The sequence below is a fragment of the Gymnogyps californianus genome, unplaced genomic scaffold (assembly GCF_018139145.2).
Source record: "Gymnogyps californianus isolate 813 unplaced genomic scaffold, ASM1813914v2 HiC_scaffold_58, whole genome shotgun sequence".
NCBI lineage: Eukaryota > Metazoa > Chordata > Aves > Accipitriformes > Cathartidae > Gymnogyps > Gymnogyps californianus.
In genome coordinates, this window is record NW_026114451.1 from 87,021 (window position 1) to 372,777 (window position 285,757).

General features: G+C 42.6%; 1 protein-coding gene across 1 annotated transcript; it reads left to right on the forward strand.

The window, feature by feature from the left end:
* Positions 1–123,626: 123,626 nt before the first annotated feature.
* On the forward strand, positions 123,627–243,536 carry LOC127028997 (microtubule-associated serine/threonine-protein kinase 4-like). Its single transcript, XM_050914677.1, is given in 29 exon segments — positions 123,627–123,679; positions 130,131–130,219; positions 130,315–130,317; positions 143,753–143,822; positions 147,102–147,122; positions 147,866–147,944; positions 165,916–166,073; positions 179,418–179,493; positions 180,888–181,097; positions 185,964–186,065; positions 190,860–190,992; positions 195,828–195,895; positions 198,346–198,431; positions 212,257–212,465; positions 213,201–213,339; positions 214,352–214,484; positions 215,807–215,972; positions 218,994–219,095; positions 222,177–222,299; positions 222,551–222,663; positions 226,671–226,798; positions 226,901–227,133; positions 228,995–229,195; positions 232,078–232,307; positions 234,151–234,273; positions 236,114–236,250; positions 236,969–237,150; positions 239,560–242,614; positions 242,616–243,536. Coding segments are annotated over 29 exon segments (7,236 nt in total). The 3' UTR covers positions 243,430–243,536.
* The last annotated feature ends 42,221 nt before the right edge of the window (positions 243,537–285,757 follow it).

Consider the following 285,757-nt stretch of genomic DNA (forward strand, 5'->3'; position numbering starts at 1 on the left):
TGCTGGACATGATTGCAAAGAAGACTTAACTAATGTAGCATTCAGAATATAAGTTCATGTGATAAATGGAAAAAAATGAGGGTGGTTGAACACTGGAACAGGTTGCCCAGAGAGATTGTGGAGTCTCCATCTTTGCAGATGTTCAAAACCCAACTGGACACGGTACCGAGTAACCTGCTCTAATTGGCCCTGCTTTGAGGAGGTTGGACCAGAGGATCTCCAGAGGTCCCTTCCAGCCTCAGCTATTCTGTGATTTATACAATACAAGATAATCTATTTGCAGGTATATATATAATGCTTATTTCTGATGGGCAAAACTTCATGGATCTTGTGGCTTTCTTCTACACTAAAATGCTAGTAAAATGTTTGTCTGCAATTCCCTTTTGGCTAGCGGGCTATCTTGTCAGTCCCATAAACAGTAGTTTAACTGTTCTCAGCAAAAGTTTTAGAAATGTTTGTATAAGAGCAGTTCTGTTGTTATGCTAGTACTTTGCAGAAGATTTTAATGAATTATAATGATTTATAATTGATCAAACTGTTGTGGAATTCATCTTTTTTTGAGTAAAAGAACATAGTGTAGAATCCTTGGTGGCAATGGTCACCTATTTAGGTCTTGATCCTGTTGTTAACATCTTTTGCAAATGACAGATGCTGGAAAGAACTTAGTATTTCTTTGTCACTGACTCTCACAAGTTTTAATACTTTTACCAATGCATCATGGCTCTGGCTGTAAGGCTTTTCTATAACATTCTTCTATTGTTTGAAATATTTTAAGATTGTGCTACAAAAAGGCTTAGACTTTTCACATTGCTAATGTTAATATTTCAAATAAGAATAGAATGCAACAAGTGAAAGATGGTGCATGTAAAATCTGTATCATCTTTTATTGTAGTCCAGATATACCTACTTCTGTCTGTCTGCTACTGGTGAGATGGGAGGATTACAGTACTTGTCTAAAAAAGGCCACTTCCCATTAAAATAAGTTTTATTCCTAATATGGTGTAACTTTTTCTTTTGCAGAAGGAGTTGAGCCTTCCAAGAAGAGGAAGTTTGTAAGTATATAAAGTTTCTTCTATTGTGCTCACAGTACAGTATGTAGTTTTGACAGTTTTTGAGTAGGCTATTCTTCTTTACAGGGCAGTTAATATGAAGGTTAAATGTGGCAGTTAATTTGCCTTAAAATACATAAAAAGAAATTGAGTTTGTAAATTAAAACCTATGGGTTGTGCAGTGACCTTTTTTATGCCTGTTGTGGTTTAACCCCAGCCGGCAACTAAGCACCACACAGCCACTCACTCACTCAGTCCCCCGGTGGGATGGGGGAGACAATCAGAAGAGCAAAAGTGAGAAAACTCATGGGTTGAGATAAAAACAGTTTAATAATTAAAAAAAAAAAAACTGTAAGGAAAAGGGAAAAAAAAAACCAGAGAGAAAAATAAAACCCAAGAAAGACAAGTGATGCAAATGAAAACAATTGCTCACCACCAACTGACCGATGCCCAGCCAGTCCCCGAGTAGCGGCCCCCTGCCAACCTCCCCCCTAGTTTTGTTGCTGAGCATGACGTCATATGGTCTGTGATAGCCCTTGGGTCAGCTGTCCCAGCTGTGTCCCCTCCCAACTTCTTGTGCACCCCCAGCCTCCTCGCTGGTGGGGTGGGGTGAGAAGCAGAAAAGGCCTTGACTCTGTGTAAGCACTGCTCAGCAATAACTAAAACATCCCTGTGTTATCAACACTGTTTTCAGCACAAATCCAAAACATAGCCCCATACTAGCTACTATGAAGAAAATTAACTCTATCCCAGCCAAAACCAGCACAATGCCCATCCCCTTCTTCTAGAGGAGCTATTGTGAGAGATTTCCAAATTGACAAAAAGTTCTTATGTTGAAGCTTTTATTTTTTTATTGAAGATTTCTATTGTTAAAAATCAAGTAAGAAATTTGGTTTCTTCGTGAATGATATGAATGAAACTTGACATGTAAGTAAAACTGTTTCCTCATGAAATTCTGTGATCAGACCTGTGGATGAAAAGCTGGGAACAAAGAATAGATGAATTCTATTAAATGTATGGGGTTGTTAAGCTACTATTTTGATTAGTGGAAGTAAAGATTGTATATTCTTGTATGAATTGTTACTGAATTAGAGTAATATGAACTTGGATACTGTGGTTTAGTTGTGCTTTGCATGGATTTCTGTACCTTGGCTTTGTTTCTGTAGTGTTTTTGAGCTGTTCGGTTTTAATGCTTGTGTATTTATTTGTATTTTTTATTTCTTGTTCTGTGTTAGTAACTTATTGAGAAGGTACTGGGATAAGAATGTAGCAAAATGTCTTGAGAAACAAGCTCTGTTGGCTTACTATTTTCTTTCCAAAAATACTTTGACTATAATATTATCACTGTACTTGAATAAGCTTGTGTTAAAGTGACAACACGTTGTGAATAAAACCCTATGCCCTTGTACAAAAGGCCAGTTATTTGGTTTTATTTTTATATGCTTGTTTTCAACTTGATAGTGCTGTGTAGTTTTTGGTGATAGTAAGGTTAGGTATGTGAATAACTGAAACTGTAATTGTTGGGAAGGTGCAGGTAAGTGCTCTGTTGTTCTGACTTAAATGACATACCATAAGTCTGTACTGTGTAGAACATCTGCTGACTTGGAAAAGACTTTCTTGTTTTAGGTTCCAACACATGAAAAGTCTTCTACTAAATAGTAAGCAAAACCATTATTTAAGAAAAGTCAAGAAAATATAAAACTAATTCCACATTAAGTATTTGATATTGCAGTGATACAGAGAAAAATAGATAAGGAAAATGATTTTTTGGTGCCTTCTGGAAGCTTTATACTAACCTGAAACTGTTGTGTGGGCAAAAGACTGCCTCTGTTGAAGTTGATGTCTAAATTCCTGTTGACTTCAGCCAGAGCAGAAAGTGACTCTTGAAGCTGTCGTGGTTTAACCCCAGCCAGCAACTAAGCACCATGCAGCCACTCCCCCCTCCCCCCTTCCAGTGGGATGGGGAGGAGAATTGGGGGGGAAAAAAAAGGTAAAACTCGTGGGTTGAGATAAGAACAGTTTAATAACTAAACTACTACTAATAAAATAAGAATAATAATTGTAATGAAAAGGAATATAACAAAAAAAAAGAGAGAGAAATAAAACCCAAGAAAAGACAAGTGATGCACAATGCAATTGCTTACCACCCACTGACCAATGCCTGAGCAGCGATCCGTGCCTCCCAGCCAACTCCCCCCTGTTTATATACAACTCCTCCCGTTTATATACTGGGCATGACATTCTATGGTATGGAATATCCCTTTGGCTAGTTCAGGTCAGCTGCCCCGGCTATGCTCCCTCCCAGCTTCTTGCACACCTGCTTGCTGGCAGAGCATGGGAAACTGAAAAGTCCTTGGCTTAAGATAAGCGCTACTTAGCAACAACTAAAACATCAGTGTGTTATCAACATCATTCTCACACTAAATCCAAAACCCAGCACTGTACCAGCTACTAGGAAGAAAATTAACTCTGTCCCAGCTGAAACCAAGACAGAGGTCCTTTTTTTATCCGTAGCCATGACCTTGCTTACTCTTGGTATGTTTGACATTGAATGTTATTAGATATTTTTCTCCAAGTTTGAAAAACAGCTGCAAAGCAGTCACCTCAATTGCATTCATATACATATTTTTATAGCTGATCATTAAGATGTAAGTGCACATTCTGTAATGTTTCTGAAACTTTAATAAAGTGTAGTAAAGGAATAGCCACTTGTCAGCATAATCATATCTAGCTATTAAAGTGGTTAGGATTCTGCAGATGATATTTTAAAATATCTTTAATACCGCTGTCTTAACAGGGCTCACAGTGCTGAGGTTAGCAAGGGCTGTAGCATCAGGGGTTGTGTATGTGGGCCATGTTGGCTGCTCTATTTGTGTGTTATATGCATGTTGATGTGAAGACTGAATTTCAAAATGAGAGGTCCTATGTTTTTATTGCCATAAACATCTAGAGGTCCTGAATGGTTCCAGGTAGGCATATCACTTTGTCTTCTAGAACTTCAGAGCCAATGGCATGCCAACGACACAGCTTTAAGCAGGACAGGGAGAGCTGGTACAGGAGTGATCAAGTAGAGAAGCTTGGAAAATGAAGTTTAGGTTGATGAATGACTCTGTTACTGATTTTATTTTTTTTCTTCCTCTTTTCTGAAATGATCTCTTATTCTCTTATATGATACAATCAGAGGAGGAAAGGAAAGAGGGATGCATGGGGAAGGGTGTCTTGCTTAAGGTTCACTGTGTATGTTTCAAAGAGCTAGTGTGCAAAATATTTAATCTTTCTATCATCTGTTGTATTATTTTTTATTCCTATTTTAGACTACCAGCTGGACCATACAGAGTTGTTTTCCATATGTATGCAGATGATTTTAAAATACATTTTCTATGACAAATATAAAGGGGGCTGCTGATTGCAAGTCTAGATGGGGAGGTATGGTATAACATGGTAATATGGAAAGGTAGGTATTTGGGAGGAAGCATAGTGAGTAACAAGTTGAAAAGAAGTGGTATTTGACTGACACAGAGCACTAGCCTTTCCCTACCTATTCTGCTGAACCAACCAGAGCTCTTTGACTTCTTTAGCTATGTGCTCAACTTGATGCCAGAAGTTGTACTTGGATTTCCTTTATTAAGTTGATCAGATATGCAGTGAAAGAGGGGGTTGCTGACTTATTGCCAGCAAAACCGTAAGCAGAGTCGTCTATCTGTGCATTCCATTTCAACACATTGTGTTACCTGCTGCCAGTCGGCAGTGCTTGTTTACTTGTTTACATTCATCTGCCAGGGTACCCTGATTGTGCCATTGGGCACATACGTTCTTGCCATGTGTGGAGCTATTTCACCTTGTAGCTGACCTTTTGATCTAGCTCTGTGGCTGTCAATCTACAAGCCCAATTGGCTTCAGTTAAAAAACATGCCCTCTGTTTTCACTGAGCTATTTATTTTACCATTGCTCAGCCCAAATACAGAGGCTTCTGGTAACCAACAGCTTCCCTGCTTTTTGTTACGCAAGATTCAGTTGATGTAAGGGCAGAGTAGTATGACGCTCTGTTGCCTGGTTTTGAAATAGAAGACTAAAGGTTAAGGGCATGGTGGTGCCAGAAGACAAGAATGAATCTAGGAAGCATGGGTAATGTAATGTGTTTTAGGGGGAACTGTGGGAGGGGATTGAGGACATAAAGTGCAGGAAACTCAGAGAGGGAGAGGGCTTAACATTTCCACTCTTCCCCATACTGTCACTATTGTAATTATCTTGCTGTGGCTGTGGGGCCTCATTTTGGATCTCATGAAATAAGTTAAACTTTCCGTGGGCCTCCTACAATTAAACCCAATTCTGATTTTACATAGTTGTTATACAGCAACTCCTAAAGAAAGAATTGGAGACAAAAACACGTTAAAAGGTTAAAGTTAACTTTAGCATAGTCGGCATAAACTGAGATAAGAGGTGCTGGTTGAGAAAGAAGTGATCTTTTCCATCCTCAGAGCACTCCCTGGCTGTGCTGGCACAAGTGCTTGTGTGGACACAGGCAGAACTGATCCAGGTTGCAAATAGCTTCATGCAGGTTCTTCAGCATGTTTGACTGTGCAGCTCCACAAATGCCTTGCAGACAGCAGGGTGTGGTAGCATGGAGGCAGAAAGAATGGCTAGGAGCTTTCTCTAGAACTGTCTCTAGCAGCAAAACTGACTTTATTCAAGCTTAACCTGATTGTAAACCTGCATGGCTTTTACTATCCCACTTTGCAACTCTATCAGAAAATTATATCAAAGTGTATTTCTGCACGCTGCCACTACAGGGATGGATTATTTATATGTTGTTATGATATTTTTATTGATTTGGTTTTTTTCACCAAACACTTCCAAATATCAAGGCAAGCATTTGTGCTTAATGTTAAGCCAGACCCAGAAATACAGGTTTAATTTGATCAGAGTTAAGTGTTGCTAACATCTGTGTATGAAACATACAGATCTTCTGATGAACCAGAGAATGCCTGCTTGCATCTAAAAATTCCTATCCTTTACACATTCAGAATGTATCTAGCTGGAGTAGGTAGCCAGAGAAGATCTCTTAGTGTATATTGTGTGTTAACCAGGTGGGTTTTCATCACTGAATTCAAGGCATCAAAGCCCTTATCCTCTATTGTTTCCTTTCCATACCCACAGAGTACAGCAAAATGGGAGCTACAGAGAGACAGGGCATGAACTCAAAGGCTGTGGCATGAAAATTACCCTCAGTTTTAAGTAGGTACATTCTGGTTTAAAATGTCCCTCTCCTAAAAATGAGGAGCCTTTAGAAACGGTCATACTTTAAATAGAAGTAAGTGAGTAGGTAGTGGAGGTTCCTCCTTTCTTTAGAGCTTCAGTGGTTAAAACATCTGCCCTAGAAGTAAAATACCTGACTTTTCCAGACTAAACCAGTTCTTTTTACTTTTTCTTTTGTCTAGTGTCAGAGATATTTCAGTTTAATTCAGAGCTAGATAACTTTTACGTATTTATTTTTGCTGCATCTGTCCTTCTCTTGAAATTTCCGAAACCAATTTCAGTAATTATAACATGTGGACTCTTGTTCAGTTCCAGTGATTATATAATCTACTTGCACCTGTGGAAATGTCATAGTTGGTCACAGAATTTTCATAAAACTCACTTATGCATTACAGTGAAGCAGCTGCTATCCTTGGATAACAGCAAAAGAAGAGTGTGACCAGCCAAGAATTCAAGAGAAGCACTAGTTAAAACCACTGCTTGCTTAGGGGCTTAATCAAACAAGTTTCAAGAAAGTTAATAACTGTTTTGTAAGAAAGTTTTTTATGAATGACAAATATGGATTATCAGTTAACCTCAGGGAAAAAGTGGGAATGAGAAATTAAGTGGAACGGAGTTATGAAGTCATGCCAACCATACTTTAAAAAAAAAAAAAAAGAAAGCTCTGAGGCCAGTGTCATGTAGGTGGACAAAACTGGAATTTGATTGACAGTTTCTGTGTGCACGTATATATGTATGCTTACATACAGATAGATAGATATATCTATAAAAAAAAAAAAGTCTATATAATAGGTGACCTGTGATAAGGAAAAGCACCCAAAGGAAACCTCAAAAGTGAAATACATTGATTGTACAGTCCTAACTCTCTCCCAACAGCTGCCTCTGAGTTTTATCTCCCTAATTAATTGCATAAGCTTCTTTGTGGCTTGAAAGACACAACTATCAAAGACAGTCAAGGAAATTTAATTTTAAGTGACTGTGAGGAATTGAAAAATAACAACACAAAAGCCCCCAAGCACCCCAAAACATGTAAGAAAGATTGCTGCTTACTTTGTGGTATGTATGTATATATGTCTTAGGACCTGTGTGTATGTTTATGCATGCAGCTTTGCCACTCTTTTCATAGAATCATAGAATGGTTTGCGTTGGAAGGGACCTTTAAAGGTCATCTAGTCCAACCCCCCTGCAATGAGCAGGGACATCTTCAACTAGATCAGGTTGCTCAGAGCCCCGTCCAACCTGGCCTTGAATGTTTCCAGGGATGGGGCATCTACCACCTCTCTGGGTGTTAAGGGAGAAGCCGCTGCCCGAGCATTCACACACCAATCAAGGAGTCACACACACACCACCAGAGACTTTAACTGCTAGGACTGGAGTCTCTTCGCAGCGGGTGACTCCAGTGAGCCGACGGGTGCCCTTTTCGACTCCTCACACACACACACACTCACCCTTGGGCGCTTCTTCTTCCCTCAGGCTCGACCCTAGGTTCCCCGAAGCAGAATCTCTAATCAAGGCCTTCAAAATAAAAAGCATAATTTATTCTCTCTATGGTGCACAAATTTAGACAGCTCGAGCTGGGTGCCTCCGGAGAGGGACCCCAAACACTGAAATCTCTGGGCAATTATACCCTTACAATCTAAATTCCCACCCCTCACACCATAGTCTGGTCCAATAGTAATATTCGGGTCTGGGGTCGTCTTCTCTCTCATTGGGTCCTTTTTCTCATCTCTAGGCAGGTTCTTTCTCTTTCCTGGGTTTTTTTTTAGGCTAGTTGTTACTATGTCTCCTTTTCCTGGCTCAAACTGGCTCTGGGGCTTTCCGAATCTTCTTATTCCTTCAATCAGGGAATAGGTCAACATTAAACAAAAGCATTAAGCAAGCTATGAGTTCTGCTTTATCATGAACAACTACTTTTAAGCAGCTAAACAAAGTCCTTAAAGCCCTCCAAAACATATTAACAGCCTCTATAACTTATATACATTCCTGTGCTATTATAGCCTCACAATCTTATCCCATTATTGCCATGTGCTGTTTATGTCTCGTTCGGGTGTGGTCCACATGCTCATGTAGCTCAGCTTTGCCACCTTCCACAACACTGGGCAACCTGTTCCAGTGTTTCACCACCCTCATTGTAAAAAATTTCTTCCTTATATCTAGTCTGAATCTACCCTCTTTTAGTTTAAAACCATTACCCCTTGTCCTATTGCTGCAGGCCCTACTAAAAAGTCTGTTCCCCTCTTTCTTATAAGCCCCCTTTAAGTACTGGAAGGCCACAATAAGGTCTCCCCCGGGCCTTCTCTTCTCCAGGCTGAACAAGCCCAGCTCTCTCAGCCTGTCCTCATAGGAGAGGTGTTCCATCCCTCTGATCATTTTTGTGGCCCTCCTCTGGACCTGCTCCAACAGGTCCATGTCTTTCCTGTACTGAGGGCTCCAGAGCTGGATGCAGCACTCCGGGTGGGGTCTCACCAGAGCAGAGTAGAGGGGCAGAATCACCTCCCTCGACCTGCTGGCTATGCTTCTTTTGATGCAGCCCAGGATACAGTTGGCTTTCTGGGCTGCGAGTGCACATTGCGGCTCATGTCCAGCTTTTCATCCACCAGTACCCCCAAGTCCTTCTCTGCAGGGCTGCTCTCAATCCCTTCATCCCCCAGCCTGTATTGATACTGGGGGTTGCCCTGACCCAGGTGCAGGACCTTGCACTTGGCCTTGTGGAACCTCATGAGGTTCACATGGGCCCACTTCTTGAGCTTGTCCAGGTCCCTCTGGATGGCATCCCGTCCCTCAGGCATGTCAACTGCACCACTCAGCTTGGTGTCATCTGCAAACTTGCTGAGGGTGCACTCAATCCCACTGTCTATGATGTCATTGATGAAGATATTAAACAGTCCTGGTCCCAATACGGACCCCTGAGGGACACCACTCGTCACTGATCTCCATCTGGACATTCAACCGTTGACCATTACCCTCTGGATGCAACCATCCAGCCAATTCCTCATCCACCGAACAGTCCATCCATCAAATCCATATCTCTCCAATTTAGAGAGAAGGATGTTGTGGGGGACCATGTCAAAGGCCTTACAGAAGTCCAAATAGATGACATCAGTAGTCCACTCCATCATAGAAGGCCATAGTCCACTCCATCATAGAAGGCCACTAGGTTGGTCAGGCAAGACTTGCCCTTGGTGAAGCCATGCTGGCTGTCTCGAATCACCTCCCTGTCCTCCATGTGCCTTAGCATAGCTTCTAGGAGGATCTGTTCCATGATCTTCCCAGGCACAGAGGTGAGGCTGAAAGGTCAGTAGTTCCCAGGGTCCTCCTTTCTACCCTTTTTAAAAATGGGTGCAATGTTTCCCTTTTTCCAGTCGCTGGGGACTTCACCTGACTGCCATGACTTTTCAAATGTCATGGAGAGTGGCTTGGCAACATCAGCCAATTCCCTCAGGACTCTGGGATGCATCTCGTCAGGTCCCATAGACTTATGTTCGGGTTCCTCAGATGGTCACGAACCTGATCTTCTCTTACAGTGGGAGGGACTTTGCTCCCCCAGTCCCTGCCTTGAGGTCCATCCACTCGAGAGGTGTGGGAAGAGAGGTTGCCAGTGAAGACTGAGGCAAAAATGTTGTTGACTACCTCAGTCTTCTCCTCGCCTGTTGTTACCAGTTTGCCAGTCATGTTCATCAGGAGGGGCACACTTTCTTTGACCTTCCTTTTCTGGCTGACATACCTGTAGAAGCCCTTCTTATTATTCTTTGTGTTCCTTGCCAAGTTCAGCTCCAGCCACGCCTTGGCCTTCCTGACCCCTACACAACCAGGCAACGTCCCTATACTCTTCCCAGGATACCTGTCCCTGCTTCCACTGCCTGTGCATTTCCTTCTTGCCCTTTAGTTTGACCAGCAGGTCTCCACTCAGCCATGCTGGTCTCTTGCCTTCCTTTCCTGATTTCTTACACCTGGGGATCGAGAGCTCTTGCACTCTATGGAAAGCATCCTTAAAGATCTGCCAGCTCTGTTCTGCTCCCTTGTCCCTGAGGGCAGTTTCCCAGGGGGTCCCGTTGACTAACTCCTTGAACAGCTGGAAGTTTGCTTTCCTAAAATTCAGGGTCCTGACTTTACTCTTCGCCTGTCCCATGTCCCTCAGGACTGCGAACTCCACCAGTGCATGATCACTGCAGGCCAGGCTGCCTCCAATCTTGACGTCTCTGATTAGCTCACTTGCGTTGGTGACCAACAGGTCCAGTATCGCATCCCCTCTGGTAGGGCTGTCTATTACCTGGCCTAAGAAGTTATCCTCGATGCACTCCTGGAGTCTCCTGGATTGCCTGCAGCTCGCCGTGCTACTTTTCCAGCAGATGTCAGGGTGGTTGAAGTCCCCCAGCAGGATGAGAGCCTGCGAGCACGATGCCTCCTGCAGCTGGAATAAGAAGGCTTTGTCAATAGGCTCCCCTTGATCGGGCGGCCTGCAGTAAACACCGACCGCAAGGTTCCCTTTGTTGGCTCGGTCTCTAATTCTTACCCATAAGCTTTCAACCTGCTCGTGACTGTTCTTCAGAGGCAGCTCTTCACAATCTATCCATTTCTTGATGTAGAGGGCAACCCCTCTGCCCCTCCTTCCTCACCTGTCCCTTCTGAACAGCCTGTAGCCATCGATAGCAGCGCTCCAGTCATGGGATTCGTCCCACCAAGTTTCAGTGATGGCAACTAGGTCATAGCTTTCTAGCAGCACGGTGGCTTCCAACTCCTCCTGTTTGTTGCCCATGCTGCGTGCATTGGTGTAGAGGCACTTCAGCTGGGCTGTCAGCCGTGTCACCTTCTTAGAGGAACACACCTTAATTCCTTTGAGGTATTTCACCGGTGTTTCCCTGTTGGCTCCTATTACCTCAGGAGCCCCTGGCTCCTCTCCGTGAGACTTCTCAAGTGTGCTCCAGTGTACCCAGCAAGTCTCAGAGCAACAGGCTGAGGGCCCTCGCTAGCACCCCATCCCTCAAACCTTGGTGTGTCGTCCCATGGCTTGTCACAGGCAAGCCTGATGTTATCCCCCTCTCCCTTCAAGTTTAGTTTAAAGCTCTGTCAATGATGAGCCCTGCCAGCTCGTGAGCAAAGACCCTCTTCCCCCTTTGAGAAAGATGAATCCCATCTGACGCCAGCAGGCCTGGTGCCGTGTAGACCATCCCATTATTGAAAAACCCAAAATTCTGGTGATGACACCAGCCACGGAGCCATGTATTAATAGACTGGGTCCATCTGTTTCTTCCAATATCACTGCCCACAACTGGAAGGATAGAGGAAAAAATTATCTGTGCTCCAGATTCCCTTACCAACCATCCCAAGGCCCTGAAGTCTCTTTTGATTGCCCTTGGACTATGCGTTGCAGCTTCATCGCCACCCACATGGAAGAGCAATAATGGGTAATAGTCCAAGGACCCTAGGCTAGGAAGTTTCCTAGTGATGTCCTTAACCCGGGCCCCAGGGGGGCAGCAGACTTCCCTAAGAGGAGGGTCTGTCCGGCATATTGGACCCTCTGTTCCTGTCAGAAGGGAGTCACCTACAACTATAACCTGTCTTTTCTTCCTCGTGGAGGTTGTCGTGATATGGAGGGTAGGCCTTTCTGACCTTGGCAACACCTCTGGTGTAGATGGACCATCATCCACATCATCCATTGACTGACCTTCCAAATCCAGAGCCTCATACCTGTTGTAGAGAGGCACCTGGGAAGGCGAGGCAGGCAGGGAGGAGATTCACCTGCCGCCCCAAGCATAGACTTGCCTCAATTCACTGCTTTCCTTGAAGCTACTGCCTTCAGCCTGGCAGGAGGAGGATACAGGATCCCCTTGATCTTGGTTTTTTTCTGGTGGCTGTTCCTGTTTCTGTCTCAGGGAAGGAATTTCATCGAATGTATTTTTGCAGAAGGGCACTATTGTGCTGAAAGTGCTCATGTCAAGGTACATCGTTTGCAAAGTGCAGAAATTCAAATAGGATTCATTATAGCTGAGGACAGAAACTTCATTTAAGGATTTATGAATCTTGGGTGATTAGTCCTGGAAAATATTATCTAAACAATTTTAGACAGATCATTATAAAAAATATTAGGTTTTGGAGAAATAAAGTATTTTCCATGTTAATTATAAGAGCTAGTCAAAATGCAGTCTTGAGATACTCAAGTTACTGAAAATTTGTGTTCTTAATTAAAATAAAACCTCTCTATTTCTCTGTTTATGAAGGTTTTGGGGCTTGTTTGGAATTTTTTTCTCTGGAAGCGTACAGCCTCTGCAGTCTGGTGTTTATTGGGAGAAATTCTAAATGCCTTAAGTTACAATAATGTGCAATATTCCATTACAATTATTGCAGGAGAAAAACTGATACCTTGAGAGAACTTTCTGCAGAGCACATATCAACAGTTACACCTAAATCTGAGCAATGAGTTCCTCATGCTGCAAACCAGTGTTGAACTGGAAATTTGTATTGCTGTAGCTCTCTTCTGTAGATACTTTGCTGCTGCTGTTTATATTTGTGTAGAGATGAAGTAAACAAGTTGACCTGAGATGAGTGTTTTGATAAGTACCGTTGTTACACTGAAAGCATAGAGATTTAGATCAGTTTGTTCTTTAGAGTGTCTGCCCCTATAGCAGTTGCTCACATATCTTCTGTTAGCAGGAATTTCTACTGCAAATTAGTGTGTGCTGATAGAAGACTCCATCTGATGGCCACTTAAGGAATTCATTGTGCCTGGACAAGGGATGTGGGGCAAGGTTGCCCCCAGGGAAGTCCTTGTTGCTTGTCTTTGTGGTGCGTTGACCTTTGGCAGGAAGTGGAGGGGGCAAAGTGGATAAGCAAGAAGGCTTGTGAGGCAGGACTGGCAGGAGCTAGCCCTTTTTGTCTCCAGAACTGGATAACTTGGGTGGTGCAGTCTGTACTGTGGGTACAGCTTATGCTTAGCTATGAATTCACCTATTCATAAAGTTCCACTTCCATTACATATGCATCAGATGCTTTTATCACTGTCTGTTAGAGCCATAGAGTTATTTTGCTGATCTAAATTATATCTTAAAAAAAAAAAGTAACTTTCTTCTGTTGGCTTAGTTGCATCCTTGTTTAGAGTTTTTCAGACATAGGAGTGTTGCGAATTAATCTGATAAAATAATGAAAAAATAATCAAAATTTGATTCTACATATATAGAAGAGTTATAAAGCATAAGTTTGTTAAGTTTGAAACAATTAACTATAGAAACTTCACTAGAAATTAATGGCTTTTTGTTTTGTTTTAAGAAACCAAAGTGAATGATAGTCTGCTTTGTTAACAATCCATGAAGGACCGCTTAGTGTTGCCAAGTTTAAGTGAACCTAAGGGAAAGGTAATTCCGGCAGGGGGAGATCACGACCACCGACTCATAGACCACCGACTCAAGAAACCCACCGACCCAAAAGGATTAAGGAAGTAAAGGTCTCAAAATTGCAGTGGGCATGCATAGTAATTTGCATGGTAGGCGAAGAAATTTTAACCAATCATTTAATAGACTAACAATGAATATGTATTGAATGATTAAATATGTTAACATCTCGTGTATAAAAAGTGATGGATTTTGATGTGAAGGTGAACGCAGTTTGGCAGAGCTATCCCCTGTGTTCCCAGCACTGAATTAAAGGAGTGCCTGCTTATCTGCATCTCATTGGTGTTGATAAGTTCTTTCCGTCTCGTTTGGTGACAGTTTTTGGCGACCCAGATGGGACCTCACTGAGAGACCGGAGGAGTCGGAGACCTGATCAGTTCCAGCCGGCACCGAGGGATTCTCGGGGATACCCATCGATCCCCGATCCATAAGGCTCTTTGTGACGTCCCCTGGAGAGTGGTAAGGCACTTCTTTAAATCTGGAAAGGGGTTAGAGTCCCCGCCAGGGGTTAGAATCCCTTGGTAAATAGGGGTTAGAGTCCCCCGGTCTGCCTGTCAGATGCGGTGAAAGCTGCGCAGGGTTGGACTGAATAGGGTACCCATCAGGAAAGCCTAGGCGTCTGCCCGTAAGACATAAGCGAAAGCTATTGCAGGGTTGGACATACGGAATTGGGAATAAGTAAAACCTATATGCCTATAGGATTTTGCTGCTTGTATGTAATTATTTGTATATAATTATTTGTGTATAGATTGTATATAATTATTTGTATATAATTATTTGTGTATATTTGGTAGTATTATGGCTAAGAAACTTGGAACAGGATTTAAGAATATGTTTAAGAGTAAGAGTACTGGTAACTTGGTTAATAATGATCAGATTCCTAAAACTTCACCCCTGGGATGCCTTTTAAAACATTGGGCAGAAGCAGGGGGAGATTTGTTAAAGCATAAAATGGTTGAATATTGTAATCATTGGTGGCCACTGTATACGTTGGATGATCAGGAAGAATGGCCAGAAAATGAAACTCTAAATTATAATACAATATTGCAGTTAATGTTGTTTTGTAGAAGAGAAGGAAAATAAAATGAAGTTCCATATGTAGATTTATTCTTTTATTTGAAGAATTGAACAGATTGGCAAAAGGATTGCCATTTAATAAGTAGAGATGTTTTGGCTATGAGTTTGATTGCAGAACAAGGGAAAAGAAAAGTGAAGAAGTGTTGTTCTGCTTGTGATATAGGGAAAAGATGTATAAAAGCCAAAGCAATTCAGGAAGAAAAAAATTGAATCAGAGGTTTCTCCGAATTTGGATTAAGGAAATCAAGGACAACAACAAAGTGAGAGTTCTAGTTCAGAGGTGGTTTTGGAGATCTTGGCAATTCCAGACCTCCTCTTGGAATAAATCAATGTGCCTATTGTAAAGAGGAAGGACATTGGCGTAGAGAATGCCCTAAAATAGGACAAGCTGCTGAAAGAATGATGACTCTTGGGGAATGAAGGAAACCAGAGGCTAAAGCCCCAGCAGAGCCTCTGGTTATAATAAAGCTGGGGACAGAAAAGGTGGAATTTTTAGTAGATACCGGGGCTACATATTCGGTTTTAAATACTTGTAAAGGAAAAATCAGTGATAAAATAGCAAATGTTGTAGGTGCCACAGGAAAAGCTGAAAGCAGGCCATTTTTGGAGCCACTTAATTTGAAATTTGAAAATAAAAATTTAACACACGAATTTTTGTATATGCCAGAATGTCCGGTATCTTTAATAGGGAGAGATTTGTTGAGTAAGTTAAAAGCACAAATTAGCTTTGAAAACAGGGAAATTTTATTAAAAATATCTGAGACAAGAACTGGTCATATTATGATGATACAGGAATCAACAAAAGAATTTAAAATACCAGAAGAGGTAGAAAATGCAGTAATACCCATGTTATGGGATACCAGTATCCCAGGAAAATCAAAGGCAGCTAGCCCGGTAAAAATTGAATTAAAAGATCATGTTAGGCCAGTAAGACAGAAACAATATCCTTTGAAACCAGAAGCAAAAGAGGGAATCAAAAGATTGATTGATAAATTTTTGGAATATAAAATTTTAGAGGAATGTGAGTGAATATAATACACCAATATTATCAGTTAAGAAGCCAACAGGAGATTATAGGTTAGTGCAAGATCTTAGAGCAATAAACTTAATCGTCAAAGATATACATCCTGTTGTAGCAAATCCCTATACTTTATTAACTACTTTGAATGAAAAACATGAGTGGTTTACAGTGCTTGATTTAAAAGATGCTTTCTTTTGCATACCTCTTGAAGAAGGGAGCAAGAAACTCTTTGCCTTTGAGTGGGAGAGCCCATATACAGGACGAAAGACTCAACTAACTTGGACTAGACTTCCACAAGGATTCAAGAACAGTCCAACTATATTTGGAAATCAATTAGTGAAGGAATTGGAAGGATGGAAGACGGACTCAAATTTAGACAAAGAACATCTTGTTTTGCAGTATGTGGATGACATCTTTAGTGGCTACTCAGACAAAGGACACCTGTTTGCAGGTAACTATAAATCTTTTGAACTTTTTGGGACAAAGTGGATATAAGGTGTCTAAGAACAAGGCACAAATTGCTCAAATGACTGTTACATATTTGGGCTTTGAAGTCTCAAAAGGACAGAGACAGCTGGGGATGAGTCGGAAAGAGGCTATATGTAAAATATCTGAACCCAAAGATATATGGGAGTTGCGTGCCTTTCTGGGAATGACCGGCTGGTGCCGGTTATGGATAATGAATTATGGACTGATGGCTAAGCCCTTGTATGAAGCCTTAAAGGGACCACCTTTTGTGTGGGGACCAGAACAAAGAAAAGCATATCAAAATTTAAAAAGGGCTTTAATGACAGCTCCAGCCTTGGGATTACCGGATTTAAACAAAGACTTTCAGCTCTTTGTACATGAAAGACAACGTATAGCCCTCGGAGTACTTACACAGTATCTTGGAAGCTGGAAGAGGCCAGTGGGGTATCTTTCCAAACAACTTGACACAGTAAGTAAAGGATGGCCTAGTTGCCTACGAGCAGTGGCAGCTACGGTTATGTTAATCCAAGAAGCTCAAAAATTGACCTTGGGGCATAAAATGACTGTATATGTACCCCATATGGTTTCTCAAGTTTTGGAACAAAAAGGAGGGCACTGGCTATCCCTGAGTAGAATGATGAAGTATCAGGTTGTGTTGCTAGAACAAGATGATGTTACTTTGAAAACTACTAACATCATTGTTAATCCTGCTGTCTTTTTGAATGTTCAACAAGCAGAAGGACCGATTGAGCATGATTGTCTGACTACTATTGAGTATGTCTATTCCAGCAGGTCGGATTTAAAAGATATTCCATTAACAGAACCAGATTGGGAACTGTTTACAGACGGCAGCAGCTTTGTGGAAAGAAAGAGGACTTTTGTCAGCACAAGGATCGCCTATTAAGCATAAAGAAGAAGTAGCAGCTCTATTGAAAGCTGTCCAGCAGCCAAAGGCTGTAGCAATCATGCACTGTAAAGCACATCAAATGGGAACTACTAAGGAAATGGTAGGAAACAGACTAGCAGACAGAACAGCAAAGGCAGTGGCAAAGGCAGTGGCCAAAAGTAAGATGTTGATGGCATTAATACCCCAAAGGGAAATAAAATTGCCTAGGGAAAGGCCTAAATATTCACCAGAAGATGAGAAATTAGGTCAATTATTAAAAGCGAGAAAGAATTTGGCAGGGTGGCTAGTAAATTAACAAGGTCAGGTAGTAGTACCTCCAGTAGTAATGAGGGAAATGGCTCAAATTAAGCATAGAGAATGTCATTGGGGAGCTGAAGCGTTAATGGCCCTTTTGAAGAAAAGTGTGGTTTCTGTAAAAATGATGGGAATGATCAAAGCAATAACAATGAAGTGTGAGATTTGTTTAAAATATAATCCAATAAATAGAAAGAAACCCCTCTTAGGACATCTAAGATTAGAAACAGAGCCAGGAGATTACTGGCAAATAGATTTTTCAGAATTACCAAAATCAGAAGGATACTGGCATTTACTGGTGTTAGTAGATACCTATTCTGGGTGGCCTGAAGCATTTCCTTGTCACACCAACCAAGCCCGAGAAGTAGTAAAGCGACTGTTGCAAGAAATAATACCAAGATTTGAGGTTCCCCTGGGAATGTCATCAGATAGGGGACCACACTTCATAGCCGAGATAGTACAGGAAGCGAGTAAAGCATTAGGAATCCAATGGGATTTACATACGCCATGGAGACCACAATCTAGTGGAAAAGTAGAAAGAATGAATCAGAGTATAAAAAGACAAATTGGCAAGATATGTCAGGAGTCAAACTTAAGATGGCCTCAGGTTTTACCCTTGGCCCTCTTAAGAATACAGGTACAGCCGAGGACAGGCATGGGGGTAAGCCCATATGAAATTCTATATGGAAAGCTGTATGAATCTCCAAATTCTGTTGTGGGAATGTGTATAAAAGGGAAATATGATTTGTATCAGTATTTGATTTCTCTAGGATGCACCTTGACAGCCCTAAGGAGTTTCCTGGTGTGGAACCGACCTTTGACTTTGGAAAATCCAGTACATGATTTCCAACCAGGAGATTATGTTGATGTGAAGACCTGAACTTCAGAACCCCTTCAGGAACGTTGGAAGGGTCCCTTTCAAGTACTGTTGACTACCTTCACCGCCATCAAGATAGCTGAATCAGAAGCGTGGATACATTATACCAGGGTGAAGAAAGTCCCAACATCATGGAAAGTTGTTAATAGGGATCCTAAGACTTCAAAGTTAACTCTGAAATATGTCTAATCTTGTATATCTTTATGAAGTCTGGGGAGAATGAATATTGATTTGGAGATTAATGTTGGTGGGAGCCTGGTTTGCGGTAAAAAAAAAAACCAAAAAAAACCCAACAAAAAAAATTGTGGAAATTCATTAGGATTGGGATGTGATTTTGCTGATTTTGCTCAAATTCCAGACTTTGATCCTGACAAGTTGCAAGTGAATCAAGAAAGATAGAAAAAGAGAATAAGGGGTAAAGACAAACCAAGACAAAACAGTTAAATATGTCTGGGTTTTCATATAAATTGGTAATTATAATTTGGCTTCTAGGATTATGGTGGGGAATACAGGCAAAACAAACAATTCAGTTACCTAAACAAACACAGGGAGAAAATTTAAAATTGGAATGGGTAAAAAGGTCAGAAATAGATGAAGAATGGCATGAACCTTCAGCAGGGGTGAAAATTGGTTGGGCCTTGGAATCTTTATTAACTCCTTTAGCAACATATAGGAATAGAAAATGGATATATCAACTAACAGGACAGGTAGAAAAATTGGCAAATGTGACCAGGAAGAGATTTAAGGATTTGAATTTGCAATTGCAGGCAACTTCGAGGATGACTTTACAAAATAGAATGGCTTTAGATATACTCTTAAAGAGCATGGGGTCTGTGGATATTTGAAGGATAGAATTGACCATTGTTGCATACATATTCCAAATGTGACTCAATATGTAGAACATGATTTAGACTTACTCAAGAAGATAGAAGACAATACTCAAAAACTTCAACAGGATATGCAAGAAAGTTGGATAGACAAAATCTTTAGTGAATTAGGATAGAATTTGAATTCATAGGTAAAATCATTGATTAGCACTACATTAGTCTTGCTGATAATCTTTTCAACAATCATTTTAATTTACTATTGTCTAAGAAAACAAATAAACAGCAAGACTGCATTTAATCGGATGATTATCCAAACAGTAGCTAGACAACAAGATAAAAAAGAATCAATCCCGAGGCTCCCACCAGCATACAGTGAATAGATTGTATATCAATGTATTATAAAAATAATCAAATTTTAAAAATTAGGATGAAAGTATTGAAATTATTTTCAAAACTTTCAAAGGGGGGAAATGTTGCGAATTAATCTGATAAAATAATGAAAATTTGATTCTACATATATAGAAGAGTTATAAAGCATAAGTTTGTTAAGTTTGAAACAATTAACTATAGAAACTTCACTAGAAATTAATGGCTTTTTGTTTTGTTTTAAGAAACCAAAGTGAATGATAGTCTGCTTTGTTAACAATCCATGAAGGACCGCTTAGTGTTGCCAAGTTTAAGTGAACCTAAGGGAAAGGTAATTCCGGCAGGGGGAGATCACGACCACCGACTCATAGACCACCGACTCAAGAAACCCACCGACCCAAAAGGATTAAGGAAGTAAAGGTCTCAAAATTGCAGTGGGCATGCATAGTAATTTGCATGGTAGGCGAAGAAATTTTAACCAATCATTTAATAGACTAACAATGAATATGTATTGAATGATTAAATATGTTAACATCTCGTGTATAAAAAGTGATGGATTTTGATGTGAAGGTGAACGCAGTTTGGCGGAGCTATCCCCTGTGTTCCCAGCGCTGAATTAGAGTGCCTGCTTATCTGCATCTCATTGGTGTTGATAAGTTCTTTCCGTCTTGTTTGGTGACAGGAGAAAAAAAAAAAAAGAGTTTTTTGGTATCACAGTCAAGAATAACTGTTTTGATATCAGCAAATAACACAGTATGGTTAAACTATGTGTGGTGGGTTGACCTTGGCTGGATGCCAGGTGCCCACCAAGCCGCTCCTGCCTCGGCAGGACAGGGAGGAGAAAATATGATGGAAAAAAATACTTGTGGGTCAAGATAAAGGCAGTTTAATAAAGAAAAAGCAAAGGTCGCACATGGAAGCAAAGAAAAACAAAAGATTTTAAACTCTGCTTCCCATCAGCAGGCAATGTCCAGCCACTTCCCAGGAAGCAGAGCTTCAGTACGCGTAGCGGTTGCTCTGGAAGACAAACATACATAATGAATGTCCCCCCTTTCTCCTCCTTCTCCTAGCTTTTATTGCTGAGCAGATGTCATATGGTATGGAGTATCCCTTTGGTCAGTTTGGGTCAGCTGTCCTGGCTATATGTCCCCTCCCAAGATCTTGCCCACCCCCAGCCTACTGGTGAGGGGGGCAATGTTGGAGAGACAGCCTTGATGCTGTGCCAGCACTGCTCAGCAGTGGCCAAAACACTGGTGTGTTATCAACACTGTTCTAGCTACCAATACAGAGCACAGCACTATGAGGGCTGCTATGGGGAAAGTTAACTCCATCTCAGCCAGACCTAATACACTATGTCAAATGCAGAGGGCTTTTCTGGAAGGAGTGGAAGCTGTGGGTAGAGTTGAGAAGAGAGTCTTACACTTTAGAGCCCTGAAATTAGAACCAGCTATTTTTTTCTTCCATTTAATTTTAATTTCCATTGTATCCACTCATTTTCTTCAGCTTCATCTGAGTTTAAAGTGAGCTGAAACTCTGCTTTGGACTTTCAAATGATTGTATCCTATATATTCATCTTGTACCTTCGTAATAAATGACAAAGCATTAATCATGAAAAGAAAACTAGTCACTTTTCCCTCTTAAATTATTTGGGAGATTACCATTATCTTAAATTTGGAAAACAGAGTAGATTAATTATTGTTGCCAGATAATGAATCTCTCAATTCTAATATGGATGTCTTGTGCTCAAATGGATACTCTCCGTAGCCCATGTTTGAGTCTTAAGATGTGTATGCATTAGCATTAAGTGTTACTAGCACTCTTTCTGTATGCATTTCTGTGTTAAACTAGAACATGCTCAGTTAACTGGTTTTCTCCCTGGTGGCAGTATACTATAGTCAGTATACTGCATGGTGCTCAGTAACCACATTTCTATCTTTCTGACAAACTAAGTAGATTCAAGTCCTTAACTTTCAGGGTTTTTCTACTGCTGTAATTGAGGGGATTTTTTTCCTGCAAGTCTTATTTTTTTGATGTTTTGTTCATGCTATGGGTAGAAGTAAAAATCCTATCTCTCTGTCACTTATAGCTCTGTGTTACTGTTTCTATTAGTGCCTTTTGTCACAGCAACACACTGGGAAAAGATTGTCTTCTAAGCACCCCTAAGTTATTTTTCTTAATGGTGGCTTCCTAAGTGCAGTGGCCATTCTTAAGTTTCTAGATGCTTAACATTGCATTTGTCATTAAAATGCATTTTTGTTTAAAGGAGCACAGATTACCAAGAGATCCAGATTGCTTTGTATTCAACAAACTTGTTGTCCTCAATATTTATCATTTCTTCAATGTTTCACCTTTGAACTTTCAGCAGTGACTTTAAATATAATTTCCTTATCACTGATGAAAATGCTGAATAGCATCAAGCCAGATGATAAAATTTTATGAACTCGTAAAAGAATCTCCTTTGTACAAAGGAGATTCCTCCATTGACAACTTTTTTTGAAATCTGTTAATGAACTCTAAATCCACTTAATGTATGCTTTATTACTAACTTATTGAGATTTTGATGAAAATTCTGAACAATGAATTCAAATACTTCACAAAGTCTGTGTGTCTGGCCAGTTCGCTTGTGTATGACATGAGGGATAAGAGCCACCAGCTGTTGAATCCTCATCACATCTCTTGGGTTCCTTGTGATTGATGATGAAAAGCTCATATTTTGACACATTTTTTTGTATGCTTTAGGAGCCAACAGTTATTGTAGCACAATCCTTTTCCTTCACAATCTTGCTTACTTCAGCCTCCACAAATTTTACGCAAGTCTGCTGCCCATTGTCTGTGCTTCCTTGTTTTAAAGTTGTGTTGGGCTAACAGGAGGAGTAATGACACGTGCAACGTGCTGTAGCCTTGTTGTTATGTTCCTGTTGTCAGCGCAGGGTCTTCTGCAGATGAGTCCTTTGTGCTGTGGAGAGCATGGGGCTGGTTTTGATGTAAACACATTCCTTGGTATTTTATTGCTGTTAGTTGTGTCCTTGGCTATCAGTATAGGCCATTCTGTTTAATCTTGTTCAGTTGTTTCTTTTGGTGCTTTTACACACACATTTGCATCCCTACTTCATTTGTATTAATATTGTGCATGTTGTCTCTTGACTCATGTTTTACTACTATATATGTGGGTTTTACACAGTGACAGCCTCTCTTTATTGTTTCTCACATCACATGCTAGAGAAGGGAACGATCTGTTTTAATATAATTCATCACATCCCTTTCCAATGAAAGACGTATACACTGCTTGAAGGATATTTTGAAGTTTTGTGAAACCTTGTTACTGATAAATTCATGCTCATCTGTGTGTGTGTGCATGCACACAATCTTTATGTATACATACAAAAAAGTCAGGTAGTGATGATTTTTGTGTACTTTAAAACTATTATTTGTTGTATTAATAGGATATATGTTCATACAGCATTGTCCCTTATGTTCTTAATCACATGGATATGTTTACAAGGCCCAGAACATCACAAAATTTATTGAAATAACATGGTTACCTGGGGGACTGATGTCCAGAAAATGAATGAGGCATTCAGATTTTAAAGCTTAATTGTGTAATGTGATATTTATCCACTGTTGTTCTGTGAGTGCTGTGGTGTTTGAGTAATGTAAATTAGCACCTGACCCATGCTTGACCAGGTATCACGCTTCTCCACAGCACTCTGGGTGTGCTATGCCCTGTTAGAATTTTGTTTCAGCTACTTAGGCATGGACAGGACCGATCAAGAATGAAAAATAATCTTAAGAAGTAATTCTTTATCAAAATTGTCATCAGATTAAGCCACAGGGAAAAAGCAAAATGAAATCAGCCTCTAGGGTCAAGTCATGGTCCTGTAGGAATGTTGCAGAATTTCAGGATGGGGGAATCGCATGATTCTTGGAGGGAGCAAAATCAGCCAGCTGAGTGCCTCCATGCTTTGCCTAAATCCAAAAATGTTTTTGCAGTAGAGTAGTTTGTATGAAATTTTAAATATTTTAAATATTTGTATACATGCAAATAATTCTTTTATAGTGCATGAGGTGCAGCCTAGATGTTTGAGGGCCAGATCTCATGGCTAATGGATTGCTGGCGATGTGAAGGCAGGTGCCGAGGTGCTAAAATAATTGAATCTCTACAAAGAAATAGCAGTAGAAAAGATCTCGTCAGTTCACTAGTAAAACTTGAATAGTGAACCTGACAAAATGAGGCAAAAAAAAAGAGTAATGAGATGGAGGTCTGACAAATTGGCTAACCTACTGCTCTTCTCATGTGACATTCCCCTCCCCTGAGCAGCCTTTTCAGCTTGCTGCCTTTTTCACTGAACTGCTCTGCTTCTGCTGGTTCTGTCCTTGTACCTTGCATTACCTGTTGAACCCAACATTTGTGGTGTTTGCAGTGTTTCTGTGTGCACAGAAGCAGCAAAGCATATAGGAAGAGCAGAGGGAAAATGCTAGGGGAATTTCATGGCTGGAAATGTGAGCTGCTGAGGCAAGGGAGTAATAACCTCTGAGCAGCAGATTGGGGTCTAGGGGTGACTTAGTTTGTGAGTGCAATAATTACATGATTAAATTCTGACTTTCAGTGGCAAATGTGATAGATGCATGTGAATAACAAAATATTTTGGAAAAATACTTGCTTTAAGTATTTTTAAATTAGCACTGGCTGTGTCCTCTCATTTGTTCTGTGAGCAGAAGTTGCATTGTGAGTGTGTGAGTAAAATTATTTCTTTTTTATATTTGTTCTAGTAAAACTTCAAACTTGTATGGCATACACAAAAAGAACAAATGGCCACATAACCACCTATTTTGTTCTGCTGCCCAAGAAAGTACTTACCCAGTGAGAAAACTGGCAGTATAGGCTGACTTTCTAGAGATGTCAGGATCATGAAATCCTAATGATCCACTTCTGTTTTATCTTAGAGGAGGAGGACAGTCTTTTTTTCCCTCCCTCTTTCCTATGAAATGCAAATTTGAACATTTTTTTATTACTTTCAGTATTCTAAACCATTACTGTTGCTTATAGGATAAAGGATATTCATGTATTTGTATCTGTTGTTTGCAGTTTCTTTGTCATTCTGCTGGACTACCACGATGTTATATGCCTTGGCATAAAGCATTTGGGGAACTCCTGTTTATGCAGAATGCTTCAATATCTTCTGAGGAGCAAATGAAACCTACTGTGATGCACTGGCTTCCCTCAGAACTCCAAGTCAAGATCTTCATCCTAGTTGCTGCATAGCTTGGGATAAAAATATTGGAAAGACCACCTGAAAAAGTAGTTGTGTAGATACTTTCTAATATTAACCTCTTAGTTTGAAGTAGTGTACTTTTGATGGGAATGCCCGATCATTTTCTTGTACTGTACAGTTCTGTTACATGCACCCTAGAGATTTATTTTGGATGAAGTCAAAAGGGAAGATCCTCTGCAGGCTGTTAATCTGATGTACACCCACACCTAATGGGGAAATAAAGGACTGTTGTGGTTTGACCCCAGCCAGCAACTAAGCACCATGCAGCCACTCACCCCTCCCCCATCCCAGTGGGATGGGGAGGAGGATCGGGAAAAAAAAAAAGTAAAACTTGTGGGTTGAGATAAGAGCAGTTTAATAACTAAAGTAAAATAAAATACACTACTAACTAAAAATAATAATAATAACATAATAATAATAATTGTAATGAAAAGGAATATAACAAAAAAAAGAAAGAAAGAAAACCCAAGAAAAGACAAGTGATGCACAATGCAATTGCTCACCACCCGCTGACCAATGCCAGAGCTGCAATCCGCCCCTCCCGGCCAACTCCCCCCTGTTTATATACTGGGCATGGTGTTCCATGGTATGGAATATCCCTTTGGCTAGTTCAGGTCAGCTGCCCTGGCTATGCTCCCTCCCAGCTTCTTGCACACCTGCTTGCTGGCAGAGCATGGGAAACTGAAAAATCCTTAAGTTAAGATAAGTGCTACTTAGCAACAACTAAAACATCAGAGTGTTATCAACATCATCATTCTCACACTAAATCCAAAACCCAGCACTGTACCAGCTACTAAGAGGAAAATTAACTCTATCCCAGCTGAAACCAGGACAAGGACCAAACTGAACGTGTACAGAGCCCATGTGTACTAGGAAAATGCTCTTGAACCACTGAGTTTGTGTAATGTCCCCATGTGCTTTCTTTGTTTCGTAAAGAGCTGAATGGCACCTGTGCCTTCATATTGGCTGTTGTCCATGAGCCCACAATCCTTCTTGGTTCTCACCTTCCTCTTTCACTAAGCTTTCATATCCACTCGCCTTTTTTTATACTCAGCCTACCTTCTATGTCAATCTCCCCATGATGGGCCCCTTTCTGAACCTTTTGGCTCTTCACGATTGTCTGTCTTTCTTTCCCCTTTTCTTTTTACAACTATCCTTCTGGCAATCCTTTGCCCTCCTAAAAATGCCAGCCAGAGGCCCTGAGAAATGGATTCTGCTCATTAACCTGTACCATGAGAAGAGTAAAAGCTGCTTCAGTGTCAGTATCAGGAGGTTGCTGCTGAGTATGAGAGGGGCTGACAATCAGATAAAATTTCAGAAGATGAACGCTTCCGTCTGGAGGACCAGGGACAACAACTGGATCTCAGAGGAGAGCAGTAAAGCAAGTGTCCTGGTTTCAGCTGGAATAGAGTTAATTTTCTTCTTAGTAGCTGGTACAGTGCTGGGTTTTGGATTTAGTGTGAGAATAATGTTGATAACACTCTGATGTTTTAGTTTTTGCTAAGTAGCGCTTATCTTAAGCCAAGGACTTTTCAGTTTCCCATGCTCTGCCAGCAAGCAGGTGTGCAAGAAGCTGGGAGGGAGCATAGCCAGGACAGCTGACCTGAACTAGCCAAAGGGGTATTCCATACCATAGAATGTCATGCCCAGTATACAAACAGGGGGAGTTGGCCGGGAGGGGCGGATCGCGGCTCTGGCATCGGTCAGTGGGTGGTGAGCAATTGCATTGTGCATCACTTGTCTTTTCTTGGGTTTTATTTCTCTCTTTTTTTTCTTATATTCCTTTTCATTACAATTATTATTATTATAGTAGTAGTAGAAGTAGTAGTGTATTTTATTTTACTTTAGTTATTAAACTGTTCTTAACCCACGAGTTTTACTTTTTTTTCCTCCTCCACTGGGAGGGGGGAGGGGGAAGTGGCTGCATGGTGCTTAGTTGCTGGCTGGGGTTAAACCACGACAGCCCTTTTTGGCGCCCAACATGGGGCACAAAGGGTTGAGACAGATAACAACAGATCTGATCAGAGTGTGTTAAAACAAACTTGGTATAAGTATTCATTGTATTGGTTTGATAGTCACTGGTTACAATGTGGACTCTTTTGCTCTCAAAGTTGGTGTTGTGGTTCTTGAAGTTGCATTATGTAATGCCTTACTTGCAGTATATGCTCCCTGTTGTGCTGTTTATCATCTGTGGGAACCGGGCTAGAGTTATCATGTTGTTGTTGTTTGTAACACTGGCTTATGATATGATAGAAGTGCAAGCCGTGAAACTAATTGGGTGTTTGTACTCGGCATTGTTGTCACCTCTGTACTTCGGGAGCCGCCTATGGGAGACTATTAATAATTGTACCTTTTACCTTTTCTCCTCTGGGAGCCAATCTATAGAGGAGACATCTCCATACTTCAGGTGCTATCTGATAGAGAATATTAATAACTACACTTTCTACCTTTTCTCCTCGGGGAGCCAACCTATTGGGGAGACATCTTCCCACATCTTCCCTTTCTCTGCCAGGTTAATTGCAATAGCATTGAAGGAGTTTGTAAATTTTGAATATCCTTGGGATGTTGAACTTAGTATGGTCCTACTGCTAGGAATCAGCCTGTTCCTGAATGTGATTCAGATCTTGCCTAGGGTTAAACAACTATTTAAAAATACCACCCAGAGATCAGCTCCCACGACTGCAGCTACTCCACCTCTGGTGACAGGCACTGCGGCTACTCAAACTCTGGCGACAGGTACTGCAGGAGAAGGAAGGTTGTTTTTATCTTGGGGAGGAATTTGTGTTCATGGTCCCCAAACAGACTTTTAAGATTTAAAGCAGCCAGGGTACAGTGTGGCAGCAGAAGGCACACTGGGATGACTGTCAGGGCCTCTGTTGTCTATGGCTGGGAGTGGTGCCTGCTCTATAGTTAGGTCACATTGGCTGTTTCTTGTTCATTAGTCCCTGCGTGGCCATACTTGTGGTTGTGGCCATACTTGTGGTCGTGGCCATACTTGTGGTCATGGCCATTTTGGCCTCTACCACCATCTCTGTCTCTGCCTAAAACTTCTGGGCCCTGCTGACTTCCCTCCATCCTAGTATCTGCCTCCCTCTCCCCATGGGAGTTATGGGTCATGTTTACCCTCTTAGGAAGTGAAGTTTTGTTGGCTGAATGCAGTTCTTGACACACTTATGTTTTGCTGGAGGTTTTTCTTCTGTTTGTATTTCCGGCCTTTGCCTAAACCTTCCTTGCAGGTGCGTTCTCTGGGATAGGGCAGGGAAGAGCTGGGGCACATATCCTGAGCCAGGTTTAGGCTTGCAGGATTCACTCTGTAAATGCAGTTTTCATATGGGGATAGGCATACCGAGAACTTGGTTGCTGAGTGCTGTGTGTATGGGAGGATGGGTCATGGCTCCTGGGACTAAAATGAGGGGCAGGGAGCATGAGCAATGCTTGGGGAGGGGTCGATGGTTCATTGTGAGACTGGAGGTTGCAAAAACTGAATAGGCTGCTTCATCCAGAAGCCTGGGCAGTGGGCAGGTGGGTGACTTCTGTGGAGGGCTGAAAAGGAAAGAGGGAGATGGACGGGAGCAGGACAGAGCTCTTTTGCAGATTTGGAGAAGGAAAATGTTTCTTTGGCAGGTGTCGTGGTTTAACCCCAGCTGGCAGCTAGGCACCACGCAGCCGCTCGCTCACTGCCCCCCCACCCCTGGGATGGGGAGAGAATCAGGAAAAAAAAAACCTCGTGAGTTGAGATAAAGACAGTTTAATAGGACAGAAAGGAATGAAAAACAATGATAATGATAATAATAATAATATGACAATAGCAATACTAAAAGAATTAAACTATACAAAGCAAGTGGTGCACAATGCAATTGCTCACCACTCGTTGACCGATGCCCAGTTAGTTCCCGAGCCGCGATCCCCCTCCCAGCCAGCTCCCCCAGTTTATATACTGGGCATGATGTCATATGGTATGGAATAGCCCTTTGGCCAGTTTGGGTCAGCTGTCCTGGCTGTGTCCCCTCCCAGCTTCTTGTGCCCCTCCAGCCTTCTTGCTGGCTGGGCATGAGAAGCTGAAAAATCCTTGACTTAGTATAAACACTACTTAGCAACAACTGAAAACATCAGTGTGTTATCAACATTCTTTTCCTACTAAATCCAAAACACAGCACTATACCAGCTACTAGGAAGAAAATTAACTCTGTCCTAGCTGAAACCAGGACAGTATCCACCCCTTATTCTATACCATCTACATCATGTCCAGGTCCCACACTTTCCAATGCATTTTCAATTAATCACCACCACTTTTGCTGCCTTTTAATACATATGCACACAGATATAATTCCCTTAATGTATAAGCCTTTACAATGTCCATTTAAAATGTTCGTTGAGTTCATTCAGTCCATGACTTTGGGCTCCATCTGTCATAACAGTCTGTCTGGGCAGGAGGGATGATGCAAAGTCCGCTCAGTTGGCAGAGCAGGATCAGGCTTTGGTGCAGTGCAGCGGGCAGATGACATTGGGCGCAGCAGGAGGATGGTGTGTAGTGTTGGATTGTTGCATGCTGCAGTCAGTCCTGGTTCCATCACTACTGCACTTCACTTGGTTTTATCAAAGTTCATTCTTTATTAATTTAGATAATTCTTACTGTAATACTGTTGATATAGCATATAACAACTATAGTAATGATGACATACAGTGGCAGGGTTATATAGCAATTAACATAATACAATTTAATTCACTGGCTATTCTCACCTAAAATCAAATCCCCTTGAGGCACACATCGGACTTCCCCATCCTTCCACATCACCCACCAAGTGCACCCAGGTCCTTGAGCAAAAGCAATCCCACGAATGGGTTTGCCTTTGCCTGAGGCAGGAGTAACCCAGACTGTCTTCCCTAGCATATTTTTTATGTGCACTACAGGGACTTTATCCCCTTCTATGGTAGGTAAAAGTTCTGATTGGGCAGGGCCAGCCCGATTGACAGATCCTCTAGTGTTGACTAACCAGGTGGCCTTTGCTAAATGTGTATCCCAATGTTTGAAGGTCCCACCGCCCATTGCTTTCAATGTAGTCTTTAACAACCCATTGTATTGCTCGATTTTCCCAGAGGCTGGTGCATGATAGGGGATGTGATACACCCACTCAATGCCATGCTCTTTGGCCCAGGTGTCTATAAGATTGTTCCGGAAATGAGTCCCGTTGTCTGACTCAATTCTTTCTGGGGTGCCATGTTGCCATAAGATTTGCTTCCCAAGGCCCAGGATAGTGTTCTGGGCAGTGGCATGGGGCACGGGATATGTTTCCAGCCATCCGGTGGTTGCTTCCACCATTGTAAGCACATGGTGCTTGCCTTGGCGGGTTTGTGGGAGTGTGATGTAGTCAATCTGCCAGGCCTCTCCATATTTATATTTCAGCCATCGTCCTCCATACCAAAGAGGCTTTAACCTCTTGGCTTGCTTGATTGCAGCGCATGTTTCACATTCATGGATAACCTGTGCGATAGTGTCCATGGTCAAATCCACCCCTCGATCACGAGCCCATCTATATGTTGCATCTCTTCCCTAATGGCCTGAGGGGTCATGGGCCCACCGAGCCAGAAATAATTCACCCTTATGTTGCCAATCCAGATCCACCTGAGCTACTTCAATCCTAGCAGCCTTGTCTACCTGTTGATTGTTTTGATGTTCTTCAGTGGCCCGACTCTTGGGTACATGGGCATCTGCATGACATACTTTCACAACCAGGTTCTCTAGCCGGGCAGCAATATCTTGCCACAATGGGGCAGCCCAGATGGGTTTACCTCTGCGTTGCCAGTTACTCTGCTTCCATTGCTGCAACCACCCCCACAGAGCATTTGCCACCATCCATGAGTCAGTATAGAGATAAAGTATTGGCCATTTTTCTCGTTCAGCCATGTCTAAAGCCAGCTGGATGGCTTTCACCTCTGCAAACTGACTCGATTCACCTTCTCCTTCCGCAGTGTCTGCAACTTGTCATATAGGACTCCATACAGCAGCCTTCCACCTCCGATGCTTTCCTACAATGCGACAGGACCCATCAGTGAACAGGGCATATTGCCTCTCATTTTCTGGCAGTTTATTATACAGTGGGGCCTCTTCAGCACCCATCACCTCCTCCTCTGGCGATATTCCAACATCTTTGCCTTCTGGCCAGTCTGTGATCACTTCCAGAATTCCTGGGCGACTGGGGTTTCCTATTCGACTTTGTTGTGTGATCAGTGCAACCCACTTACTCCATGTAGCATCAGTTGCATGATGTGTAGAAGGGACCTTCCCTTTGAACATCCAGCCTAGCACTGGCAGTCGGGGTGCTAATAGGAGCTGTGTTTCAGTACCAACCACTTCTGAAGCAGCTCCAACTCCTTCATATGCTGCTAATATCTCCTTTTCAGTTGGAGTATAGTGGGCCTCAGATCCTCGATATCCCCGACTCCAGAACCCTAGAGGTCGGCCTTGAGTCTCCCCTGGTGCTTTCTGCCAGAGGCTCCAGGTAGGGCCATTCTCCCCGGCTGCGGTGTAGAGCACATTTTTAACATCTGGTCCTGCCCAGACTGGCCCAAGGGCTACTGCATGAACTATCTCCTGTTTAATCTGTTCAAAGGCTTGTTGTTGCTCAGGGCCCCATTTAAAATCATTCTTCTTCCAGGTCACTTGATAGAGAGGACTTACAATCAGACTGTAATTTGGAATATGCATTCTTCAAAAACCTACAACACCTAAGAAAGCTTGCGTTCCCTGTTTACTAGTTGGTGGAGACATAGCTGCTATTTTGTTGATCACATCCATTGGGATCTGATGACGTCCGTCTTGCCATTTTATTCCTAAAAACTGAATCTCCTGTGCGGGTCCCTTCACCTTACTCTGTTTTATGGCAAAACCAGCTTTCAGAAGGATTTGGATTATTTTCTCCCCTTTCTCAAAAACTTCTTCTGCTGTGCTGCCCCATACAATGATGTCATCAATGTATTGCAGGTGTTCCAGAGCTTCACCCTGTTCCAGTGCATTCTGGATTAGTCCATGGCAAATGGTGGGGCTGTGTTTCCACCCCTGGGGCAGTCGATTCCAGGTGTACTGGACGCCCCTCCAAGTGAAAGCAAACTGTGGCCGGCACTCTGCTGCCAAAGGGATTGAGAAAAATGCATTAGCAATATCACTTGTGGCGTACCACTTGGCTGCTTTTGACTCCAGTTCATATTGAAGTTCTAGCATGTCTGGCACAGCAGCACTCAGTGGTGGTGTGACTTTATTCAGGCCACGATGATAGTCTACTGTTAGTCTCCATTCTCCATTAGACTTTTGCACTGGCCAAATGGGGCTGTTAAAGGGTGAGCGAGTCCTCCTGATCACTCCTTGGCTCTCCAGTCGATGCATCAGCGTATGGATGGGAATCAGGGAGTCTCGATTGGTGCAATATTGCTTCCGGTGCACCGTTGTGGTAGCGATCGGCACCTGTTGTTCTTCAACCCTCAGCAACCCCACAACCGAAGGGTCCTCAGAGAGACCAGGTAAGGTGGACAACTGTTCAATTCCCTCTGTCTCCAAGGCAGCTATACCAAAGGCCCACCAATACCCCTTTGGGTCTTTAAAATACCCTCTCCTGAGACAGTCTATGCCAAGGATGCATGGGGCCTCTGGGCCAGTCACAATGGGGTGTTTCTGCCACTCATTCCCAGTTAGGCTCACTTCAGCCTCCAATAGAGTTAGCTGTTGAGATCCCCCTGTCACACCAGAGATACAGATGGGTTCTGCCCCTTTATAACTTGATGGCATTAGGGTACACTGTGCACCGGTGTCCACTAGAGCCTTATACTCCTGTGGGTGTGATGTGCCAGGCCATCAAATCCACACAGTCCAATAAACCCGGTTGTCCCTTTCCTCCACCTGGCTGGAGGCAGGGCCCCTCTAATCCTGGTCAGAGTATTTGTTACTCACTTCTTGTAAAAATGACTTAGAGGTCCCTTCAAGAGGGTCAGAAGCCCTTCTACTTTGTCTGGAAACTGGAGCGGCATCTTTCCTGGAAGAATCCCCTTTTCTGGTTGTTTTTCCTTTCAATTCCCGTACCCGTGCATCTAGGACCGAGGTAGGTTTTCTATCCCACTTCCTCATGTCCTCTCCGTGGTCACGCAGGGAAAACCACAGGGTACCCCGTGGTGTATACCTTCTATATTCTCTCTCTTGATCAGAGGAATGCTCACTCCTAATAGCTGAGATATTGGTCTGTACAGGTGGGGAGTAGGAATTTTTGATCGGTTCGATCAGTTCTTCGGACTTTTTGGACAGTTTTTCCACAGCCGAGACACAGGCTCGTAGGGATGAAGAGAGATTTTCTTCATATTGCTGGAGTTGGTGAGCCATTTCATCCACTGTCGGTGCCTCTTCGTCTTTCCAAGTTAGTACTGCCAATGGGTTGGCATACGATGATGGTGCGCTCCGTACAAACTTCCGCCACATGGGTCTTGTGCATTGAACTTCATCTGGATCTCTGGGTAATTGTGCACTGTCCGGGTCATAATAAATCATCTCTAGCACGGCTAATTCCCTCAGGTACTGAATACCTCTTTCCATGGTGGTCCACTTGCCTGGTTGACATATAACATCTTCCTTGAAGGGATACCTTTCCTTCACACTTGACAGGAGTCGCCTCCAGAGGCTGAGGGCTTGTGTCCCTTTTCCAATCGCCTTGTCAATGCCCCCTTCCCTAGAAAGGGATCCCAGCTGCTTGGCTTCCCTACCCTCTAATTCCAGGCTACTAGCCCCATTGTCCCAGCATCGGAGCAGCCAGGTGATAATGTGCTCACCTGGACGACGGCTGAAATCTTTTCGCATATCCCGCAGCTCACTCAGGGATAGAGATCAGGTGATTACTTCTGGTTCTGCCTCTTCCTCCTGTTCTCGTGATGACCCTGGTTCATCTTCATCCTTCGTTAAACGAACTGATTTTTTTGTATATTTCTTCTTCTGTACAGGGGTGACTGATACTGGCACAGGTTGGTTCTCTGGTTCAGCCACAGTGCCTGTCGCAGGGGTCGGAGTAGCCGCAGCGCCTGTCACAGGGTCGGAGTAGCTGCAGCGCCTGTCGTAGGGGTCGGAGTAGCCGCAGTGTCTGTTGTGGGGGTTGGAGTAGCCACAGTGTCTGTTGTGGGGGTTGGAGTAGCCGCCTTGCCTGTCGCTGGGGTTGCAGTAGCCGCTGTGTCTGTTGCAGGGGTTGGAGTAGCCGCAGTATCTGTCGGTCTGTTTTCCCTCCCTTCCCCCTGAGGGTGCTGCACAGTATCGAGCAGTGTTTGGTAGATACTGGCCAGGGCCCAGCACAGTGCGATAAGTTGTGCCTCTTTGGAATCGCCACAGCATTTTCCTTTCAGATAGTCTATCACTTTATCAGGGTCCTGTAGTTGTTCGGGAGTGAAGTTCCAAACCACTGGAGGTGAGAAGTTCTCTAGATACCTGCCCATTTTCTCCCACATGCCATGCCACCCATGGCTATTAAGCCTCGGGGCAGATTTCCGAAAGGTATTCTTAAATAGTTGTTTAACCTTAAACAAGGCCTGGAACACATTCAGGAGACATAGCAATAGGAACATGCTGGTTTGAACATCCCAAGGATATTCAAAATTCTCAAGAGCCACTGTAATTTGCCTGGAGGAGAAGGGGAAGGTGAAGAAATGTGTCTCCCCTGTGGATTGGCTCTCCGATGAGAAAAGGTACAAGGTGTAATTATTAATGGTTTCTGATAGTCGGCTCCCGAAGTACGGAGGTGACAAAAATTCTGAGTACAAATACCAGATTAGCTTCATGACCAGCAATTCTATCGTATCATAAGCCAGTGTTGCAAAGTAGAACAACATGATAACTCTGGCCCAGTTCCCACGGGTGATAAACAGCACAACAGGGAGCATATACTGCAAGTAAGGTATTACATAACGCACCTTTAAGAACAAGCGCACCAACTTTGAGAGCAAATACATCAACATTGTGACCAGCAACTATTGAACTAATATAATGAATGCTTATAACAAATTTGTTCTAACACATTCCAGTCAGATTTGTCGTTATCTCAACCTGTCGTGCCCCACGTTGGGCGCCAAAAAGGACTGTCGTGGTTTAACCCCAGCCGGCAGCTAAGCACCACGCAGCCACTCGCTCACTGCCCCCCCACCCCTGGGATGGGGGAGAGAATCAGGAAAAAAAAAAACCTCGTGAGTTGAGATAAAGACAGTTTAATAGGACAGAAAGGAATGAAAAACAATGATAGTAATGATGATAATATGACAATAGTAATACTAAAAGAATTAAACTACACAAAGCAAGTGGTGCACAATGCAATTGCTCACCACTCGTTGACCGATGCTGTCCTGGTTTCGGCTAGGACAGAGTTAATTTTCTTCCTAGTAGCTGGTATAGTGCTGTGTTTTGGATTTAGTAGGAAAAGAATGTTGATAACACACTGATGTTTTTAGTTGTTGCTAAGTAGTGTTTATACTAAGTCAAGGATTTTTCAGCTTCTCGTGCCCAGCCAGCAAGAAGGCTGGAGGGGCACAAGAAGCTGGGAGGGGACACCATCAGGACAGCTGACCCAAACTGGCCAAAGGGCTATTCCATACCATATGACATCATGCCCAGTATATAAACTGGGGGGAGTTAACTGGGAGGGGGGATCGCGGCTCGGGAACTAACTGGGCATCGGTCAACGAGTGGTGAGCAATTGCATTGTGCACCACTTGCTTTGTATAGTTTAATTCTTTTAGTATTGCTATTGTCATATTATTATTATTATCATTATCATTGTTTTTCATTCCTTTCTGTCCTATTAAACTGTCTTTATCTCAACTCACGAGTTTTTTTTTCCTGATTCTCTCCCCCATCCCAGGGGTGGGGGGGCAGCGGGCGAGCGGCTGCGTGGTGCTTAGCTGCCGGCTGGGGTTAAACCACGACAGTCCTTTTTGGCGCCCAACGTGGGGCACGACAGGTTGAGATAACGACAAATCTGACTGGAATGTGTTAGAACAAATTTGTTATAAACATACATTATATTAGTTCAATAGTTGCTGGTCACAATGTTGATGTATTTGCTCTCAAAGTTGGTGCACTTGTTCTTAAAGGTGCGTTATGTAATACCTTACTTGCAGTATATGCTCCCTGTTGTGCTGTTTATCACCCGTGGGAACTGGGCCAGAGTTATCATGTTGTTGTACTTTGTAACACTGGCTTATGATATGATAGAATTGCTGGTTGTGGAACTAATCTGGTATTTGTACTCAGCATTGCCGTCACCTCCGTACTTCGGGAGCCGTCTATCAGAAACTATTAATAATTACACCTTGTACCTTTTCTCATCGGAGAGCCAAGCCACAGGGGAGACACATTTCTTCACCTTCCCCTTCTCCTCCAGGCAAATTACAGTGGCTCTTGAGAATTTTGAATATCCTTGGGATGTTCAAACCAGCATGTTCCTATTGTTATGTCTCCTGAATGTGTTCCAGGCCTTGTTTAAGGTTAAACAACTGTTTGTTTAAGAATACCTTTCGGAAATCTGCCCCGAGGCTTAATAACCATGGGTGGCATGGCATGTGGGAGAAAATGGGCAGGTATCTAGAGAACTTCTCACCTCCAATGGTTCGGAACTTCACTCCTGAACAACTACAGGACCCTGATAAAATGATAGATTATCTGAAAGGAAAATGCTGTGGCGATTCCAAAGAGGCACAACTTATCGCACTGTGCTGGGCCCTGGACAGTATCTACCAAACACTGCTCGATACTGTGCAGCACCCTCAGGGGGAAGGGAGGGAAAACAGACCGACAGATACTGCGGCTACTCCAACCCCTGCAACAGACACAGCAGCTACTGCAACCCTGGCAACAGGCAAGGCGGCTACTCCAGCCCCCACAACAGACACTGCAGCTACTGCAACCCTAGCGACAGGCAAGGCGGCTACTCCAGCCCCGACAACAGACACTGCGGCTACTCCGACCCCTGCGACCGGTGCTGCGGCTACTCCGACCCCTGCGACCGGTGCTGCGGCTACTCCGACCCCTGCGACCGGTGCTGCAGCTACTCCGACCCCTGCAACAGGCGCTGCGGCTACTCCGACCCCTGCGACAGGCGCTGCGGCTGAACCAGAGAACCAATCTGTGCCAGTATCAGTCACCCCTGTACAGAAGAAGAAATATACAAAAAAATCAGCTCATTTAGCAAAGGATGAAGATGAACCAGGGCCATCACGAGAACAGGAGGAAGAGGCAGAACCAGAAGTAATCACCCGATCTCTATCCCTGAGTGAGCTGCGGGATATGCGAAAAGATTTCAGCCATCGTCCAGGTGAGCACATTATCACCTGGCTGCTCCGATGCTGGGACAATGGGGCTAGTAGCCTGGAATTAGAGGGTAAGGAAGCCAAGCAGCTAGGATCACTTGCTAGGGAAGGTGGCATTGATAAGGCGATTGGAAAAGGGACACAAGCCCTCAGCCTCTGGAGGCGACTCCTGTCAAGTGTGAAGGAAAGGTACCCCTTCAAGGAAGATGTTATATGTCAACCAGGCAAGTGGACCACCATGGAAAGAGGTATTCAGTACCTGAGGGAATTAGCCATGCTAGAGATGATTTATTATGACCCGGACAGTACACAATTACCCAAAGATCCAGATGAAGTTCAATGCACACAACCCATGTGGCGGAAGTTTGTACGGAGCGCACCATCATCATATGCCAACCCATTGGCAGTACTAACCTGGAAAGACGAAGAGGCACCGACAGTGGATGAAATGGCTCGCCAACTCCGGCAATATGAAGAAAATCTCTCTTCATCCCTACGAGCCTGTGTCTCGGCTGTGGAAAAACTGTCCGAGAAGTCCGAAGAACTGATCGAACTGATCAAAAAGTCCTACTCCCCACCTGTACAGACCAATATCTCAGCTATTAGGAGTGAGCATTCCTCTGATCAAGAGAGAGAATATAGGAGGTATACACCACGGGGTACCCTGTGGTTTTCCCTGCGTGACCACGGAGAGGACATGAGGAAGTGGGATAGAAAACCTACCTCGGTCCTAGATGCACGGGTACGTGAATTGAAGGGAAAAACAACCAGAAAAGGGGATTCTTCCAGGAAAGATGCCGCTCCGGTTGCCAGACAAAGTAGAAGGGCTTCTGACCCTCTTGAAGGGACCTCCAAGTCATTTTTACAAGAAGTGAGTAACAAATACTCTGACCAGGATTAGAGGGGCCCTGCCTCCAGCCAGGTGGAGGAAAGGGACAACCGGGTTTATTGGACTGTGTGGATTTGATGGCCTGGCACATCACACCCACAGGAGTATAAGGCTCTAGTGGATACTGGTGCACAGTGTACCCTAATGCCATCAAGTTATGAAGGGGCAGAACCCATCTGTATCTCTGGTGTGACAGGGGGATCTCAACAGCTAACTCTATTGGAGGCTGAAATAAGCCTAACTGGGAATGAGTGGCAAAAACACCCCATTGTGACTGGCCCAGAGGCCCCATGCATCCTTGGCATAGACTATCTCAGGAGAGGGTATTTTAAAGACCCAAAGGGGTATCGGTGGGCTTTTGGTATAGCTGCCTTGGAGACAGAGGGAATTGAACAGTTGTCCACCTTACCTGGTCTCTCTGAGGACCCTTCGGTTGTGGGGTTGCTGAGGGTTGAAGAACAACAGGTGCCGATCGCTACCACAACGGTGCACCGGCGGCAATATCGCACCAACCGAGACTCCCTGATTCCCATCCATATGCTGATTCATCGACTGGAGAGCCAAGGAGTGATCAGCAGGACTCGCTCACCCTTTAACAGCCCCATATGGCCAGTGCGAAAGTCTAATGGAGAATGGAGACTAACAGTAGACTATCGTGGCCTGAATGAAGTCACGCCACCGCTGAGTGCTGCTGTACCAGACATGCTAGAACTTCAATATGAACTGCAGTCAAAGGCAGCCAAGTGGTACGCCACAAGTGATATTGCCAATGCATTTTTCTCAATCCCTTTGGCAGCAGAGTGCCGGCCACAGTTTGCTTTCACTTGGAGGGGCGTCCAGTACACCTGGAATCGACTGCCCCAGGGGTGGAAACACAGCCCCACCATTTGCCATGGACTAATCCAGAATGCACTGGAAAAAGGTGGAGCTCCAGAACACCTGCAGTACATTGATGACATCATCATATGGGGCAACACAGCAGAAGAAGTTTTTGGGAAAGGGGAGAAAATAATCCAAATCCTTCTGAAAGCCGGTTTTGCCATAAAACAGAGTAAGGTGAAGGGACCTGCACAGGAGATTCAGTTTTTAGGAATAAAATGGCAAGACGGACGTCGTCACATCCCAATGGATGTGATCAACAAAACAGCAGCTATGTCTCCACCAACTAGTAAACAGGAAACACAAGCTTTCTTAGGTGTTGTAGGTTTTTGGAGAATGCATATTCCAAATTATAGTCTGATTGTAAGCCCTCTCTATCAAGTGACCTGGAAGAAGAACGATTTTAAATGGGGCCCTGAGCAACAACAAGCCTTTGAACAGATTAAACGGGAGATAGTTCATGCAGTAGCCCTTGGGCCAGTCCGGGCAGGACCAGATGTTAAAAATGTGCTCTACACCGCAGCCGGGGAGAATGGCCCTACCTGGAGTCTCTGGCAGAAAGCACCAGGGGAGACCCGAGGTCGACCTCTAGGGTTCTGGAGTCGGGGATATCGAGGATCTGAGGCCCACTATACTCCAACTGAAAAGGAGATATTAGCAGCATATGAAGGAGTTCGAGCTGCCTCAGAAGTGGTTGGTACTGAAACACAGCTCCTGTTTGCACCCCGACTGCCAGTGCTAGGCTGGATGTTCAAAGGGAAGGTCCCTTCTACACATCATGCAACTGATGCTATGTGGAGTAAGTGGGTTGCACTGATCACACAACGAAGTCGAATAGGAAACCCCAGTCGCCCAGGAATTCTGGAAGTGATCACAGACTGGCCAGAAGGCAAAGATTTTGGAATACCACCAGAGGAGGAGGTGATGGGTGCTGAAGAGGCCCCACTGTATAATAAACTGCCAGAAAATGAGAGGCAATATGCCCTGTTCACTGATGGGTCCTGTCGCATTGTAGGAAAGCATCGGAGGTGGAAGGCTGCTGTATGGAGTCCTATACGACAAGTTGCAGAAACTGCAGAAGGAGAAGGTGAATCGAGTCAGTTTGCAGAGGTGAAAGCCATCCAGCTGGCTTTAGACATTGCTGAACGAGAAAAATGGCCAATACTTTATCTCTATACCGATTCATGGATGGTGGCAAATGCTCTGTGGGGGTGGTTGCAGCAATGGAAGCAGAGTAACTGGCAACGCAGAGGAAAACCCATCTGGGCTGCCCCATTGTGGCAAGATATTGCTGCCCGGCTAGAGAACTTGGTTGTGAAAGTACGTCATGTAGATGCCCACGTACCCAAGAGCCGGGCCACTGAAGAACATCAAAACAATCAACAGGTAGACAAGGCTGCTAGGATTGAAGTAGCTCAGGTGGATCTGGATTGGCAGCATAAGGGTGAATTATTTTTAGCTCGGTGGGCCCATGACACTTCAGGTCATCAGGGAAGAGATGCAACATATAGATGGGCTCGTGATCGAGGGGTGGATTTGACCATGGACACTATCGCACAGGTCATCCATGAATGTGAGACATGCGCTGCAATTAAGCAAGCCAAGCGGTTAAAGCCTCTTTGGTATGGAGGACGATGGCTGAAATATAAATATGGAGAGGCCTGGCAGATTGACTATATCACACTCCCACAAACCCGCCAAGGCAAGCGCTATGTGCTTACAATGGTGGAAGCAACCACCGGCTGGCTGGAAACATATCCCGTGCCCCATGCCACCGCCCGGAACACTATCCTGGGCCTTGGGAAGCAAATCTTATGGCGACATGGCACCCCAGAAAGAATTGAGTCAGACAACGGGACACATTTCCGGAACAATCTTATAGACACCTGGGCCAAAGAGCATGGCATTGAGTGGGTGTATCACATCCCCTCTCATGCACCAGCCTCCGGGAAAATCGAGCGATACAATGGATTGTTAAAGACTACATTGAAAGCAATGGGTGGTGGGACCTTTAAACATTGGGATACACATTTAGCAAAGGCCACCTGGTTAGTCAACACTAGAGGATCTGTCAATCGGGCTGGCCCTGCCCAATCAGAACTTTTACGTACTGTAGAAGGGGATAAAGTCCCTGTAGTGCACATAAAAAATATGCTAGGGAAGACAGTCTGGGTTACTCCTGCCTCAGGCAAAGGAAAACCCATTCGTGGGATTGCTTTTGCTCAAGGACCTGGGTGCACTTGGTGGGTGATGCGGAAGGACAGGGAGGTCCGATGTGTGCCTCAAGGGGATTTGATTTTAGGTGAGAATAGCCAGTGAATTAAATTGTATTATGTTAATCGCTATATAACCCTGCCATTGTATGTCATCATTACTATAGTTGTTATATGCTATATCAACAGTATTACAGTATGAATTATCTAGATTAATAAAGAATGAACTTTGATAAAACCAAGTGAAGTGCAGTAGTGATGGAACCAGGACTGACTGCAGCATGCAACAATCCAACACTACACACCATCCTCCTGCTGCGCCCAATGTCATCTGCCCGCTGCACTGCACCAAAGCCTGATCCTGCTCTGCCGACTGAGCGGACTTCATACCATCCCTCCTGCCCAGACAGACTGTTATGACAGATGGAGCCCAAAGTCATGGACCGAATGAACTCAACGAACATTTTAAATGGACATTGTAAAGGCTTATACATTAAGGGAATGATATCTGTGTGTATATGTATTAAAAGGCAGCAAAAGTGGTGGTGATTAATTGGAAATGCATTGGGAAGTGTGGGACCTGGACATGATGTAGATGGTGTAGAATAAGGGGTGGATACTGTCCTGGTTTCGGCTAGGACAGAGTTAATTTTCTTCCTAGTAGCTGGTATAGTGCTGTGTTTTGGATTTAGTAGGAAAAGAATGTTGATAACACACTGATGTTTTTAGTTGTTGCTAAGTAGTGTTTATACTAAGTCAAGGATTTTTCAGCTTCTTGTGCCCAGCCAGCAAGAAGGCTGGAGGGGCACAAGAAGCTGGGAGGGGACACCATCAGGACAGCTGACCCAAACTGGCCAAAGGGCTATTCCATACCATATGACATCATGCCCAGTATATAAACTGGGGGGAGTTAACTGGGAGGGGGGATCGCGGCTCGGGAACTAACTGGGCATCGGTCAACGAGTGGTGAGCAATTGCATTGTGCACCACTTGCTTTGTATAGTTTAATTCTTTTAGTATTGCTATTGTCATATTATTATTATTATCATTATCATAGTTTTTCATTCCTTTCTGTCCTATTAAACTGTCTTTATCTCAACTCACGAGTTTTTTTTTCCTGATTCTCTCCCCCATCCCAGGGGTGGGGGGGCAGCGGGCGAGCGGCTGCGTGGTGCTTAGCTGCCGGCTGGGGTTAAACCACGAGAGATGCCCAGTTAGTTCCCGAGCCGCGATCCCCCTCCCAGCCAGCTCCCCCAGTTTATATACTGGGCATGATGTCATATGGTATGGAATAGCCCTTTGGCCAGTTTGGGTCAGCTGTCCTGGCGGTGTCCCCTCCCAACTTCTTGTGCCCCTCCAGCCTTCTTGCTGGCTGGGCACGAGAAGCTGAAAAATCCTTGACTTAGTATAAACACTACTTAGCAACAACTAAAAACATCAGTGTGTTATCAACATTCTTTTCCTACTAAATCCAAAACACAGCACTATACCAGCTACTAGGAAGAAAATTAACTCTGTCCTAGCTGAAACCAGGACAGCAGGATACCTTTCTGTTCTGCAAGGGCTAATCAGCCAACTCTGCCTCTTTAGTCTTTAACAAGTCTTTGCTCCCTGAGTTGTGGCAGCAGCTAACCTGGCATTAGCATACTTTCCTGCCATCCATGTGCTTTTTTTCTCTGCCATCTCTGTCCTCTTGTCCTTTCTCCCACATGTCGTAGTGCTTCTATTTCTCTGTCACATTTTTTCCTAGCAAGCCAGTCAAGCTTAGACCTGTGAGGTTTACTGAGGTGTGTTGTGACAGCTCTCACAGGCATGTGAAAAGGTCAGAAAGAGTACTGGGGATAAGTGGATCCATAATATTGACGTGCTTGCCTGAAAGAGATGGCAGATCAGTTGCCACAGGGGGAGCAAGTGACAGTCTAAAAGGCTGACACAGGTTTTGGGAGTCTCTTGCTTTGTATTTGTTGTGTGTTGGTTGCCACAGTGCAAAAGGCAATGTAATTGCATATAATCACATTTCCTTGTGTCCCAGTGGCTTCACTCATGAATGTTTAGTGTGGTCATGCCCCTAGGCAGTAAAGGCAAGCATAGCATTTGAGACAAACATGCTATCCCAGGTGTCCCTAACATGGGGCTGAGCATGCAGCTGCAAAGAAACAAGTTCTTGCTGTTCTAGCCTGAATGGAAAAGCTCACTTGTACCTTTGTAAAGGTGCAGGGAACATAGGCATTGGGAATGCTTTTTTCCCTTCTGTTACATGGTACTATTTTGCAGTCAGGCAACTAGATACACATCCCACTTCAACACAGCATGTGATGAAAATGGGATTAAACCAGGCACATTCTATGTCCATGTGTGGGTATGGCCTTGAGACCCAGCAGCACAGAGGTGGGAGGGGTGCACATGCTGCAAATCATCCTGCTTCTAAGGGAAAGAAGGTGCCAGCGACACCTTTGAACTTGAGGTCAGAATTAATTACTTGTGAAGCTTACTGAGGAAATTCTTAAATCTCCTCTGGTAGTCTGGCAGGGCCTTTAGGCTAGTGAACAGTAGGTAGTTCTGTGCTGTGCAGTGTGCAGCACTGTAACTGTCCTGGGATGGGCAATGAATTGGAATATAGAATCCCACCAGTAGCTCCCACACAGTTCTCAAACCTGTGGAGAACAAAGGCCCTGGGCGTATTGGTGATGTCTCCAACAGCTATCCAGAGGTAAGAGAATGTGGAGAATTGCCTTGGAGACCTCAATCATAAGTTTTGTCTATGGTGCACTTGTCTGTTCTAAGCTGTTCAGCCTCTGGTAGGAATAGAGGGTTACCATTCTCTTCTGGGCAATATCCACTCATTTGAATGCAAATGTGGGTTCCTTATATTTTATCTAATGAGAGGGCTTTGAGTCTAACCTTCTCTATCCAAAAGTCCTTTGCCTAGTGCTGGTTGCCCCACAGACTGCACGGTCCCATCAGTCCAAGCTTGTCTTTCAGGCATGGTGCATGTGATTGGCCAAGGATGAAGCAGATGCAGCAGCAAAAATTCTGAAAAAGTCTTCATCCTTATCATCCTCTTCAGGCAAAGGGATGACCACTAGTGTGGGAGTTGGTTCACTTGGAGGGTCCTCCAAGAGTAGCTGCTGCAGCTGTGGAGTTCTCCCTGTAGCATTTTGAGGAACTGATGGTGTGCTTCACATGTGAGGCCTTTACTGGTGTAGGTAGTAGTGAGACAGATGAAGGGGAGCTGGCTGATGTCATTGCGGTGCCTTTCTTAATTATCTTTGAAAGATCATGGTGACTGGGAGAGGTTCCTGAAGACTGGAAGAGAGCAGATGTCACTCCTATCTTCAAGAAGGAAGTTCTGGGGAACTACAGGCCGGTCAGCCTCACCTCAGCCCCTGGGAAGGTGATGGAGCAACTAATCCTGGAAGCCATTTCCAAACACATGAAGGACAGGAAGGTGATTGGGAGCAGCCAGCATGAATTTATGAAGGGGAAATCATGCTTAACCAACCTGATAGCCTTCTACGAGGTCACTCCCTTGGTGGATGAGGGGAGAGCAGTGGATGTTGTTTACCTCAACTTCAGTAAGACTTTTGACATTGCCTCCCATAACATCCTCATAGGCTGACAATGTATGGGTTAGACAAGTGGACAGTGAGGTTCATTGAAAAATGGCTGAATGGCTGGGCCCAGAGCATTATGATAAGCAGCTCAAAGTCCAGGTAGAGGCAAGTTATTAGTGGTGTACCCCAGGGTTCAACACTGTGGCCAATACTGTTTAACCTCTTAATTAATGTTGGGACAGAGTGGACACTCAGCAAGTTTGCTGATGATATAAAACTGGGAGGAGTTGCTGATACACCAGATGATTGTGCTGCTATTCAGAGGGACAATGATTTGCCCTGGACTTCTGCTTATTTCGAGAATGTAATTTTTTTTTTCCTCCCTACATCTTTTTGTTTGTATTTTGTTGGAATAGGAGGTTCTACAGTCCTTATGTACTGAATAATGGCAATGTGGAAACAAAAATCTTTAATGGTTTGGTTTCTGAACCGTCTCAAACTTTACAGCTCATACTTTCATGAGCCCAACAGCGGAGTCATAACTAGTGTGTCATCAATTTTATATAGATGAGATGTTATTTCTGGGAGTGGGCAATAGTCTGAAACCAAAGATCAAAGGAGGTTCACACAGTGGGAACCAAAATCTCATTGGCAAAAGAGGCAAATATCAGAGAGATTTTCAGCCAACAAAAACTGTGAAAGTTTGCCACCTAGATTCGGTCTGCAAAACTCAAAATGGAGAGTCTGAGTAGAGAACTGGGATCCAAGGGGAAAACCTAAGCTAAAATAATGCGTAGCTACTGAATCACCAGCTTTACTCAGCTGTTGGTTTTGAATGATGTCCAGGGGTTGGTTTGGCTTATTTATGATAATATAACACCGAAGCAATGTAATATGAATGAAGTTAGGGAATTGTGTGAGTGTGGTGGGTTGACCTTGGCTGGACATCAGGTGCCCGCCAAGCCACCCTATCACTCCCCCTCCTCAACTGGACAGGGGAGAGAAAATATGATGAAAGGCTTGTGGGTCGAGATAAGGACAGGGAGATCACTCACCAATTACTGTCACGGGCAAAACAGACTCGACTTGGGGAAATTCATTTAATTTATTACCAATCAAACCAGAGTAGGATAATGAGAAATAAAAATAAAATCTTAAAACACCTTCCCCCCACCCCTCCCATCTTCCTGGGCTCAACTTCACTCCTGGCTTCTCTACCTCCTCCTCCCCCGAGCGGTGCAGGGGGACGGGGAATGGGGGTTGTGGTCAGTTCATCACATGTTGTCTCTGCTGCTCCTTCCTCCTCTCACTCTTCCCCTGCTCCAGCATGGGGTCCCTCCCACAGGAGACAGTCCTCCACAAACTTCTCCAACGTGAGTCCTTCCCACGGGCTGCGGTTCTTCACGAACTGCTCCAGCATGGGTCCTTTCCACGGGGTGCAGTCCTTCAGGAACACACTGCTCAAGCGTGGGTCCCCCATAGGGTCACAAGTCCTGCCAGCAAACCTGCTCCAGCATGGGCTCCTCTCTCCACGGGGTCACGGGTCCTGCCAGGAGCCTGCTCCAGCATGGGCTCTCCACGGGGTCATAGCCTCCTTCGGGCTCATCCACCTGCTCTGGCGTGGGGTCCTCCATGGGCTGCAGGTGGATATCTGCTCCACCATGGACCTCCATGGGCTGCAGGGGGACAGCCTGCCTCACCATGGTCTTCACCACGGGCTGCAGGGGAATCTCTGCTCTGGTGCCTGGAGCACCTCCTCCCCCTCCTTCTTCACTGACCTTGGTGGTGTCTGCGGAGTTGTTCCTCTCACATATTCTCACTCTGCTCTTCCGGCTGCAGTTGCACAGCAGTTTTTTCCCCCTTCTTAAATATGTTATCACAGAGGCACTACCACCGTCGCTGATTGGCTCAGCTTTGGCCAGCGGCAGGTCCATCTTGGAGCCGACTGGCTCTGGCTCTATTGGACATGGGGGCAGCTTCTGGCATCTTCTCACAGAAGCCACTCCTGCAGCCCCCCCCCCCGCTACCAGAGCCTTGCCACGCAAACCCAATACAGTGAGAATGAGAGAAGGGAGAACGGGAAAGAAGTTGCTAAAGAGATGAATAAAAGTGATAGTGGTTGAGGAAAGGCTATGCAGAACACAGAGGTGAGAAGAAAGAAATGCAGGAGGTGTGTGCCCAAGAGGCTTTGGAGCAGAGATACTGGGAATTGCTCTAGTAAGTTCTGTGGTTGCGACTCCCTCATTCTTGTATGAAGTTCTTGGGTGTAGTATCCAGACAGAAAAGAGAAATCAAAGGAGCCAGTGTTAGTACTAGAGAAGCCTCAGCCTCAGTTAGAAGTCATTTTGGTCAGATGAATAGTCTGTGGGAAGTTAGTGCCACATGGACTCTGAATAGCTAGGCAGGAACGAAGAAATAAGAATGAAGAGCAGCACCAGCATTTGCTGCTGAGTAGGTGAGAAAGCAGAGAGGAAATGTTCCTCTACTATAAGGTAGCTGTTCAGATCTGTGAGGATAGTCACAAGCCCTAAGATCTTGTCTTGGTCATTCCTGTCAGTCTTACTGTGATATTGTGTACTTGCCTCCCACCTCAAAATGATGCAGAGCCATCTCCCTTTTTCTCTCAGTTGCAGTAGTGCTAGTAAAGTGGTGGCAGCAGGGGACTTGGCTTTGCTTCAGTTTTATCTGATGGGGCAACGCACTGTCCTCCACAGCAATGCTTGTAGAGCTGATGTTCCTCCAGACCAGCAGGGCAGTTCTCCTCTCTCAGATATTTTTGCATGCTGACTGCAGGCAGAGGCAGGTGATACCATGCTCTCTATACTTGAATGCAGTTCATTGTTTCCCTTCACCGTGAAGGCTGCAGACTTCTTACCAAAAAAAAAAAAAAAAAAAAAAAAGAAAAAAAAAAAGAGAAGTGGCAGCTTCAGTTCACTTGTAGTTGCACAGCTCTATTAGGGGGACTCCTCTAGGTGTTTCCAGCTGAAATCATGACAATTTTTAGCACTCATCCTATTTTCATTTGCGTTGTGAAGTTGGTAGGGTGAGGTAGAGTCTTCTGTCAGACCAATGTATATGGTTAATGAACAAACAAACAAACAAACAAAAAAGAGTTTTTTCTGGGCTTTCTAGCATCAAGCCTTTGGTGCTTGATTTATCATGCCTCAAAATTTTAAAATTTCAAATTTAGATTCTGAGCCTTCCAGGGCTTGCCTGTCTCAGAAATAACTAACAGTCTGGCCCCTACACAACTGTAATGCTTGAATTGCAATAATAAAGCAAAAAATCTTTAAAATCAGTGACCAATTAAACAGTTTTTGTAGCATTAGTAAGCGTTCAGGTGAGCATCAAAAGTATGTAATGTGGAAGTACTGTGATTTTGAGTTATAGCTTGGTTTTTTACCTTTGTGACTGCATCTTTTCCTAAACAGGAATGAATTAAATACACTAACAATACTTTTATCTTCTTTGTGATCTTATGTGATCTTCTTATTCATTTAGTAAGGTGTGAGCTTTTAACTATTGCTGAACTTGCTAACTTTTTCTAGTGAGGTAAAAGGACCTTTTAGAAGAAAATACTAGCCTTGAGAACAGGATTTCTTTATTGGAGCTGAATTGCAGTGAGTTAATCTAACTTGACTTAATATTGTACCTTTTGTCAGATTTATTGAACAGTGAATAAGAGCATAAAAGAAATCTTTGAATCTGTCTATATGAGCTGCTACTGCTTAAACATGCAGTGGGATGTTGACCTTTTCAAAGAGATAGCCCTTGGCGCACTCTGACTGCTTTCAGTACAGTATATGTAAGCCCTTGGGTTAACAAAATGCATGTAGAAAAAAGCCACTTTCGTAATGATGGACATGAAAGTAGGAAATACTATACATTTTAATCTGAAGTTAGTGCTGTTAAAATCTTTATAATAACTTAGATCTCTAAGTGTATTTGGAGTGAATAAAGGAGATTATAAAAAGGTGTACTTCAAAAATCTTTTCGTTCTTTTATTAGGTATGAGTGATTAATACAGAAAGCATTGCAATTCTTGCTTAAGATCGTCCTCTGAGGATTTTGTAGCTGTACAACAGCATGTATAAAAGCACCCCCGACAATGACCTTTTTTCTGTACCTGCTTCCAGTGAATATTTATAAGGTTCAGAATTCTTGAATATCAGTCAACTGTTTCAAAATCTAACTTGAAAATAGATTTCTGTGTGGATTAGGTGTGGTATCATAGATGCTAAACATGATGGTGGTTTTTGAAAGATGAGCATTTCTTTCACTAGATCACTGATTCATTTTCCATAAGTAAATGAATGGCCTTTCTGTTATAACAGAGAATTCACTTATTCTGGCCTTATGTTACAGATTCTGTGTTGTCTTTGACACCGGTTGCAGAGTCTCCATCCTTGGAGATACTCTAAACCCAACTAGACACAGTCCTGTGTAACCTGCTTTAGCTGACCCTGCCTTGAGCAGAGGGTTGGACTAGATGATCTCCAGAGGTCCCTTCCAGCCTCAACTATTCTGTGATTCTTCTTAGTACCATTGAGATTCTGCTGAAGATGAGTTTTTATAGACCATTGTCATGCTTTGTGAATGCTTCTCTCCTAGATTCTGCTAGGAGACACTTTAAATGTTTTAATTTACATTTAAAAATATGGCTATTTTTATGGTTGAAATGAGTCTGTCAGAAGTACGAATAAAATATATACATATCTAAATGCAGAAAGCTTTCAGATTACTGCTCTATGAATCTGAACTTTGTTTTGTTTTGATTTTGTTTGTTGTGTGTGGATTTGGTGGGGTTTTTTTGGGTTTTTTGTTTTTTTTTTTCCGGTTTGGGGGGGGGTGTTTTTGGGGGTTTTTTTTGGAGTTTTTTTTTTGGGGGGGGGTTGTTTTTGGGGGGGGGGGGTTGTTTGTTTTGGGGTTTTTTTTAAGACAAGTTTTACCAATAAGCCATACTGGCAAATCTGTCTTTTTTGTCACTTTTGGGATATTGTCACTTTTGAGAATCTTTTGATATACTGAATGTAGGGTAGAAGGACTATCATGGTTTAAACCCAGCCAGCAACTAAGCACCACCCAGCCGCTCGCTCACTCCCCCCTGGTGGGATGGGGGAGAGAATTGGAAGAGTAAAAGTGAGAAAACTCATGGGTTGAGATAATGACAGTTTAATAGGTAAAGCCTACTCGCTGGTGGGGTGGTGTCAGAAGCAGAAAAGGCCTTGACTCTGTGTAAGCACTGCTCAGCAATAACGAAAACATCCCTGTGTTATCAACACTGTTTCCAGCACAAATCCAAAACATAGCCCCATACTAGCTACTGTGAAGAAAATTAACTCTATCCCAGCCAAAACCAGCACAAACACTAAGCAGGAAATTACACTGGGCTGCAGGTGTAAGAAACCTGGATAACTGGCTTTAGTCATTATTTTTCATTAGTGACCTAGATGATGGAATAGATGGTATTTATTAAGTTTGCAGCAGACAAAAAGCTGGGAAGAATGCAAGTATACTGAAGAACAATATGGGAATTCAAAAGCATTCTGACAACCTGGAGAAAATATACCAAGTAAAATAGGACAAGCTGGAGACTTCTTCAGCAGAAAATACTCAGCTTTTCAGATGCAAAGATAGTCGGATAGGTGGCAGTTTGCAGAAGAGGATCTGAGAGGCATAACGGTTCCACAATGTCATGCTGTTGGGGGGAAAAAAAAAAGAAGATGGGGGAAGAGGGTACACCATGCTGGGAAGCTGATGTTTTGAGCTGCAAGGCATGCAGCATTATTCTACCCCACACAGAATTTACAGGGCCTTACGTTGGAGTACTGCATTTAGGTTTGAGTGCTGTGTGTTGAGATGGATCAGCTGGAGAGCAAATGTCGAGTTTTCAAAACAGCTGATAGTTGACATGATCTATTGACAAAATATTTACCAAACTGAGGTTGTTTAGAGAAGAGAAGGCTGAGGGGAGATCATGAGAATCTTCAAGTGTGTGGAACATCTGCCATGAGTAGGAAATAAAAGTGTTTTCTGTGTTATTGGGGTGTAAAGCAAGACATAATGGGCTTAAACTGGAACAAGAGGGATTTGGCTTAGACGCTGTTGAAACATTTTCTGTCTCTATGGATAGTGAAGCAGAGTGGAGTACTGGAGTACCTGGGAGTGTTGTGGAATCGCTATCAGGTTTTAAGAACAGGTGAGACAAACAGCTGGCTGGAATGATAGGGGTAATATAGGTATAATGGACCTCTTGGGGAAGAAGATGATCTCTTGACTTCCTTCCAGCTCTCTCTACAATGTATCATTACCTTTGTGGGATTAATTGCCAAAACTTTGCTGAAAGTTGATGCTGTATTTTAAGTATCTGCTTTCATGGAAAAATATACTGTTTTGTAACAGACAACATTATTCATTTGTGTTTGTAATGACAGAATTCCTTGTGGAAATATTTATAGGGCTTTATGTAAGCATAAGACAGATTTAAAAAAGCCAATGAACTTCAATCTTTTTGTTTTTTATTTGTGAAAGACTGACTGCTCTGTTTCTGCTGCTCCCCTCTGTTCAGAGCACTTGCCTACCCATTTGTCTAATGACTATCTAGAAAGAACCAGGAGGTGTATTTTTTTAAATTTTCAGGCATACATGTGGTAGCCTTACAAAGCTGTTGGGGAGAAGCATCTGCAGGCATATATGTATTTGTGTACATGGCGGGGCCTTAATAAGGTTATCAATCAATCAATCAGCCAAAACAGAGCTTAGTAACTGTCCTGGTTTCGGCTGGGACAGAGTTAACTTTCTTCTTATTAGCTGGTACAGTGCTGTGTTTTGGATTTAGTGTGAGAATGATGTTGATAACACACTGATGTTTTAGTTGTTGCTAAGTAGCGCTTATCTTAAGCCAAGGACTTTTCAGGTTCCCATGCTCTGCCAGCAAGCAGGTGTGCAAGAAGCTGGGAGGGAGCAGAGCCAGGACAGCTGACCTGAACTAGCCAAAGGAGTATTCCATACCATGGAACATCATGCTCAGTATATAAACAGGGGGGAGCTGGCCGGGCGGCGTGGATCGCGGCTCGGGAACTAACTGGGCATTGGTCAGCGGGTGGTGAGCAATTGCATTGTGCATCACTGGTTTTTTTTCCTTCCCCCCCCCTTTTTGTTGCATTCCTTTTCATTACTATTATTATTATTTTTATATTTCATTATTACTATTGTTAGTATTATATTTTACTTTAGTTATTAAACTGTTCTTATCTCAACCCACGAGTTTTACTTTTTTTTCTTTCCTTTCCTCCTCCTCACCCCACTGGGAGGGGGAGGGGGAAGCAGCTGCGTGGTGCTGAGTTGCTGACTGGGGTTAAACCACGACAGTCTTTTTGGCGCCCAACGTGGGGCCCGAAGGGTTGAGATAACGACGGATCTGATCAGAGTGTGTTAAAACAAACTTGGTATAAGTATTCATTGTATTGGTTTGATAGTTACTGGTTACAATGTGGGTTCGTTTGCTCTCAAAGTTGGTGTTGTGGTTCTTGAAGTTGCATTATGTAATGCCCTACTTGCAGTATATGCTCCCTGTTGTGCTGTTTATCATCTGTGGGAACCGGGCTAGAGTTATCACGTTGTTGTTGTTTGTAACACTGGTTTATGATATGATAGAAGTGCAAGCCGTGAAACTAATCAGGTGTTTGTACTCAGCATTGTTGTCACCTCTGTACTTTGGGAGCTGCCCATGGGAGACTATTAATAATTGTACCTTTTACCTTTTCTCCTCTGGGAACCAATCTGTGGAGGAGAGATCTCCGTACTTCGGGTGCCATCTGATAGAGAATATTAATAACTGCACTTTCTACCTTTTCTCCTCGGGGAGCCAACCTATTGGGGAGACATCTTCCCACATCTTCCCTTTCTCTGCCAGGTTAATTGCAATAGCATTGAAGGAGTTTGTAAATTTTGAATATCCTTGGGATGTTGAACTTAGTATGGTCCTACTGCTAGGAATCAGCCTGTTCCTGAATGTGATTCAGATCTTGCCTAGGGTTAAACAACTATTTAAAAATACCACCCAGAGATCAGCTCCCACGACTGCAGCTACTCCAACTCTGGCGACAGGCACTATGGCCACTCAAACTCTGGCGACAGCTACCGCAGCTACTCTAATCCCTATGACAAGCACTGTGGCTACTCAAACCCCAGCAACAGGCACTGTGGCTACTCAAACTCTGGCGACAGCTACTGCAGCTACTCTAATCCCTATGACAAAACTGAGTGAAGTGCAGTAGTGATGGAACCAGGACTGACTTCAGCATGTAACAATCCGACACCACACACCATCCTCCTGCTGTGCCCAATGTCACCTGCCTGCCACATCACACCGAAGCCCAATCCTGTTCTGCCGACTGAGCGGACTTTGCATCATCCCTCCTGCCCAGACAGACTGTTATGACAGATGGAGCTCAAAGTCATGGACTGAATGAACTCAACAGACATTTGATAGAGATGGCCCATAGATCGCGGGAATGATATCTATATGTATATATTAAAAGACAGGAAAGGTGATGGTGATTAATTGGAAATGTATTGGAAAGTGTGGGATTCTGGGCATAACGTAAATGGTATAGAATAAGGGGTGGATATTGTCCTGGTTTCGGCTGGGACAGAGTTAACTCTCTTCTTAGGAGCTGGTACAGTGCTGTGTTTTGGATTTAGTGTGAGAATGATGTTGATAACACTCCGATGTTTTAGTTGTTGCTAAGTAGCGCTTATCTTAAGCCAAGGACTTTTCAGTTTCCCATGCTCTGCCAGCAAGCAGGTGTGCAAGAAGCTGGGAGGGAGCATAGCCGGGGCAGCTGACCTGAACTAGCCAAAGGGGTATTCCATACCATGGAACGTCATGCCCAGTATACAAACAGGGGGGAGCTGGCCGGGCGGCGCGGATCGCGGTTCGGGAACTAACTGGGCATCGGTCAGCGGGTGGTGAGCAATTGCATTGTGCATCACTGGGTTTTTTTCCTTCCCCCCCCCCTTCTTTTTGTTGCATTCCTTTTCATTACTATTATTATTATATTTCATTATTACTATTGTTAGTATTATATTTTACTTTAGTTATTAAACTGTTCTTATCTCAACCCACGAGTTTTACTTTTTTTCCTTTGCTTTCCTCCTCCTCACCCCACTGGGAGGGGGAGGGGGAAACGGCTGTGTGGTGCTTAGTTGCTGACTGGGGTTAAACCACGACAGTAACCCTCTAGGTACATATTAGTTGTTGATAAATAGGTGTAGGGTGTTGGGAGAAGGGCTGCAGGCTGGATTATAGAATTGTGAATTTTCTTATTTGTCTTTTAATTTTTTGAAGAAGATATTCAGATACTATCATGATCTTACAAAACTATTCATAGAATAGTTTTTATGTTTTCAGTGTATTTCTTTTGATGGAATAATAAATATAGGAAAGTTAAATGGCATCAATTAGCACTGAAATATAGCTTAAATAAAGACCAGATAAACAAATGCTCATTAAGAGCCTGGGTTTGGCTTATCACTGGGTAACAAGGGTCTTGAATTTAAAAAAATAACTGTTTAAACTCTATGTAATGTAGAACTATTCAAGAAGTAGATCTATTTTTGCCTCTAGGGTTTTTTTAATGCTATTTCTTTTGTATTGAAAGGCAGTGCAGATTGAGACCATAATTAGTATTAAAGCCTGATTTCTCGAGCTTTTTACTGTTTTGATATTAGCTTGATGTCTGTTGACGAGAGACTTTATCAGTCAAGCTATTTTTATTGCTTTCTAAATTCAGATTAGGATTTATTATTATTATTATATGTGAAATATGGTAGGAGGTTGTCTAAATCTGAAGTAGCTACTCTGGAAATTTTCCAGAAGAAAAAATTTTGACAAAAGGTGTGCCATTGTATTGGTTGAGCTTTTGATTTTGTACGGAATATTATTTTGGAGCTTTCACAGGCAGGTGCAAAATGATGCTGACTAGTAAAGGGAGATGGGGAGACTGTGGTGGAATGTGAGGAAAGCCACATAAATGCATTACGTTAGATGGCACCTCTTGCTGGTTTTTTGCTGTCATTTATAATAACGATCCAAATGATATTTAGACAAAGAGTAGAGAGCTGCTTTTTCTCTTTCACTTTTTGGCCAGATACCTTCAATACTTTTCACTGTCTTCTGAGCTCTCTATGTTGCAGGACCAGCCAGCATTGGTCATACTTTATTTTATAATCATCTGTTCCTGCATAAGAGGAGGCTATTCTGGCTGCAGGGAAAATTTCAGAACTAACTGTTGAAACTCACTGTGGAGGAGTGGGAGTGAGTGAGGTGCGGAGAGATTTTGCCAGATCTTGGCTGGTGCATGTTATTGATTCTTCTTGTCTGCTTGGTTTACACCCTGCAATGTTTTAGGACCAATGTTTTTAGTTAAGATGTTTAATGTGACAACCAGTTGCTGGGTTAACTTCCCAGAGGTCTGTATAGCAGCTCTGTTATTTTTAATGGTTAATTAACATTGCTAATAAACATGTTCTTTTGATCTATTCCCTTGTTTAGTAATATAAACAATACCATAGAGCTATCAGCAGAATATGCAACTCATTTATAAAAGTTATAAAAAATACATTTGAATTTAATAGAGTGCTTTTTAAAACTATAATTTAAAAACAAATCCCTTGCAGAATAGTAAGAATTACAACTCTAGGCTCTGGTAAAGTGTTTTGTAAGACCACCTGGGCTTTTACCTTGTACTCCAGTGAGACATTAATAAAATGCATTATTGTAAATTGCTTACCAGTGTCAGATTTATGGGTATGCCTGTAAATGTCAATAGATCCATGATGTTGAGACTTACAGAACTTAAGGCTGGAAGGGGTCATGGGGTACCAAACAGTCATCCCCCTACCCCGTGAGATTATAGTGCTATGGGCTGATGTATATTGAACACAGATAACCAAGGAACATGCAGGTTCTACCAAAGTCTAACCACTGCCCTGCGGTGACAAGGAATTTGTTTGGGCATGCCATGCTGAGCCTATTGTGCAAACTGAGCCCCTGAGTACGGGCAAAGGCAAACACCTTCCATCATCCTCACCCACTTCTCCTCCCTTCCCCAGGGAAACAAATGGAAGACGCCCCCTCTCCTCTTCCTCATATAATCTGACCAAGATGAAAAATTCCTTGCCATTGCAAATTGGGCAATTATTTTGAGCCTGAGCATATGAGCGAAACATACCAGACAGGGATCTAAGAAAAAGGATTCCTTTCACCATCTGGTATTGCTTCCTTAGCTGTGGCCTATCTCAAATACTTTTGGAGAAAGTAGGTGGTAAATAACAAAACAACCCAGAATAAACCAGCCAGTTGTTACACATCGATAAGAAAAATATTTCTTGACCCTTTCGAGCAGCTAGCTGAAGCATGAGATTTGTTTTATACACATTGTGTTGGTCAGTCTGTTGACTTCAGCCAGAGGTAACAAACTGGTAGATTCATATTTCAGAATTCTTTTGTGACTACTTAATAAGGTGTCCAGACATGCTGTGTTGGAAAGAATGCAAAAAATAGGTTGGGCTTGGGTTTTCCCCCCCCTTTCTTTAGTGCTGTGTTTTGCTTCTCACTGATGCTACGAAGCGGTATTGCACTCAACTGCTTCTGCATCATTCCTGCTAGAACTTATTTAGAAGCCACAGTGTTACCAATGAAGCAGCTGTTAGGATCTTGAATGTCTCTGAGTTATAATTTTGCTTTCCACCTGCTAGAGAATTCTGCAGTGTCTCAGGTTTGAACATTCAATCTGATGTTAAAATTACTCGTTCTTACCTGCTCATCTGAGAGAATTTCACAAAGCTGTTTTGAATATAGCAGGGAAAGAAGGTAGGCACTTGAACAAGCAGGGGTACTAGAAGCTGATCCGTTGAGAGAGCTGCTGTGGTGTCATGGTGAACTCCTGCTGTTTATTTAACAGTAGAACCTGAGATCTTAAATTTTCCTTTTGACGTGAAAGAATTCAAAGTATCACATGCTGGAGACAGTGCTGCTAAACAAAAAATAATATATATACACATATATATAGATGCATGTATATACATATGTATATATACACATACATTGCTAATGTTTTCTCATTCTTACAAGTTGTGCAGTACAACACTAAACTGAGAAAAAATTGTCCCTGAGTAATACTTCTCAGTTACAAATCTGTAACTGTCATGCAGTGACTTGAATACCTAGTCACTTAGTGTATGCAGCTGATTTTCACAGATGAGTGTTGCTAGTAATTGTGACTTGACACAGGTGCATTTCACTTAGAGATTACTTTATTGGGACTATGATTGCAGTTCAGAACTACTAATCACAAGGGCTTGTCTGATAGGCCCTCTGGGAGGATGCACAGCAGTACTGGTAAGGGCTTGGATAGATGGTCATGGGGATGGAATTCAGTGCGCTCTTGAAAACTGACAAATAAAAGTTTCAACTTTTCTTTTTAAGCGTAAGAAAACAGCAACTTGATTTACACAGAAAATGTGGACAAAAGCATTTGTTTCTGTCACTGTGACTTTTTGAAGTGGTTCTCAGACCAGTTGTATCTTTGGCCCATCTCAACCACTTGTGGAATTACAGACTGTGCAGTACAAAGGCTGCAGTGAACAAAAATTAATTCTGTCTCTAAGGTGTACTCATTTTCCTCCTCATGAGGAAGAAGGGACCAGAGACCAAGTAGTAACTGTGAGTACCAGGATAACGAGGGCACCATGATTTTCAAAACCATGTTTTAAGAGTTTTGCAATCTAATAATTTGAAAAATAAGTCAAGATAAAATATACTAAATAAACTGTCATTCTGAAATTGTTTAGCCCATGCTAAAATTTGAAATCTGTTTAAAAAGTATTAGTAAATTCAGGCCTTTTCACTGCTTTATATCTCCAAAGCATGGTATACAGCTAAATCTCATAATGTCCCCATAAGATAGGTAGGTGTTGTCCTTAACTTGCAGGTTGAAAAACCTGACCAACAGAAAATCAGGGACAAATTGCAAGTCACTTTATGCTGGTATTACAATTTTGGTATTCTTTAGTCCTGTATTCACTGGATTATGATGACTATTTTTAAAGCAAGGTGCATTTTTTGGTCATGATTTCAAACCAAAAATCCTGTTTGAAGGGAAAAAATGAATGCTGTATGTCTGTATAAACGTTACTAAACAGACCGTGTTTGCTGGAAATGCATAAATGCCTGAATTGGTATGCTAAGCAGATTAGATGATGGAAATTCAGATTAAATGATCTTTGATTTAAGGGCTGTCACAGAAGGAAGGTGTCCATTGTCATCATTCTTTGAGAGTTGATTACTAACTTTTGAGTACCTTTGGAAAATATTAGCCAAGAGTGCATGCAGAACCAAAGGATGCACTGACTTGCTTATTATCTCAGCGTAATTGCTGTTAAATATTAAAGACTAATGAAAGCCAGAGGCACCTGCACTGTTAATGGTTATTGTGTGTTACTATCATTTAAGGGAAAAAGCAAGCATAGTCAACAGCTGCAGAAGAAGAGGGCCTTGAAAGCATAGAATATTAAACTGCTTAACTGCGGTATGGAAGAAAAGTCTTTCAGGTTTGTGTTTCAATGAAATAAAACATTCCACTGTGCTTTGCTGGTTTTGTTTGTTTTTAACCAGGTATCTGAGAGAGATTACTAAACCAGAGAGACCTCACTAAGGATTTAGGTTATTAACTTGAGCCATGTATTCTTATATTTCACTTTTTAAATTTGGCTTTCATCTCTAGAACAATCTAAGAGGAGACTGGGGTTTACATTTGCAAAGGAATGCAATTCTTAAACTCTTCAGTGCAGTTCTCAACCTTTTGTTTGATATTCTTTCCAGATGAGACATTTTCTCTATAGAAGTTGTGTCAATATAGGCAAAATTTGTCAGTATTTTCAGGTTAATCTAGATAAAAAGAACATTTTTAATCGCAGATTATTGTGTGATATTAAAAGGGGCATGAACCAGAACAGAGGATACTTGGCACTGCTATGGGGATTGGTGTGTCTTGAGTGTGGGGAAAAAACAAAAGAAATTCAGGGGAATTCTTCAGGAAGTTAAGGTCCTACTTGATTTAACTAGTTTTCCTCATGGAATAACATTTTCCTTGTTTTGCCATCTTCAGCTGTGTAAAACATTACTTATCTTTTGCTTTGTGTGATACCTTGATACCTCATAATGTTAGAAGAATGTGATGTACAAACCTGAAATAGCTGCTGATTTTTTATTTTTTTTTTTATTTAGTCTTATGTACCAAAACCTTCTGTTATATCTAGTATCTAGAGTGAATGTTTCTGGTCTTCATCATGTTGCTAGTAGAGCTATCCTTCTGGTGAAACAAAGCTACTTTTTAACAGGAGAAAGTAGAATTTCTTTCCAATAGCCATAATACAATAGAGCCCTGAGGTGAACACCCAAGCATTTTAGCTTGTGGGTGCTGCAGATTTCAACTTAAAATCTCATAAGTGATAAATTAAACTTTTTACTTACCACAGATATTGCAGTATTTGTGGTAATTTTATATTTTATAGTAATAATGCTGTGTTAAACTAATGGAATTGGTTTTATCAATAAATTAGCACTTGTGACACCTATTTCAGGGATGATGCCAAAGATGAAGAAAACACTTAAATCTCTGTCTTTGAGACAGTGACCTTACTGTAGCCTTTGCAAGTATAATGAATGTTATTTATCCTAGGAATAATCTACAGTTACTTTAAGTAAATGAATGAGATTTATCTTTTGTGGTACAATGAGCCTCCTTTTTAACTTCCACTTGCTTCCTCAACTATATGTTGGTGGGATGACTTATATCTAAGTGGTCTGAAACAAAGAGCAAACAATTGTTTTGATCAAATTGAAGTAAGCTTTCACTTGCTAGGCTTCATCTAATTAAATTGCTGCTATATTTTTGCCCCAGATATGTGAAGCAGTTCCCATTTACTCCTGCAAAAGCTGTAAGACTGTAACCATGGGCAGAATTGGATCTCCTGCTATGTATTCATCACTTTGTTTTTCAGTAAATCATAATTTTCCAAACTTCTGTCTGGATCAGACAAAATGCATAGAAGAAGAATTTTCAAAGTCAGCCTATAGCTCAATCTCAACTTAGAATAAATTACCATTAATGTGATGTGAAGTGCCTGCATGAATTAGCTCAGGTTGATTTATCATGGTCTCAAAATAGCTCTTGCATGCAGTTGCTTATGTTTAAGCTGCTGTGCTCAATTGCCAGTTCAACTCATTCTCCTATAGATAAGACAAGCTGGCAGTCTTGTCCTCCTGCAGGTAAAATGCACCTACTGCTTAATTGTAATGTTTCACACTAAAGCAGTTTTTAGTGACATACTATTCTTTTGCATGTTTTTCCTCATGGTACCACTTCAAGAACAGTGGAAAAAAAACCCCACCTTGATTGTGGACTTGTCTCCTCTGTTCACCCCAGTATTAAAATTGGCCTTATGGGACTAACATGTAAAATTGGTATTGTGCTTTCAAAGGAAGCACACCTTCTCCTTCTGAGCTAGTCCTTTTGCTGGTTTGTGTTCGGAAATAATTGTGGTACTGTCCTGATTCAGCAGAGCTGGCTGTCCTCCTAGGGGTTTTATGATGTCTCCTACTCTCTGTTTTCAGTGAAAATTTAACAACAAAAATTAAGTACTTTGATGTTACATGTGTGTGCATATACATACACAGATACGGGCTGAAGTACCTAACTAAAGGGTAGTATGCACAAAGTTAAGCCCTTTGAACATTATATAAGGCTTATATAAATGTGTACGCATGTGGTGTGTGCACAGTCACAGTTTATCTGTCAAATTTTTCTATCCTTGTTGAGTATTCCATCAGAAACAGAACTTTTCGGCAACTGAAGAAGTCTTATGTAAAAAAGAAATTTTATCGGAGGAATTTTAAGGGAACAGAGCTTGGTTTGAGAGGTGCTGAGCGACGAGGATAGGGAGCTGCCCATTCTTGGCAGCTATGGGAGAGCCAAGAACCTGTGACTGTAGTTGTACCTCACACTCTGCTTCTCTCTCGTTAAATTTCTTTTCTTAAGTGGTTGTCTTCAAACTTAGTCATGAAAAAAAGCTGTAGGCATGGACAGCTTCACCTGATAGCTTCAGTGTCAGAGCTGTTTAGACAGCTGATTCTTGTACTATTTTTTTCAAGTTTGAGAATATCTTTAAAAATGGACGTTTTGCTGTGTTCTGAGTAAAATTTGAAGAACATGATTTGAAAGTCCCAATCAGAGTTGGGCACCTAACTGATCTGCGTGCCCTTGCAAATCTGTGAATTCATCCATCGTGCTTTGTGATCTTGAATTTAACCCCTTAGATCAGTCCTTTTTTCTTTCGGGAGGTAGGAGAATTTAGAACTTCCTTAGAAAGATTACTTACAGGATGCTTGGTTTAGTAATGCTTGCTGGGGCCTCAGCTTGGTAATCAGAATCCAGATATCTGTTATTTTTTAGAAATTCAAATGCATAGTTCTGTGTATCCTTCAGTTTTGTTTTCAATATCCTGTAAATGAAGGTTCCAGGTAATACATTACTTAAATTTAAAATACTTTCCAATAGAAATATGTAGGAGAAAAGAGAGAATTTAATGATTATTTTCTACTGTGTGCTTGAAAGAGCAATCCAGTTCACCAGTTTCCACAACCAGGAGATTTCCCTGTCTCTGAAACCCATGGCTCTGTATCTGTGAACTCACTAATTTCTTCCAAAAATGAGCAAGGGACCCAAAAAGCAGCAGCTTCATTTGGTCCTGCATTTTGACTAGTCTGTAGAATTTGTCCATGCCCAGAGCAAGGCCAGAGCTCTCGAAGGGGGAAAATATAATCATGTGGTTGACATTATCATAATGTGCAAGAGGTACAAATTAAGAGTCGCATAGGAAAACTATGTGGGTGAGATAAAATATTCTGGCTCTTAAATTACTAAAAATAAGTACTTGCACAGTGCCTTTACTTTTCATGGTGTTTTATAGAGCTTTAAAAAAAATGCTAGTCCTCATAGAACAATTCACAATATTTATTTATTAAAAGGATAACCTCAAACTAAGAGAGTACATTAAAAAAAAAGAGGAATATAATTAAATTAAAATCAGCAGCCTACACAGCAGCACTGATCTAAAACTGTCTTTATAAATTGTTGTATACGGCTTTATGTTTAAGTGAGGTTACCTTTAAACAAATGGACCTGAAATTGATGCACTTTTCTGCAATTTCTAGGTCTGGCTCTCACTCGGAACAGAATGTTAATTTTTACTTTTGTATTAACTTCAGTGTTGCAAGAATATATTTGCTCTTCAAATGCCTTGACAATTAATTTTCCCTGTTAAAGGAGAAGAGCCTGTTTTTCATTCAGCGATTTGCTGTTCTATTACTGCAGAAACTGCCTGTCTATTTACCAAGGAAAGGGATAATGTAACTTAAACAAGATGGCTAAATCCTATTCGGCAGGATCAGAGGGGGTGGTGAATGTTTGACATTTGCAGAGAGAAACTGTCTTAAGCATAGAGGGTTTTTTTGTGCTGCCAGCTAGCATAGTGAGGGGGACTTCTCCTTCCTCCGAGGAGCAGTGTGTGTCTGCGTGTGTGTCAGTGCAGCAGTTGCTGCTGCAGAATACCGGGAATAAATTACTTGATGTGCAGAACTGAAGGCACCGTATGCTTCACAAAATCAGCGCAGCGTGCGCTGCCACTAACCTGAAAGAGGCAGCCGACAGCTCTTCGTGACAGCTAGAGGTGGAAGGACCCAAACTTGCGGTCCTCCCCCCGCCCCCAAGAGATCATTAGTCCATTCCTTTATAGTGGTTCATTTTGGCTCTCTGTCATCGCCAGAATGCTGCCAGTGAATGTGTGTCATGGTTACAATAGAGTGTGGTAACACATAACAGCAATGAAAGCCCAGCGGGAAAGGCTACAAATTCCAGGACTGACCTTGGAGTAAGTATTATCTGTCTTTAATATTTTAATGGCTTCTGCATGATACTGGCTTTCATGCAACCAGGAGCTGTTTAACATATGTTTGTGCTGACAGTCTGGGAGCACTGCAGCTTCAGGTTGAAGGAACATGCTTTAAATGCATTGCAGTTGGTTTCAGCAAATGTGCGAGCCCGGAGCCGGGATATTGCAGTACATTTGGAAAGAAAGCATTTCTGCATATTTAAAGTTACTGAATCTCAGTGCATGGAGCATCCTGTCAGCTCGTAGAGGAAGAATCTGTCAGTAGGCCATGGTGTCTATCTTTCTCCAGCTCTCTGTTACTGTTTGTTTATCCCAGTGCTGCCTTTTAGAAAGGCCCCTCTCTCTGCTGAATAATAGAGAGCACTGCGAGAGATTAAAGCATTATAGAAATGCTGTTTGTGAAAATCCATCAGGAACAAGCCATATTTTACATATGTAACTACACTAATGAACTGTATTGACATTCTGGAGGATTCCTGGTAGTCTCTGCAGTAAGTATGTTTATCTAATTTAGCAGTATGTTTACTTGGTACTTGCTTAAAACTGATTAACTCATTTGCATGCTTTCAGCTATTTAGAGAAGTAACTACATGAAAATATGTAATTTTAATGTATAGTGATAGTAAGTATAGTCTTTAATTCATAAATTCCAGCATATGTTTACCCAAGATTTGTTATTCAAAGCCAAATATTTATTTCTATACATACATACCCACAGTCTATGTTGACATGTCAGGCATGTATGTATGCATGTTGCAGGCACCATGAGAACTTGCTAACTTTTATCTAGGTGAATAGATATGGTTACGTCAGATCCTTTAGTATTCCCTTGGACTTCCCCATTCTTGCTGGAGAAAAAAACTTGAATGCTGCAGATGCCTGCAGTAAAGTTATTTAGCTATGAAAGGTATTATCTCTGACATCTGCCATGTTTTAGAGAGGGCTATAGGTAAGTGTGCAGTGTAGCAAATAATTTATTCTAATAATCACATGAAGGTGACAGAGCACTTTATTCCAAAGAACAAGTGTAGATGTTATATTGGGTTCCCCAGAACTACGCTTGTGAAATGTCAGAGAGAAATTCTGCATTTCAATCCGGCGTCTTTTGCCGAGAGCAGTGTGCGTTAGCTGTGAGCAGACTAAGCTCTAGATATTTTTCTGAAAAAAATAGCATTGCTAATTTCTCAGGAGTTTTGGAGGAGAGATCTTATCAGGGAGCTCATTAAAATGGTTTCCATGAATAATTGATAATTGTATTCCTTTTGAGATGTGGCAATTTAAATATTTTTAAATGAATCTTCACTGAATTATGTAATCATCATATGAGAATAACATCACTAACTGCAAAGGATGAAAAATGATTCATGTTACTGTTTTTTCAACATATGTGTGTGTTTTTGTAATGAGGTAATCATTTACTCCTTCCTCTTTCATGGTAACCTGACATAATTACACTTGCCTTGCCATATTACTACAATATTTAATATTGATAAAATTAATAATTATATTTTAATTTCAGCATTGCTTATTGTTTTTGCTAAAAAGCTGTCCAGATATAAATAATTCATATATTTAATTTTTTCATATTAGACTTGCTTTTGCCATCACGCTACTTTCTAAACTTAATTTACTTGTAGAGAAAAGAAAATATCATGTTTTGGTTGCTGGCACTTAATGATTCCCATAAAGTTGTTCTCTCCTGATTTGTCAAAGTTGAGTCAATGCAGACTTAAGTCATGTCTCCCAAATTCTTATTTTCAATTATCTATAAAAGCAAATATCTGGGGAGAAAAAAAATCTGACTTACTCCTCAAAACATTCTTCGCACACAGATTCTCATGAATTTTCTTTCAATAAAGTTTAAATGTTGGGACTAGAATTACATTGTCTTTCTGATAAATTAGTACAGTCTGTCTACTTTATATTCATTACTTGCAGAAAGCTCTTTCAAAGAATATTAAGGATCCAAAATGAAGCATTCCAAATTTAGTAAATATAAGAATTAAAGCTGCCTGTCAGCCTCGTGCATATGCACTGTGATAATTTGTTTTAACAGGTTTTTGCATGTAATTTGTAGGTCTTAAAAAAGCAAAGCTGAAAAGCAAGTTCTATAGAACAACTGGATTGACACTCCTGTGTCATCACTTGGTGGGAATTTATAGATCCATAGCATAAGCACATCTGATACTGAGTGCCCTGAGCGTCTGCTCCATGACTGAGACTCTTATGTGTTACAGTAATGAAAATGAGGAAGAATAATTGAGTAACTACTAGCAGGTGTAGGATTTCCACCTGCTGTGTATGTGCCAGCCACTAGAGGGAGGAGGTGATGTGCTTTGCCACTGGATGTCACTAGGATTTGTTCACAGCAAAGTGACTTAGGAATCTCATTCTGGGGTCTGAAGTTAATACATTCTTCTCATTCAGTACCAGCCCTGCTTTTTTCCCCTCCTTTTGACTACTCTGGTTTTGGTAGGTTCCTTGTCTCCAGTCTTTACTCCACAGTGGTCCCCATGCTTTTGATCACTGTCTGCTCCTCTTCCTGCTTCTGATCCTGCTGGAGGTTGTTTGCTGTCTGCATCACCTGCCTTCGTCTTTTCCCTTGCTGTGCACACCCAGGAACAGCAGTGTGAGCACTGACAATACAGCACAGAAGAGTTTCCCAGCCCATAGTCAGCGAGGGCAACATGGACAGACAAACAAAAGGGAACACACGAGCAAACAATCAGGGACGAACTGCCTGCTCTGCTGCAACAGACCTGCAGTGGAGAATAAGAGCACAGTGCTGGTAGAGCTTAGAAGTACAAAAAAATTTTTACAAGCCTGTACTGATCATATGCAAACAAAGACCTTTCCAGTGCATGTTGTGGCAGGTCAGTACAGTGCAACAGAGAGCACCAGTGAAACAGGAGAAATCTGAGTCTGTTAATCCACACCTTTCTCTGCAGGCAGCATGCTCTTCTGTGTACCTAGTTCAGGGATTAGCACAGGCACAGCCAGTAGCCAGAGGAACTTGCCTGAACAAAGTAGCCTTGTCAGAAAGTATCAAAGGCCCTCCCTTGACTCAGTGGGCATCTCCCTGCGAAACTTTGTGTCCTCTCCAAAGCATGCAAATGCAAGAACTTCTTGAGAAGGAAAGGTTGCAAGAATGTACAATGTCAAAAAGTGTTTTTCCTAATCTGTTTTATAATCATGGAATCATAGAATATCTCGAATTGGAAGGGATCGATAAGGATCATCAAGTCCAACTCCCTGCTCCTTGCATGACTACCTAAAAATAAACCATATGACTAAGAGCGTGTCGTGGTTTAACCCCAGCCAGCAACTAAGCACCACGCAGCCGCTCGCTCACTCCCCTCCACCCAGTGGGATGGGGGAGAGAATCAGAAAAATAAAAACCTCGTGGGTTGAGATAAAGACAGTTTAATAGGACAGAAAGGAAGGAAAAACAATGATAATAATGATGATAATATGACAATAGTAATACTAAAAGAATCATACTATACAAAGCAAGTGATGCACAATGCAATTGCTCACCACTCGCTGACCGATGCCCAGTTAGTTCCTGAGCTGCGATCCACCCCTCCCAGCCAACTCCCCCAGTTTATATACTGGGCATGATGTCATATGGTATGGAATATCCCTTTGGCCACTTTGGGTCAGCTGTCCTGGCTGTGTCCCCTCCCAACTTCTTGTGCCCCTCCAGCCTTCTTGCTGGCTGGGCATGAGAAGCTGAAAAATCCTTGACTTCTTAGTATAAACACTACTTAGCAACAACTAAAAACATCAGTGTGTTATCAACATTATTTTCCTACTAAATCCAAAACACAGCACTATACCAGCTACTAGGAAGAAAATTAACTCTATCCTAGCTAAACCCAGGACAGTATCCACACCTTATTCTATACCATCTACATCATGTCCACTTTCCAAGGTGTTTTCAATTAATCACCACCACTTTTCCTGTCTTTTGATACATATCCACACAGATATCATTCCCTTAATCTATAAGCCTTTAAAATGTCCATTTAAATGTCCATTTAAAATGTTCGTTGAGTTCATTCAGTCCATGACTTTGGGCTCCATTTGTTGTAACAGTCTGTCTGGGCAGGAGGGATGATGCAAAGTCCACTCAGTTGGCAGAGCAGGATCAGGCTTTGGTGCGGTGCGGCAGGCGGGTGACATGGGGCGCAGCAGGAGGGGATGGTGTGTAGTGTTGGATTGTTGCATGCTGCAGTCAGTCCTGGTTCCATCACTACTGCACTTCACTCAGTTTTGTCAAAGTTCATTCTTCATTAATTTGGGTGATTCTTACTGTAATACCATTGATATAGCATATAACAACTATAGTAGTGATGACATACAGTGGCAGGGTTATTTAGCAATTAACATCACACAATTTAATCTATTGGCTGTTCTCACCTAAAATCAAATCCCCTTGAGGCACACATCAGACTTCCCCATCCTTCCGCATCACCCACCAAGTGCATCCAGGTCCTTGAGCAAAAGCAATCCCACGAATGGGTTTGCCTTTGCCTGAGGCAGGAGTAACCCAAACTGTTTTTCCTAGCATATTTTTTATGGGCACTACAGGAACTTTATCCCCTTCTACAGTAGGTAAAAGTTCTGATTGGGCAGGGCCAGCTCGATTGACAGATCCTCTAGTGTTGACTAACCAGGTGGCCTTTGCTAGATGTGTATCCCAATGTTTGAAGGTCCCACCACCCATTGCTTTCAATGTAGTCTTTAACAGTCCATTGTATCGCTCGATTTTCCCAGAGGCTGGTGCATGATAGGGGATGTGATACACCCACTCAATGCCATGCTCTTTGGCCCAGGTGTCTATGAGGTTGTTCCGGAAATGAGTCCCGTTGTCTGAATCAATTCTTTCTGGGGTACCGTGTCGCCATAAGACTTGCTTCCCAAGGCCCAGGATAGTGTTCCGGGCAGTGGCATGGGGCACGGGATATGTTTCCAGCCATCCGGTGGTTGCTTCCACCATTGTAAGCACATGGTGCTTGCCTTGGCGGGTTTGTGGGAGTGTGATATAGTCAATCTGCCAGGCCTCCCCATATTTGTATTTCAGCCATCGTCCCCCATACCAAAGAGGCTTTAACCGCTTGGCTTGCTTGATTGCAGCGCATGTTTCACATTCATGGATAACCTGTGCGATAGTGTCCATGGTCAAATCCACCCCTCGATCACGAGCCCATCTATATGTTGCATCTCTTCCCTGATGACCTGAGGTGTCATGGGCCCACCGAGCCAGAAATAATTCACCCTTATGTTGCCAGTCCAGATCCACCTGAGCTACTTCAATCCTAGCAGCCTTGTCTACCTGTTGGTTGTTTTGATGTTCTTCAGTGGCCCGACTCTTGGGTACGTGGGCATCTACATGACGTACTTTTACAACCAGGTTCTCTAGCCGGGCAGCAATATCTTGCCACAATGGGGCAGCCCAGATGGGTTTACCTCTGCGTTGCCAGTTACTCTGCTTCCATTGCTGCAACCACCCCCACAGAGCATTTGCCACCATCCATGAGTCAGTATAGAGATAAAGTATTGGCCATTTTTCTCGTTCAGCAATGTCTAAAGCCAGCTGGATGGCTTTCACCTCTGCAAACTGACTCGATTCACCTTCTCCTTCTGCAGTGTCTGCAACTTGTCACATAGGACTCCATACAGCAGCCTTCCACCTTCGATGCTTTCCTACAATGCGACAGGACCCATCAGTGAACAGGGCATATTGCCTCTCATTTTCTGGCAGTTTATTATACAGTGGGGCCTCTTCAGCACCCGTCACCTCCTCCTCTGGTGATATTCCAACATCTTTGCCTTCTGGCCAGTCTGTGATCACTTCCAGAATTCCTGGGCGACTGGGGCTTCCTATTCGACTTCGTTGTGTGATCAATGCAATCCACTTACTCCATGTAGCATCAGTTGCATGATGTGTAGAAGGGACCTTCCCTTTGAACATCCAGCCCAGCACCAGCAGTCGGGGTGCTAATAGGAGCTGTGTTTCAGTACCAACCACTTCTGAAGCAGCTCCAGCTCCTTCATATGCTGCTAATATCTCCTTTTCAGTTGGAGTATAGCGGGCCTCAGATCCTCGATATCCCCAACTCCAAAACCCTAGGGGTCGACCTCGGGTCTCCCCAGGTGCTTTCTGCCAGAGGCTCCAGGTAGGGCCATTCTCCCCGGCTGCGGTGTAGAGCACATTTTTAACATCTTGTCCTGCCTGGACTGGCCCAAGGGCTACTGCATGAACTATCTCCCGTTTAATCTGTTCAAAGGCTTGTTGTTGCTCAGGGCCCCATTTGAAATCATTCTTCTTCCAGGTCACTTGATAGAGAGGGCTTACAATCAGACTGTAATTTGGAATATGCATTCTCCAAAAACCTACAACACCTAAGAAAGCTTGCATTTCCTGTTTACTAGTTGGTGGAGACATAGCTGCTATTTTGTTGATCACATCCATTGGGATGTGACGACGTCCGTCTTGCCATTTTATTCCTAAAAACTGAATCTCCTGTGCAGGTCCCTTCACCTTACTCTGTTTTATGGCAAAACCAGCCTTCAGAAGGATGTGGATTATTTTCTCCCCTTTCTCAAAAACTACTTCTGCTGTGTTGCCCCATACGATGATGTCATCAATGTATTGCAGGTGTTCTGGAGCTCCACCTTTTTCCAGTGCATTCTGGATTAGTCCATGGCAAATGGTGGGGCTGTGTTTCCACCCCTGGGGCAGTCGATTCCAGGTGTACTGGACGCCCCTCCAAGTGAAAGCAAACTGTGGCCGGCACTCTGCTGCCAAAGGGATTGAGAAAAATGCATTAGCAATATCACTTGTGGCGTACCACTTGGCTGCTTTTGACTCCAGCTCATATTGAAGTTCTAGCATGTCTGGCACAGCAGCACTCAGTGGTGGTGTGACTTCATTCAGGCCACGATGACAGTCTACTGTTAGTCTCCATTCTCCATTAGACTTTTGCACTGGCCAAATGGGTCTGTTAAAGGGTGAGCGAGTCCTGCTGATCACCCCTTGGCTCTCCAGTCGATGAATCAGCATATGGATGGGAATCAGGGAGTCTCGGTTGGTGCAATATTGCCACCAGTGCACCCTTGTAGTAGCGATCGGCACCTGTTGTTCTTCGACCCTCAGCAACCCCACAACCGAAGGGTCCTCAGAGAGACCGGGCAAGGTGGACAACTGTTCAATTCCCTCTGTCTCCAAGGCAGCTATACCAAAGGCCCACTGATACCCCTTTGGGTCCTTGAAATACCCTCTCCTGAGATAGTCTATGCCAAGGATGCATGGGGCCTCTGGGCCAGTCACAATGGGGTGTTTTTGCCACTCATTCCCAGTTAGGCTTATTTCAGCCTCCAATACAGTTAGCTGTTGGGATCCCCCTGTCACACCAGAGATACAGATGGGTTCTGCCCCTTTATAGCTTGATGGCATTAGGGTACACTGTGCACCAGTGTCCACTAGAGCCTTATACTCCTGTGGGTCTGATGTGGCAGGCCATCGGATCCACACAGTCCAATAAACACGGTTGTCCCTCTCCTCCGCCTGGCTGGAGGCAGGGCCCCTCTAATCCTGGTCAGAGTATTTGTTACTTGCTTCTTGTAAAAATGTCTTAGAGGTCCCTTCAAGAGGGTCAGAAGCCCTTCTACTCTGTCTGGGGAATTGCTAGCTGGAAACCGGAGCGGCATCTTTCCTGGAAGAATCCTCATTTGTGATTCTTTTTCCTTGCAACTCATGTACCCGTGCATCCAGGGTCGAGGTAGGTTTTCTATCCCACTTCCTCATGTCCTCTCCGTGGTCACGCAGGGAAAACCACAGGATACCCCGTGGTGTATACCTTCTATATTCTCTCTCTTGATCAGAGGAACGCTCACTCCTAATAGCTGAGATATTGGTCTGTACAGGTGGGGAGTAGGAATTTTTGATCAGTTCGATCAGTTCTTCGGACAGTTTTTCCACAGCCGAGACTCAGGCTCATAGGGAGGAAGAGAGATTTTCTTCATATTGCTGGAGTTGGTGAGCCATTTCACCCACTGTCAGTGCCTCTTCGTCTTTCCAAGTTAGTACTGCCAGTGCATTGGCATACGATGATGGTGTGCTCCGTACAAACTTCCGCCACATGGGTCGTGTGCATTGAACTTCATCTGGATCTCTGGGTAATTGTAAACTGTCCGGGTCATAATAAATCATCTCTAGCATGGCTAATTCCCTCAGGTACTGAATACCTCTTTCCATGGTGGTCCACTTGCCTGGTTGACATATAACATCTTCCTTGAAGGGATACCTTTCCTTCACACTTGACAGGAGTCGCCTCCAGAGGCTGAGGGCTTGTGTCCCTTTTCCAATCGCCTTATCAATGCCCCCTTCCCTAGAAAGGGATCCCAGCTGCTTGGCTTCCCTACCCTCTAATTCCAGGCTACTGGCCCCATTGTCCCAGCATCGGAGCAGCCAGGTGATAATGTGCTCACCTGGACAACGGCTGAAATCTTTTCGCATATCCTGCAGCTCACTCGGGGATAGGGATCGGGTGATTACTTCTGGTTCTGCCTCTTCCTCCTGTTCTCGTGATGACCCTGGTTCACCTTCATCCTTCGTTAAATGAACTGATTTTTTTGTATATTTCTTCTTCTGTACAGGGGCAACTGATACTGGCACAGGTTGGTTCTCTGGTTCAGCCGCAGTGCCTGTCGCAGGGGTCGGAGTAGCCACAGTGCCTGTCACAGGGGTTGGAGTAGCCGCAGTATCTGTCGGTCTGTTTTCCCTCCCTTCCCCCTGAGGGTGCTACATAGTATCAAGCAGTGTGTATTGGGTTTGCGTGGTAAGGTTTTGGTAGCGGGAGGGGCTACAGGGGTGGCTTCTGTGAGAAGCTGCTAGAAGCTTCCCCTATGTCCGATAAAGTTAATGCCAGCGGGTTCCAAGACAGACCCACCACTGGCCAAGGCCGAGCCAATCAGCAACAGTGGTAGCGCCTCTGTGAGAACATATTTAAGAAAGGGAAAAGAAGTTACAGGGGAGTAGCAGTTGCAGCCAGAGAGAGCGGAGTGAGAATATGTGAGAGAAACAACTCTGCAGACACCACCAAGGTCAGTGAAGAAGGAGGGGGAGGAGGTGCTCCAGGCACCAGAGCAGAGATTCCCCTGCAGCCCCTGGTGAAGACCATGGTGAAGCAGGCTGTCCCCCTGCAGCCCATGGAGGTCCACGGTGGAGCAGATATCCACTCTGCAGCCCATGGAGGACCCCATGCTGGAGCAGGTGGATGTGCCCAAAGGAGGCTGTGACCCCGTGGGAAGCCCATGCTGGAGCAGACTCCTGGCAGGACCTGTGACCCTGTGGAGAGAGGAGCCCACACTGAAGCAGGTTTGCTGGCAGGACTTGTGACCCCATGGGGGACCCATGCTGGAGCAGTGTGTTCCTGAAGGACTGCACCCCATGGAAGGGACCCATGCTGGAGCAGTTCGTGAAGAACTGCAGCCCGTGGGAAGGACTCATGCTGGAGAAGTTCGTGGAGGACTGTCTCCCATGGGAGGGACCCCACGCTGGAGCAGGGGAAGAGTGTGAGGAGTCCTCCCCCTGAGGAGGAAGGAGTGGCAGAAATAACGTGTGATGAACTGACCGCAACCCCCATTCCCCATCCCCCTGTGCCACTCAGGGGGGAGGATGTAGAGAAAATTGGGAGTGAAGTTGAGCCCAGGAAGATGGGAGGGGTGGGGGGAAGGTGTTTTAAGATTTGTTTTTTATTTCTCATTATCCTACTCTGATTTGACTGGTAATAAATTAAATTAATTTCCCCAAGTCGAGTCTGTTTTGCCTGTGACTGTAATTGGTGAGTGATCTCCCTGTCCTTATCTCGACCCATGAGCCTTTCGTCATATTTTTCTCCCCGTGTCCAGCTGAGGAGGGGAGTGACAGAGCAGCTTGGTGGGCACCTGGTATCCAGCCAGAGTCAACCCTCCACACCCTGGTGCCGGTTTTGGCCAGTTTGTCATCTTGATCCACAAGATGTTAGTGGTTAGAGCAGGGATGGCCAATGCTCCCAATCCAAAGAGCTATTCAGTAAAATAACCTCTTGGCTTTAAACAGGAGGGCAGTTCCTGCTTACGTTGGGGGGAAAGGACAGCTCATGGCATGATTCAGGCACAAGCTGATCAGCTCTCCCAGTGACTCCATCCTCTGCTATGAGATGCAGCTGGCTTGTTGTAAATGCACAGCGGGATCCTGAGCAGCTCTGAGGATGTGATTCCACCTACTGCTGGGACACCAGTTTTCTTAGAAGGTTTTGGAAGCTGCTCCTGGGCTAGAGCATAGTGCTGGGAAGCAGGAGGTTTTGAGGAGCCTGTCACCTGACATTGAGGGGACAGACAGGTTCTTTTAGGGATCCTTGGCAGAATGATGACGGCACTAAATCGCAGTTACAATTAAAGCTTTATTTTCTTAACAGGATATTATGATTAGTATAGCACAGAATTTATGATTAGAATGGCACAGGATTTCTACAAGCAGAATCAATATAGTACAATTTATAAGCAGCGTAATACAGAATTTATAATACAATTTAACTTATGATTTCTAATCACCTAGATCCTAACTTAACTTATGACTTCTAATCACCTGGACCCTCTGCAGATCAGGTCAGATCTTAATACATGGTTTGCTGTATCAATATAACAACCATAATCTAGACTTGAAAATCATATAAAAGAATATGAGTCACTCAGTCCTCGGAGGAAGCAGATGACAGTGGAGGTGTCCCTGGCCACCGGGGGTCACAGGTCTCGCTGTCCAGCAGCAGCTCCAGTCCAAGTTCCCCACTTAGGACTTGTAACTGCTTAATTTAACTGCTTGATATAACTGCTATCCCAGCCGAAAGCAGGACACAGTGCTCTGTGTGCTGTTATGCTTCCCTGTTCTGTGATGGGGTCATCAACAACACCTGGTTGACCGGGCACCTGGGACCATCAAGGCCAGTAAGGAAGGGAGTAATCGGCCTGGTGCCCAGGAATCTCGAGGCCGGTAGGGAGGGGAAGAAGAAATCTGTTCGGTTTGTCTACTTGGTCCACAGGACCTTCAGGGCCTGATAATGAGGGAAAGGGAATGAATACGTGACCCACTCAGTCACAGAGAATGGCTGCTTGCCTTATAAAATGGCGTTAGTTATGCTAACCATATTACCAGGGGTCCGGGAGCAGGGGGTACCGGTAACAGAGCCTGATGTTGGAATGACACACTTGAATGTGTCCTTCTCTCCATCACCTGATAACCCTAGTTTCAAATATTAGTGTGTTTGTCAATATGTGGTAACTGTTCTCTGTGAGTGCGTGACAACACTGTCAGTATTAATGTGATACTGTGTTGTCTTGGGTGTATGTTGTGATGTCTGGCTTTGATGAGTAATATGACTTTCTGGGCTTGTATTAGAGCAGTCAGGTACTCATATCCACAGGGCACTCTGAGGCAGACTGACTGTTAGCTTTGCAGACTGTGGGAGGGAATGAGCTAGGCCTGCAAAATTCTTACCTAGCAGTAAGAAAGCTGCTGTCATAGAGCGAAAGTATGGCTTGTCCTCTCTCTATGCCAGGAGTGATGGAGGCTGCTTTTTCTGCTCTTCAGGACCTGCTGCTAGGAGAGAGTGGTAAGACCCTCTTTGGGCTAGAAAAGAGGAAGTAGTTTGCAGTTAGCGACTCAAGCACAATAACACTTCAACAGAGCAAAGCTGATGGGAGTTTAGAGCCTCAGAGCTACCTAGCAAAAAGTTAGTGTGGCTTACAGCCAAAACGTGTACCTTGAAGAGTTGAGAGAGGGATTGCTCCAAGAGGGGTTCTCGGATGGGAGATGACATGTTGCTGCTTAGCCAGGAAGGCAAATTTGCAATTTGATAGAGAAGTAAACAGTGACCAGAAATGTGCCTAAAACTTTCACACAACAAAAAGACTGTAAAAGACACGTCTGTGGGACTCCAAAGTACAGCAACAACAGTATGGAAGTAGTTCTTGTCATATTTGAGAAGTTGTAGTCTCAGACTGCTGTAGTTCTGTTGGCAAGTACACTGGAAAACATGCGGTTGAGTTTGGGAAGGTGGTTAATGCTCTGTGACCTCCCAGGCTGATAAAACCTGGAAATATCTCTAAAAATAGCTGTAGTGCCTGAGAAGGGGATCATGACATGTGCTGGTGTAGATAACTATCAACCGAAGCCAGTCACTTTCATTATGAGCAATCTGGTATGTTCCTCCTTCACCTCCATACTACGGTTTCTTTGCCAGGAGAACATTTAGGTTCTCAACATGCTGTCTGCCACTGGACTGATGAAATAGTCTCCTCTTGTGCATATGTAGAAGTGTGCAAGCATGGGTGTTGAGGAAGAGCAGGATAGAGAATAGGCTATACCTTTGGTGGAATATGTTGGGATAATCCTTTGTCAATATTAAACGTGGTTTCTTCTTGTAAATTTTGCAGAATTGAAGTGTTGTACAATTTTTGAAAGAACCAATCCTTCTAAAAAAAAATTCAAAATAGAGATAAATTAGTATGCTGATTTAAGAGAAACAAACAGATAATTTTACACATGTCATGGTTTAACCCCAACCGGCAACTAAACACCACACAGCCTCTCGCTCACTCCCCCCACAGTGGGATGGGGGAGAGAATCGGAAGAATAAAAGTGAGAAAACTCATGGGCTGAGATAAAGACAGTTTAATAGGTAAAGCAAAAGCCATGCACGCAAGCAAAGCAAAACAAGGAATTCATTCACTACTTCCCATCAGCAGGCAGGTGTTCAGCCATCTCCAGGAAAGCAGGGCTCCATCACGCATAACGGTTACTTGAGAAGACAAATGCCATCACTCCGAACATCCCCCCTTTCCTTCTTCTTCCCCCAGCTTTATATGCTGAGGATGGTGTCACATGGTATGGAATATCCCTTTGGTCAGTTGGGGTCAGCTGTCCTGGCTGTGTCCCCTCCCAACTTCTTGTGCACCCCCAGCCTCCTCGCTGGTGGGGTGGTGTGAGAAGCAGAAAAGGCCTTGACTCTGTGTAAGCACTGCTCAGCAATAACAAAAACATCCCTGTATTCTCAACACTGTTTCCAGCACAAATCCAAAACATAGCCCCATACTAGCTACTATGAAGAAAATTAACTCTACCCCAGCCAAAACCAGCAAAACATATATAGTTCAGGCTCATTAAAATTCATGGTAAGCCATGTGGAGACATGACTGGAGATGGTCAAAGGAGAGGCTGTTTGAATGGTGAGGGAGTTTTGAGGTTGGCTTGACTTTTTTTTTTTTTTATTGCTGGCATATGAAGAATGTATATTTGCAGTGATAAATATTTTAAGAAGTGCCTTTTTGTATCAGGATATTGATATTCCCATAAACACACATCCTCTGCAGTTACATGAATGGAATAATCAGGTTGTCCGATGTCAGTGAAATTAGAACTATTAGACAGCAGTTTGAACTGCTATTTGAAAGCTGAGCAGTTAATTCCCTTATTTCCACTATGACTGATAGAATTTTCCAGGATGCTGGAGGTATAAAAAGCTAGCACAGCTCGTGCTGATACCGCACTCCTTGTTTTACATGGTTTTGACAGGGTGTTGGTGATGATTGAGGTGCCGACTGTAGTTTGTATGTTACAGAATGTTGACATGCACTCTCGGTCCTACAAAGCTAAAATGAAATGTGTCTGCCTGTCTTTGAGGGTGGAAGATGGAAGTCTGTGACTTGTCATGTCATTCTCCCTGATATGCATAAGAGAAAGATTTAAGACTGTTTCTTAACTCATCTGAGTCCCGCTCAACTTCTGTTTGTACAGTCTTTGCCTGTAGGGAGGAAGGGATTGTAGAAATGATTCAGTACCTCTGAATCCGTACAGCGGTCAGCCTGAAGAAGATCTCCCTGCTATTGTCTACTCATTTTCTTTACTCCTTTTTTAGTATCTGAGCATTTAATACAAATGTTTCTGGATTATCTTCACTGCACTCCCAAGAAGTAGGAGGGCATTATTATCTTTGTGTTACAGATGGAGAACTGAAGCACAAACAGAGATTAAATTACTAGGTCTTAGACCCTGAGGCACCTTAGCCATGAGATCATTTTAGTATTTTGTTCTTCATTTTGAGGGTTTTCTCTCACGTTTTGACAAGCATAACTAACTAAAATAATTTTTACTTCTCTTGTACTTCTACATGCTTGGTTTTCATTTTGTTTCTGAAAAATTATCCTCTTTCTATGTAGTTAATTATACTACTTCCAGTGATGCTCTGTTCCGGCAGCCATATCATTTGCATGTACAGTTTGGATTATTCAGCTGCAACACCATCTGAGGGACAGGGTTGTTAACGGTTCAGAAAACAGCACAGACCTAAGAATATGAGCTGTCGAGGTATGCCAGCAATCATTTCAACTGGGCACTTTCAGGGAGCTAGGAAGGTCTGACTCTTTCTTATTTGAGTGTAATTAGGGTTATTTAGAAATTCAGATTTAAACTGTGGGGTGTGCGCTGGAATAGAACTATTATTATTTATTATTTAGTCTTTTGAGTAGGAGAGCATTAAGGGTTGTGTAAAGAGATTTAAGGATGTTATCAACTTGCAGTGCTGTGTGCTCATTGCTTGAAATACCAAGGCTAATGTTAACGGGCAGTCCACATAATATTCTTTAAGCATAATGTTTCCCCTTTTAACTTCCTATGTCCCCAAGTTCTAATTTGCTGGCTTGCGCTGCATGGGGTGCTCCATCTCACACCGTTCTGCTGACAGCAGATTCATCACGCAAATCAGCTGCAGCATGAAACCAGATGAGTGCAGGGAAAAGCTCAGGAAATGCAGCTACTTGGGTGTATATATACTGCAAAGCTCTGAATTCTTAGCACTTGATTTTTATTCACTATGACTTAAATCAGGATTTGAAAATAAATTGTGTGTTTAAAATACCTGAAATGAACACAGTACTTGCCAATGCTGGGGAGTAGCATTTAATTTCCTTGCTCTGTCAGAGACCTGTAATGGATCTGTAGCCATCAGTCTTGTGCTGATCGGGTGATTAGTTTAGGACATTCAGTATGTAAGTATTACAGCTGATAAAGTTTTCTGTCTCACTGAAGACAGCATTTATAATGAATAACTGCTTTTAAATTCAATATCACTGGAATTGATCTATTTAGACTTTGACTGACAGGCTTGTGTGCCTCACTGTGCTGACCTCCATTAAACCTCCCTCCCCCCGCCCCAAAAGGTGTTTGAAAAAAGGGAAAAGTTACAACTCATAACAGCAACTTTCCCAAACCTATCAATCAGAGTTGAATGCTATAGAACAAGAATGGTGCTTGATTTCTTTCCCTAGTTCGACTTTTGCACAGAGAATCCCTTAAGTCTGTTACTCTGACTGGTGAGTTACGAAAGTGGGGTGGCCAGGGGCAGAGCTGAACATAAGGAAATGGCTCTGTATAAGGAGCAGTACTCCTCTTGTAGGAGTATGTTGTTTGGGATTCTCCAAACCAGAATGCTGTGGTGGCATAATAAAATGTTCCACTTAACTGCCCTTCCCTCTGAAGGTAGTGGGTTTGGGATTTTCTTTTCCATATGTTAACAAGTTATTAAAACAAAACACCCCCCCCAAACTTACAAATGCTGAACAGTTGTTGTTTTTTTACACGTCTTTGAAACTCTATTTTAAACAATGTTTTCTCTAGTAAAAAAAGTCTGATATGAATATTTTCATCTTAAAAAGGTATAGAAAGATTATATGCTATATGTAATGTTTATACAGTCTACCAGAATTATTTAGTTTTAAACTTTAAAGAGCATAATTTTAAGTTTACAGTTTTTAAAAAAAAAACCTTCTGTTTTAAAAAAAAAGAGTTTTTCTACAATTAAGATTTTTTCTCACAAAATATGGCTTAGATGTCTGCAGCTGTGATGCAGAATGTATCATCTGAGGTGGGTTGACCCTGGCTGGATGCTAGGTGCCCACCAAAGCCACTCTATCACTCCCCCTCCTCAACTGGACAGGGGAGACAAAATATAACGAAAGGTTCGTGGGTTGAGATAAGGACAGTTTAATAAAGCAGAAGCAAAGGTCGCGCGCAAAAGCAAAGGAAAACAAAAGATTTTATTCTCTACTTCCCATCAGCAGACGATGTTTGGCCACTTCCCAGGAAGCAGGGCTTCAGTACACGTAGTGGTTGCTCTGGAAGAGAAACATAAATAATGAATGTCCCCCCTTTCTCCTCCTTCTCCTAGCTTTTATTGCTGAGTAAATGTCATATGGTATGGAATATTCCTTTGGTCAGTTTGGGTCAGCTGTCCTGGCTATATGTCCCCTCCCAAGATCTTGCCCACCCCCAGCCTACTCGCCTTGTGGGGGGGGGGCAATGTTGGAGAGACAGCCTTGATGCTGTGGGAGCACTGCTCAGCAGTAGCCAAAACACTGGTGTGTTATCAACACCTTTCTAGCTACCAATACAGAGCACAGCACTATGAGGGCTGCTATGGGGAAAGTTAACTCCATCTCAGCCAGACCCAATACAGCATCATAATAGCTAAGTACATACCATTTTAGAAGAATGATTGCATCCATATTTTCTTAAGAAATTATTTGAGAATTTCACCTTTAGCCTTAAAGATAATGCCATTTGCCATATAGACTATGGCTGTTGATTTTAAAAGATGCTGAATATGGCTGAATGTGTGAGGATGGGAGAAGGTCTATGTATGTAAAGTGGTCTGAGCCAGTGCAATGAAATAAATCTCTTAAGTGTATGATTGCTTCACGTGAATGCCCAAAACCATGAAAAACTTCATTACTGCTCTTTACATATCAGTTGGACAACACATTTACCTTCACGTTTATACCAGTGGTACTGCAACCACAAAAATGGTTAATTATTGATTTGAAAAAATGATGTGACCCTCTTAGGATGCTGCTAAGTGCTGGCAAAAAGGCACTTGAAGAAAAACAAAGCAGGACAGGTTAATACTAGATACGTAATACAGTATTTTTTTTTTCCCCTTCTGGCATTTGTGATAATGAAGTCAAGGTCCAAGCACCACAGTACCTGGAAAATGATGAAATTTTTATCAGACGTTTTCTGTTTTCTCTCCTTTGCTGGACTTGCTTACCACATAAAGTAGCACTTCTGAACTGTAATAATGCTTTCTCTACTTGCCAAGATAAATGTAAATTCAGTGATAAAAATTGGAAATAGCTCTTTTATACTTTCTCGTTAGTCTGCCTGTTTGCTAAAGTAGCTCAGAAGGAGAAGCTAATCTCTGGGACCAAAGCAAATAGGTAGCATAGTTGTTAGCGTGGTTGGCTAACTCCACTACAGATAGCAAAAAGTTGGTTTAAAAATAGTGTTGCCTGATGCAAATTTAGATGCCTGATGTAAATGGCTACACAATATATTTAACTTCCAATTAATATTGTGCATCTATTTAGACCCTTTCAGAAATGGGAAGAGATGCTGTGACCATTGCTTTTCCTAAATGTCTTTATATTAAATGAGCTATAATAAACCAGAGCAGTGGGAGGTTAATTTGAATTTTGCAAGTTACTTTAGAACTAGTTAGAGCAATAATGTTTATGTGTATTTATAAACAGTTCTAAGTAAACTCAGAAATATGGCAGCTATACATTGTACACCCACAAAACACTTCCTTTCAGTGATTTCTTCAACTTATTTTTACATTGTACATCCCACAGTGAAAATCCTGTGTGAAGTCAGTAGAGGAAGGTAATAAACATCAACATCAACCACTAGAGGGAGCAAGATTTCAATGATTGTAATTAAAAATAATATAAAAATAATTATTAATTAGTACATTTTAAGGACTGAATAGTTTTGGGAGTGGCTGTATAGCTGAAAACTTAGACAGCAAATGCTGTTTAGGACGTGTTTGCAGGTTCTCAACTGTTGTATCTTATTTATTTTTGACAACTACAGAATTCAATGTTTTTAGTTGGATACTGAGGGAGAGTTATTTACAGTTGCTGAACATATCAATAAAATTTTGTTGCAGGGAAATATATCTAATTGTCAGGTATGCATTTATCAGTGTGCCATAGACCTGTTCCTAATAACTTTGTTTTTACATATTTTGGAACATGGTGTTAATCTGCGTTATTCAATTTTTTTTGTCCAGTTCTACATGGCAGAGGTGAGTAAATTGGGCTGGCTTACAAAACAAGACAAAATCTGTCTGTTGAGCCTATGTTTGCAGAGGATAAGCAGCACTATCAATATTTATAGTGAGAGAGGCTCCAATTTAATTGATAGCTGCTGCCAAAGGAGTGGTCCTGCTTCCCCTGCCTGACCATTCACTCCACCTGCTTTCCTTCTACTGGGTCTGATGCTGGGCTGTCCCTCACTCAGCTCACTAAACTGGGAGAGAGGTGGCCCCTTAGCAGCCGTGTAGTATCTGCTTAATTACCTTGCGAAACCTCTCTCTCCCTTGAGATGTTTGGTTTTTTTTAAATCAGGTGTTTCTGTAGCATGGAAAGTCACAAACTGCAGGCACCACTTTGGAAGCTATGTTGTTTATTGACAGGCATTACCAAGTCTTCACCATCATTTACTTGTGCTCTTAAGGATAAGGCCTATGTTTCCCTTTATGAAGCATATTCATTTGTATAAGGTTGCTGTGGGACTATGCCAGACTTTTCACAACTCCTCCCTTCATTTACATGCCTTTGACAAAGTCTCAGTAGTGCCTTAATATGTGTATGTCCACCAAGCACTTCAGAAAAATAATTACTCAAGTCTCTTTGCTTTTGAGCCCATGTTAGAAACAGCCTGACTAGTTAGCAGGACCGTGTGTGTATCTAATTGTGCACGGAAAGCCAAGGTGAAGCTATGTTGGAATCCACAGGTCATGTAACTCTGGGAGCTATAGCTTGGGAATAGTCTGTGCAGGGACTAGAGACAGAATTGCAAGGGGTTTGACCATGAGAAGCCACACTTTGAAATGAACGGTGTTCAGCATTGAATGTAGAACAACACTGTGACATGATTATGATACCCTGTGTTGGTATATAAATGGACAGAAACTTTTATCTAGAATTTCTTTATTCCTTTCTGCTTTTGCAAAAATCCAACTTGTCAGATCATGAAATGTATATTTCAATAGTCAAGTCTGTGTAATCCTTTTGGTACAATCATCTGGTTGTACATAGAAGGGTTTGACTTCTTTTGCCATCAGAATTTGTCTACTTACAAGCAGCAATCATCCTTTTTCAGGTGGGTCTTTGCCCACAGTATGATAGACTAGTCTTGCTTCATTTTTGAAAATTTTTAGGGTATGTTTCAGAATTGGATGCTTCACATCATTGTTCATAAATTGGTAGAGAGTTTCACAAAGAAATTGTCAGCTGAATTACAGCCTAGCCTTGCAGGAGAAAAGATTGCTAATATTTGGCCTTAATATGAAATTAGTTTTGAGCTCCATGTTCCATGATCATCCCACACGTGATGCGCTTGGCTGAAGGTGACTGAGTTATGGAAACTGAACTGCTTTTGTTACTCAGAGGGGGAAGGTACTCCTTTAACTGCCTCTTAAGAAGGATGAGGAGGGGAGAGAGCTTGCAGGGCGATGGGGGCACTGAAACTTTTCCTGCATGATAGATGGAAGGCTTTCTTGTTGTTCTTTAGCCAGTGCTGTTCACAACATCAGATAGGTAAAGTTCCCTGGTTTCATGGTTATGTACAGTTCTTTCTCCAAACATGCAAATTACAGGCAAACACTTGTGTACAGAGCAGAGAAGATGAGGTAGTGGAGTACATGGAGGAGATGTTTCTCAGTGCTTATGTGGAGATTTGGGAATTTCCTTCTTAAGAAGTTTTAAGAAAGGAAGGTTCCCAGGCATGCTTGCCTTCACATGAACCTTTAAAACTTTACACTCACTCTGGGCAAACATGCCTCAAAGCGAAAAGAAATGGATGAGAGGTTTTCTGTTACTGGCTACAGTAGGTGTGAATACTTCTTCTCCATCCTAATGGAGTGGTTTAAAAAGAACAGGCATGCAGGCTGGCTGGGAAGTGCCCTCCTATCGAGCCCTCATGAGGGGCACAGGTGGAGATTGGCCTGAGTACCAGCTTCTGCAGCCACTTCAGCCTTACTTGTACAAGACAGAACAAGAAAATCTGACCAGAGACCTAAATGGGGCTGTTTTCCCTTCTTCTCATATGGAACTGATCTCTTCTAAAATTAAGACATCTTTAGAGAAGTGTTAGATGATTCTTTTGTGTTTGATCAGTGTTAGACTGTTTACAGTGGTGTGTCAGCAAATGGTGTCTGCTGGGGATTTGTACTAAGGCTTTTGGTGGCAACTGCTGTGTGAACACCTTATTAAATGCCTATCTAAACCCATTTTAAACATGTGAATAAGATGAACTTTGTATGTGTGTCCTGGTTTCGGCTGGGACAGAGTTAACTTTCTTTTTAGTAGCTGGTACAGTGCTGTGTTTTTGGATTTAGTGTGAGAATGATGTTGATGATAACACTCTGAGGTTTTAGTTGTCGCTAAGTAGCGCTTATCCTAAGTTAAGGATTTTTCAGTTTCCCATGCTCTGCCAGCAAGCAGGTGTGCAAGAAGCTGGGAGGGAGCATAGCCGGGGCAGCTGACCTGAACTAGCCAAAGGGGTATTCCATACCATGGAATGTCATGCCCAGTATATAAAAAGGGGGGAGTTGGCCAGGAGGGGTGGATCGTGGCTCTGGCATCGGTCAGCGGGTGGTGAGCAATTGCATTGTGCATCACTTGTCTTTTCTTGGGTGTTATTTATTTTTTTGTTATATTCCTTTTCATTACAATTATTATTATAATATTATTATTATTATTCTTAGTTAGTAGTGTATTTTATTTTACTTTAGTTATTAAACTGTTCTTATCTCAACCCACAAGTTTTTCTATTTTTTTTCCTCCTCCCCACCCCACTGGGAGAGGGGAGGGGGAAGCGGCTGCGTGGTGCTTAGTTGCTGGCTGGGGTTAAACCACGACAATGTGTGACTTTTAAAAACTATATCCCAAGATGTTCCTCTGCATCCCAAAAATAAACATGTTTTAGTTTGTCAGAGGACACTAGTATCACCTTTGCAAAGTGTATTTCTGGAGGCTTTTCAAAACGAGGGCTAACATTGAGATGCTGTGTTACATGCCGAGCTGGAATCCTGAGAGATGTCTCATCCCGAGTGTCATGTGAGCCCTTCCAGCTCTTCTCTGCAGCATTCTGCGGCATGAGGATTCTTCCATCCAAGTGATAGACTAGTCTGTATTTACATTGAGTTTTTCTTTGTTTCCCATGATTTTCCTCCCACTGTTGCAGACAACCCTTCAGTGATTTAACCAGTGCTACATAATTTCTCTCAGAGTACAATGCTGCCAGCTATCACAGTGTTTTTCTAAGCTACAGCTCCTGCAATGTTGGGATTATGCAGGAATCTTGCTTTCAGTAAAATAAGTAAACAGTCTCAGTACAAAACTTTCAGGGTTCTCTCCATAACTGTAACCCAAGTCCTTTAAATGTGACCCTTAGACAAACCAAAAGGCAAATGGAAATCTTAAATATGTTAAAACAAGCCTCATAGGGCACAGTAACTGTTTTTTCTATACCTGACCACCGTTGCTTCCGACCGCTTGAGTTTGGCATTACTGAATGACAATGCAGTATAGTAGTAATTTTAGAAACACTTTTATTTGTGTACTGCAGAGATGTGAGGAAAAATGCTAGTCTAGACAGAGCTGTGGAGGGAGAGAGGAGAGGGCTTGAGGGTGATGCTGGAATTAGAAGTGAAAAGACTGAGGACAGTAGCCAGCACACATGGAGCTAAAATGAGAAGTAAAGTGAAGGTGGAATAATAGGGGGGGGTGGGGGGGGTTGGAAGTCGAGAAAGCAAACCAGCTAAGCTGGGAGGCAGCTGGGGCTAAGGGAATGGCAAAGAGAGAAGCAAAGGAAGAAAGTTGGGAGGAGGAAGAGGAGGAAATGACTCGAAGTACGTGAGGGATTCAGTCACCATTTTGAGTGGAAAAGGTCCTTAAAGCCTTTCTGTATCCTTCTTTTGGCAGCCTATGTTTCAGGGTAGCTTTCTCAACAGAGATAGCTGGTAATGGAGGCAGGTGTCCCAGCTTTCTGTGGCGAACGTCTAGTCTCCAGAGTGGCAGGTAGCCAATGTGAAAAATAATAATTAAGTACCTGTACTGTCAGTTCTCCTGGGATAAGCGTGAAGTCATAATAATCACATATGTACACTGTACATTTAAATAGAATGTCAGTGGTCTTTATTTGCTGTTTCCAGCAGAATAACGTGTGCCAGCTAAGCATAGCTGGTGGGCTCCACTGTGGACAGTTTAGTAACGATCTGCTGGTCTGAAGCTTCTGGGTTTTGCACTTCTGTGTTTCTCGGTGAGAGGAACTGGCCTTGTTTGCCATGACGCTAAAGCGGGCCAGGCGCAGCGGCTGCGCGCGGCTTGGCGTGCGGCGTTCGCACTTAGGCGCCGCCGGTGGAGGGAGGCAGCAGCTGGCGGCCCAGTAGCGGCTCTCGGGGGCGTCCGTTTCGCGTACCGCCGGACGGGAGGGGAAGGCGCGTCTGCCCGCTCTTCTTCCAGTCGCCGCTGGGCGGGTAGGCAGGAAGCGCGGGAGTCGTTGGCGGCGGCGAGCGGAGGAGAGGCTCCTGCGGCGCGATCCCTGCGCGGGCGCGAATGGTCGCTACCTGGGCGGGCGAGGCGGCGCAGCCGCACGGGAAAGTTGCTGTCGGTCCGAGGAGTTGTTACCTTCTCTGTTCTTCCTCCCCCTCGGCGGCTGGCTGGCTCGCTCGCTCCCTCCCTCCCCGCTCTCTCTGTCTCCTGGGAGCGATTGGGGGCGCTTTCCTTTCCTTCTTTTTGTATTATGGCATTGAATTTTTAGGGATTTGAATGCAGGGAAATGGATATGTCGGACCCAAATTTTTGGGCGGTCCTTTCCAACTTCACGCTGCCCTACTTAAGGAGCGGCACCCGTCTCCGCCGGACGCAGAGGTAAGGCAGGCTCCGGGGGGCCGTGGGCCGGCGCTCTAGGCACGCACAACGCCAGGCTCCCGCCCGCTCCCAGGTGAGCGGCGCTGGCTTAAGCTGCCGGATTTCCTGGTTCCTCGGGCAGGTCGCACACGCGGCAACAGAAACCCCCTGGAAGGGCTTTGAGACTTTCGGCTACTTGGCTGCTTCTTATCTTAAACTGTGAGAGCCGCGAGACTCTGTCCTTGCGAGTTCGTTGGGGTTTTTCTAATTTGGTATTTTTTTAAACCAAATGCTGTGTATTATTCTTCCTCCTTTTATAATATGTTATTTTGTTTTCTCCCTCCCCTCTTTTTTTTCCTTTTTTTTTCTTTTTTTTCCTCTATTAAAGACACTTTCAGCTTGCTCTCAAATATTTGACCTTTTATCCGGAGCAGATATACTTTATATGGGCAACTCAAGATAGCCTACTTTGTTCGGTGTTCTTAGAGGCAGGTTTGTGTAACTACTTTTTTAGACAGGCTAGCTGACGTTTATTAATACAGGAATGGCCTTTTCATTTTTGTAGCATTTTCATTCTTGTAAGAAGGGAAAAGAGGTTTGGAAATAGCAAATGCGAAGTAGAAGTTAAGGGTTTTGCCATTAATGGACAGAAGACTGGCAAGCTTTGCCATCTTGGTCATTTTTTGTGCTGTGGTATCCCTTGCAGTTAAGTATATGCCTCTGTCACAAGGAGTAGCAAAAGTTTGTAGAAGTTTGTAACTTTGTTCGCTAGCACCCCATATGCCATTTTGAGACATACTAGTCGCGTTTTTAAATTATGATATGCTTCTGTCTGTGAAACTACCTTCAGTATTAGCTTATGTATTATCTTTGGAGAACACGTGTGAAATGTTTCTTCTGTTGGCTGAAAAGCTGGCACAAAGCAAGCAGGACAGAGGCTTAGCAGAGCTGGCTATTCTTAAGCCTTAAGTATTTGTGTACTGATATTTTTCAAAAGGGAAAAAAGTCTGTCTGTAGAATGACAGAAAGTTAAAATAGTAAAATCAAGTGGCCTGTTTCACATCAATGCAAAATTGTTCCTTCAGTGTGTATCTAATATTTATGTGCCTAACTTGGGCTAGTTGTAAGTGCTGACTTATAAAATAAGTAATTATTATTCCTCTTTTGTATATAATTTTTTACGTCTCAGTAGCATCAACTGAATTTCCAGGTATGCTTTATGCATTTTTCTGCTGCAAACGTATCAGTGTTTAAAAAGGGGAACATGCTGGGGCTTTTTCAAATCGCCTTTACTCTTCTTACTCAAGTAGGTTTGCACCTATGTGAAGACCAAAAAATAACTTTTATAAAGTGTGTGGCTGCATGGCAGGTCAAGGAGAGACATCTGTTAGAATTCACAAGAAGCATGAAATACATGTGTACCACTTGTTAATTTTTTTTTTTAATATTTGGATGCTTTCCTGCTTTTCAAACACATTTAATACTATACTGGATTTGTTGAAATATTTGAAAGAATTTTTAAAGCAGCACTGAATGTTGTCTCAGCATGTCACATATATGGCATATCAGTGAATAGTATATGCCATATATGCAGTTATGTTTTATGTATTACAGCGATATTCAGTATTTAATACCCTCTCTGTAGCAAAATCAGTATGTCATAGCATTGTGAAACTAAAAAGCCAACAGTGGAGTTTCAAGGCTGCTTACTCTTGATGGGCCCAGATACCCTCATTTCTCAGGCTGGTTCTCCCATTTGGATGGGGAGCTCAGCATCTGCTGCATTGCTATCTCCAGGGGAAGGCTGACTGGCCTGCTCCTTCAGTTCTCAAAGGTGGACCTGTCCCCTGCACCCCCATACTCATAACTCATCTACTAATGTAAATGATACATCCCAGAGTGATAAAACTGTCAGAAGAAATAAAAACAATATGGAGAGTGCAGATTCTCCTAGTTCTGCTGTAGAAATGGGCTTGGGTTAATTAAGGTACCAGCTGGGTCTGCATGTTCTGAACTGTATCTCATCTGGACTGTCTTCACAGGCTCACAGTCAGCCATAGACTCAGCTGTTACATGAAAAGACTGGAAGGATAGCTGGTTATGCGCCACAGGATGCCTTCCCTTTCTAAAAGAGTGCAGGGTAGTGGCAGCCACTCATGTTTTGTATAGCTTTCCAGGCATTTTAGAGGACCAAAGAGTATGAGTAGGCTTGAAGGGAGTCTAGTTCCTGTGATCTGAATCTGCTGGCTGTGCTTAAGTGAAAGTTTTGGGTCCACTGATTCAAGAGGGTTTTTTTCCTAATAGTTAATACTGCCTATGAAACTATTGTCCAGCTAATGACAAGCCTTGATTCTTCATGAAAACTTAAAAAGGGATGTTTGTTGTTCTTTCTGGTTGTATCCACAGTTGGCTTTGGGACTCCTTGCCAATGTGAGAGCATTAATTTTATGTTTTGGTTGGGCATTTTTGCCTCTTGGGTTTGTTCCTTTTGGCTGTTCAATTACTTTTACCTATACTACCAGGATTCTTGTGGCCTGCTAGGCCCTATCCTTTCTGTGAGCACTATCCTCTTTCTTGATGTTTGGGATAATGAGAATTGCTTGCTAGTACTAAGAATTTTCTTTTACTTGATGTAGGAGTTTATTTCTCTTTGCTGAGGTTCTAAGTAGTAAAGAACTGAAAGATAGTCTGTTCTCCTTCGGGTTGCAGTGTTGAGCCTGGCAGCTAAGTTATAAAATGGGCATAAAACTTAGTTTATGGTCTTATTTACCAACTGAAGTCTTTCATTAAGATTTTTTTTACTTCTGTTTTCCAACAGTAGACTTAGCTGAATTTCAATTGCAGCAGCTCTTGCTGAAAGTGATACCTGAACAAGAAATATCCTAGCCTGACTTTCAAGTCATGGAGTGGGTTTTCAGGACTAGCAGGTAGAAAAATTCTCTTAAATTATAAATTGGAGGCATTTGGTATTCAAATCACTGAGCCTATAAATGACATGGATTACACCATGTGCTTTTACAGAGAAGAGATGCATATCACCACATGTTAACTTTTTTTTCTATTGCTATAGGTGTGTGGGCCCTTCATAGTACTAACTTCAGCTTCCTGCCTGAAATGGCATCGTCTGGAGTAGAGAACAAGAGCGAGAGAACGAGAGTGTGTCTGTGTATACATATATTTATATAGATCGATGTGTAGATTTACATATGGATAGATGTGCATGCGCACACACTTTTTTCATTTGGAAAAAACCACTAAATACTCTCTGCTGCATTCTAAATTATATATTTAGTTCTCTCTTCTGCCACTTTCTCTCTTCTGTCTCTGACCTCCTCTGTGTGTCTTTTACAAAACCGACAAGCCAATGATTCTTGTGTGTGTGTGCTTTTCTCTTGCTTCTTTGTGGTAGTTGCACTGAAACAGCGTTATTACAGTCATTCTTCCTTTGAGTCAGAGGTGTTTTGGGGTGGCTTTTTTTTTTCTTGTTGTGATTTTGTGTGGTTGTTTTTTTGGGTGTGTTTTTGTTGGTTCCCCCCCCCCCCAAAAGCATGGAATGATGAATGTTTGCCTAATTGCTTCTCAGCCAAAGTAGACTCTTGGATGATTTGTGTTGAAACTTCATGTTATTTGTGTACAGTCATTGAAGTGGTATTGAGACTTTCCTGATACAGGATTAAAATATTCATCAATCATCAAGTAATAATTCATACATTCTAACAGTTAATAACCATTTCAGAAACATTAAAAACAAAGCAAAATTATAACTTTTATTGAAAACTCTTTCAGAGAATAGAGTTGTCAAACTTTGTTGTAGTTTTATTAGTTTTGGGACAGTGTGCTTCCTGGAAAATATTGAACAGGCTTTTTGAACTTCTCTGAGTTGGCAGTTTGAGTAGATGCAGTGATTTTAAAGTTATGATGTAAACTCTTGCTATTGATTCTTATATAGATCTTGTTTTTTTCTTTGCCAACGTAGTATTATGTATAAGTATCCTATAAATGGATTATTTTATTCAATAGTAGGCGTTAAAAGTGGTCCTGTTGGTGACATAAGAAAAGTGAGCATGCTTATTAACATAAAAGCAGCCACAGAAATAAAATATAATTGTGTTGATGCCAGCTGAATCTGTCAGTGCTCCAACTTGAGTTATTTTACTTTTGTTACACAGGAGTAAACATCAATTAAAAGTTAAAAAAGGATTGCTTTTTACTGTATTTGTGTTATTTTTAATGTATGTTTTGGAGTGTGGTGATTAAAGAGCTTTACCTCTTCCTTTCTTTCAGCCCTCTGCATTCACCTTAATTCCTACATGCAAGAGAGAGGTAGATGCAAATAGTTATTATCCTAATAGATGTTGAATATGTTTAGAGAGAAGATAGTTATCCTAAAATTGGAGGGAATAAGAAATACACCTGTGCAGGCTATCTGTGCTTTCAAAGCACATTGTCATTGAATATGTTTTGTTAAAAGTTAATCTGTTGGACTAAAGATCCCACTGCTTTCTGTGCTAGATAGTGAAGTGTTAATGTATCTTGGTAATTGTATTTCCTTTCATTCAGAGTAGGGGTTGTGTGTTAAGGGGGATAGTCTTACAGTCTCACATCAAAGTGAATGCTCTGTTGTTTTTATTCTGGTTGGTTTACTTGGCCAATCTTTTTGTTCAAGCAATTAACGTATTTCAAGTTCTGCTTACAATCTGAGTGTTGGCAATGATCAGTTTTCTTCAATGAGCCTTCATTTGTTTCTTAGCTTCAGCCAGACTGGTGAGGATTCATCTGGTCATTCCTGTGTTTTGCTTAGTCTTTACTCTGAAAAGTTTCAATTTTCTTAGAATTAAGTCAAGATCTTTAGGATTTGACCAAAGGATCTTATTGTAGAAAACTTGGGGAAAGCAAAATTAAGAGCGAGATAAAAAAGAAGCTTGGAAAAGTGCTGGAACATGCTGAAAGAAACTGTAATGTTTTTACCGTTGTGGTTAGTGTCTGCTGTTACAGAGTAGGAGACAGTCTTTGTCCTTCTTACCCAGGGAATCAAAAGGACAGTAGTCCAGACATCCCTTCGTTAGCTGTGGTTGTTGGGACACATCACATGATATGGGCACATTACACAGAGATTCAGTCTTCCCACTCCTGAATTTGGCTTACATCTGCTATTGATGTCCTACAGAGCCATTAAAGTTCTTGCTGTATTAGAAGTTGACTGATCCTTCTCAAATGTAAATTTTTAAGCATACAGGAGCTCACTCACGCAGTTGGTTAATAGTTGCCTCTTCTGCTGCACCTTTTGTCAGAGCGCTTCAAACTTCTGGTAGCAGTAAACTATGTACCTCCTTGTATGGCTGCACATACTGATTGATGGGCTTGCCGCTGGTAGTTCTTTGTCAAAGCTGGAAAATGGTGGTCAGATAAGTGGATTCCAGGGTAGGTTCCCCGTGAATTTGTTACGTATGTCAGTGTGCATGACTTGCGAAATAGGAAACTTGAGTGGTAATGATTTGGTTAGTTATTAGACATGAAACCATTCAATATTTTGAGCTGCTGTGTTCAGAATATGAAGATACTGCTAACTGATTTAGGTTGAACATTTTTAATGAAGCTTATTAAATGTCATACTAATTTAATAATGGTGTAAAACTGTTTAACGTTGCATGCAGTTCCTTTGTGTATATTGCCACATCTGTAGGCTGTAGACGTGGATCAGGATGTCACAACATTACATGTCATTAAAAAAAGGTATAGTAGGAGGTAGATTTGTTGGAAGGAACACTGTGGTGGCATCAGGATAGATGTATACGTGCCTTACTGTGTTTCCCAAACTGAGAAAAACAGTAAGTTCTGTTACCCTTGATTCAGCCTTATTCAATGCGTGTATCACATTCAGTGACAGCTCGTGGATTTTACCTCTGAACCTTCACAAATTCAGTAACTGCAGTAACTGTGAAATTTTAAAGCCAGCCCCCCCTCCCCCCCCCCCCCATAACGCTGTGCATGATTACTTGACTTAATTTTTAATGCTACTTAAGTGTTCACTGATAGAGACATATAAGGACATCACTCACACTTAACATTCTTGGCACTCTTCTGTCCATTTCTGAGACCACATACTTCTCAGCACTAATATTTCAGTACTTTTTTTGTAGCAATGCATATTCTATATATTATTGATATTTGTATTTCTGTATACTATTGATACATTATTTTAGTTAGATCTACTACAGTAGAATCTTCCACCTGAATAAAGCCAAGATGATAAACCACTTCCAGTGCAGCCTTAAATCTCATGGTAGGTCAGTTCTGTGGTTTTATTTAAAACGCTCAAACCAAATCAAATAGTAGCAAACTAGAAAACTCCTCTTGGCATGGCTCCCAGTAAATATAAACATAACTCAGAAGTACTGTAAACCAGAACAATTCCCAGATTGATCTATCCAATAGAGAGACTTCAGAACTACAAACTGCACATTACTAGTATTCCTGCCACTGACAGATAAGTACAAAAATATTGGGGTCATGCCAGAATATATTTATTGACTTTTTCTCCCTTTCTTTCAGTTAGCAATGGTCTTCCCTAAATAATTGTTTAGGAATACGGAAAACCATCATGCTCTATTGTTCCTGAAAGGTTATAATTATTATTGTAAGTAGAATCTGTTATTCCCATGAAATACTGGCATGTTCAGTTTGATGATTAGAAAGTAAAACCTGCTGCAATTTCCTTATCTCACCTGTTCTTTTTTCTGCATATGCAGTAATTATGTAGATGTTGTAGCATGTAATAGCCTGCTTTTGATCTCTATCATTTGGCTTTAACCTAGGTTTAAAATTATATGTTAAAGAAAAATTGTTAAAAAGTTACCCACTAGTGGATCCCCCCCCCAAAAAATGTTGAAGATTATGTCAAGTGAGGCACTGCTTACTGGTAGGAAAATGGCTATTTATACATGATCTAAGTGTCTGTCTTTTCTAACTAGGCTGGTTTAAAACATAATTATTAACATCCAAATACATTATGGGGAAATCAAGGATACATATATTCAGTCTTATAAAAAAAAAATTATTCTAGTTTATGTAAGCATTTACATGTAAGCAATTTTAAAAATCTGTATTAATGGTGGGTAGACTAAGGTAGTCATAGAATCATAGACTCATTTAGGTTGGAAAAGACCTTTAAGATCATCGAGTCCAACCATAAACCTAACACTGCCAAGTCCACCACTAAACCATGTCCCTAAGTGCCATGCCTACACCTCTTTTAAATACCTCCAGGGATGGTGACTCAACCACTTCCCTGGGCAGCCTGTTCCAATGCTTGACAACCCTTTCGGTGAAGAAATTTTTCCTGATATCCAATCTAAACCTCCCCTGGCACAACTTGAGGCCATTTCCTCTTGTCCTATCACTTGTTACTTGGGAAAAGAGACTGACACCCACCTCGCTACAACCTCCTTTCAGGTAGTCCTGTGTAAAGTCAAGTGTCTTGATTTGATTATTGAAGAAATACCATTCCTAATGCAGCTTAACTTGCTGAAACAAATAATAATGAAGTGTTGCACGTTGAATTAACTTAATAAAAATATATATACCCTCAGTCCGTCCTCTTAGTGCTTGATTATAGTATTGTATTGCAGAGTTTAAAAAACATTATTTCCCTCAAGGCAATAAGGTGGTTGTAAAACAAATTCGACTTCTTGTGTATATGTCAATAAGGGAATACATCAGCCTGAACACTTTCTATTTGTCTGACAAAATTCCTATTTTTTGTTTTCGGGGGACTTGCATGAATGTAAACTTACCTGTTGCAGGGTTGGAGAGGAAATGTTATCAATATCTTATGTTTGTTTTCATATGCATCAGTATATATGTATACACCTTTACAGACTGTAAGTAAATACATATGGGTGCACAGACATTTGTATACATAAATATTCAAGCAGTAGCTGTAAAATAATACTTGCTGAGAAGTTGAATGAGATTAATATTATGAGGTTAGTTCAACAATTGGAACAACTTGTGCTTTATTCAAAGGCACATCTAGGCGTAAATAGGATAGAAGCTGTTCCATCTACAAGGGGATTTATGCTGTTTATAGTGTGCATTCATACTATAGCTTTTGAAAACTTCCCAAGTGCAGCCATTTCTAATCATGTTTCTGGAAAATGTGGCTTGTCTTCTGTCCTGATTTTGGCTGGGACAGAGTGAACTCTCTTCTTAGTAGCTGGTACAGTGCTGGGTTTTGGATTCAGTGTGAGAATGATGTTGATAACACTCTGAGGTTTTAGTTGTTGCTAAGTAGTGCTTATCTTAAGCCAAGGATTTTTCAGTTTCCCATGCTCTGCCAGCAAGCAGGTGCGCAAGAAGCTGGGAGGGAGCATAGCCGGGGCAGCTGACCTGAACTAGCCAAAGGGGTATTCCATACCATGGAATGTCATGCCCAGTATATAAACAGGGGGGAGTTGGCCGGGAGGGGCGGATCGCTGCTCTGGCATCGGTCAGCGGGTGGTGAGCAATTGCATTGTGCATCACTGGGTTTTTTCCTTTTTTCTCTCTTCTTTTTTTTTTTTTTGTTGCATTCCTTTTCATTACTATTATTATTATATTTCATTATTATTATTGTTAGTATTTTTCTTTAGTTATTAAACTGTTCTTATCTCAACCCACGAGTTCTGCCTTCTTTCCCAATTGTCCTCCCCATCCCACCGGGAGCGGGGGTGGGGAGTGAGGGAGCAGCTGTGTGGTGCTTGGCTGCTGACTGGGGTTAAACCATGACATCTCAAATTGAACAGGACTCTGGGCTCCGTTCCACCACTGGAAGAAGCTGGTTTATTTCTTTGAATTTTTTTAATTTAACTCATTCAAGCTAGCATAGCATTTACATTGTGAAATACCATGAAATCTACCTGTTTTCCCCTTAAGAAATAGGGGAAAGATTCACTTCATAAAAGTCCTTTTTTTTTTTTTTTTTTTTTTTTTTTCTCTCAGAGGAACTTCTATGGATATCAGTTTTATCTGGAGCTCAACTTGAGAGGGCTAATAAATTAAAAGTCACTTTGTTTGAATACTAATACTTGTTATCTGTAATTTTTTTAAGTAGCACTCAAGATGTTCATAACTGAAACAGTAGTGGAGGATGGACTTTATTTTCTTTAGCTGTTTTTGTGAATGCATTTGGGAACACTGTAGTCAGTCTTCCCTCTCTAGGCTGATGGGCCCCCATCCTGTATGAGACTTGGCATGGGCCTCTGAACAGAATCCCACTTCTCACAAGAGTTTTGCACATGTAGAACAAGTTGCAGTGCTTTTTTGACCCTTTGCTTTTTTCACACATACCTGGGAGAGAGGAGTTTATATAATAGAAATTTGTTGTATTAAAGCTATTCATCAGGGATGGATTTCTATAAGAAGCCTTTACTTTGGTTTTGAAATACATTTAAATATGGTGCTTTTATGCATCAATTTTAAATCCTAAATTTGTTATGGGGAAGATGGATACAGCAGTATGAACTAGCTGAACTTCCTTTGATAAATCTGAGTATAATGAATCAGCTTCTAATTTAAATTCTTCTTGTTCTTAGAATTCTCTTTGGGCAACTGGTATTATCACATCTTGGATGAGCTGCTGGAATTTTCTGGAAAGCTATTCCTACACAAAAATGTACAGAAACCTCAAAAGTAGAAAACAAAAGAAAGGTAGTCCTAAGAACAGCATATTTTGTAAGTATGTACTTTAACCCTGAACCACCCCTCCCCACACACCAACCCAACCCAAACTCTGGTGGAACATGAGACCTTGTTTGTGTGCCTGATGGACACACGGAGGTCTCTAACTGAGAGGCAGGACCTTCTTCCAGCCAAGAGGTGGTGGCATTCTGGCTAAATGTCCCAGAGGTGGTACTGCAGTAGCTGCAAGAAGCATCTCTTGCACTCTGGATAGCTAAACAAAAGTGAGGGAAGGTGACCCAAAAGGAAGTTTGGAGAGTGAATGGAACATGAGAGATGAACATTTTGCAGGAGGGTTGTAGAGGATGTAGTGCTGTGATTCAACAAGAAGACATGAAACCATAGAAAACTGAGCTTCCCTAGTTCTTCTATTGACAGAATTATTTGTAACAGATATGTGTAATTTAATTTAACAATATATAGCTTAATATCAATGAGCCTAGAAATCCAGAGTAAAATTCTGCATTCAGGCATGGGTGTTTCCTGTTGATTACAGTCCATGCTGACTGAGAGAAGGCAAAAATCTTTATCATAGAATAGTTTGTGTTGGAAGGGACTTTTAAAGGTCATCTAGTCCAACCCCTCTGCAATGAGCAGGGACATCTTCAACTAGATCAGGTTGCTCAGAGCCCCGTCCAACCTGACCTTGAATGCTTCCAGGGATGGGGCATCTACCACCTCTCTGGGCAACCTGTTCCAGTGTTTCACCACCCTCATCATAAAAAATTTCTTCCTTATACCTAGTCTGAATCTACCCTCTTTTAGTTTAAAACCATTACCCCTTGTCCTATTGCTACAGGCCCTGCTAAAAAGTCTGTCCCCCTCTTTCTTATAAGCCCCCTTGTCGTGATTTAACCCCAGCTGGCAACTAAGCACCATGTAGCTGCTTGCTCACTACCCCCCACCCAGTGGGATGGGGGAGAGAATCGGAAAAAAAAAAAAAACTCGTGGGTTGAGATAAAGACAGTTTAATAGGACAGAAAGGAAGGAAAAATAATGATAATAATATGACAATAGTAATACTAAAAGAATTAGACTATACAAAGCAAGTGATGCACAATGCAATTGCTCACCACTCGTTGACCGATGCCCAGTTAGTTCCCGAGCAGTGATCCACACCCCTCCCAGCCAACTCCCCCAGTTTATATACTGGGCATGATGTCATATGGTATGGAATAGCTCTTTGGCCAGCTTGGGTCAGCTGTCCTGGCAGTGTCCCCTCCCAACTTCTTGTGCCCCTCCAGCCTTCTTGCTGGCTGGCCATGAGAAGCTGAAAAATCCTTGACTTAGTATAAACACTACTTAGCAACAACTAAAAACAGCATGTGTGTTATCAACATTCTTTTCCTACTAAATCCAAAACACAGCACTATACCAGCTACTAGGAAGAAAATTAACTCTGTCCTAGCTGAAACCAGGACACCCCTTTAAGTATTGAAAGGCCGCAATAAGGTCTCCCCCGGGCCTTCTCTTCTCCAGGCTGAACAAGCCCAGCTCTCTCAGCCTGTCCTCATAGGAGAGGTGTTCCATCCCTCTGATCATTTTTGTGGCCCTCCTCTGGACCTGCTCCAACAGGTCCATGTCTTTCCTGTGCTGAGGGCCCCAGGGCTGGATGCAGTACTCCAGGTGGGGTCTCACCAGAGCAGAGTAGAGGGGCAGAATCACCTCCCTCGACCTGCTGGCCAACCTTCTTTTGATGCAGCCCAGGATACAGTTGGCTTTCTGGGCTGCGAGCACACATTGCCGGCTCATGTCCAGCTCTTCATCCACCAGTATCCCCAAGTCCTTCTCTGCAGGGCTGCTCTTAATCCCTTCATCCCCCAGCCTGCACTGATACTGGGGGTTGCCCCGACCCAGGTGCAGGACCTTGCACTTGGCCTTGTGGAACCTCATGAGGTTCACATGGGCCCACTTCTTGAGCTTGTCCAGGTCCCTCTGGATGGCATCCCGTCCCTCAGGCATGTCAGTTGCACCACTCAGCTTGGTGTCATCTGCAAACTTGCTGAGGTTGCACTCGATCCCACTGTCTATGATGTCATTAATGAAGATATTAAACAGTCCTGGTCCCAATATGGACCCCTAAATCAGAATTTTTAGTTTATAAAGATATATTTACAGATTTAACGTAGTTCGAACATAAGCATAATAATCCAGTCCTTGATGAAATGGAAGTTAGATACTGATGTTAAGAATAAAACAGACTTTTATGTTTCTACCAACAGATGCCTTGGCATTTACCAGAATTTGTGTCAGGACAGTTTTCATAATGTAAATCAACGCACAGCTTTTTTTAATTCCCTTTTATGGAAACTGGAACGAGGATGCATGAACCTTAACTCATTCATCTGACAATGTTGTTCAGTGAGAAGTCATAATTAACTAATGTCCTTTGTGATAATACTGTTAACCCTCTTGGAGTTAACTAATAAAAAGTAGGTTGTGTACATTTGTTTTACAGGTTTGCTTTTTCAGTGAGTCTAGGCATGTCTAGCTTGTTCTTATGCATGGGTATGTCAAGGGAATTTCCATAAGTGCTGTAATAGTAGAAGCAAAGGCAGTCAGACAAGTCCTATATGCTCTATTCACTGTCTATGAACACCCCACGCAAAAGGATGATTATGTCAGTTCACTGTACCATCAAGTCTTACCAGAACATCTTCCTTTTGCTTCCCCCACATAATGGACAAAGAAAATATGTAACACATTTTGTAAGTAAGCCTGTATATTTATTTTTTTTAATTTTTTTTTTTTCTTACCTGAGGCTTGGTGATTTGGCTTCTTCCCTGGCCCTTCTGCCATGTTTTGATGATTGAACTGTTCTGTTTGGAGGCATCTGCTCTCCATCTGTGACCTATGACTAATGAGAGAACATGAGTTCTGTTGGGAAATACACTTCTATCTAGGTTTTTTTTTTCCTTCCTGCTTGATTGTGTCTCTCACGTGCTATTCTGTCTTGCCAAATGTCAAAATATTATCATCTTTTGCAAGGCTTTGATTTCTATTGGTGGAATAAAATTTCAAAACCAAAAATGAAGCTTCTTCCTATTTTTTTCGAAGATTGAAAATGAAGTTTCTTCACTTTTTTTCTTACATGTCTTCCTCAAACCTTAGAGCAGCAAACTGCTTTTTTTCCTTTTCTGTAAAGGAAATGTTTCAAAGGAAATACAAATCATATTAGAGTATATGAATGTACTAGCTTATTTTATTAAATATGCAAATTGTTTGTGTTGGTCAGACTTAAGCATTCAGCATTATCCATAAATTAATACCTTTTAACCATCATGTGTTTCCTTCTTCTGATTCATAATTTATAAGGCAAGAAGAAACCTGTAGAAACACCTACTCTGACAGTCTACAGGAAACAAGACAGAGTAATAGCATTAGAGATTTAGTAAATTGGCCCTCCCAGTCAAGGTAATGTGAAAGATTGGCCAGCTTTCTTTTTGATTCTTGTTCCTTAAGTGAGTTGTGTTTTACCGCTACTAATTTATTGCTTATGCTATTGTCTCTCCCACCATCCTTAGTAATGGCCTCGTGTGGTGGGTTGACCCTGGCTGGATGCCCACCAAAGCCATTCTATCACTCCCCCTCCTCAACTGGACAGGGGAGAGAAAATATAACGACAGGCTCATGGGTTGAGATAAGGACAGGGAGATGACTCAGCAACTACCATCACGGGCAAAACAGACTCGACTTGGGAAAAAATTAATTTAATTTATTACCAGTCAAATCAGAGTAGGATAATGAGAAATAGAACCAAATCTTAAAAACACCTTTCCCCCACCCCTCCCTTCTTCCCGGGCTTAACTTTACTCCCGATTCCTCTACCTCCTCCCCCCGAGTGGCACAGGGGAATGGGGAATGGGGGTTTCGGTCAGTTCATCACACGTTGTCTCTGCCGCTCCTTCCTCCTCAGGGGGAGGACTCCTCACACTCTTCCCCTGCTCCAGCATGGGGTCCCTCCCATGGGAGACAGTCCTTCACGAACTTCTCCAATGTGAGTCCTTCCCATGTAATGGGAAGTAATTACCTTGTTTTATGGAAAAGCTCTCATGAAAAAACTTTTTTTTTTTTAGTTATGGATATCGCTAGTGTTAGAGGAAGGATTAGAGTTTGAGAACTTCTGGTTTAGTGTTCTGTGTTATGCAGTAGCCTCTTTGGAGGCATAGTCACGTTGCACATAATGCTGCACAACCAAAAGTAAGGATGGAGGCACATTTTTCATTCTAGTTTTCATACACATTTACAAATATTTCACCTGAACATTTTGTGCCATCAAAAATAATTTTTCTTCTCTGCAAACTTTGTATTTTTACAAAACCACTTTTCTGATAGATACCAAGATTCCGTAAAAATAAAACTCAAACCATGAGTGGATGACTTCACTTATCACTAGGCAATAGCCATCCTGAGGGCAATGGCAGAAAATGCTATCAACACAGCTATTCAAGATAAGTGAAGGCCAATATAGGACTTCCACTTCAAATACAGTAGAAATCCAAGTAGTTTAAAATATAATTCTTTATATTATGATTTGGAAGGAATGTGGTGCTTTATGTTCTTATGGTAAGAAGTGTACAGTATCAGGTTTTTTTGTTTTCAAGTAATTTGTTTTTTAATTCTCATTATTTTATGAGAACAATTCCCATTAATCTACTGACGTCTGCATTTATTAGGCAATGAATTCTTACAAGTCCTATGTCAAAAGTGAGGGCTACTGTTCCCTCGTAAAAATCTTACAGAAAAGGGACACTGATGTGGAAGGTAGATTTGCTCTTGACTTTATGAATAAGCTATGACTATGAGGGAACTGAAGTAGATTTTGGACTGGTCTCACATTTTTTTTCTTTTTCTTGAATCCTCTGATGGTGGTGTTCTCAAGGCATAAAACATTTTCCAAACAAAAGTGAAGACTGCAGAAATGGTGGTTTCATCCTTTCTGTATGTCACTTCTTCAGGCATACTTCTGCTGTGATGCAAATAGAAACCTTAAATTAGGTAATGGGCTAATGGGCCAGATGAGTAGTGAGGTGATTACTCTTCCTGATAGCCAAGAATTGTAGCACACTGTTTTTCTGTTATCTTACCTCATCCACGCCCTATTTTAACCTGTCAGAGATGTTTTTCTCATCCACGTGTTATGCCTGGGGTTTTAGACTGTGTAAGCTCTTTCCAGCAGAGGCTGTCATTTGTTGTGTTTGTATGATGTCTAGAACAATGAGGACTCGTCGTACTATTGCATATATAAGGAGTAATAATGCTTCTCACCGTTGGGCTCTTCTGCATGTTGGACCAAGTGGTTTTGTTCTTGAGAGTAGAAAGTATGCGGTTTTCTCATTTATGAACAGATCTTCTTTAGAAGTCTTGGAACAAAATTGACCCACTCCAGTTTTGCATGGTTTCTGCAAATTGACTCCATTGCAGCCTAAAGAAGGAAGTCTATGGTCTGAAATCATTGTACAGTTTTGAACAACAACAAAAAAATCGAGTCATTGCTTAGTTTTAGATAAAATCTAGAGTAAGAACATTTAAAATAAATGTAAAATAAATTTATCATTTATTCCAAAGACTTTTTCAATCAAAAAGCACCATTGTATCTACCTATAGTGTCATAGTTGGGTTGGTTTTTTGTTGTTCGGAGGAATACCACATGGCTGTAGGGCCATACATAGGAGTACATACAATTTTCTGTTTTCATATGTCCTTTTGGAAGAAAAAAGATGTGTAGAAAACAAAAACTGCAGATTATTTTTTCACATACTTGCTGTATTTTAATATTGGAGTATAAAATGCACGGCAGTGTTAATGTACTTGGTGAGTTTAGTGGTTACTGAGATTTCAAGCGAGTATATAATGTATGCTTAATTTCAATTGATTTGATTTGTTTAAAGGAAGCTGGAAGGCACCTTACTGTAACACTGTAAGACAATAGTTTTGCTTAAGGCTTATTTGAAATTTTTTTCCCTTCCCTTCTCCCAACACACTGAACTTATAAAATGACAATATTAAACTATACTGAGTACTTTTTCTATTGAAAATATTTGTATATATCTTGAGGGTATGATTTAGTTGCTTGAATGTGAATTTCTGACTTCTACCTGTTTGCATCAACAAAATCAGTGAACTTCTATGCTTCTCTTTACATATGTGTGGCGGGTTGACCTTGGCTGGATGCCAGGTGCCCACCAAAGCTGCTCTATCACTCCCCCTCCTCAACTGGACAGGGGAGAGAAAACATAATGAAAGGCTCGTGGGTTGAGATAAGGACAGGGAGATCACTCAGCAATTACCATCACGGGCAAAACAGACTTGACTTGGGGAAAAAAATTAATTTAATTTATTACCAGTCAAATCAGAGTAGGATAATGAGAAATAGAACCAAATCTTAAAAACGCCTTCCCCCCACCCCTCCCGCCTTCCCCCCACCCCTCCCTTCTTCCCGAGCTTAACTTCACTCCCAATTTCTCTGCCTCCTCCCCCCTTGAGCGGCGCAGGGGGATGGGGAATGGGGAATGGAGGTTGCAGTCAGTTCATCACGCATCGTTTCTGCCGCTCCTTCCTCCTCAGGGGGAGGACTCCTCACACTCTTCCCCTGCTCCAGCGTGGGGTCCCTCCCACGGGAGACAGTCCTTCACCAACTTCTCCAACATGAGTCCTTCCCAAGGGCTACAGTTCTTCACGAACTGCTCCAGCATGGGTCCCTTCCACAGGGTGCAGTCCTTCAGGAACAGACTGCTCCAGCATGGGTCCCCCATGGGGTCACAAGTCCTGCCAGAAAACCTGCTCCAGTACGGGCTCTCCACAGGGTCACAGCCTCCTTTTGTTGGAGATATGCGAGAAACAAAAACAAAGGATGCTATTTAGTTAACGAGGCGTGACCTTGAGAAGAGAAACAAGATGACACCATAAGTCAGTGGGTAAAGAAATACCAAGATAAGCACAGGGGCAATCAAAGAGCTACTTGAACTGTGAGTGAACTATCCTAATTAACATACTAGAAAACCCACCCTTAGGTAGGGAGAGCCCCCTACCAACAGAAGCCCCTTCCTCACAGAACATGCGCAGTAAAAAAGGAGGATGCTGCGACTTTAAGTGGAGATGAGACTTGCGAGAACCAATAGGAACGAGAGTAACTAAGCAAAACTGTAAAAATACTGATAACTGTTGCTCGAAAGGTATAAAATGCTTTACCGTGTGTTAACCGGGTGTGCTAGCTTTGTGGAGTTACCACCTAGCACCCATCTCTGCGCAGACATGAAATAAAAAAATATCTCAACTCTGTGTGTTAATTGGCTTTTTTGCACACCGGGTGAAAGAATCCTGATTTTTGGGACAACACTTTGGCGACCCAGATGGGACGGCCATAAGGCCTTGCCCGGATCGTCTTGCTGTCCCCGACAGCGGACTGGACCGGACTGAGCTCCAGCGCGCACCGACCTATTGATCGGGGACTCCTCCGGATTCCCTCCGAAGCTGGGGCGACAAGCGACTCAAAGGTGCAACGCTGACCAGAGATATTTGTATATCAGGGTGAAAGGGGAATGAATCCTTGGATTGGTGAGTATAAAATTTAATTACAAATTCAGTGACTCCCATGGAAGGTTAAAAGGTAAAGTCGCACATAGACGCTCGGCAAGGGTTGCCTTAATTGACCAGGGGGGTCAGAGCCGAGTGCGCATCAAGTCGCCGGTGGGGCGCATAAAGTCGCACGTAGACGCTTGGCAAAGGGTGCCGTAATTGACCAGGGGGGGCAGAACTGAGTGCGCATACTGACCAAGGGGGGTCAGAGCGGTACTGACCAAGGGGGGTCAGAGAGGAAATTACTGACCAAAGGGGTCAGAGGGGTAATTACTGACCAAAGGGGTCAGAAGGGTAATTACCGACTGAGGGAGTCAAAGCCGGCAAATAGGTAAATTCGGCTAAAATGGGAGCAAGCCAATCCACGATTCCTCCCTGTAGCCCTTTGGGGTGTATTTTGAAAAATTGGAATAAGTTTGGGGGAAATCTAATGACTAAAGATAAAATGAAAAGATATTGTAATCAATGGTGGCCAAATTATAAATTGGGTGACGATGAAGTCTGGCCAGAAAATGGATCGGTAAACTATAATGCTATATGACAATTGATGTCGTTTTGCCGTTGGATGGGGAAATGGGACGAAGTGCCTTATGTTGATGCCTTTATGACTTTGTACAGAAAATCTGATATGCGGGAAAAATGTAAGCTAAAGACTGACCTGGTGATGTATACAGCTTCTGAGAAAAAGGAGAGCGGTTGTTGCATAGGCTGTGATGATAGAAAGATTGCAGGGGGAGAAGAGTAGGAGGATGTGCAAATGTTAGTCTCGACAGCCCCACCTCTATACAAAAATAGTGCTGGACAATTGCCAATCGATCCTAATTTACAATCGGGCAATGATAACTTTAGCCCCATTTCCAGCCGGACTAGAGGGCACGCTGAACCAGTTGTACAGGCTCCCCTGAGACAAGCAGCGGGACCGGAAAGACTGCCGGTTTTTGTACATGTTCCGTTCACTACCTCTGAGCTGTTAAATTGGAAACAATCTGTTGGATCCTATAAGGGAAACCCTGAGGGAGTACATCAACTATTAGAAACTATAATGTTAACACATAATCCCAACTGGGGAGATATACAGGCTTTGATAAATACATGCTTTACAGCAGAGGAAAAGAGAATGGTGATTGAAAGGGCCAGGGAAGAAGGGGGAAGGAGAAACAGGCAAGAAGATTCTGAGGAGTTCCTACCTACTAAAAGGGACCCAGAATGGGATCCTAATGGGGGGGGGAAACGAGGGCTCAACTGAAGCAGTATCAGCAGCTGATACTATATGGGGTTCAGCATGGAGTGCCTAAATCGAAGAATGCTTTATGAGGTAAGGCAGGGTCCGGAGGAAAATCCATCAGCCTTTTACGAAAGGCTATGTGAGGTAGCTAGAAAATGGATGGACTTGAATCCGGATGATGAGGCAAATCAGAGGATGTTCAATATATGTTGTTTATTGGGTAGTCGACTCAGGATATAAGGAGAAAGTTGCAGAAAGTTGATGGAGCTGGGGGAATGTCGATCTCACAATTGATAAAGTATAAGGTTTATGACAATCGAGATGAGAGGGAAAGAAAAGAAAAACAGAACAAAATAAAGTTGCATGCATCTTTGCTGGCAGCGGCAATAAATGGAAATGATGTTGAAGGGAAGGGTAGAGGAAAAAGTAAAGGAAGAGGAGGATGTGGTGGAATAATGCAGGGAAGAGGTCCGCAAAACTGAACCCCTTTAGGGCTAAATCAGTGTGCGGTCTGTGAACAGGAGGGACACTGGAAGAATGAATGCCTGAAACGAGAGGGGCCAAATGAACGGGATCATGCAGAAAATGCTAATCTTGTTATAAGATTCAGACAATGAATGAAGGGGACCAGGGGAGAACATTAAAATCTTCCCAGCTGATCCCCTGGTTCCAGTTAAGCTGGAGAATGAGACCATAGATTTTTTTAATTGACAGTGGGGCTACTCATTCAGTAGTCACCACTTGTAAAGGACCTCTAAGTAAAGTAACTATACCTATTGTTGGGGCAAAGGGAAAAAGAACAGTAAGGCCATTTTTACAACCAATGGAATGCACAACTGGGGGAGCTAAATTAATTCATGAGTTTCTATACATGCCAGAATGCCCCCTACCTTTATTGGGGCGAGATTTATTATGCAAACTAAATGCACAAGTAACCTTTTCTAAGAATGCTGTACAGCTCTATATCCTGCCTGAAACCGCCTGGAGAGCTCAGATCTGCTTGCTGACAGATGAAACATCGGAAGAAATTGAAGAGAATATTCCAGATGCTGTATTAAATGTGGTAATTCCCCTGGTATGGGCTTCAAAAAAAAAACCCAGGTAAAGCAAAAAATGTGAGTCCGATTAAAGTAGAACTAAAAGAGGGGGCAAAACCAGTAAGGGTGCATCAATATCCTATTAGGCTGGAAGCTTGCAAGGGTCTCAAAGCCCTGATAAATACCTTTATTCAATATGGACTGCTCAGAGAATGTCAATCTGAATACAATACACCGATTTTATTGGTGAGAAAGCCTCACTCCCAGGATTACCAATTAGTGCAGGACTTGAGGGCTATAAGTTGGATAACCAAAGACATACATCCTACGGTGTCCAACCCTTATACTTTGTTAGCATCTGTACCCAAAAACAATGCCTATTTTACAGTGTTGGACCTAAAAGATGTCACCTTCTGCATTCCAGTGAATGAACAGAGTCAAACACTCTTCGCTTTTTGAATGGGAGAATCCGACTACTGGAAGGAAAGGACAACTGTGTTGGACCGTTCTTCCCCAGGGATTTAAAAATAGTCCCACTTTGTTCGGTGAAGTACTGGCCAAAGAATTAGAACAATGGCGAACTAATAATGATAATGTTACTCTCTTACAGTATGTGGATGATATCTTAATTGGAGCAGATACAGAACAGACTTGTACAGAAGCCACAGTAAGCCTGCTAAACTTTCTGGGAATAGCCAGATTCTGCTGGATATGGATCCCCAATTTCGGACTTACAACCAAGCCCTTATACGCAGCCACAAAGGGCCTTGTGGGGAGTTGTTAGAATGGACTCCAGAGTGTCGGAGTAGTTTTGATGAAATTAAAAAAAATGATGGAAGCTCTCCTCAAGAAACTACATGAAGAAACTCACATGGGAGCCAATGCTATGATAAGCAGTGTTAAGAGATACGCTGTAGGGCCAAAAATGCAGACAAATGCAGATATAATAGTAAAGAGATGAAACTTGTGTAAATAATCCCAAAATACAAAGAAAGCCGCCAGCAGGTGACGTAAAAAGAGGAATAACCCCTAGGGAATACTGGCAAATAGATTTCTCTGAATTACCAAAATGTGGACAACTTAAGGATCTATTGCTTACTTCCATTGGGATGGATCTCACACTGGTGAAAAAAAATTTTTACAACATAATGATCTACGCCAGTTGCTGGAACGTGCCCGAGAAGAGGGACAAAGGACTTTAATCACCGTTCACCATGACACAGAAGAGATATACATCGTGGTTTGGACCGGGTGAAGAAAGATGGAGAACATAGGTGGTGGGAAGCCTTCCTTGGATGGTCACCCAAGGCAACAGGCATTCTTAATCTCATGCTACACCCTGTTGTGATCTTGTTATTGCTAACATGTTTATGTTTACTGCTTATAATCATACTGTATTTTAAGGTTTGGCACATGATGAAGCAAATTGCTCTAATGCAATCACCCAGGGTATGCACGCTCATGACAGAGGGAGATAAATCCCTCAAACTTGAAAACTTCCCTATAAAGGACAGGGGAAAATTCCAGCGAGACATATGTCAATGGGAAGGAACCTATGAGCAGTTTTGGAAAATTTTGAAATCTCCCAGAGACTGAAGTTTTAGAATGAAAATATCTAAGTGAGATTATTTTAAATAAGAACTATTTATCTAAGTCTCAAAGGGGGGAATTGTTGGAGATATGCGAGAAACAAAACCAAAGGATGCTACTTAGTTAACGAGGCGTGACCTTGAGAAGAGAAACAAGATGACACCATAAGTCAGTGGGTAAAGAAATACCAAGATAAGCACAGGGGCAATCAAAGAGCTACTTGAACTGTGAGTGAACTATCCTAATTAACATACTAGAAAACCCACCCTTGAGTAGGGAGAGCCCCCTACCAACAGAAGCCCCTTCCTCACAGAACATGTGCAGTAAAAAAGGAGGACGCTGCGACTTTAAGTGGAGATGAGACTTGCGAGAACCAATAGGAACGAGAGTAACTAAGCAAAACTGTAAAAATACTGATAACTGTTGCTTGAAAGGTATAAAATGCTTTACCGTGTGTTAACCAGGTGTGCTAGCTTTGTGGAGTTACCACCTAGCACCCATCTCTGCGCAGACATGAAATAAACAAATATCTCGACTCTGTGTGTTAATCGGCTTTTTTGCACACCGGGTGAAAGAATCCTGATTTTTGGGACAACAGTGGGACGGCCATAAGGCCTTGCCCGGATCGTCTTGCCGTCCCCGACGGCGGACCGGACCGGACTGAGCTCCAGCGCGCACCGACCTATTGATCGGGGACTCCTCTGGATTCCCTCCGAAGCCGGGGCGACAAGCGACTCAAAGGTGCAACGCCGACCAGAGATATTTGTATCAGGGTGAAAGGGGAATGAATCCTTGGATTGGTGAGTATAAAATTTAATTACAAATTCAATGACTCCCATGGAAGGTTAAAGGGTAAAGTCGCACGTAGACGCTCGGCAAGGGGTGCCGTAATTGACCAGGGGGGTCAGAGCCGAGTGCGCATAAAGTCGCCGGTGGGGCGCATAAAGTCGCACATAGATGTTCGGCAAGGGTTGCCTTAATTGACCAGGGGGGGCAGAACTGAGTGCGCATACTGACCAATGGGGGTCAGAGAGGAAATTACTGACCAAAGGGGTCAGAGGGGTAATTACTGACCAAAGGGGTCAGAAGGGTAATTACCGACTGAGGGAGTCAAAGCCGGCAAATAGGTAAATTCGGCTAAAATGGGAGCAAGCCAATCCGTGATTCCTCCCTGTAGCCCTTTGGGGTGTATTTTGAAAAATTGGAATAAGTTTGGGGGAAATCTAATGACTAAAGATAAAATGAAAAGATATTGTAGTCAATGGTGGCTGAATTATAAATTGGGTGATGATGAGGTCTGGCCAGAAAATGGATCGGTAAACTATAATGCTATATGACAATTGATGTCGTTTTGCCGTTGGATGGGGACATGGGACGAAGTGCCTTATGTTGATGCCTTTATGACTTTGTACAGAAAATCTGATATTCAGAAAAAATGTAAGCTAAAGACTGACCTGGTGATGTATACAGCTTCTGAGAAAAAGGAGAGTGGTTGTTGCATAGGCTGTGATGATAGAAAGATTGCAGGGGGAGAAGAGTAGGAGGATGTGCAAATGTTAGTCTCGACAGCCCCACCTCTATACAAAAATAGTGCTGGACAATTGCCAATCGATCCTAATTTACAATCGGGCAATGAGAATTTTAGCCCCATTTCCAGCCGGACTAGGGGGCACGCTGAACCAGTTGTACAGGCTCCCCCGAGACAGGCGGTGGGACCAGAAGGACTGCCGGTTTTTGTACATGTTCCATTCACTACCTCTGAGCTGTTAAATTGGAAACAATCTGTTGGATCCTATAGGGGAAACCCTGAGGGAGTACATCAACTATTAGAAGCTATAATGTTAACACATAATCCCAACTGGGGAGATATACAGGCTCTGCTAAATACATTCTTTATGGCAGAGGAAAAGAGAATGGTGATTGAAAGGGCCAGGGAAGAAGGGGGAAGGAGAAACAGGCAAGAAGATTCTGAGGAGTTCCTACCTACTAAAAGGGACCCAGAATGGGATCCTAATGGGGGGGGGAAACGAGGGCTCAACTGAAGCAGTATCAGCAGCTGATACTATATGGGGTTCAGCATGGAGTGCCTAAATTGAAGAATGTGTCTAAGCTTTATGAGGTAAGGCAGGGTCCGGAGGAAAATCCATCAGCCTTTTACGAAAGGCTATGTGACGTAGCTAGAAAATGGATGGACTTGAATCCGGATGATGAGGCAAATCAGAGGATGTTCAATATATGTTGTTTATTGGGTAGTCGACTCAGGATATAAGGAGAAAGTTGCAGAAAGTTGATGGAGCTGGGGGAATGTCGATCTCACAATTGATAAAGTATAAGGTTTATGACAATCGAGATGAGAGGGAAAGAAAAGAAAAACAGAACAAAATGAAGTTGCACGCATCTTTGCTGGCAGCGGCAATAAATGGAAATGATGTTGAAGGGAAGGGTAGAGGAAAAAGTAAAGGAAGAGGAGGATGCGGTGGAATAATGCAGGGAAGAGGTCCGCAAAACTGAACCCCTTTAGGGCTAAATCAGTGTGCGGTCTGTAAACAGGAGGGACACTGGAAGAATGAATGCCTGAAACGAAAGGGGCCAAAGGAACGGGATCATGCAGAAAATGCTAATCTTGTTAGAAGATTCAGACAATGAATGAAGGGGGCCGGGGGAGATCATTAAAGTCTCCCCAGCTGATCCCCTGGTTCCAGTTAAGCTGGGGAATGAGACCATAGATTTTTTTAATTGACAGTGGGTCTACTCATTCAGTGGTCACCACTTGTAAAGGACCTCTAAGTAAAGTAACTATACCTATTGTTGGGGCAAAGGGAAGAACAACATTAAGGCCATTTTTACAACCAATGGAATGCACAACTGGGGGAGCTAAATTAATTCATGAGTTTCTATACATGCCAGAATGCCCCCTACCTTTATTGGGGTGAGATTTACTATGCAAACTAAATGCACAAGTAACCTTTTCTAAGAATGCTGTACAGCTCTATATCCCACCTGAAACCGCCTGGAGAGCTCAGATCTGCTTGCTGACAGATGAAACACCGGAAGAAATTGAAGAGAATATTCCAGATGCTGTATTAAATGTGGTAATTCCCCTGGTATGGGCTTCAAAAAAAAAACCCAGGTAAAGCAAAAAATGTGAGTCCGATTAAAGTAGAACTAAAAGAGGGGGCAAAACCAGTAAGGGTGCATCAATATCCTATTAGGCTGGAAGCTCGCAAGGGCCTCGAAGCCCTGATAAATACCTTTATTCAATATGGACTGCTCAGAGAATGTCAATCTGAATACAATACACCGATTTTATTGGTGAGAAAGCCTCACTCCCAGGATTACCGATTAGTGCAGGACTTGAGGGCTATAAATTGGATAACCAAAGACATACATCCTACGGTGTCCAACCCTTATACTTTGTTAGCATCTGTACCCAAAAACAATGCCTATTTTACAGTGTTGGACCTAAAAGATGCCGCCTTCTGCATTCCAGTGAATGAACAGAGTCAAACACTCTTCGCTTTTTGAATGGGAGAATCCGACTACTGGAAGGAAAGGACGACTGTGTTGGACCGTTCTTCCCCAGGGATTTAAAAATAGTCCCACTTTGTTCAGTGAAGTACTGGCCAAAGAATTAGAACAATGGCGAACTAATAATGATAATGTTACTCTCTTACAGTATGTGGATGATATCTTAATTGGAGCAGATACAGAACAGACTTGTACAGAAGCCACAGTAAGCCTGCTAAACTTTCTGGGAATAGCCAGATTCTGCTGGATATGGATCCCCAATTTCGGACTTACAACCAAGCCCTTATACGCAGCCACAAAGGGCCTTGTGGGGAGTTGTTAGAATGGACTCCAGAGTGTCGGAGTAGTTTTGATGAAATTAAAAAAAATGATGGAAGCTCTCCTCAAGAAACTACATGAAGAAACTCACATGGGAGCCGATGCTATGATAAGCAGTGTTAAGAGATACGCTGTAGGGCCAAAAATGCAGACAAATGCAGATATAATAGTAAAGAGATGAAACTTGTGTAAATAATCCCAAAACACAAAGAAAGCCGCCAGCAGGTGACGTAAAAAGAGGAATAACCCCTGGGGAATACTGGCAAATAGATTTCTCTGAATTACCAAAATGTGGACAACATAAGTATCTACTTGTTCTAGTGGATACGTTTTCCGGATGGCCTGAGGCTTTCCCTTGTCGCAACAATGGGGCTAGGGAAGCAATTAGGATATTACTAAAGGAAATAACCCCCCGGATAACTAGAGTTGGACCATATGTCGTTAAAAGGGTTGGACAACAATGACTTTTGTTTAATCCATCATGGTCCCTCAAACGGGTAGAACTATCAATGCAGATTAATATCTCTGCAGTTAAACCAGCCTGTTCACCATTCATAAGTGCGTCCTATACAGGATGGTTAGCATGGTTACATGGGCAGTCTCTTACCCTTCCAAATCGAGTAAAAAGAAATGTAACTGATATCCTAGGGACAGGATTGAGAGTCTTAAACAGCATAGATATGAAGTACTTGCAAACAAACTTAGTACAGCCACACATGATTTAAAAAAAATTAGAACATCCATTGCGATCCTCCCTTAGGAACTCATCAATGGCTGTTATCTGATATATTGCCTCAGCGGGAAAGGGTTAATGAAAAGGACCACCAATAATCATAGATGCACTTGGTATAGCCCAAAATAATATTCCTCTAGCTCTTAGTTGTATCCAGGCTCAACTGTGGGTGCAATATACAATAGCAGCAATTGTAAGAGAAGGTGAAGATGGCACCTTACCTACTGAAATTCAGGAAATAATCTGGGAAAAGGCAACTGCATTTGAAAGAGAATTCCAGTCATGGTGGTATCTGGGCAATTTCACTCACAATCCTATCCATAACAAAGCCACGGCCTTTGTCGTAACCATACGGAATGCATCAGTAAAAACCATCTACCCTATCATCGCGTTAGGCTTAAATCACAATGGGACTGTACTTTATCCACTAGAGCATAGAGTATGGGCACAACGAGACAATAACAGATGGCAGACTGTTGAAGTTGATGCATATGTGGTACGGGAACAACAGGGATTTATTTGCGAAAGTACGGGCTCTCCACAGGGTCACAGCCTCCTTTTGTTGGAGATATGCGAGAAACAAAAACAAAGGATGCTATTTAGTTAACGAGGCGTGACCTTGAGAAGAGAAACAAGATGACACCATAAGTCAGTGGGTAAAGAAATACCAAGATAAGCACAGGGGCAATCAAAGAGCTACTTGAACTGTGAGTGAACTATCCTAATTAACATACTAGAAAACCGCCCTTAGGTAGGGAGAGCCCCCTACCAACAGAAGCCCCTTCCTCACAGAACATGTGCAGTAAAAAAGGAGGACGCTGCGACTTTAAGTGGAGATGAGACTTGCGAGAACCAATAGGAACGAGAGTAACTAAGCAAAACTGTAAAAATACTGATAACTGTTGCTTGAAAGGTATAAAATGCTTTACCGTGTGTTAACCAGGTGTGCTAGCTTTGTGGAGTTACCACCTAGCACCCATCTCTGCGCAGACATGAAATAAACAAATATCTCGACTCTGTGTGTTAATCGGCTTTTTTGCACACCGGGTGAAAGAATCCTGATTTTTGGGACAACACTTTGGGCTCATCCACCTGCTCTGGCATGGGGTCCTCCACAGGCTGCAGGTGGATATCTGCTCCACCGTGGACATCCATGGGCTGCAGGGGGACAACCTGCCTCACCATGGTCTTCACCACAGGCTGCAGGGGAATCTCTGCTCCGGCGCCTGGAGCACCTCCTCCCCCTCCTTCTTCACTGACCTTGGTGTCTGCAGAGTTCTTTCTCTCACATATTCTCACTCCGCTCTCTCTGGCTGCAACTGCAACTCCCCTGTAACTTCTTTTCCCTTTCTTAAATATGTTATCACAGAGGCGCTACCACTGTTGCTGATTGGCTCAGCCTTGGCCAGCGGTGGGTCCATCTTGGAGCCAGCTGGCATTAACTTTATCGGACATAGGGGAAGCTTCTAGCAGCTTCTCACAGAAGCCACCCCTGTAGCCCCCCCGCTACGAAAACCTTGCCACACAAACCCAATACAATATGCAGTAGTGATAACCTTCTGAAGAGGTTATCTGTATCATTTACCTACTTTTTGTACTTGGCCTGTGATTTGATAAGAATTTGATTTGTTAAACTGGATAATTATGTATTGCTACATTTAATCTCAAAACATCCTCATTACACTTTATTGTGATTATAAGTTAGAATAAGATAGAACTGTGTATATATAGTAGGTAACAGACCTATTTTTGTTAGTCTGGGTAGTTTTCAGTAGCTTGATTCCATCAAAAGACATTGGTTTTAAATTAAGCATTGTTAGGATTAAGGTAACCAGGGGTTTGCTTAACACAAACATGCTGTAAAAATGATTCAACTTTTTCTTTAATTAGCTTGTTGAGATCTTGAAAAGCAACCCAGGACTGAAGAAAACAGATTCAGTTGATCTGGGTTTCTGAATGTTCGGTGGGTTTTTTTCAAAAGTGTGTGCTACGCTACCAAAAGCAGTGATCTCTAGTAATCTCACGTGATTGGCAGTTCAGATTCATCTGCAAAACAGCACTGTGCCCTGCAGCACCGTACTGGGGTGTGTGCTTAGCACTGACTCAGAGATCATCATAATTTCCTGCAGCAGCTAGTTAGCCTAATGCCGCGTAGCCTGAGATGTGACAAAATCGCAGCACACGGTGATATGGCTACAGGCTTTTTGACTATTAAAGCTAGATTTGTAAAGGATACGACGTGTAGCTTTGTATCACATTGCAGCATGATTCCTCTCTCCACCACTGATGAATGACATGTTTCTACTTTTCTACAGTGATAAAGTGTGCTAGGAGACATTAGTGAATAGGAAGACCAGAATTTGTCCTTTGGAGAGAGTGACTACATTATCTGTTTTAAAGATATGGCTAATGTAACATAATGAATAGTCAGAATTTAAAAGCAGAATATTATTTTCTGAAATTATTGCCATAACTTGTTTTTAGAGCTCTGAGTGGGTGATGTTTCAGTGGCTATCTGCTGAGCTGTATTATCAAACCTATGAGTATCAGTAATGTAATGTTCAGTCCAGCTTCAGTCTTATAGAAACTCTTGGGAGTTTAGCAGATTTTTGCAAAATGATACTGTCTGATTCCCTATGTTAAATAGGTGTGAAGCTGTTATTCTTGTGTTTGAGTGTTTACTGAAAAAAACCCAAACTAATAAAGAAAAATTAAGAGAGCAAGGTATGCTATTTCTTTGTGAAGAATATGAAGAAATAAAGAATCTGTGTCAATCAGTAAGCAGTCCCTACAATTGTGTGAAATCTAATGTAACGCTTTGGAAGCAAGAGATGATCAGATTACATTGTTATTGCACCAAATTGCAGGAGGAAATGTGAATTGTTGAATGTCAGTTTACCGATGAGAGTCTTGGGTGTTTTTTATCAGTCACTTTTTAAAATTTTGTTGTCATTACTTTCCTGTATCAGCTAAATTTATGCTAGTCACAATGAGGCAAGAGATTATACATCCTCATAAAAAGTCAGAGCTCTGTAATCAATTTAAGCTAGGTTGAGAAAACAATCAGTCAGTTTTTAATTGGTCACACACCCATATGTACATCAGAATAGTTGTCCAGCCCTTCTAAACTGTGTGCTACCATTACCTGCACAGACTTTCTTGAGGTTTTGGAAGACTGAAAAATCATTTTGGTTTAATGTTTAGTTATGCATTTGTAGAAGGGAGATTATTAAAAAGCATGTGATTATGTTAACAATGATTTATGTGGATACTTTATCATTTAATTTACATCTTCAAAGGTAAAATCTGTTTATATGGATATTGGTAATTTTTGCAGTTATTTGAAGAAAGGACAATTCCAACGAATGTCTCTACACTTTTATATTCAATACATTTGGGGAAGTGGCTTTTGCTGACATTCTTTTGTCTTTCAGATGTATGCCTGGATTTGGCTTTTGAGCTGAATGTAGTCTGTTTGAGGTGATTTGTAATGATTATTTGAAAAGCTGAGCTAGAGCTTACATTAATAGAAAGTCTGATGTTTGATTAAATCACTGAACCAAATTAGAGGTTTGGGGCCTCTCTTGCAAAATCCAGAAAATGAAGGATTAATGTTCTTCCTTACTATTGAGGTTAGAAGATCGCAGAATGCTGTGTGTCGTAGTTCCACTTGAACCTATCTCCATTACATGAAACGAAAGCAAGGTTTCAGTGGAACAGAATAGTCATGTGTTAAAGCTACTGAATTTGTCTTAGTAGATTCAACTTTCAGTTCTCTTCACGCTGCTTAAGATGATTGGTAATCTGCAAGGCCTCTTTCTGTGGTGGAATCACTGGTGTGAATCTCAGAATAATAATGATGAAGGTGCAACCTCGTGGCAGTACAGCTTACAGAAATGTGTGGATAGTCTTATTTTTTAGTTTGTCCACGTAAGAGTTAACTGTTAGTATAGTAATATGTCTTAATAGAGGAATGTAATGTGATGTGGTGGTACTTCAATACATAATTGAGGAAAGGGGGAAATTTGCTCTTGCTATGGATCCCATTGTACTGTTTTAATGACAAATTGAGTGTTTCTTAGCTCTAAATCCAACATTAGTCATAGGCACAAATTCTAATTCAAAACAGTTGTGATCAGTGGAAGCAAAAAATGTGAGTTTTTTTCTAATTTTTCTTGTAAGTACATTTCTCATGTCTGAGATAACAGCTGAGCTCTCACAGATTTGTGTGTAATTAACAGTTTATAAACAGCGAAGACTTATGTAAAATAGCTTTTTGTAGGAGAGTTCCAACTCTCCTTGTTGGCAACTTTGATGCAAATTCCATTTCAACTTTACTCTTTCCACCATCATGTCTCTGCTGTCCCGTACATTGCTGCTCCAAGGTAGAATTTTAACTTAAGTTAAAAAGCCAGACACATCTGTTCTTGCAGGATTATGGAGTTTTGAGATTTTTTTTAACTATGTAATACTAGAATTCTTGCAGGGATGGATGTGTAAAGAAGAAAGACTATACACTGAATTGCACTGTTCAACTTTGTTGTGTGCGTCCAAGCCAACGTTCCTTTTTATTTGGAATTCATTACTGTTGTATAGATTTTAGCACATGCTTTTCTAACACAGAAGTGTTCATGGATAGGAGATAATTTTTGTCTGTTTTTAGATGTTTAGGTTTCGTGTTAAATCTTTCCATTGCCAAAATAGGGCTTGAAACATGAACTTTCAAGAAAATCCCCAAACAAACCCCAAAGCAAAAAAAAACCCAAACCCAACAACAATAAAAACCCTACCCCCAGACACTGAAAACTTGGAGTTCTCGAGTCATTGCATGAATCCAGAAGCTAGAACTTGAAGAACTGCATGTACTGCATCACACAGTTATAACAGTTGACAACACACTCACTTTGGTTTCCTCTCCTTTAGTTTGCCTGCAATCCTGCTTGTATTGAAGCAAATATTGTTTAAACAGTTACGTTTTAATACAGATGTATGCCATCCTGTGCTGCGTAGTTTGACAGGCAATAGCATCTCAGGTTGTTCTCGTTACTGCCAGCAGCACTGCTAGATCTGGCACCTAAAGCTGTTGCTGCTGTTGCATCAGGTAGGTTGTAGGCTTTCATAACTGCGGACAGTAAGTTAACTGATGTGTTCAAAATGAAAATGTTAAGTATAATTATCACTGCTTGCTTTTTTTGTCTCTGCATTGGATGTTGCTTTACTAGTCATTTTATGTGGTACTTCATTCCTGACACACCATGATGAATTAAACAAATCTTCGTTGTGAAATTCTTCCTCTTAACATATTAGCTCATAGCTATTTGTACACTATAAATCATATCCTTCCACTCATTTTCTTCCTTTTCTTCTTTCTTATACACTGAGTCACTGGCATTTGCTTTCATGAATCCTCCATGACCTACTTCTATTTGTGGGTAATTAGTACATTACTATGGTAGTAAAATACTCCTTTCCTGGTATGGGTATTTTTATATGTAAAATTTGTTTTCATAAATTGCTTGTACACTCTGTGCCATGTTTAAGATGGACTTAGTCTTTCCTCTGTTCTTGTGGGATACTGTATCGTTGTGTAGATTTAAGTATAGTACAGAAAAATCTACTAGGGATAAAAGTTAATTTTAAATTGTCATTTTGCCTTGTTTCTGTGTTCTTGGTTTTTAATGAGAAAATAGGGTGCTATTGGCCACTGAAGGGATCAAGAGAATTATAAATGAGAAATCAAGCTAGCTTGGTCCTGAAAATTCCAAGTCTCTGTAAGACATTACTCACAGAAAGAAGTCTTGATAAAGACAAAGTAGGGATGGATTTTGTGGACCAGATTCATTCCTGGAGGTACATTTCATTTCATTAGAGCTCTACTTGGAGACTTGTAGTGTTGAATGTGTATTGGTTTAAAAGCAGGATTTTGTTTTGGTTTTTTTTTTCTAGGAAAATGCTACTCATTTTCCAGTTTCACTCAGCAAATTTTCATTAGACATAACCATGTGGACAAATTTAAGGTCAGATTATGTTATAGTTGTGCTGGGTCACCTGTTGTGGGAAAGAGCTTGAAGTATACCATTGCAGAGAATAAAACTTCCCCTCTCCCTGGATAATGCATCATCTCTTTTCAGAGCCTGTATGAGAGATTACAATCCAGCACTATTGTGTTTTGATCTCCAGAAAACCTGTCTTAGATAGGCTTAAGGGATTCTAAAATTGTATGATATTTCTGGTTCAGAGATTTGGATACTTCTTGGATCATTAAAGTGACATAGTATGTCAGGGGGAAGGGAACATTTGGTGGCATAACATGAACACTTTATTGGTATTTATTTGGGGTGGCCTAGATAATTTGTTTCTGACCTCACTGTTTGAGTAATTCAGTCACTTGAAACTTATGCCATTGAAACTTTTTTTTTTTAATATTGCACCATACTATTTTTCATGGTATAAATGTGCATGTATATAAAGTGCCAGGTCTGGCAGCAAACCGAAACATGTAAATCATCTGATCTTTCCTGGCTTGTGTGGTGCTTGATGATTAAGTGTTACCAAAAAAAAAAAAGTGAGTCGATGTCAGAAGCCTTGTGTTGTCATCCCCACTTATGACTATGCCTGGAGATGTTTGAATTGCTTCACTGGAGATTATTCAGAAGTTTCCCATTACCTCACTGTGACTTTGCAGCAAAGCAGTGTGATCTGCATGTATAATAGATTGCCTTCTTCAAGTAGGTGTACTGCCACATGGAGCTGAAGTTTGCTTCCAGACCTAGTCTACACACTGGTTTTTATACAGGGGTAATTATTTGAGCTATAGCTAGCCAGTTAATTTTGCTGATGTAGCTATGTTAGTACACAAGTACAGTTGAAAAAGAGAGTTTATAGTCTCATGGTACATTCCGATTTCCAGCTGGGAAAATCTGAACCAGTAAAAGACTTTTATCCTGGTAAAACTACATCTGTAGAAGGGAGAATATGCTCGTGTAACTATGCCAGTATAGATACATAGCTAACTCTTAAATGTAGATACTGTATGTCTAATAAAAATTTGTGGTTGAAAGAAGTGATTGATGTAGTTTCTGTAGTTTTGTAAATAGTGTCAGCTATGTGCCAGTACCTATTTCATTTTTTTTCTGTCAAATTTATCGTGAAGCTTTGTTAAACAAAAAATAATTGTCAGTTACATAATATCAGTCTTCATCTGGAAAAAAGAAAGACCAGATGTATGGTTTAATGTATTGGTTATTTGTTGTTTTGCTATTAAAGGGATGTAACTATGTTTGGGAACTCCAGGGGCAAAAAGACTCTAATTTATTATAGCTCCTTATGACTGATGGGGAATGCCACCTTGCTGGCTGCACATATGTGTCCAGTTGTATTGGGTTTGCGTGGCAAGGTTTTGGTAGCAGAGGGGCTACAGGGGTGGCTTCTGTGAGAAACTGCTAGAAGCTTCCCCTATGTCCGATAGAGCCAATGCCAGCCAACTCCAAGATGGACCTGCCGCTGGCCAAGGCCAAGCCAATCACCGACGGTGGTAGCACCTCTGGGATAACATATTTAAGAAGGGGAAAAAACTGCTGCGCAACAGCAGCTGGAAGAGAAGAGTGAGAATATGTGAGAGAAAGAACTCTGCAGACACCAAGGTCAGTGAAGAAGGAGGGGGAGGAGCCGGAGCAGAGATTCCCCTGCAGCCCCTGGTGAAGACCATGGTGAGGCAGGCTGTCCCCCTGCAGCCCATGGAGGTCCACGGTGGAGCAGATATCCACCTGCAGCCCATGGAGGACCCCATGCTGGAGCAGATGGATGTGCCCTGAAGGAGGCTGTGACCCCGTGGGAAGCCCACACTGGAGCAGGTTTGCTGGCAGGACTTGTGACCCCATGGGGGACTCATGCTGGAGCAGTCTGTTCCTGAAGGACTGCACCCCGTGGAAAGGACACGTGGAAAGGACCCATGCTGGAGCAGTTCGTGAAGAACTGCAGCCCTTGGGAAGGACTCACGTTGGAGAAGTTTGTGGAGGACTGTCTCCCATGGGAGGGACCCCATGCTGGAGCAGGGGAAGAATGTGAGGAGGAAGGAGCGGCAGAGACAACATGTGATGAATTGACCACAACCCCCATTCCCCGTCCCCCTGCGCCGCTCAGGGGGGAGGAGGTAGAGAAAATTGGGAGTGAAGTTGAGCCCAGGAAGAAGGGAGGGGTGGGGGGAAGGTGTTTTAAGATTTGGTTTTATTTCTCATTATCCTACTCTGATTTGACTGGTAATAAATTAATTTTTTTTTCCCCAAGTCGAGTCTGTTTTGCCCGTGACAGTAATTGGTGAGTGATCTCCCTGTCCTTATCTCGACCCACGAGCCTTTTGTTATATTTTCTCTCCCCTGTCCAGTTGAGGAGGGGGAGTGATAGAGCAGCTTTGGTGGGCACCTGGCATCCAGCCAAGGTCAACCCACCACACCAGTCATGTCTTAAAGTTGTGACCATGGATTGTCTGGTTGCTTACATTTCAGCATGAGTTTGCAGACGGCTGATTCCTACTGAACAAACAGCCTGTTCATGAAAGCTGCCATAGCTGGCATTAATTGATGCCCTTTTTGGCAGGCTCAACAGACACCAACAGCTGAATGGGCTCAATGAAAGGATTTCTCCTCCCCCCTGGAAATTAATGCTTCTAGATGCTTAATTATTATTTAATGAAAAAACTTTTGATCAGCTCTCAGTGTTAGGGAATGAGAATGTGGGTCTTAGTAAAGAGAGAGGGTGTCTTGTTTGCAAACTAAATTTCTGAACTGCACTCAATGTGTACACGCTCAAATGTGGGGCACTGATGGTGCCACCAGAGGTCTCATGGGAACAGCCATAGCATTCAGGTTGAATGCCTCACGCTTAAATGTTCATATTCAGGCTCCTAACCAGTAAAAGGCATGATTTTCAAACACACATATTTTATCCGAAAATTATTAATTTTTTAAGTGTTTTCTTTATTTCCTTAATTCCAATGTATTAACTGCTTAAGTACTACTGAATACTTATGTCCAAGCAAAAGACTACAGAATATTAATTGCAAAATGTTTATTGTATGGAAAGTGTGATACTTTAGTTATATAATGTTGCCTCTTGCTTTTTTTAAAAGTTCAGTTATAAAAAGGACCATTTTCCTGTTGTTTGCATTAATTCCTTTAGAGGAAAGGGTGCAAACTTATCTCATATTGCTTAGTTTAAAATTAGGCATTTATTGCAAATTTTTGACGATTCTCAGATGTGTAAGAGAAAAGGAGAGAGAGGGATAAACCACTGCAGTTAATGCCAAAGTGCCATAGAAGGGATGAAGCTCATTTCCCTCACGTTGCAGATGCTCAGTAGGCAACTGTGCTTCATCGTTGCAGTGCTTTCCAATCTGTGGATGTCTATCCTCCCTTCTGGTTCTCAAGAGGTTAACTAATGGCAGTGCTCACGAACTTCTGCTCTTACAGGGAGAGTGTGTGTCTGCTGGAGACTAACATCCTAGAATGCTTTTCCCTCTTTTTTTTTTTTTTTTCCCCCTCTTCTCCCCTCTCCCTCCTTCCCCCTGGGCTGCAGCAAAAGGTCTGTTTTTTGTTGTTGCTTTGGAAGCTACTTTCAGAAACTTTCTGTTGAATTAAGTGGCTTAAGATGGTAGCTGTGTAGCTGTACTATTTTACTGTGATTCCAGCTGTTTTTTAAGGATGGTGTGGTCCCAGCAGTTGGGAGGGGATTGCATTGGGGGGTGGGGGGGCTTCAAGATGCCCTTTCACTGGGAAGCACTCAGCGTGCCTGCTTCTGTTTCAACTGTGTGAAGCATTTGCTACTTAAGTGATGATAGGCCTTATATGTTAAAGTGGGATTAACAGTGATTTTGGTGAATACAGGTGAACCCTGCCTATGCCCATGTGTGCGTAGGCTGTCATCTCCCTGATAACTATGTGCTTCTCTTGAAGATGTGAAGTTTCTAGAAAAGGGAGTTTCAGTGTAAGAGGCATCAAGGCTTGCTGGGTTGGTATTCACGAACGTTCTTATTCCGCAAGCAATTTTTCAGGTGATGGAGGCTGAGTCCTTGCATTGCAGCTCTGGGGCATCCCCGGCCTGGCTGTGAAGTGGAGCCAGGCAGTTCCCCCACACTGAAGAGCAGCAGTGGCAATTCCCTGGCAGACAGTTCTCCTGCGCGGAGCTCCTGTTCAGTGCCGCCTTGCAAGGAGTCCTGCAAGGTCTGGGGTAACTTGGCTAGAATTGTGGACGAGTGTATCTGCTTCCTCCAAGAAACTGGAAATACGGTGTGCCCAGTATGCTTACAGCACTTTTTACAGGAGAGACAAAGGGCTTTTTCTAACATGCTGGCTGCGATCTCTGCCAGTCATGGTGGGGGTGTCAACAACTAAGTGTCTCCAAACAGAACAATGGCATTTGAGAGCTAGGCTAGCATCTTACCTTCCCAAAATGTTTGCGTTAAAAATCGCATATGCATCTTTTAGAGCTAAGGCAAGGATCCTCCTCTGAGTAATGCAATTTGAAACAAACAATAGTTTAGTAATTCACGTAAGCTTGTTTTTAAGACAAGAAGGTGAGGTCAGGATATTTATGAGAGAAGACGAAGGAAAGGTTTTTTTAATTTTTTTTTATTTTTATTTTTCCTATGAGTGAGTTTACAGACTTTTATTTTAATGGCATGTCATTTCTTTCAGTTTTTCGTCCTATTAAACTGTATTTTGCTCTTCTTCTGTTTAATCCTGGTTGTACAGTGCTGTGAAAAAGTTGCTTTGAAGTACTGAATAATGAAATGAGGCTCATACAACATATTTTTCAAAAATTTAATTCAGTGTTCTTTTACTTTTTCTGCTCTTGCATTCTCTTGTTGTGGACCATCTTCTGCCAGAAGGTTAAAATTATATATACGCATGCATAATGCTTGCTTTTTGGGTGTGATTATTTACAGATGAGTTGTAATCTTTATCTTTTTGGTGTGAATTAACTAAAAAGTTAAGTCTACCAGTTTCAGAAGAATCATGACTCCAGAAAAGGCAGAAGTGTCCGAGGAATAAGCATCAACAATGAGCTAGTAATAATCAAAATATTGTAAGATCCAATACAAGGTATAATTTGCACAATTCTAATTTTAAAATAGGAAAATTAAGACATAGATGGCTTGTAGAAGTTTTTAGCAACTTTCTTAATGTCTTAGATTCTCTAGCAAGGGAGAGTAAGTTATTTAGCAGTTAGTCTGTAAGTATTTTACTTTTCAGTCAGAAAATAAACATTGATACAATGAAAAAGTGTCTTCTAGCTTCTTTAGTATCCTGCCCAAGTAGGAATAAGAAAATTCAGGCTCTTTTGTTCCTAGTAGGTTTGCTCTGGGAATGTAGTTTTTCTTCAGTCAGGTGCATTGCTCTGGCATTGTCTCACCTGTTCTCTCATTGAGTCTTTTCCCATTGGTAGCATTTGCTAAAGATTTAAAGATGACACATTTAATCATCATATGCTCCCCCATAGTTTTGGGAGGGTGAGAGCTCCCAAATTTAGCAAGGGAGGAAAGAAGCAGTCCTGTCTGGACTCACTACTCTTTTGAGTAAAAATGAATTGTTAGTATTTAATTATATGAGAAAGGAGTCAGGTATAAATATAAATTATTTTAGGGATTAAACCAGAAGAGAATTACTGGGTTTGAAAGTGAAACCATGTAAAACCTCTGTACTTCAGGCAGCTCCCAATTTCCTACCCTTGAATTTTATGATTTGATTATTTAGCTGCACTTCTTCAGGATTATTTAAAAAAAAAAAAAGGGTAAAAAATAAAGGGTACTGTGTAGACTTTTGTTTTAATAAGCCTCTGATCCTTTTTATGTGAAAGTAGCCTTGGCAACAAATTATTTTGAAAGATACAAACAAATTGAGGAGGTTGAAAGGCAGGTGAAGCAAAACTTCTGTAGCAAGAAGCAGAGCAGACTAAATCATTTCTTCCCCCCTTTCTCTTTCCTTCCCCCAACTGGAAATGGATCAGTTGTTTCTGAGGTGTGTCCTAGACATCTACTGAGGCATCAGAATTTCTAGGCTGGCTGTATTTATAACCATATGATAATTTCAGACCATGGCAAACTTTAACCCTTTGAGACTTTATTGAGTATTGATACCATACACACTTTTTTTGGCCAAGAGAAGCACTCCCTAAAGCTACTCTCTGTGCTATTTGGGAAATGCTTTCAACGCTATGAGGAGATCTGTCTGGCTCATCATCCTGGCCCATCAATTCCATGAAATATGGTGAGTTATGAACAGTGTTGCTCAGAGCTGCGGTTGTTGGGAACAGCCACCAGCAAGGAAAAAGCAAAGAAAGCCAAGAGGTGGTAGGTCTAAGTGGAAAACAGAATAAGAAAGCTGGGGAGAAGGTGGACAGGGTTTCACTGTGGTAGGTATCTGGATAAGCAGGCCTTCCATCTGTAGTTTGGAGACATTCCCATGTTTTATCTTAATTCTGAACTATGCTGGCTTCAGTTTCAACTGGAGTTACAGAAAGCTCAGGATATGAGCTTGGCTCCCTTGCAGTACTGAAACAGCCTGGGGAATTGGCTGTGGTTATTCCTCAAGTCTGAATGGATGTTGTTCAAAGGAAATATGGCTGGAACAGGACCTGTTTATTTGTTGGTTTTGTTTTCTTGTTGTTTTGGTGTTTTTAAGGGCCAAACTGGGTAAAAGTTGCCAGTAGATGGGCTGTTCTGTTCAGTGTAAGCATAGAAAAGGCTCTTGCTCTATACCTTAACTTCAGCTGGGGGTGGAAGAGTGAGGAGATCCCCCAGCTACCTTCTTGCCTGAGTCTGGCTTCTTGGTGTTGAGAGCAGCAGCAGCTGCCATGGGGCATCAGCCTAGCTCCCAAACTGGGGACAGAGCCAGTGGCAAGCACCATCTGTGACAGTGTCTGCGTTATAGTCTGGCAAACAGTGTTGCTGTTCATGAAGATAATAACTAACTATCAAGTCATAGGTTAGCTAGCTTCATAACAAGTTAAATATAACTGAAATATAACTTAAATTTAACTTTCCTGTATAAACAAAGTGGCCACATCTCAAGTCTTGCTAGGTTCCTCCTGAGGTAGTTTTCAGCTATGCAATTTTAACACCAGAGAAATTGTAACCACCTTTTACTATCCCTAGAGCCTTTACAATAGCACTGGTCTTGCATTATTAATCTCTCTTGTGTCTACATGGTCAGGCTTTGCATTCTGGGTACAGCAATAGCTTAATTTCTCTGCAGTTGTATTAGCAAATAAAACGTTTTGTTTGCAGTCTCTCTTAAAATAGGAGTCTCCTTTTAATCTTTACCTTCAGCTAAACCACTGTATTACACTGATACCAAAATTAAGAAGCTGTGTTGCGGAGTAGTGCTGTGCTCAGCATAGCCCGTGAAAGGTGGTGAACTGTCATAATAGCTTACAGTCCAAATCCATCTTCATTACAAGTGTAAATATTAATAATTAAGGATGTTGAAATGAAATCATTATAAATGATTAAAGCAGATGCCAAATTTCCCATGAAAACCATGGCAAGTGGTAATCTCTGTCAAGATAGCCGCCTTTCCCTACTTTTTTTTGGGGGGGGAAAAGCAATTAACCTTTACTGCCAATAATTTGCTCACATATTAGCCCTCATTCTGAGGAAGAAGCTTCCATTTAAGTGCATACCTCTCGCTATTTTTGCAATTTCTTGATTACTCTATCAGGAAACCTGCATTTAATATTTCAGCTCTGGATGAAGTACTGCCTGTCCTGAGTATGTGACTAAAAGAACTGCATTTCTGCTTCAACTTTTTACTCTGCTTAGTGTTTCAAAGAGCTTATGGAGTGTAGCTCTATTTTAACAGCCATACTAGTACTTTTGTCTTGTGCTTTGCTGGTTTCAATTTAGCAGTTCCCATCATCTCTGCCCAAACAGCTTTTGCCTAATACAGGAAGAATTGTGGCTATTTAAGGAGCAAGGTAATCAAGCTTCATGCAATTGGATTGCATCTTTCAGCAGCTGTAGTTCACCCTTGCTTTGAGATTAACATGGTTCAGCACAAAGCACTTTTTATGTAGTGTCTCTATTTGTTTTATCATGAGTACTTCTCATGGGAAGTGTTGATCATATGTAGCAGCTGGGGAAGTGACTCAGAGGTTAGCACGTTGGGCCTGATACCAGAGCCGGGACGGAGGAGGAATTCCCCAGCAGTGAGACTTAGTGAGAAGTCAGGATAGGGAGGAGAGGTGTGAGTGTGCAGGAGTGTCAGTAGCAGAGAGCAGGAGGTAAGGCACAACCTGTCTGTTAGGGATTTGGAAACCAAATAGGAAATTATGAATTGGATTCCAAGATAAGGAACAGTGTCAGTAGTCCAGGGCACTGCTGATATGGTGTAATGTAAACTGCTTCCAGATAGGTAGTGTTCCAAGACTGTCACTGATTCAAGATCCAAGTTGTGGGCAACAGACTAAAGTCCAGGGACAATCTTCCTGGGACAGAGAAGACAACAAAGGGCAAAAAATGTAAAATTTCTATTCTGTTTAAGTTTTGTGTGCACTCCAAAGTTTGTTTATTATTGGTGAACATGACTGAAAAATGTTTGGGTTTTTTTCTTTTTTTTCTTTCTCTCCTACTCTCTTCTTATCCTTGGAAAAAAAATTTTTCTTTCTCCTTTTTTTCAGTGCTCTAAACCCTGTGTCATATCTGCTGCCTGGCTTGCTGGTCTCTTCTCTGTGCCATGCAACCTGATCATAACATGAAATCCAAGGCTTAGAGAACTGCATTTTGAGGATGTAGCACTCTGTGGTTTACCAAGGTTTATGTTTCCCTAAGTTACAATCCCTGTAGACTGTTCCTGCACTGCTATAACTTTCCTGCAGACAAAGAGGCTTTCTTTCAAGGCTTGGTTTATCTTGTCAGATTTGAATGGGAAAAGAATAATTTTATGAAGACAATAGAAGGGGAAAGTTACTTGACATGTATAGAGATCTAGGGAAAATGATTTTGTCTGCAGAATGGCTTTAACTTCTGAGATTCTTTCGTATACGGAAGATTGCTGTTTCAAGGCTAAATACAGTTCGGTTAGTAATGCTTTGCTACCTCCTTAGTGGGACCCTGCTTCCCATTTGCAGTGTTCTAGCAGCTTAGATCATCTTTCAAGGTTCCCTGGAGATTTTTTTCACCCACAAAGAGCCTCTTCTATAATAGCATTATTCTGGGGGAGGAATTGTGTTTCACGGGTTATACAGGATGGATAACATTGTGTCATGGTTTAACCTCAGCCAGCAAATAAGCACCACACAGCTGCTCGCTCACTCCTTCCCCCTCCCACTGATGGGGAGGAGAATCAGGAAAAAAAGTAAAACTCATGGGTTGAGATAATGGTTTAATAACTAAAGTAAAATAAAATATAATACTAAATAATAATAATAATGAAATATAATAATAATAATGAAGAAAAGGAATATAACAAAAAAAGGAAAAAAAAAGAAATAAAACCCAAGAAAAGACAAATGATGCACAATGCAATTGCTCACCACCTGCTGACCGATGCCCAAGCAGCAATCCACCCCTCCCAGCCAACTCCCCCCTGTTTATATACTGGGCATGACATTCTATGGTATGGAATATCCCTTTGGCTAGTTCAGGTCAGCTGCCCCGGCTATGTCCCCTCCCAGCTTCTTGCACTCCTGCTTGCTGGCAGAGCATGGGAAACTGAAAAATCCTTGGCTTAAGATAAGCACTACTTAGCAACAACTAAAACCTCAGAGTGTTATCAACATCATTCTCACACTAAATCCAAAACCCAGCACTGTACCAGCTACTAAGAAGAGAGTTAACTCTGTCCCAGCTGAAACCAGGACACATTGTTTCAAAGTCTTTGTGAAACAGAACTGAAAAAAACAAAGCTACAGCAAGAGCTCTAGGATGGATTTGTCCTTTCATGCAGTGATTTACATCTTACCTTACTAGTGAGACAAATAGAGGAGACTTCATATTTTTTTATTTTCTGTTTCTCAATAGAACATTTCACTTGAGTGTGATTAAAAGATAAATTCTTCATACAGCTGCAGCCACATCTGAGTAAATAGCAAAGATTTTTTTGAAATGGCAGTTGGGGGAAAGTTTTCTCATTAAGTAAGATCTTGATATTAAAGATAATGCCATCCTAGTCCCCAGAAATAATTCTTTTAAATAACAACAAAAAAATCATGATAGCTTGAATTAGAGATCTTTGATAATGATTTGTAAAAAGAATTGCACTAACTTTACCTGAAAAATATGAAGTTTGAATTTTAATGTAAAAGGGAATTACAAGGCAGTCATTTACTTACATAGGAAATTCTGGCAAAAGTGATAAAACTCTCAATTTCTGCAGTTAAGGGCAAATGATACCGATATATCTGTATCTGGAATCATCTTCGTAGCAAAATCAGTGACAGGTGCACAGGGTCTAGCATTTGTTGAAAGTCATGTTTTTTTGGTTAGAAAAGGAGAATCATCCACTACCTTTGAAATTTCTTTTGCTGAGAACATATCCAGGGATTAGATGCTTAAAATGTATGTCCTCCTTGTGACAGGAGATGTGATGATCCTTTAGAGCCCAAATTTTGTCTATGCAAAGCTGCTTTAAAGTCACATAAGGGGTCTCTCAACCCCAGCCTGCACCACAGATGCTGTAGTGATATCATCATGGATAGCTGCAATCTGTGTGTCTTTAACAAATTTCTAATGAATACCAGAAGTTTCTATTGGATTCAGGTTTGGCTTGGAGAATTGCAAATGAACAGTTAATCAAGCTTTTAAAAAGAAGTGTAGCAGATAGTGAGGCTTGTCATAGTATGATATGAAAAAAAATTACCAAAAATACAATGACGTTGCATGAAGCCAAAAGGAAGAATTTGGACCATTCTTAGATAAGAGAAGAATTGAACATGATTCTTCAGTTGGACAAAATTTAGAGATGGGGTGAAACAATACAACTTTGAAATTATTGTCTAATGAAATATGGAATATTTGCTCAAGTTGCGTAGGTTAAATGCTGAGTACATTAAAAATACTTGTAGTAAACTGAGCTTAATCTAGACAGATTCCTAAAAACATATGTATATAATTTCACATTTACAAAGTTTTCCCTGTTTGTTCAGCTTAGAAATTGCAGTATATCTCTTAAATAAGTTTTGTTTGACTTTTCCTGTGCTCTAAATGTAAATCTTGCAATAATTTTGTGCTTTCTTTTCTTACATAGATCTGTGGTAATGATAAATATATACTCAGGAGTTAACTCATTGTTTAATTGATTATAATAATTAAGTGATATGGCAATTCATTGTGCAATTAATGCAAATGAACTTTGCATTAACTCATTAAATAGTTGGGAATGGCACTATTGCTGCTTTGCAAAATGTTTTTCAAGGGGAGACTGGTCTTAGTGTTTGACCTTTTTTGCATATTGCAGATATCTTCTCTACTGCTTTCATATTTAACATTTCCTCTGCTTTTGGTTTTGGGTGTTTTTTTGTTTGTTTATTTTTGTTTATTTTGTTGTTTTGTTTTTTCCTTGTTTTCAGTATTACTTTGGATTGCTTTTGAATCTGCTATTAAACTCTGTCCTTTCTTTTGTGTTTTATTCAACTTATACCATATCAAGACTAATTAGTCTTGCTTTATGGCTGTTATATAAAGACCATAATGTTATAAAATTTATCTTTAGAGACATCTATGATGTCTATAATATGATCTGAATCTGCTTCTGTTGGAACTTATTGTATTAATGAAAATATTTTAATATATAAATTTTTCCCCTTTTAGTGGTATTGAGTTTTTCTAAACCTTTACAGAAAAAAATTCTGATTGTAGTGCTGTAAACATTAGCATATGCACTTAAGTTTATACAGTTATAGTCTGTTTGGCTTCAAGATACTATTTTCCTTGTGCATGAATGTTTGCAGTGTTGGGGATTTATATTTGTGAGAATATTCATTATAGCAGAAAGAGGAAAAAAAGAAAAACATCTTTGCCAACAAATATTTTAAAATGGTATGGTGTATTTAAGAAAAATGTCTCCTTTCCCAAGATTAATAGATGTGTTAATTTACTATTTATCTTGCCTAATAATCTTGTGATATGGGAAATATTAGTGGCTTTGCAAATGAAAAATGTATGAGTAAAAAAATGCATTCATCTTCTTAGGCATCACCTGTTCCATTGACAGAAGGCACAGATGATTTATAATTATTGTATCATTCTCAGATTGATAAATCATTGCTCTTCATGGCATGTGTTTTGGAGCTACAGTTCATGCAATAGAAATAGGTTTAATCATTGAATGGTGATTCTAAGCTGAGATTGTTTTTCACATTATGCTTGTATATTTTTATATATTATAAAAAAGTGTATGGCAGAGAAACAAGTTGCAGACAGGGAAGACCATTTTGTAAATGACTCTACAGGGGAATGCTGGTCTTCGCACAGGATGGCGAACGTGCGAGCCTGAAAAGTATCCATGGTGCATTTTCTTTGTAAACTACTGTCTTTTCCATTATCCAGTGTGATCGTAGACTTCCTGGACATGAACGAGTCCTACAAAAACAACAATAGCTCTGATTTTTAATAGGAGACTGGGAAATGAAGGAACAAAGTAGCAAAATCTCAAAATGTCCATATGTGGTACATGCTGTATTTCTGATGCTAATGTTTTCTTTCTTCTCCTTTTGCCACAGTTGTAGAACAAGCAACAGGAAGAGTTTGATGGGCAATGGCCAGTCTCCAGCTCTGCCTCGGCCTCATTCACCTCTCTCAACTCACGCAGGTGATTTTATATCTATGCTACTACTGCTATTATTAAATTGCTAAAATATCTTGTCCTGGTTTCGGCTGGGACAGAGTTAACTCTCTTCTTAGTAGCTGGTACAGTGCTGTGTTTTGGATTTAGTGTGAGAATGATTTTGATAACACTCTGATGTTTTAGTTGTTGCTAAGTAGCGCTTATCTTAAGCCAAGGACTTTTCAGTTTCCCATGCTCTGCCAGCAAGCAGGTGTGCAAGAAGCTGGGAGGGAGCACAGCCAGGACAGCTGACCTGAACTAGCCAAAGGGGTATTCCATACCATGGAATGTCATGCCCAGTATATAAACAGGGGGGAGTTGGCCAGGAGGCGTGGAGCGCGGCTCTGGCATCGGTCAGCGGGTGGTGAGCAATTGCATTGTGCATCACTGGGGGTTTTTTCCTTTTTTTTTTTTCCCCCCTCTTCTTTTTTTTTTTTTGTTGTATTCCTTTTCATTACTATTATTATTATATTTCATTATTATTATTGTTAATAATATATTTTACTTTAGTTATTAAACTGTTCTTATCTCAACCCACGAGTTCTACCTTTTTTCCCGATTCTCCTCCCCATCCCACTGGGAGCGGAGCGGGGTGGGGAGTGAGGGAGCAGCTGTGTGGTGCTTGGCTGCTGACTGGGGTTAAACCATGACACATATCAAAACACATTTCCTCAAACATTTATGTCTCTTATGTTTTTGGGGCATTGGCTGTAACTATACACCAAAATTAAAGCCCCACACTAATCCTTTTACAGGCAATGACACTGAATACTTTGTAGAACTGCTCTCAGATGGATGCTAAAAGAGAAGGTGCAGAGTTTCAGCTGCATTTTTTCAAGAGGATGGTGAGTTTAGTAAGGTATCTCCAGTTTTCTTGTGGTAGCAATGTTATTAGAGAAAATATGGTGGTGGTTCTCACTCTGAGCAGCAGGCTATCACAATCAGGAATCCAGACAAGAACATGAAGATTTGTAAAGAGTTCAGGGCAGCATAGCATTTAAAACAAACAAACAAAGAAAATCATGGTGCAGAGTATTTTAAAACTCAAGAATGAAATGTTGGAATGTTTGGGATCCCTCTCTGGGCCCCCCAAATGCAGAAGTCACCACTTTGAACAGGGGATCTGTAGTCACCATAGAAAGAGGCTTTAGTTGTGCTGTGCTGATGTGATGAAAGCAATAGCAATGCTTGCTGTGAGAATTAGCATGTCTGCTGCTACGAGTGACTATACCACCGGTTTGGAAACTGATGGCTTAGACCAGCGATCCCCAGCAGGCTTCAGAAGTACTGAGTAAGCAGCACACGTGACCTGGGACCTGAATATAAGTTGGATATTTGATAAATGCTGAAGAGTTCCTGTCTGGCAGTGGACTCGTGCCTTCAGCAAGTTGTTTCATCTTTTTAAGTAGGTTTCTCAAACCATAAAGGGGGAATAATAATGTTGATGTCAAAGCTGTTGACAAGCATCTTTGATGGTGGAAAACTGATAGTATAAGGATTAAGACAGATAAGTGTAAGCTGTGCCTTTTCCTTAAACTCAGCAGTATGCATTGTGTATTCAAAAACCTATTGTGGAAGTTTGGCAACTCCTCCAGTTACCCAGGATATAGTAGGTTCTCTTATGCTGATACGTTCTCCCAAGGTATGTGTGCCGAACACTTCAGCAGCACTAGGAAATCTCATCTGTGCTGAAAATTTGCATGTGTATGGCTGGCTCTGTTATTAGTCTGCCTCTACGTATAGTTAATTACAGTAAATATTTGCACAGCAGTTGGCTCCTAGCTCAGCTGGCTAGTGTGCCTAGATTAGTCCCCTGAAGGGATGATTTGAAGTTAGAGCATGCTCAGAGTCACCCTTGACAGGTTTTCTGCTTTCTCTAGTGATCAATTAGATACTGCTTAGAGTTGACTTGGTAGGCAAGTTTTTGTTGGTTTGTGTGTGTTGGTGGGTTTTTTTTTTTTTTTTTTTTTAATTTGGGCACTGTGAATGTGATCCTGATTCACACAAATAAAAAAGTGCAAATTTTGTGGTTAAAAGCACAGCAAAGCCACATAAGTATGAATTTTCATCTACATGTACAGTAGAAGTTCAGTGTGTCAAGCGTTTAATGTACATAAATCCTTGGTAACCTAGGTCTTAAGAGAGATTGTGGATTTTTAGCAATGCTGCATTCTTGTGTTGTCAGAGCCACCAAGTCTTACCTGCACTGGCATCTGCGCACTCAACTCACCTTCCTGCTCTCTGTGGCAGCCTATAGTGAAGGCCTGGTTTTTTTTGCTAAGTGCAGCAGAGTGATGTGACAAGGGACAGTGTGTGCTGTACTGCTTGCTGGCTTTATTCCTCTTGGCAATCCTTGGCTGGGAGGGATTACTCCAAGTCAGAGAGGCCTCCGTGACTCCATTGAGAGAACCTGCTGTCCAGCTGGATGATTTTAAGGTCTTTTTTGACTACATCTGCAAAGTAGCTGGGAATGGTGAGATTCTACCAGAAAAGTTCCCTAAATCAGAAGTGTTTATTTTGCAGCCTTCACCAGACCTTCTGCCAGGAGCATGGACTACAAGCTCCAAGTCTCAGAGGGACTAGGGATTACCCTCTTGGGACTTGTTTTAATATGCTTAGACATAGTGATGTATACTTCTACAGCATTCTAGGCCAGAAATTATGATATTCAATTATTTCTGTCCATATGCTGTAAGACTACATTTTCCTGTCTTTTCATGTCTTGGAAAGTTAATTGATCTTGGACTTCATATGTCAGGTAAGCATTAGATTGCCCTGCCACAGCCTATCTCCTGATATAGTTTTAAGAATGATCACATTTGCTTCAAGGTGAGAGATTAGAAGGGAGATCTCTGAGGCCGCTTTCAAAGTCTGGACATACTCTGAAGTCACTCTGCTTTGGTTTTGGAAAGGAAGTGCCCAGAGGTTCCTTGTTGGGCACCTTCCTGATTCCATGAAGCAGGAAAATGAAGTACATAACCTGCTGTGGTTTGAGTAATTCAGATGGAAAGATGGGTAGATTATACATGACCCTGATTGCTCATGCCTTTTAAAAACCATTTTGGCTTCTGGTTTCATACTATCAAAGCTACTTTGCCAGATCTGTTTCTCTTAGGGTACTGTATACCACTATTGTACTCCCTGCTGTCAGGGTACTCCCTGCTAGCCATCTCTGGGGAGAGCCTGCTGTTGCCCTTACTGAAAATAGTTCCATTACATGCTCTTATTTAAGTGGACTAGGTTCTTGACTTCATATTTGTCCCATTTTAGTCGTTATTGCAGGTCCTTATCCCTTTATTATAGACTATTCAAGTTGAAGGGAATCAAGATTGTCTGTCAGACTCTTCAAAATCTACCCAGGATCAATTTCTATTAATCATCATCTTGATAATCTTCAATGTTATCCTGGGCCCTTCTTGTATAGTCCTAATAAGATTGTTTGTGTTGCTTGGGATTTTGGTGCCTCAGAGGTATCTGAAGTCAGTATTTTCATCCCTTGTGAGGACACCCTTGGATCCACAAACAACCTGTTCCCTTTTACGTTAATTCATTCCTTGTTGGGAGAACAGGCAAAATACATAGTTACCTTTGCTTGCATCCCATACCTGAGATGAGTTTTATTTGGACCATTAGTTTAAGCTACCTGTGGTATTGTTTTTTCTCCCCAAGACCTCACATCTCCAAGAGCAAAAGAAGTGCTATGCATTCTCTGTGTCAATTGAAGCAAGGTGAGTGAAGGCATGTTATGAGCTCTCATAGAGTGCACTGCATTAATGCTGTATTGGGTTTGCGTGGCAAGGTTTTGGTAGTGGGGGGGCTGCAGGGGTGGCTTCTGTGAGAAGATGCCAGAAGCTGCCCCCATGTCTGATAGAGCCAGTGCCAGTCGGCTCCAAGACAGACCCGCCGCTAGTCAAGGCCAAGCCAATCAGCGACAGTGGTAGCACCTCTGGGATAACATATTTAAGAAAGGGAAAAAACCTGCTGCGCAACAGCAGCCGGGAGAGAGGAGTGAGAATACGTGAGAGAAAGAACTCTGCAGACACCAAGGTCAGTGAAGAAGGAGGGGGAGGAGGTGCTCCAGGCACTAGAGCAGAGATTCCCCTGCAGCCCCTGGTGAAGACCATGGTGAGGCAGGCTGTCCCCCTGCAGCCCATGGAGGTCCATGGTGGAGCAGATATCCACCTGCAGCCCATGGAGGACCCCATGCCAGAGCAGGTGGATGTGCCCTGAAGGAGGCTGTGACCCTGTGGGAAGCTCCTGCTGGAGCAGGCTCCTGGCAGGACCTGTGACCCTGTGGAGAGAGAGGAGCCCACACTGGAGCAGGTTTGCTGGCAGGACTTGTGACCCCATGGGGGACCCATGCTGGAGCAGTCTGTTCCTGAAGGACTGCACCCTGTTGAAAGGACCCATGCTGGAGCAGTTCGTGAAGAACTGCAGCCTGTGGGAAGGACTCACGTTGGAGAAGTTCATGGAGGACTGTCTCCCGTGGGAGGGACCCCACTCTGGAGCAGGGGAAGAGTGTGAGGAGGAAGGAGGGGCAGAAACAATGTGTGATGAACTGACTGCAACCCCCATCCCCCTGTGCCACTCAGGGGGGGAGGAGGTAGAGAAATCGAGAGTAAAGTTAAGCCCGGGAAGAAGGGAGGGGTGGGGGGAAGGTGTTTTAAGATTTGGTTTTATTTCTCATTATCCTACTCTGATTTGATTGGCAATAAATTAATTTCCCCGAGTTGAGTCTGTTTTGCCCATGACGGTAATTGGTGAGTGATCTCCCTGTCCTTATCTTGACCCACGAGCCTTTCATTTTATTTTCTCTCCCCCTGTCCTGTTGAAGAGGAGTGATAGAGCAGATTGGTGGGCACCTGGCATCCAGCCAAGGTCAACCCCCCACAAGCACTCATGCCAATATCTGTGGCTTTGCTCAAGAATGTTTTCATCTTCGGTATCTGCAGAGCAATCATTTAGAGGTCTGGTTGCACCTTCAGAAACAATGTGCCATTACTTCAGGTCTCCTTGAAGAGCTCAGGTTGCTACTAGGTAATCATAACAATTTGGATTTGAGTTATCCATAATGGAGATCAGATGTGAGCAGTATTGCTCTGTTTCAGAAGAAAAGCTTCTTGAACATAATTGTACTTCTTCGAGGTGCATTTTACACCCATGCTCTTTCTTGTAGTCCTGCTTTTCTCACAGGTTTGGACTGAATTGAAGGCACAGGCTGTTCTCTAGTTTAAATAGACATTCTTTGAGGAGGACCAGTGGCCCAAGTTTAGTATGATGATGATTGCCACACATGAGAGAGACATATTTAGATCTCAATGAACTTTATCCTCTTCCCCTTCCATTTTCATTGTTTGCTCTGGAAATAATGGAGGATTGTTTCTACACAGGAGTCTGTTATTAATCTTTACAGATGCAAGCTGAATTGGACAAACACTGAGTACTTACATAAAGAAAGGGTTTTTTTTTAATTGTTAGCCTTACCATCTCAGTCATTCTCAGATTCACATGGTAGGATAGGAGGGAGAGAGGAAGTGAGATAGCACCATGCTGATGAAGTAAATACATTGTGCAGGGTGCAAATAGTGCATGAGTAGCACCCATCAAAGAAGGGACAGGTTCATTTGTAAGCAACAGGAACAGTGAAGGCTCGTGGGCTATAGTAAAGAGTTATCAGAGCAGTAAGTAGTCCAAGGCTTGATAGCACACAAAGAGTTATAAGGTCTGAGACTGGTTAAAAAGGGGATAGGAAAAAGATGATGTATTCAACAGATATATAATATCTTTGTTACATACATTAATTACTAATAAAATACATTTGATGCTCTTTTCCTCTGTGCAGGACCTGAAGCTAGCTGCAGAGATAACTTGTGTTGGTGGAAAGTCAGATTTTAGTTTGCAGCTGAAGTCTCCCACTATGCCTTATGCATACCTGTAAAGATCATAAAAGATTTCAAGAATAATTTCAGCTTTCGCTATGTAAAGTCTTTCTCTTTCTTATAAAAATAGAAAACAAATCTATACCAGTGTAATTTCTTTGGGTTCAAACCTTCGTCATTATTAGTAACTGTCTTAGGTTAGTTGTTTGGACATTCTTTGCCTTTAGTATCTGGGCTGGAAGCCATTAAACCTGATGAAAGATCCTTTTAGTTTTTGCATGAACTGTGGATACTTTCAGAGTTGTGGGAAGGGAAGGGTTGCAGCATCAGCTTGGACAACATCTGGTGCCCTGGTTGCTAATGGGCTTTTCCAGCTGACTGCCTGCTGCTGTGTAGGCAGGTCATCTGCACCACCCAGCCTGCAAAGTGAATAATTATAATCTCAGCAAGTCAGGGCATTCAGGTAGTCCCACCTCAGCAGTCACAGGAACTTGTTCCTGTGGATGCTACTAACCCCTAATGATTAATAGTCACGAGTGGTGCTGTTTAATTGTATCTGCTGTAGGAACAAGATTTAGCTGTTAGGAGCAATGCTGTAAATCTTACTTGTCTGTATTTTAGTAAAATGTTTCATGTGGTGCCACTAAGATGACAGGTACTAGGACAAGAATTGCAAGATAAGTAGGAAATTGTTTAAAGGGGAGAGGATGAGGGTTGTGCTAAAACGAGAAATATTATAAATTGGGAGCGGAGGTTATCAGTAGAGTCCTCAGGTTTTGGTTTTGTGGCCAAACCTTTTTAATCTTTTCATAAGTGACATTGGCATAAAATTACTGTAGCTGATGTAAAGTTGGAAGACATCCAGTATGGATCAGTATTGGGAAACTGTGTTGAGGTGACTGAATGATCTTGAAGATTGGAATAAAAAAGTACAAAATTACATAGCAACATGCAGTATTTTGTGCTGGAGGACCAGTAACAGAAATGTCTACTGTAAGCTCTGGACTCACCTGTTATAAGGAATTTAAGGAAGGACCTGACTGCATTTTCTGGATCAGATGGTGTTTGCAAGGACCAGTCCAGTGTAGCTTTGAAAATCAAATCTCTGAAAATGTATAAAGGAAGTAATTTTCAGTTGAATCTGGGAAGATTCCATGCCACTGTACAACGTCCTGGTTAGATTTCATCTGGAATACTGCGTGCTTTTGTGGCCATATGTGTTCAGATGGGATCACGTGGGGAAAGGCTAGTAGGATAGAATGTGAGAGCTTTTTGTGTAAGACTAAAAGACTATTACTTGCTTGGCTTAGCAAAAAGGAAAACTGAAAAGCCTGTGTTGTCATCTAAATCAGTCAGAGGTGTTTTCTTCATGGAATGGGAAGAGAAATACATGCTGGCCATACATACCACAACATGAGGGTTCCTGAAGAATCATCCACTAAGTGTGTCAGTGACAAACATGACCTTTCCTGTTGGATTCAATAAATTTATGAATGGGATTACATGATGAAATTGCCTAAAACAAAATTTAAGGCCAAGGAGGTCTTACCTCCACTTGTAATCCTTTTTCTAGGATTTTCTAGGTCTGCCTAGACCTTTCTAGGCAGACACTGTTAGAGTGCTGACTGCTAATATTCTGCTCTCACTACATTAGTACTTGTTGCTTGCATCAGATAATTTCATTTGATAGATGTACTTTAGCTAGCTACATTGAAGTATAGTAACGAACAAAGCTGTTTGCACGGTATATTTTAGTTGTGTTAGGCTTTGAATCACACTGGAGGCATTTGTGTGTGTGTATCATCAACTTTAGTTTCCCTGGATTTTTAACTTTAATCCTGTGTTTTTTGTCCGATGTAGGTGATAATGAGTACTGGCTTACTACAATCTATTTTAAGCAAAGAAGAATATCTCATATGCAGCTTCTGTGCTATTCTGCTTTAGCTACAGTCTATGTTGACTGGATTTTGGGGAAAGGAGGACTAGTTTTGTAAATGAACGAAGCCTTAGTGTGTTTTCATGGTGAAACATGAGAATGCTGAAAGCTAAAGATAAAGCAGGGTTCTGAATTTCTCTCTCTCTTTTTTTTTTTTTTTAAAGAAAACTGATATTTACAGAAAGGAAAATAATACAGTATTTCAATTATTCTGATTGTTGTCACATGTAGAAAAATAGAAACTTTTTGCTAAAATCAAACTTTTTATTTAGTCTTGCTTTTGGGTAAAGTGAAACTGTTCTAGCAATTTCAGAGCACCTTCTACTAGTTTAGGGACTGGAGAGGAAGGAGTAAGTGGTAAGTTACATGCAGATACAACTGACTTTTTGTTCTGGTTTCGACTGGGACAGAGTTAATTTTCTTCTTAGTAGCTGGTACAGTGCTGTGTTTTGGATTTAGTGTGAGAATACTGTTGATAACACTCTGAGGTTTTAGTTGTCGCTAAGTAGCGCTTATCCTAAGTTAAGGATTTTTCAGTTTCCCATGCTCTGCCAGCAAGCAGGTGTGCAAGAAGCTGGGAGGGAGCATAGCCGGGGCAGCTGACCTGAACTAGCCAAAGGGGTATTCCATACCATAGAATGTCATGCCCAATATATAAACAGGGGGGGAGTTGGCCGGGAGGGGCAGATTGCTGCTCGGGCATCGGTCAGCGGGTGGTGAGCAATTGCATTGTGCATCACTTGGGTCTTTTCTTGGGTTTTATTTCTCTCTTTTCTTTTTTTTTTGTTATATTCCTTTTCATTACAATTATTATTACTATTAGTTAGTATTATATTTTATTTTACTTTAGTTATTAAACTGTTCTTATCTCAATCCACGAGTTTTACTTTTTTTTCCGATCCTCTTCCACATCCCACTGGGAGGGGGGAGGAGTGAGCGAGCGGCTGCATGGTGCTTAGTTGCTGGTTGGGGTTAAACCATGACACTTTTAAATTAAGTCCTATTAAAACATAGTACTGCCAGTATTGTAAGTAAGTAGTGGTCAGAAGATGTGAAGATCCCACTGTTCTTGTTGTGCTCACTGTAAGTGTAGTTCATCTGGTTTTTTCTTGTTGCTGCTACTGTCTCCTAGTGCATTGGGCTGTGGAAATTGTGCTATGTCTCATCAGTATAAAGTTCATGTTTCTTCTGGACCTAGGTTTCAATGTTAATTCCAGTTTGGAGAAATTAAAAAAATACAGATGCAGCTCTCCTACCCCTTCATGTCTGTCTAATGCTAGTATCTCCTGGAAGCAAGTGAGTGCTGCTGAGCAAGCCAGGAGATTTCAGTGACATCCAGGATGAGAGTAAGGGATCTCCTTGAAACAAGCCAGCTGCTAACCATAACAAAGCTATTAAGCAAAAAGTCTGGGTAGAGAAGGCCTCCCCTGGCAAACAGATTTAAAGAGCTTGCAAACCTTCATTGCTGTTATTGGGGAAAGTTGTTTGCTGGTGTGAAGCATAATTAATCCAGTTTTTGAAATAGTTTGAGCTCCTCATCTCTGAGCAGATCTCAGTGGAGAGCACCTGCAGAAGTATTTGAAATGATTCTGCTGCTCAACTGTGTGTTCTGCTGACTGGCATGGTTTGTTATGGTATGAAAGTCAGACCTGTAACTGTTGATGGTTTCTTGTGTATTGTTCACTTCACAGCATGGGTTCACCACCAAGTAAACTGACACAGAAGAACGTATATTCTATGGTATTGCTATTGTTATATTGTATTGCTGTGGTGCTGATGTACTGTGATTCATTTAAAAAGACCATCAAATAATGACACCAAGACTTCAAACTGGAGCTGTCTTTTGATCCATCAGGAATTTGAGATAACAATTATCATTAACTATTATTCCCTCAGTACTAACAGAAAGTCATTGCATCAGAAACTCTTTATTTTGTAAGTAGACAGTTATTAAAAATACACTAATAATATACAGTGACTGTAACATATGCCCCTCTAAAAGATTTAAAACATCTTCCCTCTGTGGCAGACACAGGACTTCTTGAAGCTACTTACAAAACAATCACAATTTAATTACTCTGGATATAGTTTTCTTAACAATAGCTGCTTGCAAAATGAGCCACTCTGTGTATTGTCGTCAGGTAGAGTATTGTTTTGGTATGTTGATTGTCTATTCATTGTGTTACTTCTCCCAGAGGATGCTGGAGTTAATTACCTACCTAATGCCTGACCACCAGTCAGGTTTACTTTACCAGATCAGAAACATCAACAGTAATCTCAGCAGCATAGAGATACCCTAGGACTAAAACATACAACAGCCAGCAGATCACAAAGAACAGCAGGATTTGACTAATAAGCAAGCACTGCACATATGGACAGAGAATTAACTGGCACTGGTTTTTATTTGAAAGTCTCCCAGGTACTGACTTGCAGATGGGTGGATGAATGCCGTGATGGATGAAGGTCATATATAGGACTCTGCTTCTAACCTATCTTGCTTTTCTGGAACACCACACCTTAAACCCTTAATAGCACTAGCTGTTTCCCCAGTCATTTGGGGTTTGGATTTTCATTCTCTGTTTCCAGGCTTATCCGAGTTCTTAGACTTCTAGATAAACCTGCAGGATTTAGTATCCAGGTATTATCCAGCTGTTACCGTAAAAGTTGGTGAGAAAAACTCTCTAAGACTCAATTTGGAGTTTTAGAAAGCAGGCATTCTTTATTACGGCGCCGGATGCACGGGGATCGCTCCACCTAGCGTGCATGCCACATACCATTATTACAGGGTTTATATCTAGTTATTTAATTAGTAACAATTAGTAAAAACACGCCTAAGTTTACACTCATTGGCTAGTGATAAACATTTCATTCATTACTGGTCAGCTGTATTTAAATTAACTCCGCTTGCGATGTAGATTAGCACGCATGCTCCTTACGGGTGTGGGGGGGCAAGTTTCTTCAGTCTTGAATTGAGTCAGTGGTCGTGCTTCCCCCTGCCGTTTTTACCTTTCCCTTAGTTACGAAGGTCTTCTCCGGGTTTGGCTCATTTTGTAATTCAGTCAGCAGAGCCAGGGAGTACAATACTGATATTGAGGAACATCTTGCCCTTTTATCACGTATTGTTACTTGCTAATCTTTGGTATGTAGGCCTACTTGTCCTTGGTACGCAGACTTGCTCATCTCTGGTATGCAGGCCTGCTTGCTCTATCTGTACAAAGTTTACACAAAGGGGCCCTTCATCAAATTGTCTGAAGTCTTAGTTTCTACCATATATCCTTCCTCTTATATACTGAATAGGACAATGTATGCTTTTATTTGGTAGCCTGTTATTTGGCAGACAACACTTAATCACTAAACAGAGTTTAATTATGGTATCACAGCTTTACCAGTTTTGTTATTTTAAAAGCTCGTTTGCTTATTAGAAACAGTGCTTGCAAATTGATTTTCCTAATAACAGGATCTGATGCTCTTCCTGAATAAGACTTTGACTTCTTCAGGTTTTATCCATAAGGAAGTGATCTTTGTCGCTTCTAGCGAGGTAGTTTGCAGCGCTGCATCTCCTCGAATCCGCTGCAATAGTTATAAAATTATTGCATCTTTTCACCTTTTTTTTTTTTTTTTTTTTTTTGCTTCTTTGTGAAGGTTAAGCATATGTTCTGACTAACTGATGGACAGTTAGGCATGTTGTTGATGTGTATTAAATAAGTATATATCCATATATAACTTTTAAATAGCTATCAGTGGAAAGGAATTTGATTTGTCAAATTATTTCCTGTCAAAGCTGTTTATGTCCCACTGTATTAAGCCTAATTCTCTGCTTTTCTGCCAGAGTTTAAGGTAGCTTCTTTGTCTTTTTTCCTCTTATCTAAGTCCACAACACACTCCCAATTACAGCTATGTTTTTCTAGTGCAGTAGCTAAAGTTTGTGACCATGTTTTATCTGCACAGTGTTACTTTTTTTTTTTTTTTTTAGCTTATCTTTATTAAATAGGCTCTGGTAGCAGCAAAAGAAATCCAGTTAGCTGTTAAATTAAATGAACTGTTGCTTTCAGTAATTTGGTGTTTGCTTTTCATGCAGGACAAGACTAAATTGTGTTGGCCCTCAAATAAAGATTGAAATCTGTGCCACGTGTGGCTTCAGATTCCTTCTGCTCCCTCCCCTCCCATCCCTTCAGGGAACAAAAATCCTTGCCACCTTGAAATTATCTAGGCTCTCAGAAGTGTCTGAAGAGTAATGAAGAAGCTGGTGTCTTGAGGGGGAGGAGGGAATGTTGGAGGGACATAATTCAGTCGTGATAGATAAATGGACAAAAAAAGTGTCAGGGGTATTGGCCAGCAAGAGTGGAATCCTTGTCTTTCAGGGCCATGGGAAGAGCAGCTGTGAAGACATGATTTAAGCACAGCTCAAAAAGCATCTTGCCATCTGCTTCTGGCCAAAAAAAGGCGGGGAGGGGTGTTCTCTGTGTTTACTACCTAATGGCTCCATGATTACACTTTCTGTTATAGAATTAATGGGATCTGTTAAGGACATCACTATGAAAAATGCAATGTTAGCTCAAAATTTTGAGTAGAAATCAAGGCCGCTTGAAGTCTTTTAAAGACTCTGTTATACTAGCCTTTTCACATGTAGGTAATAATTTTCTACTCAAAAATTAAATGTTGATTCTAACTGAATACATAGAAGCTTTTTTTATCTGTTGCTTAATGTTGCAGTCTCATTTATGTCCAAAAATAAAATACTACAACAAATACTTTACATGAATGTATCCTTATTACTTTAATGTTCCTTATTTAAGGAAAGATTGATTTTTAGATGTATGCCAGTGCTACTTTAAATCAAATCTTTTTAGCTTTTGTGGTGGTGTTTTTTCTTTTTTCCAGGGGTCATCTTTATTTCTTCTTTAGATACTGTGTCTCCTCTAGTTATAGGTGCTGAGGGGTAGAGGTGGCAGGAGCAGCTCTCAGCAGCTGCCTTCTTTCTGCACTCATGTTGGTTAGCAGGAGGTCGGGTGCTTTAATATGAAGAAGTAACAGACCCTAAAGTTATAACCTGTTCGCAATGTGCAGTCGCTTCTTCTCGTCACAGAGGGTGGTTGCCTTTTCATGCCTCAGTCTACCAAACTAAAGAAAAAAAATTCATTCAGCATGTTTTGCCTGCTTTTTTGGGGTTCGGAGCTAGAAAAAAATTGAACAATGAAAAATTCACACTAAAGCTCCTCTGGAAATGCTGTAGAGACTTTGTGTAAGGGCTAAATCCATGCTCTGAGTGTGATTTTTCTATCTTTCAAGTATTTGTGTGATTTTAAAAAAAATACCTTGTTTCTGACATTCAAAATACATTTCTTTCAAGCTAAAATACTGTTTTTGTAAACTTTAATTCTCAAATTAATTTGACAATTCTCAAATTAAAGGGTTAAATAGAGGGTTTTCTATGAGTTATAAAATCCATTAACTAAAAATCAAATATAAATGAAATGTGACTTGAAATAAGATTCTATTTCAGAGTTTGTTTTCTCAGAGACAGTGAGAGAAGAAATTCTGAAATTAGTTTTTAACCTCCTTGGAAATGCTAGGATTAGTATATCTGAATGGTTTTGTTTTTTTTTTTTTTTTGGGGGGGGGGTGGATGGTGGGTTGTGGTTTTTTGGGTTTTTTTTTCCCCTAATAATTACTTATTTGTGTATTCCCCCCCCCCCCCCCCAGGAAACAGTCCTCAAGATAGCCCTAGGAATTTCTCTCCCAGTGCCTCAGCCCACTTTTCTTTTGCACGAAGGTAAGAGGTTGTTTGTAGTACGCAGCATGCATTTTGCGTAGAGGAAATGTTGTTGGACCCAGATATTAAAAGATGATTGCAAATACATAGCTATATCTGTCAAGTCTATCACTTAGAATGACAAGTGTTATCTCTCTTACGTAAACTCTCTTAAACCTCAGTTGCAACAAAATTGTACTGGATGATTGATACAATGCAATCATACCTTTTTAAGTTAAAAAAATTCTTTTTGTTAATGACTTAATTGTAATCGATCCAATTCAGACATTATCTCCTCATCCATTGAAATGTGGGAAATTTTAAGCTACATCTAGTTTTTTCTTATTTATTTTTTTTTCTTAACCATGTAAAAGAAGTGCATAGCTTATAAGAGCCCTATTATAGAGGTCCTGAGTTCAGGGCTTGATTTTACTGGCAGCAGCAATACCATCAGCGTACCTTCAATACCTGACCTTGACCTGTTTCGCTATCTGTACCACTGAGACAGTCAACTTTGTCATAGGAGTGTTGTGAGGATTAATTAATGCTAGTAGAATTTTTTTAAGATCTAAAGTGAATTTGAAGTAAATTATTAAATGAACCGTAACTGAAGTTGGTAGCATGTCATGGGAGACTGCCTATTTGTGCCAGTGTGGTTCCATATCACTTAACACCTTGTCAGCCTACCTCAAATAATATGTTCATTAACTCTAAGCCTGGGAGAGTAGGCAGAGTTTGACCCAAGAGTATATACACAAAAAATGAAATTGGAATGCTGTGGCTTTCTTTGTCATTGAACAGTGCGAGGCATGTAACTTGCATTTGCAGTGCGACAGCACTTGCCGCTATAGCTTTACTTCCTTTAGTTTGGGGAGTTCATTAAAGTTGCACACACAAGCTCTCAAAAGTAAATGCAAGGAAATGGCTTAACTCTTTCTAAAAGCTGCAAAGGGGAGAAAACTTTACTTGTGTATTCCTTTTATTCTTATCTGAATCAAATTCATCTGCAATAGTAGATCTTGTCAATCTTTCTAATAGCGTATGATGTCACTTTTTTTAATCAACACCTTAAAGTTGAGTATTTCTTCTGAATCTACTTCCTCTTGATAATATCTTTAAAAAAAGGAAAGATATCTCTCCGTAGATTACATTTGTTTGTGAACATATTTTTAGAAAGATTCATTAAATCCTGAAATAGCAATGTGCTGGTTTTGGCTGGGATAGAGTTAGTTGCCAGCTGGGGTTAAACCACGACAAGCTAATAATGGAAAAAGCAGATGTGAGAGACCGAGCATTATTTAGAAATATAGCAGGCAAGAAGTAGTTTTTCTTTCCCACCAGTAATCAACAGAAAGTTTAAATCATTATGTTTTTGCAAACCTTAAAATGCAGGAGGAAAAAATGAATTTGTCTATCAGGGATTCATTTAGATTTTGACTATTTTTAGAGCCCTGTAACGATGTTAATTTCAAAATGAAAAGTTTTAAATAAAATCTTTCTTTTAAAGGCGTGCTAACACAAGAAGTTTCTGTGATTTCAAAATATTTCACCACTTCAGTGGGATTCAAGAAACTTCTTCAGAGCAGTTCTCTATGGAAACTGATTTTTGTTCTATGTTTATAGCAAAAATGTTTGATAAAAAAGTTTAAAACAGTGCTAATATAAAATTTTCTTATCAATTTGGTATGTGTGTTCTGATTGTCTTCATATAACCTATGATAGGATGCATTTTGGTAGTAAAATGGCCTGTGTGTTAATGACAGCAGTTTTCAGACTTCTGACTTTACGCCTTTTCTGTTATGTTTTGTAAATTTAATGAAGGTACAAAGGAAGGGAAGGACAGTGTGTGTGTGATGTAGCAGGTTGAAGGAGCAGAGGTGAGGCATTATAGGCATATGGATAGTCCTTTTCCATCCACTCTCCCTCAGTCAGTGGGGATACCAAAAAACTGGGGAAGTGTAAGGGAGGGAAAAGCAAAGGAAGTGGTTTGGAGGCCTCCTGTGGGAAAGGAGGGCTTCCCAGGATAGCAGTTTCTCATCAGCTGCAGGCCACGCCACACAGCTGCGGTAGGAGGGGAAGCTGCAGCGAGAAGGCAGCCCCCCACTGCGCTGCCAGCTGGTGCGCTGGGCTGGAGGCAGCCTTCCCAATGGCCCCTCAGCAACGAGCAGGAGTGTCACCTTCCTCTGCCCACATCTGGTAGGGCGATCGATGCTGGGGAATAGCCTGCACTTCTTGTAGCGGCTGCTTAGGCCTCTTCTGCTGGTACATACGAGTCCAGCGTCTACGAGCCCATGGGTAGGTAACAGATCCTGCTTTCCAGAGCTGCTGGGAAGTGGGTAGGACTGCATTGTAGTGCAGGGACAAGTGGTGTATGAGAGTCCAGGGAAAAATGCTGTAGGGGCTTGCTACCCTTTTTCCCCTTCTTCCCTTATGGATGCCTCCTATTCTCCTGCCTTTGCTTCCCAGATACTTTCCGTGATATCCCATCCCTGTCTTCAATGGCTCTTCTGTGTGAGAATTGCTATGTGATGCAGGAACCCTGTTCAATATAAGTTATTCAGTAAGGAAGTATTTTCTGTCTCACAGCTGCAGAATATATGGTTCTCACCCATGTTTAAATACCTTCCAAGTTCTTGTTCTTCAACTGTGAACATATTTAGCTTGTGCAGCTGAGCCGAAATGAAGAGAAAACTCTTTTTGGAATCGTTCATTCATCTGGAGGTAGCTCATGCATACCTGGGGGAAGGGGAGGAGAATTAATGAATTAAAAACAAAATTATGGTGGAGGAAGAAGTTTTTTCCAGAGTTCAGTCTTTGATACAGTCAGCAGTCCCTCTACCACATGTTCTCTTTATATTTTAACACTAATTATGTACTGTAGTTTGCAATTGGCAACATTTCAGGTATGGTTCTTGACCTCTTTTCTCACACTCTATGTATTCAAAGTCCTAGAGACTTGGGTTGTAGCTTGTGGATGGATAAATGGCAGTAGGAAATAAGGCATTAGAATGGAGAGAAGCTAAGGGGTTTTTTTAGACAGCTTGAAGTGTAGGGAAGTTGCATCAAGAGGGTTTAAGGTTCCTGATTTGGCATGACTTTAGTTCTCCTTTATGGAATTATAGTTTTTTTGTGCAGATCAGACTTGAGAGATGATCTTTGTACTGGCTGTAAAACAGAGCTTCAATTCTATCTCCTCTCTCCCACTATCGTATTGTGTTAGTAAAAACTAGTCCTGTTTTGCTATTTATGTATTATTTTGCCTTTTTTTTTTTTAACATATTTGATACAATTGTACTCCAGTCATAGGCACCGAAATGACAGGTAAATGTTACCTTCTCAAAAATCCAAACACTGCTTCCATAGTTGTTTTTTGGTTTGTCACTTTGAATGTTCAAGTTCCATGTTGTCTGTGTGTAGCTCGCCTGAAGTGGTGAAGAACAGAAATTGGTTTTGGTTACGATTTTTTTTTTTTTTAATATTCTGAATGAGCATGATTTTTGCTGAAAAATTGTTTTTCCTGATCTACATATCTAACACTTAGCAAGTTTAAGTTTTTACCTAATCATTCTTTCCAGTTATTTGACTTTAGCCTGCTAGTTTGCTGGTATCCTGTACTGATGTCACTTATGAAAGCGTTACCCTTATATTTCAAGCAGACTATGGTGGTTATTCCGTGGTTCAGAGCATCGTGGTTTGCATTTGTTCACAAATTTTTAATTTGCTTCTCATTAATTTTCATCTGATGGACCTCAGAGTTGTGAAGACTCCCTGTGTTCCATTTCTATGCATATTAGTGAGAGACCAATTCTGTGGAGCTGTTCATTTACTTTCTGGTTGTTTCATCTCATAGATTTTAACTAGAAAACACTCTAAAAAAAATCTGTAAGCCTAAGTCATCCTTGCTGAATGCTTGTATATTGTGGTCCCCTGTGAAAGCTTACTCTCTATTAAAACCCCTGTTTGTATCGTGCTTTTGGAATCCAGTTTTACACAGTAATACTTAACAGATGTTTCTGTGTTAGGATACTGCAGTGTTCGTTTGACTAACCTCAATTTCACAACAGGGCTGATGGTCGCCGCTGGTCTTTGGCTTCTCTCCCTTCTTCTGGCTATGGTACAAATACACCCAGCTCAACTGTTTCTGTAAGTATCCACTTTGCTATACTGATAGATTTCTATTACATGCCATATCTTCTCAAATTTAGCTTACTGCTCTTAGGAGAAGGCAATGTAGGTTTTGTTACTGTTGATAGACTTTGAATTAATATGGGATACAAAACTGCTTTACTTCACTGAAATAGAAGAAAACTTTATGCAATGTGTGCTTTGCTTAGAGATATTTTCTGGCAGGGAAGTAGTGTTTAACTGCCCGCTTTTGATCTGCAGGGCAGTAGGAGGGGGAGACATACTGCCTTATTTTAACCATATGGTAGTTAGGTATCAAGTCTTAAGTGAGGCTGCCTTGACAATGAAAAGAAAGAGAAACCACTCTGACACAATTCATCCATCCCAGGCTAGACTGCTACCTTAATATGGGATGAATCACGCATTTGCCTGTCTTTTTCTTTGGCAATAGTGAGATGTTAGTGCATGATAATAGGCGAGTTATTTAGCCTTTTAGATGGCTATAATTAGAATAGAAGAATCCCTTGGGATACATAATAGGATAAATATAATAGTCTACACTGTTAATTTTTGCCTGTTAGAGCAATCTTTTTGGTGTGATCTCATATCAGCCCCCCCTGCCATGCCATGTACCATCTGACTTGTGACGTGCACCATGGCAGTGCATGAGATCCTGCTTCAATAATTAGGAGCTAGGCAGCGAGAGAAGTATGAATCTGTACTTTTGCACATCACACGCACCTCTATACTGGAGAGGAAGTACTGGGTCATGTTACAACCTGGAACTAAGCTATCTGTTGTGATAATCACACCTGAGAGACTGGGGAGATAGATGTGTGGAGGAAGCCTGCTTCGGAAATAGCAAGTAGTTGGCATTTTGACAGTTACATTACGTCTTCTGCAGTAAAGGGCTTGGTCCTTGTGGGTCCAACTATGACTCTTCAAAAATTGTTTTTTGCCTTTAGGGTTGCATCATTAATGAAAGTACTGTTTTATGAATGATGCATATTATTGGACACCTGGTATCTGATTTTTTTTAAATGTTTCTTTTACAATTTAAGTAAGCTTTCTCTTTCGTTGGGTGTGTTCTGTTTCTCCTGTGAAGTAGTTGAGTTCCACATCCTGTACACTGATAAAACTTGACCATTTTATGTTATGATCAACTCTATTTTATTTTTGTCTGCAAAGGCTTCTGGAAAGTCAAGTCAATTCTTTTTCTTGCTGACTTCAAACCAGATTGGGGGATTTCATGTATCTTAAGAACTGTTCCTCAGTAACACTGATTTTTGACCTCCTGCTTTCCTTCCTATGTAGATCTTGCTTTTGTCAAGCAAATTGCTTGATTTCACATTAATTCCCTAACCACTTTCCATAGTGCATGTTTGTACACCTCTTGTTGGAACTAGATCAAATATGCTGTGCTCTTCACTTAAAATATATTGATGTAAAGGAGGTTATGTCAGATAATAAGTAATTGCCATAGGAACCCCATCATTGTTATAAGAAACAGGCTTATGCTAGAAAGGAAATTAAAAGCTGTGTCAGAAACATATCAAAACACAGTTTTAATTTTCAATCCATAGTCATATGCTTTTTCTTCAACATCTGCAACTTTAAAATGGTAATTCTAGTTCATTTACTTCTTTCCAACTTAAGTTTACTAACTACTGTATGCATGCTGGAATGTGGAGCAGCTTTACATCATTTTTGCATTTCTTATTGAAAAATATAGCACTGTCATTTATGGACAAGGATATCTTAACTTCTGTAATAGATTGTTGTTGAATTCTCCCTTGATATTTCCTGAATAGACCACATATTATAAATATTAAAATAGATGTCTTCCCTAGCATTGAACAAACAGTTTCTGACTTGTGGAAAGAAACCTGTTTTTCCAATAAATAAGTTTGAATTTTGTTGAAAAAACCAGCAGTAGAGAATTCATGCCATATATTTCTTATCTTTTTTTTTTCTTTTTTTCCCTCCCAAGAATCCTCTACTGCTGATGAACCCTGCAAAAGCACTGGGACAACCTCTGAATTTTAAATCTAGTCACTATTTGCTTCTTAGTAAAGATGCTTTTCATTTTCTTTTTTTACCCACTGGACGATATATGTGACTCAGAAAATGAAAACTGGAAGTGTGCCCATCTAATTGGTTTCATGTACTTTTTCAGAATCTGAAACAGCTAGTACTGTGCAACCTCCTCCTCCATATTTTTACAAATTCTTAAAGGCAATGAGAGACCACTTCACACACAATAGCCTAAGTGTACATACAGAACGCTCCCTTTTCAGTGCCGGATAAAGAAGATTCACATTAATCCAGAGATGTATCAACTGGAGACCAGAAACAGTTTTTACACATCACAATAGAGCACAACTTTGATCTTTATAAGCAACTGAAATTCAAAGCAGGGGCAGAAGGGTCTGTAGTAATCATGGTTATGCTCAGGTGAGTGCAGCACACCATTTCCTGTTAGCCTGTTTTTTCTTAACTTTTTTTTATATTGGAAGTGAAGAGATTGATGGAATTATCAATTTAATGGAAGTTCGTGGGTTTAGAAGTGGTGCAAGTACCACATATACCAGTTCTCACAACAAAGTTGAAATTAAATGAAAATATCTCCTGCTAAGATTATTAGATTGAAAAGAAACTCTGTGTTGTATTCTAGCAAAGTTGAATCAGATCTTGCCAGTTAAGAGATGCAGTTGAGATGATTTTGAATATTCTAGGAGAGCAAGCCTATCAAAAAGATAAAGCGAGAGAATACTCAGTTGCGTATTTTTGCCAGTAGCTTATATTCTTGGAAGCTTATTTGGATGGGGAAATAGGGTAAAGAGATAAGGAAAGAGACTTTGGGGTTACATTAGCTGGTATTGCTGGCAAATTTGTCTGGCTACGATGCACTGTGGCTGTGTATATTAAAAATATGTTAAATCTTATGTAAATTTTGAAGCAGCTATTCTAGAATGCCAGGAGAGCTAATTTTTTTTTAAAGAGTTCTGCTATGAGAATTTGGATTTGTACAGAGATAAAAATTCAGACCTCCAAGAAAACACACTCTGTGCCTGTGATGGTCCCTGATACAACCGAGAGTCCTTAGCAAAAGGAAAATTTTCGCTTTAATCTTGTTGGATCTAGACTCTGTGACACTTTATATGAGAAAAAGCACGATGTAGGTTATTGTCCTCCTGATCTTCCCAGAATCCCCTGAAGCCGAAGAGATAGAGATGGATTTTATAGAAATAGCCATATGTGATGGTCTGTATTGGGAAATTTCATTGTGCTAGAATATCTTTTAACTTACTGAGTGTGGTTGTAGGAAATATGCCATGAGGTTAACTGCAACTACCTGCCATAGTGTGAGATAAGAAAGAACTTATGCTGTGTGCTCAATTATGCATGGTAACATGCTAAGGCTGAAATTCATAAATGAGTTACTGTGACTTGACAAGTTACTACCCATCAGGTGAACTGGAGTAAATTCTTGGTGTGCATGCTTCTTAGCCTGCAGCAAAGCAAGGTAATGCGATCTTGTTAACTTTAACTTGTTCTGATGTGATGCAGCCTTCCCACATACACCAGTCCTGTGCGAGTTAACCTTTCCCAGCAGTGGGTTTTCTTCTTCTTAATGAGACTAGTGTAATAAGTAATCTTTTCTTGAGTTCTTAGGAATTAGGATATATTCAGCTTTTACCACACAAATTGCCAGGAAATTATAAAGACTGTCTAGTATCTGTGCTTACCAGCCTAGATATTACCTGCTGACCTTAGCAATGTAGGGCAATGTCTGTACAGTATGAAAGTTTATTGATTTCCCTCACCTGGAATGATATAGCAAAGCTGCTCTTATTGTGTTGGCCTCCAATACAAGAGCAGCCAGGCAGGGGCCTTGGTGTCCTATATGAGAAGACAGATAAGAACAATAATTTGCACATGAAGACTGACATATAGAAGAATCTCATTTTGTTGAAAAAGCCAGCTGGAGACTGAAGAGCTCCAGAAAGAAGTACAAGTTTTTGGACTTCTTCCCCTCCACAGGTAAAATAAAGGGAATGTCTGCATAATACCAAGCGGCTTCATGCAGTCATAAAAGGATATCTGTGAACAAGTGTCCTGGTTTCAGCTGGGATAGAGTTAATTTTCTTCCTAGTAGCTGGTATAGTGCAGTGTTTTGGATTTAGTATGAGAATAATGTTGATAACACACTGATGTTTTTAATTGTTGCTAAGTAGTGTTTATCCTAAGTCAAGGATTTTTCAGCAAGCAGGTGTACAAGAAGTTGGGAGGGGACACAGCCAGGACAGCTGACCCAAAGTGGCCAAAGGGATATTCCATACCATATCACGTCATGCCCAGTATAATAAACTGGGGGGAGTTGGCTGGGAGGGGCAGATCGCTGCTCGGGAACTAACTGGGCATCGGTCAGCGAGTGGTGAGCAATTGCATTGTGCATCACTTGTTTTATATGTTCTAATTCTTTTAGTATTATTATTGTCATTTTATTATTATTATTATCATTATTTTCCTTCTTTTCTGTCCTATTAAACTGTCTTTATCTCAACTCATGAGGTTTTTTTTGTTTGTTTGTTTGTTTTTGATGAGGTTTGGTTGTTTGTTTTGGGTTTTTTTTTTTTTCTGATTCTCTCCCCCATCCCACTGGGTGGGGGGGAGTGAGCAAGCGGCTGCGTGGTGTTTAGTTGCTGGCTGGGGTTAAACCACGACAGTCCTTTTTGGCGCCCAACGTGGGGCACGACAGGTTGAGATAACGACAAATCTGACTGGAATGTGTTAGAACAAATTTGTTATAAGCATTCATTATATTAGTTCAATAGTTGCTGGTCACAATGTTGATGTATTTGCTCTCAAAGTTGGTGCGCTTGTTCTTAAAGGTGTGTTATGTAATACCTTACTTGCAGTATATGCTCCCTGTTGTGCTGTTTATCACCCGTGGGAACTGGGCCAGAGTTATCATGTTGTTCTACTTTGTAACACTGGCTTATGATACGATAGAATTGCCGGTCATGAAACTAATCTGGTATTTGTACTCAGCATTGCCGTCACCTCCGTACTTCGGGAGCCGACTATCAGAAACTATTAATAATTATACCTTGTACCTTTTCTCATCGGAGAGCCAATCCACGGGGGAGACACCTTTCTTCAGCTTCCCCTTCTCCTCCAGGCAAATTACAGTAGCTCTAGAGAATTTTGAATATCCTTGGGATGTTCAAACCAGCATGTTCCTATTGCTATGTCTCCTGAATGTGTTCCAGGTCTTGTTTAAGGTTAAACAACTATTTAAGAATACCTTTCGGAAATCTGCCCCGAGGCTTAATAGCCATGGGTGGCATGGCATGTGGGAGAATATGGGCAGGTATCTAGAGAACTTCTCACCTCCAATGGTTTGGAACTTCACTCCCGAACAACTACAGGACCCTGATAAAGTGGTAGAATATTTGAAAGGAAAATGCTGTGGCTATTCCAAAGAGGCACAACTTATTGCACTGTGCTGGGCCTTGGCCAGTATCTACCAAACACTGCTCGATACTGTGCAGCACCCTCAGGGGGAAGGGAGGGAAAACAGACCGACAGATACTGCGGCTACTCCAACCCCTGCAACAGACACTGCGGCTGAACCAGAGAACCAACCTGTGCCAGTATCAGTTGCCCCTATACAGAAGAAGAAATATACCAAAAAATCAGTTCGCTTAGCGAAGGATGAAGGTGAACCAGGGTCATCATGAGAACAGGAGGAAGAGGCAGAACCAGAGGTAATCACCCGATCCCTGTCCCTGAGTGAGCTGCAGGATATGCAAAAAGATTTCAGCCATCATCCAGGTGAGCACATTATCACCTGGCTGCTCCGATGCTGGGACAATGGGGCTAGTAACCTGGAATTAGAGGGTAGGGAAGCCAAGCAGTTGGGATCCCTTTCTAGGGAAGGGGGCATTGACAAGGCAATTGGAAAAGGGACACAAGCCCTCAGCCTCTGGAGGCGACTCCTGTCAAGTGTGAAGGAAAGGTATCCCTTCAAGGAAGATGTTATATGTCAACCAGGCAAGTGGACCACCATGGAAAGAGGTATTCAGTACCTGAGGGAATTAGCCGTGCTAGAGATGATTTATTATGACCCGGACAGTTTACAATTACCCAAAGATCCAGATGAAGTTCAATGCACACGACCCATGTGGCGGAAGTTTGTACAGAGCACGCCACCGTTGTATGCCAACGCATTGGCAGTACTAACCTGGAAAGACAAAGAGGCGCACCAACAGTGGATGAAATGGGTCACCAACTCCAGCAATATGAAGAAAATCTCCCTTCATCCCTACGAGCCTGAGTCTCGGCTGTGGAAAAACTGTCTGAAAAGTCCGAAAAACTGATCGAACTGATCAAAAATTCCTACTCCCCACCTGTACAGACCAATATCTCAGCTATTAGGAGTGAGCATTCCTCTGCTCAAGAGAGAGAATATAGGAGGTATACACCACGGGGTACCCTGTGGTTTTCCCTGCGTGACCACAGAGAGGACATGAGGAAGTGGGATGGAAAACCTACCTCGACCCTAGATGCATGGGTACATGAGTTGTGAGGAAAAACAACCGCAAAAGGGGATTCTTCCAGGAAAGATGCCGCTCCGGTTTCCAGACAAAGTAGAAGGGCTTCTGACCCTCTTGAAGGGACTTCTAAGTCATTTTTACAAGAAGCAAGTAACAAATACTCTGAACAGGATTAGAGGGGCCCTGCCTCCAGCCAGGTGGAGGAAAGGGACAACCAGGTTTATTGGACTGTGTGGATTTGATGGCCTGGCACATCACACCCACAGGAGGACAAGGCTCTAGTGGACACCGGTGCACAGTGTACTCTAATGCCATCAAGCTATAAAGGGGCAGAACCCATCTGTATTTCTGGGGTGACAGCGGGATCTCAACAGCTAACTGTATTGGAGGCTGAAGTGAGCCTAACTGGGAATGAGTGGCAGAAACACCCCATTGTGACTGGCCCAGAGGCCCCATGCATCCTTGGCATAGATTATCTCAGGAGAGGGTATTTCAAGGACCCAAAGGGGTATCGGTGGGCTTTTGGTATAGCTGCCTTGGAGACGGAGGAAACTGAACAGTTGTCCACCTTGCCCGGTCTCTCGGAGGACCCTTCGGTTGTGGGGTTGCTGAGGGTCAAAGAACAACAGGTGCCAATGGCTACCACAAGGGTGCACCGGCGGCAATATCGCACCAACCGAGACTCCCTGATTCCCATCCATCTGCTGATTCGTCGACTGGAGAGCCAAGGGGTGATCAGCAGGACTCGCTCACCCTTTAACAGCCCCATTTGGCCAGTGCAAAAGTCTAATGGAGAATGGAGACTAACAGTAGACTATCATCGTGGCCTGAATGAAGTCACACCACCGCTGAGTGCTGCCGTGCCAGACATGCTAGAACTTCAATATGAACTGGAGTCAAAGGCAGCCAAGTGGTACGCCACAATTGATATCGCTAATGCATTTTTCTCAATCCCTTTGGCAGCAGAGTGCCGGCCACAGTTTGCTTTCACTTGGAGGGGCGTCCAGTACACCTGGAATCGACTGCCCCAGGGGTGGAAACACAGCCCCACCATTTGCCATGGACTAATCCAGAATGCACTGGAACAGGGTGAAGCTCCAGAACACCTGCAGTACATTGATGACATCATTGTATGGGGCAACACAGCAGAAGAAATTTTTGAGAAAGGGGAGAAAATAATCCAAATCCTTCTGAAAGCTGGTTTTGCCATAAAACAGAGTAAGGTGAAGGGACCCGCACAGGAGATTCAGTTTTTAGGAATAAAATGGCAAGATGGACGTCATCAGATCCCAATGGATGTGATCAACAAAATAGCAGCTATGTCTCCACCAACTAGTAAACAGGAAACGCAAGCTTTCTTAGGTGTTGTGGGTTTTTGGAGAATGCATATTCCAAATTACAGTCTGATTGTAAGCCCTCTCTATCAAGTGACCTGGAAGAAGAACGATTTCAAATGGGGCCCTGAGCAACAACAAGCCTTTGAACAGATTAAACGGGAGATAGTTCATGCAGTAGCCCTTGGGCCAGTCCGGGCAGGACCAGATGTTAAAAATGTGCTCTACACCGCAGCCGGGGAGAATGGCCCTACCTGGAGTCTCTGGCAGAAAGCACCTGGGGAGACCCGAGGTCGACCTCTAGGGTTTTGGAGTCGGGGATATCGAGGATCTGAGGCCCGCTATACTCCAACTGAAAAGGAGATATTAGCAGCATATGAAGGAGTTCGAGCTGCTTCAGAAGTGGTTGGTACTGAAACACAGCTCCTATTAGCACCCCGACTGCCGGTGCTGGGCTGGATGTTCAAAGGGAAGGTCCCCTCTACACATCATGCAACTGATGCTACATGGAGTAAGTGGGTTGCACTGATCACACAATGAATTCGAATAGGAAGCCCCAGTCACCCAGGAATTCTGGAAGTGATCACAGACTGGCCAGAAGGCAAAGATGTTGGAATATCGCCAGAGGAGGAGGTAACACGTGCTGAAGAGGCCCCACTGTATAATAAACTGCCAGAAAATGAGAGGCAATATGCCCTGTTCACTGATGGGTCCTGTCGCATTGTAGGAAAGCATCGGAGGTGGAAGGCGGCTGTATGGAGTCCTATATGACAAGTTGCAGACACTGCTGAAGGAGAAGGTGAATCGAGTCAGTTTGCAGAGGTGAAAGCCATCCAGCTGGCTTTAGACATTGCTGAACGAGAAAAATGGCCAGTGCTCTATCTCTATACTGACTCATGGATGGTGGCAAATGCTCTGTGGGGGTGGTTGCAGCAATGGAACAGAGTAACTGGCAACACAGAGGTAAACCCATCTGGGCTGCCCCATTGTGGCAAGATATTGCTGCCTGGCTAGAGAACCTGGTTGTGAAAGTATGTCATGTAGATGCCCATGTACCTAAGAGCCGGGCCACTGAAGAACGTCAAAACAATCAACAGGTAGACAAGGCTGCTAGGATTGAAGTAGCTCAGGTGGATCTGGATTGGCAGCATAAGGGTGAATTATTCATGGCTCGGTGGGCCCATGACACCTCAGGCCATCAGGGAAGAGATGCAACATATAGATGGGCTCATGATCGAGGGGTGGACTTGACCATGGACACTATTGCACAGGTCATCCATGAATGTGAAACATGCGCTGCAATCAAGCAAGCCAAGCAGTTAAAGCCTCTTTGGTATGGAGGACGATGGCTGAAACATAAATATGGAGAGGCCTGGCAGATTGACTATATCACACTCCCACAAACCTGCCAAGGCAAGTGCCATGTGCTTACAATGGTGGAAGCAACCACCGGATGGCTGGAAACATATCCCGTGCCCCATGCCTCTGCCCAGAACACTCTCCTGGGCCTTGAGAAGCAAGTCTTATGGCGACACGGTACCCCAGAAAGAATTGAGTCAGACAATGGGACTCATTTCCAGAACAACCTCATAGACGCCTGGGCCAAAGAGCATGGCATTGAGTGGGTGTATCACATCCCCTCTCATGCACCAGCCTCTGGGAAAATCAAGCGATACAATGGATTGTTAAAGACTACATTGAGAGCAATGGGTGGTGGGACCTTCAAACATTGGGATACACATCTAGCAAAGGCCACCTGGTTAGTCAACACTAGAGGATCTGCCAATCGAGCTGGCCCTGCCCAATCAGAACTTTTACCTACTGTAGAAGGGGATAAAGTCCCTGTAGTGCACATGAACAATATGCTAGGAAAAACAGTCTGGGTTACTCCTGCCTCAGGCAAAGGCAAACCCATTCATGGGATTGCTTTTGCTCAAGGACCTGGGTGCACTTGGTGGGTGATGCGGAAGGATGGGGAAGTCTGATGTGTGCCTCAAGGGGATTTGATTTTAGGTGAGAACAGCCAATAGATTAAATTGTATGATGTTAATTGCTATATAACCCTGCCACTGTATGTCATCATTATTATAATTGTTATATGCTATATTAATGGTATTACAGGAAGAATTACTTAGATTAATGAAGAATGAACTTTGACAAAACTGAGTGAAGTGCAGTAGTGATGGAACCAGGACTGACTGCAGCATGCAACAGTCCAACACTACACACCATCCTCCTGCTGCGCCCAATGTCATCTGCCCGCCGAACCTCACTGAAGTCCGATCCTGCTTTGCCAACTGAGCGGACTTTGCACCATCCCTCCTGCCCAGACAGACTGTTATGACAAATGGAGCCCAAAGTCATGGACTGAATGAACTCAACGAACATTTTAAAGGGACATTTAAATGGACATTGTAAAGGCCTATAGATTAAGGGAATGATATCTGTGTGTATATGTATCAAAAGACAGGAAAAGTGGTGGTGATTAATTGAAAATGCATTGGAAAGTGTTGGACCTGGACATGACATAGATGGTATAGAATAAGGCGTGGATACTGTCCTGGTTTCGGCTGGGATAGAGTTAATTTTCTTTCTAGTAGCTGGTATAGTGCTGTGTTTTGGATTTAGTATGAGAATAATGTTTGTTTTAGTTGTTAAAAACATGCTGGTTTTAGTTGTTGCTAAGTAGTGGTTATCCTAAGTCAAGGATTTTTCAGCCAGCAAGAAGGCTGGAGGGGCACAAGAAGCTGGGAGGGGACACAGCCAGGACAGCTGACCCAAACTGTCCAAAGGGATATTCCATACCATATCACGTCATGCCCAGTATATAAGCTGGGGGAATAATATATTATTATTATTATCATCATTATTTTCCTTCTTTTCTGTCCTATTAAACTGTTTTCATCTCAACTCATGAGGTGGGTTTTTTTGTTTGTTTGTTTTTGGTGGGGTGGGTTTTTTTCTGATTCTCTCCCCCATCCCACTGGGTGGGGGGAGTGAGCGAGCAGCTGTGTGGTGCTTAGTTGCCAGCTGGGGTTAAGCCACGACAACGAGCTATCTTGGAAACTAGTTTTGGTACCAGAAACAGTAGAGCATTTCTCTGTCTACACGCATCAGTCCAGATTAGCAAGGCTGGCTGTTAATGCATTGAACTATGTATACGTTCTTCACAAGGACATGAAATCTAGGCTCAGGGAAGTAGTTTCAGAGTTCTACCTCCAAACATTTAGTGTGGCTCCAGTAGCTAGCCACACTTGATAAAAGATGGTAAAATATGATAGTATGATCTTCTGCACTGCTTTATGTAGTACAGTTTTACATGCAGTTTTGCAAGGCTAGTTATTGTGGTAGCACTTCCAGTTTCATAACTGTCTGTGTCTTCCATTTTGAAACTAAGTGAATGGTTTCAGTGTAATAACTTTCATTTTTGTCAGCCATAGAACCTATCTTGATAAACGTATTAAGTTCTTTCACTTCATTTTAAATATACGATATTTTCATGAGAAAATATCGTATGAATTTTTTCAGCAAGAATTTATATCATATTTAATTTTTTTAGAAAGCATTGATAATGTCTTAAATTTGGATAATGAAATACCTTCAGTATATAGAATTGCAATTTGTGTTGTGGCAATAAGTTGTACTCTACAGTTATACTGTCGTGGTTTAACCCCAGTCAGCAACTAAGCACCACGCAGCCGTTTCCCCCTCCCCCTCCCAGTGGGGTGAGGAGGAGGAAAGCAAAGGAAAAAAAAAAAAGTAAAACTCATGGGTTGAGATAAAGACAGTTTAATAACTAAAGTAAAATATAATACTAACAATAGTAATAATGAAATATAATAATAATAGTAATGAAAAGGAATACGACAAAAAAAAAAAGGAAGGGGGGGGGGAAGGAAAAAAACCAGTGATGCACAATGCAATTGCTCACCACCTGCTGCCCGATGCCCAGTTAGTTCCCGAGCCACGATCCGTGCCTCCCGGCCAACTCCCCCCTGTTTATATACTGGGCATGACATTCCATGGTATGGAATACCCCTTTGGCTAGTTCAGGTCAGCTGTCCTGGCTATGCTCCCTCCCAGCTTCTTGCACACCTGCTTGCTGGCAGAGCATGGGAAACTGAAAAATCCTTAACTTAAGATAAGTGCTACTTAGCAACAACTAAAACATCAGAGTGTTATCAACATCATTCTCACACTAAATCCAAAACACAGCACTGTACCAGCTCCTAAAAAGAAAATTAACTCTGTCCCAGCCGAAACCAGGACAATATCCACCCCTTATTCTATACCATTTATGTTATGCCCAGATCCCACACTTTCCAATACATTTCCAATTAATCACCATCACCTTTCCTGTCTTTTAATATATACATATAGATATCATTCCCGCGGTCTATGGGCCATCTCTATCAAATGTCTGTTGAGTTCATTCAGTCCATGACTTTGGGCTCCATTTGTTATAACAGTCTGTCTGGGCAGGAGGGATGATGCAAAGTCTGCTCAGTCAGCAGAACAGGATTGGGCTTCGGTGTGATGTGGCGGGCAGGTGACATGGAGCACAGCAGGAGGATGGTGTGTAGTGTTGGATTGTTGCATGCTGAAGTCAGTCCTGGTTCCATCACTACTGCACTTCACTCAGTTTTATCAAAGTTCATTCTTCATTAATCTAAGTAATTCTTACTGTAATACCATTAATATAGCACATAACAATTATAATAATGATGACATACAGTGGCAAAATTATATAGCAATTAACATCATACAATTTAATCTATTGGCTGTTCTCACCTAAAATCAAATCCCCTTGAGGCACACATCAGACTTCCCCATCCTTCCGCATCACCCACCAAGTGCACCCAGGCCCTTGAGCAAAAGCAATCCCACGAATGGGTTTGCCTTTGCCTGAGGCAGGAATAACCCAGACTGTTTTTCCTAGCATATTTTTTATGTGCACTACAGGGACTTTATCCCCTTCTACAGTACATAAAAGTTCTGATTGGGCAGGGCCAGCTCGATTGGCAGATCCTCTAGTGTTGACTAACCAGGTGGCCTTTGCTAGATGTGTATCCCAATGTTTGAAGGTCCCACCACCCATTGCTCTCAATGTAGTCTTTAACAATCCATTGTATCGCTCGATTTTCCCAGAGGCTGGTGCATGAGAGGGGATGTGATACACCCACTCAATGCCATGCTCTTTGGCCCAGGTGTCTATGAGGTTGTTCCGGAAATGAGTCCCGTTGTCTGACTCAATTCTTTCTGGGGTGCCATGTCGCCATAAGATTTGCTTTTCAAGGCCCAGGAGAGTGTTCTGGGCAGAGGCATGGGGCATGGGATATGTTTCCAGCCAGCCGGTGGTTGCTTCCACCATTGTAAGCACATGGCGCTTGCCTTGGCAGGTTTGTGGGAGTGTGATATAGTCAATCTGCCAGGCCTCCCCATATTTATATTTCAGCCATCGTCCTCCATACCAAAGAGGCTTTAACTGCTTGGCTTGCTTAATTGCAGCGCATGTTTCACATTCATGGATGACCTGTGCAATAGTGTCCATGGTCAGGTCCACCCCTCGATCACGAGCCCATCTATATGTTGCATCTCTTCCCTGATGGCCTGAGGTGTCGTGGGCCCACCGAGCCATAAATAATTCACCCTTATGCTGCCAATCCAGATCCACCTGAGCCACTTCAATCCTAGCAGCCTTGTCTACCTGTTGATTGTTTTGATGTTCTTCAGTGGCCCGACTCTTGGGTACGTGGGCATCTACATGACGTACTTTCACAACCAGGTTCTCTAGCCAGGCAGCAATATCTTGCCATAATGGGGCAGCCCAGATGGGTTTACCTCTGCGTTGCCAGTTACTCTGCTTCCATTGCTACAACCACCCCCACAGAGCATTTGCCACCATCCATGAGTCAGTATAGAGATAGAGCACTGGCCATTTTCCTCGTTCAGCAATGTCTAAAGCCAGCTGGATGGCTTTCACCTCTGCAAACTGACTCGATTCACCTTCTCCTTCAGCAGTGTCTGCAACTTGTCATATAGGACTCCATACAGCAGCCTTCCACCTCCGATGCTTTCCTACAATGCGACAGGACCCATCAGTGAACAGGGCATATTGCCTCTCATTTTCTGGCAGTTTATTATACAGTGGGGCCTCTTCAGCACCCATCACCTCCTCCTCTGGCGATATTCCAACATCTTTGCCTTCTGGCCAGTCCATGATCACTTCCAGAATTCCTGGGCGACTGGGGTTTCCTATTCGACTTCGTTGTGTGATCAGTGCAACCCACTTATTCCACGTAGCATCAGTTCCATGTTGTGTAGAGGGGACCCTCCCTTTGAACATCCAGCCTAGCACTGGCAGTCGGGGTGCTAATAGGAGCTGTGTTTCAGTACCAACCACTTCTGAAGCAGCTTGAGCTCCTTCATATGCTGCTAATATCTCCTTTTCAGTTGGAGTATAGCGGGCCTCAGATCCTCGATATCCCCGACTCCAAAACCCTAGAGGTCGACCTCGGGTCTCCCCAGGTGCTTTCTGCCAGAGACTCCAGGTAGGGCCATTCTCCCCGGCTGCGGTGTAGAGCACATTTTTAACATCTGGTCCTGCCCAGACTGGCCCAAGGGCTACTGCATGAACTATCTCCCATTTAATCTGTTCAAAGGCTTGTTGTTGCTCAGGGCCCCATTTAAAATCGTTCTTCTTCCAGGTCACTTGATAGAGAAGGCTTACAATCAGACTATAATTTGGAATATGCATTCTCCAAAAACCTACAACACCTAAGAAAGCTTGTGTTTCCTGTTTACTAGTTGGTGGAGACATAGCTGCTATTTTGTTGATCACATCCATTGGGATCTGATGACGTCCATCTTGCCATTTTATTCCTAAAAACTGGATCTCCTGTGCGGGTCCCTTCACCTTACTCTGTTTTATGGCAAAACCAGCTTTCAGAAGGATTTGGATTATTTTCTCCCCTTTCTCAAAAATTTCTTCTGCTGTGTTGCCCCATACAATGATGTCATCAATGTATTGCAGGTGTTCTGGAGCTCCACCTTTTTCCAGTGCATTCTGGATTAGTCCATGGCAAATGGTGGGGCTGTGTTTCCACCCCTGGGGCAGTCGATTCCAGGTGTACTGGACGCCCCTCCAAGTGAAAGCAAACTGTGGCCGGCACTCTGCTGCCAAAGGGATTGAGAAAAATGCATTAGCGATATCAATTGTGGCATACCACTTGGCTGCCTTTGACTCCAGTTCATATTGAAGTTCTAGCATGTCTGGCACAGCAGCACTCAGCGGTGGTGTGACTTCATTCAGGCCACGATGATAGTCTACTGTTAGTCTCCATTCTCCATTAGACTTTCGCACTGGCCATATGGGGCTGTTAAAGGGTGAGTGAGTCCTGCTGATCACTCCTTGGCTCTCCACTCGACGAATCAGCATATGGATGGGAATCAGGGAGTCTCGGTTGGTGCAATATTGCCGCTGGAGCACCCTTGTGGTAGCCATTGGCACCTGTTGCTCTTCAACCCTCAGCAACAGAAGGGTCCTCAGAGAGACCAGGTAAGGTGGACAACTGTTCAATTCCCTCTGTCTCCAAGGCAGCTATACCAAAGGCCCACCGATACCCCTTTGGGTCCTTGAAATACCCTCTCCTAAGATAATCTATGCCAAGGATGCATGGGGCCTCTGGGCCAGTCACAATGGGGTGTTTTTGCCACTCATTCCCAGTTAGGCTCACTTCAGCCTCCAATACAGTTAGCTGTTCCAGATCCCCCTGTCACCCCAGAAATACAGATGGGTTCTGCCCCTTTATAGCTTGATGGCATTAGAGTACACTGTGCACCGGTGTCCACTAGAGCTTTATACTCCTGTAGGTCTGATGTGCCAGGCCTTCGAATTCACACAGTCTGATAAAACCTGGTTGTCCCTCTCCTCCGCCTGGCTGGAGGCAGGGCCCCTCTAGCCCTGGTCATAGGATTCTCCACTCACTTGTTGTAAAAAAGGATTAGAATTCCTTTTCATAGAATCAGGAGTAAGATCAGCCCTTCCACTCTGTCGGCCACTCCGCTCACAGTGCTCACTGGAGCCTGAAGCAACCATTTTCCTGATAATGTGCTCGCCTGGATGACGGTTGAAGTCTTTTCGCATATCTCGCAGCTCACTCGGGGATAGGGATCAGGTGATTACCTCTGGTTCTGCCTCTTCCTCCTGTTCTCGTGATGACCCTGGTTCACCTTCATCCTTTGCTAAGCGAACTGATTTTTTTGTATATTTCTTCTTCTGTATAGGGGCGATTGATATTGGCACCGGTTGATTCTCTAGTTCAGCTGCATCATCCATCACCAAGGTTTGAGTAGCCACAGTGCCTGTCGCCAGAGTTTGAGTAGCTGCAGTGCCTGTCACCAGGGTTGGAGTAGCTGCAGTTGTGGGAGCTGATCTCTGGGTGGTATTTTTAAATAGTTGTTTAACCCTAAACAAGATCTGAATCACATTCAGGAACAGGCTGATTCCTAGCAATAGGACCATACTAAGTTCAACATCCCAAGGATATTCAAAATTTACAAACTCCTTCAATGCTATTGCAATTAACCTGGCAGAGAAAAGGAAGATGTGGGAAGATGTCTCCCCAATAGGTTGGCTCCCCGAGGAGAAAAGGTAGAAAGTGCAATTATTAATATTCTCTATCAGATAGCACCCGAAGTACGGAGATCTCTCCTCCACAGATTGGTTCCCAGAGGAGAAAAGGTAAAAGGTACAATTATTAATAGTCTCCCATAGGCAGCTCCCGAAGTACAGAGGTGACAACAATGCCGAGTACAAACACCCGATTAGTTTCATGACCTGCACTTCTATCATATCATAAGCCAGTGATACAAACAACAACAACGTGATAACTGTAGCCTGGTTCCCACAGATGATAAACAGCACAACAGGGAGCATATACTGCAAGTAGGGCATTACATAATGCAACTTCAAGAACCACAACACCAACTTTGAGAGCAAAAGAACCCACATTGTAACCAGTAACTATCAAACCAATACAATGAATACTTATAACAAGTTTGTTTTAACACACTCTGATCAGATCCGTCGTTATCTCAACCCTTCGAGCCCCACGTTGGGCGCCAAAAAGGGCTGTCGTGGTTTAACCCCAGTCAGCAACTAAGCACCACGCAGCTGCTTCCCCCTCCCCCTCCCAGTGGGGTGAGGAGGAGGAAAGCAAAGGAAAAAAAAAGTAAGACTTGTGGGTTGAGATAAGAACAGCTTAATAACTAAAGTAAAATATAATACTAACAATAATAATAATGAAATATAATAATAATGTAATGAAAAGGAATATGACAAAAAAAAGGAAGGGGGGGGGAAGGAAAAAAAACCAGTGATGCACAATGCAATTGCTCACCACCCGCTGACCAATGCCCAGTTAGTTCCCGAGCCGCGATCCGTGCCTCCTGGCCAGCTCCCCCCTGTTTATATACTGGGCATGATGTTCCATGGTATGGAATATCCCTTTGGCTAGTTCAGGTCAGCTGCCCCGGCTCTGCTCCCTCCCAGCTTCTTGCACACCTGCTTGCTGGCAGAGCATGGGAAACTGAAAAGTCCTTGGCTTAAGATAAGCGCTACTTCGCAACAACTAAAACATCAGAGTGTTATCAACATCATTCTCACACTAAATCCACAACACAGCACTGTACCAGCTACTAAGAAGAAAGTTAACTCTGTCCCAGCCGAAACCAGGATAACTTACTCTGTCCTACTCAAATAAGTAATTTTCAGCAGATCCTTTTTTAACTATTTCTTAAGTATTGGTCTGTATGACTGACATTAGATGTCATCTTTACCTTAGAGGAAATTTGAACTTTTGAAATGCAACATCTCCTCCTTCTGGGACTGAAGTAGTTTTTATACTTACTCTATATTTAGCTCATTAAGTTGAGACTAATTTTTTATTTTCTTCTTTAAATTGGTAGTCAAGCGGGGGAAATAGTAACTATAATTTTTAAATTAAAAGGTTTTATTCACGAGCACTGAATATGGTCTTGAAAATGTGTTTTCACTCTGATAGAAACTTGTGTTCTGCTCTGCTCTTGTAGTCATCCTGCTCATCCCAAGAGAAGCTACACCAGTTACCATACCAGCCGACACCTGATGAACTACATTTTTTATCTAAACATTTCTGTACTACTGAGAGCATTGCCACTGATAACAGATGCAGGACCACTGCAATGCGCCCTCGGTCCCGAAGCCTCAGGTGAATTTGTCTGTCTGGAAATAAGGATTGAGTCTAAATTTATATACTCTGGAGCATCATGGTTTTGTACGTTGGGAACATACTCTATTTTCAAAATTGCTGAAGTATAATAAAAGAAGTAAGAATCTGAGGATGAATTATTAATAGTCCTTTTAAATTCTTACTCCTGGTTTTTATCATAGCTTACTTCAGTGGTTAACATTGTAAGATAGGGCTTAATGGAGGCAAGTAACCCACGTGAACTGTCTTGATGAGCTAGTCATTATTGATCTGACACTAGCTCTGGTTCTCTTCCAGAGTTCAAACTGTTCACAGAATATAATCTTTATTTGCAGAACTAATTTGAAATGTATTTATATTCTAGGAGTGTCTGGAAAGAAATGTGATGATGAACAAATGGGGGGGGGGTAAGCATTCATTTATTTTCTTTAACCAAGATGAACTTCAGTTTCTTGTTTCCCAAAGAATAGGCCTCTGCAGTTCCTTTGCAGTGGCCATTTGTGTAAGATGTGTTTTATCCAAGATCAGTTCTAAACTGTCAGAATAGGTTAGGTTTGGAAAATGCAGATTAATATTTATGGATAAGTTTTCAGGAACTGGAAGGGAAAAAAAAAAGGAAGTATTATATTTCTAGTTGTATTGATCCTTTCAAAATTTTAAAAATAGTTTCACAAGTATACAGCTCTTGAGGATTTAGTTTTTAAGTGCAATCTATTTTAAATAAAATAATCAAAAAGCAGAGTTAAAATCTGTGTAGACTATTATGATAAATGAAGTTGCTATGTACATGAAACTGCACAATAATTAATAATTACTGCACTATAATTACACTGGAGCACACTGGAAGTCTTACGGAGATGAGCCTGTAGTAAACACCGACCACAAGGTTACCTTTGTTGGCTCGGTCTCTAATTCTTACCCATAAGCTTTCAACCTGCTCGTGACTGTTCTTCAGAGGCAGCTCTTCACAATCTATCCATTTCTTGATGTAGAGGGCAACCCCTCTGCCCCTCCTTCCTCACCTGTCCCTTCTGAACAGCCTGTAGCCATCGATAGCAGCGCTCCAGTCATGGGATTCGTCCCACCAAGTTTCAGTAATGGCAACTAGGTCATAGCTTTCTAGCAGCACGGTGGCTTCCAACTCCTCCTGTTTGTTGCCCATGCTGCATGCATTGGTGTAGAGGCACTTCAGCTGGGCTGTCAGCCGTGTCACCTTCTTAGAGGAACACACCTTAATTCCTTTGAGGTATTTCACTGGTGTTTCCCTGTTGGCTCCTATTACCTCAGGAGCCCCTGGCTCATTTTTTAAAAGGGTAGAAACGAGGACTCTGGGAATTACTGACCTGTCAGCCTCACTGTCCAGGTTTAACCCCAGCTGGCAATTAAACACCACACAGCTGCTCACTGACTCCCCCCACCCAGTGGGATGGGGGAGAGAATCGGGGGTGAGGGGGGGAGTAAAACTTGTGGGTTGAGATAAAGACAGTTTAATAGGACAGAAAAGGAAGGGAAAATAATGATAATAATAATAATAATATGACAATAATAATACTAAAAGAATAAGAATATACAAAACAAGTGATGCACAATGCAATTGCTCACCACTCGCTGACCGATGCCCAGTCAGTTCTCGAGCAGCGTTGTCCCCGGCCAATTCCCCCCAGTTTATATACTGGGCATGATGTCATATGGTATTGTCGTGGTTTAACCCCAGCCAGCAACTAAGCACCATACAGCTGCTTCCCCCTCCCAGTGGGATGGGGAGGAGGAAAAAAAAGGTGAAACTCGTGGGCTGAGATAAGAACAGTTTAATAACTAAAGTAAAATAAAATATACTACTACCTAATAATAATAATAATATAATAATAATAATTGTAATGAAAAGGAATATAACAAAAAAAAGAGAAATAACACCCAAGAAAAGACAAGTGATGCACAATGCAGTTGCTCACCACCTGCTGACTGATGCCCGAGCAGCAATCCCCCCCTCCTGGCCAACTCCCCCCTGTTTATATACTGGGCATGACATTCCATGGTATGGAATACCCCTTTGGCTAGTTCAGGTCAGCTGCCCCGGCTATGCTCCCTCCCAGCTTCTTGCACACCTGCTTGCTGGCAGAGCATGGGAAACTGAAAAATCCTTGATTTAGGATAAGTGCTAATTAGCAACAACTAAAACATCAGTGTGTGTCACGTCCTGCCAAAAGGGAGAGAGAGGTGACTCAGATTTGCCAATCCCCTTGGTGTGGAATAGAGTGTACAAAACACTAGGTCCGTAACTAATCAAAGACTTTTATTCAGTAGTTCAAGACAGCTGGCAAATAATCAGATAGCAAATTCCTTATTGCTCGCCACGCGTGTGGGATTTGTACCTTGCATTACTTATTAGAGAAGAAAAGCAAAAGAATAAAAAGAGAGAAGAGGACAGAGAGAGAGGGAGAGAGATCACTAGTCCGGGGTCCAGCCAAGGGGGGGGTCTCTGGTCTGTAGGAGCGCTCGTCCAGAAGTTCCTCCTTTTTTTTCCTTCCTTTTTCTTTCTCTTTCTTTTTAGTTACTTGCCTTCTCCTTATATTCTTATCCTTCAGTGTGGACCGCCTCTTATTTGAATTAGCCTCGCTTGCTATGTAAATTAGCACGCATGCTCCTTGCAGGTGGGGGGGGCAAGTCTTTTTGGTCTCGCATTGAGTCGGTGGTCTCGATCTCCCCCTGCCGCATTTACCTTTCCCCTAGTTCTGGCTTCCCAGCTTCTTGGGCAATCATCCAGCCTTTTCCAGGCTGTTCCCTCTTATCAGTCTTTAGCTCCTCTTCAAGGATCGTTTGAGCTTTCATCAGTTGCAACTGTTTGAGACATTCCTCCGACAGCCTCAGCAAATTTCCACTCCCTGTTCCCTTATCGAGTCTCATCTCCTGCCATTGTCTGTATCCTTCTGAGCAAACAGCTCTTTGTTCCAGGCGGTTACAAGTTAACCTTGGTGTTAGATTGTTTGTTCTTCCAGTTGGTCTCCTACAGTGTGTTATCAACTTTATTCTCACACTAAATCCAAAAAACACAGCACTGTACCAGCTACTAAGAAGAGAGTTAACTCTGTCCCAGCCGAAACCAGGACAGGTATGGAATACCCTTTTGGCTCATTTCGGTCAGCTGTCCTTGCTGTGTCCCCTCCCAGCTTCTTGTGCATTCCCAGCCTCCATTGCCAGGGCAGTACGAGAAGCTGAAAAGTCCTTGACTTAGTATAAACACTGCTTAGCAACAACTAAAACATCAGTGTGTTATCAACATTATTCTCATCCTAAATCCAAAACACAGCACTATACCAGCTACTAGGAAGAAAATTACCTTATTTTCAGCTGAAACCAGGACAGTATCCACCCCTTATTCTATACCATCTGCGTCACGTCCAGGTCCCACACTTTCCAATAGTTTTTTGATACAGACACACATATATCATTCCCTTAGTCTATAGGCCTTTAAAATGTCCATTTAAATGTCCCTTTATGTTCATTAAAATGTCCCTTTAAAATGTTCGTTGAGTTCATTTAGTCCATTACTTTGGCCTCCATCTGTCATAACAGTCTGTCTGGGCAGGAGGGATGGTGCAGAGTCCGCTCAGTCGGCGGAGCAGGATCAGGCTTCGGTGCAGTGCGGCAGGCAAGTGACATTGGAGCACAGCAGGAGGATGGTGTGGGTGCAGCAGGAGGATGGTGTGTAGTGTTGGATTGTTGCATGCTGCAGTCAGTTCTGGTTCCATCACTACTGCACTTCACTCAGTTTTATCAAATTTCATTCTTCATTAATCTAAGTAATTCTTACTGTAATACCGTTGATATAGCATATAACAACTATAGTAGTGATGACATACAGTGGCAGGGTTATATAGCAATTAACATAATAGAATTTAATCTATTGGCTGTTCTCACCTAAAATCAAATCCCCTTGAGGCACACATCAGACTTCCCCATCCTTCCGCATCACCCACCAAGTGCACCCAGGTCCTTGAGCAAAAGCAATCCCACGAATGGGTTTGCCTTTGCCTGAGGCAGGAGTAACCCAAACTGTTTTTCCTAGCATATTTTTCATGTGCACTACAGGGACTTTATCCCCTTCTACAGTAGGTAAAAGTTCTGATTGGGCAGGGCCAGCTCGATTGACAGATCCTCTAGTGTTGACTAACCAGGTGGCCTTTGCTAAATGTGTATCCCAATGTTTGAAGGTCCCACCACCCATTGCTCTCAAGGTAGTCTTTAACAGTCCATTGTATCGCTCGATTTTCCCAGAGGCTGGTGCATGAGAGGGGATGTGATACACCCACTCAATGCCATGCTCTTTGGCCCAGGTGTCTATGAGGTTGTTCCGGAAATGAGTCCCATTGTCTGACTCAATTCTTTCTGGGGTGCCATGTCTCCATAAGATTTGCTTTTCAAGGCCCAGGAGAGTGTTCTGGGCAGTGGCATGGGGCACGGGATATGTTTCCAGCCATCCAGTGGTTGCTTCCACCATTGTAAGCACATGGCACTTGCCTTGATGGGTTTGTGGGAGTGTGATATAGTCAATCTGCCAGGCCTCTCCATATTTGTATTTCAGCCATCGTCCTCCATACCAAAGAGGCTTTAACCACTTGGCTTGCTTGATTGCAGCGCATGTTTCACATTCATGGATAACCTGTGCGATAGTGTCCATGGTCAGGTCCACCCCTCGATCACGAGCCCATCTATATGTTGCGTCTCTTCCCTGATGACCTGAGGTGTCATGGGCCCACCGAGCCTTAAATAATTCACCCTTATGCTGCCAATCCAGATCCACCTGAGCCACTTCAATCCTAGCAGCCTTGTTTACCTGTTGGTTGTTTTGATGTTCTTCAGTGGCCCGACTCTTAGGTACATGGGCATCTACATGACGTACTTTCACAACCAGGTTCTCTAGCCAGGCAGCAATATCTTGCCACAATGGGGCAGCCCAGATGGGTTTACCTCTGCGTTGCCAGTTACTCTGCTTCCATTGCTGCAACCACCCCCACAGAGCATTTGCCACCATCCATGAGTCAGTATAGAGATAAAGTATTGGCCATTTTTCTCGTTCAGCAATGTCTAAAGCCAGCTGGATGGCTTTCACCTCTGCAAACTGACTCGATTCACCTTCTCCTTCAGCAGTGTCTGCAACTTGTCATATAGGACTCCATACAGCCGCCTTCCACCTCCGATGCTTTCCTACAATGCGACAGGACCCATCAGTAAACAGGGCATATTGCCTCTCATTTTCTGGCAGTTTATTATACAGTGGGGCCTCTTCAGCACCCATCACCACCTCCTCTGGCGATATTCCAACATCTTTGCCTTCTGGCCAGTCCATGATCACTTCCAGAATTCCTGGGCGACTGGGGTTTCCTATTCGACTTCGTTGTGTGATCAGTGCAACCCACTTACTCCATGTAGCATCAGTTGCATGATGTGTAGAGGGGACCCTCCCTTTGAACATCCAGCCTAGCACTGGCAGTCGGGGTGCTAATAGGAGCTGTGTTTCAGTACCAACCACTTCTGAAGCAGCTCGAACTCCTTCATATGCTGCTAATATCTCCTTTTCAGTTGGAGTATAGCGGGCCTCAGATCCTCGATATCCCCGACTCCAAAACCCTAGGGGTCGACCTCGGGTCTCCCCTGGTGCTTTCTGCCAGAGGCTCCAGGTAGGGCCATTCTCCCCGGCTGCGGTGTAGAGCACATTTTTAACATCTGGTCCTGCCCAGACTGGCCCAAGGGCTACTGCATGAACTATCTCCCATTTAATCTGTTCAAAGGCTTGTTGTTGCTCAGGGCCCCATTTAAAATCGTTCCTCTTCCGGGTCACTTGATGATAGAGAGGGCTTACAATTAAACTGTAATTTGGAATATGCATTCTCCAAAAACTCACAATGCCTAAGAAAGCTTGTGTTTCCTGTTTACTAGTTGGTGGAGACATAGCTGCTATTTTGTTGATCACATCCATTGGGATGTGACGACGTCCGTCTTGCCATTTTATTCCTAAAAACTGAATCTCCTGTGCAGGTCCCTTCACCTTACTCTGTTTTATGGCAAAACCAGCTTTCAGAAGGATTTGGATTATTTTCTCCCCTTTCTCAAAAACTTCTTCTGCTGTGTTGCCCCATACAATGTTGTCATCAATGTATTGCAGGTGTTCTGGAGCTTCACCCTGTTCCAGTGCATTCTGGATTAATCCATGGCAAATGGTGGGGCTGTGTTTCCACCCCGGGGCAGTCGATTCCAGGTGTACTGGACGCCCCTCCAAGTGAAAGCAAACTGTGGCCGACACTCTGCTGCCAAAGGGATTGAGAAAAATGCATTAGCGATATCAATTGTGGCATACCACTTGGCTGCTTTTGACTCCAGCTCATATTGAAGTTCTAGCATGTCTGGCACAGCAGCACTCAGCGGTGGCGTGATTTCATTCAGGCCACGATGATAGTCTACTGTTAGTCTCCATTCTCCATTAGACTTTCGCACTGGCCATATGGGGCTGTTAAAGGGTGAGTGAGTCCTGCTGATCACTCCTTGGCTCTCCAGTCGACGAATCAGCGTATGGATGGGAATCAGGGAGTCTCGGTTGGTGCAATATTGCCACCAGTGCACCCTTGTGGTAGCGATTGGCACCTGTTGTTCTTCGACCCTCAGCAACCCCACAACAGAAGGGTCCTCAGAGAGACCGGGCAAGGTGGACAACTGTTCAATTCCCTCTGTCTCCAAGGCAGCTATACCAAAGGCCCACCGATACCCCTTTGGGTCCTTGAAATACCCTCTCCTGAGATAATCTATGCCAAGGATGCATGGGGCCTCTGGGCCAGTCACAATGGGGTGTTTCTGCCACTCATTCCCAGTTAGGCTCACTTCAGCCTCCAATACAGTTAGCTGTTCCAGATCCCCCTGTCACCCCAGAAATACAGATGGGTTCTACCCCTTTATAGCTTGATGGCATTAGAGTACACTGTGCACCAGTGTCCACTAGAGCCTTATACTCCTGTGGGTGTGATGTGCCAGGCCATCGAATCCACAGTCCAGTGAACCCGGTTGTCCCTCTCCTCCACCTGGCTCTAATCCTGGTCAGAGTATTTGTTACTTGCTTCTTGTAAAAATGACTTAGAAGTCCCTTCAAGAGGATCAGGAGTAAGATCAGCCCTTCTACTCTGTCTGGGGAATTGCCTGCTGGAAACCAGAGCGGCATCTTTCCTGGAAGAATCCCCTTTTCTGGTTGTTTTTCCTTTCAGTTCATGTACCCATGCATCTAGGGTCGAGGTCGGTTTTCCATCCCACTTCCTCATGTCCTCTCCATGGTCCTGCACGTAAAACCACAGGGTACCCTGTGGTGTGTTCCCTCTATATCCTCTCTCTTGAGCAGAGGAACACTTACTTCTAATAGCTGAGATGATAGTGGTCCGTATAGGTGGGAAGTAGGATCTATCCTCTTTGAGTTTCTGGACCAGTTTCTGCACACCTGAGAAGAGGGAGGAAGAGAGACTTTCTTCGTATTGCCGGAGTTGGCCAGCCAGTTCATCCACTGTCGGTGCCTCTTCATCTTTCCAGTCCATTACTGCCAATGAGTTGGCATACGACGGTGGTGCACATTTTGTACAATCTTCCGCCACATGGGTCATGTGCAGTGAACTTCATCTGGATCTGTAGGTAACTGCGCATTTTCTGGGTCATAATAAACCATCTCCCACACAGCTAATTCCCTCAGGTACTGGATACCTCTCTCCATGGTGGTCCACTTGCCTGGGTGACATGTAACATCTTCCTTGAAGGGGTACCTTTCCCTCACGCCCAATAGATGTCGCCTCCAGAGGCTGAAGGATTGTGTCTTTTTTCCAATTGCCTTGTCAATGCCCCCTTCCCTAGAAAGGGATCCCAGTTGCTTGGCTTCCCTACCCTCTAATTCCAAGCTACTGGCCCTGTTATCCCAGCATTGGAGCAGCCAGGTAACAATGTGCTCGTCTGGATGACGGCTGAAATCCTTTTGCATCTCTCGCAGCTCACTCAGGGGTAGGGATCGGGTGATTATCTCCAGTTCTGCCTCTTCCTCCTGTTCTCGTGATGACCCTGGTTCACCTTCATCTTTCGCTAAGCGAACTGATTTTTTTGTGTATTTATTTCTTCTTCTGTATAGGGATGACTGATACCGGCATGGGTTGGTTCTCTGGTTCAGCTGCAGTGCCTGTTGCCGGGGCTGGAGTGGCTGCAGTGCCTGTCGTTTTATTGTCAGATCCAGAGACCACCTCTTCCCCTTGAGGGTCCTGAATAGTGTTGAACAGGGCTCAGTAGGCATGGGCCAGGCCCCAGCACATTGCAGTGATTTGTGTCTCCCGGGAATTGTTGGGGTGACAGCATACTTTTTCCAAATGTTCTACTAGTTTTTCAGGATTCTGCACTTGTTCAAGGGTGAAGTTCCAAAACACTGGAGGTGCCCACCGTCCTAGGCATTTGCCCATGCTACCCCACACACCCTGCCACTCATAACTCTCCAGCCTTGGGGCAGATCTCTGGGTGATCCTCTTAAATAGTTGTTTAACCCTGAACAAGACCTGAACCACATTCAGGAACAAGCTAGTTCCTAGCAATAGGACCATGTTAGTTTCAGCATTCCAAGGATATTCAAAATTTTCAAAATTCTCCAACACTACTGTAATTAGCCTGGAGGAGGAGAAGGGGAAGGTGAAGGAAGGTGTCTCCCCCATAGATTGGCTCTCCCAGAAGAAAAGGTAAAGGGTGTAATTATTAATAGTTTCCGCTAGATAGCTCCCGAAGTACGGAGATAACGGCAATGCTGAGTACAAATACTGGATTAGTCCCACGACCGATAGTTTTAGCGTACCATAAACCAGTGTTACATCATAGTACAGCAAAGCGAAAACCTTAATCCACCTCACCTTATGGGTGATAAGCAGCAGCACAGGGACTATATTACGGCAAGTGAGGTGATACATAACACACCTCTAAGAACGAGTGCCACAACTCTGAGAGCCAATAAATCAACCTTGTGACCAGTGACTATTAAACTAATATAATGAATGCTTATATCAAATTTGTTTTAACACACTCTGGTCAGATCTGTTGTTATCTCAACCCTTTGGGCCCCACATTGGGCGCCAAAAAGGACTGTCGTGGTTTAACCCCAGTCAGCAGCTAAGCACCACACAGCCACTTGCTCACTCCACCCCTCCCAGTGGGATGGGGGGAGAGAATAGGGGGGAAACAAAAAAGTAAAACTCGTGAGTTGAGATAAATACAGTTTAATCGGACAGAAAAGGAAGGGAAAATAATAATAATAATAATAGAATATACAAAACAAGTGATGCACAATGCAATTGCTCACCACCCGCTGACCGATGCCCAGCCAATCATAGAATCATATCATAGAATGGTTTGGGTTGGAAGGGACCTTAAAGATCATCTAGTTCCAACCCTCCTGCCATGGGCAGGGGCACCTTCCACTAGACCAGGTTGCTCAAAGCCCCATCCAACCTGGCCTTGAACGCTTCCAGGGATGGGGCATCCACAACCTCTCTGGGCAACCTGTTCCAGTGCTTCACCACCCTCACAGTGAAGAACTTCCTTACATCTAATCTAAATCTACTCTCTTTCAGTTTAAAGCCGTTACCCCTTGTCCTATCACTACATGCCCTTGTAAAAAGTCCCTCTCCAGCTTTCTTGTAGGCCCCCTTTAGGTACTGGAAGGCTGCTATAAGGCCTCCCTGGAGCCTTCTCTTCTCCAGGCTGAACAACCCCAACTCTCTCAGCCTGTCTTCATAGGAGAGGTGCTCCAGCCCTCTGATCATTTTTGTGGCCCTCCTCTGGACCTGCTCCAACAGGTCCATGTCCTTCTTATGTTGAAGGACTGTCCTGGTTTCGGCTGGGACAGAGTTAACTTTCTTTTTAGTAGCTGGTACAGTGCTGTGTTTTGGATTTAGTGTGAGAATGATGTTGATAACACTCTGATGTTTTAGTTGTTGCTAAGTAGCACTTATCTTAAGCCAAGGACTTTTCAGTTTCCCATGCTCTGCCAGCAAGCAGGTGTGCAAGAAGCTGGGAGGGAGCATAGCCGGGGCAGCTGACCTGAACTAGCCAAAGGGGTATTCCATACCATGGAACGTCATGCTCAGTATATAAACAGGGGGGAGTTGGCCGGGAGGCGCGGATCGTGGCTCGGGAACTAACTGGGCATCGGTCAGCGGGTGGTGAGCAGTTGCATTGTGCATCACTGGTTTTTTTTTCTTCCCCCCCCCCCTCTTTTTGTTGCATTCCTTTTCATTACTATTATTATTATATTTCATTATTACTATTGTTAGTATTATATTTTTCTTTAGTTATTAAACTGTTCTTATCTCAACCCACGAGTTTTACTTTTTTTTCCTTTGCTTTCCTCCTCCTCACCCCACTGGGAGGGGGAGGGGGAAGCGGCTGCGTGGTGCTGAGTTGCTGACTGGGGTTAAACCACAACAAGGACATATATTATCCCCGAGCCTCAGTGTCCCCCAGCCAACTCCCCCCAGTTTATACACGGCATGATGTCATATGGTATGGAATACCCCTTTGGCTCGTTTGGGTCAGCTGTTTTTGCTGTGTCCCCTCCCAGCTTCTTGTGCACTCCCAGCCTCCGCTGGCGGGGCAGTATGAGAAGCTGAAAAGTCCTTGACTTAGTATAAACACTGCTTAGCAACAACTAAAACATCAGTGTGTTATCAACATTATTCTCATCCTAAATCCAAAGCACAGCACTATACCAGCTACTAAGAAGAAAATTAACTTTATTCCAGCCGAAACCAGAACACTCACCTCTGTGCCTGGGAAGATCATGGAAGAGATCCTCCTAGAAGCTATTGCTAAGGCACATGGAGGACAGGGAGATGATTCAAGACAGCCAGCACGGCTTCACCAAGGGCAAGCCTTGCCTGACCAACCTAGTGGCCTTCTGTGATAGAGTGACTACATCAGTGGACAAGGGAAGAGCTACGGATGTCATCTATCTGGACTTCTGTAAGGCCTTTGACATGGTCCCCCACAACATCCTTCTCTCTAAATTGGAGAGATATGGATTTGATGGATGGACTGTTCGGTGGATGAGGAATTGGCTGGATGGTTGCATCCAGAGGGTAATGGTCAACAGCTCAATGTCCGAATGGAGGTCAGTGACGAGTGATGTCCCTCAGGGGTCCATATTGGGACCAGGACTGTTTAATATCTTCATCAATGACATAGTGGGATTGAGTGCACCCTCAGCAAGTTTGCAGATGACACCAAGCTGAGTGGTGCAGTTGACACGCCTGAGGGACAGGATGCCATCCAGAGGGACCTGGACAAGCTCAAGAAGTGGGCCCATGTGAACCTCATGAGGTTCCACAAGGCCAAGTGCAAGGTCCTGCACCTGGGTCAGGGCAACCCCCAGTATCAGTGCAGGCTGGGGGGTGAAGGGATTGAGAGCAGCCCTGTGGAGGAGGATTTGGGGGTACTGGTGGATGAAAAACTGGACATGAGCCGGCAATGTGCACTCGCAGCCCAGAAAGCCAACTGTATCCTGGGCTGCATCAAAAGAAGCATAGCCAGCAGGTCGAGGGAGGTGATTCTGCCCCTCTACTCTGCTCTGGTGAGACCCCACCTGGAGTGCTGCATCCAGCTCTGGGGCCCTCAGTACAGGAAAGACATGGACCTGTTGGAGCAGGTCCAGAGGATGGCCACAAAAATGATCAGAGGGCTGGAACACCTCTCCTATGAGGACAGGCTGAGAGAGTTGGGCTTGTTCCAGCCTGGAGAAGAGAAGGCTCCAGGGAGACCTTATTGCGGCCTTTCAATACTTAAAGGGGGCTTATAAGAAAGATGGGGACAGACTTTTTAGTAGGGCCTGTAGCGATAGGACAAGGGGTAATGGTTTTAAACTAAAAGAGGGTAGATTCAGACTAGATATAAGGAAGAAATTTTTTTACGATGAGGGTGGTGAAACACTGGAACAGGTTGCCCAGAGAGGTGGTAGATGCCCCATCCCTGGAAGCATTCAAGGTCAGGTTGGACGGGGCTCTGAGCAACCTGATCTAGTTGAAGATGTCCCTGTTCATTGCAGGGGGGTTGGACTAGATGACCTTTAAAGGTCCCTTCCAACCCTAACTATTCTATGATTCTAAGAAAAAAATCCTGTTTCTTCATTAGAAGATTACAGATTGAAACTGTAATGTGTTTATTGCCACATCTTTCATTTTTTTCAATTCCTGTTATGCTTTTAACACTTTAAAAAATTAAAATCTTCCATTTGATCTCACAGAATGTGTACAAATGCTCCAGGGGAAAAAAAAAAAGGTCCACCTGTTTTCAGAGAGGGGGTTATGGTGCAGAAGTGTTGTGATGAAATTATGGTACCTACCCTGTCCTCAGTGGATTTGCCTGTGGATGTCCATGATGGATTGTCCGTATCAGTTAAAGGACCCACCGTTGTGATCTATTGGGACAGATTTTATTGTTCACTTTTGCCTATTTAGAAAGCCAAAAGCCAGTTCTTTTGTTCATGTGAGAAACTCCTATGTTGACGGATGGCATTCCCTTTGTGGGATCTTTTTCCTACTCTGCATCATTTAGACTAGACTAGGTGGGCCATTGTCACCAACCCAGGATAATCAGATGGAGATTTTTAAAGGAAGTGATAACTGATGATGAGGCTCATGATAGCAAAAAACAGTTTCATAGGTTAGCTAAGTCCATGGGTACCTTTTATGGATTGTTTTCCTGCAAGTCTCATGCTTTTTTTACAGGCACAGTGCCCCAGCATTGATGGAACCCATGCATATGTATGGCATTATTTGTAGGAAGTTGTTGCTTTTATCTGCCAGTCAGATTGGAAATAGATTGTTTTGATTTTTCTTTTATTATATGTTTTTAAAAAAAATAAAAAAAATAGACTTATTCTTCTCAATATTTTCACTTGCAGCTAACAGAGTTCTTGATCAGGTCTTGCTATTTTGATTGTATGTAATCTTCAAAGGGGCAGGTATAGTTGTAATTAACAGTTAAATATATTTCTGTTGCCCTTCTGAGAAAAAGGTGATGTTCACAAGTGTTACAAAACTGCCTGTACCCTGAAGTGTAGCAATAAACTAAGAAAATAATATAGTTGGCAGTTAGATGTTAAGCACATGAACTAATCTTTAGGGCCTGGTCAGAAATAGCAGAAAGGAACCAAGTGTACCACTGATGAGAGAATGTACCTTTCCAGTGAAGCCTATGCTGACTTTTTGGTGCAAATAAACTGTACAAAAATATAATAACTAATTTTAGTTCATGCTGAGATAAGTTTAAAGGGATAATTTGCTTTGTTTGCAGCCCTGGACGTTCTCCTGTCTGCTGTGACAATGAAATAATTATGATGAACCATGTCTACAAAGAAAGGTTTCCGAAGGTAATGAATTATATTTAAGATACCCAGTATCTAAATTGATAGGCAACATAGGTTTTAAGTAAGTGGTGTTTTTGTTATGGGAACTAATGATCCAAGCCTGTAATGGCTTTCATAAAGCATCACCAAGCTCTTATTAGAAAGATAAAATCACAATAAAGAAAATCCCTGCTGAGAACTGGACATTCATTCGGCAAAGTTGCTGAACTGGTTTTGAAATGAATCATGCTGGTAATATATTCTGCTGATTGGAAAGCAATGGTACGTTCAATTTCAATATGTGGTATGTACTTGGGATAAGTGTATACTGAATTAGTAAAACAAAAATAGTTTCTGTTGCTAAGTCTTGTGCAGCATCTGCTGATATACCAGCAAATTCCTTTCTTTAGTGGCATTTCTTCCTTTTCCCAAACACTCTTTATATACTTATTTTAATTGTGAAGATCAGTACACAGTTGTGGGGGTTTGACTATGAGATACCAAATGAGGACATGTTGCTGTTGTGTCCAGAGATCTGACACACAAATGAGTTCCTAGGTGCAGGCGCATTGCTAGGAGCACTGCACTCTCAGTTGCTCCTAGGATTTTGGTGATCCCTGGAAGATAAAATAAGGTAAAGCTGATACTGTTCCAAAAAGTACCTAAAAAAATAGAAGAAATTTCTTCATATTTCTTCATAGAAATATGAAGAGAGATTTGTCAGGATTTGCAGAGCAATTGAGCAACAATCAGAAGTGTGAAACGACCCACTCATTTCAGTGTTTGAGATATGAACTGAGGTGCGGGATTACTTTTTAATAAGAAAAATATCTTTAGATTTTTTTAAGCATCTGCAATTCTGTGAGAAATGGTTGGTTCTGTAAAACAGACACATCTAGCAACCTGCAGACACATCTGACAGCTTGTGGTGCTTTTAATCAGTCAGTGTTCTTTCAAACTCTGCCCGGTGAAATATTTTCGTGGTACAACCTATATGAAAAGAATGAAGATATTCTGGTCTGTAGTATCTGCAGTTTTAGCAAAACAAAGTAGACCTCCATGAATTCTCTTTTTTTTTTTAATTATTTTGACTTGGACTTAAAGTTTTACAGTAATGGCTCTTATTTTAGTTCTGTTTAGTGATCAACACAAGATTAGTGCACAGTTAATCATCAGTGGCAGACAAAAGGGAGGATCTGCTTAATAGGACAATAAGGCTATTGCTTTTCTGGACTGGTAATGTGGAGAAATGTCATCTGTCACTTTGCCTTTCTGTTTGCTTGCCTTTTTGCTTCAGTCATTTCACGTATTCCACCTAGGTAACTTCTTAGGTGGTACAGAAACGTTGCAGAATCAGAAGTAAGCTTTGAGGCTGTTAGTTTCATGTAAAGCTGTATCATGTATCTATTTGTCTATAGGCCACAGCTCAAATGGAAGAGAGGCTTCGAGACATTATAACAAATCATTCTCCAGATAACATCCTTCCCCTGGCAGATGGAGTGCTCAGTTTTACCCACCATCAGATCACAGAACTGGCTCGAGATTGTTTGGATAAATCCCACCAGGGCCTCATCACGTCACGATACTTCCTTGAATTACAGCAGAAATTAGACAAATTGCTACAGGAGGTATGAGCCATGAGACTACTGTTATGTTTGCTTGAAAAATTGTTTAAATCTGTTTGCCTAAGAGTTGTTGCTTTGAAATAATCATGACTGTTTCACAAATAATTGTCAAAGTGATATTCATAGCAGTTTTAGTCTACATAATGACCGCTACAAAGACTATAAGGCATCCTAGCGTACTAGCCTGGAATAAATGGGTTGTAAAGATTTCAGAAACAACAGCATTTTGTCGTGCAGTGCAAGTTATAAATTGCTTACAGAGGTGTGTGCATAAGCCCTAAGTGAGGAGGCTTGCTATTCCACTTACTGTGGAATGGTATGAGGAAACATATATACTTTCTACTTTATCAACCCTACTAATTGCCTGCTGTGTTGAGAAAGCATACAGCAACCCTTAGCTTTCCATTAGTTGGAGGTTATTTAATTATTTCAATATTTATAATATTCCTTTCATAATTAAACTGTTTATTAACAGAAATAATGTCATTCCTAAAAGTATTGAAGCTTCCATAGAATAGTCAGCTAAATGAATTAAGAAAAACTTGGAACTTGACTAAATAAAAGCACTATGACATAAGTCACTGCACTTTATGAATGTATCATTTTTAAAACAATGAGTACAGCATGTATATGGTGGGTTGACCTTGGCCGGATGCCAGGTGCCCACCAAGCCACTCTATCACTCCCCCTTCTCAGCTGGACAGGAGAGAGAAAATATGACGAAAGGCTCATGGGTCAAGATAAGGACAGGGAGATCACTCACCAATTACTGTCATGGGCAAAACAGACTCAACTTGGGGAAAATTAGTTTAATTTATTACCAATCAAATCAGAGTAGGATAATGAGAAATAAAACCAAATCTTAAAAACACCTTCCCCCCCACCCCTCCCTTCTTCCTGGGCTCAACTTCACTCCCAATTTTCTCTACCTCCTCCTCCTGAGCAGCGCAGGGGGACGGGGAATAGGGGTTGCGGTCAGTTCATCATGCGGTCATTTCATCACATGTTGTCTCTGCCGCTCCTTCCTTCTCACACTCTTCCCCTGCTCCAGAGTGGGGTCCCTCCCATGGGAGACAGTCCTCCACAAACTTCTCCAACGTGAGTCCTTCCCACGGGCTGCAGTTCTTCACAAACTACTCCAGTGTGGGTCCCTTCCACGTGTCCTTTCCATGGGGTGCAGTCCTTCAGGAACAGACTGCTCCAGCATGGGTCCCCTGCAGGGTCACAAGTCCTGCCAGCAAACCTGCTCCGGTGTGGGCTCCTCTCTCCACAGGGTCACAGGTCCTGCCAGGAGCCTGCTCCAGCGTGGGCTTCCCCACAGGGTCACAGCCTCCTTCAGGGCACATCCACCTGCTCTGGCGTGGGGTCCTCCATGGGCTGCAGGTGGATATCTGCTCCACCGTTCACCTCCATGGGCTGCAGGGGGACAGCCTGCCTCACCATGGTCTTCACCACGGGCTGCAGGGGAATCTCTGCTCTGGTGCCTGGAGCACCTCCTCCCCCTCCTTCTTCACTGACCTTGGTGTCTGCAGAGTTCTTTCTCTCACATATTCTCACTCCTCTCTTCCAGCTGCTGTTGCGCAGCAGTTTTTTCCCCTTCTTAAATATGTTATCACAGAGATGCTACACCATTGCTGATTGGCTTGGCCTTGGCCAGCAGCAGGTCCATCTTGGAGCTGGCTGGCATTGGCTCTATTGGACATGGGGGAAGCTTCTGACATCTTCTCACAGAAGCCACCCCTGTAGCCCCTCTGCTACCAAAACCTTGCCACGCAAACCCAATTCAATGTAACATACTCGTTTGTGGGGGATTTGATAGCATATTATTAGCTGAAGTTAATGTGATAGACCAGCAGATTTGATATTGTCTTGAAATTTTCCAACTTAGATGTCTATCTTAATTTATATCTTTTCTTCTGCTTTCTTTTAAATGCAGGAGCAGTTGCTAAAGGTTTTGGTTGAGATTATTTTATTTTTTTTTCCTGTGCTGCTTTTTTGTTAAATTCTATTCAGTAAATAGGTTTTCTGCAACTGCCATATTTTGATTTTTTCTCTTCATTAAGCAATGCAAAAATTAAGACATCAATGAATTATTTCTCGATTACTGAAACCCTGTTTTTTCAAACAGAGAAAATATATAGAGATTGCTTACTAGTCAAAAGGAAGTTTGAACTAGTGACCTTCTTGTGAAATACTCACATTTTTATGATGCCAAAGTACAGGCAGAGTTGGCCAGTTGGCTAGAGATATCTGACTATGAATTATATTATGCTAGTGATAATGTCAAAATACAAGGAAACATGTCTAAGCTAAGATTCACTGAACTGTGTTAACAATATATCCCTTAAAATGGCTACATAGTAAGTAGAGTTTAGAGTACATGATGGCTTATTCACATGATGGCTTATGATGGCTTAAAGAAAAAAAAAAATAACCCCCCCAAAAACCCCACCCCCCCAAACCCCGAAAAACCCCACTCTAGTGAGTTATTCTCCAGTCTACATATAAAGTAGTGCATTATTAAAAAAAACACCAAAACACTCATTTTGTCATGTTCTGTGATGCAAGTGCTTTATTATGTAAAAATTTCCTGTTTTGCAAACACATAATTCCTTAAAATATTCAGACTTAATTTTTGAGTCAACTGCATAGTAACTGTCAATAGCATAATACGACAGTAAGAAAACTTGCTCTTCGCACAACCCATTTCTTTGCACAACTTGGTTACCGGCACTCAGTTGTCCTTTGGATTAATGTGATTCATTTCTTGTCAATTCCTAGCTGTGACCTTCAGTAGAAAGCTGCATCTCCTACTGCTACTTGGTATGTTGCCATTACTTTGCATAACCAGGGAAAGAATCCCTCGAGGTTTGAGCAGTTTGATTCAACCAACATTTTTATAATTCCAAGGTCAAGGTCAAGTGGACCTGAATGCTTTCCTGCTTCATCCTTCTTAAACGTAACGTGTATTGAGTCTTTTGTTCACATATGTATCTGAGTGTACACAAAGGTGCTTTAAATTTTGCTGCTGATTAAAAAAGGCAGGTGTTTTGTTTACCAAAGAGTTCTCTTTGGACTTGGTTGATAGTGTGCAGAACACAAATGCTTGTGTTCAATTAAGGTTCTTCCAAAACCTATTGCAGAGTGCTGGGTGGTATTTGTGCCGTTTTCTTTTTTCCTTCTTTAAACTTCACAGATTAATTCTTCTCAAATATTTGGTTGCTTTTTGTTTTGAAATTATAGTGTTTATATTGAGAGTGATATGTAGCTTCATATTTTCATAGGTTTTTTAAAATGGCAAAAATATAAGAGAGAGAGATTGTCATGGTTTAACCCTAGCCGGCAACTAAGCACCACACAGCTGCTCGCTCACTCCCCCCACAATGGGATGGGAGAGAGAATCGGAAGAGTAAAAGTGAGAAAACTCATGGGTTGAGACAAAGACAGTTTAATAGGAAAAGCAAAAGCCATGCACGCAAGCAAAGCAAAACAAGGAATTCATTCACTGCTTCCCATCGGCAGGCAGGTGTTCAGCCATCTCCAGGAAAGCAGGGCTCCATCACGCATAACGGTTACTTGGGAAGACAAATGCCATCACTCCGAACATCCCCCCCTTCCTTCTTCTTCCCCCAGCTTTATATGCTGAGCATGACTTCATATGGTATGGAATATCCCTTTGGTCAGTTGGGGTCAGCTGTCCCAGCTGTGTCCCCTCCCAACTTCTTGTGCACCCCCAGCCTACTCGCTGGTGGGGTGGGGTGAGAAGCAGAAAAGGCCTTGACTCTGTGTAAGCACTGCTCAGCAATAACTAAAACATCCCTGTGTTATCAACACTGTTTTCAGCACAAGTCCAAAACATAGCCCCATACTAGCTACTATGGAGAAAATTAACTCTATCCCAGCCAAAACCAACACAGATATATATTATATGAAAAGTACTTATTTGTCCATATTAATCACTTTTAAAATGTTAGTTTCTTAGTTTTCTTTCAGTTATCTTTGTGGTTTTGAATAATCAAGAGATGAGGAAAAATTTAAGTCTACAGTTTCTACTATTCAGAACAAAGAAATGCTTTGATATTTGAGTGAAGGGCTATTGGTATATATTAATCAGGAGGAGAATGATATGGTGTCTTTGCATTCATTATCACCCTTACATTATACCGTTTGTTCTTAGAGGAGAAAGTTTGAAAGAAATTTGAAATGCAGCTCAGACCACTGTGCAAATCTTTTCAAACCTTCCAGAAGTATTTTTTCTGTATGTATTTTTTTATAGCATTTTCCTCCCTTTGTTGTCATCTTTGTAGAACTCAATTTTTTCGTTGTCTTCCTTTCTACATGTACCTGTATATGGCCTCTTTCTGCAAGTATGGTCTCCTATATATATAGGTCATTGTCATTTTAGTATGACATGTGGCCATAGGAAATCAGTATCAATTTGGCATGGATGTTGCTTATGTTTATTAATATTACTTAGATCAGTTTTCATTTCTTCCTAAAATTATTAACAAATTGAGAGACAACTGTATATGTAGACAGATGTATGTTGTATTGAAATGGAGTCACTTTTGCAAAACTGATGGTAATAATACTATGTAAGTTAAAAAAAAAAAGTAGGTATTATGTCCATTGTAGGCACTTTTACTTTGTTTTTACAGTGTTAGAATTGTACAAATGGGATTACTTCACTTTGAAATTATAATGTTGCTCAAATCCTTGTTATTTCTGCTGGCATCTTGAAAATGATGTGCTGTTTGTCTCAAGTACATGCTTCAAAACCTGCAAAAGTGTCCCAGATATCATATATACTTTCCTGAGTTGTGCATCGAATGCGGTTTGTTTTATTATCCCTTTATTTTTATCTTTTAGGCTCAAGAGCGATCAGAGAGCAGAGAACTGGCATTTATTAAGCAACTAGTCCAAAAAATCCTAATAGTTATTGCTCGTCCTGCTCGCTTACTGGAATGCCTGGTAAGGTCATGCTTACTTTAAGTAGTTTTTTTCACTTGTTAGTGTAGGAAAATTTCTGGGTTAGCATTCAAAGCCCTTTACAATTGTTTTTTGAAACGTCAAACAACTGGGCAGGGCTTCATTGTTGGTGGGATCGTTTTTGCTTTTATTTTAGGAACATGGGACTGGCAGGGAACCTCCTGCAGTTGTGTTTGGTTCCCTGCTGTTGCAAATACTATGTTATAGGATTCCTTTCATCAATTGAGGAAGCTCCAGTTTGAAACCAGTTGGGTTTTTCTGTTGTTTTGTTAGACTTTGCTATTCTCTTGAGAAGACTGTTCCAGAATCATAATTGCTTGGTGGTTTTCCCATTGTTGTTGTTGTTCTTCTTACAAGTTTCATAATTTTGTTTCACTCAACAGCTACCAGGGCTATAAGCAGCTTGCAGTCAGCTCTGTGGTACCTGATCTGGGGGGGAACAGCAGTAGGGAGGTTAGCGTATCTGGATATACAGATAGTCCGAGTTATACTGGGGGACAGAAGAAACAGAAGAGTTAACTTATTTATGCACGAGCATAGCACTGATGTTACCAGACTGGGCTAGCTTGTGGGAGGCCATGTGGGCGTGTTTCTGCTTTGCCTGCCCATGCTGTGGGAGCTGGGGTGGCTCAGGTGCAGGAAGTCGCTCCTACACACAGAGCCAATGTGTTTCAGTTGTTCAGTGGAACTAATAAACCCTCGCAGAACACAGTGTACTCAGGAGGACAGCATAGACACACAAATACCATGTAAGAGCTAGCCTGAGTCCAACAGGCCTGGCAGGCAGCCCGAGCTGACTTTGTTGAGTCACTGTGCTTGCCAATACCAGGATCACAGTGTTGACGTTGCACATAGCTATTTCAGCCTGGCAAGGCTTATGTGGGAGCTGCTAACCTGCTGCTAGACTCAAGTTATGCCTGAAAGTGTGTCGTGGTTTAACCCCAGCCGGCAACTAAGCACCACACAGCCACTCGCTCACTGCCCCACCCAGTGGGATGGGGGAGAGAATCAGAAGAGTAAAAGTGAGAAAACTCATGGGTTGAGATAAAGACAGTTTAATAGGTAAAGCAAAAGCTGCGCACACAAGCAAAGCAAAATAAGGAGTTCATTCACTACTTCCCATCGGCAGGCAGGTGTTCAGCCATCTCCAGGAAAGCAGGGCTCCATCACGCATAATAGTTACTTGAGAAGACAAATGCCATCACTCCGAACATCCCCCCCTTCCTTCTTCTTCCCCCAACTTTATATGCTGAGCGTGACGTCATATGGTATGGAATATCCCTTTGGTCAGTTGGGGTCAGCTGTCCTGGCTGTGTCCCCTCCCAACTTTTTGTGCACCCCCAGCCTACTCACTGGTGGGGTGGGGTGAGAAGCAGAAAAGGCCTTGACTCTGTGTAAGCACTGCTCAGCAATAACTAAAACATCCCTGTGTTATCAACACTGTTTTCAGCACAAGTCCAAAACATAGCCCCATACTAGCTACTATGGAGAAAATTAACTCTATCCCAGCCAAAACCAGCACAGTGTCATAACTGCATTTGCATGGCACTGAATCTGAGCTAATAAGTCTTTCCAACCTGATTTTGGCTCTGTGCTGTGTCTCTTCATATGTGGCACAGTTAATCCACAGCCTGGATTGTTCAGCCATGGGCTGTTTTGTTTTGGAAACACCATGTCTCTGTTCCCAGCTGCAATTTGTTCATGACTTGCAGTTCAGACGGAATTTAAAATAAGGTATGTGTCTGGATCAGCATGAAAGAGATGTTTTAAAAAAAAAGTCAAGCTTTAGATAAGAGGACACCTTAGCATGTCCTGCCTCTGCCATTGTGGTGGGTTGACCCTGGCTGGATGCTAGGTGCCCACCAAAGCCGCTCTATCACTCCCCCTTCTCAGCTGGACAGGAGAGAGAAAATATAACGAAAGGCTCATGGGTTGAGATAAGGACAAGGAGATCACTCACCAATTACCCTCACAGGCAAAACAGACTCAACTTGGGGAAATTAGTTTAATTTATTACCAATCAAATCAGAGTAGGATAATGAGAAATAGAACCAAATCTTAAAATACCTTCCCCCCACCCCTCCCTTCTTCCTAGGCTTAACTTTACTCCCAAATTCTCTACCTCCTCCCCCGCCAGCGGCACAGGGGGATGGGGAATGGGGGTTGCGGTCAGTTCATCACACGTTATTTTTGCCACTCCTTCCTCCTCAGGGGGAGGACTCCTCACACTCTTCCCCTGCTCCAGCGTGGGGTCTCTCCCATGGGAGACAGTCCTCCACGAATTTGTCCAATGTGAGTCCTTCCCACAGGCTGCAGTTCTTCACGAACTGCTCCAGTGTGGGTCCTTTCCATGGGGTGCAGTCCTTCAGGAATGGACTGCTCCAGCGTGGGTCCCCCACAGGGTCACAAGTCCTGCCAGCAAACCTGCTCCAGTGTGGGCTTCTCTCTCTCCATGGGGTCCCAGGTCCTGCCAGGAGTCTGCTCCAGCACAGGCTTCCCACAGGGTCACAGCCTCCTTCCAGTGCATCTTAGTGTTCTGGTGCTTAGTTGCTTCCAGCTGTTTAGCTTTTCAGAGCAGCAATTGCAGAGAAAGCCAGCGCAGCTGCCTTGGAGTGTTCTTATTTCAGATGGGATCTTTAAGAGATTTAAGCTGGGATATAACAACTCTGCACAGTATGTTTCTTCAGAGGCAGGTAACTTGAACAAATTTAGGCAGACTGTCACAAAAGAACACATTTCTCATGCAAGGAAGTGTTAAGTCTGCCCCATAAAGGTCACTGGAATCATTTAATCTTACAGAAACAATATTATTGTTGTTTTTCCATAGCTTCCCTCTGGAAACTTTTGAATAATATTGGCTGATATTTTAGAACGTTTGTCTGAAATAGATACTAGGTATGGAAAACTTCAGCCTCTGTAAGAAACTTTGTAGCATTATAGGAAATAAATCCAGCACTTTTGTCATGAGAAGTTTCAGATACCATACAGTAATGCTGTCAGTTTCCTGATGGTGATCTTAGCTCAGGTGTTCATGGTATGTGAATTCCTATTTGTATTCACTTGTTAGTCATATGAATAAAGCTTTTGCAGTTTCATATGTGCCAAGAGCTACTGCCAAATATTGAAAGATTTTCTCCATTTGCACATGGAAAATGAAACACAAAGTTGGAAAATAAATTCCTTGCTTCTAATTATTTGCATGTGTGAGCGTATATGCATATGTGTATATATATACACACATATTCATATGATTAAAAGTATCTGTTTTGAAATTACCTTGACTTTACTAGCAAGTGGAGGAGAAGCTGTATATCTGCCACTGCTGCAGGTAAGATGATGACATTTTCATGATGAAGGCAGATAGGAAGTCTTGGCACACATCATCACGTTGTTGTGTTCTTCAGTGCCAAGGAGTAACATATAAGAGATACAGCTAGGAACAGCATGTCAGATGAGGAGAGTAAGGCTAAAACAGCATGTAATGCTCAATTCAGATTTTTAGGCAGTTTAGCAGCATCCTGAGACTTTGAGCTAAATAAAAGAGTTTGGGCAGTTCATGGGTTTGTGGTAAATCCATTGGAGTAGGCTGGAGATGATGAAAATTGTTTCATGATGTTGAGTTCCCAAGTCCTGGGTAGCCTGAGGAGCTAGGACAGGCACCTTGTGACCCAGCAGGCAGACTAAAGCCCCGGGGAATTATGGCAGGCCAAGAAATGACCTGCGGGAAAGCTAACCAGCTCAGCAGCCTGCCTGGATTCTGCGGAAATTTTTGACAGAACTGACTTGCTCCAGCAAAAAGTCTGTTTTGTTGCATCAATGTTTCATGACTCTTACTGGCTCTCCCTCTATTAAGCATTGCACCTGTTGTGATCTATGGTTGGCAAGAACATCTTGAAGAATGTAATGGCTGTGAGAGATGTTTTGGTATGAATTCATACCAGAAGATAGAGAAAGTCTGTTAAAAAAAAAAAAAACCAAAAAACCCAAAAAAACCCCCAACAAACCTTTTAATCTTTATTGTTCCTTTCAATGCTTTCCTATTTTTATCATCTATTAAGGTAGTAAAATAAACTTATTTCCAAGGGATTTAAAGGATAGGCGGGGTTTTGAGGTGTGGGGTTTTTTTTGTTTTGTTTTGTTTGGGTTTTTTTACCTCTTTGAGGCTTGCCTTTTAGGCATAGTATAAATGATAGTAGTAATATAGTTGGTTCCCAAAGGAGGATGTTTCATTTCTAGATTTGGAACAATTGGATCAATGAAGTTCAAATGTTGTTTTCAGCAACTTACGATTTTGTCTTCGTTCTAAAGTTAGTGATTTATTTAATTTTATTTTCCATAAAACATAGTACATATATATTGATTAAAAATACTTCGAAATTTCATTTAGAAGTAAAAGCAGAGAGCAATATATTTACATAGTTTCTTTATTTCAGTAGTGAATTTTTATATGCAAGCGGCTGCAGAGAGATGAAGTCTTCTGTATGGTTATAAGTCATTTCACTCTGAGTATTATGGGAAGTTTTGAGGGCAAAGAACTTACTATTCTTATAAAGTAGTGCTCTGAAATAATGGTATGAAATTTCATTGCTTACATCATGTTACATTGTATAGGAATCGTAAGAGAATAATAGGCTACTAGTAGTATAATAATGAGGTATCATTTTTAATAAGGGAAATGTCAAATATTTGCAATAGAAGAAGCAAAGGAAGCTTTTATGTTAGGTTTTAAGACTTCAGTTTCTGCAGGGAGAATGATGGTGATTATTTGTCTTCTAGGAATTTGATCCCGAAGAGTTTTACTATCTTTTGGAAGCAGCTGAAGGCCATGCTAAAGAGGGGCAAGGCATTAAAACAGACATCCCTCGATATATTATTAGCCAGCTGGGCTTAAATAAAGATCCTCTGGAAGGTAAGTACATCTCCTGGTCAAGCTATAGACTCCTAATTGCTTCCTTCTCAATGTATTTAGTCATTGTGATAATCTATGTGTACCTCAAAAGAGTCAAAGTAAAGATGGTAGCAGAACAAGCATTCACTAACCCTCATGGTTCTCTCACAAGCTCAAAGGCATTAAAAAGGCTATGTGAGATTTTCTGTTGTGAATATCACTTACAAATACACTGTGTCAATGATACTCATCATCATCATCTTCCAGCCTGGCAATGTAACTTTCTTAGTTCAGCTCTAGCTTGAAATTTACTGGTATAATTTGATGGCAGCTGAGCTGTTATTTGCCTTTCAGTACCCCCAGGCCCCCACATTTTAGAATCCCTGAGAAGAATGTCTCTCATTCCTATTAAAACTGCAAAGATTTATTTTCCTGGGTAATTTATATGTCCATGTTGAGGACTTCTGTAGGGGGAACTCAGGTTCCCACGGAGGTATTGTCATTGCACAATTTTTGGTTGCCTGATTCTTGTTTTAAGGACAGTATTGGGAAAACTAAAGTTACTTCTGTTTCCTAACCAGACCATCTTCTCTTCCATCCTGAGACCAGGTTCTATCACTGGTGACATATGGAAATTGGTTCATTGTGTTCAGTGCTAGTCCTGCAATTTGGAAGTCCAGCAGAAATGTCATCATGAAAAATGGGTCTAGCTAGTGCCATTTAGCTTGTCTTCTGTGTTTTGACCCAGGACAAGGGGGATCTCTAGGAGAGGACTTGATAACACAAAATAATAGCAAAAACCTATGATAAGCTTTTTTTTAATCAGTTCTCATGATGCAAGATCACATTTCCTTAAATCAAAGGAGGAGCATATTGTAAGTGTGTTAAAAGAAAATGCTTTTTTGTTCAACTTAAGCAGCTTGTGTTCAGCACTGCCAGATGTTGTCAGGAATTTGGTTAGATCTAATTCAATTAGATTGGATATTGTTATAGATGATATTCATGTTATGTTAACAGATTTAAAGGAAGTCAAGCCTATTATTAGTCCTCTTCCTATCTTCACAGAAGATCTTCCTCATACAAATTTAGTATTATTTTTATCTGAGATATAGATTAAAGCAGCCTCAGCACTTTTTGCTTGGATTTGGAGTGCAGCAAGGATGCAGGGCAAATTGGGAAAATACACATAAATATTGTTTTCCATGTGATACTGGGAAAGATCAAGTAGCTTAAAATTCTCTGCAAGATAGACGTGTCTGCTGGATTTGGAGAACTGTTGGTCTGGCCTAGACTGACAATTCATAAATTCTTCACTGATCAAGTATGCAAGATTTAATTTGGAGTGTGGGTTGAGGTTGTATTATTGACCCTGGTTCTGCCACTTGAACCTTATCTTACCGATTGACTCTTTCTGGCCACTTGGATAAAAGTGTTCCTCAGCATGAGTCAAGAAACCTAAGTTTAGTAATGTTTTTGAATGTTTTTAAACAGTTTATTGTGAGAGAGGTCTAGAGACAAATGCTACATACAAATAAGGAATACTATTTTCTCAGACTGAATATTTATTTTATGTGAGTGTACTTCATCTAGAACACATCTTATAATTGCATTTCATAAATTAAATATTGCTGAATATAACTTGAACTTTGAAACATTCCAGGATAATTTGAATGTTTGTTTTGTGAGGGGGAAAATGGGCTATGTGGTTTGTTAGTAAATACTGAGGGGTGTATGATGTGTGGATTATTGACCTTTGGTTCAATTGGAGATTTGGGTGATTAAATTATTTTGTGTATCATTTTAAAGGTTAATGTGTATGTAGATTTGTGATCAAATAATTCAGGCCATCTGATTCATATTAATGTTTTCCTGCCTCTCCACAAAATCATATTTATAAGCAGTATAAATCACTGTGCAATGACTTCTTAAATGATCTGATTTTGGTTTTAAATTGGTGCCTCTATATAAAAGTACATTTCCTAAGCAAAAATAAAAGAATGTCACTATGGGTTTATGCTCTTGAATTAATCATTTAGAAAGGGGAATTATTTGGAAACACTGTATTCACTGGTATAAAAAAATATTACATGAAGATCATCCTCCTGAGAGAGCTTTTAAATTCCTTGTATGCAAAAATGGAAAATATTTAAATAGCAGAAGAACCAAATCTTTCAAAACAAACAAAACCCACCTCAGTAACTCCACTTATCCTAAAAAATGGAATTGTATTTCCAAATAAGCTGTTAAATTCTGTCTGCAATGTCCATAAATGTTCATGCAAGGGATTTGACTTCCTCTGCAGAGAAAAGCAACCTACTTCTTTAGACCCTTCTCTACTTACCTCCTTTGTTTGCTGCCATAGCTGTAGTATCCTTTCTTTGAGTGAAATGATGCATGCATTACTTGGAGATAACAGCAGATGAATTTATACTATACTGAAAGCAATACCACAACAGATTCATCACTTATCAGAGACTGGTGGCTGCATTTCTAAAGAGTTCCCCAGGGAGAAATTTTTCCCCATGGTTTTTAAATTACCATCTTTACCTTTTTGAATCATGAGTCTTCAGAAATGGTTTAAATCAAGAAAAAGGTAAGATGTTTAATGGTATTTAGATGAGTTTTAAAAATCTCTTCAGGCATTGCAAAATGGTTCCATAGCTCCGTGTTTGAAAGCTGACTCTTGGTTCCATTCCATTACTGCCTACTGTTTGCAAATAATATGTATTTCTCAGATAATGGTTATTTTGCAAAAGTTCTGTTTAAAAATGGCTCATTTTAATTTGCTATTTATGTAAATAATTTCAGTTGAGAAGGCTGTCAAAGTTTATTATTCTAGTTTGCTTGGTTCTCACCCATACAATAAAGGTTTCATCAACACTTCTATTATGAAAACCCCACGTTCACAAAACTGTGACTTTTGCCAGGGAAATCCACTCCAGTTTGGAATTTGGCCTGTATCATTTTAGCTTAGGCTCTCTTTTTTTTTTAGGTTTGTTTATTCTCATTGGAGACTTTTTTCACTGTTTATTGACTTCATATTCAGAATTTTTTTGAATGTTTTTAGCTTCTGTAACGCTTTAAAGATATGTTTGGGTTTTTTAAGTGACATTTTCGTTACTTCTGATTCTTACACTTTACAAACGTTGTGTTTTGTATAGTGATTACATATGAGAGTTACTCTTTAAATCTTTAGCTGTTCCAACAGAAAAATTATCTGTGTGATTAATTTGCTCTTAATGATTACAGTGTTGTGCAGAATTTCACTTGTAATAGTCACTCATTACTATATAGAAAAATCCAGTTTAGATATTATATTTGAATATTTAATTATTTTTCATATTCATAAATTCAGTTAACAGTACTGACGATAAAAATGCACCTCACAAATTTCAGGCGGTCTTATCTCTGATCCCCAGCACATAATTATGATAAAATGTGCATCTTTGGCTATGCAGAGTATGTAATTAACTATGTATATGATTAAAGTAACACTAAACTTCCCAGAGTCTTTTAGCTACCAGCTGTACCGTTTAGCTTTTATTACCCAGACGAATTCTTAGTTACTGGGCCCCTGGAGAACAGGATAGGCTTAGGAGCTCTGCAGCTGTCGTGGTTTAACCCCAGCCAGCAGCCAAGCACCATGCAGCCACTCCCTCATTCCCCCCCCCCCCCCGCTCCCAGTGGGATGGGGAGGAGAATCGGGGAAAAAAGGTAAAACTCGTGGGTTGAGATAAGAACAGTTTAATAACTAAAGTAAAATATAATACCAACAACAATAATAATAATGAAATATAATAATAATAATAGTAATGAAAAGGAATATAACAAAAAAAAGGAGGGGGGGGGAAAGACAAAAAAGGAAAAAAAAACAGTGATGCACAATGCAATTGCTCACCACCTGCTGACCAATGCCAGAGCAGTGATCCACCCCTCCTGGCCAACTCCCCCCAGTTTATATACTGGGCATGATGTTCCATGGTATGGAATACCCCTTTGGCTAGTTCAGGTCAGCTGCTCCAGCTATGCTCCCTCCCAGCTTCTTGCACACCTGCTTGCTGGCAGAGCATGGGAGACTGAAAAGTCCTTGGCTTAAGATAAGCGCTACTTAGCAACAACTAAAACCTCAGAGTGTTATCAACATCATTCTCACACTAAATCCAAAACCCAGCACTATACCAGCTACTAAGAAGAAAATTAACTCTATCCCAGCTGAAACCAGGACAGCAGCATAGGTTGACCCTGGCAGGGGCAACCAGGTCAAGTTGTAGACCCCCAAAATCTTAGCGATTCCCAGAGAAGTCGTCTGTATTAGTGACTCCATAAATGATAAGCTTCTAGGAAGGAAATGGCTTTTAGCTGATTCTGTTAGGCATATCAGCATTTCTGTGTGTAAGATACAAACAATTTGGAGTCCATATCTGTCTAAACTAGAAGCTTTTTGCTCTAACTGTGAAGGAGCCCAACAAGGATGGGGCCTACTATTAACCCCTCAGGGCCTAAGATCTTCAGGAGTCTTATTAAATTAGTGCTGCCTTTCCCTTAATGCTCAGATCACACATGGATCTCAGAATTCCCACGTCTCAGCAGTCATAACAATATTGCTCTTCATTGCTTCATGGCTGTTTGAATTCAGTGGAAGATTACATAGGCATTGAATAGCAGGTCTTAATTTTCCAGGTGGGATTTTTTTATATATGCTTGGAGATGCCTTAAAAGTTATTAGACAAGTACTACAGATGGGACAGCATGTTTATTAACTCTTCCATAAAAGTGTCACCTCTCAGGTTTTCTGTACTTCATTTAGTTTTGTACTTACTGTAGTTTAAAATGAAATTTCTAATCTTTGTTTCTAGAAATAGCTCAGCTAGCTAACTGTGACAATGGGACAGCAGAAACTCTGGAAATGGATGAATCAATAAGTGTAAGTTTTCCTGTTATGTTGCTGCTTTTGCTGAATCTGAACAAGGAAAAATAAATGTGTTGGGTGTCCCCTGTCCGTTGTTGTCCGTCCATCCCTCCCCCCCGCCTTGTATTTTCTCCCGATATGTGTAAACGGATTGAATAGAACAGTGGTTAATCCTCAGAGTAACACCATGGAGCTTAGCAGACAGAAGGCTTGCAAAAAATATTAGAACAAAACTTTCTATTTTCCTAGATGTTGCAGTATCTTTAGCTTCCATGAAGTTACAGTGTTCACCATGTGGAGGATGTTTTACCACAAATTCCACCACTGCCTCCTTTATTTCTGTTTAATTAATGTATTTATTTTCCTTTTAGAAGGACATTTAAACCCTTTCATAAAAAATAAAGTATTTTAAACAGATCTTAAGACAGTCCATTTACAGAGGCAGCTAATGATCAAATTAAGAGTCTGAACAGATCCAGCGAAGAGACGAGGAAGAAATGAGCAAGTTAGCAAATAGCCTGGATTCAGAAAGTTAGTTTGCAATCTGGAAGACTGTGCATTGTTCTTCTTAATCTGTGTTAGAAAATATTTGACTACAGTAATGGGTATCATACAGTAATATTTTGTCAGATGCTTGTTCAGGTTGGCAAAAGAAAAATGACTTGGAGGAGTTGATTGGGCTGAATATTGTGGGCTTAAATGCTCTCAATTTAAATTCTTATTTTTAAAAGTTGATTCTTATACCTTGGATTTCAGTCAGCAGAGTAAATGCAGTTCTAACAATTTAGTGTCAATTTTCAGTGCAAGTGGATAGAAAAAGCAAGTGCAATTTTGGGGGATGCGCAGGTAATTCAGTGGTGCTTTACAGGCATTTACAAATGTTAGTAGAGTTTAAAATACAGGCATGGAGTATCTGTTAAACTAGTTCTGATATGCTACAAAAAAAGACATAATCCTCTAGTAAATGTCATATTATCTTGAGATAATTTCTGATTTTCTGGAAAAATGCCACCTATAAAGGCTTCCAGAGTTGTAACATGAAGGGTGTTTCTTACTCTGCTGCTTTCGTTCATCTGCATTTAAAATACCGTATTAGACCTGAGTGTTATTTAGTGGAAAGATACTGACAAATTGGAGAAAAGTCAGAAAGAATAACTAAAAGGCTTAAGGGAAGTGCTGAAGTGCTTAAGAGAATCTAAGGTACAAACTGGCTTAGCAGTAGCTTAAGAAATTGTAATTGTAAAGTTATTTGTGTTGTGCAAATGTTGAAGAAATAAAGGAAGGATAATGCAGTGTAATAAAGGAACATAACTGGGGGAGGTGATGAAATGAGTAAAGAAAAATATAGGATGAATATTTGGAAACATTTTCTCAAAAGTGTAGTTGTGGAATAAATACACATGGGAAGTGGCAGGAAGCATAACTTAAAAGTAAAGCAAAGGACCATTCAAAATCATCATAAATATGCAATTAGGAAGAATCCTGTACTGGCAGGCAAGTGGGCTAAGCAATTTAATAAATCTCTCTCTGCTCCTGTGTAATTCATTCTATTGACATATTCACTAATCTTCTTGCACTGAATTATTTCTTTAGCAAGCATTTCATTGAAAATGTTCCAACCAGGTCTACTTTCAACCTTAAGTATTACCAAACTGCCTAGAAAGGGATCACAGAACTTTTTGGAGATTTGGAAAACATCTTGAAAAGGATCTTGTGGGTTTGGAATACTGAATTTGGAAGTCCCGTCCCCTCATCAATCATCCCCCCCTCCCTGCCCCCCAATTCTAATTCGCACTTAGATCTTCAAGATTAATTAAAAATTAAAGCTAGAAAAATGTTGTACAGTACTCAGGACAACTTCATTTTGAAAATATTCTGGCATACAAGTAGGTGAAAGTGACCTCTGTAATGGTAGAATTATTGTATTTTTATCTTCCATATTTTTCTCTTTCATTTTGTGTCTCTTTTCACAGCCCATCCTAAGTTATATCACAGTCTACCCTAACATTAGTTATAAATGTACAGAATTTTATTTGAATGAACGAGAGCTCATCTACATTTTACTACCAGGCTGTACTGCCAGAGTCAGATTTACTAAAATGGGAAAGCAATGGCCAATGAGTGCCTGGTGGGATTCACAGAAGTGCGTAACTCTAGATAGGAATTGCCAGTAACTCCTTTACCAGAAGCCTTTGTGCCTGTCTGCTGTAACCCTAGCATGTAGATGAGTGGACAGATAGCTATGGTGTAACAGATACCTTTTTGATGAAAAAGCAGCTTTGCTTCAGGAACCCCTTTGGTCCCTCGCTGTGCTAGCTGTGTAGCTAACTGGCCAGAGCTTTTAGCTGGTTCATCAGGGTGTGACAGCCTGGTGATAGTTGGGGTTTTTTGTTTGTTTTTTATTTTTCCCTGATTTTGAAAAAAGTACTGTATTAATTTGTTCTTTCTCCTCTTTTACTTTGAAGAGCTCCAATACCTCACTGAAGCTGCAGAGGAAACCTCGGGAAAGTGATTTTGAAACAATTAAACTGATTAGTAATGGAGCTTATGGGTGAGTAATCCATGAGTGCAACAGCTCTTTTGCATTTTATTTTTGCGTAACTTCCCATTATTTCTTATTGCAGGGATGTTTATGTGAGGGAGTTTGTTTGCACTGCTGCTTTTTTAATTCTGCTTTCCTGTTTTGTTGCTAAGACTTGAAGTTCACAAGAAAAACTTTTTGGAAAGCCTGCTAGCCAATAATGAATTACTGTGTACTGCATTAAATTAAAATACTAAATATTACATCACAAAGATTTTTCAGAAGGTATCATGTAATGCCAAAGATGAAATCTGAATAAATCAAAAGGCAGATTTAAAGCCACCTTTATAATACTGGAAGCAGTCTATGTTTATGGAAATGTGAAACAGAATAAAACTGCATCTGTAGGGAGACAGATTGTTAAAAATGAGTGCTTACTTGACCTAAAAATATTGGTGAAGTGGAAACAAATTTCCTTAAGTAGGACTGCACTGTTTTGTTGCTTCTCCGTGGACACTCTTCTATCCTCAAATTTTACCCAGTTATCTTTTAAGGAATTGTTGTTACTTGGCTAGTTTCCGAGTACTTGGAAAGTGCACAACTTACTGCCCAGTGGTATGTGAGTCATCTGGAGATATCCTGGAAGACCAAGAGAAAATTATGTTAGCCCAGGCCTTAAGTGAACACTAAATGTTTTCTGGAAGTACTGAGCAGGGATTGTGTCTACCAGCAGACAGAAGTCTGTCTTCAGTCTCCTTTTCTGATCATATACTATCTATTAGACCCTTGATTGGCTCCTTATCTGTGCTGAAATGTATCAAGACAGGAACTGTTGATCTAACCTGCAGGACCAGGAGAGATGTATTGGTTCAAAAAAGAGGGGTTTGCATCTTGAGGTGAGGAGCCCATCACCAAATGAGGCTGTGTCACAGCACAGCAGTGAAGGAGAGGGCTGTGCTGCTCTCCAGCACAGACCCCATTAGACTGACTCAACTCTGCACTACCTCTGCTTGAGGTAGGAAGCAGCTGCAACCTGATAGGACTGAGCACTCTTTGAAGAGACCCTGGACGTGGAAGAGAAAGCACCTACAATCTACCCACTGGAGTTTTGCATGCCATTTTAATGGCCTGAGAATGACGGGCACAATAATGCCTCTCTCTGATCAGATTTAGTTAAAGGTAACCCTGAGCTCTTGATGGAACAGGAGGCGTTTAGTACTGCCTAGTATTGTTGGTCATGATAGCTTGTGTAGAGGCTATTACTTATGTCCAGACCTGCTTACATAGCTCAGCAAAAAGCCTGAAGGAAATAGCATAATTTGCATTAAAGTCATGTAAATATCCAAATACAAATTCTCACTATTCAACCTCTCCACAATTCTTTTTTTCAGAGTTTCTCTCTAGGCAAACTCATTATTTACCGTATGCCAGTTTCTCCCAGTTACCCCAGGACTTGAAAAGCCTTTCTTCCAGCAGTTAGCAGTAGCTGCTGCTCCCCTCCCTGGCTGCATCCCTTTCTCCTTCCCTTGGCAGATGCTTAGTCCCTTCCCTTCCCCCTTTCATCTCCTACCCAGTTTCCTCTGTCTTACTGGAGGAGGATAAGAACTGTGTGGGGTGGGTCCCTGTTGGAGAAAAGGATGTATGAGTCACTGAACCTGCCCAGCTTCCCAGCAGTTTCAGGATGCTGGGGGATGGGGAAAGGAGGGAGCGGCTGCAGAAGGGCATGCTGCAACCAGCAGCGCGAGGCCGGCCACCAGAAGTCAGAGGTTCTGTAGGCCTGTGGCTCTTGCTACATAGGTGTTACAGTCAGAAGGAGCTTTGATGAGCCATTAAGAAATATAGACTGGAGACAACTATCCATTTGAAACAAGAGACAAGTAAGGATCCGAAAAGCTGGAAAAGAAAGGATGAAAAGCCAAGGCTTTCTATGGCATGTATGATGTAGGCATGTAGGATTTTTTTCTCAAAACTTACGGTCAAGTTTAAACGGGAACACATCACGATTACCTAAATACTTTTTAACTCATCTACAAAATAGAGTACAATTAAGCAATAATACCTGTTCCATCTGTGAATAAAAAGCAATAAACTGCCCCATAGGCATTTATTGCAGTTTATTACAAGTATAAGCAGCTGAAATAAAAGTTATTGTTGTTATGCTACAAGGATTATTTTTTTTTCCTCTTCCATGTTTTTCTAGGCCATTAATTTTTTGAAATAACCTAAACGTGAATTCTGCCTGTGCTTCATTGATTTATTCTCAAAAATACATCAGTGGGCATATTTTGTGCTCTGACTTATTAAAGATTTAGTATGCTATTGTAATATCTTATTTATTTTGAGGATATAATGGAGGGTTTCATTCTGAACAAATTTAAAAAAACTCATACATTCTGATGTCTTTGATTTTGCTATGGTGTTTTTGCCTTCATTAGTGAAATGGAAAGCTTTGCTTGACAGGGTAATTGCTGGTCTTGGCATGCTGTAGCAGAGAGTTGTCAGATACGTTAAACTTGATGAGTTTAAATATAAACTATTGGTTTTGTGAAGATTTGAGTAAATATCTTAGCAGTTCTCTGCTTTTAATTGGTTGAGTAAACTCATTTGTAGTGCAATTAAATGACTATATAGTAGATGAGGCATATCAGGCTTTTGGGAATGGCTAGGAATATACAATAAGTTAAACAAGCTGTGAATCAGTAAACATGTAGGATGCTGGCCAAGTCATTAATGGTTTCACAAGCTGTCTGTCTGTCTTCTTTCAGCCAGCCAAAACTTTTCATACTTCCCAAATGTTAAACTTTTACTGGAATCACAGCAACATTTTTTCCATATTCCAGCTTCCAAGAGGTAGCAGGTAGTAGTAGTCCATCTCTTCAAGTTGGCATCAGCCTGCTTTCCTGAACCAGCCCAATAAAATAAAGATTACATTTGATTTTAGGGAAGCAAGTGATGTTAGTTCAGTTGCTCTTCACTAATGTATAACTGTATCTGCTTAAAGCAAATAATACCACTTTTGCATCTGCCTGGAATGCTTTTACTTCTACAAAGATGATAATGTCAATGTGTACATGACATACTGGCTAATGGTGTCATTTGATAAATTTAATAACTCTCAGAGGCAGCGTTGGCTTGAGCACATGCTGTCCCTAACCTGTGAGTACTCATTCCTGTCCCTTCTTCACCTGGTTGACAGTACTTGCTCGTGTGTAGTTGCATTGGGAATGGGACTAAGAAAGTTACCCAGCTGCAGAATAACACCCCGTCAATCAGGTTAATTCTTCATCAGCTTGGAAACCACCAGTTCAGAAGTGGAAGGGGATGGGGGAGTGCAGCTTTGTAGGTTCACTTAAGTAGCACCACCTCTGGTCAAATAAACTGCATTGCTTCTTTTCTGTTTACCCCTGTGGGGGACTGGTCTATACAGAGTAAGAGGCTTTGATTCCTAGAAGCCCATGGCTTTAAAGAGCGACTTAAAAAGTAGAGTCTGGCAATTTCTGTGCTAGGGATCATATATTCATCATTCATTGAGGACTTACTCAAAATGGTGAACTTTGAACTCATGGACTTTATTGCCCTTGAGTGAGCCTCCCTTTCCAGTACAGCACAGGCCAAGTGCTTTATCTTTCTTCTGTAGCTAATATATGTGTGAGGATCTAATATATGTGTGAGGATCTAGGATTTGCAGCTAATGCAATCCTCTCGGTGGTAGAGAAAGGTTGTTACCATGTTGAAGGTCTCAAATTCTGTCCTTCCTGAATGTACAGCGTGCTACAAACTGTTGAGGAATTCAATTTCTCAAGTGTTTCTTTTGCAAATACAGAACAGTTCTTACTGAGTTTCCCATAGGAAATCTGGACAGCAGTTTCATCATTTTTCACCTGTGTTTACTAGCTGCCATGAAGATAGAAATTGCTACTGTTAGATATGGAGAGGTGGTTTTATTCGCCAAAATCTGTGACGTATTGAAACAACTAGGACTAGTACCAGTTGTGAGAGAAGAACCATGGCCATCATGTTCTCTTCTTCAGATGGCTAGCATCTCATTTGCTGCTAGGCAGACTAGGATAAGTCTGAAATGTTGCTGAGAGGAGGCTGCGCACGTTGTCCCGGGGCTCAGAAGGCACACACTGCACTGGATGCTCATGTTAGGAGTGCTGCAGTGCTTTAGGCAGCATTTCCCCCTGCCCACAAATAAATCTGATCTGGTCATGGGCATCGTCTAGCTAGGAGATGGTGCAGTGCTGCTTGTAAATTCTGATCTTAAATCTGTAAACTTTACCGTATTGCCATAACATGAATTACAGCCTCGCAAATGGCTCCCCTACAATGGAGACGACATCAGACATAATTCCAGGGTAGTACAGAATTTAGCAGTCTCTTCTCAGGAAATTGCTTGTGAAAATGAAGCATCATTCCTGGTTAGCAGCTGTAACTTTTAAACAGCAAGTACAGTACCTGTGTGTCCACAAGGAGTTCAAGGTCCTTTGACAAATTAGAGAATTGGGTCAAAGCAAGCAACACAGCTAGATTACCCTGAAGGTAAAATGGCTCTAAAAGTTACCGAAGAGCTTGTCGTGGTTTAGGCCCAGCCGGCAACTAAGCACCACGTGGCTGCTCGCTCACTCCTCCCCTCCCCCGATGGGATGGGGAGGAGAATGGGAAGAAAAAGGTAAAACCTCATGGGTTGAGATAAGGACAGTTTAATAGAACAACACAAGGAGAAAAGAAGTAATAATAATACTAATAAAAGAATATACGAAGCGAGTGATGCACAATGCAATTGCTCACCACCCGGAACCTGATGCCCAGCCCATTCCCGAGCCGCGATCCCTCCTCACCCCCGGCCAGCTCCCCCAGTTATATACTGAGCATGACATCATATGGTATTGAATATCCCCTTGGCTAGTTTGGGTCAGCTATCCTGGCTGTGTTCCCTCCCAGCTTCTTGTGAAAATTAACTCTATCCTAGCCAAACCCAGAACATTATCCACCCCTTATTCTATACCATCTGCGTCATGCCCAGATCCTACACTTTCCAATTAATCACCACCACTTTTCCTGTCTTTGATATATATATATACACACACACAGAGATATCATTCCCTTAGTCTATGGGCCATCACTCTAACATGTCCATTGAGTTCATTTAATCCATGACTTTGGGGCTCCATCTGCCGTAACAGTCTGTCTGGGCAGGAGGGATGGTGTGTCGTGTTGGATTGTTGCATGCTGCATCCGGAGCGCGCGGCTGGTGTATTTGGCGTGGCCCACGCACACAGTCTGCGGGTTGAAGGTGTCGATCCTGAGGAAGTTGCTGGGGGCCAGTTGCTGAAGCCAGTTCAAGTTCCATCACCGCTGCACTTCACTTGGTTTCATCAAAGTCCATCCTTCATTGATTTGGGTGACTCTTACTGTAATACCATTGATATGGCATATAGCAACTGTAGTAGTGACGACATACAGTGGCAGGGTTATTTAGCAATTAACATCACACAATTAAATCTATTGGCTATTCTCACCCAAAATCAAATCCCCTTGAGGTACACATCAGACTTCCCCATCCTTCCGCATCACCCACCAAGTGCATCCAGGTCCTTGAGCAAGAACAGTCCCATGGATGGGTTTGCCTTTGCCCGAGGCAGGAGTAACCCAGACTGTCTTCCCTAGCATATTTTTTATGTGCACTACAGGGACTTTATCCCCTTCTACAGTAGGTAAAAGTTCTGATTGGGCAGGGCCAGCTCGATTGGCAGATCCTCTGGTGTTGACTAACCAGGTGGCCTTTGCTAGATGTGTATCCCAATGTTTGAAGGTCCCACCACCCATTGCTCTCAATGTAGTCTTTAACAATCCATTGTATCATTCGATTTTCCCAGAGGCTGGTGCATGATAGGGGATGTGATACACCCACTCAATGCCATGCTCTTTGGCCCAGGTGTCTATGAGATTGTTTCAGAAATGACTCCCATTGTCTGACTCAATTCTTTCTGGGGTGCCACGTCGCCATAAGACTTGCTTCTCAAGGCCCAGGAGAGTGTTTCAGGTGGTGGCATGGGGCATGGGATATGTTTCCAGCCATCTGGTGGTTGCTTCCACCATTGTAAGCACATGGCACTTGCCTTGGCGGGTTTGTGGGAGTGTGATATAGTCAATCTGCCAGGCCTCCCCATATTTGTATTTCAGCCATCGTCCCCCATACCAAAGAGGCTTTAACCACTTGGCTTGCTTGATTGCAGCACATGTTTCACATTCATGGGTAACCTGTGCGATAGTGTCCATGGTCAAGTCCGCCCCTCGATCACAAGCCCATCTATATGTTGCATCTCTTCCCTGATGGCCTGAGGTGTCGTGGGCCCACCAAGCCATAAATAATTCACCCTTATGTTGCCAGTCCAGATCCACCTGAGCCACTTCAATCCTAGCAGCCTTGTCTACCTGTTGATTGTTTTGATGTTCTTCAGTGGCCTGACTCTTGGGTACGTGGGCATCTACGTGACATACTTTTACAACCAGCTTCTCCAGCTTACATTGCTGCAACCACCCCCACAGAGCATTTGCCACCATCCATGAGTCAGTATAGAGATAAAGTATTGGTCATTTTCCTCAATCAGCAATGTCTAAAGCCAGCTGGATGGCTTTCACCTCTGCAAACTGACTCGATTCACCTTCTCCTTCTGCAGTGTCTGCAACTTGTCGTATAGGACTCCATACAGCAGCCTTCCACCTTCAATGCTTTCCTACAATGCGACAGGACCCATCAGTGAACAGGGCATATTGCCTCTCATTTTCTGGCAGTTCATTATACAGTGGGGCCTCTTCAGCACCCATCACCTCCTCCTCTGGCGATATTCCAACATCTTTGCCTTCTGGCCAGTCTGTGACCACTTCCAGAATTCCTGGGCGACTGGGGTTTCCTATTCGACTTCGTTGTGTGATCAATGCGACCCACTTACTCCACGTAACATCAGTTGCATGATGTGTAGAGGGGACCTTCCCTTTGAACATCCAGCCCAGCACCGGCAGGCGGGGTGCCAACAGGAGCTGTGTTTCAGTACCAACCACTTCTGAAGCAGCTTGAACTCCTTCATATGCTGACAATATCTCCTTTTCAGTTGGAGTATAGCGGGCCTCAGATCCTCGATATCCCCGACTCCAAAACCCTAGGGGTCGACCTCGGGTCTCCCCAGGTGCTTTCTGCCAGAGGCTCCAGGTAGGGCCATTCTCCCCGGCTGCGGTGTAGAGCACATTTTTAACATCTGGTCCTGCCCAGACTGGCCCAAGGGCTACTGCATGAACTATCTCCCATTTAATCTGTTCAAAGGCTTGTTGTTGCTCAGGGCCCCATTTGAAATCATTCTTCTTCCAGGTCACTTGATAGAGAGGGCTTACAATCAGACTGTAATTTGGAATGTGCATTCTCCAAAAACCCACAACACCTAAGAAAGCTTGCGTTTCCTGTTTACTAGTTGGTGGAGACATAGCTGCTATTTTGTTGATCACATCCATTGGGATGTGATGACGTCCATCTTGCCATTTTATTCCTAAAAACTGAATCTCCTGTGCAGGTCCCTTCACCTTACTCTGTTTTATGGCAAAACCGGCTTTCGGAAGGATTTGGATTATTTTCTTCCCTTGCTCGAAAACTTCTTCTGCTGTGTTGCCCCATACGATGATGTCATCAATGTATTGCAGATGTTCTAGAGCTTCACCCTGTTCCAGTGCATTCTGGATTAGTCCATGGCAAATGGTGGGGCTGTGTTTCCACCCCTGGGGCAGTCGATTCCAGGTGTACTGGACGCCCCTCCAAGTGAAAGCAAACTGTGGCCGGCACTCTGCTGCCAAAGGGATTGAGAAAAATGCATTAGCGATATCAGTTGTGGCATACCACTTGGCTGCTTTTGACTCCAGTTCATATTGAAGTTCTATCATGGCCGGTACGGCAGCACTCAGTGGCAGCGTGACTTCATTCAGGCCACGATAGTCTACTGTTAGTCTCCACTCTCCATTAGACTTTCGCACTGGCGATATGGGGCTGTTAAAGGGTGAGCGAGTCCTGCTGATCACCCCTTGGCTCTCCAGTCGACGAATCAGCATATGGATGGGAATCAGGGAGTCTCGGTTGGTGCAATATTGCCGCTGGAGCACCCTTGTGGTAGGGATTGGCACCTGTTGTTCTTCAACCCTCAGCAACCCCACAACCGAAGGGTCCTCAGAGAGACCGGGCAAGGTGGACAACTGTTCAGTTCCCTCTGTCTCCAAGGCAGCTATACCAAAAGCCCACCGATACCCCTTTGGGTCCTTGAAATACCCTCTCCTGAGATAGTCTATGCCAAGGATGCATGGGGCCTCTGGGCCAGTCACAATGGGGTGTTTTTGCCACTCATTCCCAGTTAGGCTCACTTCAGCCTCCAATACAGTTAGCTGTTGAGATCCCCCTGTCACCCCAGAAATACAAATAGGTTCTACCCCTTTATAGCTTGATGGCATTAGAGTACACTGTGCACCGGTGTCCACTAGGGCTTTATACTCCTGTGGGTCTGATGTGCCAGGCCGTCGGATCCACACAGTCCAATAAACCCGGTTGTCCCTTTCCTCCACCTGCTGGATCTGGATTCATCTGGATCTGTGGGTAACTGCTCATTATCCGGATCATTATAAATCACCTCCAGCATGGCTAATTCCCTCAGGTACTGAATACCTCTCTCCATGGTGGTCCACTTGCCTGGGTGATATGTAGCATCTTCCTTGAAGGGGTATCTTTCCTTCATGCCTGACAGGAGTCGCCTCCAGAGGCTGAAGGATTGTGTCTTTTTTTCCAATCACCTTGTCAATGCCCCCTTCCCTAGACAGCGATCCCAGCTGTTTGGCTTCCCTACCCTCTAATTCCAAGGTACTGGCTCCATAATATCGAGCAGTGTTTGGTAGATACTGGCCAGGGCCCAGCACAGTGCAATAAGTTGTGCCTTTTTGGAATAGCCACAGCATTTTCCTTTCAGATATTCTACCACTTCATCAGGGTCCTGTAGTTGTTCGGGAGTGAAGTTCCAAACCATTGGAGGTGAGAAGTTCTCTAGATACCTGCCCATATTCTCCCACATGCCGTGCCACCCATGACTATCCAGCCTTGGGGCAGATCTCTGGGTGGTATTCATAAAAAGAAAATTTTTGTAACCTTAAACAAGACCTGGAACACATTCAGGAGACATACATAGCAATAGGAACATGCTGGTTTGAACATCCCAAGGATATTCAAAATTCTCAAGAGCTGTTGTAATTAGCCTGAAGGAGAAAGGGGAGGTGAAAGAGCGGGAGAAAGTATCCCCCCCATCTTCCCCATAGATTGGGTGCGATTACTAATAAATTCCGAGAGAAGGCGCCCGAGGTACGGGCATGACAACAATGCCACATACAAATACCAGCTTAATCTCATGACCAGTGATGTAGTCATATCATAAGTCGACATTACCCAGTACAGCAAAATGATAGTCCTGATCCCTCTCCCAGAGGTGATAAACATCACTGCAGGGAATACATAGTGCATATAAGAACTTACATAACACCACCATGTGAACAAATGAACCAACATTGTAACCAGCAACTATTTAACTAATATAAGAAATGCATATAACAAATTTGTTTTAACATGCTCTGGTCAGATCTGTCATTATCTCAACCCTTCAGGCCCCACGTTGGGCGCCAAAAAGGACCGTCGTTGTTTAAGCCCAGTCGGCAACTAAGCACCACGCAGCCGCTCACTCACTCCTCCCTACCCTGGTGGGATGGAGAGGAGAATCGGAAGAAAAAGGTAAAACCTCGTGGGTTGAGATAAGGACAATTTAATAGGACAACACAAGGAGAGAAGAAGCAATAATAACAATAATACTAATAAAAAAATGTATAAAGCAAGTGATGCACAATGCAATTGCTCACCACCCGGAACCCGATGCCCAGCCCATTCCCGAGCTGTGATCCCTCTTCCCCCCCTCCCCCGCCAGCTCCCCCAGGTTATATACTGAGCATGACATCATATGGTATCGAATATCCCCTTGGCTAGTTTGGGTCAGCTATCCTGGCTGTGTTCCCTCCCAGCTTCTTGTGAAAATTAACTCTATCCCAGCTGAACCCAGGACAGAGCTGTAAACTAGGCCTGAAGCCTTTAAGTAATTTAGAGAAAAAACAGGAATCTTGGTTGTAAGATTTGAGGGACAGATTGCCTAACAGTTAAGTTGGAGCAATTCAGGAACTCAGTTAAATGTTTTATCTTTTTTTTTTTTTGGTCATCTTAACACATGTGCACAGTGTTTTATATTTTTGCCTAGCTAAGGGTATTTTAGAGATACTTTTTCAAGTTGAGATTTATGTTGGAAGTGGAAGAAGGTGATGTTTGGACAATGCCATAGTTTATGATTTTTTTTATTTCTCTTGGAAAGTAAACTTTGCTTGCTTTGTTGAAATACAGCATCAATAAAATACAGAGCACTTGAGCACCTGTTGAGATCCATACAGTGAAATCAGAGGATGTTTTGGAAATATCTTGTTGCCATGTTATGAAAACAGAAAGGGGGAGGTAGGAAAGCAAATTCTTCTTTTGAAAGCGCAGGAGGTTGCAACAGCGCCACTCTGCGGCTTTGCAGGCAGAGAGGGCATACCACTGTCATTGAATGGATCGACAGGGCAATCGGATGTTCTGGATGTTCTTAATACATTGCTTTTGTGTTAAATGAATTCTCAAATTTACGGTTGTCTTTATAATATACTGAAAATCATGAGCTGCATTTAATGATCAAGGCCAAGAAACTGAGAGTGAGGTATTGTGCTGTCTCTTAAAAGCACATATAAAGCAAAGATAAACTTCCACCTAATGCTCTAGCTATAACATTCTGTAAAGTAAAGAATAGAGAGAGATGTGGGAAAGTGGGCCTGTGGGGGAAAAAGAAAAGGTGTGAGTTCAGTGCCAGGATTAGGAGAAGGTAGCAAGATGACAGCTTCGAGGAGAGTGAATGGAAACTGGAAGGCCATCACAATCTACATGATAATTTATTATACAATAACAGAAGCATACTTCAAAGGTGGCAAATCAGAGTTCAAAATTACCCAAGACAAAGTTGTTATGTGCCAGAACTCACTGTGGTTGTTCTCATCATTTTACTTCAAAGTTCAGCATCTTCAGTGTCTCAGCAGATGTGTGCTTTACTCCAGGCTTTCCATTTTGATTAAGTTGAAGCCCCACTTCTGTGCAGAAACATGGAAGATTTCCTGTTTCTCTCTTTTTTCTTTTTTTTTTTTTTTAAAAATGTCCAGGCAATTTATATATCTTTATTTAACTGTTTCTCTTTGGGAAGGTTTCATTTTCTATGTATCATTTTAGTGACATTTCAGCAAATTCTAATATGATCTTTCGAACTGTGGGAGCTGAGAACACAGGTGTTGCAGGCAGTCCCGGGCGCAGTTGTTGCAGTGTGCTTAGTTTAGTGTACTGATAGGCTGGGGAAATGGCATCACTGCTGCGAACTGGGAGCGTCCTGGAGGACGAAAGGATGTCTTCTGCAGGAATAACGTGCTGCTGTCTAGGGCATAGTTTCCTTTTAAAGCATAAATGCTGTTTGCTCAGGTTACTGTGATATACAGCAGAGGATGTGAATAAGTAATGATAGACATTTTTATACATTGAAGATCATTTAAAATCACTTTATATAGTACAAACAGTGTATGCATCTATAAACATGAGAGAGAATTGTATTGCAGTTGTCTCGTGAGTCTGGTACACTTGAACTAAACAATTTTTTTCTGAGGAGTTGCGGATAACTGAATCCTAGTAGAAATTTATACAGTTACCTGCCTGTGACTATAAGACTGGAGAATACAACTTAAAGAGCTGGGGAAACATAACCAGCATGTCCCACATATTTACTGGATTGGATAGTTCTTAGAACTTACTAGTTCTTCATCTTTAAATAAGGTAGTAATGACCTTACAGATCCACATGATCTGCAAAGGGGATTTATTAAGATGCTGTAATAATATGCTCTGGTTAATATCTGCCTTTCAAGAGTTCATCTTGACATGCTCTCCAAATTAAAGCTCTGAGAAAGATCCGCATACCGAGTCCTCAGCCAGTCCTCAGTTCATTCATATAACTTTTTTTTTTTTTTTTTTAAGGATTGACGCTTCAGGCACCTGAAGGGCTCACTTTTGTACATGCCAGGAGTGTACAAGGGGACTGAAATAGGGAAAAGATGAGATTAAGAAGCTAAGACTGACTGACAGGAGATAGCAACAAAGGAGAGGGGAAAACCAGAATGTAAAGGAAAGAAAAGCAAAGGAAAAGAGTTGTAAGGAAGGGATGGAGAGAAAAATGAGTATGAGGGGAGCAGAAGGAAGAGGTGCAGGACAAAAGGTGTGAAACCAGCAGGGAGGAGTAATGGAGCTGAATAACTCTGTCTTTATTCCAGCTTGGGAGGGGCAAGAGGGAGTGAGACCTAGTAGGAGGCACTAAGGGTGGGGTTTGTCTTGGGTTTTGCCCAAGGTGGTTTTCCCCTACTTTCATAATGGTGTAATGTCTCTTACCTGCCCTACGCTCAGACAAGAGCAAAGGATTAACGAAAGCTTTTGGAATCAGTAAGAGAAACTTTCTTGTCTAGAAAAAGTTTTCCTCCACAAAGGAAAGCAGAAACAGTGTTGATGTTTTTCAGTGTCTGTAACTTTGGTAGCTGTGTGAAGATCTTCATAAAAATAGTAAGGCAAGAATTGCTTTTTGTGTTTAAATAATAGGACCTCATGGGGGCAACAAATAGAATTTAAAAACTACATAATTGAGTCCCATTTTTTCCCCCCCCTCTATTTTCTCCTTTTTGTCCTTTCTTTCCATAAACACTCACTACTGTGGTAATTATATACTGGAGATGCTAAAAGCATTAAATGCTGCAAAGTAGATTTCAAGCAAGGCAAACGTTTTCAGGATTTGCCACAAGGGATTTTGAGAAATGCAGCAGTAATGTCCTGTGTCAGTGTTTCATGGCAGAGTGATTCCTTCTCCTGAGCCTTGAAAATAAGAAGGCTTGTCCACATGAGGTTTTCTTTCACTTTGCTTCCCCCACTGCCTTGACCTTATCTAACCAAGCTTATAGGAAACTTTGTACCCGGTACACCAGTGGAAATTCTGCATGACAAGATACATCTTAATCCCACATTATCATGCAGTTAATGCAGTGATCTTTGTTTTGGATTACCTACTGGTGACCTACGCCTGATATGGATCAGTGCTGATGTCAGGGACTGCACAAGTACAGAAGATTTTGTACCTGGCAATGAGGGAGCCACCCCATCAAGCAACTTCTGAACAACCTTCATGAGAAACCTGTGACATGTTTTAAAATCCCCTGGACCAGAGTCTGAGTCATAATTATCTGACAGCACACTTACAAAATAAGCATCTGTCAGAATGATTTATAACACTATGCCATAGTTGGGGTTTGTATATAATCCTATGCTGATGGAAACGCCCAAAATCTGTCTGAGCTGAGAGAGTTTGCTATATCTGTTGGAGGGGGCATTTGCTATATCTGTTGTTTGGTTTGGTTTTTGGAGGGAGGGGTGGTGGTTGTTTTTCTAATTTGTGTACTAATTTGTGTTGACTGAGACTCATCCTGGTTATGAAACAAAATGAGGTCTGTAGCCATTCTCTGATGTGAAAGGCTGGTCAACTACATTAAATTAAAACCAAGTCTTTTATATAATATTTATACAGTGGTTTTTTAATATATATTTATTTGTAAAAAAAGTATTTTAAAATACATTTTTAATACAGTTATTCAGTCCTTTTTCTTTTTCTCTCCCATTTGAACTTCTTCAGTGCGGTTTATTTTGTGAGACATAAAGAAACCAGACAAAGATTTGCCATGAAGAAAATTAATAAGCAGAATCTCATCCTCCGAAACCAGATTCAACAGGCCTTTGTCGAACGCGATATCCTGACGTTTGCAGAAAATCCATTTGTTGTCAGCATGTATTGCTCCTTTGAAACAAGACGTCATTTATGCATGGTCATGGAATATGTAGAAGGTAAAGTGTTTGTTCTGTTTTACAGAGGAAAAAGGGGGGTTTCTTATACCAAGAAAGAAAAATAAGCTGTATGGTACTTGCATTAGAAAGGCCCTCCTCTGTACTCTGGCAATAGAGATTTAGGATCTAAATCCAACAACAAGGTGGCTTTTTTCCCAGTCGTCATCTACTGGTGAGAGCTTGTAAAACACTTGTGCTCCAGCTATAATGGGAAATAATTGCTCTTTGAATAAGTTCCTCATAGACTGTAATCATAAGTGTCCTAGCATTCAAAGTTCATGTGGAAATGCTGTTTGCTTTTCTGGAGTTCAAATTTTCATTAGCATGTATTGGGGTATTTGTAATAGTTATTTTTACAAAGAAAGAGGGAAGAGGAAGCAATTTGAAAAGGTGCTAATGCTGAAGGAAGACAGTGGACAGAGACAGTACAAGATGAGATACCCAGGCTATGGTTGTGTGCAGGGGGGTGTTTGCTTTTTTTTTTTTTTTTAATTTTTTTAAAGTAGCAGCACAGGCTTTATTGGTTTCCAGCTGAACCCTTGTACTGCTCGCTCCCAGCTTCACACTGTTTTTCCAGTACAATAGTTGGTGTGATTACATGTTCAATTGGATCATCTGACTGGAAAATAAACATTTATGACTACAATTTGTGCCTACTTCTGCAAATTGTATGGATTATACTGATACACCTAAGAATTTATAGCATCATCTGGAACATTTGTCCTGTTTTCACAGGTGGAGACTGTGCTACTTTGATGAAGAATATAGGTCCCTTGCCTGTAGACATGGCAAGGATGTACTTTGCAGAAACTGTTCTGGCCTTGGAATACCTTCATAATTATGGAATTGTACACAGGGATTTGAAACCAGACAAGTATGTATATAGAATATAAACAAAAGAGGACTTTGAAATTGTTAGATAAAATATGAAAGGTGTAAATTTGCTATGCATGAAATGTTTTTGTTATCGTGAATGTTATGTAGATTCACAATTTCTGCACAATATGTGAATTTTCATTACCTGCAGTTACAGAGAATGTGTTTTTTCCAAAAGTGCTCTTTAAAATCCTTTAAGATAGGAGAGGCTATCAAAGTAGCTAAAGAAAAATGTACTTACTCTTCTGGCTGAAATGAAGGGAAATGCATTTTGGTCATTAAGGAAAAGATCTTTCAAAGTATGCTTAAAACACTGTTTAATACAAAGTATCATCAACTTGCAGATATTTGCATATACAAAGATAAGATTGACCAGATGGGAAATCTTTCTTGTTTCATTTTTTTGCAATATTTAGAAATACAGTATATCTCCTATACATTTAAATAACATTACAGCAAGTAGCTGTAGTGAAAAGTATGACTGTTGTATCTCCATTAATCTTTTCCCTGTTTCATATTTAAAAAAAAAAGAAGAATTGGAGTCACATATGTTGAGTGACAATACCTTCATAGAATGATAACCTCAGGCCAGTGTAGTATTAGTTACCAGCTAACTTAATACCTGAGGTTTTTTTCAAATGAATGACCCAGCTTGTTACAGACAGAAAATGCCCACCTCACTTCAAAAGCTAAATTTATTCTATTCTAGATCTTTCAGAATGATGAATCTCTCTTTTTGTTTGAAGCATCTAACATTCAACTCTCAACACTTGTATGGTTCTATAAGATGATGTGCAATTGCATATAAAAAGTTTGTTTACATCTGGTAATAATAGTAACAAATGTAAGACTGTCAGATTTTTAACCTGTTTATTTTGTACCTGGTTAAATTACTTTTTAAGCTGTCTTTATATTTTTGTCATCCTGAGGAAACATTTTCCTCCAAGAATAATAATAAGCATATAATGTTGAATTATATCACAGTAACTTCAGATCATTCTAATTTTCAGTTTATTGGTAACATCCATGGGCCATATAAAGCTTACAGACTTTGGCCTGTCAAAGGTGGGGCTAATGAGTTTGACTACCAATCTGTATGAGGGTCACATTGAGAAGGATGCCAGAGAATTCCTTGACAAACAAGTAAGACACAGCTTTTTTCATTTCTACGTCGAGTGTTCAAATGAAGTGATGTTTTGCCAGCAGAATGTACTGTAATACTGTATAAACTGTTGTTATTTCTGCATTGGTATTCCAATTGTATATGTCAGTTACTTTTACTGATGCCCTGCAGATTATTCTAGGCTTTTTTCTTTCTACGTTAGGATCTATTAGTAAGATGAACAATCTAATTGTGTGCAAGTGGATCTGTGAGAGGCACAAATGGAAAACTGTTTTTATAAGGAATTCAGAAGTCTCAGCAGAGTACTTGTGGAGCTCATGATGCATTGTACAACCAAGGGTGCTAAAATCCTTGCTGTATCCTATTTCCCTTTAAGCATGCCTCATTACCATTGCTCACAATCTGTTCACTGTAAAAGTTACTTAAGATAAAACCATCACAACTTTCATGTTGTCGTGGTTTAACCCCAGCCGGCAACTAAGCACCACACAGCCGCTTGCTCACTCCCTCCCAATGGGATGGGGGAGAGAATCGGAAGAGTAAAAGTGAGAAAACTCATGGGTTGAGATGATAAAGACAGTTTAATAAGCAAAAGCTGCGCACACAAGCAAAGCAAAACAAGGAATTCATTCACTACTTCCCATCGGCAGGCAGGTGTTCAGCCATCCCCAGGAAAGGAGGGCTCCATCATGCATAATAGTTACTTGGGAAGACAAATGCCATCACTCCAAACGTCCCCCCCTTCCTTCTTCTTCCCCCAGCTTTATATGCTGAGCATGATGTCATATGGTCTGGAATATCCCTTTGGTCAGTTGGGGTCAGCTGTCCTGGCTGTGTCCCCTCCCAACTTCTTGTGCACCCCCAGCCTCCTCGCTGGTGGGGTGATGGGAGAAGCAGAAAAGGCCTTGACTCTGTGTAAGCACTGCTCAGCAATAACTACAACATCCCTGTATTATCAACACTGTTTTCAGCACAAATCCAAAACATAGTCCCATACCAGCTACTATGAAGAAAATTAACTCTATCCCAGCCAAAACCAGCACACATGTAAAGATAAGGATATGTTTAAGTTAAATAAAGTATTTGCTGTGATGGACTCCCATGTATGAAAAGCAAACTGTCCTTTGCATGACAGACATGCAAATGTGATTATGATGCCCGTAAATGTTAGATAGGTCATTCTAAAAACATTAGATGTTATGCAAACTCAGCAGACTAAAACCTATGGAATTCTATTTTTCCATGTTTCCACATTATTTTACATTTCAAGAATTATAAATTATGTGATATAGCTAGTACCACTAGACTTATTTTACCATCATGCTTATTTTCTTTCTTTTAGGTCTGCGGTACACCTGAATACATAGCTCCTGAAGTGATACTGAGACAGGGTTATGGAAAACCAGTGGACTGGTGGGCTATGGGAATTATACTTTATGAATTTCTTGTTGGGTGTGTGCCATTCTTTGGAGATACACCAGAAGAGCTGTTTGGACAAGTAATCAGTGGTGAGGATCATCACAAAAAAACAGATTTCTTAGCTTGCTGTGAAACATTTCAATTTATGTTAATAGTAAAGATTTTTACAAATTTACTGATACACTAGGTTTTCAAGCTAGTTTTGCTCAAAAAAAAAAAAGACACCATTATTGTAATATTGTAATATACAATTTGCTGTCAAAGCAATAAGAATAAATTTGGATTAAAAGCTGAACTTACCGTATATTGTTGCTGAGTACAGAAATGCAGTAAAGTACAATGGTTAAGCTACACTGTTTGAAAAAGAAAAGCAGTATTAGTAGAAAAGTCATGTCACTATGGCACAGTGTTTTCAGTCTTTAGTAGAGAAATTACACCAGAGAAGAAATGGTTAACATAAATTTGCGTAAATGGGAAAATGCCTCATGGTACAATGAAGAAATTAACAAAGATGTAATAAAACCCTAAACTGAATGACTCCCGAATAATAAATAATGAGAAAGAGAAGGAAACAAATTCAATTCACAGATTGTTAATGATTTCATTGGTGACTGTTGTAGTGTAATGTTATTCCTGTAACAGCTGTTCTTCTTTCATTTAAAATTCAATAACCTTTTAGATCTTAACCTGCAAGCTGACCCTAAATACTGTTATGTGGCTTGTAGCAAAACTGAATGATAATTAAACGGAATCATTTACTATCCTACCTGCTGTTTCCATAAATTTCCCAGATGCATAGATGTAGAAGGCCTCTATTTATGCCAAAAGTTTAACAGAATGGCACCTCTGTTACTGAATATTTCCCAGTCTGTTTTATGGTCTGCTTAAAAGGTCCATTAGCTAAGACCAAAAAAACCCAAACAAACAAACAAACAAAAACCCCAATAGAAACAAAACTAACCACACCTCCAGTTCCTTGTTCTCTGAGAATGCAACAAATCCCCTTTTGTACATAAGGAGACACTCTGTCATCATCTCACTTTCCTCCATCTCTGAAGTTGAAAGCCAGGCATGTTTGTAAATGGTAATGAAATAGATTTTTTTTTTTTTAGTTGCCTCTAGTATATGACCTCTTTATACAACATCCTAGCTGTTTATGGATTTATAACTATGCTGTTTTCTGATGTGATACACCAAGGCCTGAGTGACAAGGAGAATCAACTGTTTAATTAACACAAGCAGCAAATGCTGGCTTTGTTCTGGATGCCTCACAGCTGCGATGCATATTCATGCTTTATTTTCCAAATCAGGTTTAAACTGCAGTGGAAGATGTAGGCAGGCAAATATGGAAATAACCCATGTTTTTATTGCATTTCCAGACACATGCACATGTGTTTTTATCTTTATGTTCTTTGGCTGGGAGGAGGGGAGGGAATAGTCTAAAATTAATGACAAAATTTGCACTTTAGACTTTATTTCACATGTTGCATTAATTTTACATTTTGTAAACCAAATTGTTATGTGTTACAATCTAGCTGATACTTATGTAAATAACTTTATCTGTTTGAATGTGTCCATTTATCTTCCAGAAATTATCTGTAGAAGTGTATGTTTGTAAACCTGATCCATTCCCACTCACTCTCCAAGACTGTTGGTCAGCTTAGTTTCTTGTTTTGATGTTGACTTGTCAGGCTTTTTTATTTTTTTTTTTTAATATCCTTACTTACTGAAATCATTCTTACTGTCAATATCTGCAGGAGAACTTTTGTTGGATAAGATTCCTGTGCTAACATATATAGTCCCCTTGTATTCAACTGTAAAAGCCATGTAACAGAATCCAAACTATATAGCATAGACTTTTATTCCAGTTTCTGTGGGTGAAATCTACATTCTACTTGAAAATCTACTTAAAAATCTTGCCCCCTCATTTTAGCTCCTTTCTTCTTTGTTGTAGGTTGTCTTTCCTTCCCCCAAGTTGTATGAGTACAACTGTGGGAGGCCTCAGTGTAAACTTAGATGCCTAAAATGGTCATGGTTAAAAATAACCCTCCAGAAACAGGTTACATTTCATGCCTGTTTATTTCAGTACCTTTCTTTAAACTCTGAAATGCAAAGATTAATCTCATGTGTAGCTTCTGATCATTATTTCTCCAATGATGATCATTTTGAAGGAAAAATCTAGATCATATAATTACAAAAAAATCCTTAACAGTCTTCTGTATTTCCTGAGCTTCTAGCATTCTGTTTCTCTGATGCCAAAATCCTTGTACCTCCCAAGAAACTTCTGCAGAGTTTTGTCTCAACCTGCCATATATTACATTTGTAGAGGCAGCTTCTGCTAAAAATCAGACAAAACTTGCCGTGTAAGCTTTTATAAAGTTCATGTTCATATTGAAACTGGCACAATTTTCCATTGTTTAATTTAAATGAAGGTTTGGCAGAATTTTTATTCAGTCTTACCTGGATGCTGCTTGGCTTAATATCTTGACTGCAAGATTTAGGTGCAACTTGCTATGAAGTACAAAAGCCTTAGTAGTATAAGAGTCAGTAGAGTGAGGTTTTTTTTCCTCTGAAGTATGAGAGATTTGGAAAAAAGTTACATTGGCATGTATCTCTCCAGAGCAGAGTCCAATACTTCAGCCCTTAGTCATGGGAGTAATGACTTCAATGAATCTACTAGCATTAGAGAAGGATTACAGATGTGAGCAGTGACTGCTTGGTCAGTCAGGTCAGCTGTGTCCATCTTATCAGCAGTTTCTGTGGAACAGAACTAAAATTTAAACCATGATGATGGGGGGGGAGGGACAGCATACAAGTATGCTAGTGTTTTGCAATAGTTTTCCATGAGCCAAGCATTCCTGTATTCTGTTGTTAAACACTGTTTTGGGTTAAAGGATACTTCCGAGGAAAATGGGACCATAAAAATATGTTTATGGAGTCTGTATAGAGAGTATTAAAATCAGAAGTAATTGGTATGCAACAGAGAGCAACTTGAAAAAGTTGCCTTAACTCTGACTTTATTGCTAGCTCACTATGAGAGCTTTCATACAGTTTCTGCTGAATGTTGGGATCAGACTTAAATAATAACAAACAACTTTCTGTTTTGCTAGATGAAATCAACTGGCCTGAAAAGGATGAAGCACCACCTCCAGATGCCCAGGATCTGATTACCCTGCTGCTCAGGCAGAATCCTTTGGAAAGACTGGGAACAGGTTAGGAGGCACTATTTTAAATTGTTAGTGTGCTAGAAATAGCTTCTACATTCGGCATTGGGAGCTTTTGTTCACCTATTTGTTTTGCCCGGGAAACATCTGTCAGGGCAAGTAGCATGACAACATGTCATTATAGCAGAGGGTATTTTATAGATTCAAACCAGTAATATGAGCTTAACAAGATGATGACTGTCCTTTTGTGGAGTTTACATGTGGTCGTTCGCATTTATTCTTCTCTTACTTTGACAAGTAAAACAGAAACCTCTCAAAGACCCAGTTAGCCATTGGATGGGGTTCCTTCATGAATACAATATTAAATAACTAAACACAGAAGTAGAGAAGGAAAATCAATACACAACTGATGCTTCTTTTTCCAGAAGTATCTTAACCTAGCAAATTAGTTCCTCCAGGCTTTAGGGTGGTTGATGAGTACTCGAACTAATTATTCAGAAATTACTGTCTGAGGTTGTCTTGTGAAAGGTCTTGTCATTCTCATTCAGCACTACTGCCTTGCATGAAAAAGAATAAAACCAAAAGTGTGAATGTTAAGGAAGTAAACGGATGTTGGTGAGAACGCAAGCTGCCAGCTTCTTCCACTGTAGTTATTCAGTGCTTTGCTCGTTCCATTTCAAGTGAAGAACCTGGCATGTGGTATTAGGAGCAGTGAGCCTGCATAGACTAATGAAAGCACTGTGCATTTATGTAATAGAGTTTATTTGTTAGTTGATGGAGCAGGCTTATTTGGGAATTTGGGTGAGAGGCAGTAGTGAAGAATATTGCACATGATTTTTAAAGTGTTAATGCATGGGAGCCCTAGTCACTGACTGCCATCCCACTGGGCAAAGCACTGTGTAAACACAGCAAAAAAGGCCTCCTATGTAAAAGAGCCTGAATATAAAGCCATATTTTTATTTATAGTGAATACTGTATGCCATGAATATAAATATATTGGGGATGCTAAGGAAACCAAGTGGCAGGTTGAGTCAACATGACAGTATTTGGAAAATTGCTGGCAAAACTGAGTCCAGCAGTCAGATTGTGCTGCATATTTTTAGAGCTAATATGAAAAGGAGCTTTAGGAATCAGTTCATAACTGGCCTTACCACAGCCACTCAGGGGGAACATGAGTATAACCCAGACCCCAAGTACTATTGACATGGTCCCAAACGACAGGTCTTCCTTTGGGACATGGTGACATGACAGATGAGTGAACTGCATGTCCCTTGCTCCCTGAGCATCTGGGATCTCTGTAGACTTAGACTTCACTGTAGCTGATGGTCTGGAGTAAGTGGCATCCAGCAAAGTTTGTTGTTCTCTCTTGCCCCATGTTGAACAAGGTAAGAGTGAGGGAGGTATCATGCCTCAGTCAGCTTCTCCACTTGCTGCCTGCTTCATCTGCTGCAAAGGGCACTACTGCCAAAGGCAAAATGAAGAGCCACAACTAGATCCATTCCCTTGTTTTAAGTATACTCCTTTCAGGCATTGTCGTTTCATTGCCAGGATGCTTTTTCCTGGTAAACGTAGCGTTAATGCAAGACTGTCACCCTGTGAGAGGCTGGATCACAAGTAGATTGCAAATTCTGCCTCTATTTTGCTACAGCTGGTTGAGAAAGTGAATTAGCTAGAATGAGGCTGGCTTAAGTCCTGTAATGGTCAGTGCTGCCACACAGAGCATCTGTGCAATTTGTTTACAGGCTGATTTCTTTCGACTGTTCGTGGTTTCTCAAGAGCTGGCAGTCTGAAGAAGGCAATCAGGCAGCCATTTCTTTGAAGCACAGAGGGGTGTTTAAAAACCACAACAAAGGTTTTTAAGTGTCAGAAGCAACTCACAGAAACGGAGGCTGCAACATGACAAGGTCCCACAGGGGCACTGGAAAATAGCATGATTTATCCCAGGCTCCATCATGCATTTCAAATGACAGTCCTATCTAATACGTATTAGCTAGCTGCATAACACTCCATGAAAATTGTAATCATGTACTTGCTCAGGAGACCCGAGTGGCATAGTCAAGTTGAAAGAAGAGAGATAGATAGATACTATACTTCTTTTGAAGAAAGAAAATGACAGAAAAAAGACCTCTTTGGGTTTTTGAAGTGTCTGATACCTAGTCAAGAATTATACAATTCTGCCGTAATATTCCATTACTGTGTTCAGAGAAATGTTCACTCCTTGGCTAGTGACTTACAATTAGATGTGATTTTTATTTGCTTTGGGAAGATTTGGCTTTTATGAATTTTTCCCTGGTACAGTCAGAAAAGCAAAGAACCCAACCTAGAAATCTTGACACTGACTTAGGGACCAATCCTGGAGACTTCACGCTTTTTCTATGGCTCTCTCCTGACTTATCCTTGACATAGGGAAGTTTACGCACAGTATCAAGTTGGCAGTAACTCTTGCCGCTGTAGTTTATCTGTTCAGTTTTTAGAATTACTTTTATGCTTATTAATAACATCCCCTCCCACCTCCCCAGGACAAAAATTCCAGTACTTCATTGTGTTCTTATAGTTGTTTCTTAACTTGAAACTAGTGTAGTTGTTTAACACACATTATGACAAGTAGTAATCCAAGGCAGTAATCCATAAGAAGCTAAATGATAAGGTATTTCCTATAGAATTGTGTATTATTGCCATAAAACATCAAAAGGAGCTCCTGATCAGCAATGGTATTTACATTGAGCAACTATTAAGAATCATTCTTCATTGCTTTCTAATTTGCACTTACTCATCTAATGCATATATTTACATTTTGACGACTACTATTACTACATCTGATGCTTCTGACTAATGTGTAGCTGATAGATAATAATTAGCCTAGCCAGAAAAATAGAAATGTTAAAAGGGGGAAGAAGAAGATAAAGCAATGTCACCACTGTTAAAGAAATGGCAGCAACAAAACAGGGATAGGGAGGTGCTCTGACAGGTTTAGGGGAGATTCTAGTGGGAACGGGTAGTAGATTTTCCTGCCTGCAGTGATGACTATGCCTTTCCATGCTAATTTGCATTTTTTGACCAGGGATTTAGTTGAATCAATGTCAGAGGATTTGGTATCATTTGCTCAGTGTTTTTCTCTGTCTCCCCCAGGTGGTGCACATGAAGTAAAGCAGCATCAGTTCTTCAGGAGCCTCGACTGGAATAGTCTGCTGAGGCAGAAAGCAGAATTTATTCCACAATTGGAGTCTGAAGATGACACAAGTTATTTTGACAGTAGGTATTAGATGGTATTAAAAGAATGTGATGAACGCCTTGTTTAAATAATCACTGTCTTTGACTTTTGTATTTGCTTACTGCTTTGAAAATCTCCTTTATCAGAACCACTGACAGCTGTGCAATTTCACTGGTGGTTTGACGTTTCAGGAGAAATAATCTTAAGAATAAAATTATGCTTTTAGTTAATATTAAAGCTTGGTACCCATTCTTCCTGATAAATTCAAATACTATATTTCCCTTGTCTGTAGCTCGTTCTGAGAAATACCACCATATGGAAACTGAGGAAGAAGATGATACAAATGATGAAGATTTTAATTTGGAGATAAGACAGTTTTCTTCATGTTCACACAGATTTTCAAAAGTAAGTAAAAATTGCTATAATGTTAATATGTATTGTATACATAAACATTTTGCTGCTTCTGTAGAGTTTGGAAATGTTACATATGGAAGAGGTGTTTATGGCATTGTTTCTTCAAGAAACGTTAACTGAAATTGAGCAAGAATGAAATGAATACCATTAAATCAAAACATGGGAAGATTCTGTAGGAAAGTTATTTCTCGAAACCTTAAGATAATAGAAAATTATTGTAAATAGTTTGATATTTTCTGTAAAAAATTCATGATAGCATAAGAGAAATTTTAGGGAAACTGTTCTGTTAAATGCTAATGCATGTTTCTTATGTTGGTTTTCTTTGTACATAGTTTGCATGTTGCTCCAGTTGTGTCCTGGGTATCTTGCAGGCAACGGCATAACAAAGATTACAGTACTAGCTTATAGTAGAGATGAATTAAATGACATTAGACTGTAAGGAAAAAGCAAAGTAGTGGTTAGCATGTGATTTGGTCAAGGAGAAATGTGGATTTGAGGGAGTGATTTGAATGCTGTGAATTGAAGGTAAAGCTGACTGTCCAAAGGGTACTATAGTAGTTGGGATGAGAGCTAATTATTGCTGGACAAGGGATGCCAGTAGGAGCAGAGTGGACATGCTCAGGAAATACTGTGGAGGAAAAACTGGTAGGAAATAATGGATTAAGAAGTGGAATGCCTAATGAGCATGCATAGTCTTACATAGTAGGCAGCAGTGATTTTTCAAAAGCTTTCTATTAAAAAAGTTTCTTTAACCTACTTTAGGAACTGTTTAAAGGTATTTTGAAAGTCTGTGTTTATATCTTGTTTGTCCTGGCTTAATTGGTGGATTTTATACTGGCTCTGCAGTACCACATATGTATTGTATCTGTGATGGCATGGAGGAGCAGAGACAGGAATTGTGGATGTAGTTATCCTCATTCTGTGTAAACTCCTTATTTTGACTTGGTGGCATGTTTCAAATTCAGATACTGGTAAATGATCCAGTTTCTTTGGAGATAACTTGGACAAGAGGCAATGGGCACAAACTGAAATGCAGGAAGTTCTGTCTGAAGATAATAGAATAGAATAGTTCAGTTGGAAGGGACCTACAATGATCATCTAGTCCAACTGCCTGACCACTTCAGGGCTGACCAAAAGTTACAGCATGTTATTAAGGGCATTGGCCAAATGCCTCTTAAACACTGACAGGCATGGGGCATCGACCACCTCTCTAGGAAGCCTGTTCCAGTGTTTGACCACCCTCTCGGTAAAGAAATGCTTCCTAATGTCAACTCTGAACCTCCCCTGGTGCAGCTTTAAACCATTCCCGTGCGTCCTGTCACTGGATACCCAGGAGAAGAGGTCAGCACCTCCCTCTCCACTTCCCCTCCTCAGGAAACTGCAGAGAGCAATGAGGTCGCCCCTCAGCCTCCTTTTCTCCAAACTAGACAACCCCAGAGTCCTTAGCCGCTCCTCATAGGACATTCCTTCCAGCCTTTTCACCAGCTTTGTTGCCCTCCTCTGGATGCATTCGAGTACCTTAACATCCTTCTTAAATTGTGGGGCCCAGAACTGCACACAGTACTCAAGGTGAGGCCACACCAACACTGAATACAGTGGGATAATCACCTCTCTTGACCGGCTGGTTATGCTGTGTTTGATGCACCCCAGGATGCAGTTTGCCCTCTTGGCTGCCAGGGCACACTGCTGACTCATATTGAGCCTGCTGTCAACCAGCACCCCCAGATCCCTTTCTGCAGGGCTGCTCTCCAGCCACTCCTCTCCCAATTTATACTTGTGCTCGGTGTTACTCCGTCCCAGGTGCAGAATCTGGCGTTTGGACTTGTTAAATTTCATGCCACTGATGATTGCCCAATGCTCCAATCTATCCAGATCCCTCTGCAAGGCCTCTTGTCCCTCAAGAGAGTCAACAGCACCTCCCAGTTTGGTATCATCAGCAAACTTGCTAATGGTGCATTCAACTCCTGCATCCAGATCGTTGATAAAAATATTGAACAGAACTGGCCCTAGGATTGAACCCTGAGGGACAGCGCTGGTGACCGGTCGCCAGCCAGATGTAGCCCCATTCACTACAACCCTTTGAGCCCTGCCCTTCAGCCAGTTCTTCACCCAGTGCACCGTGTACCTGCTCATCTCACAGTTGGACAACTTGTCCAGAAGGATGCTGTGAGGGACAGTATCAAAAGCCTTACTAAAATCCAGAAAAAACTACATCCGCCACCTGCCCTTCATCCACTAGGCAGGTGACCTTATCGTAGAAGGATATCAAATTGGTTAAACAGGACTTTCCCTTTGTGAACCCATGTTGACTGTGCCTGAGGATTGCATTGTTCTTCAAATGCCTTTCAATAGTACCCAGCATAATCTTCTCCATAATTTTACCAGGAACTGAGGTTAGACTAACAGGTCTGTAGTTTCCTGGGTCTTCCCTCTCGCCCTTTTTGTAGATGGGAATAACATTGGCTAGCTTCCAGTCAGCAGGGACCTGGAAAGGAAGGAAACACTTTTTTACTGTGAGGGTTATCGAGCACTAGCACAGGTTGTCCAGAGAGTTTGTGGAGTCTCCATCCTTGGAGATCTTCAAAAGCCATCTGGACATGGTCCTGGGCAACCAGCTCTAGGTGACCCTGCTTGAGCAGGGGGGTTGGACTAGATGACCTGCAGAAGTGCCTTCCGACCTCATTCTGTGATTCTGTGAACTTGTCCTTTTGAAAGCTCTGTAACACAGTGTCCTGGTTTTGGCTGGGACAGAGTTAACTCTCTTCTTAGTAGCTGGTGCAGTGCTGTGTTTTGGATTCAGTGTGAGAATGATGTTGATAACACTCTGATGTTTTAGTTGTTGCTAAGTAGCGCTTATCTTAAGCCAAGGACTTTTCAGTTTCCCATGCTCTGCCAGCAAGCAGGTGCACAAGAAGCTGGGAGGGAGCATAGCCGGGGCAGCTGACCTGAACTAGCCAAAGGGGTATTCCATACCATGGAACGTCATGCCCAGTATATAAACAGGGGGGAGTTGGCCGGGAGGGGCAGATCGTGGCTCGGGCATCGGTCAGCGGGTGGTGAGCAATTGCATTGTGCATCACTGTTTTTATTTCCTTCCCCCCCCCTCCTTTTTTTTGTTATATTCCTTTTCATTACAATTATTATTATTATATTTCATTATTATTATTGTTAATTTTATATTTTACTTATTAAACTGTTCTTATCTCAACCCATGAGTTCTGCCTTCTTTCCCGATTCTCCTCCCCATCCTACCAGGAGCAGGGGGGGTGGGATGGGGAGTGAGGGAGCGGCTGCGTGGTGCTTGGCTGCTGACTGGGGTTAAACCACGACACACAGTAATAGTTTGGTTTGTTAATGTCATTATGTCATTGCATCTCTAGCTGTGCCTCTCGGGCTGTAGAATATACAGCTGATAGTTTCTGTATGCGATTTGTCAGCTAAGCAAACAAAAGAATTCCAAAGATCAGAGTTTATTTTTTTCTAAATCCTTTAGCCAAGTAATTTATTCTTAACTTCATGGTCAATTCAGATTCATTTTTCTGCTTTCCACACCTTACTGGTAGATATTAAGTCAGTATCTTAGGGTTAAGGTTGGTGGTTGTTTTTTTTTCTTGACTGACTTTATGGTTGTGAATTAATCCAAGATGTGTGTTGATCCTGTGACCTAGAGCCCCCAAGGCTATGGATTTTGATTGTAGTCTCGTGGTTCACACAGTGAAATGGGGAGAAAGCTGATGAATTCGTAATGAGAAGAGATGTTATTCGTGACCCTTTATGTGAGGAGCCAAGAAAGCAAAATAGGAAAGCATTTTAAGAACACAAACTCTTGGAAATTTAAAAAGGCTCGAGAAGTTTGAAGTATACACTCTGAAATACTGTATAAGCATTTAGAACATGCAGAGTACCACCTGAAATGTACTTTTCTGCATATCTTTTTATATCAAATATAAATTGTGGTGAGTTGGATTTTTTGTTGTTGTTTTTTGTATCTGTAATAGGTTTTTAGTAGCATAGATCGAGTCACTCAAACGCAAGGTGAAGAAAAGGAAGACACAGGAGACAAACCAAAAAGCGTAACATTGCCTTCTATGGAATCTTTAAGCTGGAGTTCAGAATATTCTGAAACGTAAGTAGAATGAGGTGCTGGAAGTGGTCCACGTCCTGCTTGTCAGGTAGCAGGCCTCCTCATCTCAATAACTGCATGAGAGTTTGCTTATTTCTAATGCAGACAACAAATATCTACATCCATCTCCTCTGACACTGGGAGTAGCAGGCAGCGACACAGTTCTGGTTTGCTTCCAAAGTTGGCCATATCAGCTGAAGGAGAACAGGATGATTCCACCTGCTTAGTGGGACCTCAGGAGGAACAGGAAAACTCTGTGTTTGTGGGCGAGGAAATAGTGCAAGATGAACCTGAAGTAACCACTCCAGCCAGTATGATCAGCAGCTCCACATTATCAGGTAATTCACAGTGGGTCTCTTGAATGATGACATTAGAAACAGTTGTGGATCTTCTTTGTTTAGCAGTAGCATTCATGGATTTAGAAGTCCTGCATTTCAGAACTGCTTTAAAAAAGAAAACATCCCCAAAGGGGGTCTGGTTTGGGCTCAGGCTCAAACTAATAAAATCTCATAAAAATATGTATGGGAAAGTGTCAGCATTTTTGGAAATGCCAACATTTGATGTTACTTCACTGACTCTGGAGGGCTGCTAGGCAAGTGAATAAAATTATGACTTTGACCATAGAGCTGTTGCAGGATCCTTCTGTGGATCCCTTGAGCACTTAAAGCACTATTTTTATACCTTTCCTCGATGAAGTTGGTGATTTTTTTTTTTTTTAATCGATCATCCTGGAGTCATTCCAACTGATCTGTATTGCTGTTTTCTAACACTCTGTGCTGTACCATTGTGTGTTTTTAATTAAGACATCTCAATGATGTATGCCTTTCAGAATTGGCAGGGTTGTCTTTGACTTGTGGAAATCACTTGTGTCATTAGGAATCTAGGAGGGAGTGTTGTAAACAATTCCCTACTTGAATAATTTATTTCCTTTATGCATCCATCTCCCAGCACAAGTATTTGCATGCATTTCAGTAGGATTCAGGGCCCTAGTATCTTGCTGGTTTTGTACTTTCAGAGGAGAGTTTTGTATAACTGTGGGAAGACCTGATACTTAATGCAGGTCTAGGCCTATATCAGTCTTACATTTGTCCATATATAGGTTCCAGTTACCTCCTCTCCACATATACCTGTCTTCAGCTTATTTCTCTTTTGTACCTCACTGAGTTGTCTCAAGATACCCCTTATATTATATCTCCTTTCTATCCCCATACCCCTAATTGTCCTTGTAGCCTGCATTTTCCTCAAGTCCATACAGCTGTACAACCATTTCCATCTCCTTCCCTTGTCAAAAACCTTGACTGTGCTGTATCCTGAGTCCTGCTCACTCCCCCAGCCCCATGTTGTGGTGTTGGCATTAGCGCAGCACAGTGATAACTCAAAGCATCTGTTCCTCTCTTGTCACTTATCAATTACACTTAAGAAAAATTTCATTTTTTTCTGTGGTCCATTAGCAACAGGATATTCAGTGACCTTAAAGAAATACTAGGAATTACTGCTGTGTCTTTAAACAGGCGACCTACCCTTGGTGCTTGTTTCATAAGGTCATACAACTTTCCTGTGACATCTTTGAATCTTTGAAGAAATCATTTGCAGGTTGTTCACATGACACAAGGCCTTTATGGTTTTTTTTATTGTTTGAAATGCTGTTGTCCTTCCTTCCATTCAATATTGTAGAAGTTCATTACCTATGATAGACTAATACTAATGTGGTTGTAATATTGAGTTTTGTGGTACCAGGTATCTTTCTCCTCATGAGTGTTGTAGAAAACCACCCAAAGAATAAAAGCAAAAGATAATAATTAAAAATAAAATTGTACTTAGTGTTTTAATGATTTTTGAAAAGTTAAGTTGATAGCAACTTATGTAGGATTGGAGCCTCTCATTTACTTTAGGAGGAGTTCACATGAAAAATAAATGTATGATTAAGTTCTCTAAGGTGAGTGCTGCATATTGAGATACCAAACTTGCTTTAGCTTTTGTCTACATTTTACTTTAGTCAGTGACTACATAAACTGTTGCTTCAATTCATTCTATTAACCTTAATGCATTCTGTAAGTCTGGAAGAATTACTCAGATTTCTATAATGTTGTTTTATGAACTTGTGGACAGAAAGAAAAATTCCTATCTCACAATTGTACTGTTTCCCCTCCCTGACCCACAGTTTTCCCTCAATGTGTTTATCCATTCTTCTTTGTACAGTTGGCAGTTTTTCAGAGCACTTAGATCAGATAAATGGAAGAAGTGAGAGCATGGACAGTACAGATAACTCCTCAAAGTCACCCAGTGAAGTTGCATCTCACATGGCTCATCAGCGATTAGAAAGCACAGAGATAAAGATCATCTCTGGAAAAGTCACAAAGTCCCTTTCTGCGAGTGCTTTGTCCCTCATGATCCCAGGAGGTAGAGATAAATCTTTTTGTTTGAAATGTTATGATTTGTGCATACTTGATGGTTTACGACATAAATGCAAGATTTTGGAGAGTCCAGAATGGATTCTATGTTACAGGGGTTTTTTGTTTCTCTTGTTGTTCATGTGTGTTACTAGATGGTCCCATCTTGTCAGCCAGTTACAGTGGTCACATCACAGCTGAGGGACCTTCTCTGACAGGAAAAACTGTAGCTTAGTGGTGACTACTTTGTCTTCGACCATGTGCATGCACAGCAGGATGCAGGCTTCAGTCCTGGCCCGTCCTACAGTAGGGTTGTAGCTTAAGTTCTAAGCAGCTCGCTAGGTACATCTCCACGAATAGCTGTTTATTACAGCAGCACACTGTAACAGCACTAGCCTGACTAGTTCTCTCCCATCTCCTGTAAGGAAAGGTGATAAGCCAGAGAGAAGTGTCACAAAAGTGGAAATAGCCTGTAGGCTCCTGTTTGTACTATATTGGCTTACATGGAGTACTCAAAATGTGAAGCCAGAAATATTGCTATAAATAAGTGGAAGTATAATAGTAGTATTGAGTGTTTCCAGATGAAGCATTGGTGCTTTGCTTTGTAATGGTTCAGAATCAAAGTCCAAATTTCCCAAACTTAGAGGGATTTTTTTCCAAAAGTGGGATTATGTCTCAATTTTGCACACTGGCCATATGTTGCTTTTAGACCTTAGGTGTAATATTTAAGTATCTGCTGGTCTGATAACATAACCCTGCACTTGCTTCATATGTTCAAAGGTGGCTTTGACAGTAACTTCATCAGGTTGCTTTGAGTCCTCAGGCTAGTGAATTGTACGCAGTGTTGAAGAGTTGGTTCTGGCTCTCTGAGGCAGAGAGAGTTGACATCTTAGACTTCACCTATCTCTGGGTTGTAAAGCACGTGTGCCCTATGCACTCCGTAATACCTTGGTGAGCAAACACAGTGCTATTGTGCATGTGTTTTGGAGACCTTGGAGAGGTGAAAGGCCCATCTGATTCACCTCATGTTTTCTACCCTTCTTCACCATACAGTTTAAAGAACAGCATAGGCTTCCTATGCAATACCTGTAATTCTACCAGCTAACCATGAGTATTTTTTAATGAGATAAGTCAAGAGTTTCAATTAAAGAGGAATATTTTGCCCCTGCTTGAATGAGGACAGCCAGGTGGCAATGAAAAGAATACTTAGCATTTCTGTGATGCTGTCCAAATGTGAATGATCATTCTCACAAAATGCATATGAGAGATGAAGATGGCTTTATTTTTACAATGAGAAAGGTAGTGACCATGTGCTCAGCCTGTTCAGGGCATTGTTGACATTGTAAACTGCGAGTGGCTTGCAAACACTCTGGGCTTGTTCCTTGTATAGACTCTTTCTTCCAAATAATATTTCTCTTCCAAATAATATTTCTCTCCCAAATGTCATAAGTGGTTTTTTTGGTATACCCCTGTAACAGTTAGCACCATAGTTTTTCTGCTTGTAGAGGGCCTACAGTGCATGCTAATTATTGAGATTAGCTATCACAGGAGCATGATATACACGCAGATAATTACACAGCCAAGTAATACTCAGAGTTATTCATCAGTTTATATTCTAGTAGTTCTTTCACAGCTGTTGGATAAGAATCACTAAGTTCAGAGATGGTATAGACTGAGTTACTGTGCTTATTAAACTATGGTTTTCTTTCAGTTTAATCTCAGCATCGTTCTATAAAATCCAAATTTAGCTTTGCCTACACTGAAAAATGTTGTCTTTATATCAACCAAAATCTTATATGTTAGCTGTACCTAATACTGTCCAAAAACCTGCCTCATTCATGTTTATCAGTAAAATAAACTACAGCAATAGATGGCCAGTGTTCCTGACCTGAGTCATGTGGCTGAGAGTCACAGGACATGTCCCACACATATCAGATAGCAAAAGCAGAGGGATCTGAGCATGTTTCAGAGCCAGAGGATGACAGTGACAGCCCCTCTGGGCTTGGCTGTTCTGTGGGATTTCAGCATTAACTCAGTGATACCAATCTCTAGGAGCCTCTGGTGACTCACATTTAGGGAGTAGCACCTGTGCTGACAAAGCATATCTGCCCTCACATGACATTGCTTGGCACGGAAACCAAACCTGGAATGTTTCTGGGCTGCATTCCTTTTGAGAGCTGTCACCGTTACAGTCACCAAAGTGTGTTTTATGCTGCAGCAATTGTGTTTACATTTGCGCAAACGCAAGCACAGAGTGCTTTCAAAACAATGAAATAAAACGAAGCCATAATTGATATTATTGTTGCAAGAAATTCTTGTGGTCTTACATGAAGTAGCAGAATGTAGAAAAATGGAGGCTTGGTACAAGAATTGTGAGTTACTGTCCTACGTACCAACTAGATATTGTGGTTTAAGTACAGTAGTCTTTATATATAACTGAATCCAAAATACCAACTAACGCTTTCTTTAGCACTGCTGGATGATTTGGGGGATGGTTTTGGGTGTACTCACAATGACATCTACTACCGAACTCTGATTTTCTTTTCATGAGCGTTTGTTAGGAAGAGGACTGAGAATTGTTCTTTCCATGTTAGCAATGAGTGTGTTTCCTATCTAAAAGGAAAAGGTAGCCTACATCTAACAAGTTAATCCTTGCATTAAGAAAACAGGGGTTAAGCTATGGGGAAAGAAATTTAGTTCTAAGATCTGGTTGTCAGTCAAACTTCTCATTCACTAAGATTCACACTGAGTGAGGAGGAGAGAGTGTTTATGCAAACACAATGATATATTTTGACACAAAGATGTCATAAAACTTTAAGCGATTCCCTGTTCTGTGTCTGTGTTTGTGTGTGCTCAGAATGTACTCTAATAGGCAGATTTTTTTTTTTCCAGATGTGTTTGGTTTCTCTCCTTTGGGAAGTCCTGTGTCTCCTCATTCCATATCATCTGATCCTTCATCCTCACAAGATTCATCCCCCAGCCATGATTCTTCAATTGCTGCTGCAAGTCTTCATCAGCCGATAGTAATTCACAGTTCAGGAAAAAAGTATGGCTTCACCATCCAAGCAATCAGGGTTTACGTGGGTGACAGCGATATCTACACTGTGCACCATATTGTTTGGGTAAGATTTTTTTTTTTTTTTTGCTTATATACAGCTACAGAAAACTGTAATGATGTATTTGCTTTTGATCTTTTGTACCCATGGTATCTGTTTCTTGACAGTTACTGTGTAAATTGTGATGTTGTGCCAAACAGTTTTCTTAGAATGAAATTTGTGCCTGTGCACAAGGCCAGTGTTGGCTGTAGGGCCGCCCCAAGCCATATAATGCACACCTTTGGCAGAAGCGGTACCTACGTGTGATGTTGACCCTCTGCATGGGTCACTTCCACTTTTAGCAAGTTTGGCAATTGTGAACAGCCATGTCTAAGTTCAGAGTGCTGTGGCTTAGAAAACCAAAGAGTTGGTGCAGCCCCTCTTTGATTGGGGGCAGGGTCTGCAAAACTAAGAGACTGTAAAAAGAAATTGTTGAAATATACATGGAGTTTATTAAACTGCTTCAATTAAGGGATTCATGAAAGTCAACAGGTTCCTTGTGTATTTTACTAGGCACAAGTAGGCAGTTTTCAAGCACCAACTTTCTTTTGCGTAGAAATGTGCAAATCATTTGGAATTGTGAATACCTTTGAGGATTCTATGGCACAGGAAAAAGACTGACTGTCATGAATAAATCATGTATTTTTCATCCTCTGTTCACTACTGGTTTGAATGAAGTGGGAGACAGGCTAAAGGACAAGACAGCAGTTCTTGCATTTCATTGGTTATCAACCTCCTTAATTGTAAAATAAATATATATTTATGTAAATATGTATGTATTTATATTTATTTTATAATTGAGGTTGATAACCAATAATATATTTTATATAATTTCTATATTATACATACATATATGTGTATGTATATATATAAACTAAAATATTTCAACTACCTTAAAATAATTTTGAAAAATTCATTACAAATATATCAAAAGCTTTGAAGTTTTGTATAATGTTTTGTTGTAAATATCCATGGTGGGTTTTGAAATAGCAATGCTACTAATGTGGTAGTGTATCATTCATTTTTCGTTCATGTTGTTTACCTCTCAGACCTATTAATCCATCAAGAACATTGAATCTGGAGATTGGGGTACATGTGACTGATAATGGAATAAATAAAAAAATTGGACTTTTTGCCACTGGTGTAGCATCACATCAGTGAAAGGAAGAAAAATAATGGTACATTGCAGTAAAAGTGAAACCTTGGCTTTTTTCAAAATACTATAGATATTTATTTTTTTAGTTCTGTAAGCACTGTAGGCTTCAGTAGTGGCTGCATGACTTAGAATTCTTCAAAAGCTCATTTTTAAATATAATAAATTATTTAATCATTTGCAATTCAATTTGTTTTGGTCCTGCATCACCTTTGTTCCCTCTAATAGGCAGCCTGGTAAATTCAAACCAAATACAAACAGTCCTTAACTATATGGAGGAGTTAAAGTTTTGTATCATGATTAGGGTACTGCATGTGACTACTGCCTTAATCATGCAAGTATTTCTAAGTGTCAGATGTTAAAAATCTTCATTCAAATCTGAAATTTTGCTGTGGGGAGTGAATCATCCCTTCTTTATCATGCATGAAAACTGCCCTGCTATACAGAGCTTACTTAATACCAGTGGCAACAAGCAGTGTTTCAGTGAGCTTTGAAACCATTCCAGGCCCCATGTAAGTATAAAGTTCAAGTAAGTAGCTGATGGTGAAATGGCTGGTTCTTTTTCTCTTCCTTCATAGAACTTAATATCTGTAAGGTTTCTTCGTTGCCAACTGGCTTTATGGAAAGAATTCTTTAAACAAAGCCTACTCTTGAAAGTATGAGGTTTAGTTAACACGAGTCCATTTTGTGTATATTCTCTTCATCTCTGATTTCCAGAATGTGGAAGAAGGAGGTGCAGCATACCAAGCGGGTTTAAAAGCTGGAGACCTGATTACTCATATCAACGGAGAGCCAGTGCATGGTCTTGTTCATACAGAAGTCATTGAGTTGTTGTTAAAGGTAACTCTTGGACAACTGGGATACAAAAGCACTTGCTGTTTTCACCAAGGATTTGAGGGATTATGTTTGTTTCCTTCAGAGATTAGTTATCAGGTTTTCTGGTTGTTCAAGTACAAACTCTAAGCTACTATTGCACAGATCTGGAGAAAGGTCAATGACTTCATATATCCTGTTATGATTTTGGTTTCTCTGCAATAAACTGACATTGCTGCTGAGATAGCTAAAGTACATTCGGGGCACTGACACAAAGAGATGTCTCTGTCTCTCTCAAAAAAATTGACATTTTCAAGCACTTTCTTGAATTCCCCCATTTTCATCAGGTAATTAAAGCTTTTGATGATGATGCTACTTCTCATTTTCTCCTTTTAAAGTGAAATCAATGAGGAAAAGTAGAAACAAAGAATATGAAATATTTTCTTTCCTACTGTACAGAAACTTGCCTTTCATAATCTTAAGGCCCAAAAGGTTTTTGTCTCATATATAGCCAGGTATGTCCCACAAAGCTTCTTTGCTTAATGAAGTTCTGATCCTGCAGTTGGACTTTTATGAATAATCTCTCACATTTTTCTCTTGTGGTGTGACTGGTACCCTCTGCTCCTGACATGTGGAGTTTTCCGAGGTCTGTCCTATTAGAAAATTATACATGTTTTTTCTTAAACAAACAAAAAACCTCAACTTTTTTAATGAATGGTAGTGTCTTAGCTATTCACTGTAGCTCCTCATATTGCAGTTTTTCTGTAAACTTTGCAGCATAGACTAAAGTACGTCAGAATTATTTTAGATAGCTGTATATTTGCTTCCTATATTATTAACAATTTCATGGTGTTACATGCAGAGCTTTGCCTGTCAAAGGGAGTAGTCAGTTATAAAAGAAGATTGGAAAGCAATGAAGTATTGGGAAATATAAAGAGCTGAGGAAAGATGCAAAATACACTGTTCCTTAAGTCTTTATTTTCCTTCTCTGAAACCAAGAGGAATTTCCAAGTTTTCCAGTTTTGCAAGAAATGTATGAGAAAATTTGGTAATTTTAGGCAGTTGGGTGTGCAGTTGTTTTCTGCATCAGATACAGAAAAACTACAGAAAAAGAGAAACATGACAGCCCTGCACACTACTTACAAGAGTAAACTTAACACGAGAGATTGTTGTTTATCCAAATGTGATGTATCATAAATTAATTTGGGTTATTGGAATTCCTTTGAAAAGAAGTTCGCTGTAGTACTATACAGTGCTGGGCAGGAGGTATGGATTTTTAAAAAGTAAGATATTTATTTCCAGTTGCTTTTGTTCATTGAGCGCTGTCATCTGTTCATGCAAACAGTCCTAAAAAGCTTAACTTAATTATATTTGTTATCTCTTTTGAACAAGATAAAAGGATTGTTTTGGAATGATAATGAAGATTAAATTTTCTCCTCTGTTTCATCATTGTAACAGTCTGTATCCTGAGACATGACTGGCCAGTGAATGGACCACTGCGCAGTGACAGCTGTTCTTTGTGGGAAAATAAGATGTTTCTATAGAAATTTTCTTCTTGAAAATTGTGGTCTTGGTCAGTCCTTGGTCTCCTTCTGTCTAGCTACAATTATTGGAATTTCTGCTTGTCCTGAAGCTGGTTCTTGGAATGGAGGAAGTTTAGGAAATTTGACAGCAGTTTGAGAATTTTCCAATCACCGTTTATCTGACATAAATTAGCCTGGCAACATCTGCATAGGGTTCCCTATGCTGCCAGCTCTTACTTTGATGCTGGAGTTCTGTCTCGTTGCATTTGCATGTGTAGAGTAACTTCAGTTTAAAGCAAAGTGGTCTTGTATTATGCCTAAAGGTTCCTCCTTCATTTTGGCAGAGTGGTAACAAAGTGTCGATAACAGCAACCCCTTTTGAAAACACTTCCATCAAGACAGGACCTGCCAGGAAAAACAGCTACAGGAGCCAAATGGTCAGGCGCAGTAAGAAAACCAAGAAGAAAGGGAGTTTAGAGAGGTGAGTAATCCTTTTGGTTTATGGCAAACATGTTTCCTTGTGTGTGTGTGTATACATAACAATCCATTTTTAAAATTAAGTTAATACAATTCTCTCTTGCCTTCTACACCTCTTTTTACCTCCTTCTATGAGATCCTATGGTTGTAACACATTCTTTCAATCCTGTTTTGCCTAAACTAGATCTGTTAAAATACCCCTTAAAAATTTTGCATGGCGCACACACAGATATAGGGAAGAAAGTGAATAACTGAGGTTGCATCTTAATTTGGTTTCAGTATATCTTTTTGTACTTGTTTAATTAAACTTTCTAGTGCTAAGTTTATGTGCATTTTAGTTTGATGCTAAGTTTATGTGCATTTTGTAAATAAATTGCTAGTACTGTATAGATATTCCTTCAGGTTTGATTGGCTCTTAAATTAAGAAAATGAAGATTTATACTTATAAGGAGCTAACAGTTCCTCTGAAATACAGTGAATAAGTTTTAGTACAAATAGATTTAGTTACAATATCTATCCTACCTATTAGCAAATCAGTATATTTTCTAGACTTCATACTCTGCAGTGTGGTTTGCTTTCATGTAAACATAGATTTAATATTTGCTTTTCTGAGGGTAATGGGAGAGTGAAGCAATGATGTCAGCCACAAGAGCTTTGCCTGTGGTAATAGTATCTTTTGTGCATCTTAGCTTCTGATTAATGCTGTGCTCTTCTCACACTAGGAGGAGATCTCTCCTTAAAAAGCTGGCCAAGCAACCCTCTCCTCTTCTTTACACCAGCAGAAGTTTCTCCTGCCTGAACCGATCACTTTCATCAGGGGAGAGCTTGCCTGGGTCTCCAACCCACAGCTTGTCTCCCAGATCACCTACCCCAAGCTACCGGTCCACTCCAGATTTTCCATCTGGTGAGTGTGAAGGAGTGGAGGGCAGAGGAAAAGGACTTGAAATTGAAGTGTACTGTACTTCTTGTGAGCCCCCCCAGATCTGTTACACTCTGCTGAGAGTAGTCAGCTCTGACAAGCATAATCATTGAACAGCTGGTTTCTGTCTGGAAAAGGGAAAAAGATTCCTGATGCAAAATCAAAGGTGTTTTCATGATACAGAAGCACCTAAAAGGAAACTGTCTGCTAGGTTTGTCCCAGAGTTTAAATCCAAGTCCGATGGCTATAAGTTGAGTAATAAACAATCCAGGTTTAGAGTAGAAGGTAGAATCTTGCCTAGGAGAGCCTGATTGATAAAAGAATGAAACTGAAGAAAAAGTTCCTATGTAATGGAACTAGCATGGGCTCTCATGAACACGGATTTATTGTTGAAAAGATTGGCTGGGTGCTGAAATATGCATCTTTCTGATTACTAAAAGTGCTTCATCTGCCCCTTTTTCCTATTTTACTTCTGTCATGATTTTAGTGTGTTACTAAAAGTGATTACTGTTGTATAATCCCTTCCCAAAGGTAAATTATTTGGAAAGCCTTGACCATTGCTTTGAAGTGTGGCAGAAAGCATTAGCTATTCTATTTAAACAGAAGGAAGTGATAACTTAAAGGGGATGAAGGAACAGAGAGGGAAAGGGAGAAATAGCAACATAATTGGAATGATGGGACCCAACAAGATGCATCCCAGAGTCCTGAGGGAATTGGCTGATGTCATTGCCAAGCCACTCTCCATGACATTTGAAAAGTCATGGCAGTCAGGTGAAGTCCCCGGTGACTGGAAAAAGGGAAACATTGCACCCATTTTTAAAAAGGGTAGAAAGGAGGACCCTGGGAACTATCGACCTTTCAGCCTCACCTCTGTGCCTGGGAAGATCATGGAAGAGATCGTCCTAGAAGCTATGCTAAGGCACATGGAGGACAGGGAGGTGATTCGAGACAGCCAGCATGGCTTCACCAAGGGCAAGTCTTGCCTGACCAACCTAGTGGCCTTCTGTGATGGAGTGACATCAGTGGACAAGGGAAGAGCTATGGATGTCATCTATCTGGACTTCTGTAAGGCCTTTGACATGGTCCCCCACAACGTCCTTCTCTCTAAATTGGAGAGATATGGATTTGATGGATGGACTGTTTGGTGGATGAGGAATTGGCTGGATGGTTGCATCCAGAGGGTAATGGTCAACAGCTCAATGTCCAGATGGAGATCAGTGACAAGTGGTGTCCCTCAGGGGTCCATATTGGGACCAGGACTGTTTAATATCTTCATCAATGACATCATAGACAGTGGGATCGAGTGCACCCTCAGCAAGTTTGCAGATGACACCAAGCTGAGTGGTGCAGTTGACATGCCTGAGGGACGGGATGCCATCCAGAGGGACCTGGACAAGCTCAAGAAGTGGGCCCATGTGAACCTCATGAGGTTCCACAAGGCCAAGTGCAAGGTCCTGCACCTGGGTCGGGGCAACCCCCAGTATCAGTGCAGGCTGGGGGATGAAGGGATTAAGAGCAGCCCTGCAGAGAAGGACTTGGGGGTACTGGTGGATGAAAAGCTGGACATGAGCCGGCAATGTGCACTCGCAGCCCAGAAAGCCAACTGTATCCTGGGCTGCATCAAAAGAAGGGTGGACAGCAGGTCGAGGGAGGTGATTCTGCCCCTCTACTCTGCTCTGGTGAGACCCCACCTGGAGTGCTGCATCCAGCTCTGGGGCCCTCAGTACAGGAAAGATGTGGACCTGTTGGAGCAGGTCCAGAGGAGGGCCACAAAAATGATCAGAGGGCTGGAGCACCTCTCCTATGAGGACAGGCTGAGAGAGTTGGGCTTGTTTAGTCTGGAGAAGAGAAGGCTCCAGGGAGACCTTATTGCGGCCTTCCAGTACTTAAAGGGGGCTTATAAGAAAGACGGGGACAGACTTTTTAGTAGGGCCTGTAGCGATAGGACAAGGGGTAATGGTTTTAAACTAAAAGAGGGTAGATTCAGACTAGATATAAGGAAGAAATTTTTTACAATGAGGGTGGTGAAACACTGGAACAGGTTGCCCAGAGAGGTGGTAGATGCCCCATCCCTGGAAGCATTCAAGGTCAGGTTGGATGGGGCTCTGAGCAACCTGATCTAGTTGAAGATGTCCCTGCTCATTGCAGGGTGGGTTGGACTAGATGATCTTTGGAGGTCCCTTCCAACCCAAACTATTCTATGATTCTATTCTATGATTCTATGATGCGGGTTTTACAGCCCAGTCACTCAAAACCTTCCAAATTTTGGAACATTGTGGCAGCAGACAGCACTTATGCCTTTTTGGATCAGTGCAAGCACTACCTCTCACTGAGCATTTAGACAAGATTCAAAAAACCTTGCTAATCTTATGTTTGTTTTGTTTGTTTGTTTAGGTACTAATTCTTCCCAGAGTAGCTCCCCTAGTTCAAGTGCTCCCAATTCTCCAGCTGGTTCAGGACACATAAGACCCAGCACTCTTCATGGCTTGGGTCCAAAGCTTGGTGGGCAAAGATACAGACCTGGAAGATGCAAATCAGCTGGCAGCATTCCTCTCTCTCCTCTGGCATGGACACCTTCTCCAACACCCCAGCCGACATCCCCTCAGCGACCTCCATCACCATTGCTAGGACATTTGATTGGAAATACAAAAATAGCTCAGTCTTTTCCTAGCAAAATGCACTCCCCTCCAACTATTGTAAGGCATATTGTTAGGCCAAAGAGTGCAGAGCCACCAAGATCTCCACTGTTAAAGAGAGTCCAATCTGAAGAGAAACTTGCACCCTCTTATGGCAGTGATAAGAAACACTTATGTTCACGAAAACAGAGTCTGGAAGTGACCCAGGAAGAAGTGAATAGAGAATTGTCCCAAAGGGAAGTAACTCTTCAGAGCTTGGAGGAGAATGTATGTGATGTGCCATCACTCACACAAGTCAGGCCCGCAGAGCAGGGCTGCTTGAAATGGCCCATCTCCCGAAAATTAGGTAGGCAAGAATCCATCGATGAGCTAGACAGAGAGAAGCTGAAGGTCAAGATAGTTATGAAAAAGCAAGATTTTGCTGAAAAAGCAAATGCTGCTATACATGAACCTAGCAGTGAACCAGAAAATCCCAATACCTTAAGATTGGAAGAAAGAGACAAAAAAGCATTCAAGAAGGTATTAGAAAGATCAAATCAGTTTGAAACAAAAATTGTTGCTTTGGAGACCCAGTCAGCTGGTGGCATACTCAAAGACACCCTTCAAAAGAATGCAAGCTTGAGATCAAATGATTGTATTGCTTTAGATGCACAGATGTGTCATGGGCCTCCGCTTAATGAACTCAGTCATATTTCTTATGACTTCAAAAGAATTTCCCCTCCATGTGCACTGCAAGATGTGCTACCTCAGTCCTCTGACAGGATGCTAAATGGAAAGGGAGAAAACACAGATAAAAATGTACCAATGAAAGAATTTGTCAAAATTGAAAGATTAGATGGTAAACTTGCAAATATTGATTATCTTAGAAAGAAAATGTCCTTTGAAGAAAAAGATGACAGCGTCTGTCCAGTGCTAAAACCCAAACTGACATCAAATGTTCATGAATGCCTTCAACTTAATACAGGCAGACCCATAAACATACAGCAGGACTCCACTGCTGATGGTAGAGTGTTTATCAGCAGTGCACATGCTGCTCAGATTAACTCAGTTTCTTTTGTTCCTCTCAAGACCTTGAATGGCCGAGTGGAAATGGGTGTGGAAAAATCAGCCCTTATTTCCACCGAGTCTCCTGTCAGAAAAAGTCCATCAGAATATAAACCTGATGGGAGGTCTGTTTCCTGTTTGAAGCCAATAGAAGGCACACTAGACATTGCCTTACTTTCTGGGCCACAGGCTTCGAAGACTGAACTGCCTTTGTGCGTGCTGCCAGAAGGATGGAGCACCAGCAGTGATGGGGGATCTCCTAAACCCCCAACACCACAAGGGAGTGGTGGAAAGGCAGAGCTGGCCTGTCAGAAAGAGCAGTTGTTAAGCTATTCAAAATCTAGCAAAGTCAACATATCAGAGCCTCAGGTTCTGCAAACAAGCAAGAATTCTCCAAATCCACCAGTCATCCCTGTGACTGCAGAAGCAGTGACAGAGAAAAAGGTTTCTAGTCCAGCTGCTAAAGGCAATAGTTCTGTTATTGAAGCTGTTCAAAAGAAAGACACCTCCCCTTCAAAACAGAAGGAAAATTCAATGGAAGCAGTGTCTTGTGTTATTCAGAGTGTTAAAACTACCCAAACGTACTCCAAACTTTCTACTGTCCAAAGCACTCCTGAAAAAGCTGTGGGAAAAGAGAAGCAAATACAAAAGGGGTTGCCTGCCAAACAGCCAGTAGACCAGAGAAATTGTGAGCCTATCCCTGCAAAGGTGGAGGTGATCAGGGAGTCATCTCTGAAGGTATCTGTCTTGGATGTCCTGACAACAAGCTACTCCAAAAGCAATGAAAAAAATTCTGCTGATTTTGCCATTCCACCTCAGATGCAAGGAAAAATGCAGGCAGCTGGCCCCAAGGCACAACCTACGGATGGCAGAGATTCACTGAAACAGCTAGGCAAAGGTGACACCAGCGTTGCTAGTTGTTTTGTGGAAAGGGACATAACCAAGCAGAAAGTTCTCAGTGAGTCTAAGAAAGTTATTGCAGAGCCAAAGAGTGAAGCTCTTCCATCCAAACAGCCCATGCAATCCTCAATAGATTGTGATCCTGAAAATGAGAAGTCTGCACCGGTTTCCTCTGTGCAGAAGGACAATACCAAAGATTTAGGAAAGAAAGATCAGAAACAGCTCACTGACATAAGGCTTCAAGCTACTGAGAGAGAGCAGTCCAGCCAAGTTCCTCGGCAGCAACTTAATGCTTCAGGCTCCCCTGCTGTGAGAGAGACTGTAAGCAGAAACTGTGCTGTAGATGTTCACATAGGTATTCAAGAACATGTGAAGCCCGCTGCCACCTATGTGGAAAGCAGCAGTAATAAACTCAGGCCTGTCTCTGATACAAGTTCCTCGAAGTCTAAGCACTTGGATAAACAGACATTTTCACAAAAACCATGCACTCCAACTGTAAAAGAAAAAGAAACTATTATTCAGGTGTCTGCCAGCTCCCAGAAAGATAGGAAACATGCCAGTAAAAATGTGCCAGATCCCCTTTCTTTTGTTTCAGGCTCTTTGAGAAAAATGAACAATGAACATGTGCAGGCTGAAAGGCCTGTGAGTTTGGAGCATGGCTCAGTAGCCACCTTCCAAATGAGCAGCATCACTCCTGACACCAAACCTAAATCCTCTGCTGTTGGCCCGGTACCAGCAGGCCCAGAGAGTTCTAAGCAAATGCAAAGGCAAGAACCAGCAGGCTCTGGGGAATCTGCTGATCAAAAGCAACTTCACCTCAGTGAAAAACAAACCATGTCTCCAAAGTTTTCCACTGTGAAAGACTCTCTTGCTGAGCAAACAGGCAGATAGAAGCCCTAGTAACCAGATGATCTCTGCAGACAAAAGACCCGAAGGAAAAATATGCACTGATGCACTTTATGTTCAACATGACAGTGGGAAAGTAGAGCCTACCCTTTGCCTTGCAAACTGTGATGTCAGAGGGAAAGGAGCAGAAAAAGCAACCACAAGTAGCAAAAGCTCTCAAGATTCAAAAGGGAAAGGACAAGTTAATCAAAAACAGCCAGAAGATGCAAACAAGCAGATTGCAATAAAACATTTTTTGGCTGCCAGTGGGCAGAGTTCTTGTCGTGTGGCTGCAACACCAGGAAAGCCACTGACTTGTTCAGCCAATTTCTCTGAATGTAGACAAGAAGTATCTGTTTTGTCTTCAGGGAAGAGTGATGCATCTTCAGCAAAGGTTAAAGCAGGCTCACCTGAGCTTCCTGCAACCAGCTGCAAGGAACTAAATAAGAAAAGTACCTCTTCCATAGGGAGTGGTAAGGCAGAAATGACTAAAAGTATTTCACTGATGACCTTGCACAATGCTGCTGTTGTGGTAGAAGCCCACCACCCTGCTTCAAACCTTGGGAGGAAACCTGGAAATCAAGAAGAGTCTTTTTTTGTTAACACTGTGGATGTAAAGGGAAAAGATGCCGTTCAGGCTCAGCAGTCTGCTTCAAGAAAACAGAATACAAGTAAAGATTTATCCATGTCAGCAACCACACTTGACTGCCCTAATACACTTTCTAACGATAAAGACTCAATTCGGCAGCGGTGAGGAAAGGAAGCTTTGCAGAGCAGTCCTCACAAAAAATCCTGTTGACTGTAAGACCTGGCAGGTGTGACTTCAAGACTAGCTGAAACAATATATTTTGACTGCCTTTAAACCAGCACTGTGTGGTATCTTTGTGTGGCAAAGCTTTTATGTCACTGAAGAAAGGGGACGGGGGTATATAGAGAGAGGACTTTTTTTCAAAATGCCTTCCCAATTGTAACCGGTAAAACTGTTACCATTTAGTATTTGTACAAAAATACCTTTACAGCTGAGAGCTGTTGAAGAAAAGATTTCCTCTGTAAGTACCTAGTGATGTGTTTGGGGTTTGAGTGTAGCATATATACTTTGCTGCTGATTGCATTGTTTACTCCCCTTTTTTAAGGTAGTTGCTTTGCCACTTATTTGCCATACTTGAATATGAAACTGAATTACTAAAACTCAGACCTGGCATGGACATGCACAAGCATTGGTCTGACTGGAAGACAAAAATAGGCCACATTTTTACTTACTAAAAATCCTAGCTAGAGGTTTAAAAAAAATACTAGGAAAGAATAAATATGGTGACTTATTGTGAGTTTTTACATGTATTTTTAATAATCAGATTTTGATAGTACTGTACCTGGCTGACTGCTTCACCAGATCTAACGCAAGATCTAACTGCATCTCCCTACTGCACAAAGCCTGTCTCTTAGAGTAGGTGTAATTAAAACTAAGGGAGGACTGCTTGGTTATCACAGCATCCCAGGAAGAGTCATGTTCTCTGGTGAAATGGTGGTTCTCATCTTGTCTTATTGGGAGTGTGTTCTGTGACCTTCCCCTCAGACAAGGCTGAGACTCTGAAGCACATGCTGTGTGCTTAGTTTCTGCTGCAATCCTCTCTTGTTTTCCTTGAGCTTTTTTAAATTCAGGCCCTTACAGTATGAGGCACAAGTATAAGCACATGACTTGCAGTACTGTTATGTTCATCCCTGTTTTTTTAATGAATCTAGAGAATACGTATTATCATGGCATATAGGTCTGCATAATTAGCTTCATACAGCTGTAGCTTTTTTCTATTTTGACAAGCAAGGTAAAAAGGAAAAAAAGCAGTTTCAGTGTCATATCTTCAAAAAAGTTCAGGACATCCGATACATTTTAATACATAGCTGAGGCCTTATGTTGTAGACTTAACTTGCTATTTTTAGCAAGTAATTCTGGGTTTCACATTCATTTCTAAATGCATTGAGTAGCTCCGTACATTTCATAACATAATCTTTTTATTTGTATGCAGAGAAAGTAAATACTGTAATTATAAAAGAAGTATTTTGTAACAAAGGAACCTGTTGGAGCTATTTGGTGCTAGAATGTGACTGTCTTTTTACTTTTGCTAAGCCTTATTTAAATTTTGTATACTGTGGAACATGTAGACTTTGATCATTTTAGTGTGGAGGTATTTAGTTTGTTCTGAAGGATGAAAGGTAAAATTTGAAACATGTACAGGAGCACTACAAAATACCCTTGAGATGCGTGTCTTTAAATGATTGGGATCAATAGAATGGTGTTTTTGCTTATTTGTTATATGTACTATATACCCACACTATAGCTAGGCCCCTATCTGTTTCATCGGGGCATACGGATTGTCTTTCTGTCTCAAAAGCTAGAAAATTGTTCATAAAAGCACAGTGTAAACTTGACTTGGAGGTTTGTATGACAACTGACAGTGTGCAGAATTCATTTCCCTCTGGGAAAAGCTTTATTACACTGATTAGTTGAGTTGGATTACAGCAAACCTGTCATGGAAAGATAAAATCACAAACAAGTCCTGTTTTTTCATGTGGCACTAGAACATTCATACTGCCTTTGATGCATTCACAGAAGAGCTAGTGAGCGATGGATAATATTTTTTGAGCAGTTTTAAAGAGAAAATGGTCTTGACATTTACAGTTCATCTGTGCTTTGGCAGTTATTACAAATGAACGCTAATGCACTTTGATATAACATTTCTGTCTAGGAGGTATTTCCTAGTTTACAGTCTTCTGCATTTTTTAAACTATCCTAGTTTCCTTTAAAGCACATCTAGCTATTTGTTTACAGTATACCTTTATGCATATTTTGTATAGTTCATTATCACTTCTGACAAATAAGTTTTTTGCATTTTGGAAGTGTAACAGTGCTTAAGCTTGTGTTTATGTAGTACCTGTTTGTTGGTGTTTACCTTATCAGTGAGCTGTTAGAGATCCTCCTACCTGTGTGCTACTTGGTCAGTCTTTATGTGATTGTAGATCTGATGTATTCCTTTGTAGACTTCCTGCTGTAGATTTTTCAGCTTACCAAAAAAAAAAAAAAAAAGGAAAAAAAAAGAAAAAAATTTTTAGGGTCTGTGCAATAAAGTGTTTGCAGTCTTATTTTCTCTAAGAAACTCCTTATGGATGTCATAATTGTTGTATATTGAACACAATTATTTATACTTATGCAGTTGCATAACATTGAAATAAAAATTCAGCATGAAATGTTGTGGTGTTAGCATTTTCCCTTGAACTGCTTTCACTCCTGTAACTTAAGGCACATCTCTGCTGTACTCGGAGGCAGGCAGTTATTTTTTTCTCTGGGGCCAACTCAGTGCACCCCTTAAGGCACATGATGGCCAAGGATTTTGCATGAGAAAATGTAGTCTAGTCTGGAGGAGGTCTGCATAGCTGAATATCTCGTCCCAGGCAGTGGCTGGAACCACTGCACTGCTGTTCAGTAGGGAGGCATGGGGTGATGATGGACAACATCCTGACTGGTAGCTAACAACGGCAGTAGGCTATAAGGTGACATTTCAATCTCTCCTCCAAAAGTGTATCATCATTCATTACAATAGGTCAGTATGTTTTTGAGTACCCTCTCAAAATACCCAATCTTTATTGTTTTTTTTATTTACACTAAATTCTCAGCTTTAACAAATTCCTAGAGCATGTGTAAGTGCATGCAACGTTTTCTTCAGTTTTGAAATCTCTACCCCATGATTGTCATCAAATCTCCCTTTATTCTTTTTTTTTCTCATAATAGAAGATAAGAGATGCAGTGAACCAGCCAGGGGAGATAGAGCAGAGCACCTTAGTATCCAGTGGCCTCTTTGGTGAAGAAAAATCCTTTTGGCAGGAGCAACAGGGCAGGACTATTGCTCCCCTGATTTTCATCTTTCCATCTCTTGCAGGGGAGCAGCATCTAATAAAATACATGTGTCTACTGTTCCACTGCCAGTAGCTGGTAGAAGAGCTTTGCACAGCTGGTTGGCACGTGCCAGGAACTGTCTGCCCTGGGGGGATTATTTTTGTTCACATTTTACTATTGCATTGTTTTCTCTGTGTTTTTTCCTCTGTGTGGCAGTGTTACAGAACCACTTCTGCTGCTGTGCTCTCTCTTTGAAACCAATAGGTGAGGGGAAGCTGCAGGTCACCCCCAACCTTTCCAACTTGCTGCAACCCAGCAGAAGGCAGACAGTCTGCAAAATCGGTGCACTGGCAGGGGGTGTGTTGGGGAGGGGAGAGCAGGATCCGGCAGCTCAGGGAAAGGAAATGGCTTAGAGTTGAGGATTGACTCTGGATCTAACTGCCCTGCATGCTGTGCTGTCTCTGGCTTTGGACAGCAACAGTCACCTCTGCTTGGGGAGGCATAGAAACCTGCATGCCCAGAGTGAGTCTCCATAGCGTTCAGGGCCAGAGGAAAGGGGTGGTGTAAGGGGTTTGTGCTGAGGAAGGAGAAGTCAGGAGAGAAAGGTTACCTGTATCATATCTGGCATAGCCTGTCATCCTCACTTCTACCATTGTAAGAAGAGACTGCAGCTCACCTGGGATGGGAATGCTTTCATGGTCTGAAAGGGGAATGTGAGCTCCTCTCTTCAGCACTGAACTCCCAGTTTGCAATGTTCCTTTAGGCCCCATATTTTCCTCTTCTGTAGTTGGCAAGAATTAGCAGGGATGTCATGCTTGGATTTGGAGAGTACTTTGCAGCTCAGAAAGAATACATCACAGGACAGGAAGATACTAGAGGGTATATGGATGCATGTCCCAGTTCATGGCTTGGGTTAGCAACAATTTTTCTTTCCAGTGACTGAATCTGTAGTATAGTATTTGATTAGCACTGACCAGCTCAGTCTGCCAAGGATGGATTTGAATGAACTGAGGGTAGGAAGTGATGCTAGAGGTTACGGTTCAACCTGCAAAGAATTGGGAGCATCAGGATGAGTGGAGAAGGCTGCAGAGTAAGATGACTAACAATATAGGTAAGGTCTAACACACAGCAAGGCCTTGAAAATGCAGGTGTGACTTAGATACAGGTGCAAAAGGATGTTTGAGAGATTCACTGGAGAAGGATGTCATCTGCTACTGGGGTAGAAGAATTTCCATTTTATTTGCGAGATGAGCAGGTATGGTATGAGTGAGTAGTTGGGAAAGGATCTCACCTGGTCTTTTTTCCGGGTACAGACAAGACTAGTGAATGAGAGAAAGGTCTTAAAAGATGCATCATCAACATCAGGATATTTTTTTTTAAGGCTCTAGTTTTCTTTCCTGGGCTGCTGCTGGAGGAAACAGTCCACTCCGAGCTGGCCCAGGAAAGTCTCTTAGCTGTTAGTGTTGGTTTTTTGCCCTGAGCAAGCATGTGTAGTGTCAAGCATCCACAGATTCTTGACCAAATCTACAGGTTTTGTGGTTAAAGCTGAAATTGTTGCTAGTCCTTGCTTACTATGTAAGTCTAGTAAATAGTCCAGGAGCAGGGCCTGCCCCGTGGTGAGAGATGGACAGAGGTTCAATGGCCAGGAACTTTCTAAGGATCAAAAATATTTTAAAGAAATTGGAGAGGTGATACAGGCTGTTTCTGTCAGCCCTGCAGGAGTGGTTCTTATGTGACTATCAATGTTGCTCCTGTCCTTCTGTCATGGTTTAACCCCAGCCAGCAGCTAAGCACCACGCAGCCGCTCGCTCACTCCCCCCCCACCCCTGGGATGGGGGAGAGAATCAGGAAAAAAAACCTCGTGAGTTGAGATAAAGACAGTTTAATAGGACAGAAAGGAATGAAAAACAATGATAATGATAATAATAATATGACAATAGTAATACTAAAAGAATTAAACTATACAAAGCAAGTGGTGCACAATGCAATTGCTCACCACTCGTTGACCGATGCCCAGTTAGTTCCCGAGCCGCGATCCCCCCTCCCAGCCAACTCCCCCCAGTTTATATACTGGGCATGATGTCATATGGTATGGAATAGCTCTTTGGCCAGTTTGGGTCAGCTGTCCTGGCGGTGTCCCCTCCCAGCTTCTTGTGCCCCCTCCAGCCTTCTTGCTGGCTGGGCACAAGAAGCTGAAAAATCCTTGACTTAGTATAAACACTATTTAGCAACAACTAAAAACATCAGTGTGTTATCAACATTATTTTCCTACTAAATCCAAAACACAGCACTATACCAGCTACTAGGAAGAAAATTAACTCTGTCCTAGCCGAAACCAGGACAGTATCCACCCCTTATTCTATACCATCTACATCATGTCCAGGTCCCACACTTTCCAATGCATTTTCAATTAATCACCACCACTTTTCCTGTCTTTTGATACATATGCATACAGATATCATTCCCTTAATCTATAAGCCTTTACAATGTCCATTTAAAATGTTCGTTGAGTTCATTCAGTCCATGACTTTGGGCTCCATCTGTCATAACAGTCTGTCTGGGCAGGAGGGATGGTGCAAAGTCCGCTCAGTTGGCAGAACAGGATTGGGCTTTGGTGCAGTGCAGCGGGCAGATGACATTCGGCGCAGCAGGAGGATGGTGTGTAGTGTTGGATTGTTGCATGCTGAAGTCAGTCCTGGTTCCATCACTACTGCACTTCACTCAGTTTTGTCAAAGTTCATTCTTTATTAATTTAGATAATTCTTACTGTAATACTGTTGATATAGCATATAACAACTATAATAATGATAACATACAGTGGCAGGGTTATTTAGCAATTAACATCACACAATTTAATCTATTGGCTGTTCTCACCTAAAATCAAATCCCCTTGAGGCACACATCGGACTTCCCCATCCTTCCGCATCACCCACCAAGTGCACCCAGGTCCTTGAGCAAAAGCAATCCCACGAATGGGTTTTCCTTTGCCTGAGGCAGGAGTAACCCAGACTGTCTTCCCTAGCATATTTTTTATGTGCACTACAGGGACTTTATCCCCTTCTACAGTAGGTAAAAGTTCTGATTGGGCAGGGCCAGCTCGATTGACAGATCCTCTAGTGTTGACTAACCAGGTGGCCTTTGCTAGATGTGTATCCCAATGTTTAAAGGTCCCACCACCCATTGCTCTCAATGTAGTCTTTAACAATCCATTGTATCGCTCGATTTTCCCAGAGGCTGGTGCATGAGAGGGGATGTGATACACCCACTCAATGCCATGCTCTTTGGCCCAGGCGTCTATGAGGTTGTTTTGGAAATGAGTCCCGTTGTCTGACTCAATTCTTTCTGGGGTGCCATGTTGCCATAAGATTTGCTTTTCAAGGCCCAGGATAGTGTTCCGGGCAGTGGCATGGGGCACGGGATATGTTTCCAGCCATCCGGTGGTTGCTTCCACCATTGTAAGCACATGGCACTTGCCTTGGCAGGTTTGTGGGAGTGTGATATAGTCAATCTGCCAGGCCTCCCCATATTTATATTTCAGCCATCGTCCTCCATACCAAAGAGGCTTTAACCGCTTGGCTTGCTTGATTGCAGCGCATGTTTCACATTCATGGATAACCTGTGCGATAGTGTCCATGGTCAAGTCCACCCCTCGATCACAAGCCCATCTATATGTTGCATCTCTTCCCTGATGACCTGAAGTGTCATGGGCCCACCGAGCCAGAAATAATTCACCCTTATGCTGCCAATCCAGATCCACCTGAGCTACTTCAATCCTAGCAGCCTTGTCTACCTGTTGATTGTTTTGATGTTCTTCAGTGGCCCAACTCTTGGGTACGTGGGCATCTACATGACGTACTTTTACAACCAGGTTCTCTAGCCGGGCAGCAATATCTTGCCACAATGGGGCAGCCCAGATGGGTTTACCTCTGCGTTGCCAGTTACTCTGCTTCCATTGCTGCAACCACCCCCACAGAGCATTTGCCACCATCCATGAGTCAGTATAGAGATAAAGTATTGGCCATTTTTCTCGTTCAGCAATGTCTAAAGCCAGCTGGATGGCTTTCACCTCTGCAAACTGACTCGATTCACCTTCTCCTTCTGCAGTGTCTGCAACTTGTCGTATAGGACTCCATACAGCTGCCTTCCACCTCCGATGCTTTCCTACAATGCGACAGGACCCATCAGTGAACAGGGCATATTGCCTCTCATTTTCTGGCAGTTTATTATACAATGGGGCCTCTTCAGCACGCGTTACCTCCTCCTCTGGCGATATTCCAACATCTTTGCCTTCTGGCCAGTCTGTGATCACTTCCAGAATTCCTGGGCGACTGGGGTTTCCTATTCGACTTTGTTGTGTGATCAGTGTGACCCACTTACTCCATGTAGCATCAGTTGCATGATGGGTAGAAGGGACCTTCCCTTTGAACATCCAGCCCAGCACCGGCAGTCGGGGTGCAAACAGGAGCTGTGTTTCAGTACCAACCACTTCTGAAGCAGCTTGAACTCCTTCATATGCTGCTAATATCTCCTTTTCAGTTGGAGTATAGCGGGCCTCAGATCCTCGATATCCCCAACTCCAAAACCCTAGAGGTCGACCTCGGATCTCCCCAGGTGCTTTCTGCCAGAGACTCCAGGTAGGGCCATTCTCCCCAGCTGCAGTGTAGAGCACATTTTTAACATCTGGTCCTGCCCGGACTGGCCCAAGGGCTACTGCATGAACTATCTCCCATTTAATCTGTTCAAAGGCTTGTTGTTGCTCAGGGCCCCATTTAAAATCATTCTTCTTCCGGGTCACTTGATAGAGAGGGCTTACAATCAGACTATAATTTGGAATGTGCATTCTCCAAAAACCCACAACACCTAAGAAAGCTTGCGTTTCCTGTTTACTAGTTGGTGGAGACATAGCTGCTATTTTGTTGATCACATCCATTGGGTGTGACGACGTCCATCTTGCCATTTTATTCCTAAAAACTGAATCTCCTGTGCAGGTCCCTTCACCTTACTCTGTTTTATGGCAAAACCAGCTTTCGGAAGGATTTGGATTATTTTCTCCCCTTTCTCAAAAACTTCTTCTGCTGTGCTGCCCCATACGATGATGTCATCAATGTACTGCAGGTGTTCTGGAGCTTCACCCTGTTCCAGTGCATTCTGGATTAGTCCATGGCAAATGGTGGGGCTGTGTTTCCACCCCTGGGGCAGTCGATTCCAGGTGTACTGGACGCCCCTCCAAGTGAAAGCAAACTGTGGCCGGCACTCTGCTGCCAAAGGGATTGAGAAAAATGCATTAGCGATATCACTTGTGGCGTACCACTTGGCTGCCTTTGACTCCAGTTCATATTGAAGTTCTAGCATGTCTGGCACAGCAGCACTCAGCGGTGGCGTGACTTCATTCAGGCCACGATGATAGTCTACTGTTAGTCTCCATTCTCCATTAGACTTTCGCACTGGCCAAATGGGGCTGTTAAAGGGTGAGCGAGTCCTGCTGATCACTCCTTGGCTCTCCAGTCGACGAATCAGCGTATGGATGGGAATCAGGGAGTCTCGGTTGGTGCGATATTGCCGCCGGTGCACCCTTGTGGTAGCGATCGGTACCTGTTGTTCTTCGACCCTCAGCAACCCCACAACCGAAGGGTCCTCAGAGAGACCGGGCAAGGTGGACAACTGTTCAGTTCCCTCTGTCTCCAAGGCAGCTATACCAAAGGCCCACCGATACCCCTTTGGGTCCTTGAAATACCCTCTCCTGAGATAGTGCATGCCAAGGATGCATGGGGCCTCTGGGCCAGTCACAATGGGGTGTTTTTGCCACTCATTCCCAGTTAGGCTCACTTCAGCCTCCAATACAGTTAGCTGTTGAGATCCCCCTGTCACCCCAGAAATACAAATAGGTTCTACCCCTTTATAGCTTGATGGCATTAGGGTACACTGTGCACCGGTGTCCACTAGAGCCTTATACTCCTGTGGATCTGATGTGCCAGGCCATTGAATCCACACAGTCCAGTAAACCTGGTTGTCCCTCTCCTCCACCTGGCTGGAGGCAGGGCCCCTCTAGCCCTGGTCATAGGATTCTCCACTCACTTGTTGTAAAAATGGATTAGAATTCCTTTTCATAGAATCAGGAGTAAGATCAGCCCTTCCACTCTGTCGGCCACTCCGCTCGCAGTGCTCACTGGAGGCTGAAGCAACCATTTTCCTGGAAGAACCCTCATTTGTGGTTGTTTTTCCTCGCAATTCACGTACCCGTGCATCTAGGACGGAGGTAGGTTTTCCATCCCACTTTCTCATATCCTCTCCGTGGTCAAGCAGGTAAAACCACAGGGTACCCCGTGGTATATACCTTCTCTCTCCTCTCTCTTGCCCAGAAGAATACCTTCTCCTAATAGCTGAGGTATTGGTCCGTACAGGTGGGCGGCCAAACTTATCCTCAAATCGCTGGAACTCTTGGGACCATTTCTCGGCTAGCGTGTCTGGCAGTTTCTCCACAGCCGCGACGAGGGAGGAAGTGAGACTTTCTTCGTATTGCCGAAGTCAGAGAGCCAATTCATCTACTGTTGGTCCCTCCTCGTCTTTCCAGTCCATTACTGCCAATGCATTGGCATATGACGATGGTGCACTTCGTACAAACTTCCGCCACATGGGTCGTGCACATTGGACTTCATCTGGATCTGTGGGTAACCGCCCATCGTCTGGGTCATAATAAACCATCTCCCGCACGGCTAATTCCCTCAGGTACTGGATACCTCTCTCCATGGTGGTCCACTTGCCTGGTTGACATACAACATCTTCCTTGTAGGGGTACCTTTCCCTCACGCCCAATAGAAGTCGCCTCCAGAGGCTGAGGGCTTGTGGCTTTTTCCCAATCGCCTTGTCAATGCCCCCTTCCCTAGAAAGGGATCCCAACTGCTTGGCTTCCTTACCCTCTAATTCCAAGCTACTTGCCCCATTATCCCAGCATCGGAGCAGCCAGGCGATAATGTGCTCGCCTGGATGACGGCTGAACTCTTTTCGCATATCTCGCAGCTCACTCGGGATAGTGACCGGGTGATTACCTGTGGTTCTGCCTCTTCCTCCTGTTCTCGTGATGGCCCTGCTTCACCTTCATCCTTCGCTAAGCGAATTGATTTTTTGTATTTTTCCTCTTCTGTATAGGGGCGATTGATATTGGCACTGGTTGATTCTCTAGTTCAGCTGCATCATCCATCGCCAAGGTTTGAGTAGCCACAGTGCCTGTTGCTGGGGTTTGAGTAGCCACAGTGCTTGTCATAGGGATTAGAGTAGCTGCAGTGCCTGTCGCCAGAGTTTGAGTGGCCATAGTGCCTGTCGCCAGAGGTGGAGTAGCTGCAGTCATGGGAGCTGATCTCTGGGTGGTATTTTTAAATAGTTGTTTAACCCTAGGCAAGATCTGAATCACATTCAGGAACAGGCTGATTCCTAGCAGTAGGACCATACTAAGTTCAACATCCCAAGGATATTCAAAATTTACAAACTCCTTCAATGCTATTGCAATTAACCTGGCAGAGAAAAGGAAGATGTGGGAAGATGTCTCCCCAATAGGTTGGCTCCCCGAGGAGAAAAGGTAGAAAGTGCAGTTATTAATATTCTCTATCAGATAGCACCCGAAGTACGGAGATCTCTCCTCCACAGATTGGTTCCCAGAGGAGAAAAGGTAAAAGGTACAATTATTAATAGTCTCCCATAGGCAGCTCCCGAAGTACAGAGGTGACAACAATGCCGAGTACAAACACCTGATTAGTTTCACGGCTTGCACTTCTATCATATAAACCAGTGTTACAAACAACAACAACGTGATAACTCTAGCCCGGTTCCCACAGATGATAAACAGCACAACAGGGAGCATATACTGCAAGTAAGGCATTACATAATGCAACTTCAAGAACCACAACACCAACTTTGAGAGCAAAAGAACCCACATTGTAACCAGTGACTATCAAACCAATACAATGAATACTTATAACAAGTTTGTTTTAACACACTCTGATCAGATCCGTCGTTATCTCAACCCTTCGTGCCCCACGTTGGGCGCCAAAAAGGCTGTCGTGGTTTAACCCCAGTCAGCAACTAAGCACCACGCAGCCGCTTCCCCCTCCCCCTCCCAGTGGGGTGAGGAGGAGGAAAGCAAAGGAAAAAAAGGTAAAACTCGTGGGTTAAGAACAGCTTAATAACTAAAGTAAAATATAATACTAACAATAGTAATAATGAAATATAATAATAATAGTAATGAAAAGGAATGCAACACAAAAAAGGAGGGGGGGGAAGAAAAAAAAACCAGTGATGCACAATGCAATTGCTCACCACCCGCTGACCAATGCCCAGTTAGTTCCCAAGCCACGATCCGCGCCTCCTGGCCAACTCCCCCCTGTTTATATACTGGGCATGATGTTCCATGGTATGGAATACCCCTTTGGCTAGTTCAGGTCAGCTGCCCCGGCTCTGCTCCCTCCCAGCTTCTTGTACACCTGCTTGCTGGCAGAGCATGGGAAACTGAAAAGTCCTTGGCTTAAGATAAGCGCTACTTAGCAACAACTAAAACATCAGTGTGTTATCAACATCATTCTCACACTAAATCCAAAACACAGCACTGTACCAGCTACTAAAAAGAAAGTTAACTCTGTCCCAGCTGAAACCAGGACACCTCTCATGTTCTGGCAGTTTATTATACATTGGGGCCTCTTCAGCACGCGTTACCTCCTCCTCTGGCGATATTCCAACATCTTTGCCTTCTGGCCAGTCCGTGATCACTTCCAGAATTCCTGGGCGACTGGGGTTTCCTATTCGACTTCATTGTGTGATCAGTGCAACCCACTTACTCCACGTAGCATCAGTTGCATGATGTGTAGAAGGGACCTTCCCTTTGAACATCCAGCCCAGCACCGGCAGTCGGGGTGCTAATAGGAGCTGTGTTTCAGTACCAACCACTTCTGAAGCAGCTCGAACTCCTTCATATGCTGCTAATATCTCCTTTTCAATTAGAGTATAGCAGGCCTCGGATCCTCGATATCCCCAACTCCAAAACCCTAGGGGTCGACCTTGGGTCTCCCCAGGTGCTTTCTGCCAGAGGCTCCAGGTAGGGCCATTCTCCCCGGCTGCGGTGTAGAGCACATTTTTAACATCTTGTCCTGCCTGGACTGGCCCAAGGGCTACTGCATGAACTATCTCCCGTTTAATCTGTTCAAAGGCTTGTTGTTGCTCAGGGCCCCATTTAAAATCGTTCCTCTTCCGGGTCACTTGATAGAGAGGGCTTACAATCAGACTATAATTTGGAATATGCATTCTCCAAAAACCTACAACACCTAAGAAAGCTTGCGTTTCCTGTTTACTAGTCGGTGGAGACATAGCTGCTGTTTTGTTGATCACATCCATTGGGATGTGATGACGTCCATCTTGCCATTTTATTCCTAAAAACTGAATCTCCTGTGCAGGTCCCTTCACCTTACTCTGTTTTATGGCAAAACCAGCTTTCGGAAGGATTTGGATTATTTTCTCCCCTTTCTCAAAAACTTCTTCTGCTGTGCTGCCCCATACGATGATGTCATCAATGTACTGCAGGTGTTCTGGAGCTTCACCCTGTTCCAGTGCATTCTGGATTAGTCCATGGCAAATGGTGGGGCTGTGTTTCCACCCCTGGGGCAGTCGATTCCAGGTGTACTGGACGCCCCTCCAAGTGAAAGCAAACTGTGGCCGGCACTCTGCTGCCAAAGGGATTGAGAAAAATGCATTAGCGATATCACTTGTGGCGTACCACTTGGCTGCCTTTGACTCCAGTTCATATTGAAGTTCTAGCATGTCTGGCACAGCAGCACTCAGCGGTGGCGTGACTTCATTCAGGCCACGATGATAGTCTACTGTTAGTCTCCATTCTCCATTAGACTTTCGCACTGGCCAAATGGGGCTGTTAAAGGGTGAGCGAGTCCTGCTGATCACTCCTTGGCTCTCCAGTCGACGAATCAGCGTATGGATGGGAATCAGGGAGTCTCGGTTGGTGCGATATTGCCGCCGGTGCACCCTTGTGGTAGCGATCGGTACCTGTTGTTCTTCGACCCTCAGCAACCCCACAACCGAAGGGTCCTCAGAGAGACCGGGCAAGGTGGACAACTGTTCAGTTCCCTCTGTCTCCAAGGCAGCTATACCAAAGGCCCACCGATACCCCTTTGGGTCCTTGAAATACCCTCTCCTGAGATAGTGCATGCCAAGGATGCATGGGGCCTCTGGGCCAGTCACAATGGGGTGTTTTTGCCACTCATTCCCAGTTAGGCTCACTTCAGCCTCCAATACAGTTAGCTGTTGAGATCCCCCTGTCACCCCAGAAATACAAATAGGTTCTACCCCTTTATAGCTTGATGGCATTAGGGTACACTGTGCACCGGTGTCCACTAGAGCCTTATACTCCTGTGGATCTGATGTGCCAGGCCATTGAATCCACACAGTCCAGTAAACCTGGTTGTCCCTCTCCTCCACCTGGCTGGAGGCAGGGCCCCTCTAGCCCTGGTCATAGGATTCTCCACTCACTTGTTGTAAAAATGGATTAGAATTCCTTTTCATAGAATCAGGAGTAAGATCAGCCCTTCCACTCTGTCGGCCACTCCGCTCGCAGTGCTCACTGGAGGCTGAAGCAACCATTTTCCTGGAAGAACCCTCATTTGTGGTTGTTTTTCCTCGCAATTCACGTACCCGTGCATCTAGGACGGAGGTAGGTTTTCCATCCCACTTTCTCATATCCTCTCCGTGGTCAAGCAGGTAAAACCACAGGGTACCCCGTGGTATATACCTTCTCTCTCCTCTCTCTTGCCCAGAAGAATACCTTCTCCTAATAGCTGAGGTATTGGTCCGTACAGGTGGGCGGCCAAACTTATCCTCAAATCGCTGGAACTCTTGGGACCATTTCTCGGCTAGCGTGTCTGGCAGTTTCTCCACAGCCGCGACGAGGGAGGAAGTGAGACTTTCTTCGTATTGCCGAAGTCAGAGAGCCAATTCATCTACTGTTGGTCCCTCCTCGTCTTTCCAGTCCATTACTGCCAATGCATTGGCATATGACGATGGTGCACTTCGTACAAACTTCCGCCACATGGGTCGTGCACATTGGACTTCATCTGGATCTGTGGGTAACCGCCCATCGTCTGGGTCATAATAAACCATCTCCCGCACGGCTAATTCCCTCAGGTACTGGATACCTCTCTCCATGGTGGTCCACTTGCCTGGTTGACATACAACATCTTCCTTGTAGGGGTACCTTTCCCTCACGCCCAATAGAAGTCGCCTCCAGAGGCTGAGGGCTTGTGGCTTTTTCCCAATCGCCTTGTCAATGCCCCCTTCCCTAGAAAGGGATCCCAACTGCTTGGCTTCCTTACCCTCTAATTCCAAGCTACTTGCCCCATTATCCCAGCATCGGAGCAGCCAGGCGATAATGTGCTCGCCTGGATGACGGCTGAACTCTTTTCGCATATCTCGCAGCTCACTCGGGGATAGTGACCGGGTGATTACCTGTGGTTCTGCCTCTTCCTCCTGTTCTCGTGATGGCCCTGCTTCACCTTCATCCTTCGCTAAGCGAATTGATTTTTTTGTATTTTTCCTCTTCTGTATAGGGGCGATTGATATTGGCACTGGTTGATTCTCTAGTTCAGCTGCATCATCCATCGCCAAGGTTTGAGTAGCCACAGTGCCTGTTGCTGGGGTTTGAGTAGCCACAGTGCTTGTCATAGGGATTAGAGTAGCTGCAGTGCCTGTCGCCAGAGTTTGAGTGGCCATAGTGCCTGTCGCCAGAGGTGGAGTAGCTGCAGTCATGGGAGCTGATCTCTGGGTGGTATTTTTAAATAGTTGTTTAACCCTAGGCAAGATCTGAATCACATTCAGGAACAGGCTGATTCCTAGCAGTAGGACCATACTAAGTTCAACATCCCAAGGATATTCAAAATTTACAAACTCCTTCAATGCTATTGCAATTAACCTGGCAGAGAAAAGGAAGATGTGGGAAGATGTCTCCCCAATAGGTTGGCTCCCCGAGGAGAAAAGGTAGAAAGTGCAGTTATTAATATTCTCTATCAGATAGCACCCGAAGTACGGAGATCTCTCCTCCACAGATTGGTTCCCAGAGGAGAAAAGGTAAAAGGTACAATTATTAATAGTCTCCCATAGGCAGCTCCCGAAGTACAGAGGTGACAACAATGCCGAGTACAAACACCTGATTAGTTTCACGGCTTGCACTTCTATCATATAAACCAGTGTTACAAACAACAACAACGTGATAACTCTAGCCCGGTTCCCACAGATGATAAACAGCACAACAGGGAGCATATACTGCAAGTAAGGCATTACATAATGCAACTTCAAGAACCACAACACCAACTTTGAGAGCAAAAGAACCCACATTGTAACCAGTGACTATCAAACCAATACAATGAATACTTATAACAAGTTTGTTTTAACACACTCTGATCAGATCCGTCGTTATCTCAACCCTTCGTGCCCCACGTTGGGCGCCAAAAAGGCTGTCGTGGTTTAACCCCAGTCAGCAACTAAGCACCACGCAGCCGCTTCCCCCTCCCCCTCCCAGTGGGGTGAGGAGGAGGAAAGCAAAGGAAAAAAAGGTAAAACTCGTGGGTTAAGAACAGCTTAATAACTAAAGTAAAATATAATACTAACAATAGTAATAATGAAATATAATAATAATAGTAATGAAAAGGAATGCAACACAAAAAAGGAGGGGGGGGGAAGAAAAAAAAACCAGTGATGCACAATGCAATTGCTCACCACCCGCTGACCAATGCCCAGTTAGTTCCCAAGCCACGATCCGCGCCTCCTGGCCAACTCCCCCCTGTTTATATACTGGGCATGATGTTCCATGGTATGGAATACCCCTTTGGCTAGTTCAGGTCAGCTGCCCCGGCTCTGCTCCCTCCCAGCTTCTTGTACACCTGCTTGCTGGCAGAGCATGGGAAACTGAAAAGTCCTTGGCTTAAGATAAGCGCTACTTAGCAACAACTAAAACATCAGTGTGTTATCAACATCATTCTCACACTAAATCCAAAACACAGCACTGTACCAGCTACTAAAAAGAAAGTTAACTCTGTCCCAGCTGAAACCAGGACACCTCTCATGTTCTGGCAGTTTATTATACATTGGGGCCTCTTCAGCACGCGTTACCTCCTCCTCTGGCGATATTCCAACATCTTTGCCTTCTGGCCAGTCCGTGATCACTTCCAGAATTCCTGGGCGACTGGGGTTTCCTATTCGACTTCATTGTGTGATCAGTGCAACCCACTTACTCCACGTAGCATCAGTTGCATGATGTGTAGAAGGGACCTTCCCTTTGAACATCCAGCCCAGCACCGGCAGTCGGGGTGCTAATAGGAGCTGTGTTTCAGTACCAACCACTTCTGAAGCAGCTCGAACTCCTTCATATGCTGCTAATATCTCCTTTTCAATTAGAGTATAGCAGGCCTCGGATCCTCGATATCCCCAACTCCAAAACCCTAGGGGTCGACCTTGGGTCTCCCCAGGTGCTTTCTGCCAGAGGCTCCAGGTAGGGCCATTCTCCCCGGCTGCGGTGTAGAGCACATTTTTAACATCTTGTCCTGCCTGGACTGGCCCAAGGGCTACTGCATGAACTATCTCCCGTTTAATCTGTTCAAAGGCTTGTTGTTGCTCAGGGCCCCATTTAAAATCGTTCCTCTTCCGGGTCACTTGATAGAGAGGGCTTACAATCAGACTATAATTTGGAATATGCATTCTCCAAAAACCTACAACACCTAAGAAAGCTTGCGTTTCCTGTTTACTAGTCGGTGGAGACATAGCTGCTGTTTTGTTGATCACATCCATTGGGATGTGATGACGTCCATCTTGCCATTTTATTCCTAAAAACTGAATCTCCTGTGCAGGTCCCTTCACCTTACTCTGTTTTATGGCAAAACCAGCTTTCAGAAGGATTTGGATTATTTTCTCCCCTTTCTCAAAAACTTCTTCTGCTGTGCTGCCCCATACGATGATGTCATCAATGTACTGCAGGTGTTCTGGAGCTCCACCTTTTTCCAGTGCAGTCTGGATTAGTCCATGGCAAATGGTGGGGCTGTGTTTCCACCCCTGGGGCAGTCGATTCCAGGTGTACTGGACGCCCCTCCAAGTGAAAGCAAACTGTGGCCGGCACTCTGCTGTCAAAGGGATTGAGAAAAATGCATTAGTGATATCAATTGTGGCGTACCACTTGGCTGCCTTTGACTCCAGTTCATATTGAAGTTCTAGCATGTCTGGCACAGCAGCACTCAGCGGTGGTGTGACTTCATTCAGGCCACGATAGTCTACTGTTAGTCTCCATTCTCCATTAGACTTTCGCACTGGCCAAATGGGGCTGTTAAAGGGTGAGCGAGTCCTCCTGATCACTCCTTGGCTCTCCAGTCGACGAATCAGCGTATGGATGGGAATCAGGGAGTCTCGGTTGGTGCAATGTTACCGCTGGAGCACCCTTGTGGTAGCGATTGGCACCTGTTGTTCTTTGACCCTCAGCAACCCCACAACAGAAGGGTCCTCGGAGAGACCGGGCAAGGTGGACAACTGTTCAATTCCCTCTGTCTCCAAGGCAGCTATACCAAAAGCCCACTGGTACCCCTTTGGGTCCTTGAAATACCCTCTCCTGAGATAGTGCATGCCAAGGATGCATGGGGCCTCTGGGCCAGTCACAATGGGGTGTTTTTGCCACTCATTCCCAGTTAGGCTCACTTCAGCCTCCAATACAGTTAGCTGTTCCAGATCCCCCTGTCACACCAGAAATACAGATGGGTTCTGCCCCTTTATAGCTTGATGGCATTAGAGAACACTGTGCACCAGTGTCCACTAGAGCCTTATACTCCTTTGGGTCTGATGTGGCAGGCCATCGGATCCACACAGTCCAGTAAACCCGGTTGTCCCTTTCCTTCGCCTGGCTGGAGGCAGGGCCCCTCTAATCATGGTGAGAGTATTTGTTACTTGCTTCTTGTAAAAATGTCTTAGAGGTCCCTTCAAGGGGGTCAGAAGCCCTTCTACTCTGTCTGGGGAATTGCTTGCTGGAAACCGGAGCGGCATCTTTCCTGGAAGAATCCCCTTTTGTGATTCTTTTTCCTTTCAATTCACGTACCCATGCATCTAGGGTCGAGGTAGGTTTTCCATCCCACTTCCTCATGTCCTCTCCATGGTCACGCAGGGAAAACCACAGGGTACCCCGTCGTGTATACCTTCTATATTCTCTCTCTTGAGCAGAGGAACGCTCACTCCTAATAGCTGAGATATTGGTCCGTACAGGTGGGGAGTAGGACTTTTTAATCAGTTCAATCATTTTTTTCGAACTTTTTGGACAGTTTTTCCACAGCCGAGACTCAGGCTCATAGGGAGGAAGAGAGATTTTCTTCATATTGCTGGAGTTGGTGAGCCATTTCATCCACTGTCGGTGCCTCTTCGTCTTTCCAAGTTAGTACTGCCAATGGGTTGGCATACGATGATGGTGCGCTCCATACAAACTTCCGCCACATGGGTCGTGTGCATTGAACTTCATCTGGATCTCTGGGTAATTGTAAACTGTCCGGGTCATAATAAATCATCTCTAGCATGGCTAATTCCCTCAGGTACTGAATACCTCTTTCCATGGTGGTCCACTTGCCTGGTTGACATATAACATCTTCCTTGAAGGGATACCTTTCCTTCACACTTGACAGGAGTCGCCTCCAGAGGCTGAGGGCTTGTGTCCCTTTTCCAATCGCCTTATCAATGCCCCCTTCCCTAGAAAGGGATCCCAGCTGCTTGGCTTCCCTACCCTCTAATTCCAGGCTACTAGCCCCATTATCCCAGCATCGGAGCAGCCATGTAACAATGTGCTCACCTGGATGATGGCTGAAATCTTTTCGCATATCCCGCAGCTCACTCAGGGACAGGGATCGGGTGATTACCTCTGGTTCTGCCTCTTCCTCTTGTTCTCGTGATGACCCTGGTTCACCTTCATCCTTCACTAAGCGAGCTGTCTTTTTTGAGTATTTCTTCTTCTGCATAGGGGCGACTGATACCGGCACAGGTTGGTTCTCTGGTTCAGCTGCAGTGCCTGTCGCGGGGGTTGGAGTAGCCGCAGTGTCTATTGTGGGAGTTGGAGTAGCCGCTGTGTCTGTTGCCAGGGTTGGAGTAGCCGCAGTATCTGTCGGTCTGTTTTCCCTCCCTTCCCCCTGAGGGTGCTGCACAGTATCTAGCAGTGTTTGGTAGATACTGGCCAAGGCCCAGCACAGTGCGATAAGTTGTGCCTCTTTGGAATAACCACAGCATTTTCCTTTCAAATATTCTATCACTTCATCAGGGTCCTGTAGTTGTTCGGGAGTGAAGTTCCAAACCATTGGAGGTGAGAAGTTCTCTAGATACCTGCCCATATTCTCCCACATGCCATGCCACCCATGACTATCCAGCCTTGGGGCAGATTTCCAAGTGGTATTCTTAAACAGTTTTTTAACCTTAAACAAGACCTGAAACACATTCAGGAGACATACATAGCAATAGGAACATGCTGGCTTGAACATCCCAAGGATATTCAAAATTCTCAAGAGGTACTGTAATTTGCCTGGAGGAGAAGGGGAAGGTGAAGAAATGTGTCTCCCCCGTGGCTTGGCTCTCCGATGAGAAAAGGTACAAGGTGTAATTATTGATACTTTCTGATAGACGGCTCCCGAAGTACGGAGGTGATGGCAATTCTGAGTACAAATACCAGATTAGCTTCATGACCAGCAATTCTATCATATCATAAGCCAGTGTTACAAAGTAGAACAACATGATAACTCTGGCCCAGTTCCCACGGGTGATAAACAGCACAACAGGGAGCATATACTGCAAGTAAGGTATTACATAACACACCTTTAAGAACAAGCGCACCAACTTTGAGAGCGAATACATCAACATTGTGACCAGTGACTATTGAACTAATATAATGAATGTTTATAACAAATTTGTTCTAACACATTCCAGTCAGATTTGTCATTATCTCAACCTGTCAGGCCCCACGTTGGGCGCCAAAAAGGACTGTTGTGGTTTAACCCCAGCTGGCAGCTAAGCACCACGCAGCCGCTTGCTCACTTCCCCCCATCCAGTGGGATGGGGGAGAGAATCGGAAAAAAAAACCTCGTGGGTTGAGATAAAGACAGTTTAATAGGACAGAAAGGAAGGAAAAATAATGATAATGATGATAATAATAATAATATGACAATAGTAATACTAAAAGAATTAAACTATACAAAGCAAGTGATGCACAATGCAATTGCTCACCACTCATTGACCAATGCCCAGTTAGTTCCTGAGCCGCGATCCGCCCCTCCCAGCCAGCTCCCCCAGTTTATATACTGGGCATGATGTCATATGGTATGGAATAGCCCTTTGGCCAGTTTGGGTCAGCTGTCCTGGCTGTGTCCCCTCCCAGCTTCTTGTGCCCCTCCAGCCTTCTTGCTGGCTGGGCATGAGAAGCTGAAAAACCCTTGACTTAGTATAAACACTACTTAGCAACAACTAAAAACATCAGTGTGTTATCAACATTCTTTTCCTACTAAATCCAAAACACAGCACTATACCAGCTACTAGGAAGAAAATTAACTCTATCCCAGCTGAAACCAGGACACCCTGTAATAAGAGAGTCCCCTGGAGAGGGCTGTACATCCCCCTGAATTTCTCCATTTTAACCTGATTTCTGAGCTAGACAGGAGGAACAGCTCATGAGGCTCACCAAAACGCGGGTGAGTCACCCATAGCATGTGCCCACGAGTGGTGGCCCTTCCCCCACTTAAAAACCACTGACACAGTGTCAGTCCTAGCGGTGACCACAACGGTGAAGTGCTGGCGTGTTCCTCAGCCTGGCTGAGTGGCATGGACGTGGGCATCACGTCAGTGCGTGCCGTTGGCATGATGCTGAAGTCATGGGATGCCAATTCCCACCCCTGCTGCAGAAAGGTGGGTCCCGTTTCTGGGTGGGATCCTGGGTCCTGCCAGAGCCTCTCCTCCCGGGCAGGAGGACGGCTGGTTGGGTCGAGGGGAAATCCTGTCTGGCATTAAATCTGCACAGCCAACCCCACGTCTGGCCTGGCCTGGCCTGGCCCTTGTGTCGGGAAGGGCTCCTAGTCAGAGCGCTGAGCACATCACTTCCAAAAAGCCTGGTCCCCAAGGAGTGCTGCAGGTGGGATGAACCTGGGAAATTGCTCCTCTTCCAGGGATGCCTTGGAAAAAATGTGTAATGAGTGTAGGGGTAAGTGGGGATCAATCTAAGAAATTAAAAAGAAAAAAAGTAATGAGTTGTATATATTTTAAACAGACTTTAGCACCTTCAAAATTCCTATAAGATGTTAATTCTCTCTTATTTAAGAGGTGAATCATGTCATTCTCTGGGTCTTCCATAGCTCTGAAGAAGAAGGGATTGGCAACCCAGTACAGCAGGGCTTCCAAAATACCTGTCTATACAAGATCAAAGGATTAAAATAATTTTCAGTCATTTCCTTCAAGTATGGATTTCAAGATTTTCCTTGTTTGTCATTTTCTTTGGTACCACAAACAAGAGATAGAAACCCAAATGATTGCTTTAAATGCTGGATGTTAAGAACCCAGACCAGGATTTTCCTTGAGGCAGTGGGATTTGGTCTGTGACTGCTCCCCCACTGCGGCCACGTGATGCCCCGAGAGGAGACATGGCAGCCAGGGAGCACCACCTGCCCTGCTCTGCCACAAACTGGCATTTTCCAGCAGGAAAACCTGCATGGGCTCTGCTGCTGGTGCAGGAGATGCTGCACACAGCCTGTGCTCTGAGGAAAAGCCTAAACCAAGGTGATGCAGCAGGAGCATAAATCAGCTGCAGGGAGAAAAAACTGCCATAAAAAGTGTCAGAATTTACCAGACTTTATGTGAAAGCCCTCCGCTTCGTGCTGTAGCAATTGACCTTTTTGAAGCCCTAAACGAGGGCAGGAGACAGAAGCCAGATGTGCTCTCCAGCCCGTGCTCTCTGTGCATGTGAGCAACACCCCTTCACCTGCCCTTGGGGGTGGTGGGGACAGGAGCTGCAGGACTGTGCCTGTGATGCCCTTCCCGGCTGGGCGCCAGCCCCTCCTGTGCGTGTTTCTTGCAGCTGGGGGCTGGGCTGCAGCATCCCCCCACCCCAGGGATTTCTCTTCCTCTGCTTTGCCACTGCTTCTTGGCAGAGGACCAAACCACCCACTTCTGTCCTCTGGCATTGATGGTTAAGGTTAATGCTGCAAGCACGCCACAACTTCAATCTGAAATTTCCATGACTTGAGTGAACCATCTGCACAGGTAGCTACCTAGATGCCTCTTGAAAAAGAGAGCGAGCATGACCAGGGACGTGATGTGAGCACTTTGTATAGAAATATACCAAATGAATAAAGTGAGAGCTCCTCTGGCCGCCCTCTCTGTGGGCAGTTTGTTCTCACATGGATTTTATTTGAGGCAGCTTTCAAAAGGATTCATGGCAAATGGGTACTGCGTGCCTACAGAGGTGCTCAGATGGGGCACTGCTGCTGTGCTGGGTCCTGGAACCCGTGAGCTTTGGGGGGTGGCGCATCAGTGCTATTCTTTTAGTAGGCAGGATGAACAAACTTTCAGCTAATGATCACAGCTTGCTAGAGGCCATGGGAATGCCAGGCTTCCTGGCCCCCACACCTGCATCCTGCACTCTGCGCATCGGCCAGGAAGCTGGGGTTGGCCATGGCTGGGACATGCAAAGCCATGTGAAGTCCTCTTACCAAACACAAACCAAAAATAGTTAGGAGAAAGGCACTATGCGGGAAGGAAATTGCTGACAGGAATTAGCGACTGATTAATTACTGATGTCTTGTACATCCATGTTTCATCTGCAAAGGGGAACGTCTCCTATACTCTCCCTGGAGATACTGTTTCTGTATAACTACTGTTGTTGTGTTATCCTCCTTGAGTAGCTTGTGGTTTTTCAAAAACTCAGAAGATGTTTTGAGGATCTCAGTGCTGGAGCCCCATGTTACTCTGTGAAACAGCTGTAAGACTTTTCCCTATTTCAGAAATACAGCCTCTGTTCCCTACTAAGCAGGCAAAATACCCGGTATTCTTGCTCTCCATGGGTTGTATCAGTAATATCAAGCCAACATAAAATGCAGATTTCAATGATTAGTAACAAGCTGTTGTTCCGCCCTCCCAACGATACAGACAGAATCTGACAAACTGGGCTGTGCAAGTCTTGCATACTAGATTTTAGACTGACAAGTGAGAAATCTGGCTGCATCGGTAAGTCCGACTTGAGTAGCAAGCAAAAAATCAGAATTAAAACCCTCCCGAGCTTCCCCTTTCCTCAGCTAGTCTCTATTGGGTGTAGCTTGGCATGGCTTCGGGGAAAAGGAGCTTCCCAGCCCTTGCACAGAGAGGCTGGACCAATCCCTGGGAGTCACATTTTTGTTGGATTTGGTTTGCTTTGGCTGGCAGCAGATATTAACCTTGCAATGGGAGGAAACCGGGCAGAGATAAAGAAAAAGGGTCAAACTGAGGGAGCCAGTGTGTGTTCAGGCTATTTATAGAACTTTTGGCACAGAGGCTTTGAAATTACAAAAGAGCATCTTAAAAGGAAGTCCTGTTGCTAAGTGACATTAATTGCTGTATATAGAGCTCCAGCAAGAAAGAAACCTCTCCCCCCAATTTAAAGTAAGAAATGCTGGTAAGGAGGACACGTGACCCAGGTGCCATAGCTGCGCCTGAGATGGGTTGAAAGTGTCCCAAGCTGCGTCCCGGCTGAGAGAGGGTTTCCATGACCCTTTGGCCCAGGGTGGCCACTGGTGAGACTGTGTGGGCAGATGAGAGCCACCTCTCCTCCACCTGGGGGTTTTGAGAGTGCTGAAACACAGCAGGATGCACCTCTGATCGGGGCGGGTGAGAATAATGAGAAATATCCAAACCTGCCATAACGAGGAAAAAAAAAAGTAGGTTGTAAGTACCTTGGCTGTGCTCAGCCATATGGCTTGGAATCTGAAATGATGTCTCTCTGCGTGCTTTTGATTGCTCCAATTCACTTCTCGAGTGTCTTTCCTTTTTCTCCCCCATTCATATTAACAAATTCCTATCATCTGCCCATTTTGCACTGATGGTCTTTGCCTGATGAGCATCCATGCAGCTGCCGAGTAATATCCTATGCTGGATATGACTGCATGTGAGGTAACAAGGTAAAAAACATGCTGCTCCAGTCAGGAATATATTGATGCCCAAAATATATTTTGCCACAGGGCAATGTTGATTCCTTTGTCTTCATCATGCTTCAGAGACGTGGCTCTGAAGTCCCTGTCCTCGCAGTGATCTTGCCTTTATTGCCAAATGTGAATCCTTGATTGATCTGGTTTGCTGAGGGGAGAACAAACAGACTTCACTGCTAAAATTCAGGGTTTTGTTCTCAGCATCGCTGCTGGGAGCTGTGATTGGATGCTGCTAATGAGCTGTTTCTATCAGATGGTTTTGAAAGGGGAAGTTCTTACCACCCAGCCGGACAAATGACGTGAAAATGAGGCGAGCGGTCCTGCAAGTGCAGGGCGATCCCATGGTGGTCCTCGCTGGAGCTGTGCCTCATCCACCTGCTGGCCTCAGCAGATACCAATGACCTGGAGCCCTGAGTCACTTCTTCCATCAGATAGTTTCTCCAGAAATCCCACCCACTCTAACACCTGCTTTCACATGGGTTTTTTTATATGCACCAAATACCTAGTCCCTGTTTGCAAAGGTACATGCAAAGAGAACAATTTGCCAAATTGTTAGACTTGATGAGTTTGTCAGATCCAGGTCAGAAACAGCCTGGTTTACTCCTCAGCTCTCTGAAAGATTGTTGGATGAATGTCCTACAGTATTGCCAGGGGTAACTGTCTGCAGATCGGTGATTAGTCATTTGAAAGTGTTTCACTCGGCAACACAGTCTTCAGCAAGGTTTCATTGCCATCAGAGAAAGCACACCAGAACTTTGCATTGCGGCTTGGCTTTGTATTAATTCTTTGCATATTGCTATCCCTCCAAAATATCAATTGCTTTCATATTAAAGCCATAAACGAGCAATAGCATTCTCTTCCTTTTTGCAATAACTTAAAAAAACCCCAGTGAAATGCTTGAGAGACTGTACCCCGGTGGTTTTGGGCTCTCTTGGGGCAGCTGGGAGCAGCTGAACAACCACCTCACTATTCGGCCCATAACGGGGAGGGCCTGGGGCAGCTAATCTCCCTAGACCCAAAAGTTACCCACTGGGTTACCAGTGGGTCGCGCAGCTCATTCCTGTGGCCAGGCTCCATCCTCCCACAGGCAATGACAACAAAATCTCGCCAGGATGGTGTCAGCCAACAGTCAGTGCTTCCTCTGGCACCGGGGCCCATTGCCTAATCACACTTGCAGTCAATTATAGGCTTTTTCGTCCTTGCTCTAATTTAACTCGTTCTTTATTTTGTTGTTGACTGTTCAGAACAATTGACCCTTTCCTCCGCATAACATCCTCTGCAGCATCCGCGGGCTGTTGGAGCTGCAGCCCCTGTCCCCTCCGCTGCGTTGCTTCACTGAGTGTTCAGCTCCAGCGGCTGTTAGTCAGGGACATCATTTCCAACCTGCGGAGACAAAAGCATGTTGAAAGAAGTGTTCCCAGCAGGTGTGTGAATTGTAGTTTGTCATGCTGCCATGCTGATTTGAGTTGCGCTGCCTGGGGGCAGAGACAGGTTTCTTTCAATCATCTGCAGCACTCCACCAGATGTATATTTTCCCTAGATCACAGAAGAGTGGGTCTTAAAGAAACACAAGGGGTTGTTCATTAGCCCTGCGTTTTAATAAACAGAGGCAGTTCCCGAAGTATCTATGTGTTGTTGTGCTGGTGTGACAGAAATAGCAGTGTCTTTCAATATGCTGCTGTTTGTGAGCCGTAAGCCTGCCCTGGCCAGGGTTTGCCTGACCTGATTAAATGATACAGGCTGGGAGGGGCAATAGTACTGTATAGATGGTCTTTTTTACACACGAGTAGAAATAACTCTTTGGAGGAGGATGGTGGGGTGAACAACGGCAGAAAGTGAAATGCCTGTGTTTTCAGATGGGATTTCTGAAATTCACCTCCCAAATTATCCTTTTACTTAGTTTTATGACTTGTCTCTTCTGGTTTTCAGCTGCCTAACCAGCACATACAGCAATGTGTGGTTTGCTACCGGACCAAATCCTGCGTTATCTGGTGCAGAGGAGTAATGCCCGGCAGTGTGGAGCAGGCAGGGGCTCAGGGAGGTTCTTGTTCAGAGAGAAGGGGACAAAGGGAAGGGGAAGGAGCTGGAGTTTGTAACAGATTTAGTGGGTTACCCACTGCCAGAGGAAAATCTGGCCAGTTACTCTAGGGAGCCTTCCTTTAACCATGACTGTATCTAGATTTTCAGTTAATAGCATTTTCCATGGCTTTTCTTTTCTAGGTCCCATTTCTAGACTGCCATCAGCCTGGACCTCATTGCAACCAAAGGTATGGGATTTCTGCAATGCATGCTGCTGTGCCTTTCTGCTGGCATCTCGTGGGAGTGAGTTCCAGCTCTCGTGCCTACATGCTGAGCAGGCGCTGTTTGCTAAGGCACTCTGGGATACCCTGAGCATGGCAAAGCAATGCAGAGCTTCCCCGAAGTCCAAGGGGTAATTCATCTTCTTAGCATTATTTATTTGTTTGTGCACCTTGCAGCTGAGTGGTTTCACCCAAGGAGATTCTTGCATCTGTGTTCAGTGATCTACGCTGGTGGCTTGTTGATGTCTTGCGCAGTTCATGGGATTTTTGTCAGACCTCCTAAGCCTGAAAGATTTTGTATTTTCTTAGATGGTTCTAAGTGGTGGTAACAGTGCAAAACCAAAAGGACATGTCCTTGATGCTAAAATCCACTTCTCATCTCCCCTGTCCCCCAGGACGTGGATTAGACAGACTTGCAAGATAAACTCTGTTATCAAAGGGTAAAGGGTAAAACTCAGAGTCTAGATAAACAGGAGAATAAATCTAATTGTACATTAGGAAAGAGGGAGTAATTATTATTTTAAAATGTAACCCATGGATTTAATGCTGTGTACTTGCTTCATATTCATGATTTAAAGCATTGCTTATCTAAACTGGAAACTCTTTCAAAGACGGGAACATGTTTGAGCTCTGCAATACAGATGTTCTCTCTGATTTACTAGCACACACACAGGGGTACAGACACTCCTGAAACAAGCTGCAAAACGAGAAGGGGAAACTAGATGATGTAGACAAGAAAGAAATGCTGAGCAAGGTACAGAACGCAGCTGTAAATTAACCGATGGAGGCAGGGAGTGACGGAGGGAAAAGGAGTCTCTTTTGGAAACGGTCTGAAGTGGAGCTCTGTGTGGCAGAGCTTGAAGCCACCAGCCAGCCCCAAACCTTCCCATGAGCTCTGAGCACAATCATACAGTAACCGTGTAAATATTACAGTTATATGTCAAAAGTCAGATAAAATATACTGTTTCTGTTGGCTTTGTGCAAAGATTTTTTCGTTTTATTCAAACCTGCAGCTTGGAGTGAAACTCCAGGAGGGAAGGGACTAGCAAAACCCCTGCAGATGGGAACCAAAGCCACAACTGGCACATGCATCTGAAGAGCATGTTGCCAACATTTTCCTACAGCTTTTCTTCCGGTTCGTCGTTGTTTGCCCCCGCTTCAGCCGCTGATTTCCACGAGATGGAGCTATTCTAACATGGCTTTGGCAGCAGCCCTCGGAGAATGGCACGCTACAGCATATTTTATTTTATTTCCATGACAATATTTCTGAAGTGGGTAGGCTTTTATGAAAAACAATCATCAAAAAAAATCCAACAAAAACTGCTGGAGCTCGATGCGCATTTTGCCAGACTGCATCGTCAAGAGGCTCCTTACAAACGACCCCCCTCCCCAAAATTGCTCCCAGGGGGTTCAGGTGTGTGCAGAGCAGCTTCGTCCTGCACTGATGTGGCTGGTGGGGTGTGCATCCAGCCTCACCTCTCCGAAGGGCTTATTTTGCTGTGGCTAAAGAAACCCCCAATGCCCCCTGTCCCTGGGGGCCACCCTGTGCGTGCTCGGGGAGGTGGCCCCTTGACACCCACCTGCCCTCACCCACAGCCCCGGTCTGCGCACCTCTCAGCCCGTTGGGGCAGCCGCCTGCCTTCGCCGAGTTGTGATGACTCCCTCGCATGGCATTTCTGTCCTTTTTAGTCTATTTTTTTAATCTAGTTTTGTCTTTTTCCACGTGCTGCCTTCTCCCCGCTCCAGCGCCCACTCGTGCCCTCTCTGCTTCACCCCCATCAGCCCTATTTCCCATTGAGTCTTACTGCAGACGAAAAATCATGTGAATGCTGTTGTCCTGTGATGTACGTCTGTGAACCTCATAGCATGACCTGGCCTTCGACTGGGTCGTGCCCGCAGAGCCAAGCTCCTCGTGCCCCTGTCGTTCAAGCACACTTTCCCACTGCAGCCACTACAAACAGCAGCAGCTCAGGGAGAGGCTTTTATTTCAGGAGTTTCTCCAGGAGTTGTCAAAATTAGGGCAAGATTTATACGCAATATTTATAATGCTTTAAAAGAGGGTAGCCTGAAAACACCTTGCTCGCTGCTTGCATTGCGAGCTGTTTAGGGCTGTGCTGGCATTGTCACAAGAATCTGGTGTTCTCCATATGCTGTGTGTCCGTTTGCATGCAGGAGCTAAGTGGTATCTCTGTGACAAGGTGTCGCTGGCAATGTGTGCTTGCCCCTGAGCGCGCAGCCACCGTGATGGCCGGTGCACAGAACCAGTGGGCAGAGGTTTCCCTCCTGAGTGAGGGCTCGGGGTGTGCCAGGGGCTGATTCCTCCCCGCTCCTGCCACAGCAGAGAGCTGACTGTCGCTTCTCAGCAACACAGAGTCTGAAATCCTCACTGCCGCAGGAGTCGGCTAAGTGGAAACCACAGCAAGATAAATAAGGGTCAGCTATATAGGGCAGGGGGCTGCCATTGCCAGATCTAGTAACGCTGCACCTGTCCAAATTTCCATGTGAAATCTTAATTTGCAAAGACCGGGGCGTAAATGTGTTTGGTGGTTGTTTTGGGTTTTTTTTCAGTGTACTTTAGCATCCCTCCTTCCCTACCCCCAAGCCTGCAATTTAAAGTGGAGGGAACTTTGGAAGAAATATAAAAACCTCCTGTGAGCTCCCAAGCAGAGGGTCGTCCTCGTTCCAGGTGCCCCTGGGGCAGAGTGAAACCTCTGACGCGTTGTTGGCACACAGGTACTTAGCAAGCACTGTAGGTCTTTTGCTTTTCAAGACCGGGACAGAGACAGCATCAGTGTAATTTCAGTTTCTTTAATCTAAAGACCATCCTCCAGCGGCTGAGGAGTGCAGCCAGAAGACGCCAAGGAACAGGCAGATATCAGCCAGCTCCGCTGCTGAGGAGCACGTTGCTGTGGTTCCCCCGGTTGAAGTTTGCTCATCTTTCTTCCCCCCTCGAGCCTACCAAAGCGACCTCCTTTGAAGTAATTCTGCTTGGGCCGATTCGTTGCCACTATTCCACTTGTCCTTTCATGGAGTCCTTAAAAATCCTCTAATACAGCTTCTTTAAACATAGCTTTAAAGGTCTAATTTTCATTAAAATGTGGGCCTATTTGTGCATGCGTAGCATGTGGTTACCATACACCGTGACATGTTGTCGTGGTTTAACCCCAGTCAGCAACTAAGCACCACGCAGCCACTTCCCCCTTCCCCCTCCCAGTGGGGTGAGGAGGAGGAAAGGGAAAAAAAAAAGTAAAACTCGTGGGTTGAGATAAGAACAGTTTAATAACTAAAGTAAAATATAATACTAACAATAGTTATAATGCAATATAATAATAATAATAATAATAATGAAAAGGAATATAACAAAAAAAGGAAGGGGGGGGAAGAAAAAAAACCAGTGATGCACAATGCAATTGCTCACCACCCGCTGACCAATGCCCAGTTAGTTCCCGAGCCGCGATCCGCGCCTCCTGGCCAACTCCCCCCTGTTTATATACTGGGCATGATGTTCCATGGTATGGAATATCCCTTTGGCTAGTTCAGGTCAGCTGCCCCGGCTATGCTCCCTCCCAGCTTCTTGCGCACCTGCTTGCTGGCAGAGCATGGGAAACTGAAAAATCCTTGGCTTAGGATAAGCGCTACTTAGCAACAACTAAAACATCGGAGTGTTATCAACATCATTCTCACACTAAATCCAAAACACAGCACTGTACCAGCTCCTAAGAAGAGAGTTAACTCTGTCCCAGCCGAAACCAGGACAATATCCACCCCTTATTCTATATCATTTACGTTATGCCCAGAGCCTCCACTTTCTGATACATCCCCAATTAATCACCATCACTTTTCCTGTCTTTTAATATATACATATAGATATCATTCCCGTGGTCTATGGGCCATCTCTACCAAATGTCTGTTGAGTTCATTCAGTCCATGACTTTGGGCTCCATCTATCGTAACAGTCTGTCTGGGCAGGAGGGATGGTGTGAAGTCCGCTCAGTCAGCAGAGCAGGATTGGGCTTCGGTGTGATGTGGCAGGCAGGTGACATTGGGCGCAGCAGGAGGATGGTGTGTGGTGTTGGATTGTTGCATGCTGCAGTCAGTCCTGGTTCCATCACTACTGCACTTCACTCAGTTTTGTCAAAGTTCATTCTTTATTAATTTAGATAATCCTTACTGTAATACTGTTGATATAGCATATAACAACTATAGTAATGATAACATACAGTGGCAAGATTATATAGCAATTAACATCACACAATTTAATCTATTGGCTGTTCTCACCTAAAATCAAATCCCCTTGAGGCACACATTGGACTTCCCCATCCTTCCGCATCACCCACCAAGTGCACCCAGGTCCTTGAGCAGAAGCAATCCCACAAATGGGTTTGCCTTTGCCTGAGGCAGGAGTAACCCAGACTGTCTTCCCTAGCATATTTTTTATGTGCACTACAGGGACTTTATCCCCTTCTACAGTAGGTAAAAGTTCTGATTGGGCAGGGCCAGCTCGATTGACAGATCCTCTAGTGTTGACTAACCAGGTGGCCTTTGCTAAATGTGTATCCCAATGTTTAAAGGTCCCACCACCCATTGCTCTCAATGTAGTCTTTAACAGTCCATTGTATCGCTCGATTTTCCCAGAGGCTGGTGCATGATAGGGGATGTGATACACCCACTCAATGCCATGCTCTTTGGCCCAGGCGTCTATGAGGTTGTTTTGGAAATGAGTCCCGTTGTCTGACTCAATTCTTTCTGGGGTGCCATGTCACCATAAGACTTGCTTCTCAAGGCCCAGGAGAGTGTTCCGGGCGGTGGCATGGGGCACGGGATATGTTTCCAGCCAGCCGGTGGTTGCTTCCACCATTGTAAGCACATGGCACTTGCCTTGGCATGTTTGTGGGAGTGTGATATAGTCAATCTGCCAGGCCTCCCCATATTTATATTTCAGCCATCGTCCCCCATACCAAAGAGGCTTTAACCGCTTGGCTTGCTTGATTGCAGCCCATGTTTCACATTCATGGATAACCTGTGCAATAGTGTCCATGGTCAAGTCCACCCCTCGATCACGAGCCCACCTATATGTTGCATCTCTTCCCTGATGACCTGTAGTGTCATGGGCCCACCGAGCTAAAAATAATTCACCCTTATGCTGCCAATCCAGATCCACCTGAGCTACTTCAATCCTAGCAGCCTTGTCTACCTGTTGATTGTTTTGATGTTCTTCAGTGGCCCGGCTCTTAGGTACATGGGCATCTACATGATGTACTTTCACAACCAGGTTCTCTAGCCAGGCAGCAATATCTTGCCACAATGGGGCAGCCCAGATGGGTTTACTTCTGTGTTGCCAGTTACTCTGCTTCCATTGCTGCAGCCACCCCCACAAAGCATTTGCCACCATCCATGAGTCAGTATAGAGATAAAGTATTGGCCATTTTTCTTGTTCAGCAATGTCTAAAGCCAGCTGGATGGCTTTCACCTCTGCAAACTGACTCGATTCACCTTCTCCTTCTGCAGTGTCTGCAACTTGTCGTATAGGACTCCATACTTCCACCTTCGATGCTTTCCTACAATGCGACAGGACCCATCAGTGAACAGGGCATATTGCCTCTCATGTTCTGGCAGTTTATTATACATTGGGGCCTCTTCAGCACCCATCACCTCCTCCTCTGGCAATATTCCAACATCTTTGCCTTCTGGCCAGTCTGTGATCACTTCCAGAATTCCTGGGCGACTGGGGTTTCCTATTCGACTTTGTTGTGTGATCAGTGCAACCCACTTACTCCACGTAGCATCAGTTGCATGATGTGTAGAAGGGACCTTCCCTTTGAACATCCAGCCCAGCACCGGCAGTCGGGGTGCAAACAGGAGCTGTGTTTCAGTACCAACCACTTCTGAGGCAGCTCGAACTCCTTCATATGCTGCTAATATCTCCTTTTCAGTTGGAGTATAGCGGGCCTCAGATCCTCGATATCCCCGACTCCAAAACCCTAGGGGTCGACCTCGGATCTCCCCGGGTGCTTTCTGCCAGAGGCTCCAGGTAGGGCCATTCTCCCGGCTGCGGTGTAGAGCACATTTTTAACATCTGGTCCTGCCCAGACTGGCCCAAGGGCTACTGCATGAACTATCTCCCGTTTAATCTGTTCAAAGGCTTGTTGTTGCTCAGGGCCCCATTTAAAATCGTTCCTCTTCCGGGTCACTTGATAGAGAGGGCTTACAATCAGACTATAATTTGGAATATGCATTCTCCAAAAACCTACAACACCTAAGAAAGCTTGCATTTCGAGTTTACTAGTTGGTGGGGACATAGCTGCTATTTTGTTGATCACATCCATTGGGATGTGATGACGTCCATCTTGCCATTTTATTCCTAAAAACTGAATCTCCTGTGCAGGTCCCTTCACCTTACTCTGTTTTATGGCAAAACCAGCTTTCGGAAGGATTTGGATTATTTTCTCCCCTTGCTCAAAAGCTTCTTCTTCTGTGTTGCCCCATACGATGATGTCATCAATGTATTGCAGGTGTTCTGGAGCTTCACCTTTTTCCAATGCATTTTGGATTAGTCCATGGCAAATGGTGGGGCTGTGTTTCCACCCCTGGGGCAGTCGATTCCAGGTGTACTGGATGCCCCTCCAAGTGAAAGCAAACTGTGGCCAGCACCCTGCTGCCAAAGGGATTGAGAAAAATGCATTAGCGATATCAATTGTGGCGTACCACTTGGCTGCCTTTGACTCCAGTTCATATTGAAGTTCTAGCATGTCTGGCATGGCAGCACTCAGCCGTGGTGTGACTTCATTCAGGCCACGATAGTCTACTGTTAGTCTCCATTCTCCATTAGACTTTCGCACTGGCCAAATGGGGCTGTTAAAGGGTGAGCGAGTCCTGCTGATCACTCCTTGGCTCTCCAGTTGATGAATCAGCATATGGATGGGAATCAGGGAGTCTCGGTTGGTGCGATATTGCCGCCGGTGCACCCTTGTGGTAGTGATCGGCACCTGTTGCTCTTCGACCCTCAGCAACCCCACAACCGAAGGGTCCTCAGAGAGACCGGGCAAGGTGGACATCTGTTCAGTTCCCTCTGTCTCCAAGGCAGCTATACCAAAGGCCCACCGATACCCCTTTGGGTCCTTGAAATACCCTCTCCTGAGATAGTCTATGCCAAGGATGCATGGGGCCTCTGGGCCAGTAACAATGGGGTGTTTTTGCCACTCATTCCCAGTTAGGCTTATTTCAGCCTCCAATACAGTTAGCTGTTGAGATCCCCCTGTCACCCCAGAAATACAAATAGGTTCTACCCCTTTATAGCTTGATGGCATTAGAGAACACTGTGCACCGGTGTCTACTAGGGCCTTATACTCCTGTGGGTGTGATGTGGCAGGCCGTTGAATCCACACAGTCCAATAAACCCGGTTGTCCCTCTCCTCCGCCTGGCTGGAGGCAGGGCCCCTCTAGCCCCGGTCATAGGATTCTCCACTCACTCTTTGTAAAAATGGATTAGAATTCTTTCTCATAGGATCGGGAGTAAGATCAGCCCTTCCACTCTGTCTGCCACACCGCTCACAGTGCTCACTGGAGCCTGAAGCAGCAATTTTCCTGGAAGAATCCTCATTTGTGTTTGTTTGTTTTTCCTTGCAATTCACGTACCCGTGCATCTAGGACGGAGGTAGGTTTTCTATCCCACTTCATCATATCCTCTCCGTGCTCATGCAGGTAAGACCACAGGATACCCCGTGAGGTGTACCTTCTCTCTCCTCTCTCTTGAGCAGAGGGACGCTTATTCCTAATAGGTGAGATATTGGTCCATGCAGGTGGGAGGCAGAACTTATCCTCAAATCGCTGGAACTCTTGGGACAGTTTCTCGGCTAGTATGTCTGGCAGTTTCTCCACAGCCGCGACGAGGGAGGAAGTGAGACTTTCTTCGTATTGCCGAAGTCGGCAAGCCAATTCATCTACTGTTGGTCCCTCCTCGTCTTTCCAGTCCATTACTGCCAATGCATTGGCATACGATGATGGTGCACTTCGTACAAACTTCCGCCACATGGGTCGTGCACATTGGACTTCATCTGGATCTGTGGGTAACCGCCCATCGTCTGGGTCATAATAAACCATCTCCCGCACGGCTAATTCCCTCAGGTACTGGATACCTCTCTCCATGGTGGTCCACTTGCCTGGGTGACATACAACATCTTCCTTGAAGGGGTACCTTTCCCTCACGCCCGATAGAAGTCGCCTCCAGAGGCTGAGGGCTTGTGTCTTTTTTCCAATTGCCTTGTCAATGCCCCCTTCCCTAGAAAGGGATCCCAACTGCTTGGCCTCCTTACCCTCTAATTCCAAGCTACCGGCCCCGTTATCCCAGCATCGGAGCAGCCAGGTGATAATGTGCTCGCCTGGATGACGGCTGAAATCTTTTCGCATATCCCACAGCTCACTCGGGGATAGGGATCGGGTGATTATCTCCGGTTCTGCCTCTTCCTCCTGTTCTCGTGATGACCCTGGTTCACCTTTATCCTTTGCTAAGCGAGCTGTCTTTTTTGAGTATTTCTTCTTCTGTATAGGGGCAACTGATACCGGCATGGGTTGGTTTTCTGGTTCAGCTGCAGTGCCTGTCACAGGCGTTGCAGTAACCGTAGTACCTGTTGCTGGGGTCGGAGGGGCTGCAGCATCTGTCGCCGGGGTTGAAGTGGCTGCAGTGCCTGTTGCCGGGGCTGGAGGGGCTGCAGTGGCTGTCATTTTGTTGTCAGATCCAGAGACCTTCGCTTCCCTTGAACAGTGTTAAACAGAGCTCAGTAGGCATGAGCCAGGCCCCAGCACATTGCAGTGATTTGTGTCTCCCGGGAATTGTCGGGGTGACAGCATACTTTTTCCAAATGTTCTACTAGTTTTTCAGGATTCTGCACTTGTTCAAGGGTGAAGTTCCAAAACACTGGAGGTGCCCGCCGTCCTAGGCATTTGCCCATGCTACCCCACACACCCTGCCACTCATAACTCTCCAGCCTTGGGGCAGATCTCTGGGTGATCCTCTTACATAGTTGTTTAACCCTGAACAAGACCTGAACCACATTCAACAACAAGCTAGTTCCTAGCAATAGAACCATGTTAGTTTCAACATTCCAAGGATATTCAAAATTTTCAAAATTCTCAAATGCTACTGTAATTAGCCTGGAGGAGGAGAAGGGGAAGGTGAAGGAAGGTGTCTCCCCCATAGATTGGCTCTCCGAGGAGAAAAGGTAAAGGGTGTAATTATTAATAGTTTCCGCTAGATAGCTCCCGAAGTACGGAGATAATGGCAATGCTGAGTACAAATACCGGATTAGTCCCACAACCGACAATTTTATCGTACCATAAACCAGTGTTACATAGTAAAGCAAAGCGAAAACCTTAATCCACTTCACCTTATGGGTGATAAGCAGCAGCACAGGGACTATATACAGCAAGTGAGGTGATACATAACATACCTCTAAGAACGAACGCCACAACTCTAAGAGCCAATAAATCAACATTGTGACCAGTGACTACTAAACTAATACAATACAACAAATAACAAAGTTGTTTTAACACGCTCTGGTCAGATCTGTTGTTATCTCAACCCTTTACGCCCCACATTGGGCGCCAAAAAGGCTGTCGTGGTTTAACCCCAGTCAGCAACTCAGCACCACGCAGCCGCTTCCCCTCCCCTCTCCCAGTGGGGCGGGGAGGAGGAAAGGGAAAAAAAAAAAAAGTAAAACTCGTGGATTGAGATAAGAACAGTTTAATAACTAAAGTAAAATATAATATTAACAATAGTTATAATGAAATATAATAATAATAATAGTAATGAAAAGGAATTAACAAAAAAAAAGGAAGGGGGGGGAAAGAAAAAAAAACAGTGATGCACAATGCAATTGCTCACCACCCGCTGACCATGCCCAGTTAGTTCCCGAGCCGCGATCCACGCCTCCGGCTGTTTATATACTGGGCATTGACATTCCATGGTATGGAATTACCCCTTTGGCTAGTTCAGGTCAGCTGCCCCGGCTCTGCTCCCTCCCAGCTTCTTGCACGCCTGCTTGCTGACAGAGCATGGGAAACTGAAAAGTCCTTGGCTTAAGATAAGTGCTACTTAGCAACAACTAAAACATCAGTGTGTTATCAACATTATTCTCACACTAATCCAAACCCAGCACTGTACCAGCTACTAAGAAGAGAGTTCACTCTGTCCAGCCAAAACCAGGACAAAGAGAGTGATGTCTTTGAATATGGTGGTTGACAGCACAGGTACAAGAGTAAGAGCAGTAGCCTGGGGAAGAGGGCTAGCACATGAATTTGCGAGCCTGCAGGGAATTTGCAGGGAGTCCATAGAGCTGTGCAGAGAAACAGCTTCTAATAAATAACAAGCTGGAGACAAGGAAAGCTAGGAATTTAGAAAAGCCATAAGGTGACCCTGTTTGCTGTGACTTACCCGTTAATAAAAATTAAGATTTACCTTTTCTGTAGTTTCATGTGGATAAGTCAACAACCATCTAATATATATTCAGCTCAGCAGATCTTCTACTATTAATTTCTTGCTGTGAAATCATATATTATTCCAAATGCTTGACTTCATTACTATGGCAGACAAGTCACTACAGTACCTTTTTATGTATGGTATGCACACCATTGCTTCTCTGCTCTGTTTCACTATCTTTTTCATTGTCTCCATCAGGCACAGAGTAACAAGAAAACCCTACCAGTGTAATTTATCTGCTCAGATATGCTATTTTGCTAAAATATTTTTCTTTCTTATGACATCCAAAAATAAATAAATGCAAGATATTAATATGGTTGAAAATCAAGCTAGTTAGGTAATGTCAAATTGGCAGACATTCAGCATCCTTCAGTTACCCCCCTTTGTACATATACGTTCTGGCATAGCTTTAATTAACGTGATCATACCATTTTTTTTCCAGTGAAAACATGTCATCAAGTACCCAGAGGGAGTGAGGACCCAGTAACAGAGCATTCTGCTTTCACTTAATGTTAACAACAGGCTTATTTTCTATAATCTTCAAAATCCTGCTCTGAAGACAGACTAATTAATTTCTGCATGTTTTCTCCCATGCCACTACAGTACACAAGTGCTTCAGAAAACAACATGTTAATTTTCATGGCAGCCTTGGGAGATGGGCAAGCGGTAAGGAGGTGTGGGAGGTGATAAACTTAAACTTAATCTTACAAGAAGTGAGCCAAAATGTGAGCCTCAGTGGGGACCAGACTCAAAGACAGTGCCCCTGTTCCCATCCACCCCAGATCTGAGAAACATAAATCACCCATCCCCAAACTGGAAAACAGTGCTGGGCTCTGTGGGGGATGGCGTACGCTTTGGTCGGTGGCAGAGGCACTGGGACAGGCTGGTGCACAGCCCCAGGACATGCAGCCCTGCCGAGCTGCCCTGGGGGACAGTGCACACCACAGGCAGCGCTAAGGGGTGCACAAGAAGACAGAGTTTTAGCCATTGAGCTCTCGGAAACTCCTACTCAGCCTGAATAAACCACATTTTAAAAAGTACATAATCTGGCCAAATTTGGGGAAATATCCTCAAAGCAACAGAAAGGTGCATCCCAATAAAAGGCTCAGCCAGCCAGCTTTCTCGTCTGAAGCATGCAGGCAAGCGGCTCGCTCTTACCAGAGGAAACATCCTCTGTGCAGTCCAGGATTTGTGCTCAAAAATGGCCAAGCTGTTTTGGCTGAAGTTTTCCAGCAAAATCAGCTTGACCCAGAGATCTGGTGAGGAAGTGCTCAACTCAGAGACTCATGCTTTATCAAAAGCTAAAAGTGACTGAAAACAGAATTTTACGATCAGAAGCACCAGATAACCATAATAATAAACTCTAATCCTCATAATGAGAAAAAAAGTAGCATGTCTAGCCATATCCAAAATTGAGATTGATTTTGACTGTCTGACAGCATAGTTTTAATTGCTTTTTATAGCACAGCACTTTTGTGTAGCCACATAATCAATTAACAGCACTGCCAGCAGCTAACACAGCCACGTTCGCATACCAGCTCAGGGAGATGGACGAGGCGATCTCATCTGCTCTGGGCTGCAGCGGGCAGCGTGCTCTGGCCATCACACTCTGCCCAGGCCACTCCTGCCCTCACTAAAAGTCAGGGCACAGCCGCAGGGTCACATTAACATATATATCCATATGCACTGGAAAACCTTGTTACAAGCATACAGCTCAGGGCTATCTCCAGCACCAGGGGCTTCTGATGAAGAAATCAACCCGTATGAGTTTGAAGGACTCCACTTTAATCTTGACAGGTGAGTGGAGCAGTGTGGGTCTGCTTTGTCCGGCCAGTGGCAAAATGCGGCCATGAGGATGAAGGACCCTGGGCAGGATGCTCTTCCAGACAGCATGTTTTTAAGCAGCACAGCCTGCCACAATCAGACCCTCTTGACATGGTGTGATTACTAAACAGCAGTAACAGTCAGAGACCTCAGAGCACATATCATTTTCTGAAGCACTGACATGAGTTTTTACCCAGCTACTGTGAATAGAACAGATATGAGTAGGTCTGAAACACAACTGCTTAAAAAAATTTTCAAAAAAATACATATCTGAAAAGCTGACAGGTCAGGCACATAAGTTAAGTGATCACCAGAGTTAGCTATACGTGGCAGATCTGTGCGTAGACCATGTGCTGCGTGTGAAGCCTCCATGCTGAACCCGAAGGCCTTACACTGAACCAAATTCAAAATCCTGCGTCAAGTGACATTAATTCACTGCTACAACAGTCAAAGGCATCACAGTGCTGCACCACACTGTCACTTTTTAATCTGATAGCCAAAGATTGGAAACCTCTGCAACAAACCTTCATATGCCTGTCTCAGAAGCCTTCGTGATCACCTTCTTTTATTTTAGTGGCAAAGTCACCTTCTTTTGCAGCCCCTCACCAGGCAAAGAAGGGTGCCTTGAAGACATACTATACTTGCTCTCAAGAGAGAGAGAGGTCAGCATAGGCTTCAAACAACACCCTCTCCTTCCTTCCTGAAGCAGCTCTGATCTGAGTGTTGTGGTTTAGGCCGCCAGCAACAAAGCACCACCCAGCCGCTCGCTCACTCCTCCCCCTAGCGGATGGGGAGGAGAAAATACAACAAAAGGCTCCCTAGTCGAGACAAGGACAGGGAGGGATCACTCACCACTTATGGTCACAGGCAAAACAGACTCGACTTGGGGAAAAAGAAATCAAGTTAATTTGTTACCAATCAAATCAGAGTAGGATAATGAGAAATAGAACCATATCTTCCACACACCTTCCCCCCACCCCTCCCTTCTTCCCGGGCTCAGCTTGCTCCCATTCCTCTACCTCTCCCACCAGTGGCACAGGGGCAGGAATGGGGTTGCGGTCACACATTGTTTCTGCCCCTCCTTCCTCCTCACACTCTTCCCTGCTCCAGCATGGGGTCCCTCCACGGGGGTCAGCCCTCCATGAGTTTCTCCAACGCAGTCCTTTCCACACACTGCAGTCCTCCACAACTGCCCCAGCATGGGCTCTCCCACAGAGTCACAGCCTTCTCTGGGCCCAGCCACTTCTCTGGCATGGGGTCCTCACAGCTGCAGGGGAATCTCTGCTCTGGCGCCCCTCCTCCCTCTCCTTCTTCACTGACTTTGGTGTCCACATAGTTGTTTCTCTCACATTCACTCCTCTCTCCACTGCAGGTTTTTCAGCAGTCTTTTTCCCCTTCTTAAATATGTGTTATCACAGAGGCACTACCACCGTTGCTGATTGGCTCGGCCTTGGCTAGAGGCAGGTCTGACTTGGAGCCGGGGAAGCTTCTAGCAGCTTCTCACAGGAGCCACCCCTGTAGCCTCTCCCCGCTACACAACCCTGCCAACACAAACCAACACACTTGGACACATCTTCTCGAAGTCAATGGAAAATCAGACAGTCCCCAAAGTTAAGGTTGTGCTTATATGATGGATTGAAAAATATGCTTAGATGCTTTTCTGAGTCAGAGCCAGAAACAATTCCCCCAATCCACCCCTTTTGCTTGAGACTCATCGCCAGCAGCAGATAGACAACAGTTTTCATTAAATCCTTGGTATCAATGCGAGATTCAACGCATCCTTAATTACAACCTCTGACTGGCATCCCCACAATATTTTCAAGGAGAATGCAAAATTATAAGCTCCACAGGAGCGTACCACCCACAGCAAACAGCTCTGGGACTAGCGCACAGCCGGTATGAAACACAGGTAAGAAACTGTTCCACATACAGCAAACACCAGCATATTTTAATCTTGCTTTAAAACCAGCAAATGAGAGACATTCATTTGAAGGAATTAATGTAACCAATTAGATTCAACATACCAAGGCAATCTGTCTGCATTCTTACCCTAATTACTAAGCTAACAGGTGACTGTTGTGTTCTGAGCAAGCACAAATTCTTACTGAGTGAAATATGCAATTTTCTGAATATTCTCATGGTAAGTAATCATTTTAAATCTAAAGACCAAAGTAGAGCCCTTTAGAAAGATCTGTCTGCCAACTCATGTGCTTTTTAAGCAGGCTCGGACAAAATATTTTATATATATCGATCAAGTGACACCAATAGCTCAGTAAAATCTTCTACCTTCTGGTTTTTATGAGCTGAGAATAAAGACAGTTACATTTTGGAGGAAAGGAGAGTAGCAAAACCATGGCTACCAATATTTGAATGACAAAAATGTCTGAGTGAATTCCAGATGTCAGCCATGTGTTATGGTTTAATAGTTCAGCTCTGAGTCACAAGCACAAAAACCTGTTATGAAACACATATGCCTGCTGTGTCTGTGGCGGCACACACACCAGTGTGAACTACTTAAAAAAGAAAAGTCATATTTTTCGTGGCATTGTAGCACTCGAGAAAGCAGTTAATCTGAGCTGAGGTGGGAGAAAATTAGCAAGTTTGTCCTATGCCACAGACCAAGGGCGTGATAATTTGTAGTTTTAACATTGACAAAGAATGAGTTAAAGCTGAAGAGAAATTAAACACCCACTTCAAAGTGTCACGGTCCATTTGGATCTCTCAAATTTACAGGACAACATACTCTGCAAATTAAACTTTATTTCATGAGCTCATTAAGAAATACAACAAAACACACATGACAAACAGGGGCTCAATCCCCTTTGCCCAGACTAGTCTATCATGTGAATTCACTTATTCACCACTCAAGTCATAAGGTTTCATAACTTATAGCCCGTAACTCTATATTGTGACTATGAAAATAAAATAAAAAATAAAAAATAGTTACCTAGCCGACGGTAAGAGTGCTCATCCTTCCTCCTCTGTCATGGTGTGGGCATCTCCTGTATCACACCAGGAAGCACAAAAGCCTCAGCAGTCCAGCTGCTGTGGATCTGCTTCAAAAGCTTTTGAGTTACCTGATGTTTTATACCTTCCAGCTTGGAGGTTTGGTCCTATACCATTTCCATTAAGTTAGCAGATTCTGACGAAAACTGCCAGACAAAGATAAAGGCTGCTGGAAACAGCAATCTGCAGGTGATTAACGGCTGCATCATGGCCCTTTAGCTCTTTCTGGCCACCTGTCCTGCCTACATGGTGCTCTTGCTTTGACCTAATGGCGCTGCTCCCAGCATACATCAGGCCTTAGCATGAGCTGGGTTAGCAAAAAATCTGAGCAGGAGTTGAGTGAACAGTCACAACAAGCAAGTGTAATCCTTTCAAATCCTGAAAGTCCAATCACACCTGTGTCTTGAATAATCACTAGCCTAAAT